At 43.0% G+C, this 207,298-nt stretch overlaps 3 protein-coding genes across 4 annotated transcripts; 1 reads left to right on the top strand and 2 right to left on the bottom strand.

Annotated features, from left to right (window-relative positions):
• Window positions 1-13,883: 13,883 nt before the first annotated feature.
• On the top strand, window positions 13,884-176,341 carry Cstpp1 (centriolar satellite-associated tubulin polyglutamylase complex regulator 1). 2 transcript variants are annotated; one of them, XM_051184207.1, is made up of 9 exons: window positions 13,884-14,052; window positions 42,430-42,532; window positions 80,548-80,678; window positions 150,938-151,022; window positions 168,180-168,265; window positions 170,431-170,626; window positions 171,207-171,316; window positions 173,923-173,986; window positions 176,070-176,341. In XM_051184207.1, the coding sequence occupies exons 1-9, from the start codon at window positions 13,923-13,925 to the stop codon at window positions 176,227-176,229; spliced, it is 1,065 nt and encodes a 354-aa protein (XP_051040164.1). In that variant the 5' UTR covers window positions 13,884-13,922; the 3' UTR covers window positions 176,230-176,341. The 2 variants fall into 2 exon arrangements, with proteins under 2 accessions (XP_051040164.1, XP_051040163.1); XM_051184206.1 differs by lacking the exon at window positions 176,070-176,341 and adding an exon at window positions 174,236-174,952.
• Arfgap2 (ADP ribosylation factor GTPase activating protein 2) lies at window positions 176,271-189,043 on the bottom strand. Its single transcript, XM_051184205.1, has 16 exons — window positions 188,876-189,043; window positions 188,581-188,699; window positions 187,977-188,049; window positions 186,762-186,893; window positions 186,600-186,680; window positions 185,870-185,951; window positions 185,634-185,690; window positions 184,659-184,711; window positions 184,101-184,237; window positions 183,881-184,012; window positions 179,797-179,925; window positions 179,583-179,717; window positions 178,325-178,451; window positions 178,077-178,170; window positions 177,861-177,979; window positions 176,271-177,440 (listed from the first exon to the last, which is right to left on the bottom strand). Exons 1-16 carry the CDS (start codon window positions 188,945-188,947, stop codon window positions 177,420-177,422), a joined length of 1,563 nt encoding a protein of 520 aa, XP_051040162.1. The 5' UTR covers window positions 188,948-189,043; the 3' UTR covers window positions 176,271-177,419.
• A 542-nt stretch (window positions 189,044-189,585) lies between these two features.
• Window positions 189,586-197,549, bottom strand: Pacsin3 (protein kinase C and casein kinase substrate in neurons 3). The gene is made up of 11 exons (XM_051184208.1): window positions 197,369-197,549; window positions 194,332-194,395; window positions 194,000-194,090; window positions 193,689-193,845; window positions 192,836-193,071; window positions 192,580-192,735; window positions 191,400-191,575; window positions 191,168-191,288; window positions 190,865-191,010; window positions 190,389-190,510; window positions 189,586-190,042 (listed from the first exon to the last, which is right to left on the bottom strand). Exons 3-11 carry the CDS (start codon window positions 194,051-194,053, stop codon window positions 189,927-189,929), a joined length of 1,284 nt encoding a protein of 427 aa, XP_051040165.1. The 5' UTR covers window positions 194,054-194,090; window positions 194,332-194,395; window positions 197,369-197,549; the 3' UTR covers window positions 189,586-189,926.
• Between the last annotated feature and the right edge of the window lie 9,749 nt (window positions 197,550-207,298).

The following is a 207,298-nucleotide window of genomic DNA, read 5'->3' on the forward strand; positions in this document are numbered from 1 at the left end:
ATAGAGCCGCTTATCTGTCCCCATTACTGCTACTCAAATGTCCCCAGCTTAAAGAGAAAATTATTCTAGTGGCAACTCTCAGCCCAGGTTCATTCTAGTTCTACACCAGGGAGGAGCACCCCTGCTAACCCAAGTCGCCTGGGCGTGACCCCGGCCCCCCTACCAGCTCAGACTCCAGACTTTATTGTAATGTCTCAAAAATATGCAAGGCTTGCGAGTGCATAATTCTCTCGGCCTTTATTGACATCAAACAAGGGACATCAGGGGGCCTGCAATGCTTGGTCTTAACTAGTGTTCTCACTGTCAAAATTCTTATTCTCAAGTTTTTCTTCTTGTACCCTGGCTCCGCCCCCGGTCTAGGCAGTGTTGTTCTAGGGCTAAATAATTCGGCGACCTCCCCTTTTCATTTACTCATTTCCTGAGGTAAGGTTGTCTGGGTCCTGTCGCCCCAGTTCAGACGTCCAGATTTGGCTCAGACAGACTCAGTTCCTCCTCACTGTCTGTAAATCAGCATTGTTAGCCTCTTTACCATCTTTGACTTTCTGATCCTGGCCAGAAAGGGTTGGGGGTGGGGGTAGGGAAATAAATCCGTGCTAGGAGTTGCACTCCCCCAAGACCTCAGCCTTCCTTCAGTTACCGTTATTGGACCTTCCAGCAATATGAAATGTTTGGATTACTACATACATTTGTAAACTATTCCCGATGTTATCTCTGTGGCCTATCCTTCTCCCCCATGCATACTAGTAGGTATTTGTTAATTTTGCTGCCTCTAGTGTTCCCAGGTTGTTTTGTTGCTTTATGCTTACACCCCCAACTTTCTTAGGGCCTGAGGTATCACTTACCCCTCCAAGCTGATATGCCAACATTGTCTGGTTTTCAATCATCTTAACCTGGATTTAACTGAGAGGGAAGTAATTTGGTACAGTGCAAAGTGGATATTAAGCATTTTCTCCAAATGGATAGGTTGACATTTCTTCCTTGCTTGTTTTCCATTTTTCAAGATTTCCTCTTTAAATTGCCATCTTTGACCAAAGTTAACATTAAGCATACTTTGTGAAAGCTACAATAACAGGAAAATGTGATATTAACTCTTTCTTAGTTCATACTTTATGCTGTGTCCCACACCACCGGCTTAGATGCCCGAAATTTTTGCCTAGATACAATTTGGTTGAATTTAGCATCACCATGGTAACTAATGCCTAGTTATTTTTGGCTGTGTAATTCTTCTTGGAGACTCAAGGCGGCAGTAGAATCAGATAAGGTTTATGTGGTTTTAGAACTTGGGGAAGGCAGAGGATCTGTCAGGTTTACTTATTGTCCATTGGTCATTCTAGCCCAAAGTCAAAGGAAAGAAAAGTGAAGGCCAGCTCCTCAGTCTGCTCCTACCTTCCAAATTCAGTTTTTGGTTGGTCTCAGGATTCCAGTACATGCTGCTTAGGAAGACTTACTTTTTAAACCTGATGAGAAAGACCTTGCAACTTTGGAGACCATATTTTGTTCCAAATGACAGCTAGGGACATGAATACATTTGTCCCAAAAGAATCCAGGACTGATGTTTCCCATACTTTCAATGTCAAGGGATTAAGAACTTATTAACAGTTTCCACTCTGTAGGCAAAGGACAGGTCCCTTTACAGAGGAATGATTTTTGTTGTTTTTCTGGCATTGGAGAGCAAGCAGGGGACTGGCTGTCCCTGTCTCACTCAGCGAGAGAGACTGCATTTTCAGTGTGCATCTCAAGTCCTTCAGCATGCTTCAGCACAGTGCTAGAGCACAGAGCCCATCCTTGGCCGCTGTGAGTCACTGGGAATATCAATGGGTCAAAACTAACTGTGTGCATAGTCCTTCCCTGGGTCACCCCCTAGGGTGAGTTAAGTCTTGGCTGTCAGAAACTGTTCTTATGCCAGGAGGAGTAAGCCATATTTATTTTTACCAGGCCTCTCAGACTTTCTTGTTTGGAGTGAGAGATCCTGAAAAGCATGCCAGAATGGGCTGTTTGTCTCCCTTTTATTGTCCTGTGGGACATGGCCCTGGAAAATTTGTAGGGAACTGCCAATTCCCGAGGGGTCTCAGAGGCGCTGGTTTCCTCAGAAACGCCATCCCCTTTCCTTCATCTTTCTAGGACAATCCAGGGAGCTGAATTTCCAAGATCACAATATTGCCTTGCATCACACCATCACTAATGACCTTTTCAAAGGAAACATGGGGGGGGGGCGACGGTGTACTACAGAAACAATCGAGAAACGGGCACAATTTTGATCCAATTGTGGTGATAGAATTCTTGTAACCCAGGCATCACTCAACAATTTAATTTCTAAGTACAATTCTTCTAAAAGCGATAAAGGCCTGGAGCTTCACATTTTAAGACATTTGATCAGGAGTGACTTTGCTGGCATGGGGTAGTATCTGTAGGCATTTTTGAAAGTGGGCACCACTGGTTATATGAAGCCAAGTTTGCTGGTGAACATCCTATAACAAACAGTACACCCCCCAACAAGACAGAATTACCAGACCAACTAGTAAGTGGTACTGAGCATGAGAAACTACTTTCTTTAAATTTTTTTTTAAGTGTGCATTGGTGTTTCGCCTTTGTGAGGGTGTCAGATTGTTGTGTTCAAATTCTGAACCCCCAAATCACCAAGAGACCCATTCCCATGGAAAAGTGGGTAGAGTGAGAAGGACCTGTGGAACCGAGGAGAGGGGAATTATTGGGTTGTTTAAGGGGAGTGCCTAGGGGTACACAACACTCTCAGGATTGGTGCACTTCCAGGATTGGGCAACCTGTCCTGTGCCGATTGGTCAACTATAGGTCCTCACAGGGTGGTTGCTATGTTCTGCATGCCACTGTTATGCCACTTTTACCGTAAAGCACTATAAAGCACATCCAGAGCCTGTCAGCTAACTTCTGATTGGTTCCTTGCCACATGGAGGGTATCTGACTTCCTAGTGACTAGGGCAAGCAAGGTCAGAAGGCCAGCAACTAAGCAACATGTGCTGAGTCAGAGGCTACATCTTGCTGGGTCTTTTCTGCAGCCTGTCATGCAGCCCAAAGCGAGGATCCCCTGGAACTGGAGTTATAGACAGTTGTGAACTGTCATGTGTGTGCTGGGAATTGAACCTGGGTCCTCTAGAAGAGCAGCCAGTGTTCTTAACCACTGAGCCATCTTTCCAGCCCCAAGAAATTACTTTAAAAGATTGAGAACACAAGTGTGCAAATGATCCCCCATTATCTTTGTGAACTCACTAACTTGTTGAGAGCAATGCAAATGGAGGGGGAAATCCTTACAAATTGTCCAAGGGTGCTGAATATGATAGCTTGCACTTGTAATCTCAACACTTAGGTAACTGATAAAAGAGGACTAAAAAAAAAAATATGGCTGATCTGTGTTACATAGTGAATTCCTAGGCCAGCTTGGACTATAGTGTAAAATCTTGTCTTAATAAAACAACAACAACAACAACAAAACCCAGAAAGATACAAAAACAAAAGAAAACAAAACTAGGCAGTGGTGGCACATGCCTTTAATCCCAGCACACAGAGGCAGAGCATATCTGAAGCCAACCTGGTCTACAGTTTGAGTTCCAAGACAGCCAACAGCTATACAGAGAGACCTTGACTCAAAAAACAGACATACAGACAAACCACCACCACCAATGACAACAATAACAACAAAAAACCCAGAAAGTTAAAGGAAAAACACTGCAAGAGAAAACAAGAAAGACACAATTAAAGAGCTAAGAGACCAGTCCTATAACTATCTACCATAAGCCTATTTCTAGTATTCATTCACCTAGTAATCTATTAAGGGTGATTTAGGCCAGGTACTATGAAGATGGTTGTGAACAGATACATGGGGGGGTCTCTGGAATTTATAATTTAATGACTCCAAGGGGCTGCCTGTTTGCAATAAAAGAAAGATCCTGCAAATGAATTTAAAGTTACATACTAGAGGGATCAGAGAAAAACATGAGGCTTTACGGAGAGACCTGGTTTAGATTAGAAGTTTAAGGAAGGCCTATTAGAAGTATTGACACTGAAAGAGTTGTCAGACAGGCCCAGCACATAGCTTAGTATAAAGCACTTGCCTACCATACATGGGGCACTAGATTAGATCACAACAACAAAGAGAAAAAGGAAAAAGAAAAAGTCATCAGGCTAAGGTATGTTCTTTCAGGCAGAGCGAACAGTATGTGCAGAGGAAGAATCCATAGACTTTAGGGAAAAGTATCACCGGCTTCAGAAATGGCTCAGTGGCTAAGAAAACTGGCGGCTTAAGTTCAATTCCCAGAACCTTCATTGCAGTCATAACCATCTACAACTCCAGTCCTAGGGGATCCAATACCTTTATTTGGCTTCTGAGTGCATCAGGCATGTACTTGATACACAAACATACATGCAGGTAAGACATTCATACACATAAAAATACTTTTAAAAAACTGAAAAGCATCATAAGCAGTAATAGCTAAGCTTTTATCAAGGTTTGGGGGGAAGCATTGGTTAGTTTTTGTTTTGTTTTTTTATCAATTTGACACAAACTAGAGTCACTTGGGAAGAGAAAATATTTCTTTCTTCCTTCCTTCTTTTCTTTCTCTTTTTAAATTAATGATTGATAAAGAGGGCCCAGCTTCTATGGGCAGTGCCACCCTGGACAGGTGGTCCTGAGCTATTTATTTGAAAAAGCAAACTTTTTTAGCCAGTGTTCTGTTCTTCTGTGGTCTCTTCTGCTTTAGTTTCTGCCTCGGGTTCCTGTTTTGGCTTTCCTCCATGACTGACTGGAACCTACAAGCCAAAGAAACTCTTTTGTTCCCAAATAGGTTTGAGTTTTAGTTCAGCAACAGAAAGTAAGTTGGACAGAGGCAACTACCAGGGATTGGGAACAGTGGATTTTTCAGAAGACAGTATTTCTGTAATCCTCTACCTGTTTGTTTGTTTGTTTGGGGAGGGGGGACAAGGGTCTCATGTAGCCCCTGCTAGTTGAATTCATCATGGAACTGAAGATGACTTTGAACGCCTAATCCTTCTGCCTCCCACCTCCGAGACTGCTGGGATTGCAGGCATGTGCCACCATGTCCAGTTTCGACTTCTGTGCTTCCTGGCACCATTTCCAGTGCCCATATTTTTCCCCCTAACTCAGCAGTGAAACTTGAGCCAGGACCTGGGGCATATGGCTGATTTTAAGGCCTGGCCTAACTTGGGGCACACCCTGAAAGGTGGGGCTTTGCAGAAACATTTTTATCTCCTGCAAGCTCGATATTCACACACCTGACACAGATAAATAGAACATTTGCAGAGAAGAGCTTGCTTATTGTAGCAACAAAGATAAATTTAGAGTAGTGGATAACTAGACCGATAAGCACGAGCTTGTTTAACGGCAAATAGAAATCAAAATCCATGTAAATGGTCTTTGTTTCTACGTGTGGCCCATTAGAATTTGTGCTCCATGAAGCAACCATGAAGCTTTAAAAAAGATAGCTCTATTCACGCCATATCCTAAAACCCTGACTTTTTACATGCCTTGAGGTTCTTCATGAGCCCAACACTGCCTGCTTCAACACTTCCCCCTCAGGCATTCTGTTCTAGCCACAGTGCCATTCCTTCAACTCTGAAGTAGGCCATCATTGCTGTCTTAGAAACTTTGCATGTGCTGTGTCTTCCACTTCAAATGCTCTTTCCCTGCTTGCATCCTCTGGTTGGTCTTAGTTCAGCCTCACCACCTCAGAGACGCCACATGTTGCCACTGTAATGTCTTGGATCCACACACTGCCCTTCCCCTACTCTATTTCCCCTGTAGCACTTACCATTCTTTGAAATAAGGCTTGTCTCCTTCCAAGCCACTGAATAATAAGCTTCAATGGGGTGGGATCTTACTTATTTTATTCTCTAATACCTTAGAATTGTGCCTACCACATATGGCTCAACACTTCTCTCTAGTTAAATGAATGAAAGCCAGATGGTCTGCCAAGTATGGGGAAAGGCAGAGATTAGTAAGATAGGATTCCCAACTTCAAAGATGCTCAGAACCTGATGGAGAGGGAGATTTGCAAATCAGTGATCTTGTGGTGGAAGTACGTACACAAGGCTGTACAAACAGAGAGGAGTCTATCTGTGGGTGTGAGGTAGCTGGACACTGACTGGGGGTGTGTGTTTCTTCTGGGTAAATAGAGGAGATGACAGTGAAAGAGATATAATCCAGACGGGAGAGATGGCATAAACAAAGTCATAATGAATCCAAAGTGGCTGTCCTGCTCAAAGAATGATCGATAGGTTTTTGTGGCTAGGAAAACCAAAATGAACATTTACAAAGTTCCTGCAGAATATGAAGTGAAGGTTTTCTTTTTTAAAAAGATTTAAAATGTGTATTGGTGTTTTACTTGCATGAATGTCTGTGTGACACATGCATGCAATGCTGTAGGAGACCAGGAGAGGGTGTCAGAGCCCTGGAATTGGAGTTACAGATGGTTGTGAGCAGCCATTTGGGTATATATGGGTACTTGGAATTAAGCTCTGGTCCTCTGGAAGAACACCCCTTGCTCTTAACCTCTAGCCATCTCTCCAGTTCTAAATTTTTATTTTTGAAATCCATTTTTCTGACTCCTTTGTTTGTGTGCCTGTGTGCGTGTTAGTGTGCGTGTGTTGCCATGGTGCACGTGTGCAGGTCAGAGGATAGCTTTTGGGAGTTGGCTCTCTCCTTCCATCATATAAGTTCAGGGATTGACTGAATCAGGTTGTCAGGCTTGGTATCAAGCACGTTTCTCCACTGAGCCATCTTGGTGGACTCAAGAAACATTTTTAAAGCATGGAAGTAACAGGGACATGTTTGAATTTTAGAGCAGTAACTTTTTATGAAAATTTAAAGGCTAGCTTGAGGGGACAAAATCAACACAGAGACTCCAGATTTTTGTCTGAAGATTTGGCAGCTGGAACCCGCAGTTCATTCCCAACTTTGCTTTAATACGATTTAGAATGTTCTCTCCTTTTCCTGAACTAATTCTCTTAATGTGTCTTTATACAGCATTGTTCCACCTGCCTCCATTTTCTGAATATTGGATACAGGCATGCATCTTCCTGTCTTGTTTGTGAAGTGCTGAGAATTGAACACAGGGCTTCCCACATGGGCTTTGATGCTTCTTGTTTTTTATTTTATTATTTATTTAAAGATGGAATTTCCCTATGTTGCCCAGTCTGGTTTTTAACTCTTGGTCTCAAGGGTTACTCTGGCCTCAGGCTTCTAAAATCCTGGGACTGTAGGCATGAGCCACCACAGCTAGTTAGTATCTTCCATCTTTTGGGGGGGGGCAATTTTATCATATCAATTTGTTTTATGGACTGTTTGCTATGAAACAACCATAACCCAATGGATTGAATGACCTTTGTTTTTTCAAACTTATAATCTATAAGAAGGCTAATGTATTCAACAGGCGTTTATTGTACACTTGCCTTCTGACAGGCACTGTGCACAGACCTGGACGTTTAAAGATAAATGAAGACAGCCTTGGCCTTTAAGGAATGTATATTCTAGCAGAAGACTTTAAGAATAACAACAACAATAACTTTAAAAGATGAGGTGGTATGTGCCTGTTATTCCAGCTCTGGGGCTGAAACTAGGACAGTCTCAGTTCAAGGCCAGTTGAACTACATAAGGAAGCCCTGTCTAGAAGGCAGAGGAAGAGAAAGAGGAGAATCTGAAATTCCTCCCCATTTCAAGCAACGTGATGGAGTAATTAATCAATTTTTTTTTTGCAGCCTTTGAAAATACAGAGCAAGAAGAAGGTAAAAGCCTCTAATTGCCTTTGAGTTCCAGTTCAATTTAAGCAATGTCCTTTTACCTTCTTCCTTATGAAACATTAATAACTCTTTTCAAAGACAATTTATTTTTATACTTTTACTACTTTCTTATAAAATACTAGTGATTCTTTATAAAAAGCTTTTTTTTTTTCCTTGAAATGTGAATTTGTGTTTTGCCTACAAGTATGTCTGTGTGAGGGTGCCAGACCCCCTGGAACTGGAGTTAGTTACAGGCAGTTGTGAGTTGCCATGTCAGTGATGGGAATTGAACCTGGGTCCTAGGGAAGAGCAGCCAGTGCTCTTAACCACTGAACCATCTCTTGTGCCTTACATTAGTGATTCTTAAATACTGAAGCTTAAGAACAGTTCTTTCTTTTTTCTCCTTCCTTCCTTCCTTCCTTCCTTCCTTCCTTCCATCCTTCCTTCCATCCTCCCTTGTTTTGAGACAGTCTCACTATGTAACTCAGACAGGCCTCAAACTCACAGAGATCTGCCTGCCTCTGCCTTTCGAATGCCAATGTTAAAGGCATGTAAAGGCATGTGCCACTACTCCTGGCTTGAACATTTACTTTTATTTAAAAATTCCCCAAAACTCTGGTCTGTTGATTTGTGTGGCAATTCAAAACGATTAGATAGCATTTTAATGTAAACATGTGATCACAGGCAGTGGCATCATGCTTAGCCTCTACTTTGCTATGTGCAAACTGTCTTTTTAGAAGAGCCCAGGGCTCAGCATGCGTTTTGTGACCTGCATTTCTTAGTGGCCTTTTTGCTGCTAGCATTCTTCTGCCTGGTGAGTTGATAAAAAGCACATCCTAGTTTCTTGAACCTGTCCTGTGGTACAATAATTCAACTTGCACTTCTTTTCTCCCGGCTAATTCCCTAGATTAAAAAAGCACGTGTTTACTTTTTTATAGTCTTCATTCTTCTTTCTTATAAGTACTTTCCTAGGTTATTTACAGAACCGAATGTCTATTAATTTTCTCTTTATGCAATGAGAAATCTCGAGCAGTAAGGAGGTTGACAAATCAGCACATGGTGACACGGATGCTTCTCCCATGTTTCGAGCTTGGTGCCTCCACACTACCTCAGCCTCACGGGAAGGACTAGTTCTATTTTCCTCTTTTTATTCCCTTAGACATGTGTTCAATGTATCGTGATCCCTTGACTGACGATTGTCCCCTCAGACATCCCCAGTATGTCCTCTTTCCGCCTTCATGGCTTCTCTTATTATTTATTTTGTAACTCACTGAGTCTCACTAGTGTTGTTTGCTGGAATGTTGTTTGACAGGCCTTGAGCAGGGAACCACGTCTGCAGTGAGTTCATGAGTGCAAACAGCCTTGACCTGTCTAGAAGTCCTCATTTCACTGTACTCTTCTCCACCCTCTGGCTTACATTCTCTCTGCCCTCTCTTTGAAGGCAGTTGGCAACATGTCCATTTAGCAGAACAGTAGTAGGATCAGCTTCTTGGTTTATGACCTCCCAAGCCATAGTATGAGTCATGAATTCCCTCCTATGGAACAGGTCTCAAATCCCGTCAGTGAATGGGTTGGTTGTTCCCATAATCTTCTTGCTAATTTTGCAGCAATGGACACATCTTGCCTGGTAAGTTGGTATTGTAGCTTTCAGGGTTCACTGCTGGGGAAGACCATTAATGTCCATTCTTCCCAGGCAGCCGGCATAGCACCTTCCAATTTGTTTTATGTTTGGTCCATTCACATCACTAGTTTCTTCTCTGTGTGTGCTGCATGTGAATGCATGTTTATGGAGGCCAGAGGACAACATCAAGTATCCTCCTCTATTGCTCTTCACCTTGTTCCCTTGACACAGAATCTCTCACTGAACCTGGAGCTTGAAAAACATAGGTTTTCCATTTGTGCTAGCGGTCAGTGAGCCCAAGTGGTCCTATTGTCTCCACCTCTACCTACCCAGTGCTGGGATTACAAGCATGTATAGCCATGACCCCCCCTTTTCTTTTCTTTCTTTCCCTTTTTTTTTTACACCTTTTTTTGTGTGCTTTCTCAGCCATAGCTTTTACTGAAGCATTTTTTTTCATAGCCCTGTCACTTGCATCTTTCAAGAGTATGGATTTATCTTTTCACTCGTTTGTCTAAGTCAGTGGTTCTCAACCTGTGGGTCAAATGACCCTTTCATAGAGGTCACCTAGACCATCAGAAAACACAAGTATTTGCATTAACAATAACAAAATTAGCTATGAAGTAGCAACAAAAATAATTTTATGGTTGGGGATCATTACATATGAGGAACTGTATTAAAGGGCTGCAGCATCAGGGAGGTTGAGAACCAATGGTCTAAGTGATTATTTGCTTGGGTAAGTTTTTGGAAATATGTTGTATTAATATAGGGATCAGAAAATCCATTTAAATTGAGGGATGATAGTTTTTTTCACTAATATTCAGCAGGATCACAAAACTGCACACTGCTAGAACTCCTTTATATATTTATTCTTTAAATTTTTCATGTGTATTTCATTTTTAATTATGTGTCTCTGTGTGTGTTTTCATATGCATGAGTACAGATGCCTACAGAGTTCAGAAGAGGGTGCTGGACCACCTGGAGCCGGAGTTATAGGAGGTTGTGCACCTCCTGATGTGGGGGCTGAGAACTGAACTCAGGTCCTATGTGAGAGCAGTACATACGCTTAACTGCTGAATTATCTCTCCCACTCTCATTTCTATTTTTAAGAGTAATGTGCATGCTTCACTTAAAAATTTCATCTATCATGTTAGTGTTGCTAAAATCTGTTATGTAATCTATTATGTAATCCAAAAAGCAATAGCTTCCTCTTGGAAAAACAAACACTATATAGGCGGCCATTACATTTATCATTGTTTTCAGTTCGTAATAGATGGATAATTTGAAGAATATAGAAAAATATAAAGTAAGGAAATATAGTCAGTAATTCCACCACCAGGAAGGGCCAATATTATTTCTATGAAACCCCAAATATTTGAGGCTTTAGACTAGTAACCTTCTGCCCTTCTAGGTTTCCTCACCAATATGGTGTTTGGAACACTCAGAGTGGAAGACTACCTTTAAGGATAAGGATGTTGGCTGGTGGTGGTGCACACCTTTAATCCCAGCACTCGGGAAGCAGAGGCAGGCAGATGTCTGTGAGCTCCAGACCAGCCTGGTTTACAGAGCAAGTTCTAAGACCGCCAGGGCTACACAGAGAAACACTGTCTCAAACAAACAAAGGCTGGAGAGATGGCTCAATGGTTAAGAGCACTGGATGCTTTTTCAGAGGCCCTGAGTTCAATTCCCAGCAACCACATGGTGGCTCACAACCATCTATAATGGAATCTGGTACCCTCTTCTCTTTGATGCCCTCTTCTGCCATGCAGGCATACATGCAAATAGAGCACTCATATATGTAAAATACATGAGTAAATACATCTTAAAACAAAAGAAATCTTCTAAAAAACCTAACAAAACAAAAAGCATAAGGATCCTTGGGACTTTAATAGAAGAAATGGAACTATAGGAAAAACCTACAAATTGTTCTGCAGATGACATCTTGTTCTTATTTAGCTTTCTTTGAGTCATTAACAGTCGGGCGCCACTGGTGCTGAAACTTATCATTATTATAACCTCAAATGGGTTAATGCCCAAACAAAGCTATATTCTTGGGGTAGGCTCCCAGCTTCACCGCACAGACCCCAATAGCAGCACCCTCCAACTCCCAGGATGATGTTCCACAAATAAGAGGATGTCAAATGTGTAGCCTGGATTCAAAACTTTCTGCTTTCATCTGGGAGCTCTCAGTCGCTGGCAGGACAGAACAAAAAGAAAAGTAAATAAATAAACACCAACCCAACAATCCCTAAAAAAGAGAGCATGTGGTTTAGTGGTCAACCCACTCGCTTGGATGTTGATATAGTTGAGATCCACTTCCAGCCCTACCACAGAGTAGATAGATGATATTAGACAAGTCATATTTTTTTTTTTTAGTGACCCATGCCTATTTTCTTACTTAGAAAAAAGGGAATTGCCTTAATTTTTGTGAGGCAATTTTATGGGGCAAAACATATGAAATTATCTGCAAATAACTTCAGGTTGCTGGGAAGTAAGATAAAACTATCACCCATAATAATCCTAGTATTGGTGTTGTAGCTCAGCTGATGGCTTGTCTAGCATGGATAAAGAAAGACCCTGCATTCTATTCCAATTCCAAATAAAAGAAGTTGATGGCACATGCCTATAATCTCAGTACTCCAGAGATGGAGGTAGGGGGGGTCAGAAGTTCAGGGTCATCTTTGGCTACCTTGTGAGCTGAGGGCAAACCTGAGATAGGTAAGATCCTATGTCATTTTTTTTTTTTTTAAGATAGGGTTTCTCTGTATTGTTTGGAGCCTGTCCTGGAACTGCGAGCTCTATAGACCAGGCTGGCCTCAAACTCACAGAGATTCACCTGCCTCTGTGAGAGCTGGGATTAAAGGTATGCACCACCAACACCCAGCTTCCCTATGTCAATTAAAAAATATATATATATATATACATATATATATTTTATAGTATAGTGATAAGCCCAAGTATAAAATTCATTAAATTTCCATACCCTCAACCTGCATAGAGGAGTGGTGGAGAAAGGAAAAGGCAATTATTTTTAATCATATTTGTAAGGCTTCATATCAAATACCAACCTAGCAAAATAATTACCTCAGACCACTGCTCTGACTCTGGTTCTGTCCCTTTCTCCTTACCACATCCAGATTCAGAGTGACTCACAGGAATTGAGACATACATACAAATTTTAGGGGAAGGGAGAATTACAAGGTCTGAGAGGCTCCTAGCTGGAGGAAGCCAAGAATAGGCCACTCAGAACATGAAAGAAGAGTCTTCTTTTCCCTTCTCCCAGTGTAGGTGGTCTGTGGGATTCCCAGTCACTCCTTTGATGGCATAAATTTTGTTTTCTTTCTTTGTCACAAAACCTCTCCTCTTGCAAAACATCCCCTTGTTGAAGGGGGAGAGCATTTAAAAAAAAACAACAACAAACAAGTGAGGACAAAGTGGCTTTACGGCTTTTCCTTCTACCGTTGTATTGTGATGATTGCTACGGCTCTATCCTGTTGTGCAGAGAGGGGAGCAAAAAGAAATATCTGGTTATTTAAAAACTGATGAATAGTCTTTCTTCTTCTAAAGGGGTACAATTTGTGTAGGGTGGGGTATCTAATAAATGCTCTATTTCTGATCCACTTCCTTTGTGAAGTGAAGTGTCTTTGTAGGAAAAAAGAAAACCACTTGGACTAGGTATCCAATAATAAGTGATAGGAGTAGAAGTAGGGTTCAATAATTGAAAGGAATTTCAGAGGAAATGGCAATTAACTTACAGACGACTTAATGAATAGTTTTAAAAATTACATTCTACTGGGTGGGGTGGCACACACCTTTTAAAATAGCCCCCTTGGCGGCAGAGGCAGGCAGATCTCTGTAAGTTCAAGGCTAGCCTGATCTAAATCAAGTTCCAAGCCAGCCAGGGTATACAGAGAGACTGCCTCCCCTTCCCCGCCCCCTCAACATGCATGTATTTATTTGGGGCGTGGGGCACATGAAGGTCAGAGAACAACTTGCAGGAGTTGGTATTCCTTTTTTTCACCATATGGGGTACCTTGGATTGTACTCAGTGACTAATGACGGTGTGCCATCTCACTGGTCCCTCATTGAGTACCACTTATGTCTAACCTTGTTGGGGGCTAAAAGGCACATCCCTGACCCCAAGAAGCCGCCAAGATACAATGAGCACTTTGTAGCAACTCAAGAGAGTAAATACTAAAAGTGATTAATAATAGGTAACGAGATTTCAGTGTTGTACGAGGTCATACTTAATAATTATCATTAGGATAAACAGAAATTATGTATTCAGAAATTGTGAATATGAACCGCTGACATTAATTCTTCGGCGTCACGAAATATTACACATTCGGAGATTCATTTCAGAGCTTTAAAACTAAGGTCCTAAAAATAGGACTTAAAAAACAAAACAAGACCAAAAAACAAAACAAAACAAAAAACCCTCCAAGTAACTGCTTCCGGAACTTGTGTGGAGGGCTCCGCGTTGCCAGACGGAGACTGTTTACGTGACACCCTCTCCGCCTTCTATTTCTCCTCTGGCCGCATGGGTGCCATGGCAACAGAGACAGGCTGTAACCTGGATTCCGGAAGCCAGAAAGCTGGAGCGTGGAAACTACCCGGTCAAAGGATGCTGAGTCCCGAGCGCCTAGCTCTACCGGACTACGAGTATCTAGGTAGGGGGCTTCTTTCAGCTTCGGGAAAGGAAATAAGTGATGAGTTTGGCCAAGGAGTGGGGAGGAGACAGGGGCGGAGCCTGAATGGTCTGGATGGAATGGGGAGGGACAGAAAGAAGGGGCCCCAGGGCCTGAACCTGTAATATAGGGCCAAACAAGGATGAAAAATAACATTTATGGAATAAAGATTGTCTGAACTATATGGACTAACCTTAGGCAATGAGGATTGCGTTCCAAGTAGTGCCATTAAGAATCTGAGGCCCTAAACAGGGTTGTTACTGATAGGTTGGTATTGGAGCAAACTGGGCATCTATCTGAATGACATTAATCATTTTGTGAATAAAATTGCCTTCATAGTGCGCTGTTATTTCGAACATTTCTCTTTCATTAGGCACTGTGGTAAGCATTTTGTACGCAGCATTCTTAGAAGGGGTTGCTGTTTTCTACTTTACAGATGGAGAAACTAAGGCTAAAGAGACAACTTGCGTAAGACCACACAGTTAGATAGTAGTAGGAACTTGACTCTTGACCTTGCTTTTGAGCTAAGGCTGTGGGTAGTAAGTACTGTACTTTGTTAAACACCTTACAAAGAGTGTAAACTGTTTTCTTAAATGCATACATAGGCACTTAAAAGTTCACAGACTTAGATATTTAGAGGAATTTTAAGCTTGTAGAAGATTAATTCAATAACAGAGAATTCTTTTTACCCTCTATATCTTCTATTTAACTGCTGCTGCTCTTCCTCCTCCTTCTCTTTCAAGATAGGGTTTTTCTGTGTAGCCCTGACTGTCTTGGAGCTCACTTTGTAGACCAGGCTGCCCTTGAACTCAGAACTCAGAGATCTGTCTGCCTTTGCCTTCCCAGTTCTAATATTAAAGGCATGCACCACATCTGTCTGGCTTCTATTTAGCTTCTATTATTAATATCTTGTGTTAATGTAATATATTTCTTACAATTGAATATTATCTCAGTGTGATTATGAAAAGCTTATAGTTTTTTTTATTGGGGTTCAGTCTTTGTGTTGTACAGTTTTTTAGACTGACAAATTCATATTATCATATATTCACAATTAAGGTATAAAACAGAATCATTTCATTGTGCTAAAAATCCTCTGTGTTTCACCCATTCATTCCTCTCCCTGGCCCCATTCCTTTCCACTGCTGATTTTATTGACAATAATTGTAGTCACTCAGTGTATAAACTCTTCAGATGAGCCTCCTTCACTTATCAATAAGCATCTAAAAGATCCTCCATATCCTTTTGTGGCATGATAACTTATTTCTTCTTTCTTTTATTACTTTTTATTTTTTGGGTTTTTTTCAAGACGGGTTTTCTCTGTGCAGCCCTGGCTGTCCTGGAACTCACTATGTATACCACACTAGCCTTGAACTCAAAGAGATCCAACTTACTCTGTCTTCCTAGTGCTGAAATCAAAGATATGAACCATCAAAGCTGGCAAATGATTAAATTAATCATATGAAAAGTTGCTTCAAAGTTACTTTTTAAATATAAAGACTTTGTTTTGGAGAATGGAGAAATAGCCTAGCAATTAAGAGTACTTACTACTTTTCTAGAGGACCTGAGTTTGGATCCCAGTACACATAGCATGCTTATAGCACCTGTAAGTCCAGCTCCGGGGATCCCAGGGCCTTTTCTGGACTACAGGCACATACATACACAGCAGATACATACATACAAACAGAAATTTTTAAAAAGAAGAAATTGGTAGTAAAAAGACTCATACTCCTTTCCCTCAAGTCAGACACATTCCGCAGAGGTAACTGCTGTTACTGGTTTTCTGTGTACTCTTCTGGAGATTATTCTGTACATAAAAGAACATGGTGCATACTTGTAATCCCAGCACCCAGGAAGCAGAGGCAAGTGGATCTCATAGTTCAAGACCAGCCTGATCTGCAGAGCAAGTTCCTAGACAGTTAAGGCTATACAGAGATACCCTGTCTTGTAAATTTTTGCACATTTTTTTCCACTTAATGTGTCTCAAGAATAACTTCTGTGTCAGTAGAGAGTTTTGTCTTTTTTTTTCTTCCTTGTTTGTTTTTCAGATAGTATCATATACACAGTCTGTGCTGGCCTCAAACATACTGTGTAACCAAAGTTGATCTGGAACTCCTGGTCCTCTTGCTTGCCCTGGTCCCAGGTAGAGACCTCTCAGAGGTAAAAACCTCTCAGGTTGTGGGATGGCAGGTGTGCACCACCACCTCTAAGTTGTCATTTCTTTTAAACCTTATTTTTAGCTATTTGGTATTTAGATTATTTAACCAATTTTATGTTGATAGTGAATTATTTTTAACTCTTTTGTTTTATTTTGTTTTGTTTTTTGAGAAAGGATTTTTTTTTGTAGGTTTGGAGCCTGTCCTGGAACCCTGTAGACCAGACTGGCCTCAAACTCATAGAGATCCACCTTCCTCTGCCTCCCGAGTGCTGGGATTAAAGGATTGCATCACATCACCAGCACCCAACTTTTTTTTTTTTTTTTTTTTTTTTTTTTTCTAGACAGGGTTTCTCTTTATAGCTTTGGAGCCTGTCCTGGAACTCTCTGTAGACAAGGCTGGCCTTGAACTCACAGAAATCCACCTGCTTCTGCCTCCTGAGTGCTGGGATTAAAGGCCAACGCCCAACTATTTTAAACTTTTTATGATTACTAAATATGCTTCAGTGAGTAACCTGCAATTTTGTTCTTTTGTGTGTATGTTTACAAGGATAAATTTCACAAAGTAAAATTGATATATCAAGGATATATATGTTTGAAACATTGATAGACAAGCCAAATAGTCCTTCACAATGGTTTTTTTTTTTTTTTAACTTTAGTCTGACATTAGGAATATAAAATGCCTGTTTCTGCACAATCTTGCTAACAAAATAGACCACATTTTAATTTTTTTCAATCTTAGAGTATATCTAATTTGTGTTTTAATTATCAAATGTCTTTTCATCAGGTTTAAGGACTACTTAAGCACACACACACAATTAAATAAAATAAAAATAATCTTAAGAAAATCAAGCTCAGTGGGTAAATGTGCTTGCTGTGGAGTTTGCTCTGTGGTACCCATGTGGTGAAATGGGAGAATTGACTTCCATGAGTTGTTCGTTGACCTCTACATGTACACTGTATCCAGCATACACTCTTATACAAAAACACTGACACATACAGACACACACATGAGGCTGGGGAGAGGAAAATGGAGTAATTAAATAGTTTAAAAAATAACAAGATGGATGACTCCTGAGACAACAGAGGTTTACCCTCTGTACTACACACACATTCTCACACACACACACACACACACACACACACACACACACACACTGTGCCACACCCCCCCATATGTGAAGTTGTGTTCATGCAAACAAAAAAGTGGTTAAGCAGCTTCACATTAAAACTGATACTGACTGCAGAGGGAATTGTGCTGGATGAAATTGGGATTAAAACCAAACAACCAAACTGTTGTAGGAAGCGCGTTGGAGTTCAGGTGATCAAGGGTAACTGGAAGATCATGGCTTTTTATTAAGTGACAGCTTCTCAACTTTACTGAGAAAGATATGAGGTTCTGGTGGCTGGATTTGGTCAAAAAGGCTATGCTGTTGGCAATATCCCTCAAGCAATTGTTAAGTCTGTTAAAGTAGACAGTGTGTCTCTTTTGGCCCTATCCATAGATAAGAAGGAAAGACCAAGAACATACATTTTGATTATGGAAACAGTAGTGGAGCTGAGCATGGTGGCACATACCTGTAATTCTACACTCAGGAGGCAGAGGCAGGGAATTTGAAGCCAGTCTGTTTGTTTTACATAAAGAATTCTAGGCCAGCCAGGGTTGCATAGTGAGATCCTTTCCCTCAACCAAACACAAAAAAACAAAAAATAAAAAAACAAACATGTTTATTAATCAGCCAAATAGTTTATAGTTATTGTCTTAGTTAGGGTTACTGTTGCTATGATGAAAAGCAGCTTGGGGAGGAAAAGGTTTATTTGGCTCATAGTTCCATATAACAGTTCATCATCAAAAGCAGTGGAGCTCAAGCAGGGCAGAACCTGAAGGCAGGAGCTGATGCAGAGACAATAAAGGGGTGCTGCTAACTGCTAACTGGCTTGCTCTGCCCAGATTGCTCAGACTGCTTTCTTATAAGGACCCCAGGATCAACAGCCCAAGAATGGTACCACCCACAGTGGGCTGGGCCCTCCACCATAACTCACTAATTAATTAAATGCCCTACAGGCCTATAGCCTACAGCTCCTTATGGAAGCGTTTTTCTCAATTGAGGTTCCTTCGACTTTAGTGTCGAATTGACATAAAACTAGAGTTATAGCACAGATAATTTTGTACCTACTACATAGCAGTATCAATCCCTATACTTTTGCTAAAGATTTTATGTATTTTGCTCATTTACCCACTACTCTATGAGCTGTAAAATATTTGATCATCCTAGTACCTTGTTGGTTCCTTGGATTTTTGCTATTTAAAGTATATGTCTCAAAGGTGCGGCATGTTGGTTCACTGCTGCTTTGGGGAACAGAAGTTGGTCTCTTTCTAAGTCACATAAGTGAAAGACTGATTTAGTGGCAGTGTTGACAGTCTGTGAGCAGGTTCACTGTTTCAGGGCACTTGAAAATTTTCAATGTTTGCCAGGCCGTAGTGGTGCATACCTTTAATCTCAGCACTCAGGAGGTAGAGGCAGGGGGATCTCTGTGAGTTCAAGACTAGCCTACTCTACCCAGCCAGTTCCCAGGACAGCCTCCAAAGCAATACAGAAACCCTGTCTTGAAACACCAAAACCAACTAAATAAACAAAGAAAAAATTTCAGTGTCCATGGAGTTCAACTACCCATTGTCCTCGAATCCTGAACAAATTTTCCTTTGGCTCTGTTGTGTAGTTAAAAGTCCTAGTCTGCATCAAGACATTCATACTCTCCTGAGCAAAGTCATGGTAGTCACTAACTTCCTCATGGCTCAGAAAATTGGGTAACCACTGAAACACATTTATTTGTACCTATGAACTAGCCCTGCCTATTACAACATGATCTCTCATAGAGACACGCTGTTTTGAAGCATTCACTCTCAATGTAATGACATTAAAAAACCACTCCCTAGCATCTGGGCATGGTAGCACATGTCTATAATTCCAGCACTGGGGCTGCTGAGGCAAGAGGAATCTGAGTTTGAGGCCAGTTTGGGCTACATAGTGAATCCTTGTCTCAAAGATTATTAAAATGGATTAATAAACAAATAACATTTAAAAGCCATTCTTTATAGATCATACTTGATTTAAGATTTTGAAACCTGTTTTTTTCTTTTAATTCATTTTGATTGGCTTTTACAATTTATAAATTCCCTGGATAAATTGGCCTAGAAAAGAAAATACACATAGAGAACAAAATATTATAGACTGAAAAGTCCGTGGCACTCACTAAAACAAAAACAAAAATCTACAGCTGAGTACTCCTGGGAGATACATCTAGAACCTCTCTTTAGGATTATGGCATTGGGGTACAGTGACATCTGTAAGTGAATGCCTCCAGGTATTCTATTTGCTAGCTAGGGATTGCATTTGAGTTTCTGACTATTTCTGAAAAAAGCATCCTTTCCTCATGTTGGGTAAACTGATTTCTTTGCACACTGACTTGGTGAATTTGGAACCTGTACTCCCGACCTGGTTTAGGGTCCTAAGCTCATCAGGAAAGATGTCCACGCTGGCAGTCATTGTGTTCACATCCGGGCTGAAGTGAGGCCCTGGTAAGGCCATGATGAAGGATAGAACCTTCTGTGTAGACCGGAGAGTCCCAGTCATATGAAAGCTATGGCATATGCCAACTGATGAGGTGTGTCTAGATATCTGTTAGGTATGGAGAACTCTAGAGCCGAAGGGAGCCTGTTCTGGACTCAGACTTACATGACCACCTAGTGCTGACCTGAGAGTGAGTATGAGGGTGTGAGGTTCATTTCTTACTCCACCTAATTATGGAAGTGCATGCTTTCCCTTGTGCTTCGAGCTGGCTCTTCTGCTTTTGTAGAACCGGTTGGTAATATGGTGACATAATAGCTATCTTTAGGAAATCAGAAATCAGAGGTCGCACTCCTCCTTTCAGGTCTATGTATTTAGAAGAATTACAATGAATTATGGAGTTTTTTTTTTCTTTAATCTGTCACTAAAATTTTTATCACTTAAAAAAATGTGTATGTGAAAGAGGTGGGTGCATGGGTGTGGGTAGGTGTGCCAGTGTGCACATGTAGGGTCAGAGGCTAGCTTATAGGACTCAGTTTGCTCCTTTCACTCTGTGGGTCCCAGACATGCATGCACATACATGTGTGCAACACACACACTGATACCAAATGGCTAGTTAGTAAGTGGTAGAAATACGATTATAATTGAGCAATGTCCACATGGTTAAATTCTGCTATAAATACATTCAGTGACTCCATACAAAAGTGAGGTTCTCAACTATTACATAGGCTTACAGGATCCTTGGAGTGAGTTCAGCTGACTCCAAAGGCCTCATTTAATATTTCTGCCCATGAGGGGGCATCCTAGGAATCAGGATGGATCAAGAAATGCCAATATTCCAGCCCTCTCTTGTCACTGGACTCATCCTCAGGGACAGGCAGTGAGGAAGGTAATGTCTAACCATTTGAGAGTATTCCTTTCTTCAGTAGTGGTCATTGTACTTTGGGGAGCTGGTGTGGTTGTGGAGAATTTGCCTACACTATGTCCTGGTTTTCTTCATCTGTGAAATGTGAATAATAGATCTGGTTGTGATGGAGCATGCCTGAAATCTCAGCACTCTGCATGTTCAGGCAGGATTGGGAGTTTGAGGGTAACCTGTACTACAGCTGGAAGCCAGCCAGGGCTCTTAGAAAACTCGGCTTGGGGCACATAAACATTTAGTGCAGATCTTGGATGCCATATTTGTGTCTACATTGTGAGAAGACTATATGTGGAGAAGAGCAACATATCCTTTCAGAGCACCTGGGCAGGTGCAGAGTAAATAACAGCTGCTGTCACTACATCATTAAACAAATAGAGTGCATGTCCATGGCAACTATGAAAATTAGCCTTTCAGATTTCCTACTGTGGGGAGGGGAGGATTAATTTGCACCCCACCTCAACTCTGAATCCAACACCTTTCTCATATGGTGGTCACACTCCCTGTGCGTTCCCTTCAGTCATTGACTGGGTCAGACCGACCCACTTGGATGGGAAGTGTCTCTCTGGGGTGTGGCTTTGGTTGAGGACTCCCACATCATTGGTCAGCCTCCCTGCTTCTCCTTTATTCACAGTAGGCTTGCATCATGGTCGAGAAGCCTTCCTGGCTTCCCTACCCCCTTCTCATTTTGGGTCAAGGTGTTTCCTTCAGAACGTCTCTTCATGTTTGCTCCTGTTTGGGTGTCTGCTTCTTAGAGTACCTGAACTAAGACACTATCACAGTCATTGATACAGCCCTTTTCAGCCATGGAGTTGATGCAGTCTCTTGGCAAAGGTTCTGACGTGGAATTCATTCAACTTGAAAGACTTTTAAGTGTTTCTAATTTTTTTTATATTTGTTGATACCATAACATGAAATGTATTTGTCTGACTGCCAAACATGTAAGTTTTTGCTTTTGGAGGAATCCTGATAAATTTATTTTTGTTTCAAATGTAATTAGTGAGCCTTCAAACCCAATACTACACTGTAGAACATTGGTACTTAATTAGCTGAAATTACCTTCAGAACTCAAAGTGTTTAGGTTGTTTCAGAAACAAAATGAAATAAAATATAGGCGTTACCCTGATTGTAAATCTTTGGAAACCATATTACTATAACACAAGTCACTTTAGAATAGCTATAGCACTGTTCACATGGCCTCGTTTCCTTCTATCCCTTCCCTTCCTGCGTAATCTAAAGCAGCATCCCCACCCCCACTCCCACGCAGTGCTCATGGGAGATAGAGCACACTCTTCAGTGAGCAGAGCCCCAAGTGACAGAGGAGTGAGCATCATGGTGGAGTGCACTGCGTGGTGGTTCTGGAGGCTCTTTCTCGGGCATGGCAGGGACAGCAGGTAGTTGCCTTGGTGGACTAGTTCAGGGATGTGCCCTTTGGAAGTGGTTACTGGAAATTCAGCCTACACCCTCTCTTCCACCTTTCTGAGGGCTTGGTAGCCCATTGTTAGGGGGAGTGGGAGGAACAGATGAATTCCAAGGCTTGTGGTTTCTGACCCTTGGTCACTTCCAGTTCTCCAAAATAAGTTGCGGAGTGATTTCATTGTTATTTCAGAAAGAGTTCTTTAAAAATTTCTAACCTTGTTTATCTCTTATATATTCAAGGAATAATAAAGTCTTTCAAGTTCTGTCCAGAAGTTGGCAACCATTTTTCTTTTTCTTCTTCTCTTGCATACATATACTATTTACCTAGGGAAGCTGAGTAGGTAACTGGGGTTTTCAAAGGTACTTATAGTTCAGAAGAGGCATTCATGAGCTTCTCTTCCTGCTCTCATCAGTTACCTTGGTTTTCCTCTTGGATCCTTGGTTAATGTCTGTTTCTTATTAGACATTAGGCAGGCTTTTCTCAGTATCTCTGAAGTTAGTATAGTGGTTGGCCCAAGTGAAGTGCTCAGTTCTTGAATGAATGGTTTGCTTCAAGCAGCAGAAAAATAAATGGGAGGAAGGAATCTAGTTTAGCAAATAGTTACTGAACCCTACCATGTGAAGAGACATTTATGTCTCCACCCTCTTTTTGATAGATTTAAAAAAAAAAAAAAAAAAAAGGTGAGTGATTAAAACCTGCCTGGATGCTTTTGGCTTTAAACCCTGATTACACCTAAGCTTACTTTCTTGGTTGAAAACAGTTTCTACACCTTGGTTACCCAAATGAAGATTTAACCAGTGTTTTAAAGTTGATATTTTCAGAAGGAAAGAAATGTTGAACAGTTTTGGGGCATCTCCGGGAGATCCCGCCCTTAGCTGTGTGGGTGCTATGCCTTGACTGAAAGGAGACTTACCCTTGTTAAGTAATTCGGGTCCTCTTTCTGGCTCGGGTCGACCTTGTACCACTTCCCTAGCAGCCTTGGGAAATAGCTCATTCTATGATTGGAATTTCAAGTCAAAACACATTTATCTGAACAGAATTTTAATGATTTATCAAAGAGAGGAGGGATTTTCCCAAACACATCTGAATTTACCAATTACTGATCCCACTAAATATGTTCTTCTTAAGCACCTTTCTTTAAATGAAGCAATTACTGCTGAAATCATCAAATATATTTTTCATCAAAGCTTTTTGAATAAGTTTTGTTTGATTAGCAAGAGGCCACTAAAAGTAAATACTGTTTTAAAAGGCATTTTCCGAGGCCCATTCTTTTTCTTCAATGAATTAGCTTTTAAACGTTCTTCTTTGGAGAGAGTAGGAACCTTTTTCCTGGCTGTCCTATTGTGTAGCTCAGGTCTTGTTAACATTATTATCTGGCCCCGAGCTTACAGTGATCATATCTTGGATTCAGCTTCTGTAATCACAAACAGAAATCTGCTTGTGCCTCGGGATGTCACCAGGGGTCTGTTAAACTCAGGGTTCTCTCACCTGGGATAACTCTCCAAGCCCCCAGTGAACAGACACAGACAGCTGGCAGGGACAGGGCTGTGCCACTGTTTTGTTGTTTATTTTTAGGGCTGTGCCACATATTCATTCATTCATTCATTTTTGGAGAGAGTCTCATGTAGCCCAGGTTGGCTTTACTTGGATACATAGTTGAGGATAGCCTTTAACTCCTGATCCCTTCTAGCCACCTCCCAAGTGTTGTGGTGTCCGGATCCCCACTTCCTTAGGGGGGAAAAAATCCTGTGGCAGAATTCCTTCTGTGGCCAACTTATGTACAACATTCTTGAAATGGGAAAATTATGTATTTTAAAATAGGCATGTTTGAAACAATGAATGTGAAATGTACCAAAGGCCACATGTCTTTGGCTTTGCTTGTCAAATGGAGTGGCGCCTGCCAGAACCACTGGGCTCCATGGTTCTCATGCCCTAAAGTCCTGCAGTTGACAGATAAGTAGACGACAGCACAAAGAAGTCCAGCCCATGAGAAAGTAAGTCTGGGCACTTGGGCTGCCCTCCTTTTCTCTCTGTGGAGTTCTTCCCAGCTTTACCCCTTCTGTCTCATCTTAGATTTCCAAAAAGGAGAGATTAAATGTGTCTGGTATTTCAGCATGTTCACTGCTCGGACAACATGAGGCTAGCACCCAGGCCACTGTTCAGCCTGTCATATGGAAGGAATTGCCTTTCAGAGGAGATTATAATTGTGTATGTAGCCACACAAATGCACATTCTGCCTGGAGGAAAATGCAGAGAAGAGGAGGCTGTACGCTGCCACTCAGGTCTCTTTGTGGAAGGCTGCATAAGAAGCCCTTACATGCCATAGTCACCTCTTTTGGGCTTAATGAGTCATCTTTGTGTGTTAGCTACTTAAAAGAAAAAAGGAAAAAGGAAAGAAGAAATGCGCTCTCCCCCCAAGTGAATTGCTTTTATTAGCCCTGCAGCTTTGTCTTAGACTTTGAATATTCCTGATGACATCATTTACAATGCTAGTGCACAGACAAAAAAATCAGCTTTTGAGTATCTGGACAAACTTAAAGAGACAAATTTAGAAAAATGATAATAACACTCTTTATAAACAGTGAACACATGAACTTAAACAACATGTACAACCCAAGTCTTCTGGGAATGTTATATTGAAAGTTGATCATAGCAAAAACTAAAAGTTTAATGGCCTTGAATTATATACAGTTCAGATTTGAGTTTGTGGTCTTGTAATCCCAAGCAGTATATAGGATATATGGGTTCACTGTATGAATAAATCATTGTGCTCTTTGGGCTGTAGGGTTTTACCTGTGAAAATGAAAACGACAAAAGGAATAGTGCCACTTAACCTCATAAGAATGTGGAGAGATGGAGAAGATATTTATGGGGAGTTCTTTGTAGGGAAAGTGTTTTGTAAATAAAAATTCTGCTATTGTTTTCATTGATCAAATTTCCCCAGCGAACAGAGTTGATAAGAGCTATCTCACAAAGGCTGAGAAGATGAATTAATATAAGCCAGGAACTTTGAAAGTGAACCATTGAATGAGATCTAAATTGTCTTTCCTGATAGTCTGTAAATCATCAGACCTGCTGTTGAGACGCATGGCTGCCTTTTTAAGTCTCAGATGGCCATTATGCAGAGGATGGTGAACATACAAGTAAATGAAGATTAGCTAGACCTTCAGGGAGAGCGGCTTTGCTTTTTTTCCCTTCAAGGTTATACTACAAAAATTATTTTGAGTCTTATTAATCTTTTCTTTGTTTGGACACTGGCAAGTTTTGGCCTTTACTTTTCAGTAGGTATTTGTTTTTTTTAATTTCATATTTCTAAAGCAGCAACAAATTACAAGAAGTGGTTGGTTGACCTCACATTGTGAATTTTTTCTTAGTGTGGTGAGAGAAAAGCACTATGGTTGAAAGATTTAACAGTAGGCTCACCACCTTGAAAGTTCTCAAACTCAGCCAATTAATAACAACAGCTTTTGTTTTAGATAAGAAGGTATACCAGGAAGCAGTTTATATTTGTTTTTGTTGTTGATTTTAGTCTGTATGTGGGTTTATGCACATTAGTGCAGTGCCAACTTGAGGCCAGAAGAGGGCGTCAGATTCCTGGCCCTGGAGTTACAGACACTTGATACACCTGATGTGGGTGCTCAGAACTGAACTCAGAACTTCTGCAAAAGCAGGAAGCTCTCTTAACCCTGGAGCCGTCTCTCACCCCCCAGTTTATATTTTTAAATGACAGAATTATTACTGAAATATAATCTATTTTTGTAGTTGTTTTCTTCATATTTTGGGCAGCAATACCTGAGAAGACTCCTAAAGTTCCTTTACAAGTTCAGGACTTCATCATTTTTTCTTCTTTTTTTCCTCTTGAGACAGGCTGGCCTCGAACTCACAGAGATACACCTGCCTCCTGAGTGCTGGGATTAAAGGCGTGCACCACTACCACATGGCCAGGATTTCATGTTTTATTTCTGATTATAGTTAGTAGTAATTGGATATCTTCATTTCTGAGATCTTATTTTTTTGTTAGAAATCTAAATCTGAGGGAGGATTCATGTCTCTTATTTATTTATTTTTAAAGAAGCAGCATCTTATTTTAAAATTATTTTTATTTAACTGTGTTTTTCCTGCATTTGTGTGTATGTGGTACCCGTGGAGAGAACATTGTAACCCTGAAATTGGAGTTATGGATGGTGTGAGCCACCAGGTGGGTGCTAGGAACTGAACTTGGATCCTCTGCTAGATCATCAAATGCTCTTAACTGCTGAGCCATTTCTCTAGCTCTTGTTTCCCCCCCCCCCCCTTTTAAACATAGAATATAAGGCAAGCATAGTGGCTTGGCAGTACATCTGCCCAACACTGTATTAAATAAAAGTGGGTTCAAATAAGCATTCTTGCTGACTGGAGTGATTCTATTATCAGGGATAAAGAGGTATATGACCATGTCCTTTGGGCTTCACAGGAGGCTAATCTTACTTTTCCTTGTGGAAATAGATTTAGGGCATGTAACTTATCCAAGGTCACTGAGTAAAATATGTGTGGAGCTGAAGTTTGAATGAAATCTATCAGACTCCATGCCTTTATCCCCAACACGTGGGAGGCAGAGGCAGGCAGACCTCTGAGTTTGAGACCATCCTTGCCTACAGAGAGAGTTCCAGGAGAGCCAGGGCTACACAGAGAAATCCTGTCTTGAAAAATAAAAAATAAAAACAGAAAGAAAAATAAATAGATAAATTTATCTGACTCCAAAGTAGTATTGGTAGAGATTTCCTTCCGGTTCTATTATTTCTGAAGGCTTTTTCCTTCTTAGTTCAGTAAATATTTTTTCCTATTCAGTAAGGTTTTTTTTTTTTTTTTCAGTAAAGATTTAAGTATCATCAGACTGAGTAAGTGATATTTAGGAATACACACACACACACACACACACACAAACAAACATATGTGCATATAATAACAACTAATGAAAAAAGAGGCCACGAATTTGAAGGAGAGCAGGGAGGGGTGTATGGGAGAGTTTGGATGGAGGAAAGGGAAAGGGAAATGTAATGTTGTTATAATCTAAAAAAAAAAAAAAAAAAAAGATCTAAGTATAGAACTTCAATTTATTTTTATTTTTTATACAATATATGATATGTTCCCTAGATTTCTTTGGTAAAATATATAAGAACATAGCTCAGCTTTTGGTATGCTGAAAATGATGTTATTGTGTGTGTGTTATCATGCATGTGTGAAGGTTGAACAACTTTGTGGAATTGATTTTCTCCTTCCACCTTTATTCATATGGTGTTGTGGTTTGATGACAAATGTTCTCTGTGAGCTCATGTATTTTGAACACTTAGTTCCTAGTTGGTGTCACTGTTTGGGGAGGTTTTGGAACCTTTAAGAGGTGAAACTTTGCTTGAAGAAGTATATCACTGAGAGTTTATAGCTCCACTCCCAGTTGACTCTGCATTTGCTGTTGAAGATAGATTTCTTAGCTTCCTGCTCTGGCCACCTGCTCTGGCTGCCATGCTTCATCTGCCATTATGGACTCTCCCTCTGGAACCTTAAATAGAATAAACTTTCTTCCATAAGTTGAGTTTTGTCATGGTATTCTATCACAGCAATAGAAAATAATTGTTAGTATCAGAGAGTGTAGTGTTGTTGTGTAGAACCTGTGTTGTTGTTTATTTTGTTTTATTTTACTTGGAAACCTGGAAGACAGTTGTGCTTTGTGCTGAGCGTAATAAGAACTTTGGACGGGCTGCTCAAGAGGCTGTTCCTGTGATATTTTTGGTAAAGAATCTGGCTGCCTTCTGCCAGTGTCCTAAGAACTTGCCTGAGGTTAAGTTAAAACAATAGAACTAATTTCTTTAGTGGAGGAAATTTCAGAACAACTTAGTGTCTGTGGCATGGTTTATATGATGCTGGGGATCAAATCCAGGGCTTCTTGTATGCTAGGCAAACCCTCTGCCAACTTCTCTCAAGTTAGTGACTTTAATTTCTTTTTTCCTACATATTATGATAATTATTACTTATTTCAACTTTCCAAAATCTTAGGCTCTTATGTAACCCATCTTAAAAATCTACATCTCTGTATGGCTGAGGAGATAGCTTGTTAGAAATATTTGCTATATAAGTGTGAAGACTGAGAATAGGAGTTCAGATTCCCAGAACCCATGTAAATGCTGGGTGGGCTTAGCAGCCCACCTATAATCCTAGCCTTTGGAAGGCCATGATATGGGATCCCTAGATCAAGCCGGATAGTTAGACTAGCTGAAACAAGGAGCTCCATGTTCAAGTGAGACCCCTTGCCTCAATGAATGAGGTAGAGAGCCATTAAGAAAACTCCCAATGTTAGCCTAAGGCCTCCACAGATATATACATATGACAATGCACCTGAACACACACACACACACACACACACACACACACACACACACACACACACACACGAACACTACATACTCATGCAAGAAAACTGAATCCTCAGCTGTCATCTTTTATTGAGATAATTGATCTAACCATAAGATTTATCCTTTTAAATTTAATTTAATGTAGAATTCAATGTTTTTGGTTTTTTTTTTCTGTGTTCACAAATTTGTGCTACCACTATCATGATAAAATTCCAGAACTTGTGTGTTTGTGCTGTATATTTGTATATGTATATGCTTCTGTGTGAAGATCAGAGGTTGTTCTTGGGTGTCTTCTACTATAACTCCCCATACTATTTATGTGTCTCCATGTATATGTGTTTGTATATGTGTGTGTTGACACATACCACTGTGTGCATGAGATCACAGAACAGTTTTTACCTTCCATCATGTGAGTCTCAAAAGGGATCAAACTCAGGTCGTCAGGGTTGGTGGTAAGTGCCTTTACCTATGGAGTCATCTTACCTGTGGGGAGTTTTGTTTTTGTTTTTGTTTTTAACTCTTTGGGAACCTGCCACCCAGCTCCCAAATAAATACATGGAGATTTATGCTTACTTATGAGTGCCCGGCCTTAGGTTGGCTTGTTTCTAGCCAGTTTTTCTAACTTAAATTATCCCATTTCTCTTTAACTACATTTTGCCTCTGAGCTTCTTACCTTTCTTTATTCTATATATCCTTCTTCTTTCTCTTCCTCCCTCCCTCCCTTTCTTCTCCTCCTCCTCCTTCTCTCTCTCTCTCTCTCTCTCTCTCTCTCTGTCTTTCTGTCTGTCTTTCTCTGTGTCTGGCTATGTGGCTATATGGCTGGCTGGCCCCTGACAACATCCTCTCCTTTTCCTTTCTTGCTCTTGATTTTCCCTGGACTTCTCCTATTTATTCTCTTTGCCCTTCAGCCCCACCTATTTCTCTTTCCTCCTAGCTAGTGGCCATTCAACTCTTTATTAGAATAATCAAGTGGGGTCTTTTTTGTTGTTGTTTTTTAGTAATTTATTTATTTGCATTGGTACTTTGCCTACATGTCTGTCTGAGTGAGAGTGTCAGATCTTGGAGTTATAGACAGTTGTTAGCTGCACTGTGGGTGCTGGGAATTTAACCTGGGTTCTCTGGAAGAACAGTCAGCATTCTCAACTACTGAGCCATCTCTCTAGCCTGCCCCCCCCCCACCAATCAAGTGTTTTAGACAGGTAAAGTAACATAGCTTTACAGAGGTCAATGAAACATAAAAGAATGCACCACATTTTTGCATCATTAAACAAATAGTCCACAGCATAAACACGAAGGTAACACATCTTAAACTAATATCCCACAAAACTTACCAGCCTTATCCACCTTATCTTTTGAGATAGAGTCTCTTCCTGAGCCCAGAGCACACAAGTTTGCTAGGCTGCCTGGCAGGTGAGCTCTGGGCATATGCCCGTCTGTCTCCCCTCACCTCAGTGCCATGGTTACAGGTGTGCATGACTACACTTGGCTTTAATGTGGATGCAGGAAACCTAAACTGGTGTTCTTGTTTTTGCATGAAAGCATTTTATTGACTGAGCCATCTTCCTACTCTCCCTAACTCCAGAACTTTTATCATTCTTCCCAAAAACACCATACCAACTCCTGGCAACCACTGATCTACTTTTATCTCTATGAGTTTATCTATTTTGGATACTTCTTTTGCAGTCTGAGCATGTTTTCAAGGTTTATGCATGTTGTGGAATGTTTTCAAGACTTCATTTGCTGTTAATAGCTGAGTAATATTTGGCTGTATAGTATAACATATTTTGGGTATTTGTTAATCAGTTGATGGATAATTTAGATTATTTTTACTTTTTGAACACAATGAAACTATTGCCTAAACTATATTAATTATTCTGAGGGTTTTATAGTACTAGCTTTACGTTTAGGCCTGTGGACCATTTTGTGTTATTTTTTATATGTGGTTTGAGCTAGGTATAAAGCAATGGGACTTTCTTGTTATGGTCGTTGAGCCAGGCTGCCTGGATGTGAGATGGTGGTGTAGAACTGTTGAAGATTTTGATTGATGATAATCCTAGATGAGGTAGACTACTTAAACAAAGTACCTTCTAGAAGACCCAAAAGGTTTTGCCTGTATTTTATAATTTAATCATATGACCAAAGCAGCTACAAGAGAAGCTAAGAAATGTGATCTTTACATGAATGTGTGTGTGTGTGTGTGTGTGTGTGTGTGTGTGTTGTGAAGGGAGAATGATTTATAAAAGGAAATATCACATGCAGTGTGTTCTTGGGAGGTAGAGGCCAGCCTGATCAACATAGCAAGTTCCAGGCCAGCAGGACAATAAAACCCTGTCATCAATAGTAATAAAATAAGAGAAAATAGCCATAATTTACATAATCTATGGTAGAGACTGGTATTTGAAAACTCTAGCGATGTCTTTATCCTCAGATACATATTCCAATTTGTGTCTGGAGATTTGAGGAACAAGAGATAAAATAAAAGATAATATATTTCCATTAGAGAACTAATAAATTATTTTGATTAAAGTAAAAATTTAAGGTTTCTAGCAGAAAACAAAATCAATATTTATTTATTTATTTATTTATTTATTTATTTATTTATTGAGACATGGATTCTTTGTGTAGCTTTGGTCATCCTATTACTAGCTCTGTAGAATAGGTTGGCCTCAAACTCTCAGAGATCCACCTGCCTCTGACTCCCAAGTACTGGGATTAAAGATGTGTGCTACTACTGCCTGGCCAAATCAATGTTCATATAAGTAAGTAAATAAATAAATACTATCTCACAAGAGGATATGTGATAAAATTATGAGAAATATAGTAGCAAGTAAAGTTTTAAAAGGCAGAAAAATGAAAAAGGAAACATCGTGGAAATGGAGAGGTTGGTGAGCTCAGTTTGAACCCTCTGTGTGCACATGTTTTTAGTTCCTTTTTCTTTAGCTTTTTTGATCTCCAAGGAAACACAATGTTCAGTTTTGTTGTGATTTGTTTACTTTGTTCAAAGAGAAACTTCAGCATTATGATTATACATGGAAATATAAAAAAGTTCAAAGTCATATGTAAATAAACCTAAAAATTGTGCATCCTGAATTAAGAGGGCATAAAGTAAGGACTGTCTGGTTTACTTACTGGTAAAATGATTGGAGTTGAACAGTGTAAATGGAGAATCCTGCATCTTAAGCTTTGTAATTTAGGAGCAGTGATGAAGCAGTAATGTAGTGACTGCTGTGCCCAGCACTCCCTTATCGGCAGACCTCATGTACTACTGAACCCTGTACTTACATATTTCTGACTGCAGTAACTGAGACCATGGAAAGCAAAACTGTGGGAATGGAAGGAGCGCTGTGCAATCCAGAGGCCGATGGGACAGAGTCTGTGGCAGAGCTTAATTGATTTCCTGGTAGAGGAACAGTGTGTTGGAGGACAGGGAATTTGCAGGTTGGGGGTTTTAGTGGCCATCATTATGTTGTTGCATAAACTTGAGGAGAGTGGTAGGAGAAAGATAAAAAGAAAACAGACTGTCTGTATGTAGGGAAAGAGATGTGTGTTCTACTGCCATTGTTTCTTCCTTTTCTTTTTCCCGTAGGTGGTGAAACCCCCAAGGATCTATAAAAGACTTTTAGGAGATTCTTGGATGCTGTGTACAGACTAAATATATCCCCTTTTCTATGATAAAACATCTGCTTCTTCTTTTATTTATTTATTTATTTTGTTTTTTGAGATAGGGTTTCTCTGTATTGTTTTCCAGCCTGTCCTGGAACTCACTCTGTAGACCAGGCTGGCCTTGAACTCACAGAGATCCTCCTGCCTCTGCCTCCCGAGTGCTGGGATTAAAGGCGTGCTTCTTAAATCAGATTTTTATCACAACCTAAAAAAGCCACTTCATCTTTTTTTGTGGCGGAGGTGGGTACAGAGTCTTTCTCAGTAGCTAACTGTCCTGGAGCTTATATATAGTCCAGGCTAGCCTCCAGCTCTTGGTGATTCTCCCACCTCAGCCTCCTGAGTACTGGGATTATGGATAGAAGCCACTGTGTCCAGCTCTAAAGCCGCTCACTCTTAAAAATGGACAATAAATTGTCCAGATGATTAAAATGGAGAAGGAGGGCTATCCTGGTGGTTTTGCAATGTCATATATGGGCTAGGAGTTTAGCTCAGCACTACAGCACTTGCCTGTCATATACCAGACTCTGGTCCATTCCCCATTCCCTCAAAGGGGGGAAAAATGTGTGTAATAAAATGTATGGAGTGGTGGGGAACTTGCCAACATATGGTTTTGAGCCTTGGCTTCCATTATTATCTAAGTGTCCTTGGATAATTATATAACCTCCTTAAACCTCAGTTTTCTCAGCTATAAAATGGGATAGATATCTGTTTTAGTTTGTGGTTGTGAAGATTAAATGAGACAACATAGGCTAAGCACATAGTGCACAGCTTTGGTAGATAATAGCTAATCCTCCCCCATAGGTTTTTATTTTATGGTCCTGACTGTATACTTACTTCACTTTGAAGGACAGAGCCTCACAAATACTTCAGAGAACTACTTAGTGATGTGCACACTTGAGAAGACCACATCTTCTGAAGTGGCTTGTTAGAGGTTCTTTCCCATGCAGATTTGCAAACCAAGTGTGTAAAAATCACACACTGCACTTGTTGCCTGGCAGCACGTGTCCCTGAGTGGTAGTACATGGCTTGCATTGTAATGTTATCAGTGCTGGGGCCAGCTGGCTGGACATGTACTGCCACTTGGGCTAGGGACTCCATTCCTCAACAAAATAGCAGCCAGCACTAGGGTTAACAGAAAATGACAAACCAGGCATGGATGAGGGAGGCGCCAGCAGAGCAGCAGGACGTCCTTTGATTTGCTTCTGTTATTTGCATGTCTTTCTTGTGATGTCTGTGAAATGTTCAGAATGACAAAGTTTTTAAAAGGCCTGCTGACTCCGCCTGGAAAATGTGAAAAACCTCCCATTTACTAACCTATTATATCCAGCTAGCCTGCGTTTTCTATATCTTTTTCTTCATTTTTTATTAATGCAAACATTTGCATGAAGACAGAACCCTTGCTTCTTAAAGAGTTCATCTGCTCCTGCTGCTCACTGGCCTTGCCGTGCAAGAGTACAACAGAACCTTTGTTATGCTTTCAGCAAAGCTGTTTATGAACGGTGGCTTACTGAACACTGCTTCCTGTGCTGTGGACTTCCATTCTGTCTAAAAAGAAAATAGTTTTTAGCAGTGAAAAGAATTTGGACTTTCTTTTATTCAAGTCCTGGATGTTCAAATGACAAGTAGCCCCCAAATTTGTGAGGAACTGGTAATTGCATCGAATGCAGTTTTTCACTTTACCTTGAACATAATGAGGCTCTTAGTAACAATAGAAGGAACAAGTGCTTTCTCATTGGAATAGAGAGAAGGCAGTAAAAAGGCAGCATGAAGAGTGGTTGAGAAGAGGACAAAAGTGGCTTACTGCAAGAACCCTAATATTGTAGAGTGTGTTTTGGTACTGGGTATTTCCCACCTGGGAAGCACAGGCCTGTGGTGCTTGCATTGATAAAAAGTAGCACAGTTTATGCAGTCAGTCAGTAAACATTTGAATGACTGTTGTGTGGAAGATGCCAAATGACCCTGAATGTTAAAGGGGTAAAAGATAAATGAGTCATGATACCTGCCTATTTTTAAGAACAGGAGGTGACAAAATGTGTTGCATGTAGGTAGCAGGAGTAGCCTGTGTCCAGGAGAAGGTGCCAGGGACACGTCTAGGATAGGTGTTAGGTGGTTCATAAAATAAAAATGTGTGTAGCTGGAAGAGAATTCGGGAACACTTTCATAGATGGATGGCATTTGACCTGGGCCTGGTGGGAATGCAGGATTGGCTAGTATAACCTTCTTAAAAGTAATGAATCAAGGATTATTGGTTTGGTAAAATGACCCAATTTATATTTTCGTAGGGTGTTTGGTAGTGCTTTATACCATTAATGCAGATAGTATGCTAAATGTTAGCATGGGTCTTGTGAGTAAAGTAAACTGGGCCCCCCTGCCAACCCAGTGCGTCAGTCATTCATCCCATGTGGGTTTTGTGCACTTTGGCCTGGGCCTCTGGGGCATCTATAAATATCTACAATGGCCTCCTTGCTTTTGTAACAAACATAGAAATGACTGGGATTACCAAGCATTGTTACAGCCATATCCATGAGCAGGCTGTGGACAGCTCTTAGTGGGGATTTGACAGGTGAGCCTGCCATTTGAAAGCAATCTCCATCTTTACACAGATGCCTTCTCTATACAAGGCGAAAGGGTAGGAATTCTAAGCCCATGAGGTTTAGCCAACTTAAATGAGACTCGTCTAGTTGCCATTGTGGGGGAAGTGACTAGCTGTTACTGTTATGTGAGTGCCAGCTATTTAAAAAACAAAATACTTTAACGTAAAATATCAGGTAAATTCTAAAGTTTTACGTTAGTATCTTATGGCTATTATTACCAACTTGAATTAAATCTCACATTGCTGATGTAAGGAACTCTGAATTTAATCATGATGTGTAAATTGCCCTCCAAGAACTACAACTTTGGGTAATTCATTTTTACCCTGTGGCTTTCTATTCATTGCCTGATGTAACATTGTAAGTGGAATGCCACTGATCCCAGGATTGATAATTTACAGGGTTGGGTTGGGGTTTGAAACCTAAAACCTATCATGATTTCTGGAAAATAGATTTTTATGCACGTTAACTTGATAACTGCATTCCTCCATGGGTAACTGTCTTTGCAAAATTTTTGTTATGACAGGCATTACTTGGTTCTTCATGGGTTCCTTAGTTGTAACTGTGGGAAGTGTAAATGCCACGTTAGAGTCTTCTGGTGTTCAAGAGTACATTCTGTTATGATCAGCTAACTGAGTTTTCCAAGCCTGAATCTTGATGGAAGCCTCCTTAAAAAAAAAAAAAAAATTCTGAGTTTCTGGTATTTGGAATTGCTGGACTCCAACCTACTAATTCTGTATTATGAGATTTAGTCTGGAAATGTTATGGCAATGGAATTTAAGCACTCAGCCTTAATTGACTTCCTCAAAATGTATTGCCAGTTTTAGGGAAGGAGAAGGGAGAGGGGAGGATTAATGACTGGCCAGAGACTGTTTGAATGGCAGGACTCTCAGTTCTGCATAACTGTTAACTGGTACAGTGCCTCTTTGGGCTGAGAGAAGTAGACTTTAGTTTTTTTATCCTCTACATAGAGATCTTTAGGCACCTCTTGCTTTGTGGTTGTCACAGATGATGTTAGCTCGTGTGTTGTGCTTTGTTCCTTCTGGCATGCCTTTGGGTAATTGAGTGTGACTAGCTATGTAGCTGTATTCTGGTGGTTTGGCTACACAGAGGCAATGTATTAGTTTTGTCTGTTTTATAATTAACTATTAATGTAAAAGATTGTTCTTTAATTTGTAAATTTGTCCTCAGAATACTCTGTTTGGTATATATAACACTGCTTTTTTTTTTTTTTTTTTTTTTTTTGAGTATGGTGGCTAGAGAACTTCTGCCTCAGCCTTTCCAGTAGCTGGGATTGTGAGTGGGTGCCCCCACAATTGCAATTAGTGTAACTATTTAAGGGTGGCTGTGTTGTGCAGTCCAGACCAAAAATCTGAGTTTAGAGTCTATCTTCATAACTGACTAGCCTTTTAACCTTTTCTATTACAGTTAGTAAAAATATGAACAGGATGTTAGTTAATAGGCGAAATACAAAACAAACCTCCCATTGAAATACACACAGCATTATTTGGAATCAATAAAACTAAAAGGCTGCAGAGGGTGGTGATATATGTGTTTAGCCCCTGAACTTGGGAGGCAGAGGCAGGAAGATCCCTGTAAATTCAAGGCAACCTGGTCTTCATAGGGAATTTCAGGCTAGCCAAGGATGCATAATGAGACCCTGTTTCAAAAAATAAATAAATAAGGAAACTAAAAGTAACAAAAGGTATTTTATTTTGCTAAATTAGCAAAATTAGTAAATTTTAGGTCAAGGGTAGTGAAAGCAAATATTGCTGAGGCCAGAAATTGGAATTGCCACTTTTTTGTAACTTGTTTTAGATTTTTGAGACAGATTCTCAGACAATTGCAACATGGCCTCCAGCTTATTATGCAACTGAGGCTTGCCTTGAGCTCCTGACCCTTTTGTCTTCCCCTCCTAAGTACTGAGATTATAGGCATGCACCACTAGGTCCAGCTTGGAATAGCAATGTTTGTTGTTTGTTTCTGTAAATGAGAAGATACATGTATCCTATAAAATGCCAATTCTATTTTGAGGGGACTACTTTATAGTAAAAACTCTTGTACATATGTGCAGGGAAATGTGCAAGTATGTTGGGGGGCTGGGGCTCTCAGGCAGTTTGTGCTGACCATGCACAAAGCACTGGTTTTGATCCTTAGTATTTAAGTAGGGGTGGGAGGGGTTGAATACAGTGCAATTTGTTACAGTAAAAATATATTAAGACAACTTAAATGTATATCAGTAGTCAAATATGTACCTTTGGGAAATACCCAAAGGTAAATTAATTTTTGTATTGTTTTATGAAAATTAGCCAGACATCAAGTGGAAACAAGGTACATTTATATTTTTGTCATTTAGATAAAAACAAAGCAAAACTACAATGTGTATTTCTAGATATTTTAAAAATATTTTTTTAAGACAGGCTGTGATAGCACATGCCTTTAATCCCAGCACTCTGGAGGCAAAGGCAGGTGGAGCTCTGAGTTCAAGCCCAGCCTGATCTATAGAATGAGTTCCAGGACAGCTAAGGCTACACAGAGAAACCTTGTCTCTAAAAAAGACAAAAAAAACTTTAAAATTTTTATTTATTTATTTATTTTGTGTTATTTATTTATTTTGTTTGTGTATGGGGCAGAGGTGTGAACATGCCATGTGGTACATGTTTAGAGGTTGGAAGACAACTTTTGGAAGTCAGCTTTTTCCTTTCCACCATGTGGGTTTTGAGGATTATACTCAAAAGGTCAGGCTTTGTGGCAAGTATCTCTACCTCTGAGCCATGTTGCTAGCCCTTATTTCTGTATTTTTTGAAAGCATTCTTCTTAGGGTGGGAATGCAACTCAGTTAGTAGAATGCTTGCTTCACATGTCCAAAGTCCTGGTGTGTATATTCAGGGAAGTGGAGGCAGGAAGATCAGAAGTCCAAAGTCATCTACATAATGAGTTCAAAGCCTGCCTGGACTACCTGAGACCTTACCTCAATAAGATAAGGAAACTAGAAAAAGGAATGAAAAAAAGTCTGCCTCTTAAACTGAAGAGAAACGCTACTCATCAACTAGTCTGTATTTTGTCAGTGTCATGTGAACCTGTAAACAAAATTAGAATGTGGATTTTTGAAAGCCTAAAAGACAAAAGTCTAGAGATGTTTAATAAAGTTTTAACTTAACTGTCCAGTTTACCCATATAAGCACCTTTCCTAGTGTTAACAGTGAAAAGCTAATGTTAGAAGGGACACATGGAAGATTTGGGATTTTTCTTGTTTTGTTCTCCTTCCTCTTTGTTTCATTGAGACAGTCTTGCTGTGTAGCCCTGGCTAGTCTTGAACTTGTAACAATCCTCTTGCCTCAGGCTCATGAGTGCTGGAATTAGAAGAGTAAACCAACTTGCTCTTTACTTTGAGTGGTAGTGAAGTCCAATGGAAGAACTTCAGGTTTGGGGCAAACCTGGGTGTGAATCCTTGGCCAGTTTCACAGACCTCAGCTCCCTCACCCCTCTCTGCTGCAAAAGAAACTGTTGCCTACTTCCCTGAGCTGTATGGGAATTAAATGTGACAGTTTTTTTCTCATTTCCTCATCCCTTTTGGTCAAGGGCAATTGGTTTAGTGTGGGCTAAGATCAAAGATGCTGTTGCAGATGATAAATGTTTTAGCAGAACACACTGTTTCCTGAGACGCAGATAATACCAAGAAAGATGGATGATAGAGATAATAGACTTAGAAGTCTGGTAACTTGTTAATCCATTTAGCTATTTGTTTATACCCCACATGATCATATATAGGATGATGTTAGTAGTTTATAAATTATATTGAACTTGAGACCTATAAGTAGTTTACATGACAGGCTGGTGGCTAAGCAGACTTAGTTTCCTCATCCTAAAGAACTTTGAATTTAGTGTAACAGATGTTTATTTGTGCTGTCCAGCCTTTGAGAGCCCAAAGAACAAAGAGTGCTTCAAAAAAGTTCTGGAATGAGAGGAGAAAATCAGGTTTAAGATAGAATATATGTATACATACACTCTGCCTTTTCCTACACTACTATTCCCTTGTATATATTGATAGCATGTATAGTAACTCATTAATATATTCCTGGTAAGACTTGTTTATTCAAGTGTTGAGACTGTTTTAAATGATAATTTAAAAGTGAAAATGGTGTAACTAATGTTGTAGGTGGAAATTCTACACCCCCTCAAGCAAGGATTTCCAAATAGGCTCCCTTATCATTTAATTGTGAAATAAATAGCTAGCACTTTGATGGTATTTATGTTTGGGAAGAGAGTAAAAGGAAACCATTTTGGACTTTCCCCATGTAAATTAGGGCTCTCTGAGTAATTAGCAGTTAATAAGTGAACACTTCCCTCAAGTTTAAAAGCCATAGCTAAAATGGGTATATGATTATGTAAATTATTATAGATATAAAATCTTTTTGTTGTTGTTTGTTTTTTGAGACAAGTTCTCTCTTTATAGTCCTGTAGACCAGTCTGTCCTGGAACTCACAGACATCCACCTGCCTCTTCTGATTGCTGGATTAAAGTAGCTTTTTATCAGACACATTTTTAGTCCCAACCATTTTAAAGCAGGAGCCACTGCTGTATAATGAGGTAGAGTGGCTGGGTGGTGGTGATGCACACATTTATTCCCAGAACTCAAAGACAGATGGATCTCAGTGAGTTTGAGGCCGGCCTGGTCTAGGGGGCAAGTTCCAGGACAGCCAGAGCTATACAGAGAAACAACAAAAAAGAGGTAGAGTGATCAGCATAGTCTGAGTCAACAGAACCAAGACGTTTCTGATCCACAGTTTCTGTCACTCCCTTGGTGCATTTAAGGATCAGGCAGTGTTTATACTTCACTTTACTTGGCTCTTTCATTTTAGCATGATGAAAGTATAAGTGACTATCCCAGACAATGCTATCAGATCATGACTTTTGCAACTAGGCGTTAATGGGGATTTCAGACCAGTGAAGTCTTATTGGTATGGGTTGGAAGACTTAATCCTGATCATGTTGTGGAAGTCACAGCAAAGCAGAAGAGGAAAAGCCAGTCTGAAATGCTTCTCCTTCTCCAAAAAAGCAGCTCAGGTGCCCAGATATCTTTCCCCTCAGGGGTGCAGGTGTGCTGTTTGAATTCTTTAATCACTCACATAAATTAAAGCCTATTCCTTTGCATTTACAAACCAGTACAAAGCAGCACTCTCTACGTTTATTGCTGGACTTACTAAGTCTTATTGAAGTGTGATCAACTATAAGGATTTTCAGGGCTGGGTGGTGCATTTAACCACTGAGAGCACTAGACTGATAAGAACCGCAGGGGAGGAAAACAGCAAGAGCAATTAGACAGAGCTTCACACTTGCTCTTGGCTGGTCGGAATTCCCACAGAGGAGCCTTTCCCTTCTGTCCCTGTGGCTTTTTAACTCCTACCCTTAGCCCAGATTAAAGACAGCACCAGTGCTTTCTAGTTCCACTCAGTGACCTTCGAAGGGGTGGGGTGAATACTTTGTAGTAGAATGAATGGTCCTTGGTAAGACACTCGGAAACCTGGAGACAAGTCCTGACTTCACACAGATGCTAGTCGGTATGCAGGCAGGGACAGGACAAAAAAGTGCTCACACACGTGACCCTCATGTGCGTACATGTATGCCCACAGTTCACATGGACAGGATGGATCCCATCCCTCAAGTGATTTTGCTATACTCATGCCTTATGTTCTGGGTAACATGAAGATAACTTTACTACCATGGCTGATTGCAAAGTGTTAATGATGAGGCATTTTGTGAAGAGCATAGCGGATGCTTGAACAAGATAAACCTTGGACTGAAGCTCTTACTACTAGCTCTGTGATCTTGAGCAAGTTGCTTTAATTCTTTAAGTCTCAACTGTCCCAACTATAAAATAGAAGTCTACAAATACCAGAAAATGGTTGCTGATATTAAATGAAATAATGCATTAGAACAATTAGTATATTACCTGGCACATTGTTCAATAAGTTGGATAGGGGCTCAAAAATAGTGTTATTTGTAATATAGGAAACCAAGTATCTGACTGGAAAATAAATGTTAGACTAGTACAATCTCACCCCCCTACTGTCTAGTTTTAAAAAAATTATCCTTTTCTATCCCTTGGGATGAAAATACTTTGATTCTAACTGCTATAAAAACACTCCCGCTGACTCTTAGTCCCTGGAGCTAGGGAGGAGAGGCAGCAGGGTTTGCTTCTAAGTAGAAGTTCTTTCATTTCTATTATCAAAAGGGGGAGGACATATTGAATTCTTGTTTTAGCCTCAGGTGCGGGTAAGTCATCAGAAGCCAGAAGACCCAAGGAAGGAAGGGTTTTGTAAGATCAGTGTTAAGTGGGTAGAAGGGAAGGGGAATACAGTAGTGAAAATGTGGCTATGTTTTAATATTAGTCTGGCTGTGTTTTTTTTTTCTCAGTTTAATATACTTCATTATGATGATTAATACTTTGAGAACAGTGTTAGAATTTGACATGTATTTTACAGCTTTACTCTCAAGACTGGCTTACAAGCATCTTTACTCCTTTTTTACTCCTTTTCCTGTTTGTCTTTACTGTACAAGTAAATTACATAGCTTTGTATACTAGATAAAGGTCCAAACAAGTATAAGTTAAGTAAATATCCAAAATTAAGCTCCAAAAGGTAACCATTCAAACCCAGGTCTTTCCAACTTTACATTAGTACTATTATACTGGGCACAGAGGCACAGGTCCTTAATCCCAGTTTGGAAGGCAGAGGCAGGCAGATCTCTGTGAGTTCAAGGCCAGCCTAGTCTGCATAGTGATTCTAGAGTAGGCAAGGCTATGTATCGAAATCCTGTCTCACAAAAAAAAAAAAAAAAAAAAAAAAAACCAATAAATAAATGTATCTCTGTATCTCTCTCTCTCTCTCTAATCTATCTTTACAAGACCATGTTTTATAAAATTAATTTTAATTAATAACATTATTATTGAACATTATTGTTAATTATTATACAAATTGATTTTACTGTGACTTTTCTATATACGTATGTACATCATGCATTGATCATATCCACCCTCCTTTCTTCTACCCTCTGTGTCCCTCTCCTCAGTCTCTTTGATACTTGTCTTTCCGTGTCAAGCTTATTTTGACAAGATGGTGATTAGTTCACACATTTCCCAGTAACAACAAATGCAGGCTGTGTATATCTAATAATAAGTGTAACTACTAAGTTTTTGCTGTGTTCCAAGGTTCTTGATGTTCAACCGTGACAGTACTGAAATTTTCATGTTCCTTAACCTTTTCCAGTGATTTTTTTTAAAATTAGAGATCTGAATTTTCTTTAGGATAAGATCAACCATTTCCTGGAATATAATTTCGCCCATTCACAGATGGGAGAGGATGGGAAGTGCAGAGGAAAGAGCCTGCAGGAAAGAGGCCCTGAAGTTCTTGGTTATTGACAACAAGAATGGAAGGCAGTGCTGAGCTAGTCAGGTCTCAGCAGGTCATATTTTGCTCTCATCTCTTTCACTCTTTGGGGTCATAGCTCAGTAATGGGCAGAAAGCTGTGTCTCTCTATTCTAATCCATTCCCCCAGGTCAGCAATAACACATTGACTTACATGGCTTCTCGTTGGGATTGGGAGAACTCTTTGTTTTTTAATCTCTCCCATTTTTCCTTTCTTTTTTTCTGTTTGCAGCCCAGCGACATGTCCTCACGTACATGGAGGATGCAGTGTGCCAGCTGCTGGAGAACAGGGAGGATATTGGCCAGTATGGCATTGCCCGTTTCTTCACTGAATAGTGAGTACATAAATACTTTGCTAATTGGGCAGGCCCAAAGGAGGTACTTGGAAGCAGGCAGAATACATGAACCAATGATGATGCATCAGCCAGTGGTGATGATATAGTAGCAATGACTCTTGGTTGGGCAGGTTGGTTGAAAGCTGGCCAATATGTGTAGGAGCAAGAACATGCCTTTGGTGCAGCTGCTTTGTTCAGTGGTGTGTTCCTTTAGGTTCCTTATGACTTTTGTTTATTGGCTTTCCCTTTTAAGGTTAATTTATTTTTAAATTTTATGTGTGTGAGTGTTTTGTCTGCATGCATTTTTGTACACCATGCGCATGCCTGATGCCCACAGAGGTCAGGAGAAGGTGTCAGACCCCCTGGAACTGGAATTACAGATGTGTATGAGTCACCATGTAGGTTCTAGGAGTCAACCCAGAGTCCTCTGCAATAGTGACCAGTGTTCTTAATCACTGAGCCAGCTCTCTAGTCCCATCCTTCTTATGATTTTTAATTTTCCTCTTTATTCACAACACTCAATCTGATTTCCTTTATTTGGTGATTATTTTCATGGCTGTTTTTTCTCATGGTCTTTTTTTGGATGTTGTACTAATTGCTTAATGATTATATATTTTTGAAAGATCATACTTTATTGTAAAGTATACATTTAGTGTTTGAAAGTCAACATGATTGCTATTTTGAGAATATTACCAAATTATTTTTAAGCTAATCACTTTAAAACATAGCCTTCATGAAAGGTTATGCTAAACAAACACAAAGCTGTATTATTTTTTTGTTTATGAGTATTATTACTGATATACCTTTACTATTGTATATAATTTTTCTTGTGTTTTTGAAACATTCTAAGAAAGGGGCAGTTAATCTCTGCCAGCTCCCTGTTAAGGCACTTCAGAACTGAAATCCATCTTCCTTGAATACAAAGGTATCTTTCCTCTGTCAGGGTTCCAGAGGCTCTTTGGACATCAGACAGCTGTTCCAACAGCCTAACCAATGTCGGTTGTAATTAAAGGAAAATTTGACTCTCCCTAGTTCTTTTGCTGTGTTAGAATTCTCAGAGATAAATTGGTGGAGTGTAGATTTCTTTTTTCTAAATTTTTCTTTCCTTTGTTTTTCCTCCCTGCTCCCCTCCTTCCCTCCCTCCCTCCCTCCCTCCCTCCCTCCCTCCCTCCCTCCCTCCCTCCTTCTCTCCCTCCTCTCTCTCTCTCTCTCTCTCTCTCTCTCTCTCTCTCTCTCTCTCTCTCTCTGTCTTATATGTATGGTACTGTGGATAGAACGTTACCAATGAACCACTTTCCCTGAATTAAAATCTAGATGTTTTTATGCATTGGAGTTTTTAAGTTTCAGGGGAAGAACAAGTTTCTTGGGAAGAGAGTAATCTCTTCACTCAGTCTTCTACAGGAGGATGAAATAGAGACAGGAGACTTACTTGTTCTCATGGTGTGGGCTGACAAGAACAAGGTGGGCATGGAATAAAGCCTCAGATTGCATAGCCATGTTTGCCTTCACATAACTGATAAGGGTCGAGTTTCTAGGCCATTTAATCTGTACGAGCTCTTTGGCAGCTCTTTGCCAAATGAAATATGACTCTTATGGGGAATGCTCTTCCTGGCCTTCTTTCACTCACCTGCGCCCCCCCTCCCCCACAAGCCCTTTATAAGTCTTTCCATTATTTTACTGGCTTCTTGTGGATAGGCATTTCTTTTCCTCTTTGTTTTTCCAGCTTGGTGTGATGTATACTAGTCTGTCAAGATATTGGTAAAAGTGTTAGTAAACATGTCTTGAATCAGTAACTGCATTTAAGCTTTGGTGTACTTGTCTATTACCCTTATTCTTGATCCTCTTATACTGACTGTTTTCTCCCCAACCCACATCTATTGTTGATTTCAGAGAGTAAAGCCCAATACTTTTCCCTTCAAGAAATTTTTGTACAGTGTGTCTAGTACTCCAAAAGCAAACTGCACAGACCTGTGTAAGTAAGTGATACTGGGCTCTAGAAAGCCAATATGCTGTTGATTTTTTTTGATAGGTTTTGAGTTTTTTTTTTTTTTAATTTAATTTACTAAGTTGAAAAAAATTCAAGATTTTTCTTTTCATAATACTGATAGAAATCCAGTTGCCAAATGAGCTATTTCTTGTTCTGAGAAAACTACAATTTCTATAAGGTATGTAGATGGTACATACCTGATACTTCTACAACTCTGGCTCAAGGGAAGTTATTTTGATATGTGAAAAGTAAACCAGTGAACCAGCACCAAAGCTATGAAAATGTTAAAAAACAAAACAAAACAAAAAATAAAAAACAAAAACAAAAACAAAAAACAAAAAACAGAACGGGAAGTAGTAGGGTGGCATTTGGAGACCCAAATGGTAGAAGCCTCAGGCTTTACTATGTGAATGTGATTTATTTAGAGAATATGCTCTCATTCAGGGACAGGTGATTCATGAGAGAAGATCACCACTCTCTCAAGAAGCTGTTCTCTGTTAGCTAACCTGAGCAGAGTTCTGGCTGAAACTGCCTCCTCTTTGACTTTGACAAAGCTTTATATACTGTACTAATAATGATGACATAGTGGCAGTTTTTAAACTCATACTGTGCCTTCTCTGCTCCAATTCTTTGAACTAGATTGTGATTATTACCCCTTTTTTATTGATTGAGGCTCCTCAATTTAAAGGTAAAATGCTTCAAGTTCAAAAGCTAGTAACTGTCAGAGTTAAGAAATCAAGCATTGTCTGCAATATTACTGTCTACTTTGTCTACTGCCTCCAAGCTACTTTCCTGCCTAATGTTACCACTAATGTTCTTTAAGTTTCTGATTGTTTGTACAACTCTTGAATTCTCTCTGGGAACTACATCATCCACGCTTATCATATAGCCTTGTCTGGTAACCTCAGTTCATTAAAATTTAAGTATCTAGCATTGGTGTTCGAGGGCATCAATTAGAGCTGTCTTTAAAAAAGCATTAAGTATGACTTTTTTGTCTTTGTTGTTATTTTTTAAGACATGACTTCCCTGTGTAGCCTTGGCTGTCCTGGGACTCACTCTGTAGATCAGGCTGACCTCAAACTCAAGGACATTTGCCTGCTTTTGCCTCCCAAGTGCTGGGATTAAAGGCATGTGCCAACTTTCTAAAAAAGCTTCCATCTTATCAAGTCTTGTGCTTTTCATACATTGAGTAACAGGTGTTTCTCATAGGCCTTTCTGCTGGTTTGTTCTCTTGCCTGTGATGCTACTCTTGATTGTTCACGTTTTCAAACAAGTCCATAAGTGAAAGGACTTGAATGAGAGGTTCAAGAGGGACGCTGAGGTAGATAATCAGAACACTGAATTTATCAAAAGAGTTATTAACTCCATGGATAGACAGACAGATGAACAGTATAGCAAGGGCTCTGAGGAGAGTTCAGACTGCACCATCAGAGACAGGCTCTGAAGAAAGGAGGCCAGGGCCTACTTAGCAGAAGTGAGAGTCTGTTCTTTCACCTTTCTGAAGATGGTTGGCTTTACAGCACAAGCCTGTAGCCTGGTTTTTTGATACTCATGTAGGATGCAGGAAAATGGATGGGGAAACAGGATGTGTAACAACCAATACTCCCTTTGATGTAAACTCATTTACCCAGGTGTGAGATTTTGGCACCTGGAAGTCTTTCAGCTAGGGACTCACAGGCCATTGTCTCAGGAGGGTGCCCTGTGGGAATCTGTGAAAGAAGGGCTGCTGAGTGAACTGTAGCCTGAGCAGCAGCTGGATTCTGACATTACATTCTTACAGTGGGTATCCTAGCAAGTCTTAATAAACTGTAAAAACAGTGGCTCCCCAGCACCATGTGTCTCCAAGGCTGAACACTGGAGAGCTTGAAAGCAGGAAGGTCTGTCGGGAGCCGTCTTTGTGGTGCTGCAATCGGAGCCCCCTGAGCAGCTCCAAGTCCGTACCTGAATTGGGGAGTGTGGATGAGGGAAAGGCTAGCTATAGACAATAAAGAAAGACAGAGAGACAGAAAATAAAGGTCAGGAGGGCAGATCAGTCAATACTGAAATGCTACAAGTTTATTTTTCACCACTCTTATATACCTTATCCAAAAAGGGGAACACAGTATCATGTATATGGAACAAACAGACTTTTCTTCCTTACTTATTCTAAGGGTTCAGTAACCATACCTTAGCTCCAACTTCTTCCCTAGCCTTGAGGTCAGGAGTAGCCACACCTTAGCTCCAACTTCTCCTTCCCTAGCCTTGAGGTCAGGAGTAGTCACACCTCAGATTCCGGTCTGTTATTTAGACTAAGACTGCGGAAACATCCTTCTGTAGCCACACCTTTGACTTTTAGGTCTTACGACTTGCTGACAGTTTTGAACTCTCTGCCCTTGTTTCAAGATGGAGTGCAGCCATCTTTATGGGCACCCACAAAGGTCCACCCCAGAGGGTCTTCTGTGCTGTATGTAATGTCTGTCTCTGGATGTTGTCTTCCAAACAGGAAGGGTGAAAGGGATTCATATTGAGGTGCTTCTCTGAGAACAGACCAGGTCAGCACTGGGTCAGACTCTCTGAAGACATGCATCCAAGGAAATGAGGCGAAGTAGCTGGGACTTAGAGACCACAGCAGAGTGTGACCAGTTCTTGTGGGAAGGATAAAATGAGAACTGTGGCTTTTCAAGACATTGGAAAATAATGAGGAGAGAAAAGAACAGGCTGAAATGTGAGAATTGGTATCAGGATTAGGGACCATTCCTCCCAGTAAATTGATAGTTACAGCCCTGTGGCATCAGGGAGCTTGACCTCCACATCCTAATATAGAAAAGAGGAACACTCTGTGGTCTTAGTCATTGGGCCAGAAGATCTTTTTGTTTCACTTTGTTTTGTTTGTTCTTATGATCATTTTTTAAAAATGAAGTTTAGATAGTGATTGTTTTGGTTGCAAGGGAAACCTTCATTGATAGTTTATTAAATTTTTTCAGATTTATTTATTTTTATTTTATATGTATGAGTTTTTTTTTTTCCTACATGTATGTATGTACTATGTGTATGCCTAGTGACTGCAGAGGTCATAGGAGGACATTGGATCCCATAGAATAGGAATTGTGTAGATGGTTGTGAGCCACCATGTGGGGGCCGAAAGTAAAGCTTGGGTGCTCTGTTAGAGCAGCAAATAATGTTCACTGCTGAGCCATCTCTCCAGCCCTAAAAGAGGTTATTTTAAAGATAAAATCATAAGCCAGCATTTGTTTAAATACCCATTTTATTTAATTTTTCCCCCTCCAAACTCTGCATCTTCATGTTTTCTGTCAAAACGTTCTCCATATCTCCAACTCCATTTAGCTTTGTTGAATGAAACACACTTCTTTCTCTTGAGCCGGTTTCACTCCCCATTAGGAGCATTGTTATTCAGGTATCTTACAACTGTGGCATCTCTAATATCTCGGGGTCTCCAAGGCAATCCAGGCTTCACCTTCACAGCTTCACACAGTGGCCTCTCTACTAGACCTCCATTTAGGGACTCTCCTGAAACATGCTTGGCATCAGTGGCTTTATTCCATAACTCCTTTCTTCTGACCTTAACTCTAAACCTAGAATCACAGGGCTGAAGTTGCCAAGTTCTGCTGCTTGCTGGGGATGGAACATGGCCCCTCTTGTTCAATTATATCTTCACCAGCTTTGTGCCCTTCACTGCCTAAGCCTAACTGTCCTGAAACTTTCTCTGTAGACAAGGCTGGCCTCAAACTCAGAGATCTGCCTGCCTTTGCCTTCCCAGTGCCCTGAATAAAGGTGTGCTCCGTCACCCCAGTTCTAAACTGTTCTTGAGTTCCTTTTCACAGTTGGAAACTCAGCTGGGTGGGATCTTGCCCTGAGGTCACCACTCTCTTTATTCCATTTCTTAATCAGTTTGGCTCCTTGAACACAGGACTTATCTCTATTCTACTTTCTGGCTCCTTTTCTCCTCAAAATTTTCATTTTGTAGTTTATGCTGCTCAGCTTGGTGCTTTTCATTATAAATCTTCATTAGAGTTACCACTGAAAACCATATGACAGAGTCTATACTAGGCAGTTTTGAGATTTGCTCTGCCAACAGAATTAATCCAAAATTCTTCACTTTAGCTTCAGGTACCCTTTGGACAAGAGGAAAAGGCAGCCACTTTCTTCAAAATATCGCAAGAATGATCTCTAGGTAACATACTAAAATTCTTCTCTGAAACTTCTTGAGTGAGCCCCACAGTTCAAATAAATCTAGCACTATTGTCTTCTATGCTCCTACTAGTATGGCCCATTAAGCAGTGCTTAAAGCATTCCACTGTTTTCCAAACCCAAAGCATCAAAGTCCAAATTCACATGGTCTGGCCTACCACAGCAATACTCCATCCAGTCCTTGGTAACAATTTCTTTCTGTCTTAGGGTTTTTGTTGCTATGAGAAGACACCATGATCATAGCAACTCTTACAAAGAGAACATTTAATTGGGATGCTTGCTTACTGTTTCATAGGTTCAGTACACTATCATTTTATTAGGGAGCATGGCAGCACGCAGGCAGATATAGTACTGATGGTAGTGCTGGAGTAGCTGAAAGTCCTACATCTTATAGGCAACAGGAAGTCAAACTGTATAACATGAAAAATAAATGACCCAGAAACTGATATTGGGGTTCAAACTTCAAGCTGAGCATCAGAAAAGCAAAGCAGCCTGCCACTAGCTCTCATCTCTATCTAGCTCATGCTGAAAGGGCAAACCCATGCTCGAGCTCTTCACCAAGCCTCAAACTGCTATCCATCCTCAGTGTGGCTGGAGGATGAAAAACCTCTGTGTTCCCTAATGTTGGGATTTAAGGTGTGAGCTATAATTCTTCTTTAGACTGATTCAATCAAGTGTAGATCTGGGTGGCCTTGAACTCACAGAGATCTGTCTACCTCTTAATTCTGAGTCCTAGGATTGAAGGAGTGTACTACCAACTCTTGGCTTCTGGCTTCCAGGGCTTGTGGCTGACTTTACTTTCTGAATCCTCAGGCAAGCTTAATAATTCATAAACAAATTCTCACCACAAAACTGTGTGTCACACTGAGCGAAGCTGGAGCACAAGAGGCCCAAAGCCTTCCCCCACAGTGACACACTTCCTGCAAACAAGGCCACACCCACTCCAACAAAGCCACTCCCTATGAGCTTATGGGGGCCAATTATATTCAAACCACCACAGCCTATATCAGGAAAAACAAGGTGCTTACCTTGTATGGACACAATGTTTTAACAAAAAAGCAAACTGATGGTGGTAAGAGCTGTAGTTGAAACACTGTGTGCTAAGCAGTGTTCTCAGTATGTACTGTCATTCAGTTCCCACATACTTATGAGGGAGGGTATCAATATTATTCTCATTTCACACATTTGAAAATTTAGATACATAAAAGTAACATTATGAAGGATATACAGTTGACAGCTATAATGAGATAAATAACAAGAAAGTAACCAGGGCCAATATGATTTAAAGGATATGTTGGAGAAGACGTTGACAACTATCTCATCAAGAGTAGGTAACATATTTCACAGGGTAACTACCCTTCTCTTTGTCTGCCTTGATTACCTGTTCTGCCTGTGTTAGGAAAGGAAATGTTATTTTAGTTTTTGTGCTTCTGTGTTCTTGGCAATGGCTGTTTCAGGGAACAAGCCAAGACACATGCCCTAATGGACTCACCGTCTTAACAAAGGACGGTGGCCTCCCTTGTGCCTTGCTCACATTTGATAAGCAATAAACCAGTCAGAAAAATTACTTTTATTATCTTTCATGTATAGAAATGTGGAAACAGGAGATTTTCTTTATCAGGTTTTAAGAAATGAACAGTTTCATTCTAAGACATAGTAATCATCAGAATCCAATTGGGAAGTTGAATGCTTTTTTGGATTACTGTCAAAAAGTTTCAGAATCAAAATTCCTTCTTTATTGTCCTAATTAGAATAACTCCATGAAATGTGAATCTTATTAATTCACTCACAGAAGAAAAAAATCCCAGTAGTACATATTCATAAATCACTGAATATATAATTGTAATGAAAACAATCCATGGTTAGAAAATTTCAGAATGTATGGGCTGGAGAGCACTTACTGCTCTTATAGAGGACCTGGGTCCAGGTCCCAGCAACCACAGAGCAACTCACAACTGTCTGTAATTGCAGTTCAATGGAACTTAATGCCCTCTTAGGGCTTCTGTGAGCACCAGTAGGCACCATACACATGACATAATAAACACAGATTGTTTCTTCTTTATAAGACAGGTACTCTAAAGCCTGTGAACAGTCTAGAACAATCAGGGCAAAAATTTACATTTCTAAAATTGTCAGATTTTTCAGACTCATTCCCCATCTCCCATGTAAGTGGTATTGTTTTGACTTGTCCTGTGCCAGTGGTAGCAGAAGAACAGAGAACTGGGGCATAGAGTCTTCCAAGCTTATGGGATTGAATCAGTGGTGGACTTAAGACTTCTCTGGGCCATTTCTGCCCCACGATTTCTCTACTTATTGTTGTTAAATTAAGTCAAAATGTGGTAGTGAAGTAACGGTGACTAATCCCATCATAGCTTCTTCAAAAGGGGTAGTGCTTCTTCCAAGATCCTGCCCCCTGCCGCCTTTTCCCATAGTTCAGTTCTTAGCTAGAGTTGACACATTGTAATTAAAAATTACTGATTTCTCATTGTCAGCAGCTGGATTCTCAGAGACTCAGAACTTCTGGGAATAGATTTTGCCTCCAGTTAAAGCAACACTGTCCTTGTTCCTGGCTGGCCCAGGTACTTCTGTTAAACTGCCATTTGTGAAATCCACAGACCTTTCTGGGTCTTTTCTGTGTTAGCAGAGGTGTGCTACAGCAGAAGCAGTCCAGTGAGTTAAGTGTCACAAGATTCTATTTGACACTGAAAGACCCAGTCGTTGAGGATACAAGGGACTGCCTATTGTGTAAAGCTGATTTTTCTTCTTCAGGCCCTTTGTGTTATTACAGGAAACCATCCTGTAAGCAGCACTTGACCTGGTAACTGAGGAAGCGATTTCACAGCTCACTGGTCCCCAGCTCATTGAGAGGTCAGAGTCAAAGGTTACAAAAGTAGTAACTGGTCCTGTTTTCCTCTGTCAAGAAGGATCCTGTTACCTCCCTGACCCCTTCCCAAGTTAAGAGGAACTGAACTGCTAGGAAACCAGTAAGAGGAAATGAAGGCTGAAGTTCTCTTCTAAGACCTGCTAATAATGGTTGTCTTCATGAAAGCTGCTTTTGAAGATAGATACTATAAAATTTAGGTGTAATTCTTCACGCTGAAATATTTTTCCCTAGAGAAATAACTTGATTTTTTTTTTTTTTTTTGCAACCTATAAATAATTTAAAGGACTCTTACTTAGTCCAAGTCCTCATATTCCTTCTCCACCACAATTCTGCTAATTCCCAGAGTACCCTCTGGTTGTCAAATAGACACACATAAATATGGGCCAACAAATCTGCTGTACCATTAACAACACAAAATAGCCTGTCAGAAGTTAACAAATGTGATTTTATCACCTAGCAATTTAAATTCTTCTGTGCTTTTAATTATCTCCACAGTTTCTCCAGAACTCTCATAGCTCTCTGGTGGTAGGGCAGCCTTGGCAGAAGAACAGGAAAGAATGACATTGGGCACTTTAGGCAGCTTTTTAATAAACCAGGATGGGGTAGCAGGGACAGAAGAAAGTGAAGGACAGTTAGGATGCTCTTCCCTGAGAAAAGGCAAATGAAACCTCCCTGTGCTGCTCGGATTTACTGGAGCCTTTGCCCACAGCAGTTGCTTCTGTATCCAAGAACCTATCCCAAACAAATTGTTTCTCAGGATGCATGGGAGGAGTCAGGGTCAGCCTATTTCCTCCCTGAGGCCAGAGTTGTGATTCCTTTCTTTGACCATCAGATGTGGGTGCTGTCTTATCAGAAAAAGCTTGCGAATTTATTTTAGGAGAGTAAATTTCAAGAATGCAGAGTTCTGGGGCTGTAGCAGTAGAGAATACTATGATGACCGCAGTTTGGCTAAAGCATTGTTCCTACATGATTGTAGAAGTTCCAGAAACAGCTTTTAATTCCTCCCATTGTCTTTTTTTCTTTGTGAGGAGGGTCTCACCATGTAGACCAGGCTAGCCTGGAACTTGCAGCAGTCTTTCTTTTCTGCCTTTGCCTCCCAAATGCTGGGATTACAGGTGAGCCTCATGGTCATGCCTGGCTTCATTGCCTTGTCATTAAGTGCTATCAACAGAAAGTATTTTGATTAATGTCTCTGGTATGATTTTCCAGCTATAGATTATCACCAGGAATGATATAATACCTGTGTCATGTGATGTAAGCATGTCAAATAACACAGGAAGTATCTAGCTATATCCAGTTAGCCTTTGTTGCTTGCCTTCTGGTCTAGCTGCAGTTTGCTTCTTCTGCTTTGTTATTTTTTTGGAAAGTAGTAATCTTCCTTTTCTCATTCTTTTTTTTTTTTTTTTTTTTTTTTTTGATATGCATTGGTGTGAAGGTGTTGAGGTCCCTGAAACTGGAGTCAGACAGTTGTGAGCTTCTATGTAGGTGCTAGGAATTGAACTTGGGTCCTCTAGAAGAGCAGCCAGTGCTCTTAACTGCTGAGCCATCTCTCCAGCCACCCCTCCCCCACCCCCTTTAAATAGCATCAAAACTGAATTGGTCTCAAGATTGAGGACTCTGTTATCTCCTGTTTTTGTTTTTCGAGACAGGGGTTTTTTTTGTGTGTGTAACAGTCCTGGCTATTCTGGGACTCGCTTCTGTAGACCAGGCTGGCCTCAAACTCACAGAGATGTACCTGCCTCTGCCTCCTGAGTGCTGGATAAAAGGTGTGCACCAACGCCTGGCTATCTCCTGTTTTCATAGTGCTTCTTCCTCACCTTACTGTAGTTTTGGGAGATCCGAGCAGCTGATGATTTCCATATGACTGCTGGTCACTCAGTGTTAGCCACTTGATTGGTCATTTGGATAACTGCCTAACAAAACTTTTCTTTTTATCTCTCTTTCAATGATTTACTTAATTTTACTTTTCCAGTGCTTTGTTGTTGTGTCTTTGTGAAGTTGTCAGGTACCCTAGAACTGGAAATACAGATGGTTGTAAGTTGCCATGTGGGTGCTGGGAATTGGATCTGTGTCCTTTGAAAGAGCAGCCAGTGCTCTTAACCACTGAATCATCTCTCCAGTCCCTTCCTCCCTCCCCTCCCTCCCTCCCTTCCCTCCCTTCCTTCCTTTCTTTTTTCTCTCTCTTTCTCCCCCTCCTTATATCTTTCCCTCCTCTCTCTCCCTTTGTTCTTTACTTATCTTCATTGTCTACATCCAATTTCCTCAGCCTCTTAAGATTAAAAAAGATCAAGGTGTAATGGAGACCCGAGTCTCCGCTCGTATGGTTTCCCCTCTTCACTCTAGCTGTGATGTGTTCAGGGTAATGAAAAGCAGACCTTCCCCTCTGAGGCCAGTGCTCCTCATGCTGGCAGTCACACTCCAGCCTCTGAGCGGTTGGAATGTATCGAGAAACCACAGAGCCCGAAGAGAGCATTATACAGGCAGTTCCACACAGGGGGACTCTATTTACACCACACAAGCTGCAGTTTACATGTGTGTGGGTAATTGTTTATCTGCACACTCTCATACTTCACCTAATATGTAATGCACATGCCCTGTCAAGAGGGTTTAGTTAAGTACTGCTATGTCCAGATTGCCCTGCACATCCGCTAACTTGATATAAAGAAAAAAGGATACTATGGCAAATTCGATGTTCAACCACCTTTTCAAGAGTGTTTGTCCTAGTCCAGTGTGATGTTTAGAATTTTAAACCATACAGGTCTGATCCCTAAACATTGTCTCTTGCACATTTTTCTGACTAAACATTTTCTTCATTCCTTTGCTGTATAGTAAGTATTGTGACAGAGCATCATGTGTTCTCCATATCAGTGAGAATTTGCTTATAAAGAACTGTACTCTGGCAGTGGATAATGCTTACAGAGGAACAGGCTGCCGGAGCACACCATTTGCTCTTCTGCGATAGCATTAAGTCATATAGATTAGTATGCTAGGAATTGAAAACAAAGAGAAAGAATGGCAGTTAGTTAAATAGGGCACTGTGAAGGAGCCTTTCTTTATTGGGAAAGACAAATAGAATTTGGGTAAGGAAAGAAGGGAACCTTTATTTTAGTGTGGCATGAAGGTGTGGTAGTGTAGTGTTTAAGAATATCGGCTTTAATGTTTGAGGACCTTTCAGTGTGATTTGGGGAAGGCTGCTTAGCTTCATCTATAAAATAGTGAGATTCATACATGAAAATAAGTATGTTACCAAATTGTTGGAAGAGTTAAATAAGATAATGAATGTGAAGTGCTTGGTGTTCTGCCTAAGTTGTAATGGGTGTTGGATAAATTGTAGTCAGTTACTGTTGTTATACACTCATTCTCAAGTATTTACTGAGTGCCTGTACCCTATCAGTGTTCTAGATATTAAGGATATATAGGTGAATAAAACAGATGAGAAATCCCAACCCTCATGGAGATTCTATTCTGAAAGTATTGTTTTATGTTTTCAGGCTTATTCTATGTATATGTATTTTGCCTTCATAGATGTATGTGCACCATGTACATACCTGGTGCCCAGGATGTCAGATAAGGGCATTGGGACCCTGAACTGGAGTTAGGAATGCTGGTGAGCCTCCAAGTTGGTCCTGGGAACAGAACCTGTGTCCTCGAACAAGCAGCAAGTGCTCTTAACCGCTAAGCCATCTCTCCAACCCCTGAAAATTGTTTTGATTCCATCCCTTTTATGAGAGTACATAATAGTGTTAGAATTATAAAAACCTTGCAGAACTAATATCGAGCCCCTCCCTCTATTCTGTTCCATCACTGTTATATCTTCTATAAGTGGGATGAAACTCTCAGCATCAGTAACAATACTAACAGGAAGCTCAGGCTCTGGCTGTGATCCAGGGAGGTACACCTTCCTAGTGTGAGCACTGCCCTGGGCTGGATCACCAGCACTGCAAAGCAGACCACTAACTATAGTTCTCGTGGGAATTTCACCTTCATGCTTGAAGGGCAGTTTCTTCCTGTGATAAAATATAGATTGACAGAATTTTTACCATCAACTGTTGTCTCGTTTTCACTACTCCAGTTAAGGGCTGCACCTTATTTTTGCTCCTTAGAGTATAATGTTCCATTTCTGGCTGTGTTTTGGATATTTCTTCTTGGTCTTTGGGTTTTGGCCATTTTGATATACTTTGAATAGGATTGGCGTTTAAGAATATATTTAAACTATTTGGTGTTTAGTGCTTCTTAACCCAGTAGTTTGATGTCTTGCTAATTTTTTTGTATTTATTTGTTTATTTTGTGTGCATGTGCACACATTCGTGTGTTCCACATGGCATGTATAGAGGTCAGAAGACAGCTTGAGGAAGTCATTCCCTCCCTTCACCATGTGAGTCCCCAGATTGAACTAAGGTTCACTAAGTCATCCTGTTGGCTAAAGCTTGATAATTTATCTTGTTTTGTTTTTTTAATAAGATTTGGTAACTCTTCAATTAGAAGCTATTCAAATTTATTTGGTTTTCTCTTTACTCTTCTTTGAGGATTGGAGTTATACAAATGTTAGACCTGTTCATGGTACCCTCTGTCTCTTATGTATTTTTCGTATTTTGTCTTTTAGGTTTTATTTAGCATATTTTATTTTCTGGTTCATTAATTCTTTCCTCATTAATGTCTAAATGCTATTAAGCTCACCTACTAAGCTTAATTCTATTATTAAGTTCTTCAGTTCAATAATTTCCACTTAGACTGGGGCATGGTGCCTCATGTTTGAAATCCTACCATTCAGGAGTCTGAGGCAGGAGGATAGTGATTTCAAAGCCAGTTTGGGCCCTATTTTGAGAGACAGTCTCAAAACCTCAATTTTTTTTTCCTATTTTGTTCTTCTTGTTACTCATTATTATTATTATTATTATTGTTATTGTTGTTGTTGTTATTTCTTGTCTTTATTTGCTTGAGCCCTGCAAAGCATGGGTATTATAGAATCCATATCTGGATTTGCTGTGGAATTATTTATGTTATCTCTTGTATATCTGTTTTGAAAAGTCTACTGTTTTATCTTGTAGTGTACTTTCCCCTCTGGGTGAGTGGGATTCATCAAATATGAGAAACTGAGGAGACAAGGGCTTAGAATGGTGTTTGTTACCTTTCCTCAGAAGGTTTCTATCTGCTTTGGCAGGGTGCTAGCAGTCCTGGGTTACCTTAGTCCCATCAAGTTTGCAATGATTTAAAGCTAGGCATAACTATACAGGAGCGTTCATTGCTAAGTAGTTCTCCAGTGAGCAGAAGAGCAGTGTGTGGCTTTACCAGAGTCCCTCTTCCTAGCCTCGATCCTGAACTCCAGTCTTCCCATCCAAACCTTAAAAATCATCTGAAAACTCAGAAATTAAACTTTAATTTAAAAATATTAACTTGTAAAGTAGTAGCAAGCATGTGGTTCTGTGAGATGTCTTGTACAGTTGTAACATGATATGAGCAGCCCTGAGATTTCTGCTATTGACAAAGTCACAAGTTCAACAGGAATTTATGTTAACATTCAATGTTAAAGGAGAAGGTGGTAAAAATATAGAAAAAGTTTCTTTCCCACTGAGCTACACCCTCAGCCCCTTAGAAAAAGTTTCTCATTCAAGTTTGTGGATTTCTTGAATACAACCCATGAACCTTCCTCTTTGGAAGTCCTGCCCATGGGGATAAGTGACCACAAATGCTTGGCTCACTTCTCTGGATTTGATTCTTTCATAACCTGGCCTTGTCATTCTTCATTGCCTTGAAAACGTCTCTCTGATAACTTTAAACATGTGCCTCTTACAAGTAAAAGGGAGATCATGACAGGGGAAGAAATGGCCAGATGGGTGAAAAAGAGAGAACAAGAGAGTAAGGGAGGAAGAAGAGAGGCAGCATCTTATAATCTAGATTTAAAACACATACACACTCAGAAAGAGAGGAAGAGAGATGCACAGAGATAGACCCTGAAACAGACAGATAGACAGACACACACACCATGGAAGTAGATGGGGACTACTTAGAAGCAAGGAAAAGCAGTGAGGAGAAAGACGGGATGGATTAGCAAGGTACAATGATTATATATGTATGAAAGAAAAATAAAATGTATTATTCTGTATATTAACTGTGCTGGGCTATTTTTATGTCAACTTGACCCAAACTATAGTCATCTCATCTAAGAGGGAACTTCATTGAGAAAGTGCCTTAATCAATGTAGATAAGCCTATAGAGCATTTTCTTAATTAGTGATTGATGGGGGAGAGCCAAGCCAGTGTGGGTAAGGCCATCCCTGGGCTGGTGGGCTTTCTATAAGAAAGCAGGCTGAGCAAGCCATTAGGAACAAGGTAGAAAGCAGCACTCTTCCATGGCCTCTGCATCAGACCCTGCCTCCATGTTCCTGCTGGGTTAAGGTGCTGTCCTGACTTCGTTATTGAACAGTAATGATGAAATATAAGCCAAATAAACCCTTTCCTCCCCAGGTTGCTAGGTCATGGTATTTCATCACATAACAGTAACCCTACCTAGGATACTAACTTAAAGATTAATAGAAATGTGGGGAAGGGAAGAACCATATGCTTTTAGTAATTTATTTATTCTTTCTTAGCCAGGAGAGTTAGTTTGTCTTTACTGGAAGAGGAATTCCTTTAGAGTTTGTATCCTAGTTGAATATTATTATATTAGCAGAAATACGAATATACATTATAAGGGGTTATTAAGGAGTCTAATTTGATTTATGAAGGACTCACACAAGCTGAAAAGCAACAAATAGGAAGTACATGATTACAATAAGGATAAAACCAATTGAAGGAAGTTTCTATTGTATTGGAGAAAAAAGCTGATATCTTGTAAATACCAAAAAAAAAAAAAAAACCTTCCATCTGGTCTTTTAATTTTCAAAATATGGTAGCTATGTGGTAAGCCTAAATTCTGTGTTAATCACTGTGCCAGGCATGGACCTCACACTGTTGTATGAAGATGCTAGAGATACGAGTACAATTCAAATAGAGGGTTAGAGGTCCTGGACAAATAAATTCCAGAAATGATTAATTATGCAAAGCTAGGAAACAGTCCACAAAGGAATGGCGTCTATCTTAGGACTGAAAGGGTACACAGAGAATATCAGAGAAGGAAAAGAAGATTCTTCTTCCTCCCCCTTCTCTCCCTCCTTCCCTGACCCCCTTTCTTTTCCTGACACAATCACATAAAGCCCATTGAGCTTCTGAAACCCCTCCCTCCACTTGCCAAGTGCCTGGTTACAGGTGGGTATCATAGTTAGGCAGTGCCCTTGATCAAACCCAGAGCTTTGTGGACATTAGGCAAGCACTCTACCAGCTAGCTATATCCCAACCCAGATCCAAGATTTTACTGACAAATAATATTTTTGTCAGTAAAATATTTTTGTCAGTAAATAATAATGTTTTTATTATTATCACATTTATTTGTTGAAAGGGGGTGCAAGCCACAGCACAAATGTGATGATCAGAGGGCAACTTGCCAGGATCTGTTCTTTCCCTTCACCATGTGTGTTCCAGGAGTCAAACTCAGGTTATCAGTCTTGACAGTAGGTACCACCTTTACTCAATAAGCCCTCCCACCTGCCCAACATTGAGATTTTGACTGCTGAGCATAAGGAAGAAAAGTTGGCCATTAAGAGGATGGAAATCATATTGGGTATGAAATTTCTCAAGAGCAGATTGGCTTTCCAACCCCACCTCTTTCTCTTTCTTCAAGTTCTGAGACTACAAGCCTGTGCCGCCATGCCCAGGATAGCTTCTCTTTAAAGAGCCATAGGTTGTACAATATTTATTTAGCAGTAAGATGTGTGTGTGTCTGGGTGCCTGTGTATGAGTGTGATGTAATGTTTGTGTGTAGAGGCTTGAGAATAATCTCACATATTATTTATTACTTAGGAGTCACTATCCCTTGATTCTTGCTGGTTTTCTAAGCTTGGTCCTTCAGCTACATCTGGATTTTGTGAATTCTCTTCCAGGAATCCAGATGATTTCTTTTTGCCTGAAACAGATTTGGTTTCTATTGCTTTTAACTAAGAATCTTGATTACTATCATTATTAGTCGTTGTTGTAGTAGTGGAGTTTGTTGTTGTTTTATACAGAATCTCAGTGAGTAGCCTTTGTCTGGCCTAGAACTCAAGGAGATCCAACTGCCTCAGTTTTCAAGAGTACTGGAATTAAAGGCACATTTGGCACATTCATGACTCTTACAGTTGATTTTCTCCTAATCTCCCTTCTGAACTCTCTGTCCCACTTTACCAACTATACCCTTCATCTATGACTCTTTTAAAGAGTGTATTTAGTTACCATATGCAACTGAATTCTCATAAACATTATGTAGGGACAACTTTCATTTTATTTTGGAAAAGGAAGAAGGATGATCGAATTGCATCTTAGGGTTTCTATTGCTGCGAAGAGACACCATGACCACTGCAACTCTTACACAGTTAATGGGGTGGCTTACAGTTTCAGAGGTTTAGTCCCTTATCATCATGGCAGATCCGAAGGCAACAGGAAGTGGTCTGAGACACTGGGTGTAGCTTGAACATATATGAGATCTCAAAGGCTGTCTCCACAGTGACACACTTCCTCCAAGGCCAAACCTACTCCGACAAAGCCACATCTTCCAATAGTGCCATTCTCTATGAGCTTGTGGGGGGTCAATTACATTCAAACTACCACAAATAGGTACTGTTACATACACAAAATGTTTGGAATGTGATTGCTGGCTAATGCCTTCCTTGGTAAAAATCTTTCTTCTCTCAAGCTTCATGTGATTCCTAGGAAAGTATTGAGAATTGCCAACCAAGAAGATATTCTATTAAGTATTAGAAGTGTTCAGAAAATGGCATCTAATCAATTTCCCTGGATGGGATTCTACCTGTTTAATGTTTGCTAGATTGCTGGTAAAAATACAGCCTCCACTTCTGAGACTTTCCAACTTCCTAAAAGCTGTTAGCATATCCAACAATTTAATTAATGTTATCCAAATCTATAACGTAAGTTATACTTCTTAGATTTTAGAACATTTGTAATGACAAGAAATAAAGACCAATATCATAAAAAATACAACCCCAATACTTTATAATATAATGTTTCAATATTTGCAATAAAGGAAAAATGAACATAATAAAACTAATTCTTGAATGGTAGCAGAAGTGAAGCTAAAGCTTATTTTAGAAATTTGAATCATTTATTAGCTATAGTTTTTTCAAAAATTACAATTTCTATAAGTATTTCAAATTGATTTTGTAAAACACACACACACACACCCTATAGATGATGAATAACTTATTTAAAATATTTCATTACATTTTTTAAAAATCTGAGATCTGTGCCAGATGGTAAGAATTGCAGAGGTCAGTGGCAGATAGTAGGATGAATGGAAGGAAGACAAGGATGCAAAGATGTGAGTTTTTATTTTTTTTTTCTTTTCTTTTGAGACAGGGTTTCTCTGGGCTGTCCTGGAACTTGCTTTGTTTACCAGGCTGACCTCAAACTCACAGAGATCCCTCTGATTCTGCCTCCCAAATGCTGGGATTAAAGACATGAGCCACTATGCCAGGCAGAAATGTTGGTTTCTTAATTGCCCATGCTGGTTTTAAATATCAAGGAAAATAAATTGATTTCAGGCAGAAGGGATGAGCTTGCTCTCACAGCACTGCTATAGTTTAGCCAAGCCACAGAAGACAGTGAGGGTTTCTATGTGGGCATGATTTCAAAGATGAGAAATACTCTTGCACTTCTTTGGAATGGTGGGAAAGAGAAACTGAACTCTCTTTCCTAGATGCAAAAGCTTAAACCTAGACCATGCATCCATCCTCACCACTCTTCTCTTGTTTCCTCTAAGAATTATGCATTTTAGGTTTGCTTATTGTGACAGAATCTCTCTCTGTAGCCCAGGCTGGCCTTGCACTCACAGTAGTCCTGTCTCAGGCTCTTGACTACTTGGATTATAGGTATAAACTACCACACTCAGACAACTTAAACTACACATTGTGAGTCCCACAACCTGTGCTACAATATGAGGCTCTGTCTCAAAAAACATAGAATACACACACACACACACACACACACACACACACACACACACATATGGTACAGTAGTATGGTACACTCCTCTAATTCCAGCAGCTAAGAAGGAGACCGAATCTGAGGATAGCCCAAGCTATGAAGGAGGTTCTAGATTAGCCTGGATTGTATATTGAGACTCTACCTAAAAATAAATGAGGAAAGAAAGAACGCCATGATGATAGGAATTGGTTGACAGATAAGACTAGATTCACACGAAAGGTGTATCTTTATAACTGTGATATGACAACACTATCTTCTCTGAGTCCCCTCCATTTAGATGATATTGATAATAGGGGGCAGACTCAGTCATCTTTCCCTACTGCCCCTTATAGGATAAGAAGGGAGAGGAGTAGTTCGAATGCTAAGTTGGGTTCTCTTGGGTCTAATATTAAAGTTCGCACAAAAGGTTTAGAAAGGATTCTTTTGTATCTTGTAAATTAGAAAGTACTTGGTTTCCTCTTCCCTTTCTTATATTTGTTGTGGGGTATTCACCAGAGAAGACTCAGACCTGGGTTTAAGCCAATAGAAAGTCTTTATCAGCCGGCCAGCAGACTATACTGGGTGTTTGGGATCCCAGTGTAGCCCCTAGTCTTTCTCAGGGTGAACTTTTAAGCACAAAAACCATGCTCTGGGTTGACATACTGTAGTTAACAAGAACAGTTAGCTAGAAGCAGAACTACAGAAGCTAAAAAGCAAGGTTAGTACTTTAAAAGACTTTCCCAGAACTATTGACTTTGATGGATTAGGCTTTTGTTTTGGTTTTGGCAGGTGGTGCTGTGTGCTGAGTTTTACAGCCTGAATGGTACTTTCTTTCATCATGGTCAGTTGTGCTAAGGTCTGTGGGCCTACTAAGGTCTGGTGCCCTGTTACAATATTGGTGCCAGTTGGACACAATACTAATTACTATTTTTCATTCTATATTTTATGTTTATTGAGTATTTACTTTGTGTCTATCTTTGAGCTAAGTGCTTGGATGGATAAAAAGAATGTCACATGCTTTGCCCTTGAAGATTATGCAACTAATAGGAAGACGTTTTGGGTACAAGTACCAGAATTCAATTTTAAAATGGCTTGAAGGAAGGAGAGACAGGGAAATATCAATATACTGATTTTAACTGGCTTTTATAAACAGCCTTGATCACAGGCTCAATTCACTTACTAAAGTGGCCTTACTAGCAGTCTGTATCTACTTCTCTCCCATTTTCTTGTTTTTATCCTTAAGGTGGCCACTAGTAATTTGGGGCTTTCATCCTGAGTACAGGGTAATATTAGCAAAAGAGACTCTCTTCCCACTCAGGAACATTAACCTGGGATTGACACATACCCAAAGTTGAACCTGTTAGTGACCAGGAGAAAGGAATCTGCTGCTGATTAGACTGGCCTGGCCCCCATGCCTACCTTTGATTATGTTATTATCAGTATTTGAATACATGAATTTTGCCTACTTGAAGCCAAACTGCTTAAACATGATTTTTGTTGTTGTTCCTACTTTGATTTGATTTGTTTGTTTCCATTTTATGAAACAGGATCTAATGTAACCCATGACACAGGTTGACCTTAAACTTATTACATGTTCAAGACAGCCTGAACTACTGATTCTCCTGGCCACCTCTCATCTTCTCAGATAACATGGTTGTGCCAACACACTTGACTGTAAATGCACACACACACATACGTACACACTTTTTTAAAAAACATGCTAGACAGATGCTCTATCACCAAGCTATATCCTGAGTCCTCCCCCTTTTTTGATGGATATCTTTTGGATATGATAGAATGATGACATGAACTGGAGGAACTTCATTAAACCAGGACTTGAGTTTTTCTTTTGTTTGTTTTTGTTTTTAAAAGTAAATATACAAAATAACAGCTTTCTTTGTGGCATTTTCATAATATATGTCATTGTCCTATGCTCATGTTGCTCCTCCTTTGATCCATTTCCCATTTCTCCCCTTTCTTCTCCAAAATACTTTCCTTTTTAGTTTCATGTTATACACACACTCTCTCTCATATATGCATATATCTAGGTACCCCATATGAAAGAGAACATGATGTTTGCCTTTTTTCCTCCTCCTATTTTCCTCTCTTTCTATGTTCCCTCTTTTACACTTTACACCCTTTCTTTCCTAACATAGTTCTGGGCTTGATTTTTATGACCAGATCACCGAATTGGGGTTGATGCAGAATGCAATCAAATTGAGAGATCATGTTATAATTTGCTTTGGGAAGCAATGTGTAAATCATGGCCAGAGGGCAACTGTGGCAGATTGTATTTTATGGAAACAGCAGGCTAGTGAATAAAGGGAAAGGCTGCTTTCCCTTTATGAACATTCAAGTCACTACACTCCAAGTACAAAGGATGCTTAACTCCTGCTCTTCTGGGTCTAGGACAGACACATTTTGTCCTTTTAGAAACCCAAATCCTCTCTTTGACTGACAAAACCTTCATTTGCTAAAGATAAACTTTGTACTCTTGGATGTTCAAGCACTTGAGATCCTATGCTTGTCTTTAGTTATAATCCCATCAAGATAGCCCATTTATTGCAGTGGATGGGAACTGGAAGGCATTTATTTGGCATGTGACAAAGTATACCGAAGGAAAGAAAAATATCCCTCTGATATTTTCACGGAGATATTTGAGTATTCAGACTTTAGTAATCAGATTAATGTGTTTAAATATCTTCTATCACTCTTAAATTGTTTCTTGTTTTACATCATGCATACAAGATTTTAGAGATAGCTAAAACAGTGGTTGGGAAATTCTGTTGTGGATTAAAGATCCTTCAAAAGCTTCACTCACTAATGGGTTGAGTATTTGGGGTGATAGCCAGGCAAACATGGGCTAGCTAACAGAGTATGGCATTCTGTGTCCTGTGGTTACCATTCTCTCTCTTAGGAGGGGTGTGATTTACAGGCAACCCTGTAGGGTGTTCTGTCTTTGTTTTGCAGGCTTTCTATGAAAAAATGTCATCCAATAAATAGCAGGCAACTAGGTGGTAATGCTGACTTTAGTGTGGTGCCACCTTGGGCTGGCCAGCGGTAAGGATTGCTCTTTGGCGGCTGCATCATTTCTGCTAAGAGATTACTGCTTTGTTGGTTGAGGGTTTTTGTTATTGACCAATTAGAGAAACTAACTGCTATATTGATTCTGGCCAATTCTTGTCATTATTGGCCCTAAAGGCCAATGTCATCTTGTGAGCCAAGAGCACCTGGCTGTTCTGAAAGCTGCCATCCTCGGTGATAGATGATAGATGCTGGTCTCTTCCAAAGCACTCTTCTGGGTTGTTTCTTTTCTTTTCTGTTTTTTTTTTTTTTTTTTTTTTTTTTTTTCCTGAAGCACCTTCAAGCATTTCTGCACAGCTACCCACCCTCTTCTATTCTACCTCCTCCTGCCTTACTGAATCCTGTATTTCCCAGCTCACAACTGTAAGAAGGGGCTTTATTCCAGAGTAGAAAGGGGCCCCCATATGTGGCCTATTATATCCATATCAACTTGCTTACCCTTTTCAAACAGCTATTGTCTTTTAATAGGGTCCTGCCTGGCAGGGGGAGTCCTTAATTCCTGCCATATAAGAATGGACAGCTTGAGTTACAGCGAGCTGCAGTTTGGTACTCTGATCAAAAGGCCTCTGTTGTTTTTAGAGGGTTTTCCCCCTCTCTCTCTCTCTTTCTTTTTCTATATCCTGGACTAATAATTCAGCACAGCAAGGTCATTACAGGCTTTGAATTGAGAGCTGAGAGTGTTAAATTACTGACCTAGAATAAAAGAGATCTGGGGGGCTCTCAAGAAAGATAAAGGGATCTTGCAGAAAACTGCAAGCCCAGCAACCTCACTTCTTAACAATATTATTTTTTTAATCCTCTCTGTCTCCACAAGTCTTTTGTGAGACAAGGAAATATCTCCTGCCAGAGAAACTAGGTTAGGAACTCAGTGACATCTTCTAAGAGCTGTGACCTAGGTGTTGGCAGCTCATGGGTGCCCCTGCCCTTTTTGGTCATTCCATTGTGTTTCCCTTTCTCCCACCTTTCTCTCTCTGTCTTCCTCTGTTTCTGCTGCTCTTTCAAGTCCCGATGGCTGAGGAAATGATAACTGAACAGTAGTTTATTTGGCTTGTGGTTCTAGCACTGTGGTTCTCAGTCTTCCCGATGCTGTGGCCCTTTAATACAGTTCTTCAAATTGTGCTGACCCCAATCATAAAATTATTTTCATTGCTACCTCATAACTGTAATTTTGCTGCTGTTGTGGAGCATGATGTAAATGTGTTTCCTGATGATCTTAGGTGACCCCTGTGAAAGGGTCATTTGACCCCAAAGGGTTAGGAACCATGGTTCTGGAGGCTGGTACGAGGACCATGCACACTGGGGGCTTTTGCTGCATTTAACAAAGTGGAGTCATCACACTGGTAAGAGCTTGAGGGTTGTCAGGCAAAGGCAGAGAGGAAAAGCTGCACTGCCCATTTATAGCCTGCACACTCCAGTAATAACAGCCTGATCTGTTCATGAGAGCAGAGTCTTCATGACCTAGTTATCTCCTTAACTTTCCAGCTCTCTGTTGTGTCAATGTCAGTATTGGGGAGCATCCAAAACATTAGCCAACAAGTTAGCTTTTGTTAATACATTTATACCATTCCAGATGAAAGATAGTATACTTTGAAGAGATTTGAAATATATGAAAAATATATTTTTAGTTCCAAAAGTATTTAAAATTTTTGTTACATTCATTTATTTGAATGAGGGCATATTATGTGTGGAAGTCAAAAGACAACCTGCAGGAGTCAGTTATCTCTACAGTGTGGATCCTGGGAAACAAACTCAGTCATCAGGCTTGGTGGCAAGCAAGTTCCTTTACTTATAGAGCTGTCTCAACAGCTCCCCTGCCCCCAGTATTTTAAAAATATTTTACCATCTCATTACAACCTACTCCAAAAGCAAAATTTTACAGGTTGCATTTGTAATCCCTGTATATAGAAGGCTGAGGCCGGAGAATTACTGTGAGTTCAGAGCCAGCCTGGGGAACATCATATGACCTTGTCTCAAAAATAAAAAATGAAAATACATTTCATATTTTATAATTTATAACTATATTACTTTGTAAATGATAGTTCTTCCATACATACATACATACATACATACATACATATCTGATTCTTTGGGAATTTCACACCATGCACCCCAGTCCCACTCCAAGTCCTTCCATATCTGCCCTTCACCCTTGTAACCTCTCTCCCAAAGAACATTAAAAAAACAAAACAAAACAAACAACAACAAAAAAAAAACCCACCCGAAACATGACCTGGAGCACAGCCTTCTGTCATACCAGTTGTAGCTGGCATGTCTCCTGCAGTCTCACTGTACTCGTACCCCTCTGCTCCTCTGTGTTTCCACTTCTCCATCACATATCCGATTGTCCTGGCATTGGAAGCTGTGTCGAGTCACACAGTACACCCTTTTGCCTAAACAGCTTTACTTGCAAAGTTCATTGCAAAGAGTTGTTGGTTTGGTTTAAGGCCTCTGGCTTCTGCTATATGATCAGTACCCTAATTGAAACTCCTCTTTGGTACCCTGCTATTGTCCAGAGTTATGGAAAGCCTGCAGCTATGGTTCTGCAAGGCCACCCCCCTTCACTGGTTCCAGCAATTCATAGGTGGGGTAAATGTTGGGGTAGTCCAATTCAAGGCCTTGCTTCTGGGCCTGGATGGTAGCTGGGTTGGTCAGCCAGGGTCTCCAAGGGGCAGGGCCAGCTAGTCCACTCCTGTGCCATCAGGGCCAGTCTCCTGCATCACCCCAGTGAAAGGTGGTGCCAGCTCTCCCAAGGTTGGTGAGGGGTGGGGCCAGCTTAGCAGCCCTCAGACATCAACATGGCTTCAGGCAGCAGCCCAGCCCAGAGACCTTGGACATCAACACAGATGCCAGCTGTGATAACCTAGGCATGGCCCCAGCAGAAGCACTGGCCCAGATGTTACCATGGTCTCAATTGCAGCAAGGCCATTCATATCAGTTTGGTCCCCAGAGGCAGCACCCCTTCCCCCCCACCCCCCACCCCGACATCAATGTTTCCTGTGACAGTACAGAGGACTGACATCCCATCCCAATAGCACTCAGTGGTAACATGGGCCATGGACATCAACAAAGACCTACCAGGCTGTAGTAGGGCCATGGGCCCAGACATGGCCCTGGGTAGCAGCCTGGGCTTGGACATTACCCTAGGCTCAGGTGGCCGTACAGGCTCCTCATGTTGGCTTGTTCCTCACCACAGCCCAGGAACTGCTCTGCTTCATGTCTTTCCCATCTCTCCACCTCCTCCTCTGTCTTCCCATCTCTCCACCATGCCCTCTGTCTTCCCATCTCTCCACCATGCCCTCTGTCTTCCCATCTCTCCACCATGCCCTCTGTCTTCCCATCTCTCCACCATGTCCTCTGTCTTCCCATCTCTCCACCATGTGTTTGTTCATTGTAGTGGTGCCCACCACCTGGAGCTTTGGGGCAGGATCTGGACAATTACCTGGGTATCTTCCAGCCTCCTCGGAGCCAGGAGGAAATTCTTCCATACTCCAACAAGAAAAAATACCCCACTGTGAATGAATTAAACATCCCCATTTTATTCTATACTGGGTCTTCTGAAGAAAATTACTTCCATTTCTTCATACCTTGCCAGAACTATCATCTCATATATCCATTTTTATGCTTATGTCTAAAGCCAGATACTATGCAAATTCTCTGGAAAGTATTTATTTTCTAAGACTAATATTTTTAGAAAAGTCAATCTTTCACAGATTTGATGCATAGCAAACTAATAATACACAGTTTTGCTAATTAAAAGATAATTGAGCCCAGAATAAAAAAGAGGAAGTGGGCACAAAGCTTTACCCATTACCAAGAACCAATTGATTCCTGCTGGGAAATTGAATATCAGTTTTCTACAGGGGAGTGACACTGGGTATATCAATGAGGCAGGCCCATGCTCAGGAGGCACTGGCCAACACAAAGTGGACTCCACGTTTTTTGGTGCATATGTGTGTGCATTTGTTTGCTTGCTTTTTAGAGAGAGAATGTGAAGTTGACTGGGTAGGGAGGTGAGGAGTATCTGGAGGTATGATCAAAATATACTTTATGAAAAAGACAAAACCACGTATCTGTCCTGAAGTCATATAGACTAGGAAGTGGTAAGATTTGGCTCAGGCTACTTTATGTTGTTTGTGGCTATTGTAAAGGGTGATGTCTCTCTGATTTCTTTCTCAGCCCCTTTGTTGTCTGAATAAAGTAGGGCTACTGATTTTTTTGAGTTTATCTTGTATCCTGCTAGTTTGCTGAAGATGTTTATCAGCTGTAGGAGTTCCCTGGTAGAGTTTTTTGGGTCGCTTATGTAAACTATCATATCATCTGCAAATAGAGACTTCTTCCTTTCCAATGTGGATCCCCTTGATCTCCTTTTGTTGTCTTATAGCTTTAGCTAGAACTTCAAGTACAATATTGAAGAGATATGGAGAGAGAGGGCCTTGTCATGTTCCTGATTTTAGAGGAATCGCCTTAAGCTTCTCTCCATTCAGTTTGATGTTGGCTGTTGGTTTACTGCATAATTATGTTTAGGTATGTTCCTGTTATCTCAAAAATAGACAGGTAGACTAATGGAATTGAGTCGAAAACCCTGATATTAACCCACACACCTATGAACACCTGATTTTTGACAAAACAGCTAAAAGTATACAATGGGGAGAGGAAAGCATCTTCAACAAATGGTGGTGGCACAATTGGATGATGGTGTGTAGAAGACTGCAGATAGACCTATGTCTATCGCCACGCACAAAACTCAAGTCCAGATGGATCAAAGACCTCAATATCAATCCAGCCACACTGAACCTCTTAGAAGAGAAAGTAGGAGGTACCTTTGAACAAATTGGTATAGGAGACCGCTTCCTGAACATAACTCCAGTAGCACAGACACTGAGATGAACAATTAATAAATGGGACCTCCTCAAACTTAGAAGCTTTTGTAAGGCAAAGGACACAGTGGGCAAGACCAAACGACAGCCCACAGACTGGGAAAAAATTTTCACCAATCCTACATCTGACAAAGGGCTGATCTGCAAAATATATAAAGAACTCAAGAAACTAGTCAACAAAACACCAAATAACCCTATTAAAAAATGGGGTACATAACTGAAGAGAGAATTCTCAATAGAGGAAATCAAAAAGGCCGAAAGATACTTAAGAAAGTGCTCAACATCCTTAGCTATCAGGGAAATGCAAATCAAAACAACTTTGAGATACCATCTTATTCCTGCCAGAATGGATAAAATTAGAAACACCAATGACAACTTATGCTGGAGAGGATGTGGAGGAAGGGGAACACTCCTCCACTGCTGGTGGGAGTGCAAACTCATATAGCCATTTTGGAGATCAATATGGTGGTTCCTCAGGAAAATGGGAATTAGTTTACCACAGGACCTGGCAATCCCCCTCTTAGGCATATACCCAAATGATCCACATCCATGCAACAAAGACATGTGCTCAACTATGTTCATAGCAGCATTATTTGTAATAGCAAGAACCTGGAAGCAACCTAGATGTCCCTCAATTGAAGAATGGTTAATGAAGATGTGGCACATCTACACAATGGAATACTACTCGGCAGAAAAAAATAATGGAATCTTGAAATTCGCAGGTAAGTGGATGGCACTAGAAGAAACCATCCTGAATGAGGTAATCCAGTCACAAAAAGAGAAACATGGTATGTACTCGCTCATATATGGATTTTAGACCTAGAGCAAAGGATCACTAGCCTATAATTCACACCGCCAGAAGAACTAGGATACAAGGTATATTCTAAGAGATTCATATAAGGTCCCTCACAGAAGGGGGAAGGGACAAGTCCCCCAGTGCACATGGGGAGTGGGGGGGGGACAGTGAATGGAGAGGTAACTAGAAGAAAGAGAAGGGAAGGAGAGGAAAGCATGTGCGATTAGGAAGATTGAGTCAGGGTAGGAATAGAAGACAGAAAAGAGAGAGAGGGGGGAGAGAGAGAACATAAAAGAGGGAGCCATTATTGGTTTGAAGAGAAAACTGAATCTAAAGAAATGTCTAGAGACCTACAAGACTACTCCAACTAACAATTTGAGCAATAGTGGAAAGGCTACCATAAATGCCCTTCCCTAATAATGAGATCAACAACTAACTTATCCACCATCATGGAGGCCCCATCTAGTACCTGTTGGAAACAGAAGCAGACACCCATAACTAAACACTGAGTCAAACTAGAATCCAGATGCAGAAAGAGAGGATAAAACCAGGTTGCAGAAACACATAAAGACAGCTGACCTGAACAAGGAGGAGCTAATGGCCCCCAGACTGATAGCTAGGAATCCAGCATGGGACTGACTCAGACCCCTTGAACATGGGTCTCAACTAGAAGGACTGAGCAGTCTAAGGGACCTCAGACAGTGGACACACATCCCCCATTGAGGGATACTTCCTTAACCTAGAGACAGGAGAGAAGTCCTAGTCCCTATTTCAAATGACCTGACAGATCTACATGACCCCACCTGGATGGCACAGCCCTACATGTGGGGTGGGGGTGGGGAGGGTGTTCAGGGTGCATGTGAGGGGGGAAAGAGGGTAGGAGGGAGGGAGGGAGGGACAGGGAACTGGGATTGACATGTAAAAAAAAGATTTGGCTCAGGCTGTTGCTCTCTCAACATGTGAATGTGAGCATTTGAGTTATAGCCATGAACCACCATTTTCTGTTTTGTGTGGTGCTGGAGAGCAGACCCAGGGCTTTTTGCCTGCTAAGCAAATACTCTATCAACTGAGCTACATCCCCAGCCTGACATCATCGTTTTTATTTCAGATCCACTCTAAAATATGTTTTGATTGGTGCTAAGGAGATGACTCAGCTGGTGGAGTACTTGCTGTGTAAGCATGAGGACTTGCTTTTAAAATAAAAAAATAATAATAATAAAAAATAAGCTCATCATGGTATACACCTGAAACTGTAGCACTGGGAAGGCAGAAACCAGGAAGTTTGTGGGGCCCTCTGGACAGCCAGTCTAGCTGAATCATGGAGCTCCAGGTGGAGAATGGTAAAGCAAGACACCCAACATCAAACTTTGACCTTTACAAGTACACATGAATACATTACCTGAACATACATGAGCATGCATGCACTAAGCATACACATGCAAAAATATTTTGTTAATAATTTCCATGTCTCATTTTATCAGGCAACTGTGCATAGTTGTGCAACTGTGCATATTGTGTATTTGACATCAATATCTTACTCATATATATATTGTGGTAAAAATACATGACCTTGTCAGGCAATGGTGGCACATGCCTTTAAACCCAGTACTGGGGAGGCAGAGGCAGGCGAATCTCTGTGAATTTGAGGTCAGCCTGGTCCACATAGCAAGTTCCAGCACAGCCAGGCCTACACAGAGAAACCCAAAAAAAGCATAGAATTTACCACTTTCTCCACTTTTAAGTGTACAGTTATGTGACATTAAATGCATTCAAAGTATCCTGTAACTATCATCACTAGAACTTTTCATCTTCTGAACCTGAAACTCTGTCCCCATTAAGTGCTAATTCCTGAGTCCCTCCTATCCTTTAGCCCCTGGAAACTACCATCTACCACTATGTCTATAGCTTGACTATTCTATGAACCACATGTAGTGGACTCACTAATACTTACTGGGTAGAGGTGCCTGCTGTCAAGCCTGATGATCTGAGTTCAGTCCCTGGAACCAATATAGTAGAAGGAGAGAACTGACTCCAACTAGTTGTCCTCTGACTTTCACAAGTGTACACACACACACACACACACACACACACACATACAGTATTGGATTTTCAGTGAAATTTTTAAATGATAGTAAAGGAAAACTTTTGGGGGATTATAGTAAGAACAAAAAAAAAATCTAAAAAAAACCTAAAAGTTACAGCTACAGACACAAAAGAAATAGGATTAAATTTACCTTAAGTACTCTTAAGTACTTAGGAAGTGTGGTGGTACACTGTAATAATCCCAGCTCTCAGGAGACTGAAGCAGTAGAATCTCAGGTTTCTGATCTGCCTGGATTGTGTAGCAAGACCCTGTCTCAGAACAATTGCTTTTAGGGGTAAATATGCAACTTAGTGTTAAAGTGCTTCTCTGGCATGTGCAAGGCTCTGTTTAATCTCCAACACATCCAAAGAAAAGGATTTTAGTGTAGGACAGAGACCAAGTACACAGTTGGAGGGCAAAACCAAGAAATGATGTTAGTCCTGATTTGAAGACGCTAAAGAAGAAAACAGGCAAAAAAAAAAAAAAAAAAAAAAAAAGGAAGAAAAGAGAAAAAAAGAAGTTAGTAGGTGATCTGGTAGGAAAATAGAGAAAAGCTGCCATGAGGTCTGGCTGAGAAGAATCCCATCAGAGGGGAAGTGTGGGATTTGCAGATGTCTGAGGATCTCTTTACCTGCAACAATAAACACTGACAAGGAGAGCTGGATGACAAAAGAGACATGTGTGTTAGGACAGAGAGAAGAGAACAGACTACAGGGCTAGAAGGTGTGCAAGACAGAAGCAAGGACTTGAACAGCTGTATAATGCAGCAGAATCCTGGAAAACATGCCAGAGAGAAACAGTTTTTGTCCAGGCACTTCTGCACAGTTAAGGGATGTTTCCCTAGAGAAAATGCAAAACACAATTACTTTGGATTTCAAGTGAAATTAGGCAAAGTCCTGGAAGCACTATTACCAAGAGCCCTTTTAGAGGCCTTGGGTAAAAGGATCTAAGACCTTGTAAGAAGACAAAGAACATTTATGGCAACCTGATTGTAAAATATAGCATGTGAAAAGCATATTTTGTTTGTTTGTTTGTTTGGTTGGTTGGTTGGCTTTGGAAACAGGGTTTCTCTGTAGCCTTGGCTATCCTGGAACTCACTCTGGCTGGCCTTGAACTCAGAGATCTAACTGCCTCTGCCTCCTGAGTGCTGGAACTAAAGAAGTGTACCACCACTACCTGGCATGAAAAACATTCTTTTAAAAAGATTTGTTTGTTTATTTATTATATATACATGTATGCCTGCAGGCCAGAAGAGAGTATCAGATCCCACTATGGATGGTTGTGATCCACCATGCGGGTGCTGGGAATTGAACTCAGGACCTCTGGAAGAGCAGACAATGCTCTTAATCTCTGAGCCCTCTTCCAGCCCCATGAAAAGCATTTTTAATTACCACAATATTTATACTTTAAATTTTCCCTTTGCTATAAAGAGTATAGACTCAGTAAGCTTTTCCAAATGCTTTGTGTTGATTTCCCATGCTGACTTACATGCTTTCCCTGCCACACTTGCTCTGAGTGACAACTTTTTAAGAGATATAAGTGTTCCTTCACACTTCCGCTCACAGGGGAGCAGCTGATACTCAGTCATCTTGCTTCTGTGCTGATGCTCAGCAGGAAAGGAGCTGAATCAGTAGATAGTCAGCAGCAGACCATAGCATGCTTTTAAGAAATGTGTTTGGAAGCCTGAAGACTTTAAAAGAGAGTTTAAGTCTCTGGTCGGTGGGTGTGTGGTGCACATTTGTAATCCCAGCACTCACTCACAAGATTGAGGCAGGAGGATTGTGAATTCAAGAACATTATGGGGCAGCAAGATGGTTTAGTGGGTAAAAGTGTGTGTGCAATCCTGATGATAGGCATTCAGCCTCAGAGCCAACATTAATACAGGATAATTGCCTGACATTTGCCAGCCAGCAGGCCTGGAATATGCAATGTAATGGAAATAACAAGAGACCCTACCTTGGTAAGGTGGAAGGAGAGAACCAAGTTCTGAAAGTTGCCTGCTGACCTGGTCCACATGTGTGCCATGACACTCAAGCATTCATACCCAAACACACATCATACCTATATGCCCTCATATATATAAAATGATAGATAAAAATGGAGAGAACACCCTGACCTATATAGTGAGACTCTGTCTTTAAAAAGAAAAGGGAGGCTGGTTAACACTTAAGAGCACATACTGCTCTTGCAGAAGACCTGGGTTTAGTTCCCAGTACCTACATTGAGTAGTTTACAACTACCTATAACTCTAGCCCCACTGGATCCAAGGCCTGCCCTCCTGCCTAAGTCACCTGCACTCATGTTCACACCCTTACCCACACACATACTCAAAATGAAAAAAGAAAGAGGAAAAAGAAAAACAAACAAACAAAACTAAGCTCTGGTAGGAATTTGACTACTATAAACAAAGGCCCTGGACTGGCGGGATGGCTCAATGGATACAGGTGCCTGCCTGCTGCCATGCCTGACAGTCTGAGTCTCATTCCTTGAACCCACATGGTAGGAGAAAATTCACTCTTACATGTTGTTCCCATGGGACACAGTGGCATGCACTGTGTCCTGCACACATACAAAATAATCAACGTAAAATACTAGGGTCCTGCAGGGAGAACTTACTTTCAGAGAAGCAGCATGTGAGAACTAAGTCCCTTGACCTAGCCTTTCTGGGGAGTTGAGCTGTATGGAAACAGGCCCCTCTCTCCTTAGCAACAGGCCTATTTGGGACAAGTGCTTTATTCCACTTCTATTTTAGGAAAATTCTTTATGGGATCTGGTGGCTGTAAGTGACCAAGGAAAGAAACAAGGGTTTTACCTTCCCCCTGCAGAGACTTTTCATAGCTCTTAAGGCTGCGGGGTTGCATAAGTTCTTCTCTTCCTATTGCAGAAACATGAATCACTGATACTGTGGTCTGAAAATGAACTCTGCTGTGATAGTTACTTTGGCAGAAAACAAATCTTAGTTTGAAATGCCAGTGCATTAAGCTGCTCTAGAGTGGTCTTGTAGGCTCGTCTAGGTCTGTCTCTATTTCAGAAGCTGTGAACTCCATCTGTTGCAGTGACTGCTCCATCTCCCATATTGACCACCTTCATAGTGACTGAGGGTTGATTAGTCCCTACTGAATTCCTTCCAAAATTCGGAAGTAATTTTTTTGTTTGTTTGTTTTTTTTTTTTTTTTTTTTATATTACATAGTACTTATTTGTGTGTAATAGACACATGGGGGTCAGAAGACAACTTTTTTAAAAAATTCTTTTTCTTTCCTTATTTGTTTATTTATTTACATATTTGTTTTTTTATTTGGACAAGATCTATGTATCCCTGGTTAGCTTTGACCTCACTATGTAGACTAGGCTGACCTCAGATTCACAAAGATCCACCTGCCCGTGTCTTCCAAGTACTGAGATTAAAGATGTATACTACCTTGGTGGTGGCACACCCTTAATCCCAGCACTCGGGAGGCAGAGGTATTCGGATCTCTGATTTCAAGGCCAGCCTGGTCTACATAGTGAGTTCCAGGACAGCCAAGGAAGGCTACACAAAAAAAAAAACCTTGTCTTAATTTAAAAAAAAAAAAAAAAAAAAAGGAAAGGAAAGGAGGGAGGCACACTACCATGCCTGACTTGTAGGACAATTTCAGGTCATCAGGCAAATGTTCTTACCTGCTAACCTAGCTCTCTAGCCCAGTTTGGAGTTATTTTAGAATCCAAAGATCTTGGATATTCAACTTGCAACTAAGCCATTGTTGGCAATGAGAAGACAGAAGTTCTCAGTAGTCACCTGCAATGTGGCAGGCACAGTGGTTGAGTATGTTCGTACATGTATCTATCTCTGTGTGTGTGTGTGTATATGTGTGTGTGTGTGTTTACATACACACAAGTGCCATGGAGTGCATGTGCAGACCAGAGGACAACTAGCTGGAGTAGGTTATCTATATACCATGTGGGTCCCGGGAATAGAACTTAAGTCAGTGACAGGCTTGATGTCAGATGCCATTACCTACTGCACTGTCCAGCTGTGGTTTGTTTGTTTGTTTGTTTGTTTGAGAAGGGTTTCTCTGTGGCTTTGGAAGCTGTCCTGGAACTAGCTCTTGTAGACCAGGCTGGTTTCAAACTCACAGAGATCTGCCTGCCTCTGCCTCTGGAGTGCTGGGATTAAAAGCATGTGCCACCACTGCCCAGCTCCAGCTATGTTTTATTCCAGTTAGACTCACTTCTTTATTGTTTCAGAGAATGTACAGTCAATGAACCCAACAGTTTTCCTGATTCATATCTGTGTACAGAAGCTCATTCCAAATGCACTATATACTAAAACCACCTTTGTGGAAATCCTCTTTGTACACAGGCTCATATTCACCCTCCCCCTAGTAGGTACATTGCACAATATAATAACAGAATGGCAGATAATAATGACAAGACAGTGAAGTAGATGATGTTAGGAACACAGTGGCTGAGTTCACGTCCACAAAGGTCTTTGTAGCTTTGAAGCAGTGGATCCAAGGCAGCTTCTGCTTCAGGTGCTGTCTAAACTGCTTCAGAATCCTGGAACCCAGGCTGAGCGGTCATGCTCCACTGACTTCTCTCATCACTTTATCATTGCCAAATTCTGTAGCAGATAGGCAATGCAAAGAAAACATTTAAAAGCTTTAGGCCTTGTCTGAGCTTCACAAGGAAGGAAAGAACAAATCCAGGAATTGTTACTTCAGGGACCAATTTGTACAGAGGAACATACCTTTGAGGTTTGCCAACTTTTTTGAAGAACAAAACTCCAGTCTTTCAGAAAACCCCCAACAATGGAAAGAATGAAAGAATTTTCATAGTGAAATTTGAATATTCAGGGGTTCATGCTACACAGGAATTCAGTGAGTGTCTATGACATCATCATGGTATCAAGATGGAGTGTAAAGTCATCCAGTGTATGACCTGGTCTAGCCTAGAGTTTGTTCCTTGGTGAGAGGGAAAACCTCCCACTCAAGATATGCCTGTGCACTGAAATTCCAGGCTACGTGAGGAAAATTAATATACAAAAGATAGCCAGTAAGCGTACTTAGGGTCCTCTGTGAGACAAAGAAAGCAATAGTAATGATCTTAAAACAACAAAATTAAACAAAAGCAAGTGTATTCTTTAAAGTGGGGATTCTTACACTGTTTCTAGACACAGCCTTGTTTTAAATGAGAATTTTCTTCTCCTTGTGTTTGTATGTATGCATTTGTGTGTATAAACATAGACACATGTGCGCAACAGCATACATGTGAAAGTCAGATGGCAGCCTTGCATGTTGGTCCTCACCTCTCCCCTTGTGTGACACAAAGTACCTTTGTTGGTTTTCTACTGCATAGAATAATTTGGCCACTCTTCTGTCTCCGCATCTCCCATTCCCCCATACACACATCCCTAGGAACACTGGGGTGGCAGAGGCTTGGCTAAGTGCTCTAATGTAGAAATGTTTCTTCTTCTCAGTTTTAGGATATGTAACTAGTACTGAAATTACTGAGAAACAATAAATTGTTCTGCATAAAGGCTACTGTGTCTTTCTCAACAATTTATGAAGTTTCTTAAAATCGTCACCAACATGTCTCTTTCCTTCTCTCTTTTCCTTCCTTCCTCATGGACAACCTAGCAGATATGAAGTAGTGCTCCATTTTGATTTTTATTTCCTCAAAGGTTAGTGATATATTTTTATATTTTGTTTTTCAAGACAGGATTTCTCTGTGTAACAACAGTGCTGGCTGTCCTGGAACTCACTCTGTAGACCAGGCTGGCCTCAAACTCACAGAGATTTGCCTGCCTCTGCAGTGCCTGGGATTAAAGTTGCGCATCACCACTACAAACTGATTAGTGATATTTTTAATGTTGATTCTTCCATTTTATTTTATTGAAACTTTATTATGCTGGGTGGTGGCACATTTGGCAGGGCAGAGGTAGGTGGATCTCTGTGAGTTTAAGGCTACCCTGTCTACAGAGTGAGTTCCAGGACAGCCAAGGCTACATAGAGAAACCCTGTTTCTACAAAAAAAAAAAATTATTACAGAGAACCTGCAAATAAAAGACACCATGCAGTGAACCCAAAGTCTACCCATCTCAGTGAATGTCTGTACAGTGAAATCAGCTGTTCTGAAGCTGAAGAGCTTCACATTTCCTTGTATGACCTGAGTCATCCCTGGAACCCACATGGTAGGGAAGAACTGACTCACACACGTTATCCTCTGACCTCCACATGTGTGTCTTGTCACACGCATCTCCTGCCATCCCAAATAAATGAATAAGTAAGTAAATAATGCAGAATTCAAATAGAGAAAGTGTATTGTATCATTAGAGACTCATAAATGAGATATGATGGCCCTGTGTTGTGTTGGGGATAGAATCACAAGATGACTATTGGATTTGAGAATGTTGCATTTGAGATAGTGTTTAAAACTACATTGAGGGGTTGGTTGGAAGGATGGCTCAGTGGTTCAGAGCATGTACTTGCAGCTCCTGTAACAGCAGCTCCAACAGGACTGAAAACCTTTGGCCTCTGTGAGCATCTGCAGTCACATGTATATGTACGTACACGTACACGCACACACACAATTTTAAAAAACTATACTAAGGATGTGATTTCACCATTATTAGTTCCTTTGCAGTTTAGACCATGACCTAGACACTAACTTTTTGCCCTGAGTATAAAATGCATTGGGATTGTGGGAAGCTATCTTTGCCTGATAGCTTCATAAATTCAGAATACAACATTATCAGTTTAGACTCCATTTTCTGGAAGTATAGTCTGTCCCATTCTGTATCCTGGCTCATTGATGTATTTTTATTTTCCTTATGTAAGATGACAATGGCACTGCAATAAACTTCATGGGTAGATTAACCCTTTCATAACGTTAACGGTCTCTCTTTTGCACCACACCTTGTCAGGGGTTCTCAGCTAGTAGAGTGTTAAAAGTTGATTTCTGTGGTAGTTTTCCAGAGAAGAATATTTAATCTGGCCTTTCATCACAGCAATGTTAATATTAGAAAGACTGATTTTATCCTAAATGGTAGCATACTCTGTTAAAGACAGTAGACAGTCTCCCCTGAGGGGAGCTTGTCTGTGAGAAGGGAAATGGACTAGATGGCTCTTGAAATGTTTTCTTGTTCAGTTCAGTGATCCATATCCTTCTTTTAGATGGCCATCGAATGAAAACTGGAATTTGGAATTACTAATGTCCCCTTATTGCTTGCTACCTTCAGATTAGTGTCTGTGTTGCCACAAAAATGGACATTTTTACATTTGTCGTTTTTCTGTTAGGGAGGGAGTTGTTCTGGAGTCTGAAGGCTGTGTTTGGTGGTGACAATTACTGGATAATTGCCTATTCTCCTATGGAATTTCCACTTTTAGATTACACTGGGCTCTGTAGCCTCTGTTTGTTTGGCAGGAAAACCCAAAGGCAACAGAGTACATTTTTCCTCCTGTCCCTGGCCCAGTTTAAACGATGACTCACATGAGCCCTGGGGCTTCGCTGCATGTTTTCATTCAGGGGCCACTTCTACCCTTGTTCTAATTTGTCTCTAGTGCTCCTTTGGAACCCTTCCTATCCTTTGACACACAGGATGTGCTTCTGTGGTTATTGTTGGGGTACACACAGTATAGCCCTGCCCCTAAATAGACAGTTAATTTAGGCCTGTCCTCAGCCATGTCATCCTTGTAGCAGCTAGTCTAGGTTAGACTAGTACTGAAGGATTCTTTAGGGAAGCCAGGCCTGCTCAAGGCATTTGCAATGCCAGGTGGAGTGAAGGAGAAGTATTCCCCCGGAAGATACAAGTACCAGGTTCACCCAGGAAAAGACAAAGACGGTCTATTAACTTAAAACTTACTGGGAGGCACATGGCAGAGGTGGACATGACCTTGCAGAGAGGCATAGTTGTATGAAGGCTTCTTTTTAGAAGGACTTGATCTAATCTATAGTTGAGAATTTTGCTAGTGGAATGAACAGACACCACTGCCCTGTTCATCAGTGGTTCTCTTTGGTTTTACATTTCATGCTGGTTCCAGCCTTCTGAATTTCATCTAGTGGTAAATTCTTCATTTTTCTCTTTCCAGTTTTACCAGTGTATGCCAAGGAACTCACATTCTCTTTCGGGAATTCAGCTTTATACAAGCCACACCTCACAATAGGGCATCATTTTTACGGGCCTTCTGGAGATGCTTCCGAACTGTAGGCAAAAACGGTGGTAAGTCTTCTTAACTCTGTTTTCCCCTGTTTCCCACCCTCCCCTTTTCTATCCTTTCCAAACATTTTTCCTTTTTTTTTTTTTTTTTTTTTTTTTTAAAATAATGTTTACAGCCAGACAGTGGTGGCTCATGCCTTTAATCCTAGCATTTGGGAGGCAGAGGCAGAGGCAGGCAGATCTCTGTGAGTTTGAGGCCAGCCTGGTCTATAGAGTGAATTCTAGGATAACTAGGACTGTTTCACAGAGAGACCCTGTCTCAAAACAACCCCCTCAAAACAAACACGCAAACAAAATTATGAATTGGGTATGTGTTTATGTGTGTATGTAGGTTGCAAAAATGACCTATTTAAGGTGTTTAGAATGCACATTTGGAGGTAATAGTGCACATTTGAGGTTAGAGGACAACTCTGAGTTGTTTCTCTCCTTCTACCTTGTGGGTTCTGGGGATTGAACTCAGGTCATCAGGCTTGTTAGCACGTGCCTTTTTACTTACTGATCCATCCAAGCCAAACGACATCTGTTTTTATTATGGTCCTATAAATACAGCTTGACTGTAGGCTTTGGAATACTTTATTTTAAGGAGATGACTATGCTGGGTCAAAAATATTATTAGCCATCATCACAATGATGCCCATTAAAAACCAAGTATAGTTCTGAACACATGAGGTATAATAACTTCCTTAACCTTTACAGTTGCTGGCTGCTATAATCTCCATCTTACAAATAATGAAACAGGACCAGAGAGCTAAGTAATTTGGAAGGTTACATAGCAAATGACAGGCCCTAATTAATACCCTTGCAATCTGATTCCCCAGCTCTTGCTCTTGGCAAATATTAGATGCTGTATAATAAATAAAAGGAATAAAGTAAAACAGAGAGACTGCATTTTACAACTTTGTGTTCTTTACAGTTTCAAGCTTTGTGGCAGGTTCTGATCATACAAGATAGGCACCATTTATACAACAGTAGTGTGTTCTCTGTCTCTCTCTCTCTCGTGACTCCCTCAATATGTCTAACACATTCATTATCACTATTTTGTAGTGATTCTGCTCAGTGATCTTTGATCTTACTGAGGTTTTTGTTTGGGGGCCATGACTGATGTCTGTGTAAGACACTGAACTTCACACCTAAGTGTTGCACATCTCATCTCTCTCCCTTTCCTTGGGCCCCTCTGTTCTCTGAGACAGAATATTGAAATTAGGAAGTAGTAACCCTATAGTGGTCTCTAACTGTGCAAGGGAAAAAATTGAGTAGTATCATTTGAAATCAGAACCTAGAAATGCTTAATTTTAGGGAGGAAGGCATGTCAAATCTGAGGAAGTCAAAAGAAAGTCTTCTATCAACCAGCCGATTGGAAGTGTAAAGGAAACATCTTGAAGGAAATGTTCTTGGGATGCTGTTCAAGTGATGGGAAAGAGAAACTGTACTCCCAGTACTTAGGAGGTTGAGGTAGACAGATCATGTGTGATATAGCAAGACATCAAGGCACATGGGAAGAGGAGGCTGAGAATTAACTCAGTGGCTAAGAGCACTTGTTGCTCTTGCAAAAGACCTGAGTTCAGTACCAAGCACCCCCGTGGTGGCTCACCATGTTAGAGTAAGTGGGTGGGCATAGTGTTCAGCTGTTTTCATTGAGTTTACAAGCTCCCACCCCCATGCTGGTCTGAGCAGTTCTCTGCTTCTTTAATGTATGGCCACGGAAACCTTTTTAAAAGAGATCCAATATCATAGTAGATAATTTAAACTATCCTAACAAACAGATAAGGTGGGTATTATTTTGCCCACTTTGTAACTAATCAAATTGCTTAACTTGGGTGACTCCCTGTTAGAGAAGTTCACACCCAGGCTCTCATGTCTTTCTTTCTGAGTACCTCTCTTTCTCTCTTATGCCTCATGCTTTTAAGCCTATATTAAATTAAAATCATTAACAAAAATCTGGACTCTGAGGAAGAAAGGGAATTAAATAAATAGTGGTAATTGTTTAACTTGGAGGAGGGTTGCACAGTTGGCCCACTGTCAAGCTCCAGTAGACCTAAGTTCGCTGATGTGCTCACTCAGTGCTTTTTCTACTGTTTCTACTTTGATTGCAGCTTTGTTAACATGTAATCCTATTTTCCTATCACATAACAAGTATCTCTTGTACAGGCAATAGCATCCTTCCCTTTACAGAATGAAAGGTGGACTCAACCTTAAGTGAACTAGTCTGTATGTAAACACCCACACACTGTGTATAAGTGAAGTCTGTACTACTGCAAACTCTGTCTTTGCCAATCCTTTCTTAGTCCCTTGGTCAGTCCTCAGAGACTCATTGACGATCTGTTATGCTGAAGAATGTTGGATGGTTTTGGTGATAGGGCATATGGAGATAACTATAGAAAATAGCCCAAACACCCTTATTTTTTCCTGACTTAGAAGTAGGGCCTCTTCAGGAAGTCACAAGGGAGTCATATAGTATTAGAACTCTAAGCAGATGTGGATTTCTTTATCTTTCTAATCACAGCTGCCAGTAATGCATCCAGCTGCTGAGGAAAGCTTGTACCAAATTCTCTCTGATGCTCTCAGGCCATAAACAAGACTTAGATTTCAGACTGGACACTCATTTCTAGGCTTCTCAGTTATGCTGATTTCTTAAAGACCAACTGCAAAGACCAAAACCAAAGTTTGTGTCTAGATGAGCCTAAAATCTTTCCTGAAGCACTTATAATAGTGTCTCTGCTTCTTCCAGGAAACTTTGGAACACCTTCCAGAGCATGTCAGTTCCTGGTTTTAATCAGAAATGAGCAAAAGCTCTTGGAGGCAGAGCTTGGAAGGAAAAGATTTATTAACCCCTACCCCAGTTGGATACTGGGCACTGATTCAGCTGAGCTGCCCTATGCTGTTTTTCTGCAGACAATTCCCTTAAAGCATCCCATTCATATTTTAGCATTAACAGGAAGAGGCTAAACCTTCTGGGAAGTAGGCTAGAGTTCCAGTGCAACAGTTCTAAAATGAAGCCACCTGTAGAAACTTAGGGAGCTGACCCGACCTCTCTGGCCAGAAACATTTTCTTCCAGTTTTTAGCAAGTACAGAGATTCAATGTCATTTCTGCACGACTGAGTTCTGAATGATGCTAATTTCCCTGTGTCTGAGTTTCAGATAATCTCATGAACACTACAGTAAGCCTCTTGCTATCTGGGCAACTTTAGACTTCTGGAAGCAGAAAGATCTATTCAAATGTAAAAGACCTTTAAAATTCATCTCCTTGCTTTGCTATTTCTTTCAGTGTGGAGAGATTAATCTGAATTTTCTGATCGTGGAAAAGACTGAAATTCGTTTGAAGTTAATCTTTGCTTCTGTTTAGGAGCTCCAAAGAGCTTTTGTTCAGTTTCTTTCAATAAGAACATAGCTAAAGGCTTTGTTCTTTACCAACAGAAATACATATTTGACATATATTTTCAGTTGATAAAATAACGGTAGGTACTTCTACTGTGAATAAGTGTCTACCAAGAGAATTTTCATCATTACACAATTAAATCTGAAACAACTATTGTCATACACTGTTTACCAGACAGTGGTGACTATGAGACCCAAGAAGCAGTTGACAAGGCTGGCCTTGAACTCATAGAAGTCTTCAAAAACATGCACCATCACCACCCATAATTTCCTTTCCTCTTCTTTCTCTCTCATTTATTTTATTATTTATTGACTTACTCATTTATTTATTTTGAAACAGGACCATAGTAGCTTTTGTTGTTTCTTTTGAGATGGGGCATCAAGTATCCCAGGCTAGCTTCAAAGTTCCTAAGTAGCCAAAGATGACCATGAACTCCAATCCTCCTGCCTCCACCTTCCAAGTGCTGGGATTCCAGGTTCCCATCAGAGAACAGGTAACAGTGTAAGGAGAAGATATGCAAATAGCATGACAGTGTTCTGGAGTTACAGAGGTACAGATTGTGGCTTAGGGAGGCCGAGGTAGCCAGACTTTGCAGATTAGAATAACACTTAGAAAGGTTGTTCAAGGATACCAGAATCTCTAGCTACAAATTTTGCACATTTTTATGAGTTTAAAGAGACACCAAGAAAACATCAGGTCAGACATTCCAGCCAGATGGGAATATGCCTGGTGTTTACTGGGTAAACAGTTTAAAAGCAGAGTACTAAGGGGTGTAACTCAGTGGTTTAGTACATGTTTAGCATGCACAAGGCCCTGAGTTCAATTCCAGCTCTGAAAACAAAAAACAGCAAAGCACTGATCTGACCTATAAGTAACTTAACTGTATACATACCATGTAATGGTTGGACTTAATGACCTTTTGACTTTACCATAGAGTGAAAGTGGTATGCTATCAGTACATGCTATTTTGAGGGGCTGCTTGAGAGGTGGCTCAGTGTTTAAGAGCACTGTGAGTGTCACTCTACAAGAGGATCTGAGTCCAATTATCAGCACCCATGTTAGGCAGCTCTTTGCTGCCTGTAACTCCAGCTCCATTGCAATCCAACCCTTCTGGCCTCCAAGGGCATTGTGCATATACACATACCCCCCCAAACATACACATAAAAATAAAAACATATCTTTAAAAAAATGGTCAAGACTAGTATTAACCCACCTTCAATCACTTTTCTTTAAGTTGGGGTCACTATTCAACCTGGGTTTTGTTGGCTGCTTTTTGAGAAAGGGTCTCTTGTAGCTCATCTGACCTTGAACTCAGTAGGTAGCCAAGGATGACCTTGACTTTATAATCCTTCCATCTCTGGATCCTCAGTAATGGGATCCCAGGAGTGCACCACCAAGCATGTTTTTAAGCAGTACTGAGAATCAAATCCAGGGTTTTGTTTTTTGTTTTTGTTTTTTGGGGTTTGTTGTTGTTGTTGTTGTTGTTGTTCATTTGTTTTTTTGAGACTGGGTTTCTCTATGTGGCTTTGGAGGCTGTTCTAGAACTAACTCTTGTAGACCAGGCTGATCTTGAACTCACAGAGATTCACCTGCCTCTGCCTCCTGAGTGCTGGGATTAAAGGGGTGCACCACGTGGGCTAAAACTTAGGGTCTTATGCCTGCTAGGCAAGCACTCTATCAACTTGAGGTTTGTCCTCAGCCCTAGGAACTCTGAGGATTAGACTTGGTGAACTAACCAGTTCACAAAAGGACAAACACTGTGTGATTCTCAGTACAACTCTTTAGACAACGTACCAGCAAATAGGAATTTTGAAAGCATGAGGACATGAAATGATTCCTTTGGAAAAGGATGAAAAGTATATTCTAACTAAGGTTTCACCTGTAAGAGGAAACTTTCATTAGTGATTCAAAGGAAATAATGCTGAATGCTTATTATATGTCAGCCAGAGAAAACTGTTTCATATATATCCAGTTAATCATCGAAGCAAACATGAGTCAGTATGATTACTACCCTTTTTCACGTTAAGAAACCGAAAGGGAATTAAAAGCACATGTCATAGAGGTTTTTAAAATTAACTAATATTATTATTAGTAGTGCATGTGTATGTGTGCACACGCATGTGCACACGTGCTGGTAGAGATCAAAAGAAAATTTTATGGAGTCAGCTCTCTCCTTACATGTTTGTGTAGTTTCCAGGGATCCATCTCACACAAGTGCCAATGAGCCATCTTGCTTGCTGGCTGGCCACAAAGCTCTCTAAGCAGCGCGACTCTTTTTCACAAAGGCCATGTTTGTAACACTCTGCTGGACTTCCTGAATGCATATGACCCAGTTATGAGGGCTTCATGCATCCTAAAAAGAAATACATGCTTTCTCCTGATGTTGGTGGATCCCTATCACTGACAAGTGTGGGAAAGAGTGCCAGGCAGTTAACTAAGGCCAAAGGCAGAAGCCAGTTAGGAAACAGAAATGACTGTGGATCTGAAGAGCTGTTTAAGGAGAATTCTTGATAAGATATGCTGATTGATTAGGTGTGGGATATGGGAAAGAGGTAAGAATGAATGCCAGGGGCTGGGGAGATAGATGGCTCAGAGGTTAAGAGCATTGCTGCCCTTCCAGAGGCCTTGAGTTCAGTTCCTAGCTGCCATATCAGGTGGATTACCAGCATCTGTGACTCTAGCTCCAGGAGACCTGACACCCTCCTCCAGCCTCCACTGCATTCATGTGTACAAACACACACACACACACACACATAAAAATATCTTTTTAAAAATGAACAAATGCCAGGATCTAAAATATTGCCAATTACCTCTTAGGAGGTAGAGGCAGGGTAGAAATTCAAGGCTACCCTGGGCTACATAAGACCCAGTCTCAAGTAAAAAAAAAAAAAAAAAAAAAAAAAAAAAAGAGTATATCCAGTTTTATTCTTTCCTTTTCTCTCCCCATCCTCACTTTGCACTTCACCCTGAGCTCACTGTGGTTTTGTCTTCATGGTTCAGGTGGATTCAACCTGTAAACATTTGTTTATCTCACTACTCATGCAGAAATTCTTATTCTCATAGAGTCTGTGGTCTTGTAATTAGAGACTTATCAAAAATCCCACTGTTACACTTTAAACTCTAGGAATCAGAGAATTTTCAACATCCAATTGCATGGTTTTTAAAAATCTGCCAAGTTTTCTAAAATATTCACTATCATGTTGGGTGATGAGAAGGGATGTACAAACAGACAAGGCTCAGCTAAAGCTCTCGTGACTTTCCTTAACTGCTCTTCCCAGGCAGCAGCCCCTATCCTTATTTCCCCCAGAATGAGGGTAGACAACAGACATAGATGGCAAACAGCTTCCTAAGATCCTACTCCCTTTCAGTTAGTTCTCAAATTTCCTTTTTCATTTTCATTTCTTCAGAAATTATCCTCTAGATAAAAAAAAAAAAAAAAAAAAAAAAATTGACAATGTCTTTCACCTCAAATTTTTCACCTCCCTGCCTTCAATAATTCAGCCTTCCTCTATTTAATCACCCCATTTCCATTCTTTGGGTCTGCCATACGTGTCACACAAACATCCCTGGAATGCCTTTGTCACCATCTCTCCCACTCAAACGTCCTCACCCTCAGTTCACAAGACCCTGGGATTGCTAACCTCCTTTTCCTTTCAGGTCTGGGCTTAAAGGTCAGCTCCTAGAGGACCTTCATTATGCCACTCTTCCTCATCTAAATTAGGATCCACCATGATTCCTTTTCGTGTGTGTGTGTGTGTGTGTGTGTGTGTGTGTGTGTGTGTGTGTGTGTGGTGCCCCCCAAAGGAATGGCACTATTAGGAGGCATGGCCTTGTTGGAGGAAGTGTGTTACTGCAGGGGCAGGCTTTAAGTTCCCTTTTGCTCAAGCTTCCCTCAGTGTGACAGTCAACTTCCTGTTGCCTCTGAGTCAAGGTGTAGGACTCTGAGCTCCAGCACCACATCTGCCTGCAGGTTGCCATGCTCCCCTTCAGGATCATAATGGACTAAAACTCTGAAACTGTAAACAAGCCACCTTCAATTAAATGTTTTCTTTATAAGAGTTGCCATGGTCATTGGTGTCTTCACAGCAATAAAGCCCTAACTAAGACATATGGTTTCTCGAGACAGGGTTCTCTGTGTAGTTCTAGTTGTCCTTGAATTCTCTCTGTAGAAGACCAGCTGAAATTAAACACATGAGCCACCACACCTGGCCACTCTATATGTTTTTAAATTTTCTACATTTGTTATGTGTATGTTTCTATTATTTGTACATTTATTTGTTTATATGTTTATGGTGTATGTGTGTATGGGTGTGTGCATATAGATGTGCATATTATACTCATGCGTGTATGGAAATCACCTGTGAATTCTGGGATTAAACTCAGATCATTGGGCTTGGTAGTCAGTCATGTTAACAGTCCTGTCTGTCTGTCTAGAAATTTATTATTATGTATATGTTGTGTATCTATGTGAATATATGCCATGTGTGTGCTTATGTTCATGTGTGTGTGCATGCATGCACAAGCCCTTGGAGTCCAGAAGAGAGTATCAGATCCCCTGGAACTGGATTTACAGACAGTTATGAGCCACCCGTGTGGGTGGTAGGAAACAAACTTGGGTCCTTTAGAAGAGGAGGAAGTACTCTTAACCTCTGAGCCATCTCTCCAGCCTCCCCATGTTTGTTTGTTTGTTGTTGTTGTTTGTTTGTTTGTTTGTTTTGTGTCATCATTTTCTGTGATTCCTGACAATGTATTTATTTGAATGACACTATTTAATGTCTGTCTCCCTTATTAGATTGTAAGGTTCATAAGGGCAAGACCCTTATTTATTTTGCCAGTAAGTATAACCCTACCTCCCAATGTAGACAAGTGGTTTCTTCCTTTCTTTCTTGCTTTTTTTTAATTTTTCAAGACACAGTTTCTTTGTATAACAGCTGTCCTGGAACTTGTTTTGTAGATTAGCTATGGAAATTTGGTTTTCCTTAACTTTTCGAGTGTTTTGCATTTTTATTTATTTTTAAGACATGGTCTCACTATGTACCCTTGACTGGCATGGTGATGTGAAACTATAATCCCAAGTATTTAGACTGAGGTAAGAGGACCATTGATCCCATAAGTACAAGGCCAGTTGAGACAAGATAATGAGACCCTGTCTCAGAATGAAAGAATGTATCCATGGTTACTACTTATATACCAACCATATGGAGGCATTGATATTTATTCTCTAAGAGCTTCACTAACATCTAGTACTATACTGAAGTACTATTGGATTATACCATAATTATAGCAAAGTACTACAGAAGTAGTAATTTTCAATGCCTTTTGGTACATTCAAAATTATTTGAATGATTTAGTTCATTAACTGTATGAAACCTTAAAATTAGTGCAAAGAAACTCCCCCCCCTAAACAGGATCTCTCTTTGAGGTCTTGGCAGTCCTGGGACTCTACCTATGTAGACCAGGCTGGCCTCTAATTTACAGAGATCCTCCTGCCTCTGCCTCCTGAGTTCTGGGATTAAAGGCCTGTGCCACCACACGTTTCTCCTTTGTTTGTGTTCCAAACTTTGTAAAAGACATCACAAACTAGCGGCTGTCCAACTGCACATGTCTTGGCCTGCAGATATCTTCCTTTGGCTTACAGTATTAAAAATGCTTTTAAAAAAGATTAGATGCCAATATTACACATAAAAATTTCAAGTGCAACTTTGCTTGAAGAATGGAAAACCCTCCCAACACCGTGCCCACATTCCTTCAGGGGGACAGATCATCAGGGTGGAGCTGCAGCTGCTCCAGTTAGACAGGGCATGTGGCCTCAGAGTTACCACACCCCCAGCTGCCCTGCTTCACCTGCTCATGATTCCTGCTTGGCCTCTCTGAGTTTTCTAGTATGGTCCCAGCATAACCACTAAAAGGCAGAGTTACACTCTCAATTCAGAAGATGGGAAACCAGAAGATTATTTCTCAACTAGATTCTCATTTCTTTTTCTCCTTGTTATTATGGGGTCTTATAAAGCATTATCAAAAGAGATCCTAGAAATAATTGCATCTTGAACTTAGGGCTAGTACTTTTTAAAGAAGGGAGGATGGTGTGCATGTGTATGAGGAGGTGTGCACGTATGTGTGTATATGTACATATGGAGATCAGAGGACAATCTCAAGTGTTGTTGTTCAGGCACCTTTTGTTTCAGACATAGTCTCTGATTGGTCTGGAAGTCAGACCAAGTAGGCTAGGCTAGCTGGCCAGTGAGCTCCAGGATTCACCTATCTCCATCTCCTATCAGCATTGCTGAGATTTCAAGTGCATCCCATATACCTGGCTATTGCTTGTTTGTTTGATGTGGGTTCTGGGGATTCAGACTCAGGTCCTCATAGTTACAAGGCAAGTGCTTTACACACTGAGCCATCCCAACCCCTATTTTTCTTCTTTTTAAGATTTATTTAGTTAGTTAGTTTTGGTTTTTTTTTGAGACAGGGTTTCTCTGTGTAGCTTTGTAGACCAGAGATCTGCCTGGCTCTGCCTCCTGGGTGCTAAGATTAAAGGCGTGCACCACCGTTGCCCAGAAAAATTTATTTGTGTGTGTGTGTGTGTGTGTGTGTGTGTGTGTGTGTGTGTGTGTGTGTGTGTGTGTAGTTCTGAAGAGAGTGCCAGATCCTCTAGAGCTGGGGTTATAAGAGATTGTGAGCTACTTGACATGGGTGCTGTCTGAACATGGGTCTTGTAGAACAGAAGCAAGTGCTCTTAACCACTGAACCATCTTTCCAGACCCATGGTTTTATTTTTCACTGTGGCAAAATATGTATAATATTTGTCACTTTAGCTATTGTCTTATGTCTAGCTCTATGATATTGAGCATATTCTCACTCTTTTGTTACCATCATCCAACTTTAGAACTCCTTTCATCTAAAAAAACTGAAACTGCACTCATTAAACAATGACTTCATTTCCCCTTCCAAACCCATCTTTATGCTTCAGTCCTAACCTATTTGACTGACCTAGTATTGTACAATAATTTCCCTTCATGGCTTTTTTTTTTTTCATTTAGCCTTATGGTTTCAAATTCACTTATGTTGCAATGTGTTTCAGAATTTAATTATTTTGATGGCTGAGCAGTATTCCACTGTGGACAAACACCATATTTTGTTTATATGTGGTCTCTTGTTAACAGACACTTAGATTGTTTCCAAATTCCACTAATGTGGGTAATAATACTAAGCACAGGCAAAGATATCTTGGTTAAGACCTTGCTTTTGGTTCTTCTGGGCATGTAAGTAGGAGCTAAGTTACTGCTTAATTTTGGTAACAGTAATTATTTTGAGTAGCTGATTCATTGACTTCTATACTGCTAGTGTTGCATTTCACATTTTCACTAGCAATGCAAGAGGGTCCAGTCTGTTCATACCCTGTTCTCTGTTCTGTTTGTGTGATGTGTGCGTGGGGGGAGGGGTGCACATGTACATATGTAGGTAGAGACCAGAGGTCAATAGCCGCCCTTGATGTATTTATTTTATTCTATGTGGATCAGAGTCTTACATGCATGTGTGTCTGTGTATCGGTACCTGATTGATCTGGAACATATCTACTATACTAAATAAAAGTGGCAGAGGCAAGCATCCTGCCCTATCCCCAACCTTAGAGGAAAGGCTTGGATCTGCTTTTAGGATAAAAGCACATCAAGGAAACTATAGCTCATGCATACAAACAGCCTCAAACACTGGTAGATTTGTCTTTAACATTCTGGTTTACATTCTAATCTTTTTTGTTTAATTATTTGATAATCCAGGTGTTCAAAAAAGGAAGTGGTAATACATTTATTTTTGCACCAAAGCTGAATTTTTCACATTCCTCAGTGAAGAATGTTCACTTTGGAGAAAACAATGAATGATTTTTTTTTTTTTCAGCTAGTTAAAAAACTATTTGGGGGTGGGGCTGGGAAGATGACTCATTCAGTAAAAGTCCTGCTATGTAAGAATGAGGACCTGCGTTCAATCCCCTGCACCAATGTAAAAAAGCTGGGAGTAGGGTATATATTTGTAATCCCTGTGCTGGAGTGCAGAGACCAGTGGATGCCTGGAGCTCACTGGCTAGCCATTCTAACCTAGTCAGCAAGTTCCAACCCCAGTGAGAGATCCTGTCTCAAAACTCGAGGTGGATGGTTCATGAAGTTGACCTCTGGCCTCTATACACATGCATACATACTTAATGTTTAAAGAAAAATAACAGTATCTCTGTCTATTTTTTTTCTCTTCTCCTTCATTGTCATCACTGGGTGGTATTAGGAATTGAAATCAGGACCCTTCACTTGCCAGACAAGTGATTTAACCCTGAGATACATACACCTCCAGCCAAAAATCAAAGGATCATAAAGAGTCTTGTACGAATTGCCCGCTGTTATAGACTGGGTTGTGACCCCTTTTAACTCCTAATCTGAAGTCCTAAGCTCTTTGTATTTAGTTATGGTTTAATAACAAGCAGTAAAGTTAAATGAGGTCAGTACTATAGGTCTAATCTGCCTAGGATTAATGCCTTTATCAGCTCCTGCCCACTCCTCTCCTCGCTGCTGTGAGGACAGATGAATCTACAAGTCAGGGAGAGGTCCTTTGTAAGACACCAGTCCTGCTGGGACTTGGATCTTAGGTTTCTAGTCCACATAGAACTTGAGGAACATGTATTGCCAATTTTAAGCCTCCAGTCTCTAGGATTCTTATGGTAGTCTTTGCCCATTAATCAGCATGGCACATGATTTTCCTCATAGTTTCAGTAAGTAATTTTGTTTTTCATGTACAGTCCAAACCCTATTTTGATACATCACCAACATTTTATCCCAGATTGTTAGTATGACAATGTGCGTCCCTACCCTATCAAATTGTACTTGGTAAGCCTGTATTTTATGAGTTTATTTTAAGATAGAAATATAGCCAGGCCTGGTGACACATGAGAGGCAAAGGAAGAAACTGAATTCACAGCCAGCCTGGTCTACATAGCTACTTCCAGGTCACCCAGGGTTACAGAAAGAGACTGCCAAAAGCAGAAACAAAACAAGGAAATCGACAGAAATGACAGAAATAATAGTAACTTCTTATTTGATTTGATTCTTATTCTCACCCCTGCCTTATATCAGTCAGAAAATGTCAATAAAAGCAGGGTGAGTTCTGGGAGCCCAGAATGTTCAAGGACTTAGGTTGGCAGGGTGTGTGGGAAAGAAAGACCAAACAAACAAAAACTTCTTACAAGGTTGAATTCTGGCTGCAATTCTGACTTATGTCTGCAATCCTAGTTCTCAAGAGGCAGAGACAGGGGGGATCCACTGCAAATTGAAGGCCACTGTGGGCTACATGTTCAGGCCAACTAAGGCTATACAATGGAATCATGTCTCAATAAGAGGCTGGATACACTGATATAAATCTGCTAAAGACTCTGGAGGGTCTGCAACTTAAGGGGCTTAGCCCGAGAGGACAGTCTTTATCAATTAAGGTGACATCATCTGATAGTATTGTGAAAATCTTTGTGTAGTATTAACTTTTCATGCTGATCTTCTTGACTTTGTAAGTTTTGTGTTTAATATAATATTCTATATCGTTTTTATCATTGCATTTACACTCATAAGTGTGACTACATTTTTACTAGCTGTTAGTATCGTGACATTTCGATAGTCCTAATTTGTAATTTCCAAGTATTTTATACAATAATATGTCTCCTTTGTGTTTGCTTCCATAACTAAATCATCCAGAAACAAGGTGTGGCTAGATACAAAGATATTGTGTAATTATGTCCTTTATGCCATTATAGCCCTGGATGAAAAGGAAGAGAGCTTGGGATGTTTCTCAGTGGTAGAGCACTTGCCTAGGTTTGGGAGGTCCTGGATTTGATGGTAACATCACAAACATAGAGCAAAACAAACAAACAAGACTTAGAGCAGTTAAAAGCTTCCTAGTCTGAGACACATTTACAATTTCAAATATGTGTATTTGTAGCTGAGGAGAAGCTCCATAAACCAGTTGTCCCATGAACACTGGTTGGTAGTTCCTAGAGATTAAAATTTACTATACAATCTCTTTAGTGTGCATTTGCACTTCTTGAGTCACTAAGACTGTAGTTACTACCACACTACACACACCAAGCTAAAATGAGACATATATTTATTGGTGTCACACACTCTTAGACAAGTGTTCTCCCAGTGAACCATATTTCCATCTGTGTAAATTTTATAGATTTTGAAGAAAGATGTGATTATTTGTTTGTTTGAGGGTCTCTGTACCTAGTCCTGGCTGTCTGGAACGTACTGTATAGATACAGTTGGTCTTTAGCTCATAATGATTCTCCTACCTCTGCCTCTGCTTCTGATATTAAAGGCATACACCACCAAACCTGGTTAAAAATATGTTTTTAAAATTATGCTATTTCATATGTATTGGTGTTTTGTGTGTATATGTATCTGCATATATATCTGTGTGAGGGTGTTGGATTCCCTGGACTGGAGTTACAGACAGTTCTGAGCTGTCATGTGGGTGCTGGAAATCTAACCTGGATCTTCTAGAGAGAAGCCAGTGCTCTTAACTGCTGAGCCATCTCTCCAGCCCCAGTGTTTTTTTGTTTTTTTTTTTTTTGTTTTTTTTTGTTTTTTGTTTTTTTTTTTAAATAAGAATTGAAGTCTTCATAGAACCTTAAAGGTGCCTCTGAAAAAAATGCAGGTATCTCTGGAGGGAATATAGTATGAAAACAAAATCTACTTCAACCCTAAGTATAGATACTAAAAATTGAGGTCAAGTTCTCCCAGTTAGCTAACAGTAGATTCGTTTAAATTTGGCCTTTCTGACTCAGCCCAGCACCCTTATCAATATTATGCCTGCTGCTAAATGGATTTCAATACATGTTGTGCCTTTTAGTCTCTGAGATGACTGTATCATTTTCTAGCTCAGCATGTAATCACAGGAGTTAAGGCATAAGAATGCATTTCAATTGCTTGTGATGGTCTGTCTGACATTGCTATTCGGATAAAGGAACAGCAAGTTGGCTACTATAGAGTTTACAGTTTCTTTTTTGAAGACAGAGTCTCATGCATCCTTTGCTAGACTCAGACTTGCTATGTAGCAAGTCTTGACCCCCTTATGCTTCTGCCTTTACCTTTGTCCTTTAGTTTTGAGTCTTGGCTCTTAATATAGAAAGGAGGACAGTACTTGTTGCCCTGTACATTTCATGTTGAAGGATGTAGGATGCAGATCCTGAACATTAAAGAAAATGCAACCAAGAGTTTTTTAAAACAGGGTGAACTGTCAATTTTAACATACATTACTGTTTAAAGCCACCTCTACAATAGATCTACCAGAAATTGAGTGGTCCCTCTTAGACCTATGAAGTCTGCTGCTCTCTCTCTCTCATGGTTCTGTTAGAAAGAAAAGTAAATGACTAAATTGAGTTTATCCACTATGAATCAAAATAAAACCAACTTAGGTTAAAGTTGTCAATTTAATAAACCATACTCAAATTTGATTGTTTTGGTGGGTTTTAAGCTGGAAATATATAAAAGCAAATATAAATAAGTGTTGAAAATGTAATCTTTTCCAGTTTTATTTTACTTGGCATTAAAACATGTTCTTCATGCCCAGTGCCACCACCTGACCCTAATTTACAGTCCTTCTTTAGAACTCTAATTACACATCTTGGGTTGTTAAAAAGACAGATTCTCTGATCCCATCTCAATGGGTCTGGGTTTCATCCTTTAACAAATACTTCAGGTGGTTTTCAGGGTCACTGAGGTGGGGGCCAGGGAGTGGCTGTCACCTTGTTTTCTTTGCTCCAGTCTTAACACTGAGAAGTGTTTTCAACCTTGGTTATGCATTCAGATCACTTAGGGAGAGTTCTGAAGCCCTGACACTCAGGCCCCACCCCACACAAGTTAGTCAGAGTCTTTGGAGCTGACCCAGGCATTTTCAGCTCTCTGTAGGCAACGTAATGCTCATCACAGTCTGAAAACTGGGCCGCAGATATGGCTCAGCTTGCTGCCCTTGGGCACATCCCAGCACCCACACAGTGGCTTAGTTCCAGGGGATATGAGAGACCCTCTTATAACCTCTGCGAGACCCTCTTATGACCTCTGCAGGCACTAGGTACACATGTGGTCATATACATACATACAGTCAAGATGCTCATACATATAATAAAGAAATAAGCCTTTTTAAAAATGTAAAGAGTTTGAGAACTACTGAAAGACTCTTTGTTTTCATTTAATTTAAAACTTTTGTTATTGCTGCTGTCTACTTTTTTGAGACAGGGTCTCACTCTATATCCCAGACTTGTTTAAAACTCAAAATCCACCTACCTCCATCTCCTGAAAGCTGGGATTATAGATAGATGCCATCACACCACACAACAAAAACAGCTATTTTTTTCTATTTTTATTCATTTCAGACAGGGTCTTTCTATATAGCCCTAGATGTCCTGAAGCTTGCTATGTAGTCCAGACTGGCCTCAAATTCAGGGATCTTCCTGTCTTTTCCTTCCAAGTGCTGGTATTAAAGGTGTGTGTCACTATACCTGACTTAATTTTTGCATTTTTCAGACAGGGTTCTGCTTTTCTGTTTAGAGCTGGCCTCTGTTGCCTGTATGCTGAGACCATTGGTTATGCATCATTGCATCTAACCTACAGAAGACCTCTTCTTCTTCATCCTTCTTCTTCTCCTCCTCCTCCTCCTCCTCCTCTTCTTCTCAGGGTTTCTCTGTAGCTTTGGAAGCTGTTCTGGAACTCGCTCAGTAGACCAGGCTGGTCTCAAACTCAGAGATCTGCCTGCCTTTGCTTCTCGAGTGCTGGGATTAAAAGCGTGAACCACCACCACCCGGCCATAAGACCTCTTCTAAGTGTAATTCTAACACAACTCTACCTTTCCACTCCAGAGCATCAGTAATTGCACTGCCTACTGAAGAAATAGGAATCCTATAACCACTTTTGTGGCTCTTACAATCCCACCACCCTTTCCAGTGTCATGAGACCACTGACTCCTCACACACTTCTTGTGTCTGTCTCCTTGCACACCTTTTAATATCCTGTTCCCTCTAGGTGGACCCTTGCCCCACTGCTGCCATACTCCTGCTCACATTTAAGCAGTCTCAGAGAGTGCCTTTAAGAAGTTCCTTCAGAGTCCCAGTTCCCTTCATGGCCTCACCCAGCCCACTACACCTTTAGTGTTCTCTCATACATTGCATTTAATGACTGGCAAACAAATATCTCTGTCCTAAAACAAAAGAGTTGGGATGTCTTTCCTATATCCCCATCTAGACTATAAATTTGGTGTTTCGTTTGTTTTATAAACTGTTTTATTACAGTTTTAAAAATTTTGTGTATGTGATATGGGATGAGTATAGACATGTGTGTGGGTGGGCCAAAAGACAGCTTGGAGAAGGGAGTTCTCTATTCTTCTATCATATGATCTCAGAAATTAAACTCAAGTCCTCAGCCTCGGCAGAAAGTGCCTTAACCCATTTAGCCATCTCACTGGTCCCTAGACTGTAACTGTAAAATCAAGCTGCACCCCACTTTGACCTGAGAGAAGCAGTAAAGAGGACTTCAGAATCGAGTGTCGCTTTAAGCTTTGGTTCTCCCATTTGTAAGACAGAGTATACTGCTTCAGCATGGGGAAGTTTTATCTGGGTAATGGACTAAGCACTTAGTAACCCTGACACACAGTGCTGCTCCACCAGATTCTGTTGCTTTTGTCATTGTGATGATCATTGTTAGCTCCCTGGAGCTCTGAGACTGCATATTTTATCTCTGAATCCCCCATTCTGTGCCTTATTGTATGTGCTTGATAAATGCTGGATGTGTAGATTAATGAATGTCTGCTGTGCCTTATTTATTTATAGTCCATTATCAATTAGTTCAGTTTGTCTTAGAAGGAACAGTTCAAATTTTATTTTAACCATCAAATATAGACAGAAAGTGAACTTTGTACCAGAAGCATTTACCATCGTCTTTAAGTCGCTAAATCCCCAGCCTAACCAAAAGACAGTGACTGTCTTCTGCCAGGAATGGGGAAGAGCCTCATGAGCTGTTTGCTGTTTGTTTGTTCCTGTGATAAACATGCCGTGACTTGGGGAAGCACACGCTTCCCCTGCAGGCAGGCTGGGGTTGGGGAGTTGCATGTAGCAGCAGCCAGGGAGAAATCCCCTGCTTCTTGGGAGAAGTTCCTGCAGGGACTCAGCTAAGCCCATTTGGAGTTTTGCTGAGTTATTTACCAAGATGAAGGGACTGGGTGTGGCTGGACTGAGATTCCTCCTGAGAAGTCACTTGAAGAATCTCTTGCATTTCCTTGCCTTCATCTTCCTTCTCTGGCTTTGGTGCAAGGGTGCAGTGGGTCGCACCCAGTTGGCTGCTGTTCCCAGCACACTGAATTCTTTGAAGCCGGCTGTTGAAGCCAAAGATTCCTGCCCTGTTCTCCCCCCCCCCCCCCCCCCCCCCCGCTGCCCTGATTTTAAAAAAACACTTGGAAGCTTTCATGTGTGGTAAAAATGGAAGAGAAAGGAAGGGAAGAAAGGGAGGAGAGAAGGGTGAGTGAATGAAGTTGGTGGGTTGCAAGCTACTTTTCTGGATTTACAGGACCTAGGACCTTCAAGGCTTCAGATTATTTACCATTTCTCAAAAAACCTGATATGATGAATTTTATGTGGATAAATTACACAAAGTGGGCTCTGCCATCACCACTGGCATTTAAGCAAGAGGCTGTTTGAATGAGTGGGACTAACCCTGGGAAGTTCAGACTTGCTTTGACTCTAGCAGGAGGAACTAAGAGTGGATTGATGGACCGACTGCTGGGGAGGTTAGTGCTTGCTTACCTGATGGCTGCCTGGGGGTAGACAGCTCAGTGATAGAGCACTTTCCTAGACTGTGCACCTGAAAAAAAAAACACACCAAAACACTGCCAGGTGACTAATATCTTCAAATAGATGGATGAATAAATGCACTTAACCATTTTGTAATTATAATGGGTTTGGTGGTTACAGAGTTAGTAGTCTAAAAATTAATAATTCTAATTTTTAAAATCTTATTTGGCAGGTTAATTAGTTAATAATTCCTCAGAAATTCCTCTCTTCTTTTTTGTTTTTACTTTTTATTCTATCATGCCTCCCTAGCCCACTCATCTCCCCCCACCAAAATAAAACAAAATAAAATTTAAGAGAAAAAAAAAAAAAAAAAAAGGAAGGGGGACCTCATCATGGAAGCTGCAGTGTGACACAGTTTGTCACTCAGTAAACCAACCCCTTTATCCATGCATTTTTACACACAGTTCATCACAAAGAATCATTTATATGGTTTTATGCTCCTGGTCTCTGCTACACCATGGACATTAGGCTCTCAACGGGACTCTTCCTGGACCTCTGTTGCTGCCCTGTGTCATGGTGATCCATCAGTCCTGGGTCTGCAGGACCGACACCCCAACCCCTGCTCCAGCAGATCACAGATGGGGTGGATGTTAGGTTGGGCCAACACATAACCCTGGTTCTGGGCCTGGGTAGTAGCAGGGTTGGCCAGCCCTCCAGCTCTCTCTTGTCTAAGGGGTGAGACCTCCACTTCCACCTTCAGGGATAGCTCTGCTGTGTTGCCCAGGCCAGGTGTAGGGCCACTCTCCCAAGTGATGTAGCCGATGAGCACCAAGGACAGCTGTCCCACTCTTATGACCTTAGGGCCAGCTCTTCCACCTGCCTCAGGTGTTGGGGGCGCATATCCCCACCCCCTGCCCATGCAGCCACATGACAAATGAGTAATAGGGACAGCTCTCCCATGCTCATGCTCACAACATTGGGACTGGCTCACCCACACCTCTGCCAAGCACCTTTACTTTTTTCCTCCTTCCCTTCCTTTCTTCTTTCCTTCCTTCTCCCCTCCCTTTCTTTTCCTTGGAACCCTTCCCTTTTTTTTCCTTCTCTTTCCTTCTACATGAAGACAGAGTCTCACTATGCAGCCTAACCTGCCTGAACTCACTGTGGAGCCTAGTTTGTCCTTGAATTCAGATCAATCTCCCAAGTACTAGAATCATAGATATGTCAGCACACCTGGCTCTAATTTTAAAATAAACCCAAGTTTAGGAAATGTACAATGGGAGAGGGCAAATATGTGATAACTTCTAGGTAGATATATCTATATTTATTGTTTGAGTTACAGAATAGTATAGTAATAAAATGCCATTTATACAAATGTATATATTTTTATACCTGATTTGTAACAAGGTTCACCAAAGTGATATTAATGGTTTAATGACGTCAGGTGACAAACATTAAGTTTCTTTGCTGTTCTTTGTAATGAAGTTACATTTTGATAATCATTATAAAATAAAGCTATATTTATTCTGAGAGCAAGCATTTTTTTGAGACAGGCTCTCATATATTTCAGGACAACCTGAACTCCAGACTCTTCTGCTTCTGCCTCTCAGCGCTAGAATCACAGGTGGGCACTACCATGTCCTTTTTATGTGGTACTGGGGATTGAACCTAGGACTTCACACATTCTAAGCAAGCACTCTAACAAGTGAGCTGTATCTCCAGTTCTGTTAATGAGTATCTGTTATCTACCCCCATGTGATACGATGCATTGTAAAGTATAGGAAAAGAAGACAGCATAACAGTGCAAGGTGGTTGAGGTAGATTGAAAGAAAATGGCCCCCAAAGGGAGTGGCACTATTAGGCGATGGGGCCTTGTTGGAGAAAGTGTGGTGGGTTTTGGGGTCTCTTTTGCTCAAGCCTCTCAGTGTGACAGTCAGTTGACTTCCTGTTGCCTCTAAGTCAAGATGTATCACTCTCAACTCCAACACCAGGTCTGCCATCATGCTGCGATGCTCCCCACATATGATAATAGACTGGTCCTCTAAAATCGTACGCTAACCACCCCAATTAAATATTTTCTTTAAAAGAGTTGCTGTGGCCATGGTATCTCTTCACAGCAATAAAAACCCTAACCAAGTCAGAGGCCCATGCCTATAATCCCAGCACTTAGGAAGAAGAGGCAAGAAGATTGCAAGTTCAAGGATAGCCTGGGCTACAGAGTGGGTAAAAGGCTAGCTCAGGCGATGAGACCCTTTATCAGGAGACCATAAAAGAAAGGAAAAAGGAAGAAAGTATTGATGGAGTTTCTGTTCCACCTGGTCCCACAGCCGCTTTGCCCCAAATAAACACAGAGCCTTATATTACTTATAAACTGTTCGGCCAATGGTTTAGTCTTCTTACTGGCTAGCTCTCTCATAATTGTTAACCCATTTCTATTGCCACGAGGCTGTGGCTTACCCATAATCTGGCATGTTACTCCTTCAGCAGCTACATGGTGGCTTCTCTCTGTGTCCTCTCCCCAGAAGTCTCCTTGTCTGGCAGCCCCACCTATACTGCCTGCCTGGCTACTGGCCAATCAGTGTTTTATTCATCAACCAATAAGAGAAACATATGTACAGAAGAGCATCCCCCATCAGTCTAGTCTCCAAGTTTTTTACCGTCCTCTTGAGAAGATAGCCAGGACATGGCACACTCTAAATACAAGCGGGTGCTGTGCTGTGTGGTTGAGAGGTGCAGCAAGACACCAGGAAGAGGAAAGAGCTTGTACAGACTCCCTCTAAAGAGTTTGGGTCTAGCGTGGACTACATAAGGCTCAGCTTCAAAACAAAACAAGTCCTAAAAGCAGAACTATCATCTGATCCATCTGAGGGTACACATGTAGTACCCATGAAGGGAATCAAAGGCAAGACACTGTATCTGCACACCATGCTTGTTCACAGTGGCCAAGGGAAGGGGTCAGTGTAAGTAGTGCCCTTATGAGTCAGGAAAGAACTGGAGCCATGGGGTTAAGCACAATAAACCAGAATCAGGATGACAAGTGTTAAATGTTTTCTCTCATATGTGGAATCTAGATTTCTGAAACAGACATGGAAGTAGAACAGGAACTGTTTGCAAAGAGAAAGGAAATTGAGTAGGGGAGGTAAGGAAGAGTAATGGGGTCACTGCAATCCAAGTGTGACATGGTGTGACAAAGAGTGAAGGCATCACAGTGAAGCCCATCGTTCTATCTGTAAGATTAATATGTACTAATAACGAGAGGGGAAGCTCAGGTTAGACCATGGGAGACGGGCAGGACTTATCTTGGAGAAAAGGCACTTGAGGCAGTATGGGCACTGAACTTGTAATTGTGTTTGACAAGGCAGAAGGAAATTAGCTCACAGCAATAAGCAAAAGCGGTTTGTGGTGGAGAAATTTGCTCTGTTACCAGCTTGACATAAGATATCTTTATTTTGAACCGGGTATGATGGCACTAGCCTTTAAACTCGGCACTTGGGAGGCAGAGGCAGGTGGATCGCTGTGAGTTCAAGGCCAGTCTAATCCACACAGTGAGTTCCAGGACAGCCAGAGCTGTTACATAGAAAAACCCAGTCTCAAAAAAACAAACAAAAATCTTAATTTTGATATACTTCAAAAAATTAAGTTTTTCTGCATATTGACGCTGAAGTGGTATAAAAAAAAAACTATGGCTGTTAATAACATTTCATGATTTCTGTATATTGATCATGGAAGCCTTTGTCCATGTGATCTGTCATATATCTACCATCTCAGGTCAGCCAGTGGTTTTTTGTTTTGCTTAGTAGTTTCTTGACTTGTGGTTAATATCTCTCCGTGCTTTGTGCCTATTAGAACAATCAAAAGCAGGGCATGGGAACAAGGAGGGCCAAATTTTTATTTAAAAAAAAATGCATCAAGACTGGGTGTGGTAACGCAGACCTTTAATCCCAGTACTTAGATGCATCCCCATGAGTTTGATGCAAGCCTGGTCTACATTATGAATTCCAGGCAGCTAGGACTACATAGTGATACCTTGTCTCAAAACTAAATGATAACTGAAAAAATACATTAAAATTTAGACTTTTCAAGCAATGGACTCAGGCCCCACTTTTTCTAGTACATTTATAGTATATACCCTTTGCTACACTCAAGTAAACTGTTGAGCAAACAAGTCCTTTGGAAAACCATGTGTTTGAAAATCATAAAGCTTTTAGTTTTGAGTTTGTGTAGTTATTAAGTTCTTTAATGTTCAAAGCACTGTGCTGAATGAAAGGCATGCAAAGAAACTATTCATTCATTTTTTTTTTTTTTCATTCATGCAGCAGTGCAGTAGAGTGAATCCTCTGGGCCAGATCTTACTTGTAGGTGCTGATGTAAAAAGGATATGGGAAATATAATTTTGTTCACAGAGAGTTCACAGTCTAGTTGAAAAGAAAGCACTGTGTAAATAATTACAGGCCACTGGTAAAAGTAAAAAAAAAAAAAAAAAAAAAAAAAAATGTGTTTGTTTGCTTTCCCTGTAGACCACAATAAAAGTATTACAAAGGAGGAAAATGGATCTAACTGCAAAAGGAAAAGAAGTCAAACTGGGAAATGATGTTAAGTGGGTTGTAGGAGGTGGGCAACGGATGGCAAAGGACTGACAGAGGTGACTCAAGAAATCAGATGGGAACTGGAGAGATGGCTCAATGGCTAAGAGTGCTTGCTGCTCTTGCGGAGCACTGGGATTCAGTTCCCACCATTGGGCAACTTATAGTTACCTATAATTCCAGCACCAGGGAATCCAACACCCTCTTCTGGACTCCAAAGGTGAGCAGGTGCACTCACACATGCATGCACACACACACACATCTAATTTTTTTTTTAATTAGACGGCTTTAATCTACCCATAAAATCATAGTATCTGCTGAGAGTTAGGTTTTGGAGCAAGGGGTTAGAGTGGAAAGCTAAGAATAGGATATACCCAGGCATCTTCCATAAGGAGACTGGTACAGTCTAGACAGGATGAGGGAATGGCCTGCCTACCCATTAGCCAAGAGTGTCCGGCTGAGGTAAGGGCATGCCAGGGTGTGATCAAGCTGGTCAGATGATTTGAGGACTTGGTTCAGGATTAAATGCCATGTCTCCAGAATGCACACTCACCATTGTCCTGGCAGGAACAGCATTTCCTTGGAGATCCTTGAGAGAGGATCTCCAGGAAGTGTTTGCTCAAGAAAAGTCGGTGCTCAGGAGTGCTAGAAAACAATTTTTTTTATGGTGTACTGTAGTCCAAGACATTCCAGGGACCTGTGGGAGAATCCTGGGCCAGGAAAAAGACATATACTTAAGAGACTTGGGAGAAGCAAAGCAGTTTGGGATCAAAAAGATCCATGGCTGCCTGGATATCTAGACACAGATCTGAGAGTGGGCGCATGCTAGAGAACATCTGGATTCAGAGAAAAGAAGACAGAAGAGAAGTGACATTCAGGAGACACTGGAGACTGTGCAGTCAGATGGAAGACATAGATAAAGCAGGTCGCAAAGCCAGCTTGAGTCAGGAAAGCATGGCCATAGGGACTTCAAGCACCAAGACCCAAGTTCAGCATCATGTCCTTCATTCATTCCTTTCCCCCTATTTGTTCATGCTTTTCTGGTCATCAAAGTAACACCAGCTCATTGTAGAAAAGGAGCACTACAGAGAGAGAATTTAATGAAGCAGAGTCAGCACCCACACCCCTGCCACCTTACCTGGCTGCTCACTGTGGCTAGTAATTTTGTTTACTATTCTCTGCATACTACAGATTATACTGAGTACACATATCTCTCTCTCTCTCTCTCTCTCTCTCTCTCTCTGTGTGTGTGTGTGTGTGTGTGTGTGTGTGTGTGTGTGTGTGTGTATGTGCACGAGTCACAGCATGCATGTGAAGAGCAGAGGGCCTCCCACCTTGTTTAATACAGGGTCTGTTGTTCATTGCTGTGTATGACAGCTACAAGCTTCCAGGGACTCTCCCGTCTCTGCCTCCCGTCTCTGCCTCCCGTCTCTCTATAGCCACACTCACACTAGAGTGCACATGTGCATGAGCTACCATGCCCAACTGTATACACAGGTTTTGGGGATTCAGACTCATGTCTTTGTGTTTTCTTTTTTTTAATTTATGATTTATTTTAGGTGCATTGGTGTTTCGCCATGACTATTGGTTTCCCTGGGATGGGAATTTGGGAATTTCAGACAGTTGTGAGCTGTCATGTGAGTGCTGGGAATTGAACCCGGGTCCTCTGGAAGAGCAGTCAGTGCTCTTAACCACTGAACCATCTCTCCAGCCCCATGTCTTTGTGTTTTCATAGCAGGCACTTTACCTATTGGGCCATCTTTCCAGCCTTTGAATACACATATTTTGGAGAACCTATTTTTTAACATGGAAGACCTTTTTTCATATATATTTTTATGTATCAAAAATGTATTTACATATCTTAAATTCATTTTTTATTTTCTTTTTTAAAAACAATCTTTTTTTTTAACATACCAATCCCAGTTCCCCCTCCCTTTCTACCTCTCGCTTCCCCACCCCCTCCTCACCCCACCCCCCTTCCCAATCTAGTCTTCAGAGAGGGTAAGGCCTCCAGTGGGGAGTCTGTCACATCGCCATTTGAGGCAGGACCAAGATCCTCCCCCCTGTATCTAGGCTGAACAAGGCATCCCTCCATAGGGAATGAGCTCCAAAGAGCCAATTCGTGTGCTAGAGATATGTTCTGGTCCTGCTGCCAGTGGCCCCACAAGCTGCCCATTCATTTTAAAACTTAAATCTTTAGCCTTCATGTTATGTTCTTCTTTCAGGCAAGAGAAATGAGATGGATATCTCAATATACTTACGAAAACAGTGTTTCCTATTTACTGCCATTATTTGCATTTTTCTGAAGGTAATAATGATTAGGCAGGAGAAATAAATGAGGCATAAAAAATTGAAAGGAAAAGAGGAAATTACATAGCTGGAGGCGATGTGATTGATAAATCATCTATAATAGCTACAAGAATCACATTGAAATCTATTATGAATATTCAAATTCAGCAAGGTGGGTGGTCAAAGTATACTAAAAATCAACACTTTTTTAAAAAATAATGTTCATAATAACTAACAAGAAAGGAGCTTGTTTTCAATAGCAGAAGTGGGTAACCGGCACAGCAGCACACACCTCTGATTCCAGCTCTTAGCAAGGCTGGCACAGGGGAGTCAGAGGGAAGGGCTAGCCCAGGCAACACACAAAGACCCCACCTCAGAAGTAGTAAGAGGATAAAATGGCTAGGGACAAAGCTGTCAAGGACCTCCAAGAATAAAGTGAAGAGAGCCCAGACATTCCTGAGAAATCTGAAGATAGCCAGGCCAGTGGGAGGGATGCTGTGGCCCTGGAGGCAAGATTTCACAAGCATCAGAGTTCTTCATTCAACAGAGAGTTAACACGAGTTGGAAGTAGAAAATGTCACGATTTTGTATTTGATTTGATGGCTTATTTTGCTGAGACAAAGAGTACACTGGAAAACCAGGTAAACTAGAATAACTGGAAATGTCTTGAAAGATCCAGGTATATTATATTATAATATATTATAAAGCCATAATGATTGTACTAAATAATTTCTAGGCCCAATTCACCATTTGAATTACATTTATTTAATCATTTAATCCTCACAACAGCTCACTTGAATTAACTTTTTCAAGCTCACATTGCTAGTATGTGGTGTTTGAATTTGAACTCGTGTGTGTGTGTGTGTTGCCAGAGGTGATATCAGGTGTGTCTTTCTGGGTCATTTGTATGTTTTTCAGACAAGGTCCTCACTGGACCTGAGCTCACTGATACAGCTATGATGACTGGCAATGAGTCCCCAGGGATCCTCTTGTCTCTACCTCCCCAGTGCTGGGATTACAGGCACAGAGAGCTGTGCTGGCTTTTTATGTGGGTATAAGGGATCCACTCAGGTCTTTATGGTTACACAGCAAGCATTTGCCAACTCAACCATCTCCTCAGCCCTCAGTTTAGTGATTTATTTGAAACTGTTGGGCTGGAGCGATGGCTCAGAGGTTAAGAGCACTGGCTGCTCTTCCAGAGGTCCTGAGTTCAATTCCTAGTAACTACATGGTGGCATACAACCATTTGTAATGAGACCTGGTACCCTCTTATGTCCTGCAGACATACAAGCAGGCAGAACACTAATAAATAAATCATAAAAGAAAAGAAAAGAATCCCACCTTGACACTGTCTTCTTCAGGAAACAAAACTCACTTATATTTCAGTAATATACTCTTCTCCCTACCTCCTAACTCCCAGCTCTATGTAACTACTCCAAGACCTACTGTCTGTTAATCCCACCAATCAAGAATAAGACCACTACCATAGTTTAAAGCCAAATTTGAAGCAGGATTTAATTAAATACATGCATGGATTCTGGCCAGGTCCATACCCAGGTTCCTGGGAAATAGCCCAGAATCACAGTTTGTAGTGGCTTAAGAAGGAAAACCCATAATTCATTGCATTTCCCACCCGGTCCAATCAGGGACAACCATACATCCTGATGTATTTCCTGTCTGTGAACCTTCCACCCACATGTGATTAAGTATGTCTGGTGTAGATAGGTCACACAAACTTGTTTAGGGAAATGGTAAACACAGGACTTATCATCTCCCATAAACAATAGCCTCCAGCATTTCAGGAACTATCTGTCCTTGGTCAAGAGGCAGATTAGAAACATTTTTGTTTCATGAATCTCTAACATATAGTAATTCAACTTCACATGTAACTTTGACATGCCCATATGGCTAACGCCAATTGCAGATACTTCATATAGGTGGAATCATATACTGTAGAGACTTCTGTGTCTGACCTCCTTTATTTAATATTTTTAAGGTTTTATCCATGTCATAACACAGATCAATACTTTGTTCCTTTTTATGGCCAAATAATATTCCACACTTTATTTACCCATTCATCTAGCACTAGGTTGTTTCTACTTTTTGGCTATCCTTAATAATGCTGTTTTGAACATTGGCAAACAGATTTTTGTGTGAATGTATGTTTTTATTCCTCTTGGGTATATGTGTAGGAATGGAATGCTGGGTTATTTGAAAATTCTGTTTCACAGAACTGCTAGACTATGACTGTGTCATTTTATATTCCTACTAGCAATGTGTGAAAGCTACAGTTTCTTTACATTCATACCAAAGTTTGATCTCTAAGAGCAAGTTTATGCTCAATAAGATCATTAAATAAAAGATAAGGGCTTTTATCTTGCCTTGTATGAAGTGGGTGGAGTACTTGCCTTGTATGAAGTCATGAGTTTGATCCCCAGTTCCATGAAAACTGGACCTACTGATATACCTGTAATCCCAGCCAGCACTCTAGAAAGAGAGGCAAGAGAACTGAAAGTTCAGTCCTCAAATACACATCATGTTTCAGGCCCACCTGAACAGGCCTAAACAACCTACTTTGTTGAAGGAAATAAAAGGAGCAGAGGAAGGAAAGGAAGAAAGAAATCAAGACATAGCAGATAGGAGAAAACACTTACAACACACATACATACATCTTAATACATAAGAATATATGAAAAACAGCTACCAGTCAGTAATATAAAGACAAAATCCATGAGCAAAAGACTTTATGAGTCACTTCACAAAGGAATATATAAATGGTCAATATGCATTCCAAAAAGTTCTACAAGTTTCTTGGTAGGATCAGTATTTTAAATGTTTTATTAAGATAATTGAATGAGCCAGGCATACTAACAAACAATCATAATCCCAGCATTGCAAGACTGAGATAGGGTTGCTAGTTCCAGGTGGGGCTGGTCAACATAGCAAGACCTTGTCTCAAAAAAAAAAAAAAAAAAAAAAAAAAAAATGACGCCTAGGTGAGTAGTGTGATAATAACCAAACAGAACACTCACCCTATTTCCTGTTTCAGCTTAAGGGTTTTTTTTCCCTATCAAAAAGAATGTTCTTTGGACTGAAAGGTAAAGAAAACCTTGGGTTCAGGGACTGAAATCAGCATAGATGACCTCCCTCCTTCCAGTATGCTCACTGTTTTTCACTGGGTTTACATTCCAAGGTACTGAGGACTTGGGCTTTGAGAAAGTGAGCCTGGGGAGGAAAGCTTTGGTTCTGTGAGGGGTAGTGGAGACTGTTCAGAACGGTGAAGCCAAGGAGCTAATATTTAAATTCACTCCAAAGACTGAAGGTGGACAACGATGACTTCATCTTAGCTGACTTCCTTTGCCTGAGCAGCAGCAACAGGTTGTCATTACACAGAAAAGGATGTGTTAACCACTTCTAGCTTGAAAAGGTGTATAGAAGAGGAAAAAAAGGAAAGAAGTAGGTAAAGACATTGTGATCCCAGCTCTTTTATTTCTTAGTAAAATCACACTGGTAAATTATTTACCTCTGTAAGCCAAGTGTCCTTATTTATGAAATAGAAATCACAAGGTCATACTTCATAGGGTAGTCCTAAGCATAAAATCAAATAATGTATGACTGTTTATCACATAAGTGATTACTGGGGCTAGAGAGATTATTCCAATGTCTAGAGTGTATGTTGCCACCCACAAGACTGTGACACTAGCTCCAAAAGACCCAAAGCCTTCTTCTGCCCTATATGGGCACTTGCATTCACGTACATATACTCACATGCAGACACACACACACACACACACACACACACACACACACACACAGACACACAATTTAAAAATAAAAGTAGCCTGGTATAGTAGTATATGTCTTTAATGCCAGCACTCAGGATGCAGAGACAAGAGGAGCTCTGTGAGCTCAAGGCCATACTGGTCTACAGAGTCATAGCTACATAGTGAGACCCTGTCTCAAAAAAATAAAAATAAAAGCAAAAATAAATAAATAAATAAAAGTAAATTTTTGATGTGGTTATTTGAGCAAATTAATGTGTTTATCAATATCAGTGATAATCATAGTGATAAAAAGTAAGTCTCACTGCATAGCCCTAGCTGGCCTAGAACTCACTATGTAGATCAGTCTGGACTTGAACTCACGAAGACCTTCCTGCTTCCACCTCTCAGATGTTGGGTCTGGTGTAATGACTGTAGCAAGTGTGGTGTGTGTGCCTGCCTGCCTGCCTGTCCGTCTCTGTCTGTGTGTATGCTGCATGTGAAAGCACATGTGGGTGGCAGAGTTCAGCCCAGGAATTGTCCTCCTTGTTTTTTGAGACAGGGTCTCTCTCTGGCCTGGAGCTTGCCCCTAAGCTGGTTAGGCTGGCCGGCCAGTAAGCTCCAGGAATCTGTCTGTCTCTACCTCCCGAGTCCCCACACCCAGGTCCTCAGGAAACACTTCACTGACTGATGTCTCTCTCGGTCCCAGCATTGCCTTTTCTGAAGAAACAACTAGGCTAAAATGGGAGGAATCTTTTTCAGTGTATCAGTATCTGGTATATATTTTTTTCTGGTTTAATTAGTTTTCAACAATTTCCAGCTGTATCTTCATGATATCCTTGTGGACAAGCAGAGGGAACATGGACTGAATGACATGATCAGAATGAACAGTTGTCCTCAATGTGTGCAGATTGATGGCTTCTTGTCTTGCTGAAGGCCTAGAAATGTAATTCTGGACTACTCCTGTAGCCAATTTTTTGTTTCTTCATTCATTATTTGCATAGTAAGAGCCTCAGTAGTAGGCTAATTAAATTTGGGGTCAACAGCAATAAAGTAATTGATAGAACAAAATAGAAATAGCATAATATAGAACAAACAATGTGGTCCTTGTGTCATGCATGGCTTGACTGCTGTTAGCAACATGGCTGTAAGAACTTGCTCAATCACCTGAGCCTTTGTTTCATCTTTGGCAGAGATATGGAAGCATTTATGCTGTAGAATTTGTATTAGTTATCTCTTGCTGCTTTATAATTTCCTGTATAACCTGGGGAGTAAAATAGTAAGTAATTCTTTTAGTTCTTAGTTTCTGAGGGTCGAGACTCCAGGAACAGCATCATTGGATAGTTCTCACTCAGGGGCTCATAGGTTGAAATAAGTCACCTGTAATCTCAGCACTAATTTTAAAAAGTATACATATTTATTTGTGTCTGTGTGTGCACATGTTTCTGAGACATGATGGGAGAACTTGTAGGCACAATTCTCTTTCTACAATGTGGAATCAAACTCAGACCCTTAGGTTTGGCAGCAAGTGCCTTTACCTGCTGAACCATGGACCCCAACTTGTCTCTGAATGTCCTTTTTTCTTGTTTATTTTTATTTTTTTTTTAAAGATTTTATTGATTTATCGTTTATACAGTGTTCTGCCTGCATGTATGCCTGCGGGCCAGAAGAGGGCATCAGATCTCATTATAGATGGTTCTGAGCCACCATGTGGTTGCTGGGAATTGAACTCAGGACCTCTGGAAGAGCAACTGGTGCTCTTAACCTCTGTGCCATCTCTCCAGGCCCTTCCTTGTTTATTTTTTAAAATGCCTCAGCTGGGGCTGAAGCAGATGAAAATGCATACTTCACAACTGCCTGTCCCTCCAGCCTCAAGGGAGCAAACTCTTGGACTCTGTGGGCCTTGTACTCAAGTACACATATTCACATAATTAAAATTGATCAAAGAGTTTTTAAAGTGCCACAACTAAGACTTACTAGTTCATACACGTTCCCTGAGAACAAAGAGGAATTTTAGGGGGAGTAAATGAACAAACAAAGAAGTGTATCAATAAAAGTCTCACTTAAGTAGGGAAGCTAACATTTTGACAGTAAACATTTAGAAGCAAGAACTCCTATAGCTAAATCCCTGCATAATTTAGACTTCTTTTATTCATGCTACACCTGTATCCATATGCATGTATATACAGAGTCCTTCATTAACCTCAAGGACTGTCTAATGCTTTGTTTTGGGGGTTTGTTAGTTTTGATTTTCAAGCCATGATTTCTCTGTGTAGCCCAGGCTGCCCTAGAACTCATGCTGCTATAAACCAAGCTGGCCTTGAGCTCTGATATCTCCCTGCCTCTGTCTCCCAATCCAAGTGCTGGAAATAAAGGTGTGCACCACCATTTCCTGGCTTCTCTGTATAATGTTTTGTAAATAAAAACATAAGAACTTTCCCATTCCAGGTGGTCAAAGTAATTCCCTGGGCCACTTTGATAAGTTCACCTAATTAAAGACATCCTCACACCTTAAACTGGTTAATTTACTGGTGTCTTTTTTTTTTTTTTTTTTTTTTTTTCCAAGACAGGGTTTGTCTGTATTGCTTTGGAGCCTGTCCTGGAACTAGCTCTGTAGACCAGGCTGGATTCGAACTCACAGAGATCCACATGCCTCTGTCTCCTGAGTTCCTGAGTTCTGGGATTAAAAGTGTGTGCCATCAACGCCCAGCAATTAACTATTCTCTTGATTTGCATTAAATACTAGACAGACCCTCAGACTAGTGTCTGACCTTGTTGAACTCTCCCTAGTATCTCACCAGTATAGCAGTCAAACTTCTAAGATGTACAAACATAGTCAATAATTTGAAAATGAGTGAGAATAGCTCCTAAACAGTCAATTGTGAAAGCCAAAGTTACGTTTTAAGTTTTAATTACTATGCCTTAGAGATCCATGAAACAAAAATGCCTCTGATCTGCAGGCCCTTTGCCCAAGGACAGATAGTCCCTAAAGTGCTGGATGCTATTTATTGTTAATGGGAGATAACAAGCCACATGTTTTCACTCCCCTCAACAAGTTTGTTTGACCCATCTACACCAGATGTGCTTGATCACATGTGGGCAGGAAGTTCACAGGCTGAAAGTACATCAGGATGTATGCTTGCCCCTGATTGGACAAACTGAGATTCTGAGTCATTTCCTAGGAACCTGGGCACGGACCTGGCCAGAGTCTGTCTACCTGCCCAGTATTTAATTAAAGCTTGCTTCAGTTTTGTCTTTAAACTATGATAGTGGTCTTATTTTCGATCAGTGTTTTAATGCTTCATTATAGGTGAGGCAGTTTCCCAGAAGTTTCACCAGGGGCCATGACTAATAAATGCTTAAGCCACAGTCCTGGGCTAAGGGACATGGCTTAGTGGGTAAAGCACTTGCTACACAAGCGTGAAGACCAGAGATGGGATCTCCAACACACTGTAAAAGCCAGACAAGGCAGCACATACCATGTAATTCCACACTAGGAAAGGGAGACAGGTGGTCAGAGATGAGTGGGCAGCCAGCATGGCTGAAACAGTGTCAGGCTCAGTGAGAGAGACCCTGTCTTAAAAAATGATGTGGAAAGTCTATTTGTTGTTTTTTCTGTTGCTATGATAAAACACCATGACCAAGGCAACTTATGGAAGAAAGTTTATTTGGGCTTATGATTCCATATGGTTAGAATTCATGATGGCCAGGCAGCAGGTACCAGGTATGCTGGTTGGAGCAACAGGCTGAGAACATACATCTTGAACTACAAACATAAAGCAGAAAGTGCTGGAGTCCAGCTGCACTGGGGTTCAGGTCCCAAAGAGAAGGTATGGAATCATCGAGGGGAAGGAGGAGATTGATACAATCTGAGGTTGAATCAGGATGGCTGCCAGTTTATTGAAAAAAAAAAAAAAAAAAAAAAAAGGCTACACCTTGTATACTCTATAATCTCTATAATTGCACAAAAGATTAGATGGGAGAAAGGGGCAATGTTAATTGGGGTGAGGAAGCTACATTAACCTTGACAAGTTAATAAGCACAACAATCATATATTAATGGGAGGGCCACAAGTTCCTTTTGCCAGAGATAAGAAGAATGACTCCCATTGTAGAAAGCAGGGACTTTTTTCAAGCCCTCAAGAGAATGGGGACTTTTGCCTAAATGCCTGACCCTGGGAAAAGGACTTTTTGGGGGTGGGGTGGAATCCGACATTCCATTATAGAATATTACAGGTTTTTTTTTTAAAATATGGCTTAGTTTATCCAAATAGCTAAAGCTTAAAGTAAGTGAAGACAAAGCTAGGCAAATATTACTGTGAACCTCAGTAGACCTGAGGAATTTATAAATTTTTATTGTCAAATATAACTTACTTATTAAACTTGTTACTTATCTGAATTCTCTAGCAGCCTGGTGTTTTCACATTACATGGTTTTACAGTGGTGGGAATTTTTTTCCAAAGAATTATTTTCTTTACAGAGGCTGCCATTTTAAGCAGGGTGGTGGTGGTCCACTCCTTTAAACCCAGCACTCAGGAGGCAGAGGCAGGCAGAGATCTTTGAGTTCCAAACCAGTCTGGTCTACAAGAGCTAGTTCAGACAGCCTCCAAAGCCACAAAGAAACCCTGTCTTGAAAAACAAAAAAAAAAAAAAAAAAAACAAAAACAAAAACAAAACAAACAAAAAAAAAAGAGGCTGCCATTTTATTGTACAATTTTCATCCTTCAAATCCCTCACAGAATTTCCCAAAGGGAAAGGCATAAAGGACCTCCCAAAACACATAGTGAGAATCATTTAAAATGAAAGTAAAAGGATCCTGAAGAATTGTGATCTGAAAAATCAAAATACTAGAACTTTATCAAGCAGCAATACTTGCCATGCTGTCCATGCCAAAAAAGAGCACACTAGAAGTAGGTGATAATAGGTTTTCTGCCCCCCAATAATAGGTTTGTAAACCAGAGCAAGCCGAATTGAAAAAGTTTAAGAACAAGTTTCTTTGAGCAAACCAACTCCCGGGCGGGTTCTCCAGTCCCAGTGCTTAAGGCCACAGAAGGTGAACACCTGAACTAAAGCAGGGAAATTATATAGTTTGTTAGGGGAGGGGTGATGCTTTGTCCAGCACAAGCTGGGTTTGTGCCCAAGTATGGTCAAAAGCTGAGTGCTTTAAGCAGGGACTTGGGCTGCTGGCAACTTCAGGGGAGGAGCTGCCAGTAGCTGCTAAGAGTGCCTGCCAAACTGGGCTTTTTTGGTGCCTTCCCTTTATTCAGAGATTCCCCAAGAGGGCAGAGTTTGGAAAGAGAGAGACAGGAATGGAGCTTTCCAGATATAGCAGGAGTGAGCTGGAGGTTCCAACTGAGCAGGTGAGGCTTTGTTGATTCCAATGGCGAAGAATAAGACCACTACCACGACTTGAGCCAAATTTGTGCTTGACTTTTTTTTATTGGAGTTCATGTTATAACTTATTTTAAAATGGTGGGGAAGAAGTTATGCCATACAACAGGGCTCACGTGGGAGGTATTGGAAGGGGAGGGGCAGAGACTGGTCCCCAGGGGCAAGTGTTAGGATAATACTCGTGGGGAAACTTGGTGGATTCCATGGCAGGTGAGGGTGACCAAAGCGGGGGTGGCAGGCAGATAGAGCTTAAGTGAGAAGTTTTATTAGAAAGGGGAGGGGGAGAGAGAAAAGAGGTAAAGAGGCACAGAGAGAGGACAGAAGAGAAGAGGGAGCCAGGAAAAGTCCTGTCTGCCAGAAGGGAACAGCAGAAAAGAGCAGAAAAGGCGTAAGTGGACAGGGGCCTTGCTTTTAAAGGTGTCCTTTGTACCTGCGTGCAGACTAGTAGTCATGGAACCCTGGGCTGACCAGAGTACTGCCTTAGTACATTCTGCCAGGTGACAAGGGAAGGCCTGAATCCTTACAACAAGAGCTGAAGAGAAAGAGAGAGAGGGAGAGAGGGGGAGAGGAAGGAAGGTTGAGAGAGAGAGAGAGATGGGAGAGGGAAAGAGATGGGACATGGGCAAGGCCCACCTTTTACAAGGTAAGGAAGCGAATTGCACAGGGGGTGCTTTTAGCAGCTGCAGCTAAGTATGTGTCCTGTCAGGACCCCAAGGGCAGGTCAGTACAGATGTCGGAATTCTAATAATGCACCCAAGATCTGGCCAGCGACTGCCTCCCAAGTCCAGATAAAGAGAGCAGCCCTGGGTTCATTTCTTGGGCCCTTAAGGAGTAAGATCACAGGTAGTTTTACAAACGAGAGACAATGGGGTAATAAGGAAATACAGGAAGAAAAAAAACCATCACGTGGTCACCATGTGATTAGGAAGGGTTCAAGGAGTGTCAGGGAAAGTAAAGGAATTCCCAAAAAAGAGTCAAGGTCGTGGGTTGGGGAAGGTCAGATTCTAGGAAACAGAGTAACTCAGTAAGTAAAAGCTTAATTTTAACAATATAGCACAATGGCTTCTGCCTTCAAAATTGAGTCAGGCAGGTTCTTCATCTCACTTTGACTTATGTTTCCCTGTCAAATCTTTGATAGGGGGATGTCTTAATATTGTCAAGCAGCAATGATTCTAGGCTTGTTTATCTGACAAGTAATCAAGTTAGTAACTCATTGGATGGCCCAGGGCCCAATTGTAAGTAGTAGAAATGTAACACGAGTTAATAAAAGACCCAGACACTGATATTTGGGTTCAAAAATTCAAGCTTAACATCAGAAAAGCAAAGCAGCAGGCCACTAGCTCTTACCTCGAGCTCAGTCTGAAAGGGCAGATCCATGAAGGAGCTCTTTACTAAGTCTCAAACTGCTGCCTCTCCTCAGTGTGGCTGCAGAATGAATGTCCCCATACTGAATAAATCCTGATACTGACGTATATACTTCCCATGAGTCCTGGAATTAAAGGTGTGAGCTATAATTCTCTTTTAGACTGATTGATTCTTGTGTAGATCTGGGTGGCCTTGGACTCACAGAAATCCATCTGTCTCCTAATCCTGAGTCCTAGGATTAAAGGTGTGTATTCCCACCTCCTAGTTTCTGGCTGCTGGGATTAAAGGTGTGTGTGCCTGGCTTCTCTGGCTGTGGCTGGCTGACTTTGCTTTCTGAATCCTCAGGCAAGCTTAATCATAAATAATATATCACTACATAAAAATAATATTAAAGGCCAATGAAGAGGGAGAACCATTTTAGCCACATTTGGGCAGTCTAAATTTGAAAGATTTTGTCTATTTCTTCATGTAGATCATCAGTTTGGTTGTCAATTGTATGAGAGAAATCAGAGATATTAAAACAGCACATTCCCCGGCAGTGTTGGCTCACACCTTTCATCCCTGCACTTGGGAGGCAGAGGCAGGTGAATCTCTGTGATCAAGGCCACCCTTGATCTACACAGAGAAACCCTGTCTCACAGAAAAAAACAAAAGTAAAACCCAGCAATTCCAGTAAATTGCTGACAACCAAGATTATGTTTAAACAGGTAGTCTATAGTAGCTCTATTTTGAAGAACGGTTGTTCTCGGTTCTCCCATTTCTTGATTCATTTCTGCTAATATTTTTGCTGTAACAGTATTTTCAAAGTTAGACAAGCTATTTTAGAAACCACTTTTTGTAGCCCAATAAGTCCTGGGATAGGTAACAGGAAGGCTGCAGGAGCAGCACCTATAGTGGGGTTTAATAGATGGAAGGAATTAAGGAGTTTTCAGGAAGTGCTCTTGTAATTCTATTAACAGATTGTAAAGATTTGCTGAGTAAAATAGGTGTAACACTTCCTGTCCCACATAAACCCTTATATCCTGCTGCGGGGGCAGAATAAGCACTACTTTCTCAGAAGAAGAAAAAAAGTTCATCCTAAGGGCAATTATTTACCAAAGAGGAGGGTGTGATAAGAAGTGGAATTACAATAAGAAGGGACATTTGTGCAATCAAAACATAGACAGTGGAGGAAAAAGACTATCAACAGAACATCAGTTACATCCTTTAAAACATTAGTGGGGGCATGGTCCATTTTGTCCTCTGTTAGCCTTACATAATTTTCATAAGAAACCCCTGTTCCACATAAATTTCTTTTGAAGATCCTGGGAATAGAGGGATCTCCTCTGACTTTTCTCCTTAGCTTTTAGTGCTACATGCAGAGATTATATTGCACATCATTAGTTACAGACAGGGTTACTCTGGGTATATTAAATTCAATTGAAGTGATTAATGAATCTTGCCCTCCCCTTCCTATTTAGCACACCTGTAATTTCCATTATCAGAACCCTTTAACAAATATTTGATTATGCTTAAGTCTGTGTTATTATGTTGGGATTGGTCAGTTACATTAGTCCATCCCAAGTATCCTCCATCCATCTGGCTTAAAGACTATTTGTTTTTTTCTTTTGTTCAAACTGTAGGCCCTGGTGGACAAAGGCAATCTTTCTCATTGCAAGATAGTATCTTATATTTCCTATGATAGGGGAGCCTTTTGCTTCCCCTGTCGAGGTGCATTTAGGTTCTGTTTGCATAGGTTGAAAATAAAACAACAAAATTGTTAGCAATAGGACAATTATGATGCAAATTTCAACAATAAGAACACAGAGTTGTGTCAAACCTTAGGAATTTTGAATTTTAACCATCCTTTTTTTTTTAGTCACTTTCCACCTTGGGCATTTGGGTGCCTCTTCTGTGAGTTCCTTAAGTGCTTTCTTGAGGTGTGAGTGGATGAACCAAGCAGAAATACCAGAGACTTTAACAAGCTGAACATTGGTGGCAAATGCCTTTAATCCCAGCACTTGGGAGGCAGAGGCAGGCAGATCTCTGTGAGTTCGAGGCCAGCCTGGTCTCCAGAGCTAGTTCCAGAACAGGCTCCAAAACAATAAAGAGAAACCCTGTCTCAAAAAAAAAAAAACAAAAAACAAAATACAAAACAAACAAACAAACAAAATAGTGACTTTAACAGCAGTAGGAGTCCGGAGAAGAATCACATTGTAAGGACCTTTCCATCTAGGTTCAAGCCAGTCAGTTTTGAAGCTGCATACTAATTCAGCAACTCTAGGCTGAAGTGGATGTTCAGGTGGGCATACCCAATAGGCAGAGCAGCCTGGACCCAACCTGTGGTGGTATCTAAAGTTTTTCTTATTGTCCAGGTAGCCAGGCACAAGGGGAGATGAGTTCTGAGATCTTAGGTTACAAGTGCATGGTGGGATGCAAGTTTTGGCCCAGTATTTTTGCACACAGATACTTCCATCAGGCAGGATTCACCATCTGGTGAGGCTCTCCTGAGTCTCCAAGTCAGAATATGACTGATCTTTTCTGGATCATACTCAGAACGTCTTCATCAAGGCAGAGTGGGGGCTCAAGAACAGCAGATAGTTCCAAGACAGGCTAGGGTTTGGGTTTCCTATGAGCAGCCTCTTTGGCAACTTGATCTGCATGGTTGTTACCTTGAGTTTGGGGACTTTTGTCTTTTTGGTTTCCTGGCCAGTGAATAATGGCCAGTTCAGTTGGTAACCAGGTGGCCTCTATCACCTGGGCAATTTCATATTTATTTTTAATGGTCTTTGTCTCTGAGGTGAATAAGCCCCTGTTTATTTATCAGTCCATGAACACAAGACATGGCAAAAGCATAGTAGCTATCTGTATAGATGTTCACCTTTATCTTCAGCCCATCTTAAAGCCTGTGTCAGAGCAATTATTTCTGCTGTCTGGGCAGATGAACCCCTGGGCAAGGCTTGTGTCATTATGACCTCCTTCTGGCCTGTGACCACAGCTTCCCCTGGTTCCTTCGTGAATGAAGCTCCTGCCATGAGTATAGAGATCTTCATCTCTGTTAGTGAGAGGAACATCTGCCAGGTCAGTCTCATACCTTGGATGACGTCCAGCATTTCCAGGCAGTCATGGATGGGCTCTTCAGGGTCTTTATCAGGCAGCAGGATGGTGGGATTAATGGCCAAGGATTCATCAAAAGTCAATCTGTCCTTATATGAAAGAAGGGCTTGGATGAGCATCCACCATGGTAGCATCTCTCAACAGGGCTTTCAACAGTGTGGGAACTGTTACAGTTAGAATCTGTTCCAATGTTAGCTTGTCAGTTTCTCTTACAAGAATTGCAGTGGCTGTCCAGGGCCTACAAGATCCAGTCTCTTTGAGATTAACTACCAGCCTCTTCCAGGAACCCAGGGTCTACTCAGGACTCCCTTGGCAATATCCTTGCTTTCATGGATGTAAAGATAAAGGGACTTGGAGCTATCAGTGAGAGTTAATGTGGGGGCCTATATCAGGGCCTCTTTTAAGTTCTTAAAGGCCTGTTCATGTTCCTCAGTCCATTCCAAAGTGGCTTTATAAGTCCTTGTAAATATTATCTGTATGGTTACAGATACTAATTTATAATGGAGCACCCAGATGATAAGCAAAAGCTAATTTATGCTCATAATCTTTTTTAATAACCTAAGAACATTTCTGAGCCAGGAGTTGGTGGCACACATCTTTAGTCCAGAACTTGGAAGGCAGAGGCAGGCGGATCTCTGTGAGTTCAAGACCAGCCTAGTCTACAAGAGCTAGTTCCAGGACAGCCTCCAAAGCCACAGAGAAACCCTGTCTGGAAATACCAAAAAGAAAAAAAAGAAAAAAGAAAAAAAAGGAACATTTCTGATACAATTTAGAGATACTAAGCATATAGGAGGCCAGCCTGAGCTGTTTAGTAAGGCCTTGTGTCAAACACAATGAGGTTTTATGTGGAAACAAACTTTGCACATATATATTAAGTGTCATGAAAAGTGATGCTCCAAGAGTCTGACTCCAGTGGAGACTGAGGCTCTACTTTTGGCATCTGTGTTCAGATCTTACCACTTTGTTATAGGTGAACATGTTCCAGCCTTGAGCAAATCAAATGGGAATATATAAATGTAATATTGAAAATTGAGTTAAGAGGCTAGGGATGTAGCTGAGGTAGAGTCTATGCTTCCTTGTCTGATCCCCAGCACCACAGATAGATAGAAGATAGATAAATAGATTAGATAGATGATAGGCAGGCAGGCAGAGGAAGTGACAGACATACACATACAGAGACAGTCAGTTGGGAAAATATCCTGCTAAAAGGTTGGTCAAGCTCAGTGGGTAAATTACTTGCCATCACACAAGCAGGAGAGGAGGGTCTGAATTTGATCCTCAGCACTCATGTAAAAGCTGAGTGAGTACAGCAATGAATACCTATAATCCCAGCACTGGGAAGGCAGAGACAGGAGGATATGACTTTAGAATTGCTTTTCCTCAGCTCACCATTCAAATTAGAGGCACTTCTGTGTTAGTCATTGAATCTTCTTTTCGAACTTTCCCATGATTTGTTTTGTTCAGCCTGAAGAACTTTCTGTGAGGGAACAATGGGCGGAGCTGGGTGGATTGTTTAACGGCCAGAAGAGCTAAGTCTGGTTCAGCTGCAGTGTTTGTTGGAACTCAGCTATGAACTTTGCTCCCTTGCCCACCTTGTTTCCAGGTTTTCTTCTCCCAATCAAAAGGAAAGATGTTCATGGTGTTTGATACACTAGAGCAGTAACGGTTTGAAGGACTTGACACTCCTTTTTCCCTTCAAGCCTGCCTGACGCTTGCCTCTTTGAACCTTACATATCATCAAAAGCAGTCCTGCCAGGTGACAGTATGTATTTTGGCTTCTGATTGAAAGAAATATGTGACACACGCCTTTAATCCCAGCACTCAGGAGACAGAGGCAGACAGATCTCTGAGTTTGAGGCTAGCCTTGGTCTACAGAGCTAGTTCCAGGACAGCTTGAGCAACACTGAGAAATCCTGGCTGGAAAAAAACAAAAATACAAAAAACAACAGCAAAAGAACCTAGAGGGGCCACTGCAGCCTACTGTTTGCAATTCTGTTACTTTTCTTTATAGGAGCATTCCTTAAGCAACAACAGCTTAACAACTACCAATACCTCCTTAGGAGGATCTGAGAGAAAACAAAGAGCCTGGGTGGTGGTGGCCAAGGGATCTAGAGCTTAAATGCACACATAGCCAGTGATGATGAGCTGAGGGATTATACACCTGCCTTAGCGACAACAGTGAATGACTGATTAAAGAAACCTTTTTCTGGCTTGTTTTAAAAGACATCATTTTTCATTCTGATAAAATATATGTATAAAATTTTAAGCATAAAATTTATTAGTATTAAGTGCATTTGTGATTGAAACTCTACCCACTAAATTAAAGCCATTTTCCTTCTCTCCAGCCCATAGAGCATCTATCCATCCTACTTGAATCTGAATTCACCTTTTCTAGGTAACTCACACAGTGAACAGTAATTGGTTTTTAAGGAAAGTCTGTTTTCTGGCCAGGAGGCACAGGTTTAGGTGAAGGAAAGCAAACAAGAATTAGGTGCCTTGAGAAGTCAAGGTCACATTCACACTGACTGATTTTTCTCAAGCAACAGAAAATTCTATTGTTCATAAACTTTGATTCTATGGAATCATAAAAATTCATTTATCCCCATTTAACATTTATTAATTATACTAAATAATAGGTTTCATTATGATACTTTATACATGTGTATATTTTGATCGCCTTCAATTCTCTATTATCATATCATGGTACCTACCCTTTCTCTTCCTCTACCTCCAAGCTGACTGCTTGATATTATCTAATTAGAAGCCTTTGCCAGAAACCCTGGCAGGGTTAGGGTTAGGGAGGAGTTGGGGCCCCACCCATGCCCTCTCTAGTCAGCTGTTCTCAAGTTGTGATCAGAGAAACACTGAGATACAGTAGTATCCTTCCCACACCACATTTAATCTCCCCCTAGTCTGTGAGGACAGCGGGATGCAGAAGCAGGGACTGGGTGTTAATACTGGCAAATGTTTTGAGTGCTTCAGGTAAAAATGTTTGACAGGTAGTCTTGCTTCTTATTGCCTTCCACTGCTTGTAGGAAAAGGTGTTCTTTGGCTACCTGCCCATGAAGATTAGTCTTTTCCTGAATTTAATTACTGGGGATTGAACCAAGAGTCTCACAAAAGCACTAGACAAGCACATTGGAGCTAAGTGCACCCTCAGCCCTCTTTTTACTTTTTAAAACAGGGTCTTACTAAATTTATTTGACTAGCCTTGAACTCATCCTGTAGCCCAGGCTGACTTTGAACTTTTAAGTTCTCTTTCCTCAACCTCACAAGTAGCTAGAATGCCAGACCTTTCTAGTAGGATTGGCCAAGATCACCTCTCCCCAGAGTTATGTTGGCAGAACAAGATGGACAGAGATGCTGGGTTTATAAAGCAGTAGTGGGGTTGGGCCGTGCAGGGAGCACACAGCTGTAATCCCAACACTGAGAGCAAGTGGCAGGAGGGTCGCTGCAAGTTCCAGGGTTCCAGGCCAGTGCAGGCAACCTCATGAGGCCCCTTCTGGCTGCACTTCCCAGTCCACTGACAGTGCCGACTGAGGTGACTGGGTTTAAGTGGAGTACTCCGTTTCTCACAGCCAGAATCTCAAAGGATTTGTTCCTCATACAGCAGCCAGTGGGAAATATTTTTCTTTTAAAATGCCCTCTTTAAATTTGTGAAGAGATGGAGAGCGAGCGGTCAGTTGTGTGCTGCCTGCCTGCTGAGGCTTTGGTATAGACCGCAGGAGGAGAGGCTGTCTCTTCCCTCTTTCCTTCCTCTTGTTTTCAGCTTTGTGAGAAATCTTATCACCAAAAGTGTGTTCATTGGAAATCTCAGTACTCTTGCAGTCAAGAAGTCTGATGTGGATGGAGGCAGTCTTTTCAAAGTAAGGCAAAGTTGTGGGTTGCTCTGTGCAAAAGGGCTTTGCTTTTGTCCAGTATATTAACAAAAGAAATGTGGAGCTCCTGTGGCTGGAAAGGATGGCAGAATGATTGCTGGCCAGCTTTTAGATATTAGTCTGGCTCCAGAGCCAAAAGTGAACCGGGGGAAACAGGTGTGAAACCATCCGCAGCGCAGATGCATAGTTCTTCATTTGATTTGGACTATGACTTTCAACAGGATTATATGACAGGATGTACAGTTACCCAGCGCATATGTGTTCCTCCACCTCCTATTGCTTGAACTTGTGGTGCCTTCTAAATGCCAGCATGTTTTTGGGAAACACCCAAGGGGCAAAAGTGGATTCAACTTAGAGTGGACACGGGTGATCCTCATCCAAGTCTGGAAAGTTGAAAGATGACCTAAAAGGCCATTAAGAAGGAACTGATTCAGATAAAACCAAAAATGGATTCTCTGCTGGAAAACCTGGGAAAAATTGAAAGAGAATGAAGCAAACAAGACTTGTCCTTCTCATCCCCAGTAGAGATGAAGCATGAAAGGCCTGAAGAGGAACAGAGCAGTCAGTGTTCAGTGAAAAGAGATGAGGCTAACGTGAGGATGGAGTCCGAGGCCAGTGCAGATGACTCTGCTGAGGGGGATGACCTGCTGGGTGTCGATGATAATGAAGATGGGGAATGACCAGCTGGAGTTGATCAAGGATGATGGATAAGAGGCTGAGGAAGGAGGGGATGACAGAGACAGTGCCAATGGGGAGGATGACTCTCAAGCACACAGCAGAGTTTAGAAACCTAGGCTCTGTGAGAGATCAAAGTGACAGCAAGTCCTCCCCCTACTATCTTCAGCCTTCAGCACATTCTCCCCGTCGCCCTCTCCTCATCCTTCCTGTGTTCATTGGTTCATAATTGCCCTGCACCTAGTTCCATTTTCACTTCATTTAATGCTCCGTAGTAGTAGTTTTGTCTAACCCGGGAAGTTTTGCCTTTAATTCTGATAACTCTTTGACTTAACAATAACAAGATGTATGGTTTTAAAAATAAATAAATAAAGGTCCCTTTTTATAAATTTCTTTACATTTATTTGTGTGTGTACACGTTTGTGTGTATGTATGTGTGTGTCACTATGTGGAAGTCAGAATACAACCTTTGAGAGTCAGTTTTCTCTCACTGTGTGGGTTCTGGGGATTGAACTCTGTTCATTAGTCTTGGCAGCAAGTGCTTTTACCCAGATTCATTTTCTTTCTTTAAGGCCAAGTATAGATCTTGTAGCTCTTTCTGTTTTGGGGTTTTGCCTTAAGATTTACTTGCTGTTTAGAAAAACAAACAACAACTAAAGCCACTGGCTAAAGGTATGTACTCTGATATTCCCCTTGTCTTTGGATGGGCTTAGGGTATACCTTCTGGGTCTTGGCAAAATGTTAAAACATGTATCACATCTTCAGCTCCTCTCTATCTCTTCACATAAAAAGGGCTTCTGATACAATGTGGATTAGCTCACATGGCACAAGTGAATTAAAGATGATACTGTTCAGTACTTGCCACATGAACTGCAATGCCCTTCTCATCTGTAGTAGAATAGATATTCCATACGAGGAGCGGATTAGGTACAGATCTGTTTGATGGCATGAGATGACAAGTTGTCTCTTGGAGTCACTCTTTAAAAGAAATATATAGTGTTTTATTCCGAGGGACGGGTTTATTCTTCACACTGTTTTACTTGGGGGAATAAAGAGAGATCCTAAGCCTAGTTTACAGAGAAGAGCCCTTTTAGGTAGTATTTTTTATTTGGCTCACTAACATCTAATTCCTACTCACTTGTGGCAAGCTTTTTAAGATGTGGTCAGTTCCCATAACTGCTAAATATTTCTCATGTTGCTTGAAGACTGTTTGTGGGAGGTCTTGATTCAAGTTTTTGTATTTCCTGAGGAGCACATTCTAGTTTAATGCCTCCACAGTGGTAGTGGTTGTATTAGAAGCGGGGGGGGGGGGGGACCCCTTGCATTCCTTCTTATACAATTATCTTGTCTCCACACTTTGCTTGTGAAATAGTAACGTTTAGAGAATAGCACAGAATCTTTCTCTTCACCATTGTGTCCCTCCTTCCCTCCCTTCCTCCCTCCCTCCCTCCCTCCCTCCCTCCCTTCCTTCCTTCCTTCCTTCCTTCCTTTCTTTCCTTTTTTTCTCTTATGAGACCAGCATGACCTGGAACTCACAGAGATCCACCTACCTCTGCCTCTTTGAGGACTGGCATTATAGGCATTATATGGCATGATGTCTATTCTTAGAGGCTCACTTAGCACCCCCAACACACCTTTTTTGCTCTCTGATAGTAGATGGAGAGAAAAAAGTGTTGGCAGAGGCAGAGAAACTTTTCTAGTGGAGTGTGATCATCCTATATTACAGTAAGAACCAGAGGACAGGATTAGAAACCCCCAAGTAACCTCATGGGGTAGAAAAGATGTTTGCATGTTTGTAGATCACACTGTGACCTGCATTAAGCTACCTAATGCCCATGCCACCATGTCCCTGCCTGTGAAAAGGGAATAGCTGTAGCAATCACTGCCTTTCTCAGAAGTTTGGGAAAAATTTAATGAGATAATGAACTCCATTCTACTCAATTTTTGTACAAGGGAGCATATTGTTGACTTTGAGGAGAACAAAGTACTTGGGGGTCTTTGTGGGGTCTAATAGTCTATTACCTCGTCCAGTGTGCAAATGGGACTATTATAAAAAGCTAACCCTCTGCCAAGAAGCCATTTATTCTGTGGCTAAATCAGGTCCAATAGGGGAAGAGGGAAAGGATTTTGATCTCTTCTTTGGAAGAACTATCATTAACTAGATACAAAGATATCTTTTCTCTCTCTTGAAATCAGAACAGAAGTGTAATTGTGTTTGATGTTCACTTTGAGAGGATATTAAGTTCAATCCTAGTACATAGTAAGTCAGATACTACCTTCTTTTTTTTTTTTTTTTAAATCATACAACAGGGCTTCACTCTTTAGCCCAGACTAGCACTGAACTCACAGCAGCCCTATTGCCTTAGCCTCTTATATTTTGTTTGTTCCTTTGTTGTTGCTTTAATTTTTTATGTCCATTGGTATTTTGCATGCATGTATGTCTATGTGAGGGTGCCAGAAACCCTGGAACTGAAATTACAGACAGTTGTGAGCTGCTATGTGGGTGCTGGGAATTGAACCAAGGACCTCCGGAAGAGCAGCCAGTGTTCTTAACCTCTGAGCCATCTCTCCAGCCTCCACCTTAGCCTCTTGAAAGTCAGGATTACAGGCATGAGTCAGCAGCCCCATTATCTTCTCTTGTCTCCTTTCTCTTTTCTTTCCTCTCCTCCCTTCCCCTTCACTTCTCTTAGTCCTTTGACATGGGATCTCATGCAATTCAGGCTGGCCTCAAACTGGCTATGCTGCTGAGGATGGCTTGGAACACTTGATTCTCATGCTTCAATCTCATTCAAGTACTAGAATTTCAGGCTTTGCCAGTACGTTCAGCTAAAACATGCATTCTCAATTGGGACAATATTATTTTCAGCAAAGTAAAAATTATTTCTTTAGAGATAGGGGATTATAGTTTGGCCTTATAAGTCTAGGCCATTAAAACTTCACATGGGAATACATCTAGGAAACACATGTCCAATGGGGTTGAAGGTGAAGATGATGCAGAAACTTTAAGAGCATTGCTCTAGTCTAGAACAGCATGTAGATGTCCAAAGAGTTTTTCCCTGTGCCTAGGCAAGCTGCAGATCGTCAGGGCTGATGCAAGTTTCTATTGATTATTACATCCTTCTAAAAGGAACTGAGTTCAGAGAGAACTTAAAAGAAGATGAAATTTGTCCCCTAAGGGATAATGATTTCAGACAAACAACTCAAACATAAAACCTACCCGTTAGAACCAATACTTCATGCTTAAATAAAATGTGGTTAAATCTTTAATGTAGGAGGTTTCTTTCTTCTCTTGCCTCTTCAGCCTTATAGAAAGGCACATCAAGGGAGGGATGATCTTCAAAGTGCTTCAAAGAAGAAGCCAGATCTGGAGGAAGAAGAGGGTGTGGCCCCCAAAGGCAGGACAGGCATGATTGTCTAAACAATGACAGGGAGTGGGCAGCATGGGAAGAGAATGGAAGTGGACATTTAAGAAATAATGCTGTCGTTGCTAGTGTTACACACATCTATACATCAGAAGTAGGTTTCCTTCTGTCCCCATCATTTGTCTTCTGTAGTTCCAAACGCTTAGAATGGGTAAATGAGGCAACTCAAAATTCACTCATTTAACACTGTAAAATTTGGAAGAGGCCTATAGCCTGTTAGGGTTAGCAACCTTGAAACAACAGGATACTAAAAATAGTGTCCCTGCCCTCTGCCGTCTCCTCTCCAGCTTAACCAGCTGTTCTCTGGTATACCTGTGTAACTTGAAGGAAGAGAGACGGCAGCAGTTTTCACAGACATGCTTGGGAATATTCTCTCTCCAAACTGTGTATGATAAGCATCACCACAGGCACAGAACTGCTGTGCAGAGAAATTCACCCAATCCCCACCAGCTGATCTCTTAGATCATATTAGAAAATGGGATGAATTCTAGAGAGGTCTTCAGTCCTTGACATCCATGTAGCCCACTCATCTCCACTCCTCTCCCCAGTTCCCAAATTTGACATATTGTCCCTCTGCAGCAGCTCTCAGATCCCATGGGTGTGTGTAACCCAACCTCATCACATCGTGGCCAGCAGCTGGGCCTCTCTCTCCCCTGTTACATTGCAGACATTCTTTTCACATCATTTTGTCCTCTCTGCTGCATTCTCTCCACTTGGCCTCATTCCCTCTGTGCAAACTTCTGTTTCAAGGGCAGGAGTTTGCCAAGGAGATGCTGGCAGAGGGAGTCCCCTTCCCCACTTTCTATCTGAAGAGTCCAGTGTCACTCATTAGCATATGAGAAGAATGGTTGTAAATAAACATCAAATGAGGTTAACGAGCTACAGCACATCAATATTAATGAAGTCCACCTCACAGACTCTAGAGAGGTACTGAGGGCAATCCCAAGAAGCAGTGTTGTAAAGCTCCAATTGCAGGGCAAGGAGGGTTAGATTCAGCCTGTTTGGAATGTTTGTCATTTCATGGCCCCAGGAATGCTGCAGAGGAAGGCTGTCTGATATCAGATCTATGCTTGCAAGTCCCCCCCCCCCCCATTTAGATTACATCTGTTTGTCTCAACAGGTGGCAGCCTAGAGGGAAAAGGCTGTGCCTGCCTGCAAGGCCAGAATCTAGGGTGGGAATATCCCAAGTTAAAAAAAAAAAAAAAAATGAGGTCTCAAGAATTCCAGCCATTGAGCTCACGTTATCCTTTAATCAGTAACTCCTAGAATCCAAACCTTTTTTTTTTCTAAAGTTCTAAAGGAACACCTAGAAACTGTAAACTCAGCTCAATGAATACATTCCTTTGTCATACAGTTTATGTGCCAACCACTACTTGGACTCTCCTGCAGAGCCATGTTTGATTGTTGTGCCTGTAATTAGAAGTCAGAACGTTAAGCACATTGATGGTTTGCTGAGGACTCACTGTGTCTGGGACACTATACTAAATGGTTTGAGTGTATTTATATACTCCTCACAATAATCCCATGAACATATTCTCATTTTGCAAATGAGGAGGTTGAAACTCACTGATGTCAAGTAAAGTACCCAAGAGGCATATCTGATAAATGGCATTTGTGTGAGCTCCAAGCCCATGCTCAGTCACTATCCTTTGAGGTCAGTCACAGGAACAGTGTTAGCCTTCACACCTCTCCTTCTCTTTCATAAGGTACATGCTCCTCCTTCCTGCACGAGAGACCAACCAAAGTTAGAGGCTTCAGAACATGAGTTCTGAATCTCTGGATCGAGACCCCTTGATAAACCTCTAACTTGAAAAATATTTACATTACGATTCATAACAGTAATAAAAGTACAGTTATGACAAAAATAATTTTATAATTGGGGGGTCACTACACAAAAAGAGCTGTAGCCCTCCCCACCCCCGAGAGAGAGGGTCCTAGCTAAACTCAAACTCGCTTTATAAACCAGGCTGGCCTTGAACTTACTTCCACCTGCTTCTGCCTCTCAAGTACTGGGATTAAAGGTGTATGCCACCACTGCCCAGCTGAAAGTTTTTTTTAAAGGAAATTTTTGTTAAATGCGCTTTTCCTGGTAATATAAATTTGGAGTCAAAGGATATGCACTTTAAAAGCATATATGTTTGTGCACTCATTCATACACTGGGTAATACTGAATCTGATGTATCTACCTTGTCACACCAGTTTCTTTTATGACCAAGCATATACCTTGCATGAAGTCAACTGCAATGACACAGAGGCTGCCCTCTCCCCCAGCCCAGTAGCTTCTGTTTCAGCACCCGAGAGCCTTTTGTTATTACTTCAGGCTCACTGTCAGCCTCTGCATGATTCTCTCAAAGCAGGAAAAAGAGCCTGATGCCTCATCACCTGATTGGTTTTTTAGGAGTTCATAGTGAAAGCACAAGGGCAAAGGTTGTCCATCTTCTGTCTTACTTCTCCAAACCCAAGGCCCTCCTAAATGTTCACCCCAGCATAAATGTTTCCACAGAATGGTACCCAAAACCCACCCTTATAGGAACCCTTCCTGCCACCAAGGTAACCAGGACTAGGAAGCAATTGAAACTGTGCCTTCCTTTCCCAGGCCTGTGGCTGTCAACTTGGCTCAGAAAGAGGCAGACTGATGACTTTGTCTCCTTACCCAGTCACACTACCACACAGTTCTCATTTGAGCCTGGTCACATGGCTGTGCCTTCTGGTGGCTGAACAAGGATACGCTGTTTCCATTCTTAGCACTCTGGGTTTGGCCTGGCCATCCTTAGATGAAACCATTGGGACCCCCAAACCTTGAAGCTTTTCCAAGGACAAATTGCATGCAGAGGTGGAAGGAAGAGCCAAGCTGTGCAGTGGAGCAGCAATGGTGTGCAGTTGGGATGCCTGCAAGAGCCAGGGGTTAGTTCATTCCTGCTCTGAATACTCGGGCACACCAGCAAACTCAGTTAATAGGCTGTTTATTCTTAAGCATGTTCCTTCAATCAAAGGCTCTGGATGGGATTATTAAAGAGGGTTTGAGAGAGCGCCCTGAAACCCTCCTCCTGGGCTCCGCTCACTGAAGAGGAACGATTGAGGTCTTTCATTTCCTGGGCAGCATCCCTCTTGCTCATTGCTCACTGCAGCAGAAAGGTCTGTAGAAGCTTTGTTAGAAGCAAGCCTTTTATCATGACATCCATTACCTACAGCACCTTGGTCTGCTGACTTTAATCGTTTAATGTTCTTGCCTTGAGTTGCCTGAAACTGATGAATACAGCCCCTGTCATCTCAGGGAGTGTTTTTGTTTGGGCTTTTGGCTCTATTTGACACTAGTTCCATGTTTGGACAATGTTGTTATTTAAAAAAAAAAAAAGAATCATTGTTTAAATGAAATTTTCAGGGAGGAAAGACATATTCATCTTCACTGTATTTTTGTGAAGCAGATGAGGCGGAGGGGTATATGTTTTCTAATTGCCCTGGAATTAAAGTTTCTTTAGTTCTTTAGACCTTGGGATTGAAGCATGCATTGAATTATGAAAGTAAACTGAATCCTGAATTACTTCCTCTAATCCCACTCCTGCAACAGGGATATATATTGTAGCAGGGGGTCCTGACTCTCCACAGTCTCTCCCAAGTCCCCTTCAGTAGCAGCAGGCTTGCCCATGAGTGCCCACTATACCTGGATCTCTCTAGCAGTTTTACTTGCCCATATCTGGAAGATATCATCCTTCAGGCCTCCCATGACTTCTGTGTACTGTGTGCACACACACACACAGCATGGATCACCACCTCTCCAGGATCTGTGAAGGTGCACAGACTTCTCTCATTGTTGTAGATAGTGTAGCTGGAACACCATGGGCACTCATGAACACTGAACAAGCCCAGTACAAATGACAAGCAATAGTTCTGAATCTGGCACAGCCTTAATTGCTACAGCCAGAGGCCAGTAAATGAAATTGGCTCATACATCTGAGAGCTCCAGAAACTTTTTGGCATCCTGTAGCCAGTGTTCCACCAGGGAGATACACCTTTGGGGCAGTGGGAGTCCATAAGACACTGTCCCCTCTTTTCTCTCCCAAAGCAGCACAGCTGCTTGGATAAAGACTGTTTGCCACATACATACTAAGACTGAGATATATATATACACACCCTGGCATTCAGCCTGATTCCTTCCTGGAAGTCCATCTGTTTATCCAGTTCCAAATCCCAGGAGGCAGTCACCAAAAAGTAAATAGTGAAAAGGGACAGGATTTTTTCTTTCTTTCTTGATAAACATGTTCCAGTGAACAAAACAGATTTTGCAAACACATTCCATCTAGTAAATCTCACCCTCACAGCTGTGTGAGAAGGGGCTTGAGGCAAGAAGGATGTGGTACAGGAAGAACTCGGGACTTGATTAGGAGAATTTAAAAGTTCACTACTGCACAGGATAGGGACACTCTCCCTGCCACTTCTCTCCCCACCCCTCCTCCATCTCTAACCTAGGGCCTGTGGTAGGCTTTTCACAGGTAAACCTCTGTCTATGAATACTAGCGTCTTCAACTGCAAAGCCAGTCTCTCAAACTAGACGAGAGGGGACTGGGCACAAGCATGAGGAGCAGAAATCACCCCCAGCACTCACATAAGATCATAAAGTCTGGCCTGGTGCCGTGTATCTATAACCCTAGTGCTTGGGGGAAGCAGAAACTGGCAGGCAGCCCCCCTGGAGTTCACTGGCCAGCCAGTCCAGCTGATTGATGGATTTCAGGCCCAGTAAGAGGCATGTCTCAAAAAATTAAAAAGATAGCGAGTGATCAAGGAAAGATACCAAAGTTACCCCACTCCCCACCCTCCGTGTATATATAAAATAAGGGAAGAGGGCAAAAAGGAAGACACTAGACATAAAGGTCAACCTCTGGGCTCCACATTTGTCTCAAACCAAACAGAAAATTAAATAAAAAACCAGAAAAGTCCAATGCTGTGGACACAAAGAAATGATCAGGAGCCAGATATGCTTGCTTCTTTGGTTTGATCATTACACATTGCATATGTGTCCTGGGCCATCCATAACACTCTGTCCCCAATATACACAGCTAAAAAGGAAAAGCAAGAGACTGGTGTGATGGAGCCCACCGGTAATTCCCTCTATTTAGGAGCCCAACAGAGGAGGATCACAGGTTCAAGGGCAGCCTAGACTACATACACAGTGAGAGCTTGTTTCTAAATAAATCAATACAGTGAATAAGGTTTTGGGTTTTTATTTATTTATTTATTTATTTATTTATTTATTTATTTATTTATTTATTTTGGTAAGCCTTTCTCCTTAGAGGGCATGTCTGAACTCTCTTCCTTTCCTCGAGCTCCTGCTCAGCCACTCGAGCTGTTCTGCCCTCTGGAGTTAGACAATGGGCAGCAGTCCATTTGGCCTGTCTCTGCTTCACATCTATCCCTTTGGCTAGGAAAATGAGGGACTGAGCTCAGATCAAGAAATTGGACCCTGAGAATCAGGGACAGGCACGAGAAAGTGACCTTGTGCCTTAGAGGCGGCTGGATGTGTGTGTGTCTCTGTTCAGTGTCGAATTGGCTCACTGAACCATTCAGGAGTTGTTTTTTAAAAATGTCCTCGTCAGTCCTCGTTTTCGGGTCAGATGCTTTGGATAATCCAGTGGAATTCTCTCTGCTTCGCTGCTGGCTGCTGCCAGATACAGCGCGCTAAATCCTGTCAGTCGGAGACTGAAGCAGTACTGTGGGTTGGCGCCCTGCGCTCATTCACACTGACCGCTTTGCCAGTTAACCATGGAAGTGGAAGGTGACGGCAGGGGGAAAGTACGGTTTCCACGGCCCGCGCCTTATCTTCACTGTGGGAATAGTATACCTGGCTATGTCCCCATCCTCTCCATGGCCACTCTAGTATTTGGTAAGCCCCAATCTGTTTCTTTAAATATTATTCAATTCCCAGGCCTGATAGAGCAGTTTCTTGAAGAGATTGCAACATTCCAAGGACAGAACGAGCATCGATGTCAGCACGGGTAGAGTGAAACGCCCTTGCTGCTGGGGCTCTGTCTTATACCTCCCCACTGCTTCAATCACTGTGCACCTCCTCTTCTGCTGCAGGGACTCTTCTCAAACACGTTGTGTGATCGATCCTACCTGCTTTTACTGTATGTGAAACGCACACCTCTCTTTTTACCTTTTATCACCCTATGGTTTCCTAAAAGTATTTTTGTCTTTTGTTGTCTGAATCCCCACACATACTGAAGTATAAGTACTCTGAAAATGGGAATTTTACTCCAGTTGGGTGGCACATGTGTAATGTCTGCAGCTAGGAGGCAGAGGAAACGAGTTCAAGGGTATGCCAGACATGGTAGCACACTTTTTTTTTTTTTTTTTTTTTTGGTTTTTTGAGACAGGGTTTCTCTGTATTGTTTTGGAGGCTATCCTGAAACTTGCTCTATATACTAGGCTGGCCTCGAACTCACAGAGATCTGCCTGCCTCTGCCTCCCGAGTGCTGGGATTAAAGTCGTGCACCACCAATGCCCGGCTTGTGGTGACACACTTTTAATCCTGGTATCTGGAAGGCAGAGGCTGGTGGATTTCTGTGACTTTGAGGTCACCCTGGTCTCTATGGTAAATTCCAGACCAGCTGGGGCTACAGAGTGAGACCATGTCCAAAAAAAAAAAAAAAAAATTCAAGGCCAGCCTCAGCTGCATAAGACGTTCAGGGCCATCTTGGACTACCTAAGACCCTTTCTCAAAAAAGAGGTAGGGGAGCCCATGTGGTAGCGCATGCCTTTCCTCTCAGCACTCAGGATGCAGCAGCAGGGGATCTCAATGAGTTTAGGGAAATAGTAATGGATAAAAATAGACCAAATTTCCCTAGCTCTTTTTTTGTTTGTTTGGCTTTGGTTTTTTGAGATAGTTCTCTATGTAGTACTGGAACTCACTCTGTAGACCAGGCTGGTCCTGAACTCACTCTGGCAGTGCTGGGATTAAAGGTCTGTGTCACTCTGCCCAGGAAGTAGTGATTGTTACCATCAGGAAATGGGAAGGGTAAACAGATCATTGTTGGTGGAATGGAATGAAAAGGCGGTGGGTGTTTCTTATATTGATTTTAGTAATGCCTTTAATTGCAGGTTGAATGTGTGGAGCCAGGGTCTTCCTAAATTGAGCCACTTTTCATTTCTTCTAACTCAGACCAAACTGCTCCCCATTGAGTAGGTTAAGTCAGGATTACACAGACCAAGTGCTACAGACTTCCTTGCCAAGCTGGCATAATTGAGGCCACGAAGGATGCCCACTTCCAAATTTCCACTGGCCAGTGCCTGGCTTTGCCTTCTCTAGGGTAGGAGCCAGAAGAAACTGGCACAATTTAGAATAGCTTCTAGCCCAGCCTGGGTATCTCCATCCAGGCTTCATGAGGTTCCTGCCTATCTCCAGTTTCCAAAGAAATTGCATTCCTGTCAACAGGTTGGGAACCCTGAACTTCCCTCTGTAGTGAAGGCTATGGAGGACACATGGCATGCACCTTACTGCTGTCCACTGAGAGAGAACAATCCAGGGGACTTTCTGTTAGGCTGGCTAGTCTCCTCAGAAGTCCTTCACCAAAGATGTTTTCCCCGAAGTTACCCCTTTGTCCTGGTAGGGCACGATCATCGAGGTGTTAAAGATGAAAGAGCCTCTGTAAGGGAAGGGGATCCGTTTGCCTGAACATCTTAATTTGCCCCCCTCCATGCAAGTGCATTCATGTTGCTAGGCTGGCTGGCATTCTCCCTGGCAGTTTGTACTCTTTAATATCATGACTTTGTGGTCTCGCTGATATTAGGATGGGTTTCAACTGCTGTAGGGGATGCTTCCACGCTCCATGCTGCTCTTCCCGCCTCACAACTCTTATGTTGTCTCAGCTTTCAGCCCAGCCCACCTAGTCCACACCCCATTCCCCTTGTCTTTTATTGCTGCAGTGTTGACTTTGCTTGCCGCTCTTAGTTCAGTTTTCTGAGCACCTGCAGAGAATTAACTATCTCTCTTTGCTGCTGGGGATCACCCAGGCCTTTGATCTGTTTGATTTCTGTACTTCTGAAAATGTTGAAGGACTCTCTAACTCCACCAAAGTACACAAAGGTGCTGTAATAATTCCTTCTGCCTGACCTTGTAGACTAGCTCTGCTTAGAGACCAGATGCTACTCACATAAACACACATGGAGAGAACACTGGTTACCTGTTTACTGTATACCAAATACTGTTCCAAATCTTAACTTGAATATCTCATTTTATCTCTGCTTAAAGACCATCCAGGAACTGGCCCTATTTATTTCTATACCCTCATCACTTATTGCTTTCCCTTTATTCCCTCTTGGCTGTACCAGTTTCTATTCTCTTCTTCTTCTTGTCCCACAGGCACACTCACTCCTTGATACATTTGCAGCGCTCTTCCCTCCGCCTGGGCCACACTGCCCTCAGATGTCTGTCCTGGTTACTCCTTAACCTTCTTCAGATCTTTGTTTAAGCGTTGCCTACCCAGACCCCTCTGCAAAGAGTATACCCCATCTGCCTTCCCTGTACTAATATGCTCGTCTTCCAGTGTGCTTATCACTAACTTACTATACTGTGTATTATATCTTTCCTTCTAAAAGATCAGTTCCATGAGGGCAAAGAGCACCTTTAAAAAAACAGGGTCTATTAACACATAGTAGATGTTCTATACTATCTATTGAGTTAACGAACCTACCAGTGAGACAGAACCTGGGGATTTAACCTAGTTGTAGAACAGTTGTCTAGCATGTATAAGTCCCTGGGTTAAACCCCCAGTATTGTGTGCATTTTGATGGACACACATACTCACACACAGGGATGGGGGGAGCATAAGCCTGTGAGGTAGTCACTTTTATTGTCCCATTTTAAAAATTGCTTAGATTTGTTTAGTTTTATGTGTATGAGTATTGGATCCTCTGGAATTGGAGTTACAGATGGTTTGGGTGCTGGGAATAAAACACTCTACTTCTGCTTTTGGTCTCTACACATGCACACATGGGTGAGACCACCCTCACATGCAAATGTCATGTGAGGAACAACAAATACTCTTATCCACAGAGCCATTGCTTTAGCCCCTTATCATTCCATTTTGTTTTGTTTTTGAGACAGGGTCTTTCTACATAACCCTGGCTGTGGTGAAACTCACTATGTAGACTAGGCTGAGATCTGCCTGCCTCTGCCTCTGTGAGTGCTGGGATCAAAGGTGTGCCCCATCATGTCCAGCTACTTATTGTTCCATTTTAAAGGTGATTGGTGCCTTCTGTTCCTGGGACCCATGTGGTATCTCACAACAGTCTGTACCCCATGGGCACTGAACATGTGGTACACATACATACATTCTGGCAAACATACACATAAAATAAGAATAAGTAAATCTTTTGCTGTTGTTTGTTTGAGACAGGATTTCTTTGTGTAGCCTTTACTGTCCTGGAACTTGTTCTGTAGACCAGCCTGTCCTCAAAAATCACAGGAGCTGCCAGCTCTGCCTCCCTAGCACTAGGATTAAAGGCACGTGCTACCATCACCCAGCACGGATAAATAAGTCTTTAAACAATAAAGGTGATAAAAATAAAATCTGAGATGTTTGTAATTAGCCAGGTTTATGGTTCATGCCTGCCATCCCTGAACTCTGAAGGCTGCAGCAAGAAGATCATTATGAATTCAGAGCCATCCTGGGATGCAGAGTGAATTGTAGGTCAGCCTGGGCTACAGAGTGAAGCCTTGTGTCAAACAAAACAAAGGGTTTAAGTAACTAGCTTGCCCTAGACCATTCATTTTGCAAGCAGCATAGCTGAAGTGTAAAAAAATTACTAACTCCAGAAAATATATTTTCAACCACTGGGCCAATGAACCTCAAGAACTTGGTATTTAAACGTGAATTTAAAATCAAGACTCAAATGCATCTTCTGCTACTTCGCCAGGTTCAGGATGTAGGTGTGTTAGGAAGCAAACTCTGAGCCTCACAGGAAGAGACTCCATTGCCTTTAAGGATTTGACACCAACACAGATAGAAGTCACTGTGTGTACCCTGCTGGGTGTCAGTCTTTGTGGTGTAGAAGACCCAGTAAGTAGTTGGAGTCCAGACCTTTAAGACTTGGTCTAAGGGCTGGAGAGATGGTTCCGAGGTTAAGCCAGTGGCCTTAACCTCTTCCAGAGGTCCCGAGTTCAATTCCCAGCATTTGCATGGGCAAAACACTCATACACTTAAAACAATTTTAGAACCTGGGTGGTGGTGGTGGTGGTGGTAGTGGTGGTGGTGGTGGTGGTGGTGGTGGTGGTGGTGGTGGTGGTGGTGGTGGTGGTGGTGGTGGTGCCTGCCTTTAATCCCCAGAGGCAGAGGCAGGACAGGCTCAAAACAACACAGAGAAATCCTATCTCAAAAAACAACCAACCAACCAACCAACCAGCAAACAAACAAAACAATAATAATTTTAGGGTCTGGAAAGATGGCTCAGTGGCTAAGAACACTTACTGCTCTTGCAAAAGACCCAGGTTCAGTTCCCAGAACACATATGATGTCTGGCTCACAACCATCTGTAAGTCCAGCTTCAGAGGACCAAACACACTTCTTCTGATCTCTGCAGGCACAAGGTGCACACATGTACACATATCTACATTTGTCTATATCTGTCCTATAATATATAGATATGGAAAATGTTTGTGTGTATATATATATATGTATATATATATATATATTTACTCATACACAATAATTAAATAAGTGTAAATGTTTTTAGTAAGATAATTAAAATTTTAATTTAAAAACTGTATTACACTTAGTCTAATCAGTTATGATTGTTTATATGTGAGGCATGATAGAGGAAGAACTGAGGATCAAAGAGTAGGAGACTAATTAGAAGCCCTCCCAATGGGAAGCAAGAACCTCACCTAAAACTCAGTGAGGAAACAAGACTTTTGTTTTTCAGAATATTTTTTCATTAAACAAATAATGAGTGGGCTCATCCTTTGATACCATTGGGTATCTCTCTCTCTCTCTCTCTCTCTGTGTGTGTGTGTGTGTGTGTGTGTGTGTGTGTGTTGGACCCAGTGAAAAATAAGGAACAAGACTCAAAAACAAACAAAAACCTACCTGTCAGCTCTGGTCCTGAGATGGGAGCATTATGATTCTGTTCATGTTTTTATTAAAGTAAGGTGAGTGGTTCACTTTCATTATAGGCAAAGGATCATTTACTGGGAAAACCATACCTCATAAACAAAGTTGATGGCTTCTAGGAGCGGTAACTGCTAACTTCCATTTTGTTTCCCATTCTGTCCCCAGAGAAGCAGGCAGTCTTCCCTCTCTTAGCTGCCTCTGCTCATAGCCACACACACATAATTACAGACAGAGAACATTGCATGTGCCCACAAAAGACAGGACACAGCAGGAAATACAAAGGTGGATTCATCTGAAGAGCTGTATGTGTTTATCCATATCCAGCCCTCTTCCTACTTCCTGCTGTTTCTGATTCTAAGTCTGTTTTTAGGGCATGGTAGCCATAAATCCATCATTGTTGGTGGAAGTTAGTAGATGCTGGTGTGAGCAGGCCATGCTCTTTGTAAATACGCCTCCAAGCTGGCAGCAGTGTTCCCCTACTTACAACGCCCATCGAGAACCAAAGAACCTAGGTTGTTGCTTTTTATTTTTAGTCTGTCTCAGTTCAGCTGCCCTCAGTGAGTAATCCCACTTAGCCACTGCTTCTGTTTATATTTATTTAGAAAAGAGAATGCCTTTTAAGCAAATCAAATGCCTCATCGGGCCCACTTGTTGTTTATTCTATGGCTGCCTTCAAAACTGGAAGGCTCAGGAAAAATAATTACTTAGATTCTGTCCTCTGTGGCTGTCTTAAACTCTCATTAGACAGTTCTGCGGATAAAAAGTTCATTGTGAAGCACTTGGGCACAGGCAGGCAGATCGTGGAGAGTTCTAGGCCAGTTTGGTCTACATAGTGAGTTCCAGGACAGCCAGGGCTACATAGTGAGTTCCAGGACAGTCAGGGCTACATAGTGAGTTCCAGGACAGCCAGAGCTACATAGTGAGTTCCAGGACAGCCAGAGCTACATAGTGAGTTCCAGGACAGCTGGAGCTACATAGTGAGACTCTGTCTCGAAAAACTGAAAAAGAGAAATTCATTGTGCATTCCTGGTTTGAAATCGGGAAGAAACAGTAGTTGAAAATACATGTGTGCCAGGGGGCTCAGTGGTTAAGAGTACTGTCCCCTCTTCGAGGAGACCTGGGTTCAATTCCCAGCACCCATATGGCAGCGTACAGTAACTCAGGTTCCAAGGGATTTGACACCTTCACACAGACATACATGAAGGCAAACACCAATGCACATAGAAAAAATAAATGATTTTAAAATGTTTGTATATAAATTAATATACCTGTGTCTAGTCCATTAAAATTGCAGATGCCAGTTCATATTGGCTTTAAAATCTCTTTTCTTATTGGCATTCAAAGGGACAGCCTAGGCCAAAAACAACAGAAAGATGAAATAATCTTTGGCAGATTTAAACTTTAATAGCAAAAGTAGCACTTGTAGCATATCTACCCAGTTCCCTGATGTGTTATGCTATTTTTCATCCATAAAAGAAAGTTTAATTTCCCAAGGACCTACAGGCAAAAGCAGAAGGACGTGGGAGAGAAAAGTAGGCTGTGTAGTAGGAAGGGCGTGCTCTGGAGATGTAATGTTCAGTTTCATCTAGCACTACACTTACTTGGTAATTTCGTACCTCACTCTCCCGTCTATCATGGGGGCTGGAGCTGGAGCTTGGTGGGAGGGATTTGCATAACATGTGCAAGGCTATGGGTTCGATCCCCAGAACTGCACAAAGGAGGGTGGAAACCATGATCTCACAAGGTTGTTTATTTCCTGAAATTTTCATGACTACAATGTGTCTTGGTCACAGTCGTCCTGCATTCCCTTCTTCCCTCCCTCCCAGCATTTCTTCCATCTACCTCCCAACTTCATGTTTTCTTTGTTTTTCAGAACTCAGTAAATCCAACTAGTGTTGCCCACATACACATGGGTATGGAGTCGACAACTGAGGCATGGGCAATCAATGGCTGTCCCATCCCACCCCCCCACAAAAAAAGTGACTGACCACCCCCCCCAGAAGCCAGCAACTGCCAGTAGCCCCTCTAGTGTAGATAGGAAACCATGCTGGAATTTGCTGTACTTTTTAACTCTTGATCCTGTGGGGGGTATCCACCAGCTTCTTATTGGGATCAAAAGTAATACTGCATATGAAAAGCAGTCTCTACAAATTCGAGCCATGGGCACTAGGGAATGGGGTAAGAAGGACTGGCAGTGCTTTGGCTATCAAGGAAAGTGGTGTGCACCTGCCTCAGGCAGGAAGTCTGTAGCTCATCAATAAAGAACAAAGGCATGATAAAATAATTAAGAGATAAGGAGTGAGGTTGGTTCTGTCCCCACAGGCCCAAGCTGAAGAACTTGGATGAATTGTGCCTTTTGTTAGGCAATACCATCCCAAAGGTGCACCTCCAAAGCAGGGAAGGGCTTCTGGGCCCTGCCAGAGCTATAGTTCAATGCCGGCTCACTCTCTCTTTAATCATCAGCCATCTTTCAATCCTTTAAAAAACCTGACATGATCAGTGTTAGAATTGTCATCATTCATGTTGTTAATATGCAGAGCCAGTCGGTGGTAGCGCACACCTTTGACTCCAGACCTTGGGAGCCAGAGGCAGGCGGATCTCTGAGTTTAAGGCCAGCTTGGTCTACAGAACAAGTTTCAGAATAGTTAGGTTAACATAGGAAAACGCTGTCTTTAAAAAAAGAAAAAGAAAAAAAATGCAGTGTTTGGCTGGAGAGAAGGCTCAGCGGTTAAGAGCAATTACTCCTGTTGCAGAGGACCCATGTTCAGTTCCCAGCACATACACAGGCGGCTCACCACCAATCCTGTAAGTCCAGTTCCAGAGGATCTGGTGTCCTCTTCTGGTTTCTCTGTGCACTGCACTCATACACAAACTCACACTTAAGTACACACACACACACACACACATAGACATCATAGTGCAGTCAGAGTCATTATTCACACTCATTTTTAAATTGGCTTACTTGGTGTCACTTTGCTAATCAGGGAACAACCAGGGTTTGGATCTAAGTGGGCTGATTCAGGAGTTCTCACATTCAGTCAGACCCACTCAGAAATTAGGGACAGTAGTGTTTAGGCTGCCTTTAGTAAAACTTTGGAGTTTCTGTTGTATAGTTTAGTTTCTTTGAAACAGGGTCTCACTCTATAGTTCAAGCTGGCCTTGAATTTGTGAGTCTCCTGCTTCCACCTCTCAAATGCTGGGATTGTGTGTGTGTGTGTGTGTGTGTGTGTGTGTGTGTGTGTGTGTGTTCAAATGTACTATGTGTGTGCAGGTGCCCATAGAAGTCAGAAGAAGGTATTGAATTCCCCTAGAACTGGAGTTACAACAGGCTGTGAGTATTGGTGTCGGGAACTGAACCCAGGTCCTCTGCAAGAGGAGTGCTTGCTCTTAACTCCTGAGCCATCTCCTCAGCCCCCATGCCATTTTTTTTTTGTTGGTTGGTTTAATTCTTTTCAGATGCATTTATTTTATGTGGATGAGTATTTGGCTTGCATGGATTCTGTGTACCTGTGCTTGGTGTTGAAGATGGGACCTCCTGGAACTAGAGTTACAGACAGCTGTGAGCACTGGGGATCAAACCCAGCTCTTCTATAACAGCAATGTGTTCTTAACCACTGAGTCATCCCTCCAGCCCCTATTCTGAGTTTTAAATCAGTGGCTCAGTACCCAATCTCCATTACTTTAACTTGCACAAGGGCCACTGAAGAGAAAGTTCAGGAAGACAGGCTTTATTTTATCTGTTATTGTCTCAGTCAATTTTCTATTGCTGTGAAGAGACACCATGATCACAGCAGCTCTTATAAGAGAAACATTTAATTGGGGCTTGCTTCCATTCAGAGGTTTAACCCATTATTGTCATGGTGGGAAGTGGGGCAGCACACTGGCAGACATGGTACTGGGAATGTAGCTGAGAGTTCTACATCTGGATCCATAGGCAGCAGGAAGAGAAAGACACTGGGCCTGGCTTGAGCATTTGAAAACCCAAACCCACTCCCAATGACCCACTTCCTTCAAGGAGACCACACCTACTCCAACAAGGCCACACCTCCTAATTCATGTCTAGTAGCTCCACTCTCTAATGACCAACCTTGCAAATATATGAGCCTGTGGGGATTCAAACCACCACAATAATATATATTAAGGTTCTATTTTTAAAGTGTATCTCTTAATTATTTCTTTTACCCTCCTATACTACAACTTCTATGTTTTATGGGTGGAAAACTGAGACCTAGGTAATCAGTTCTTCCGGAACTCATACTGGGCATTGCCTCTGTAGCATTCGTGATGTGCCTCTGAAGTACAAGAGAGTTTTTCTTTCCTAAAACTACCTGAAACCCTTCATTCTGGCCATAAAACCCCATGTAAGAAAAGTTTACACTTCCTCCTCTTCAAAGGCTGAGTGAATTGTTCCAGGTACATCAGCTCTCAAGGACAGTCCTTTCCTTTCACTTTCAGTCACATGAGAAGGGGCTGCAGTCCATTCTCCAGGTTAGCTCTTTGCCTGTTGAACCATTTCTGTTCATTTTAGAGCTGGAGTGGGTTTCAGCACTCAGCAGCACCTGCTTGGCCCCAGGGGAATGTTCTATCCTGATTCTGAAAGGGAAATACTGTCCTCTTCAGAAGTAAAGCAAGATGGTTGGGCATGGTGGTGTATGTCTTTAATCCCAGCAGTCAGAAGACAGAGGCAGGTGTATCTGAGTCGGAGGCCAGACTGACCTACAAAGTGAGTTCCAGGACAGCCAGGGCTACACAGTGAAACCCTGTCTTAAAAAACAAACAAAAAAAGTAGTCTCTCAACAGGTGTATCTGAGAGCCAGAAGACAGAGCCAACTTGGTGTAGGGGACTCTTGTGTAGCAGATCAAGTCTGTTTCAAGTCCCCAGTGGTACATAGGGATGGCCATAGTTAACTCACAGACCTGACCACACCGCCAGGACATGTGTATATAATCTTTGATTGAAAATACCCACATACACTGGGTGGTGGTAGAGGCTCACGCCTGTAATTGCAGCACTTGGGAGGCAGAGGCAAGTGGATCTCTGTGAGTTTGAGGCCAGCCTGGTCTACAGAGTGAGTTCCAGGACAGCCAGAGCTACACAGAGAAACTAAGCCTTGAAAAAAAAAAAGAAAAGAAAAGAAAAAACAAACCCACATTTCTTTACATTTGTATCTGATACAAACAGGTCCTGGGCAGTTGCTCTTGGTCATCCTAAACATTGCCACATTGCCTTGTCTGATTTAATACTTTGCCTAGAACTCCATTAACCAAACAGAAATAGGCTAGCTACATTTTTCACTTGGTGCTATGCTCATAATAAAATATAAAAATAAAGAATCTGGCTTCCTGCTTCTCTTTGAACACACTAAATGGATACTCTGGGGAGTAATGACTTGGCAGAGGCCAGAGTTAATAATGGCTCAAGTATTATACCCCACAAGTGTCGTTGGAAGCCATTGCTTCTCATTCCTTTTATAGGGTCACTTCCCTTTCAGTAAACTAATTATCATTTCCCTCCATTTATAATATGAAACAACAGTGCTGCCAAAGAAGATAACGTTTAGGAACACAGACTGTTCTCTTCTAGGCTTTGCTTGACAGCTATGGGCCCTTAAGATGTTAGTGATCTTCCTGTGACTGTAGTACCAAGTGTTCATGGAGAGGGAAGCTGTCAGATGCCCCACCCCATTCTTCCTCACTTCCCTTTCCCTCCTCTGCAGAGTATCACTGAGAAGTATTTACTCAGCTGCAGCCTGGTAACAAAGCCTCCATACCCTAGGGATGGGAAGGGGTGGTGTGGTCATGCCCCAAACTATCCATGGCCTTCCGAGCATCTCTTGGCAGAGCATCCTGGCCTAGGGTGAGTGTCATTTAGAATGAGCTTTCATAGCTCTTGCAAAAATGCACATAAAAACAATGAAAATTGAAGAGTCCACTCATGGTCTGTGGTGTTCTCTGGCCTCTGTGGCAGTTTCTATTGAATCATGCAGCTAACCAGATAGAGGTCATCCAGCCCTCCGGGTTTCCCGTGGCTTCAAAGTGTTTCATTATCTCTAGCCCTGAGCCAGCACCAACTAATGCAGTGGGCACACAGGCAACTCACACAGATGAATCCAGACCGAACCTAACGTATCCCCACACTTCGAGGATTAAAAGTCCTGGCTTCACTTACTCCTAGTGAGACAAAGATGTACCCCAAGCCCTTCCATCTGGCACCATTCTGCTGCTCTGTGGCGACGGCCTGGATTTGGCACAGGCACCATTTCCCAGGCTTCTGAGTCCACAGCCACATACCACCACAGTTCTTGTGAGAAAATGTGTGGACACACATGGTGGTCTGCAAAGAGGATGTTGAAATGACTAAGCTGCCTCCACAGAGCTTCAGAGGCAGGAATTTGCACGGCAAAAAGGCAGGCCAGATGTGAAAAAGCCTTCCTTCTTTCCTACAAATGAGGCCAAGTTAGCTGTTGAGTACATTGAGAATCAACCATTTCTGACTAGGTTAATTTTCTTGGCTAATTAACCTTGTCCACCAATCTCTAGGATTAGGGTAGAGATATCCAACAAAAAGAATAGTTTGGGTTCTGCTTGAAAGTGTTCACACTGAAGTTTAGAATGAAGTGCATTTCTGTGAAGTGACCCGTTGGCTCCCTCTGGTTTTCATAGTAAAAGTAGCCATTCATTCCTATGAAAACATTTAAGGGAACTGAACTGAACCCTTGGGGAGAAGATTCTGGGAATCAGCCAGCCCATGTACCACAAGTGGCACACCTGCCATGATTCATTGTTTTTTACTGAGAGTTGTAGAAGCTGTGAAACAGGACATTTGCCATTTTCAGTTCTTTGCAGCCTCCAGATTCCCTCAAATACCTGTTTGCAGAATACTTTTTGTCCCTGGAGATCTCCCTTCTCTGCAGTCATGCATTGTCTTAGTTTCTTCTTCTTTGCTGTGATAAAATACTCTGAAAAGGGAACTTAAAGGATAAAGGGTTTTTTGGGTCCACAGTCCGAGAAGGGATGCCATAGTCCAATATGATGAATAAGCTGTGGTATCAGGATCAAGAACAGATTGGAACCAGGCTCTAGAACTTCAGAGCCTGTCCCCAGTGGCATTCTTCCTCTAGCAAGGTCTGATCTTTTCCAAATAGTGCCACTAGTTGGGGACCATGTGTTCAAACACATGAGTCTATGGGGAACATTGAACACTCAAACCACAGCATGGTGGCCATACTCTGTCCCTGTGACATATGGTTTTAGTCATTCCTCCTTCAACATGCTAAGGTCAGAAGTTACTGGATGTTGTAATTCAGTCTACAATTCAGGACTTTAAGCTTCTTTTTTAGTTTTATTTTGTTTGTTTGTTGTTGTTTTTGGTTTTTCAGGGTTTTTTGTTTGTTTTTTGAGACAAGATCTCTCTATGAAGCTCTGGCTGCCCTGGAACTGACCATGTAGACCAGGCTGGCCTCGAACTCAGAGATCCACCAGCCTCTGCCTTCCAAAGTGCTGGGATTAAAGGCCACCACACCTGACCCAGGACTTCAAGTTTAAATCAGTTAATTTTAAAACAGTACTACAGTTTTAAACAGATTAGCCACTTTGCTGATTTTTCTGATAAAGGCGTCATATGTATAAATAACCTCTTCTGACTTTTGTTTTGTTTACAGCATTCTTATCAGGTACTGTGCTATGCATACTTTTAAACAAGGAAGCCAAAGCCAGAGAAGTTGTATAATTAATTGGTCTGCTGCTAAGTACTAGAACCAGATTTGATAGCATCTGGTTTCAACGTCTGAGCTCTGCACCAATACAACTGCCCTGGCTGACTAGCATCCATGTCCTGTGGAATTGGCCTACCTGAGGAGAGTCTGTCAGTCACCTGGCATCAATAATGCTATCAATAGAAGCTAAGGCTTCCATAAACCAGCTGGATTCCACCTGCTGGAGTGGAATTCTCATGGCCTTTGGAGTGATATAGGCTTAGGTCTAAAGAACAGCCTTCTAAACCATCTCCCAGAGCAGAGTTTCCCTATCTCTGAAATAGTGATGGCAAATGCTAACAACACTCATGATGGGTCAGACATGGATCTGCGCACTTAAACATTTTACACATGGTGAAACCGGGGTATGGAGTTATTAGTTAAGTATTTTGATATCAAAATGGCAAAGCTGGAATTTAGTTTTGAGCACCCTAATGTTTGAGCCACAGCGCTGTGCAGCCTTTGGAGTCTCTCTGGTCCTGGGCCAGGTACCCAGTTGTTAAGACTGGTAGAAGATTTTGAAGAGATTTCAACAATTCTGACCACCCACACAAAGAGAAGCACCAATTTGTGGAGAGGTTTCTGATGTTGATCTTATACGAAAGTCTTTGCCTTTGAACTTTCAGGACCTGTCGGCTGAGGGCTCCTAATTGTGGGGGATTCCTTTAGAGAGGCATCTTCAGGCACAAACCACATCACTTCCCTTCCCTTCCCTGCACCTGTGTGGTGCTCAGGAGCGCAGGTGGGCGGGGTGAGAGATGTGAGGCAGCCAGCAGCACAGGTGTACTGCTAGCTGTTGGCGGCCTCCCCTGCCTGCTCAGCCTAGCTAGCTCCAGCTGCTGAGCTGAGCTTCAGTATTTCCTGTTTACCGTAATTAGAATCTTTTAGCCTCAGTTTCTTGCAAGAAAAATTCCCATTCACAAGGACTGTCTTCTTGATCCAGTTCACCTGGACCTGGTTATTGCTGCAGATTGTTTGGGGTGGGAGAGACCAGTGCCTGAGCCTTTCCACATCAGATAGGTTAAAAACAAGGTGCTGAAGTGTTCGCTGGGTGAGCTCTGCGATGCATTACTGCCTTGATTTGAATTCCACTCCCACCCTTGTGCACATGCAGTCTGAATTCTTGTGTCTGCAAAATGGGGATAAAAATTGTGACAATTCAGCCAGGTGGTGGTGGTGCATACTTTTAATCCCAGCGCTTAGGAGGCAGAGGCAAGCGGATCTATCTCTGTGAGTTCGGGACCAGCCTGGTCTACAAGAGCTAGTTTCAAGACAGACTCCAAAAAAGAAACAAAACAAAAAAGTGACAATTCGGGTGGCAAGATGACTCAGTGGAGGCTGCAGAAGCCTGGCAGCCCAAGTTCAGTCCCAAAACTACATAAAGGAGGAAGGAAAGAACCAGCTCCACAAAACTGTCCTGAGGCCCTCCAATGGGTTCCATGGTATTCACACCCACAAATGAAAAGGGTCTAAAATCAGAAGATTAGCTGGTGGCTCACACCTGTAATCCCAGCATTTAGGACACAGGCAAGATGTTTGCTGCTAGTTCTAGGCAAGCCTGGCCTAAGCATGAGACTTTGCCTAAAAAAATAAATGAGAATTAAAGTGAAAATCACATTAGAAAAAAACATGTAAATCTTGAAGAGAGCAGAGCCTGACTCATAGTAAATTCTCAAAACAACAGTGAGTGGTATTTTCATTAAGCCCCTCTTGCCTTTAGAACCCCTTCATATTGTCCTGTTTGTCAGACTCTGGGCTCCCCTCCATGATCTTCCAAGCTTCCACATGCTTATCTGTGACTTGGAAGTAGGAACAATGGAGTCAGCATCTAAGGCTGCTACGAAGTGCATAGATTGAAACACTGAGCACAGCCCTGGAAAACCATTCACTCTTGTTACTGTTGCCCTTGTAACACAAAAGGACTGCAGGAAACTCTTTGAATTTTCGGAGAGAGCCCAGTGTGCCCTGTAGCCTTTGGAGTTAACAAATACCTGAGAGAGCTAGGGGCCTTCAGCCTCAGGGGCTCTTGCTGAGGCCACAGCATCCCTGAAATGCTATGCCTGGGATGCTGGAGACAAGGGTGGATGTTAAATGAGTGGATACAGAAGAGTTGAAATGAGTCTGCCCAGGCAGCCTGACAAAGACTATCCAACACTGAACGCTATAGATTAAAGCAAATTCACAAAGCAAGGAAAAAAAAAAAAAAAAGCCACCTCAGAAGGTGGTTTCCTCTTCTCTCCTGTCTTTAACTCCCAGGATTTAAAAACAAACCAAAACAACTCCAAGTGTTTGATGTTACTAAGGTCCAGACATTCTGCTAAATACTGTAAAGATAGCATCTCTTCTGACTTCAATCCTGAAAAGTGAGCACAGCCGGCCCAGCTTACCACAGAAAACCTGAGATGGAGAGAGAGATGAAGCCATTTGCCTGGGGTTCCATACCTGACTTAAGGAGCCTGGGTTTGAAGCCCAGCCAGTGGGCAGAGGTTGGATTTTGGAACCAGTCTTTCCACTCGAAGTATGGCATCTCCTGAGGTGCAGGGTGGCTCTCCCTTGCAATTCCCTGGCTTTGATATTATCTGGCCTGTGCTCTAATTGAATTTGAACTGCTCTCTCACACGTTAAAGCTGTATTTTCCTGAGTCTCTTTCTATGGCTGCCTTCCTCATACAGCTTTGGGGAGAATCTGTTCCAGAAGTGGTGGGCAGGGCATCGCTGGCTTTAGTGCTTTTAAGAGCTTTGTTACATTAGAGCGGCACTAAGTAATTTATATAAATTATTCCTCCACCCTTTGGAAACAAGTATTTGAACTGTGTGAGTTAGAGTAACATAGCTCAATCAGTGAAATGCTTGCCTCACAAGCTTGAGAGCCTGAGTTTAATCCCCAGAACAAATGTAATTTCTAAAAAAATTAAAAGTTAAAAAAAAAAGTTTGCCAACACCTGAGGAACAATACTCAAGGTTGTTCTCAGGCACACACACACACACACACACACACTGGACATACACATACAGAGAACTTAATGAGAACTATGTCTAAGTTTGACCCCAAGTGCCTTAAAAACAAAAAGAAACTACACAGTACCTCAGCTCTGGAAACCAGGAGGCTGAAACTAATTCCTCTCCTCCCTGTTTTCTTCTACCTTGTTTCCACGTTCCCATATACATCTTCCCAATGTGACTATCCAGGTGATTTGGAATGAATACTAATCCCTGTGCAGTCTTTGGCCACACTCCCACAACAGTGTCAAAGTTTAGCACTTGATGATTCAAAGGCGGCACTCTGTTGGAAAGCATCCCCCTCCACCCAGCACTGCTGCTCCTCACTCCAGGTGTGACAGTGAGCAGCTATTGTCCTCTGCTTGCATATAACCTCTTGCCACACTAACTGGGGTCCAATGAGTGAGAAAAGACTGTGCAGCCCAGGAAGCCACAGTGAAGGCCACAGAAGCCTTCTTGATCCCTGATCTACATTGACTCTGAGTCTGTTCTTTTGGTGTCCTGGCGTTTGGTACTGTGGTTATTTTAACTCTGTGCCCCCACCTTGACGTGAGCTTTGATGAAAAAGTGGTCAGAGCCCAGAACTGACCCTGGAGATTTGGGGGTTTTGTCTTAGAAAAGTATCAAGCAAACCAGCAGGGGCAGGGCATCTGGATTCCTGTGGCTTGAGCTAACTTGGTTCCAAAGAAACCACGTGCCTGTGATCATCATCATCACACCCCAGGATAGATGTATCCTCTGGCTCCCTTTCTCCCACTTAGGATAGCTGCAGCCAGGCCGCTCTTGCTTCACCATGACCATGGCCTTCCATGTTTGAAAGCCTTTGCTCTTTGGGAATTCTTAAAGACCTGTTGTTGCCTGGCTGATCCAGAGCCTTTTAACTGTTGCTTAGGCTGCAGCAAAGCAACTGGGAAGCATGGGTGTGGTTCCTGTCCCGGCACATTGTGACCCTCTCAAAGATTTGCCTCTTTAGCAAATCTGGCCCACAAAACTCCTGGCTTGTCTCTCCCACAGCACTGTTTCTGTAGATTAGGAATTATTTGTTTGCCATGACTGTGTATCTTGAACCTTTGTTTAACTTCCTATAACAATAGGATGACCAGATACGTGTGCAAGCATCCCAAAGAAATCAGCCGGCTACAGTCCTGGGTGGCAAAGCAATTAAGTCTGTGGTTTCTGTGCTATGTGCTTCTTCTTCTCTACCCTCCACCCCAGCCCTGAGCATGCAACATTTGCCTTACTGCCTGTTGATATTTTGTAGATTTTTTGGGGGGCATCCAGTGGTAAATGTTGCCATGCCAGAGACTTTGAACAGACTGAAACAGCTTTCGAATGACTTGTCCACCCACAGTTTTGGAGTCAGGGAAAACCAGGGTGGGAAGACTGGTGACCTGTTCTTTTGTTTCCTCTCTTCACTTGACCAGTCCTCAAACAGCGAAGCCCCTTTGGTAACTGCTGTAACTGGTGCCTCATCTCTTGGACCAGCTATGGTGAGATCCTTTAATCCCAGCAAGTGGATCTCTGTTAATTTGAGGCTAGCTTGATTTACATAGTTTCAGACCAGCCAGAACTACATAATGAGACCCTGTATCAAAAAAGAAAAAAGAAAGAAAAGAGGAAAAATCTCACTCATTTACACTCCTTTACACTGATTTGTCTTTCAAATCACAGCAGCATTCTAACAAGACTGGGACGGAAACCCATGAAATGTGGGCAGTGAGCTGAACTGCAATCCTAACTCCATCTTTCCCTTGCACTGCAGACTTGCTGACCATGAGGGAGTACCACTGTCTGCTGCAGTTGCTGTGCCCAGACTTCCCCCTGGAGCTCACCCAGAAGGCGGCCAGGTACAGATGTCCCAAGTCCTGGTCTTCAGGCCAGCTGCACTCTGGTAACCAGAGCTTCTCAGAGACCAGAACAACATGTCTCAGAAAAGACATTAGATACTGGGCGTTGATGGCCCATGCCTTTGATCCCAGCACTCAGGAGGCAGAGGCAGGCAGACCTCTGAGTTCAAGGCCAGGCTGATCTACAGAGCTAGTTCCAGGACAGCCAGAGCAGTTAACATAGAGAAACCCTGGAGTGGGGTGGGGGTGGGGATGGGGGTAGATTAGGAGAGAAAGTAGAGATACTGGCCTTCAGAGATAAAACACTTTCTGTTTCCTAAGGGAAACCAAATGATCCTTTGTGGTTTTCACTGGGAGCTTTGGGGTCTGAAGACAGAGTCTGAGAGTAGTAAAGTAAAAACACAGGTCCACACAAATGCATGTACACACACACCAGACAGACGGATAGATAGACAGACAGATAGGCTATTCTGAGGAAAGGGGAGCAAGAGTGGATGATAATTTATAATCCAGAAGGTTGAGGGCAGGGACTAGAGGGCATTGGAAGGGCTATAGCCCCAGCTGAGGGGAGAACAGATAGTATGGTGTATGCTAAAAGAAAGTTTCCAAGTTTGAGGTTAGCCCAGAACTGTGGCAAACACAGAGTGTTAGGGACCCCTAAATCCTATGTGTGGTTTTACTGTCACTCACATTTTTCTGTTGAACTAAACCTGAATTAACTAAATCATGATGTAAGTTTGCATGTTCAAATATTTTGGTATCCCCACCATGCCCCTAGCTTACTGAAAAAGCATCTGAATCGCAAACCAGTTAACTATGCTAAAAAGGCAGTTGAGTTGCAAATCAGTTAACTATGTTAAGTACACTGACAGATAACTTGTAAGTAGCAGAGTTGTGAGTGGCCAGTTGGCCACAGTCAGGAGACTTTGCCTCCTCACTGGCCTCTGTGGGGGACACCAGCTCTGCCTGGAGAGTTGGCTCCTTAAACAAAAGGTCCAGTGGCTCTGCTGTACCAAAAACCACCCTGCCCCTCCCAGACCACCCAAGCTCATTGTCCATAGACCTGAGGGTGGACAATGAGGGGATGGAAGGTGAGTGGTACTAGCAGCAGACACCAGTCTCTTCCTGGGAAAGGGCATTTTCATTCAAGGCTCATGAACTAATTTTGCTAATAATGTGCAAAATTTACAGAAAATTTTGTAGCCACCCCTCCCTATTATTCACTGAGCACTCATCTTTTTCAGTGACTTCTAGAAGAAGTGCTAATGCCAGTTTTAGTGTTTTCATTGATCTGCAATCCCAAGGGAGTCTGGATTTTTGCTTGGTTTGGTTTTGTGGTATTTTGAGACGGTCTCCATGTATCCTCCTGCCTCAGCCACCTCAGTTCTGGGATTACAGGAATGTACTCATCTGTCAGGCCTAGCTTGAATTTTTTTCTTAGTTGAAAGGGCAAAAGAAAGAAGATGAGGGGGCTGGAGAGATGGCTCAGAGTTTAAGAGCACTGCCTCCTCCTCCAGAGGTCCTGAGTTTGATTCCCAGCAAGATCTGGTGCCCTCCTCTGGCCTGCATACATACATGCAGGCAGAATACTGTGTACATAATAAGTAAATAAATAAAAATAAATCTTTAAAACAAAGAAAGAAGATGAAGAATAGAAGGATGGGGAAGAGGAAGAAGAAGAAAAGAACAAGGAACAGGGTGATGGTGAGGATCATGGAAGATTATCTCCTTAATTTAAAAGCCACCAAGCAGAGTTAATGTCAGAATTCCATGCTAAAGTAGGGCAATGGTGGTACACGCCTTTAATCCCAGCACTTGGGAGGTAGAGGCAGGTGGATCTCAGTGAGTTCAAAGTCAGCCTGGTCTACAAAGTCTGGTTCCAGGACAGCCAGCACTGTTACACAGAGAAACCCTGTCTCAAAAACAAACAAACAAACAAACAAAAATTTCTTTCCCTTTGAGTTCAGCTCATTTTAAGAAAGATTCCAGTGGGGTGGAATTCATGCCTTAAAAGTCAGGACTTAAGAATAAAAATATAACTCTTGGAGAATTCTGATAAGAAGAAGGGTCTGGGCCTGGTGGGGCACACCTGTGATCCTTTGAGCACTCCAGAAGAGACTAAGGCAGGAAGGTCCTGGATGTGCAACCATGTCTCAAAAAGGGGGAAGGAGGAAGAGAAGATAAAAGAAGCACCCACTAAATGGTGGTCCAGGAGAGCAGGCATGATCCACAGCATCCTCATTGCTGCTTAGTCCATCAGTCAGCATCATACTGCTGGAATGTCTACTGAAAGAATGAATGTGTGGATAGATGGAAGGTGAGTGAGTAGTCCTCACCCACCATTGGATTCCCTTCTAAATGACAGTAACAGAAAAGGCCACCACCTCTTACACCCAGCTGTCAATTTGCTTATTCATCAAATATTTCTCTTCAGATAGTTTTCTTGAGGGTGGGGATACAATTCATATCCATATGCTTCTCTCACACAGTGTATAACTTCATGGCTTTTAGAATATTGCCAGAGCCATGCACCCTTGACCACAGTCCATTTTAGAACATTTTTCTTACCTTCAAAAGAGATCCTGCACAATTTAGTCACTGTTCTCCAATGTCTCATGTCCCCAGAGCTAGGTGAGTGAGTATTGCTCTGCTTTCTGCCTCTGTGGGTTTGCCTGTTCTCAGCATTTCAACTATATGGAATCAGCCAGTTGATGATGGCACACACTTGTAATCCCATCACTTGGAAGCTGAAGCAAATAGATCATTGTAAGATTAAGGCCAGCCTAGGACACATAATGGAACTGTGTCTGAAAAGAAATATACCTCAAATGATGGAATTATACCGTAATGTGTGGTCCCTTGTAACTGGCTTCTTGCTCTCTCTCTCTCTCTCTCTCTCTCTCTAGTTCACTCTTTTTGTTTGTTTGTTTGTTTGTTTTTGTTTTTGTTTTGTTTTTTGAAACAGAGTCTACATAGCCCTGGATGTCCTGGAACTCATTATGTAGATCAAGCTGGCCTTTAACTCACATTAATCCACCTGCCTCTTCCTCCCAAATGTTGGGATTAAAGGTGAGCATCACTGCACCCTGCACCCTGTTTGTTTGTTTGGTGTAGGGACATGTGTTCATGCTGAAGCATGCATATGGATGTCAAAGGGCCACTTGTAGGGGTTCTTTCCTTCTACCATGTGGGTTCCAGGGATTGAACCCAGGTCCTCTGGAAAAGCAGCCAGTGCTCTTGACCACTGAGCCATCTCTCTAGCCCACATGAATATATACTTTGTACAATTATCAATACAAAGAGGCTTATGTGCTCCTTGACGAAAACACACCCTCTCATTTTGAAGAATGAACACATCAGAGCCAGCCATACCAATAGCAATTCGAAGGAATTGTGAGCACAGAAGCACAGATAACAGGAGCACTGGGGAAATTCACAGGGGAGTGGCTACAAAATAAAGATGAGTTCAGAGTTAGGAATTTGGTTTCCTCCCTAGGTGTGAGTGTCAGGCTTCTCTGTCAACCTCTGTTCCTTGGTGTCATTCATTCCCCCACTCTACTCCAGCTACTGTATGTACTGGAAAACTGCAGCTACCCAAAAGTCAGAGTGCCAGTGCCCCCTTCCAAGGGCCCAGGCTTCTGACCAGAGTTACAGATGTGAGTGCTTAGCCTGTATGGCTGACTCTTTCTAGAAGACAAATTGCCCTTACCATTCACTGCCAGCTTACTTACTCAGGGCCCTGAGGTCTGGGGACAGGCTGCAGGAGGCTCCAGTCTGTGGTGATGTATATGGAAAAGAATGTAATCCACAGACAGCTGTGAGCCAGAGCCTGAGCATGACATGGCATTTCCACAAGTGCCTGCCTTAGGGACAGCAAGCATTCCGGCCAGGCCACGGGGTAGCAGGTGTGAGCTAGGAACACAGCTAACATTCTCTACAACTGCAGCCCAGCCAGAGACACCCCCCCCCCTCTACCTCAGCATTCCTTCAGGAATGAAAAAAGTTAGACCTGTTATCCCCTCTGGTCACCAGAGCATCTCCATCTCATCATCTTCTAAGCTAGGAAGCTTTCCGGATGGCTGAGAGCAGACACTCGGGGCTTGGTGATGCTGAGCACTTGCATAGCATGTGTGAGGCCCTGGTTCAATCCCCAACCCTGCAAAATAAGAGTATGTGATTGGAACCAGACCTCCGGATTTATTAGCTTTTGTCCTTAGGAAAATTATTTCTCTAAGCCTCACTGTCCTTATTTGTAAGGTGGCAATAATAATTGTAATGTGCTTAAAATAATGCCCTGCACAGAGTAAACTTGCAATATCAATTAAAGGTAGTATCATTTAAAGTTAACCTAGAGGAGCACAGGTGTTAGGAAGAGGTGGATGTGTGATGTGGGAGCTGGAGAGACGTCTCGGTGGCTAACAGTGCTTACTGCTCTTGCAGAGAACCCAAGTTAGGTTTCAAGTACCCATGTCAGGCTGTTCTCAATTGCCCCTAACTCTAATTCTAGGATCCAATGCCATCTTCTGGCCTCCATGGGCACTACACTCACTTGCACATAGAAGCACACCAACATGCACATAATTAAAAATAACAAATAAAACCTAAAAAGAAGAAAAAGATAGATATACAACCCACCAGAGCCCATTTACTGGATGGTAGTAAGAATCTCCCTTAACTGTGCTGAGACCTCTTTCCAGTTCTGTAAAATGGGAATAATAGTAACCATAGAGTTTTTGTGAGATTTCAGTGACAAATATGTGAATTGTTTAGCAAATTCAATAAATATTAATGTAAGTCCAGGACTCAGGATGCAGAGGCAGGCCAAGCTCAGAGTTCAAGGCCAGCCTGGTCTACAAAGTAAATTACAAGAAAACCAGGGTTATACAAAGAGACCCTGTCTCAAAAAAAAAAAAAAAAAAAAAAAATGAAAACAAAAACAAAAAACAACAATAATAAAAAATAATTAAACCAAAAACAGTGGTGAATGCCTGTCCTCCTAGTACTTAGAAGGTGAGGCAGGAGGATCAGGAGTTCAAGGCCAGCCTGGGACACAGGATGCTTTATCTTAAAACAAAAAACAAAATGGAGTATATAAATAAGTAAGTAAATAGATAATTCATTGTTATGATAATGTTGATATTATTATTACCAGATTTTTTTAATGTAGCCTGGAGAGATGGTTCAGCAGTTAAGAGCACCAGCTGCTCTTCTAGAGGACCTAGGTTCAATTCCCAGCACCTACATGGTAACTTACAGCCACCTATAATTTCAGTTTCATGTCTGATGATCTATTCTAGGGTCAATGTGACACATGTTCACAAACATATATGCAGGCAAACATCCATGCACATAATAGTAATAACAATAATAAGATAGGTTTTTATTTAAGGACCAGATCAAAGTGCTTTCTAGCTTTTCCCTTTCACAACACTCAGAAGATAATGTCTAACAAGACACCAAGGGAAGACAAGACCACACATGCTTAGCCCCTGCCCCTGTCCTCCCAGCGGAACCAAGGGGACTGTCATCTATAAGCCATTTGAAGCAATATGAGATTTGGAAACTCCAACCCAAGGGTTGATTTAAAGTAGTGTCCCTCCTCTGAACTAGCATCAGAATCCCCTAAGGGGCTTCTGGACCTCAGGTAGCAGCAGCCTTAGCCAGAGTTCAAGAGCTCAGGGCAGGGCTCCAAAAGCTGGTGTTTGTAAAGTGTCCCTGATGATGTGGACAGGCTGGGAGCCATGCTGGAGAACCACTGGTTTAAAGTGTTACCACAGGCTCCCTCTGGCATTTTTGCCTGGCGTGGATTAAATTGCTTACATTCCCTTCTCTGTTGTCATCTGAAATGCTGTTTACATCTTCCTCACCAGAGACCACACCTCTCATCAGGGATCTGCCCTGAGTAGGAAAGGCACTGTTGTCATCATTGCATTAGGAATAAATGCACAAAACTCATAGAAAGTCCAGTTTTAGACATACTCACTTACATTCTAGAGTCACTTTCCAGCTGGTCCCAGAGTCACAGTTGAGCCTGGACCTTCACCAACAAGCCTACGGTCTTATTCAAGCTATTTAACTTTTCCAGAGGTGGTGAATCATGCCTAGGATTCTGATAATCTCTTGAGGAAAGAATGAATTCAAGGCCAGCCCAAGCTACACAGTGAGTTCCAGGCCAGCCTGAGCTACATAGTGAGACCTTGCCTCAAAAAACAATCATTTAATCTCTTTAAATATGTTTCCCTATCTATAAAATACAAATAGTGATAGCTAATAGTTAGGACTTTAATGAGATAATCCATGTAAAACCCATGTCATATGCCCCAATAAATTAACTTTTTTTTACATTTGATTTTTAGCCCAAAGACTGAAAAGTAACCAGATTATCTGACTTTTAAAATTGTAATGTAGGGGCTGAGCATGGTGATATACAATTTTAATCTCAGAAATCAGGAGGCAGAGTCAAGCACCTGGGTACTGCTTGGAAATGCAGGTATAGATAGCTATTACAACTACAGAAACCCCTTTTAACTTAATCAACTCCAAATGAATCAAAGGCCTTAATGTAAGATCAGAAGCCATTAGAGGGGAAAGTAGGGGAAATGCAAGCTATAGATATAAAGCAGACTTTCTGAATAGGACTCCAGTCTGTCAGAAAATAATGCCAACAATTGACAAATGGAAGCCAGGCTTCATGGCACATGCCTTTGATTCCATTACTCTGAAGGTAGAAGCAGGCATAGTTTTTGAGTTTGAGGCCAGCCTGATGTCTGGAGTGAGTTCCAGCTCAGCCACAGCTATATAGTAATACCCAGCCTCAAAAAATAAAAAAAAAATGTTTTTAATTTTTAAAACTACACCTTTAAGCCAGAGAGAAATCCTATTAAACGGGGGGAAAAAAAAAGAAAAGAAAAGAAAAAAAGAAAGAAAAAAGAGAAACGTAGTATCTCACTATATTAATCTTCAAGTGTTTGCTGAGTGTCTGGTATGAAGTGACTAAAGAATTCTTAACCATGCTACAAAAAGCCCAAACCCGATGAGTAAGACAAATACAATTGTCCACAAACAAAACTGTTAATTCAGCAGCCAGTGTTCTTTGAGCAAGTGTGCCATTCCTGCTAGGCACTCTTTTGGGTACTGCTGCTAGAGCAATGAACAAAAACCCTTGCCTTTGTGGGGCTGATATCCCAGAGAGATGGGAGAGGTACCATCAAGGAAGCAGAAATTTCCCAATGGCAAGTTGAATCCTGGCCTCAAATGTCAAATGCTAACTACTAGACTAGGGGTTCTCAATCTTCCTAATGCTGCAACCCTTTAAGATAGTTCTTCATGTTGTGATGATCCCCAACCATAATTTTGCTACTGTTATAAATCATAGTATAAATATCTGAAATGCAGTATATCTGATATGGGAACACCCCCCACCCCACGGGATCACAACCCACAGGTTGAGAACAGTCATACTAGACCAAGGAATTAAAATATAAATGTTCTGCCGGGAGATTCAAGACCAGCCTGGTCTACAAGAGCTAGTTCCAGGACAGCCTTCAAAACCACAGAGAAACCCTGTCTCCAAAAACATAAACAAACGAACGAACGAACAAACAAACAAACAAACAAACAAACAAATAAATAAATAAATAAATAAATAAATAAATAAATGTTCTGCTCAACAAAAGATACCATCAGCAAAATTGGGGACTAGGACATGAACCAGTAACAGAGCTCAGCATGCACAAAGTCATGAGTTCAGTCCCCAGTACCATGGGTCACAACAAAACTAAAGTTGGTGACATATGCTTGAAATTCTAGCTACAAGGGAGGCCATGGATGGGGAAATCTCTTGAGCTCAGGAGTTTGAGTCCAGTCTGGGTAATATAGTAAGACTCATGTCAAAAGTAAACAAACAAAGCCTGGCCTGGTGACATAGGCCTTTAATCCTAACTACTGAGGTTAGGCAAGAGGATCATAAGTTCATCAAAGCTTGACTGGACTCCTGAATGAATTCAAGGTGAACACGGCAATTAGTGAGACCCTATTTCAAATGACAAGGTCTGAAGAGCACAGGATGTATGTGGCTCAGTGGAGGGAAAGCCCTGAGGTCAGCCCCTAGTACTGTTTTTATCATTGTTGCTAAATTGATCTAGGCAATGTGGTGCACATCTTTAATCCCAGCACTCAAGGTACAAGGAGGCAACCCTTTGTGAGTTTAAGAACAACCTGGTCTGCTTACTAAATTCTAGGCCAGCCAGGGCTACATAGGGAAACTATCTCAAAAAAGAAAAAGAAAAAAACTGAAAGAGTGGAAGAGAATATTTGTTGTTAGACTTTAGAAGTTCAAGAGGCCAGCATTGGTGGTGCACGCCTTTAGTCCCAGCACTTAGAAGGCAGAGGCAGATCTCTGTGAGCTTGAGGCCAGCCTGGTCCACAATGTGAGTCCCAGGACAGCCAGGGCTGTTACATAGAGAAAACCTGTCTCAAAAATCAAAAAGAGGAAAAAAAAATGTCTTACTTGGGTATGGTGGCATATACACTTGTAATCCCACTTGGTAGGAGGATCAGAAGTTCAAGGCCAGCCTTGAATACATACCAAGTTCAAGGCCAGCCTGAGTCAATTGGGACGATCTCAAAAACAAAACCAAAAGAACTTTTAAAAGTTGAATTGAAGAACACAGGTGTCATATTATTCTCTACAGTAATCTGAGAGTTTAAGTACTTCTCTGAAATGAAAAGGGAAAGGCAGGGTTTGACTAGACAGAGCAGCAAGAGGGCCAAAGAATTCTGGGCAGGTGTGCAAAGCAGCTAGGCTTTCCAATGGTGGAGCCTGCAGAGAGACGTGTGGAGGGCAGGAGGAAGGACCTTCTAGGCTGCACATTAGGTTCCGGCCTTTACCTTCCCCAAATCTGTGTGGCAGTCCACCCAAAACTTCAGGCTTCTCAGTGGTGCTGGCATAACGAGACTGTAAGTTGTCTGCAGAGAAGCAACAAAGTGAGGCCTGAGTCTCCAGCCCTTCTTCAGGCAGATACCAGAACTGAGAGCTCACAAGAGCAGGAAGTTTATTGCCAACACAGTCCAGGGCTGTTTTCTTAACAGATGCAGCAGATGGCCTAGAGCCTGTGCTCAAGACGCAGAAAGACCTAGATTTGAATGAGAACTCCTTAGATTCTAGCTTGTGATCAATACTTTTCTGAACCTCTGTGTCCTCGTAAATATGCTTACTGAACGTATCTCACAGAGTCAATAGTAGGAGACAGGGCTCATCGGATAGAGGCATTTCCCACTAAGATGACACCTGAGTTCCATCTCTGGGACCCACATGGTAGAAGGAAAGAACTGGCTCCCTGAATCTGTCCTCTGACCTCTACACATGACTGTGGCATGAGCTGTCCCCCTCCAGTTACACAAACAAGTAACTACAATTTTAATTAAAAAGATGCTAAAATGGATATTAAGCATTATTGTTGCTATTAATAATTGCTCTGGGTCAAATTTGTCAGGTAGATGGTGTCAGAGTTCCCTGAAGGTATAGGTTGGTGCCCAGTGAAACCTGTGACCTCCCTGTCCTATGCCTTTTGAGGACTGGACTGGGGTGGCACATCTCCCACACAAGTCAGAAGAGACCCAGGAGCCCTTCCCAGCCTCGTGCTCCCTGATCTTGGGGTCAAGTCCCTGGGTGGTTTTATCACTGTCCTCTTCTCACAGCCCTGATATTAAAACAGCCTGCCAGAGTACCCTGTTAGCACAAACCAAATTGGGGACATGCTTTACCTGTCCCAATAACGACACTAGTCACATGACCTCTCCAGAGAAGTTCAGTCATGTAAAGTAGATCTTTTGGGGGGCCTTGGCTAAGAGCTGGTTCCCCCAAAAGTAGGCTGGAAACTAAATAGCCAGCTTCCAGCTGACCGCCTCTTCCTGGCTTGGGAGCTGGTGGCATTTACTTCCACTGAGCCACTTTTATTTGCTATTTTAGGCTCTTCCAGCACCTTAACCTAGAGAAGCTCCTCCTGTTGACAACACCTCACAGTACTCCTGAGGCCCTGTGAGACCCTGGGCAAAAGTACATCCTCATACTGCATTTCTCAGTGTCCTTTGCTATAGAAACCATGGTCATATCTTCTTTGTATATGAAGAAACTGAGACACAGGTAGAATTGAGACCAGTTGTAGGAGAACTTAGACTTGATCCCCGAGTCATCCAACCTAGAGTTTCAGGGAAAGGGGACCGGCTCATGCCACTGGACCAGGGGGTGCAGAGGAGGTTGGCCCTTCCCTGATTTTGAACTGAAAGCTTGGCACCCACTTACCTCCCAGCCCAGCCAGCTTGTCCCAGCTGTTGGAAGTCAGCAAGGAAGAGAGCAGCCAACCCCCTGGGACTAGCTGGGGCCCTGCCAGCTAAGCTTTCTTCATCCCAGTTGCCCACCCTGGGCTCCACCCTCCACATGGTTCTGTTTAGAGCCAGCCTGAACCAGAGTGCCTGTATTTCTCCCCAGAGGCCTTCTCTCTTGCCCAGAGGCATGGCCTGCAAGGATCCATCCATGATCCAATAGATTTGTACAGATTCTTGTTGGCAGCATTCCTTGCTGGCTCCACATCAAAGCCAGGGTGGCCAACTCCTCCAGGTGTCAGAGGCAGCTGGCATGTTAGCAAAAGGCCTCTGGCAGGAAGGGTGTTGAGCCAACGGCTATCCACTGGAAAACACACATGTGGATGACCTTGTCTCAAGGAAGGTTCTGGGGAGTTCTGGGGTGATGAATTTGAGTTCAAGATGAAGGAATTGTCTGTGCGGATGTACATCTTCAGGTTGTCCCTTTCTGGAAAGACAAGGGCAGGGTCAGCTTCCATCCTGCCTTTCCCACAGTTCAGAGCAAGAAATGAGTGCCCAGTGCGTCCATGGGTCAGAGCATTTGTTTGGAGATGGACAGTCCTACATGTGGTGTTTGTGTCGGTTTTGTTTTGTTTGAGACAGAGTCTCATTATGTAGACCAGGCTGGCCTTGAACTAACTATCTATCCCATTGCCTCAGCCTCCAGAGTGCTAGATCTACAGACACAGACACATGCCAGCACACTTGGCTATATAGAGTAGGTTTTGTTTTGTATTTATGTATAGTTTTATTTTATGCTTAAGAGAGTTTTGCCTGTGTGTATATATGTGTACCACATGCATACTTGGTAGCAGTGGATGTCAGAAGAGCGCATTAGATCCCCTGGGAATGGAGTTGTAGATGGTTGTTAACTGCTGTATGGATGATGGGAACTGAACCCAGGCCCTCTGCAAGAACAACAAATGTACTTAACCACTTAGCTATCTTTCCAACCCCATATTTTTAAAAATAAAAAGATATTTTTCTATTTTTAAAATTAAGAGACTTAGAGAGATGGCTTGGCAGTTAAAAGCATGTATTGTCCTTGCAGTTAAAAGTGTGTATTGTTCTTACAGAGGACCCAAGTTCAGTTCCCAGAAATCATATCAGGTAGGTAACAAGCCACATGTAACTCCAGCTCTAAGGGATCTGATCCCTCTGACATCCACAGGCTCTCTCTCTCTCTCCATTAAAAATAAAATAAAGAAAAAGCAAACATCTACTTAGTGAGGTGGATGACATGCCCTGTGCATATGGGGAGTAGAAGACACTTGTGAAGTCAGTTGCCCCTTCCATCCGTGGCTCTGGGTTATTGACCTCAGGTCCTCAGGGTTGGCAGCGGGTGCTTTAACCGAGTAGGTATCTAAAAGCACCTTCTGCAGCCAGAGCCTTTGGACAGCTAGCTCTTCCCCTGCCTGAACCACTACTCATAAGAACAGCAGTAGTTCTATCCGTGACGGGACAGCTGACACTGTCAGGGCCAAAAGAAGCCCTTTGGAAATACAAGCCTCTCAGCTTCTGCATGAACGTCTCTGACAAGCAGCTCCCTCCTTCACAAATCAGACACAGTCCCAGCTTGAAAAAGTCGCCTGGTGCTTAGCTCTACATCCACTTGCAGTCCTCAGAGGCAGCCCTTTGAGAACCAGATCTCCCATGACTTCCTCCTAGCTCCTCTACCAAGCCAGAGCATCTAATGCAGCACTAGCTGTTCCTGTGGCCCTGTTTCTCCAGGACTCTACTTTCTTCCTAATTGAACTGTCCAGAGCTGGGTGTTCAGAGCTCCTGGCCAGGAGCAAAGACTAGGGTAATGTGGTCTTTCCTTTCATTCAATGGTATTTCCTTAGTGAGTGTCTGATGTGTCAGGTACCATGCTGGAACTCAGAATCAAACAACAAGCAGAAAAGAGAGGTGTTATCTGGCAGATCTTACAGACCAGGGACAAAGATGGTCCTTCCTCATGTCCTCTTCCCTCATCCCTTAGCTGGCTAATCCCTCTACTCTTAACCTCCACATCCCTCTTCCTACCTGCTGTCCCATTAAGTCTGCTCTACACCTCCAGGAAGTAGAGAGGAAGGCAGCCTCCTGAACCTGGTTCATTCAGTTTGTGACATCCAGTGCACTGCTTGCAATAGAAAAACTTCTCACCTCTTCACGGGTGCTCCAGCATCTTGTACCCTAGAAAGAAGATCCCGGGCATTCCTGACTCAGGTGTCAGATTCAGCCAAGCAAATGGCAGGAACACAGTGAGCTACCCTGCCCCCACTGAGGCTCCACTCTGCCATACTATGCCATCGTCAAAGAGAGGTTGGTCTCTCTTCCTTAGTAGTGCCACCAGGCGCCACGCCTTTACTCCCAGCACTGGAGAGGCAGAGGCAGGCAGATCTTTGATGTAGCACCCGCGCTATGATCTGCTCCATGAATCGGGTGAAGGCCTAGAGATTGAAATAAGAGACAAGACATCGGGTCATTCGTTCAATGGCAATGTCGGAATGCTGTTTATTGAGGGGATGGAGCAGGCTTAAATACTGATTTACAGCACGGTGGAAAATAATAGGATTTTCAGGCTTAGCGTCTTCCCACCAGGTGTGTGTTAGCAAAACAAGAAGAGTACCAATAACAGCTCTGGGGCAAGGAGTTCCATCCAACAGCTTCAGGCTTGGTCAAGGTGTCTGGGGGTGGGGTGGGGTCCATGCAGGGCCCTACACTTTGTGAGTTCAAGGCCAGTCTGGTTTACACAGAGAAACCCTGTCTCGAAAAACTAAAGAGGTAAAAAATAAAAAAGTGTTGATGGGGGGGCAGCCATCTCCTACTGAGTATCAATCATGGCCACCCAAAAGAAAGGATCAAGAAATGTTTCTGGGGGGCTGGAGACCTGGCTTAGAGATTAAGTGCACTGGCTGCTCTTCCAAAGGACCTGAGTTCAATTCCAAGCACCCACATAGCAGCTCACAACTGTCTGTAACTCCATTTGGGGGGATCTGGTTCCCTCACAGTAACATACCTGCAGGCAAAACACCTATGCATGTAAAATGATAATAATAAATAGTTAAAAAATGTTTTTGGCTGGGTGGTGGTAGAGCACATCTTTAATCCCAGCACTGGGGAGGCAGAGGCAGTTGGATCTCTTAAATTCAAGGCCAGCCTGGTCTACAGAGTGAGTTCTAGGTCTGCTAGGGCTAAACAGAGAAACTTCTATCTTGACTTGAAGCTTTCAAAGACCACAAATGCTGCTATCATTAACCAGGATCCTAGGGCTCATGTTGATAGTTGATTTGCATCTTCATTAGTCATTATATTGTGTTATAATTAAAATACCGTAAAATCAGCCCATTACAAATATATGTCAGTGTTTTAGTACACTAAAACATGGTCAATCACCATCATCACAACTGCTAATTCCACGTTACCTCTCTTTGCATTTCTTCCTCATCAGCATGCTCCTGAGGCAGACTGCTTCCCAGAGGCCCCAAGCAGATCCTGCCAGCAGCTCTCTGAGATGGTAGGAAAAGGCTCCCTAACCTAGACTATACACAGAGCAAAACTACATACCCTGTCCCCACCTCAGAACAGGCTCCAGCTTTCTGTCAGAGACTTTTTAAAGACCTATTTTCTTTTTAGTTATGTCTGTGTGTAGGTGTGTGTGTGAGAGTACAGGCGTCTGTGCACTGGAGTTATGGCAGCTGTGAGCCCTGGGTGCTGAGAACCAAAGCCAGGTCTTCTAGAAAAGCCACAAGCACTTTTTTTTTTTTTCAAGTTTATTTTATTTTATATTCATTGGCATCCCCTGAAACTGGAGTTACAGACAGTTGTGAGCTGCCATGTGGGTACTGGGAATTGAACTGGGGTTCTCTGGAAGAGCAGCCAGTGCTCTTAACCACTGGGCTAGCTCTCCAGCCCCCCAGCCACATCACTCTTAACCACTGAAGCATATCACTCTAGCCATTCTTCATTAGAACCTTAGCCTCCTTTTATTGTTTAGTTTCAGGTTTTATTTAAGTACAAATAATTTTTTAGATGCACACAAACTGTGTGTGTGTCAACCCCACACCCACTCTGCTGTGCAGCTAGCTGCTGGGACTGCTGACCTGATGGCCAGAGAGACAACAGTTCCTATATCCATATATATATATATATATATATATATATATATATATATATATTATTTATTTTACATCCTGGCTGAGGTTGCCTGCCCTCTTCTCCTCCCAGTTCTTATCTACTCCAGGAATTTGCTATTCTTTTCAGGATGGCTTTGCTATTCTAGGAGGAAACACCTTGAGCAGTCTTTGGACAGAAGAATTTGTGGCCCACGAGCAGCACTTTCGACTTTGAGGGTCAGGAATGTGTGCCTGTCACCTGGTCAGGGGCAAAGTCACTGGAAGTGTTAGCTTATCTGTTTGTTGCTCACAGAAACAGTACAAGGCATGGAAATCTGGCCCTTGAATCTTTTCTGCGGTCTTTTGTCAGTATCTTCGGGATTCCAATAATTGGGCTTACATTTGAATTACTGGTTATGCTTGTGCCAGAAACATCACCACTACTTCCTCCTCCTCTTCTCCTACTCTTTTGTTTTTGTTTTTTGGTTTTGGGTTTTTTTTTTTTCCAAGATAGAGGTTTCTCTGTTTAGCCCTAGCAGACCTAGAACTCACTCTGTAGACCAGGCTGGCCTTGAATTTAAGAGATCCAACTGCCTCTGCCTCCCCAGTGCTGGGATTAAAGATGTGCTCCACCACCACCCAGCCAAAAACATTTTTAAACTATTTATTATTATTATTTTACATGCATAGGTGTAAACCATGGTTTTCCAAGGGTGGAGGTGGAAGTCATTTGCTTCTGGCCAAGAACAGCAAGGACAGGTCTCTCCCTTCTCTCCTTGTGAGAGGGCCAGCCCTTCTTCCCTGGATGTTCCTGGTGGAGCACCTTTTGCTTCTGCAGTGGATCTCCCCTAACCCAGACCTTGTCTCTGCTCCCAGATGTCTGAAGTGGGCTCACTCAGTGCTCTCCCTCTCCCCCCTCCCCACTCCACCCCTGCCTCAGGTTATTAGAAATCAAGGGAACCTTTTGGATTTTGGTGCACATGTAATTTCCCAGCCAACGCTGAGGGGCCTGAGCGCCCCCTGTGACCCCTTGCAGCATTGCTACTTCCCACTCTGACCTCCCTTTTTTCCAGCTGGTAGTGTCGGCAGCTTTCCTTCTCCCTAAGAGATGCATAAGAAAAGTTAAAGCTCTAGCATATATATGGGAAGGAATATAGATGAGCTCCAGAAGCTAATGTGTAAGTGACTGTTTCTCATGTGCCTTTTATTTTTAGAAAGGGTCTCTCTGAGTAGCTCTGGCTGTCTTCGAGCTCTGTATGTAGATCAGGCTGGTACTGGCCTTGAACTCACAGAGCTCTACTTGCCACCGCCCTTCAGTGCTGGGATGTAAGGCATGCACAGGGCTTCTTCCTTCTTTTAAAAGAAGCAGTGTGACCTAATGGAAATACTAGGCCTTTGGTGTCATATAAACTCACATGTTATATATGTATTTTCCTAAACTGACTCCTTTGGGATCAAAGCCCCCTCGGGTACAAAAAGAAGTAGCAGGTTCAACCTCTTATGGTGCTATGGAGGGAAATTTAATAAAGGTAGCTAAATTCTACCTGTAGTGCCCACTGTGGAGCAGGGTACTCAGTAAACCACACGGGTCTCTACTATTGTTATTACAGCTACGTAGGAACCCCGTCTGTCTTCAGAAATATAGCCCTAACACTAACTTTGCACAATTCTAAGGCAAGGGTACTACTCAAACAGTATTCTCCATAAGGCCCCTTCTCTCCAGTAAATAACACTGACTCTCAAGCTGATCCTCTTGCCAGTTTGGAGACCCTCTGATTCAAGGAAACAGAGATTTAGAAGAGTACCCCAAAGCAAAACTAAACAACTTAAATAGGAAAAAAGAAAGATAAAGCCAGAAGGGCCCTGTCAGAAACAGATTGGAGGCCCAGCTGCACTCCAGTAGAGGAGTTTGGCACTCTGCCTGGCACACGGCTGCAGCCCAGCAAGTGCTAACCCCCTTCTCTTCCTGTCTCCTGTCAGTTACATCCCTGAGCAGAGTATGAACATGACCTTGGTGTGGTCTCTTTACTAGTCACATGGTGTCCCCTTAAGGGTGCCCAGCAGGAAGAGCGGAGACAAGAACTTGCGGTGGCCTCCACAGCACAAGCTGATGTGCAGTCTGACCCTCTCAAGTGAAGAGTTACCCACTCCCCTGCCCCGATCTACCTTCCATGTCCTAGAATAGAGGTGCCTGTCACTGCCCTGGCCATTTGGTAGCTTGTTAAACCTCAGCACCACTTGCCAAGACCCCTTTAAACCTCTTGGCTGTTCTTTTTTGCCTTTTCTGACCAGCAGTATTTATTCAGAACCAAATGGTCCTCACTAAAGGATGAAAGGACTTACTGCTTAAGTATATGAAAAGAAGTCTTGGCTGCATTACAATCGCACTCTCTCTGCTACCTCCACCCCACTCTGCCCATGCTCCATTGACTGGTGCCACTGAGACTGACCTGGGTGCCTGCCCTTGGAGCAGTGTGCTCAGTTCAGTTCAGTTGATGGAGAAGTGAGGTGACTATAGGAGGAGCTTGCTTTTGGAACCCTTTTCCCCAATATGCTGCAGCCCCAACAGAGCCTGGAGGCCCAGAAACAACTTGTTTGTGCATCATCTTTATCTCTGTCACTTTGTCTTTTTCTCTCCTCCAAGGCACACACATGTAACATACTCTGTCACTCAGATTCTCTCCCTCTTTCCCCTCAGGATCGTGCTCATGGATGATGCCATGGACTGCCTGATGTCTTTTTCAGATTTCCTTTTTGCCTTCCAGATCCAGTTTTATTATTCAGGTGAGAATGTTCCAGGCCCCATGTGGCTTTTGTCAGGGACCATGTCTCCCTTTCTCACTCTGTTGTCTTTTCCATCTGTGTGCCTGGCACACATTTCCTGCCCCGCTTCCTTTAGGGCATACTTCATCACAACCCACTAACAGGAGGTCTAATTTGCACTGGTGGTCACAATATTCAGTCTGCAGAGCCTACTTCCTCAGCCTCCTGAAGATACTGAAAACAATTGTTTTTCTTCCAGTCAGCAGCACGCGTGCGCGCGCGCACGCACACACACACACACACACACAAATCCCATTAGGTGATAGCAGCAGTAAGGATAACACTAGCATTCATTTATTAAAAGCTTACTGCCTCTCAGGTGTGGCACTAAGGACTTTAATCTGTTTACTAGTCCTAAGAGATAGGCTCACAGAGCTCAAACCCGTGCTCTTAGCCACTCCCTTAGCCCTTGACCACGTGTGTTTACCATACTCATAGCTTTTAATAAGCACACACCAAACCAGAAACAATGGTACATGACTATAGTCCAAGCTACTAAAGAACAGAGGAACAAGGGTCACTTCAGTCTAGCAGATCAAGGCTACCATGGCAACATAATGAGACCTCTATCTCTAAAAGAACAAGAATCTCTACACACACACACACACACACACACACACACACACACAGGCTCTATCTCACTTCCACTCCTCTCCCCAGTTCATGTCAGTTTCACCCTTAAGCCCCTTCTGACTTTAAATAGAATAAAAATAGATGAATAAATATAAATATATACAACTCCAAATTAGTTTGGGGTTTAGAAATTGCTGTATATGGGGCTAGAGAGATGGCTCATTGGTTAGGGGCACTAACTGCCCTTCCAAAGAACCCAGGTTCAATTCCCAGCACCCAGCACATGACAGCTTACAACTGTCTGTAACTTCATTTCTAAGGGATGATACCCTCACACAGACATACATGCAGGCAAAAATCAATGCACATTAAAAAAAAGAAGAAAGAAATTGCTGCATCCATGATGAAAGTAGCTTAACAGATGCTTTTCCAGTAAATAGAAAGCTGTCTTTGGAGCCTGGAAAGAGCCTTCTTGCCAACCCAATGCCCAGGTCAGCTTTGGCCTCACTTAGGTGCCACATTCTGTGTACTTGATTGCAGCCCAAGTGTGTTCAGGCAGGACTGGAACCTGGGGTCAAGTCACTTGCTCCTAGCAGGGTTAGCATCTTGTGACTCACTTTTCTGAAACTCTTGGACCTTAGGGAAGAATTCCTCTTCTCTAACAGGCACACACAGGAGGAGGTAGTGGGGAAGGAGAAAGGGGAGAGCAAAAGAAAGGTGGAGAGGAAAGAGAGAACAGGCCATCAGCCATTGTTTATTTACCAACAGTGGTGTGACTGCAAAGCTGGGAAAATGTCAAATGATACTAAATTAGCAGTTTTCAGGGTCCTCTCTTCCTCAATGGTATTTATTTTTCCTTTCTTTCAAGGTATTTTGAGTAGACTAAAAGAGACTCAGCCTGGGCAGTAACAGAGACACTTCCTGCAGTCGCCAACACACTTTCATGAAGCAGATGTCTCGTGAAATGGGGCTGACCAGTGAGAATGTACATGTGTTCACTTTAAAAAAAAACAAAACAAAACAGCCAGGTGATTGTGGCACACACCTTTAATCCCAGCACTCAGAAGGCAGAGGCAGGTGGATCTCTGAGTTCAAGGCCAGCCTGGTCTACAAGAGCTAGTTCCAGGACAGCTAAGTCGACACAGAGAAACCCTGTCTCAAAAAACTAAAATAAATAAATGAATAAAAACATACACCATTTAACATGTACCAGGCACTGGGACAGGAGATGTTAGTAGGATATGACCCTGTCATTGTTCAAGATTCTTCTGTTCCAGCAAGGAGACAGATAATTACATTACAAATTTACCATTGGCTAAATGGTTCAAAAGAGATAGGGCACTCTGCAAGTATGCAGTGAGGGCCCCATCTAGTGTAATGTAAGAACTGCCCCCAGGTGAAGCACATAGGAGCGCCATGTCAGCAGGCAGTCACTTCAGGTGTTTTGGCATTGAGGCTGGACAGAGCTGAGCTATCAGAGAAGGGGGACATGGTGAAGAGATGAAATATGACCTCTTTACCTAAACTGTCCCTTCCTACCCCTGCTGTACCAGAATTTCTGGACAGTGTGGCTGCCATCTATCAGGACTTGCTGTCAGGGAAGAACCCCAATACAGTGATTGTGCCAACATCATCGAGTGGGCAGCATCGCCAGCGACCTGCCTTGGGTGATGCCGGTATGCTGGATGGAGTGGAGGCATCGCTGTTCTATCAGCGCCTGGAAAACCTGTGTGACCGCCACAAGTACAGGTGGGACATGGGCAGAGGCCCTACACTTCAGCTCTGGGGATCAGGCTATTGGTCTGGGAACAAGTTTCTAGCAACATATTTTGATTGGTTCAGGGTTTTCAGGGCCCAGAATGAAAATATAGCCATCTGTCCCCAAAGCAAGTTGCTCACTTACAAAGTAGCACTTTCACCCAGGAAAAACTAGTTATAGGTGACTTGCTTACTAGGGGAAGACTAGCCTTGGCTTTTGAAAAAGAAAAATCCACTGTTCCTAACCTTCCCAGGGAAAGGGGAGGTTAAACTTAGTTAGGACTATACCTTCCAGGTAAGGAGCTGTCACTAGTAGCTATGTCCTCTTCCCTTCTGTTCTGGATTCCCTGTAAAAGCATTGGTTATGGGGCTGGGAATGTGGCAGAATGCATACCTAGCATGTTCCCTCTCTAACCCTGCCAACTAAGTAGCACTAAGCACACCAGCCTGTGTTGTCTGCCATCTGGGCCCTGCTCCTGCCATGCGTGGTCTCCTAGCTTTTAAGTGTCCTGGAGGTGTGGGTGAAAAGATGACACTTAGGCTTGAGTCTGGCCTCTTCATTCCCTTCCAGCTGCCCACCCCCAGCGCTTGTCAGAGAGATCCTGAGCAATGTCCAGAGGCTGACTTTCTATGGGTTCCTTGTGGCCCTCTCAAAGCATCATGGAATCAACCAAGCACTGGGTAAGCAGAACTCATGTGACCTCTGTGCTCCTCCCAACTTAGGTAGCAGCTGGCCTCTGGCAGCAGACATGACCTACAGGGTAGGAGGACACTGATCCTAGGGCCACCTTCTGCCCTGCCCCAACATGAATGAGCTGCTGCTCTACTCCCTGGATAAGCCTGCCCAGCCCCTCCCTAGAGAGGCCCTGACTCTGTTCTAGGGAGTGGCCTGCAGGTTAGGCAGATGCAGGGCTATTTACCCAGTGGCTCTGGAGATTATATATCAAAGTGACCTGAATTCCATTTAGAAACAGGGGAAAGGTGTGTCTGGGAGGTGTTTTTTTTCCCAGGTGGGAAGAAAAGAAATCTGATAAATCTGGAAAGAGAGAGAGGGAGGGAGGGAGGAAGGAAGGGAGGGGAGGGAGGGAGGTGTGTGACTGTGACTGGCCCAGTTTTACTGTCTATCTTTTTTTTTTTTTTTAATTCTCACAGGCTGGCCTCCACCCACTGCACTCCTTCCGCTGTGCACAGCCACTCCTTTTCCAGGGAGGGGGCAGCAGGCCACTCTTTCTGGTGGTTCCTTGCTTTTTGTTGATTTGAGGCAGGGTTTCACTCTACATAGCTTGGAAAGTACTAAGTAGACCAGGCTGGCCTAGAACTGCCTGCCTCTGCTTCCCAAGGCTGTGGGATTAAGTATGTGTCACAAAGCCCAGATCCTGCTGGAGTTTAGAGGATTTACTGAGTCCATCTTTGCTCAGAAGGGTGTCCTGTGTGAGTAGATCCCCGGTTCCTGAGTTTCAGAGAGACACAAAGCATTCCTCCTCCCTGCCGCACTTGAGGGGATAGGACCAAGAGAAGGACAATTAACTTTTACTAAATGTCCGACAAAGTGGGCCGGGAGCTGTGCTGGAACCATTATGCTTATCTCTGTATGCACACATCTGCCAGAGTTCTAGGGGACAGTGAGCTCAGCACGCATGCTACCCAGGAGCCTAGTCACTGTGTCAGGGACCTGCTCAACCAAGTGAGATTCATAGCCAGGCTTACCAGCTGGCCTAGGGCTAGGAGAGATCAACTGGGAACCAGATTCAAGAGCCAGTGGGGACTCGCTAGGTGTCCCTCACATTCCTAGGGACTGATCACTTTCTACCAGTGACAGCTGCTAGGAGGAAAAGAAAAAGCTACTTAGCAAAGATCACAGCCTGCACTAACCCTATCCCCGCTCTGCTCTCCAAAAAGAACCTTCAAAGCCAACAGTGGTAGTGCATGACTTTTGATCCCAGAGCTAGGGAGGCAGAGGCAGGCTGATCTCTTTGAATTTGAGGCCAGCCTGGTCTACAAAGTGAGTTTCAGGACAGCCTAGGCTACAGAGAGAAACCCTGTCTTAAAAAAACAAAAACAAAAAAAAAAAAACTGACAAACAATAAAAAAGAACCTTCAATTCACTCTACAATTCTGAGGGACAAAAAAACAAAAACAAAAACAAAAAAAAAAAAAAAAACAAAAAACAAAAAACCCTCACCCTTTTTTTCTAAGTACTAATTAATGACTCATGTGTAGAATAAACAGCAATAGAAGGCAGCATGTGTTAAAAACAGAACTTGGAAATACCCTGCTTGAAACAGTTTGTGGAGAGATTCCCTTTGTCTCCAACATACCTCACAAAATGAGGTGTAACCTAAAGGTGTAGTAGAGTCAGAAAAGGGCCCAGTGCTGGATACCTTTGAGTCTCTGAAGCCGGGCACCACTGACTGTCCAGCCGTTTCCCTGCAACATCTTATGGTAAGACTCTCCCTTTGCAAATCTCAGTCTCACTTTTCTACTCATTATGGAAGTGGGTTTTTTTTCCGGGGGGGAGGAGGGGATATCCCAGCTGGGAAAAAAGTCTACTTATTCTGAAAAAGAGCAAAAAGAAGAAAATTTAAGTGGGGGAAGCACCCAAGACTCTTCATACACTTTCCAATAGCATTACCAAACTGTGCCTTTATGGCTAAGGAAACCAATCCAGACAGATGTTAGTACCAGACCTCAGGATGAACCCAATTTCTTCCTCAAAAGAAGCAGCAATTTTGTTGTTGTTGTTTAGATAGAGTCTCTCTGTGAACAGTCCCAGCTGTCCTGAAACTCATTCTGTAGACCAGGCTAGCTTAGATCGCACAGAGATCCACCTGCTCCTGCCTCCCAAGTACTGGGATTAAAGGTGTGTGCCACCACCGCCTGGCAGAAGCAGCAATTATAACATGTTTTTCACATATCCCACATATGAAGGACGATTACATACATTAGCTATTTTCTACCCTTTGGATTTAGCTTAGGCCATCTTTCTAGCTCAGCACCTGGAGCCTCAGGAACTAAATACCCAGTGCTGGTCACAAAGCACATCCTATCTGGGAAGGAAACTGATCACCTGTTTGTGGATATCTCCTTAGCTGTCACTCATGCCCCAAGGAAGAGAAAGTAGTAAGACTCACTAAATTTATAAAGTAGCATCCAATATTTCCTGTTCCATGTGGACTAAGTTACCCTGGTCAATGAGCTGACAGACATGAAGGCCAGGACAGATTGTCTGCTCCCTTGAAGGACCCTTATCCTGTTTTATAACTTTGCCCCAAATCCCTATCTTCTAGGAGCTTTGCCTGACAAAGGAGACTTGATGCATGACCCAGCCATGGATGAGGAGCTGGAACGGCTGTAAGTGTTAAATGGGAAGATGCTGCCCTCTTGTGGAAGCCAAATCTGTTAGAGGTGATTGTGCCCCTCAGTAGGTGACAGCACTAATTTTTAACACCCCGTTCGTTGGTCAGAGAAAGGCTTGGGTCCATCAGAGAACAAAGGTACCATCAGTCCTTAGAGGTCTGCTCAAGTGCAAGAGTAAGTGTTGAGGTCCTGATCTTGGAATAGGAGACTCATCACATCACCCTCTGGGCTTCTTTCCTCCAGGCTGGTCCAGGTCCCAGGCCTGGTCAACTCCATCACTGCCACTTCTGAGGCCAGCTGCCTGTCCTCCCGAACCCCTCCCCGGGTTGGTTCCCCATGGAAACCCTTCCATCGCTCCCGCAAATTGGATGCAGAGAGCGATGGCTCCACTGAAGAGACAGATGAGTCTGAGACTTGAACTGAAGGGTCCCATCTGTGGCCTGTACCTTGCTCCTACCCACCCTGCTTTTGCTGCCCTCACCATGTTTCTCCGGCGTCACTGTGCCGCGCTCTGCTGGAGAGATGGGTGAATAACAGCTCTCCAGACAGTTGAGTGATCCCAGAAATCCCATAACTCATGCTCTCAGCTTTTGACAACCTGTTGGGTCCTAAACTGAATAGTGGACCAAGGCCACTTCATCTCAGGAAGGGTATTTGGCTTTAGCCTTTTGTTGGCAGTGTTGCTTATGTTTTAAGTATGGTGTCTTCTCAGCTAGCCACGATCCTCCTAGTGAGGCTCATTTTCCACAACGGCTCCCACAAAGGAACATGAATTAGTAGGTCAAGGGTGACTCCTGAGAGCACATGCTGGGAAGACATATCAACTGTGCCCTTCTGCTGGAGAAATTAGCCACTAGCTGGAATAAGAGGGAGGATGGGCAAGAATTTCACCTCCAAAATCGGCTTCAAGTCTGTAATAGTCCAATCTGTGAAATGAATAAAGTCCCTTGTCTCTGGTAAGCAATGAGTCTAAAGCCAGTTGGCTAAGGGGAGGGAAAGGGCAAGTATGACTTGGGTGCTTTTCTGACTGGATGGGAGGTGGAGCCAGGGTACCATTCCAGCATGGAGACCTGCCTCAGCTGACAGAGGATCTGGCCTTCTGCAGAGGAGGGCAGCCATTCAGAGACGTGCACAACGGAACTGGCCTTCAGCAACATCTCAGGGTGTCCAGTCAGGTTCTCATCACCTGTGAGACCCTGGCCACAAGAACTAGAGCTGCACATCTTTGTGCCAGGGTTTCATTAACATTTGTGAAGACCTGCTGCTGGATGAGGGCAGCAGTACAGATATGCACAAAGCAGGCCTAAGGTTTGGAGCAGAGGCTGGAACAGTGAAAAGGTGATCTTCATCTTTCTTGAATGAGGTAGATGCTCCACTGCCTGCTCCAAATAAGGGCAATGTCACCACTTACTGGACACATAATTCCCCTCCATTCCTCCCTACCAAGACCTGCCAGTGGATGATTACAAGTGGCTTCCAAAAACCCCTGTGGTGCCAAGCCTACCTACCTATAGTCACTGAGTGAGCCCCTGAAAGATTTCCCAAACTCTGCTTGTGTACCAGAACCACAGGGACAGTGCCAATTACCAAGCTGGAGTCCTACTCTACCAGTTTGGGGTTGGAAACAGAAATCTGTGTTTCACAAACACCCAGATGATTCCAAAGCACTAGAAATCACTAGCTTAAAACTCTATGACCCTTTTACCTGTCCTTTCTAACCCTCCAATTCCCAGAGTGGTTCATAACTGTACAGTGTTGAGGACTCCCAAGGACAGAGTGGCTCTGTAAGGAAAGTGGTTTACATACAGCATCTGACTCTTCCAAAGTCTGAATCTTTAAAATGCTTTTTCAGGCCAGGCATTTTAGTGCATGCCTGTCATCCAGTGCCAGGGCCAAGACAGGAGGATTACAAGTACAAGGCCAATTTGGCTACAGAGACACTGTCTAAAAGAAAACAAAAACAGCTCCGTTGAGAAACAGGTCCCAGTCTGCCTCCTGTGATGAGGTGCAGAACCGCTGAGGATGCAGACAAACTAAAAGGCCAACTAACACCACCTCTTTCCTCCACGTGCAACAGGGTGGTGAGGTCGAGGCTGTACCGGACCCCGCGGCAGCACAGGGGCAAGGAGCCAGGGGCCTTTGACTTTCAGAGAAGAGACAAGCTGGAGGCCCTGGAGAGAGTGCCCTCAGCTTTGGCACCGACGCCCAATCCATTTCGGTGGGAGCCCAGAGAGTGAGCGAAGGGCCACTGGGCAGGGAGGCAGGATGGAGAAGACACTGACCCACAGGGCCCCGTGGGGGCTTTATTTCGACACCACTTTGTTTCAATACAAACAGTGCTGAAAGAAAGTCATGTCCCTCTGGGGAGGGATGAGGGAAGAGTGGTCTGTGTTGTTTGGGAGCCCAACCTGCAATCCACAGGTAGGGTTGGGCCCAGACTGCCAGCACGGCAGGGGGAGATGGCACCAAGGATGACACAGTGCATGGCCCAGCTGCCAGAGTATGGGGCCTGCAGCTGCAAGTCCTCAGCTCTCACTGACAGGTGGGGTGCTGTCCAGGACCCCTAAACCCAGAATGATGCAAAGGATGAAAGCTGAGCTCCAAGGGCTTCTTTCAGAGCCTCAGCTTCCTCAGCCAGTAGCAGGTTCACAGCATCCAGGTAGGACGCACAGATGAGAGCCACCATGGGTGCCAAGCAGGACACAAAAGGATAGAATCTCAAGCACAGAGAGGGTGCTGTGATCCACAATAGTGGTAGATAAGGGCTCTCTGACACCTACACAGAAGTCAACCTCCAAGGGACAGTGGTGACAAAGAAGATTGCTCAGGCCTCCAGGCTGATCCCAAATAAACCCTTTAGGTGCCAAGCAAAAGTTCTAGCCCTTAGTGAATTACCAGGGTCCTTCTCCTAACCCATCCTCCCCTGGAACCCATAAGAAGCCACTGGCAGTAAAAGCAGTGGCAAATCAAGAACTTCTCCCTGAGGGCTGATACAGCACAACTCTTGCTAGGCCTCCTATGTCTCTAGAAGACAAGGAGGCCCAGACCTCCAGACAACAAGGATCCTAGAGCCCACAAAAGACTCGTGCCTTCCCTACCAGAGGAAGAACTAGACCCATAAAGCCATCCTGATGGAACTCCTTCCAGTGCAGGAGGCTAAGTAGTAGCAGCTTTGGGCGGGACTGGAAGAAAGAACACTAGCATGGAGAGGAGAGTGGGGGGGGGGGGGTTTGAGGACAAGGACTCAATGCACAGGCAAAGGACAAGGGCTAATGCTAACCATTCCCCTCGCCAAGATCCTCCAAAGCCATCCAACCCACACACCACACACAGAAAGTCAACAAATCCCCAGATTCACAAGGCAGACATCCCTGGCCTGGGAACCAGGTTCTTGCTGTCACCACAGGCCTGAGCCATGGAGCCTGGATCAGTAGGAACCGTAGCGATCCTGAGTGGGGAGAATAAAAATACACAGTGTCAGTCTCTAATCTGCAGCAGCTCCCCAGTAATCACAACACCTCCCCTGCACACCCCACAGCAGAACAGGGCGAGCAGATGCACAGGGCTGGGAACCCCATGTTGAGAGTATGTGATGGAAGCTGAGGTCTGGGTATTAATGAAAAGGGAAGTCCTTCCAAATCGCACAGAACCTGGGAGAGAAGAGGAAGAGTAGTAGAAGTAACTCTCCCAAGTCACCTTAGGGAGAGGCTCAGCCCAAATACAGTGATGGAAAATTGCCCTGCCAAAAAAAACAAACACTCTCTCTACAGCTGCTAGTGGCTACTCAGCAGTGTCTGGACACAGTAGAAGGCAAACCTCCAAGCATTACTTTTTACATTTCTTCCCAGGCCCAGCAGCCCAGACTCACCTGTAAAGAATTCATCACACCATTGGCCAGCACTGCCATCTTGCCGGCCACAGACTTGACACCCTGCTTAAACTGGGCAATGTCAGCTGTAGGAAGTACATTCCCCAGAGACACAGTACCTGTAAAAGCAAGGGGAGCCGTGATCAGGAGCCCTGCAAGAAGCCCTTCCTAGCTAGAGCCTTCATCTATGCTCAGGAGCCTCACTTGATGCCCTACCTCCTCCATGGGCTCCATCCATGTCCCCAAAGAGGTCTGAAGAGCTGATGGCACTGCTGCCAGAGAGCTGCTGTAACCGAGACCTGGCTTCATACTGCATTGGAGAAAAGGCAAGGTCTAGGGAATCTTTTGGCCAATGATTAAAAGAACTGATTTATGCCAAACCACTCTAATATTAAGGCCCAAGGACAGGCAGGGAAGAAGCTCAGGCTGCTGCTTGCTGCTACCAAGGAGACAACTTCACTAACCTCAGAATCCACCTCTCGACCAAAGAACATGTCAGATGAGATAGCTTTGGCTCCTGCAAACTTCTGACGAGCTTCACTGGACTCAAGACCTGAGCTGTGGCTCTCCACTTCCCTCCGGCTGGTGGTTCTGTGGAGAACCAGTGCAGAACATCTCTGTCCCTTCCCATTATCACCAGGGGAAGCAGAGTTCAGAGACCAAAAAACACCCATTGCTTTCTGGCCATAAACCATGTCTATCCTGTGACTCTGGGATTGAAGATCCTTTCCCCTAGTGAGTGTCCTCCAAAAGAATGGCAAGAGATCCTCTCCATTTTCTTCACCAAAGCCAAGGCACAAAGAGCCTCAGTTCCCTCCATGAGATGGGAATCAGATTTGGAGGCTTAGGCTCCACACTGCCGTGGTTCAGTAAGGTGCAAAAGATCCCATCATCACTGCTGCCATCCTAATCCCACTCAGAATCTGAAGTGACAGTCCATGTGCCTGACTTACATGCAGTCTCCTGCCAGCATTACTCAAGTGCTGTGATCACTCCCTCAGAATCATGCTAATGTGGATAAAAGTGTCATGCCACTCCACTAACAATGCACAGGTTCTAGGCTGGGGGGGTTTATAACCCAGTGAAGTTATTACTGATGTCCTATTTTACAAATGGATTATCTATAGTAACTTGCCAACAAAGCAGTTTCAGGAACAATGGGATAAGTTTTGTTTTGTTTAAATAAGGCCCTAGAGAGATGGCTCAGTGGTTGAGAGCACTGTCTGCTCTTCCAGAGGATTTAGGTTCAATTCCCAGCATCCACATGACTGTTCAAACCTGTCTGTAACTCCAGTTCTAGGGCCTCTGACACTCTCATACAGACATACATAATCAAAACACCAATGAAAATAAAATAAAAATAAATTATTTTTTTTAAAAAAGGGGCCTAGCAGGTGGAAAACATGGCTTTGATCCCTAATACTGCAGTCAATCAAAACATGAAGGCTAGAGGCATTTAGCCCTTGGAAGGGACATCAGAACTGACACAGAAAATCGGGCCCCTTCCACCATAAAGTAGATCCCAAGCTAAAAGAACTCCCAGGCTGGTTGAGCTAAACACAGTCCTGTCTAATGAATTATCACTAGCTATATGTGGTTATTTATATTTGCTTAACTTACATTAAAAAACATTAGAAATTCAGTTTCTCAGTGGCACTCAACTACTGACCATTTCCATCCCTGCACCAAGTTCTACAGACAGCACTGCCCTGCCCACACTACCTTTCTGAAATAGGCCGGATGCTGGAGATGGTTACTTCTGGTTCCTTCTCTTCTACCCTGTCCATACCCCAGGCTGCATCTGAATCCCAGCGGGAACCAAAAGTTTCTCCCAAGGAAAAGGGGTTGTCTTTATACCTAGGAAGACAGCAGAATAGCTCAGAGAAACCTGAGTAGAAATACAACAAGCAAGTCTATGCCCCAGCAACAGCCTTACTTTGGGGGTCCAGAGGCGAAAGTTCCAACATCATCAAACAAGTCAAGCTGTGAACGGGAAGATTTTGCACTCAGCGGGGTTTCCTGCTCAATCACCTGCATCTCAGACAGCACAGAGTGGGAGATGGAGCTGTAGAGAAAGCAAAAGGCTGGTAATGAGCATCAACTCTTCACTGCTCAAGAGCAGCAGCCAGGCTGAGGGTCTGTTTCCCCAGTCTAGCCCCTTGGGCCAGTCCAGGCAAAGAATTGCTGTGAACATGTTTGTAATGACCTGGGAACATACTCAGAAATGTTAACATACTGGCTTTGTTCTCACAAACAGCTTTCCCCTGGACAATGGTTATTGGTTGCCATCTTAACAACATACAACAAATGATGAGTGTTCACTCTCTATTCTTTCCTTTTTGGCTTTTAAAAAAAAAAAAAAAAAAAGACTGACTAGCACACCTATAGTCCCAGCACTTGCGAGGCAGAGGCAGGAGGATCTCTGTGAGTTCAAGACCAGCCTGCTCTACAAGAGCTAGTTCCAGTACAGCTTCCAAAACCACAGAGAAACCCTGTCTTGAAAAACCAAAAGGAAAAAAAAAAAAAAAAAAAAAAAAAAAGACTATGTGACCCAGATGCCCCTCCCTCAACCTTACCAGCTGAATTACAGCCATGAGCCACCATGCCCAGCTCCATCTCCATCCTTACACAAAGCCTTATTGCATCATGGACTGTATCCTTCCTGAGACAGACGTATGCAGCACAAGGCTGAAGATGAAAAACACCCAGATGATCCTCACTGAATCACAGAGTCCTTAATCACTCTCTCTCTTATAAAAGAAAAGGGATGAAGAGGAAGAAAAAGGAGGAAGGACATTTCCTAGTATAGGGTCTGATTCAGGTACCAAGACTTGGATCTGCCAGTGCTCCCTAGAGTGAGCAGGCAGAATAGCCCAATGCCTCACTCCTTTCAAGAGTCATTTCATTCAGACAAACTCACCAAAATACATAGCTTCCAAATTGAAGCGCTCCAAAGAGTGAATATTTTATAATTGGATTTTAAATAGGGTAGATTAAGTTTAAGTAAGAGATTCTGCTATACGGAAGGAGGAAGGAAGGAAGGAAGGAAGGAAGGAAGGAAGGAAGGAAGGAAGGAAGGAAGGAAGGCAGGCAGGCAGGCAGGCAGGCTCTAAGGTTAAGAGTGTTTATTCCTAGAACCGACATGGCAGTTCACAACCATCTCCAACTCTAGTCCCAGGTAATCCAATGCTCTCTGTGTTTATGTGGTGCACATAACATACATGCATGCAAAATACCCATAAACATAATAAAGTAAAAAAGAAAACACATTCAGGTATGGTGACACGTGGTTGTAATCTTAACACTCAAGAGGGTAAGGCAGTAAGAGCAGGAGTTCAAGGTTATCCTTGGCTATGTAGCTACCTTAAGGTCAGCCTGAGCTACATAAGACAGTCCAAAGAAAACAAAAACCAGCCTGTTTTAGGCCAGCTAGGACTACATAGTGAGACCTTGTCTTAAACTAACAACAAAACAGAAATGAAAAAACAGGGCTCACTCCCTAGGATACAGTAGGAGAGAACTGACTCCAACAAGTTATCTTCTGATCCCCACACCTGTGTGCAACAGTACATGCGGGTCCCATATATATGTACAAAGAAGTTAATAAGTGCAATTTTAAAATATTTTGTCAATGCTGGTAAGATTGCTCAGGGTAAAAGCATCTGCTACCAAGTCTGATGGCCCTGGAGTCCACATAGTGAAGTAGAAGACTGACTCACACAAGTTGTCCCCTGACCTCCACCACGCACACTGCAGCATATACAGACCTACACACACAGAAAAAAGAAAATATAATTTCTCAAAAAAAAAAAAAAAACCTTACATACTAATTTTTTAAAAACACCACCATCAAAGTGATATGGTGGCACAGGGGAAGTAGAGGCAGGAGGATCAGGGCTTCAAGTGCCTTCTCAGCTACATAACAAACTGGAAGCCAGCTCAGGACACATGAAACAAACAAGGAATAAACAAATAAATAAAAGCCATATACTCTTATATTCATACATGAACATGTACTCACACATGCATGTACTTCACTAATCAGTGGCGAGTAAGCTAACAGCACACAGACTGAGGGAATAAGGTAAAGCCAACTAAGTACATGTTCTGAGAAACTAAGGTAAGATAATCAGACCTCTCCTTTCAGAGAAAGAGAGCCTAGTGGTAAAAAAATACTAAATTTAGCAGGATGGTGGCTCAGTCTTTAATCCCAGCATTCAGGAGGCAGAGGCATGTACATCACTATGAGATCTAAGCCTCCCTGGTATACCAGGTGAGTTCCAGGACAGCCAGCACTACATAGAGAAATCTTGTGCCAAAACAAACAAAAAAACTACAATTGAATTTAGAATGAAAAAGGCAATACATCTGTCAGCTGACGGGTTTGCAAGCTACTTAGTATCTCAATCTCCTCATCTGTACAGAAGTACCAAGACCTCCTACCTACCACTATTATGTCTAAAAATTTCTCATGACAATAAACCCATGCCTCCCAACAAGAGAAGCCAAGGCATGGTCTAGTCAGTGGCACCAGAATATACTCTTTACTATTATTATTATTATTTTCTTCTTTCTCTTTTGAAACAGTCTCCCTGAGTCCAATCTGACTTTGAATTCCTATGTAGCCAAGGATCATCCTACACTCCTGATCCTACTGCTTCCATCTGAGTTCTAGGATTGCTGGTGAATGCCACCATGCCTGGAAATACATTTTTTAGCCCCAACTAGCCTTAAACTTGCTGTAGAGCCAAGAATGGCCTTAAACCTCTACTTCCTGCCCTAAGTGTTAGGGATTAAAGATTTACATAAACATACCAGTTTTATATAGTACTGGGGATGGAACCCAGAGCTTTATACATGCCAGACAAGCATTAATTGAGTCACATCCCCAGCCTCCAGATATTCTAATTTTTAAAAGATAAAAATCTAGGGCTGGAGAGATGGCTCAGAGGTTAAGAGCACTGACTGCTGTTTCAGAGGTGCTGATTTCCATTCCCAGGAACCACATGATGGCTCATAACCATCTGTAATGAGGTCTGGTGCCCTTTTTTTGGCCTGCAAGCATACACAATAAATAAATAAATAAATCTTAAAGAAAAGGCAAAAATCTAACTGGGCGGTGGTGACTCATGCCTTAAATCCTAGTACTCGGAAGGCAGAGGCAGGTGGATCTCTGAGTTTGAAGCCAGCCTAAACTACAGAGCGAGTTCTAGGACAGGCAAGGCCACAGAGAAACCCAGTCTGGAAGAACCAATAAATAAACAAATAAATAAAAATCTTTTAGTATCTTTAATTCCAGGAATTGGGAGGTAGAGGGAAAGGGATTTCTGTGAGTTTGAGGCCAGCCAGGACTACACAGTAAGACCATCCCAAGACAATAAAAAATAAACACTATTACTGAAACCCCTGAATATTAACTCAAAATACTTCAGAGAGCTAATTTGCTTTTTTTTTTTTTCTAAAGCAAAGTATATGAACACACACCCAGTAGTTCTGAAACAAAGGGTGGTGGTGCACACCTTTAATCCCAGCACTCGGGAGTCAGAGACAGGCAGACCCCCAAGAGTCTGAGGCCAGCCTGGTCTACAGAGTGAGTTCCAGGACAACCAGCACTACACAGAGAAACCATGTCTGGAAAAACAAAACAAAACAAAAAAAAAAAAAAAAAAAAGAACTTCCCCAACCCAGAGGCATTTGAAATGTGTGGGGTCATTTGAGTTATTAGAGTATCTGGTATGACAAATGGTATTTAGTGGGCCAGGACTAAGGAAGCAAAAAGCCCCAAAGTTCTCAGAAGGTCCTGGAAAAAAAAAAAAAAAAAACTGTCCAGCCATGAGCAGCCTATCAGGAAGTGCTATCTTAGCAGGAGCACCTGCTCCTACTCACACAAACAACTAACATGTATACCGGAGAGCCAACCACTGTGCTAGGTACCTTAAGATAACAAGGGAGAGGTAGGGCCTGTCCTGGCTCCCAGGGACACAATGGCATTTCTCAGACATACCAGGGCCCAAACTCACCTTCGGGACACCAGGCCCATGCCCAGCCTTTCAGCCTGCTCTCGTTTCTTTCCTTCAAGGTTCTGTAATTTTTTCTCTTCCTTCTTTCGATCAATCTGAAGCTCCTGGTAGGCCAGACGCATGGAGGCAACCCTGGAGGGAATGAACAGTCAGAGGCTGCCATCCATGCCACTTGCCACCAACCCCCACACAAGCCAAGGGTACCACAGCAATCACGCACATGGACTCTTCTGCCTGTTTCTTGGCATCAGCTGCTTGCTGCTCCCGGAGCTTCTCTGCCACCTGGGCCTGCCGCTCAATCTCAGTAAAGCTCTGGTTACTCACCTTCTGAGCTCCCAGGCCTTTCTTGGCACCCAGCTGAGGAGAAAACCATGTGATGTGGGATTTTACCAGCCAGTCTCCTCTGCTCCCTCCCCAGTATGGTCGCTGTAGTCACACCCACAGTGAAGGGGGTTTTCTTTCTTAGAGTTCAATGACTGTGGTAGAGCTGGTTAGAAGGAGCTTCACACAACCCCCACACAGGTCTCAGGAATGAGGACAGCAGTTAATGCTGACTGGGGCCTGCTATATGCCAAGCACTCTAAGTACTAGATGTGCTTCTTCTTGCTTACTGACCAGCAGTCCCCTTAAGATGACTCTATCTTTAAATCCCTTTAATAAACAAGGTTCAGACGAATCAGTATCTTTGCTAGTCTGTAGCCAGCCAGTACATGGGAAGAACTGAAGGAGTCTAACACCAGCTCTCAACCACCCTATAATACTTCCTCTCCCCACCTACCCCTTTCTTAGCTGCTGTTGGCTTCTTCTTGCCAATAATGGAGCTTTTCAGTTCTGTGTGAGGAAGAGGATGGGCATGAGCTAGGACAAAGGAAGGTCAGAGAACATGCCTCAGTCCACACCATGCCACTTCACGGCAAGAACATCTAAAAAGAATTGCTTCAGATGGCACAGTAAAACTGCTACCACCAGTTCCAACCAAAGACAGACAAGGTTAGGGGAGCCTGCTGATGTCCCAAAAGTAGCAGTAAGAGCCTAGATCTGAAGCACCAAAGAGTACTCAAACCAAAGTGGAAACTGTTAAGTAGGGAGCTGCTGAATAGTCTCAGCTCCTAGAGCTGGAAGCGAGCTGCAAGCAGGGGACAGGCTTCCAAACCACTGGTTACCTCTGGCAGAAGAGGCCCCTTTAGCTGACATGGACTCTGGAGAAGAAACAGACTTGTGACTAACAAGGGCCCAACCCAGAAGCTTCATAAAGTTCCCAAACCCAGAGGTTTTAAAGCTATGCCAAGCCTTCTCACAGACTCAGCTGGACAGTCAGTCACTCCACTGGCTTCTTGCCCCAACCCCCAAGAGTCAACAGAACAAACCAAGGTCAGCAGAGGGATTGTTTACCCTAACCAAGTCTGAAGGCCACTCAAGAGTAGGAAAGGGCTGAACTTTGAAAGGACAGTATTGCCTCTAGCCATGAGCAGTTCAAAGCACCTCATGAAACGGACAAAACCTAACACCAGGGATAGGTGTCCCATCCCATTCCAGCCTCCCATACTTTGGCTAGATCCACCCCCACACTCAAAATGATAGCCAATCAGGTTTGTCAGGTCAAAGACCCTAAAGTCATCAGAACTTTAACTCCCAAGAGGGGTCAGTTGCTCAGTCTCCTAGGCTCAGTTCACATGACTAGGCAGTAGAGATTTAGAACACATACTTAATGCTCACTAGCTCCCAGCTTCCCCATCCTGGCCAGCTGTCATACCCAGAGAAGCTTGGGGTGAGGTTCCAAGGAGATCAGTGTTAGGGCCATGTTCAGGTTCTGTGAATACAAAGAGAGGAGTTACATTAAGGAGGTGCTAAGAATCACTGGCTTTCCTCCACTTGCCACCAAAAGACATATGCCCACACCTCCCCCCCAGTGAATCCCATTTCACCCACAACCCCTGTGTCCTTGGCCAAGTGTCCTAAACACTTGGTTGCGATCTGGGCTAAACTCACGTGCCAGGACACTGCTCTCTGAAGGTAGGGCTAGTTGTTGGGTCCCTGAAGGCTCAGTGTCTGCTATATCCCAGACAGGGGCCTAAAAAGGAAGCCAGATCCCAGAAGCCTTAGTGAGCCCTCCTAAGAAGCTACACCTACCTGTAGGTAGAAGGCATAGCTTCCAGCTATGAGAACACTGAAGATTAGCAATTATAGTCACCAGTACTCAAGGAAAAAAAATGCAGGAAAATAGCATCTTCAACTTACAGCCAAGCCATCCCTTTAATTGATAAAACATTAACAACTCTTACATAATAACCATAACCAGGCACAAATCCAAGGGATATAACAGGTTCAGTTAGTCACAGCAGGCCCTATGAAACAGCTGTGTCTCCATTTTAGAACCTGAGGTTTTGCTGGGTGAAGTGACCTGAGACTCTGACTTCAATGCCCATTGCCAACAGGAGACGGAATCCTCATCGTCTTTCCAAAGCCTCCTCATTTTTGGAAAATCTGCATGTTTTAGGGTTCCTGAGACCTCTTAAGCTTTCAAACTACTCTCTACCACCAGGATCCATTTCTAAAGAGGATTCCATTGCACTTCCAGAATTAGGAGGCCGTAATTAGCAATTCTGAACCACAGACATTATCTGAAATATACCTAAGCAAAGAATTTATGTCACCATCACAAAAGGTGTAGCCTTGGCAAGTAAAGCATTTATTAAAGAAAATAACCCTTGGAACTCACCTGAGTATGTTCTGTAAAGAAATCAGAGTCTTTCTTCTCTGGAGAGTGACTAGGAACATTGCTCATATTGTCTATCCAAAGCTGGAAGGAAGGAGACACTGTGAAACTTGGAGCTGTTAACACCTCCTACCCATCACACCTAAGCCAGGAACAAGCACTTACATCAGTGCCATGCCTAGCCAGAGCTGCATTCCCTAACTGCCGGATCTTCTCTCGGTACATCTGGGCAGCTCGGCTATTATACTTTGTGTTAGCATCATTGGCCACACATCCATGTTGGCGGAAAAAAGCAGTCTAGAGAGTGAGAGAGAGAGAGAAAAAAAAAAAGAATGTAGCATGTATGCACAAGTATTCTTAACAAAGAAAAAGGTACTCACATTACAGGTAACACCTTCCTAAACAGTTGGGTTCTTTTTTTGTTTTTGTTTTTTGAGACAAGGTTTTTCTGTTGCTTTGGAGGCTGTCCTGGAACTAGCTCTAGTAGACCTGGCTGGTCTCGAACTCACAAAGATCCACCTGTCTCCCTCTACCTCTGCCTCCCGAGTGCTGGGACTAAAGGCATGCGCCACTACTGCCAGGCTTTGAGTTATTACTTATACAGGATACACACTACCAACACCAACAAGTTTTCATAGAAATAAAGGTCTTCCAAAATTCCTTAAAACAAAACAAAACCCCTTTAATTTTCATTATTATGTGTGCACCACAGCATTTGTGTAGAGGTCAGAGAACAACTCTATGGAGTTGGTTTTCTCCTTGTACCTTTACATGAGTTTCCTCAACTGAACACAGATTTCCAGGCTCACTCAGTAAACACCTTCACTCATATAATTCATATCACCCTCCCCTCCTCCAAAAAACATCATGCCACCTCTCCAGCTCTGAAACAAGGAAATGAAGTTAGGACACTGAAGAAAGTATGCAATCCCACTCTAGCTACCTTTCCTTCAGGAGCCCACAAAACCTTAGTGACCAGGCTCCATTCTACTGGACTTTTCCCAAGAGGAACTGTCCAGGTCAGTTTGTATTTAAGCCTCTTTGAAAGAAGCTGTGTATATAGTCTGGCAGTGGTGGCGCACATCTTTACGCCCAGCACTGTGGAGGCAGAAGCAGGTGGATCTCTGTGAGTTCCAGGCCAGCAAGGTCTACAGATTGAGCTCCAGGGATACTACACAAAGAAACCCTGTGTCAAACAAAACAAAACAATAATAATAGTAATAAGAGAGAGAAAAGCTGTGTATGGTGACGTTACAGAGCTGACAAGTCTCTGAACAGAGAACACACTCACTCCTAGGAAATCATAGAAAAGTACCCAGGCAAAAGAATAGGGGTTAAAGATTAAAAAAAAAAAAAAAAAAAAAAAAAAAAAAGCTTTACCGCATTGGCATTCCCGCCGACCTGCATACACCTCAGCTGCAACCAGTTCCAGTTCGAATCCAACTCTGTGGACCTGAGCACAAGGACTGTGTGTCACCTACCATCAACACCAAAACAAGCTTCCCTGTCAAGCCTACACCTGTCATTTGGCCTCAGGCTTCTGTGGGTGTCCAGGAAACTATCAGTCACTGTCTCATTGCCTCCTCTCTTCCCTGTATTTGAAATCTTTGCTCTTCACCTAATCCAACAAGTACCAATTATTTCTGAGGCGATTCAAAAGGAGGTCGACTTCTCAGGAATGCAGGCACCCTTTTCTAAGGGCGGTCAGAATCGCCTTGGAGACCTACTGAAACAATCTATCTGCAATAACAAGGGCAATGCAGCGAACTTTTCCCCTAAACTGATGCTGAGTCTCAAGTTAACCGTGAGAAGAGGGGGTGTTTGATATAGACATTATGGCTACAAGCCCACAGAGGCGGTTCGCCCCCGCAAAAGGCGAACAGAACTCCTGCCAGCAATTATCCAAACACCGAATTCAGAAAGGTTCAAGTGGAGGCGTCCTTTCCCCCTTGCTGACCACACAGCACTCTCACACAGAACCTACCTGATAAAGCTGAGATGGACACCCAGGGAGCGATGAACTCCGGAGCAATCAATACACAAAAATACACCATACGTGATGCTGGCCCAACTTGGACTCTTGGCGCCACAATCGAAACATGCCTAAGCAGAAAAGTAGAAAAGGCGACAAGTGAATGGTTAGGGCCCAGAGTCGAGGCCCAGCGCTTTGAAACCACAAGAAACCTTCCCACCTCCGTCCCCGCCCTCCCTCGCACCCCAGAGGACAAAAGACATCTCCTCCGCCGGCGCCAGGACCCGTGCCCCTCCCGCTCAAGCACCTTATTGGTGGGAATTGCACGAAGCCTCTTAAAAAGAGTCTGGATTTCGGTCTTGCTCGGCTGCGCCGCCATTTTCTCTCCTTCCCAGACACAACCGCGACCGACAGGTCCCGTCGCGGGCCAATCCGCGCCGGAGAAGGCGGGCAAACCGCGCCGGCCACGGCAGTGCTCTGACCCGCCCACGAGAGGAGTGATTCGACCAGATCTGGACCAGTGAGCGTCGGGGAGGACTGAAACGTGACGTCAGCAGCCAGGAGCTCCACAATGGGCCTGAGAGGGAACGTCGCAACTCGCCTGGCCAATCCTCAGCCAGAGCGGGCGACGGCTCGTGGGATGGCCCAAACTTCTTCGGGAGTTCCTGGTGGACGCCAGGATCTGCATACTGCAGGGCTCCTGGCTGCCCGTCATGGCCACAGCCTCTGATGAGTTGCCGATGGATGAGTAATGATTAACAATCATCCGAGTCCCATCGGGAAGACTCCAGCCCAGCTCACAATCCAGCAACCGGCCTGGAGCAGAGGCCCGCACGCAACATACCTGATCTCAAGCTCCTTCCAGTCCAGATTACAGTCCTGAAATTTCAGGACAGATGCCAGGAGGCAACTTCCTTCCCAATCCCAGCTCCGTAACACATGCTGGGCCCACAAACCTCCCTCATGACTTCCATCAGCTTCAAGAATGGGGTATCAAAAGATGCTCACAACACTTGATGGAGTTTTTATTCTTGATCAAGTTTAATACACACTACAAGTCACAAAAGAGGGTGCTGCTAGCCCCAAACTACATTCTCACCAACCTCACCCCAGGAACTCCCAAACAGTTTAGGAACTGGATCCCCTACTCCTGGGGTGATCCAAATGCGGGAGGGGTGGGGAGGTTCAGGGACCTCTATCACTCCAACCTCCCTTTACCGGCCCTAAGACATCTTCCCTCCTCAAGAAACAGAGGGACAGCAGCAGCACATGGTTCAGGGCCCTCAGGTCCAGCAGTCCAGGAAGGATTGAGCTTTGGCCCAGGACAGAAAGAAGATGCAATAGGGCTGTCAGGGCACTCAGGCACCCACACATTCTACATAATTGGCAGGGTACAGACCGATTCGGCCACTCTGCAACTGGCCCTGGCACCAGCCCTGTTCATCCTCCTCACTCATCTTCAGCAGCTCTTCCCCTGAAGGAAGATAGATTGGTCACTGCCAGAGGCACTGACTTTACTGATCTCAAAACTAGGTCAAGGACTGAGGGGGATGGGATAGCATAAGGGCCTACAACTGGAGGAAACCCAGTTCAGACCAGGACAGGACACAGCCAGCAAGCTACCCAACCCTAGACCCCAGGGGATCGACCGCCAGGCCCCAATTGGCTGGACCCTGAATAACCCTTGAGAAGGAAGCCTTTAGCATTCCTTTTCTACACCCCGCTCTAGCAAGTAGGACAGGGGCTGAAATGGAAAGGAACATGAAAGCCCCCCCCCCCCCCGCACACACACACATACACATATATACACACACACATACCTGCTCGGAAGCTCAGCTCATCAGATTCCTGGCCAGCATAGTCATAAAGCGCCCGCACCCTCACCCCAATGGCAGTCTTCTGGGGACTCTCCTCATCTGACCAGTCCTCATCCTGCCCACTGCTAGAGAGGGAGACACAAGGGGACAACTCAGGGGACAGGACTGATTATACAGAGCTCAAGCCAAAGGCTTTGCCACTAGGAGAAAAGTTAAAGACGCAGAAGGGGGAGGGGGGGAGCTAAAGGAATAGTCACACTTGTGCCACCCACAACTGCAAATGCAGGTATGATTCTGTGCACAGGGCTGTTATACAGCCAAAACATAAGGGAACATGAGGACCACATGGCAAATCTAAACCTCTGTGAGATGGTTGTATTAACTCCAAGATAGCCCTCAGGTACTGATGTGAAGGGAGAGAAGAAAGAGAGGGGACCAAGCAAGGGACAGGGCTGTTTGTTTTGGCCAGGAATTCTCACCCCGGAGATGCTGGGCATGCTGGGGACTGGGGTGGGGGTGCAGTGCCATCTCTTGTAGGTACAATGCTGGTCAGAGTAACCTCATCAGGGCTCCGGCCACCCTTCTCCTTCCGGCTGATTGCTCTCTGCGTGTCTAAGGACCACTCCTGTGGAAAGAGTTTCTTGAGTCAGGCTGGACTGTATCCATGGTGGCAACAGGGCCATCTGGACCATCTTCACTTACTTATCCCAAACCCACCATTTTCTTGGGGCCTACACTGAGCTCAACACACCTCCAAGTCCCATATAACCTGTAACACCTGCCTCAAATTGTGGCCAGTTCATGGCCATGCCAGGCCCATGTGTGCTACGCCACCAGCGCAGGTCTTCCTCATCACTAGCAGCCTCAATGCCCTGCTGCAGGTCTCGATGGAGTTCATGGAACCTATGAGGCATACAATCAAACAGGGAAGGCCTAAGCCCCTAGAATTCCATTCAGCCCAGCCAGAACCCAAAGAAGGTCAAGGGAACCCTCCATCGAGTGTGAAGGCCATACTTGTCACTGCTGGAGAGGTCAAGGTGTTGATGTAAGGTGAGCAACATATCCTTGAAGAAGAGAAGCCTCTGGCGCTCGGCAGCCTGGCAGCTCTCAAAGGCCTGTTCCATGTCCTCCATGTAACGTGGGGTATAGCGATTTAGCTCTGCCAGGCTCTGCTCATATTGGGTTTTCATCTGGGTGAGGGAGAAGAGAGGCAATGAGGACAGACTGGCAATGAGCACAGCCACAGGCTAAACTTGGAGCTAGCCACCGGGAGGCAGTTGGGCCTGAAACTCATTTCCTACTTTCAGGGACTGACAGAAGCAGCCTAACAAGAGAAGTGACATTCAAGTAGAACACCTATAACAATCTCAAGATAGGGTCAACCTACATAATAAGGTGAGGAAAATCAAAGCAAGGCTTCTTGGAGGAGGTGTTACAGACATCATACCTCTTGGAAGGGATAGGATGCTAGAGGGAAGGGCACTCAGGGCAGGGGACAGAGTATGCAATATCAGAATTGATCCCAGGTAATTAAGGCTTCAACTGCCTGAAACCCCGCCATTACTCCCCTGAGTGAAAAAAAAAAAAAAAAAAAAAAAAACATGTCATTTCTCTCTTGGGTAAAAACATCACCTTTGTTCAGGTCTCTCTGTGCATATGTGTGGGGTGTGTGTGTGTGTGTGTGTGTGTGTGTGTGTAGGAGGCCAAATGTCAACATAGTGTGCCTTCCTCAGCCCCTCACAGCCATGAGACAAGCTGGCCATTGAAGTCCAGGATGCACCTGTCACATCCATTACCAATACACACACCCCTTCTATCATAGCTCCTTTATCTACTCTAGCTGCCTTCCCCAGTGTTTTACCTGTACAACAAGCACTTTACCAACTAAGCTATATCCCCAGGCCCAAGTTCCTCCTTTATGTTTGTTTGTTGAGACAGGGTCTCACTATAGTAGCACTAGTTGGCCTGAAACTACATGTAAAGTATGAGTCTCTATGTAGACCAGGCTGGCCTCAAACTTAAAGAAATTCACCAGTCTCTGCTTCTTGAGGCCTGGTATTAAAGTGTGCACCTGACACCCAATCCAAGTTCCTGTTTTAAATAACCATGTTAAAAAAGAGTGGCATCTGGGATTGGAGCAGGGAGAGCCCAGGGTCTGGAAAGGCATCCAGGAAGCTTTGCCACGAGGCTGTACCTTCTCTGCCTCTTTGGTGCATCGTCCCACCCGCTCCTGCAATTTTCGAAGCTGTTCCTGGGACATGGAGCTGTCTGCCTTTGCGTGGCTCTCCCGGGTCTGAGCTGTCTTCTCATCCTTGCGTGCTGTGTGGTAACTCTTTTTGGAAGCCTCAACCTAACACACATAAGAACAGCTCTGGATCTTAGACGCCACGCCCTGATCCCATGCAGACCAGAAGGCGTCTGCCTCCAATAACCACTGCTCCCAGCCTCACCTCCTTCAGCCTCTTTAGCCAGGGCTTCTGGGCCTTACGGAAACCATCTTCCGCAGCCCGGCTTTCCCGAAAACCACCCAGCACTGGCCGGTGGAAAGCCCCTCGCTGCCAGGTCCGTACACGCTCGCTGTCTGGACCGTGCAACTTCTCCCTCACCTCCAAATGCAGCTCACTCAGCCGCTCAGCCGCAGTGAAGAAGGCATGCCAGGCCTTCTCCAGAGTGCCATACTGTGGGCCTGCAGAGGGATGGGCTTGGGCCAGGCGGGGTACTATCTTAAATATAACCACCCCCTCCCTCTTCCTGCGTCTGCTCTAGGTGCCAGACAGAGGCATGGTAGGAGTTGGGGGTACAAAGCTAACACAGCAGCAATGTTAGGTGCTGCATTAGGAATGCCTACTTTTGCCCTGACATAAGGGATCTCATGAATCCTTGCCTTCACTACTATCATGGGGACAGTGTCATTGGCCAACGTGGAAAAGACAAAACAAAATAACCAAACAAAAGACTAAAGCCTAGAGAAGTCAGAGTAACTTGTCCAAAGCATCAAATCTATGAAAACAGCCAAGAGTAAACCCAAGTCTGCCACACAAACTGTGTGCCTGGGATCTTTCTACCCAGTCAGAAGCTCCCACTCCACATTTAGCTCTTTCTAGCTGTGTGGCTTCAGCCAAGTCCCTTCTCTGATCTTCAGTTCTAGAAAACAGGTGGAGGAGTAAGAATATAGATCCCTCTTGTCATGCATGCTTGAGGTCTTACATTCCTAACACCCACAAAACCTCAAGAAGCAGAAGTAATCTTGAGGGTCCCACCCTTACAACCTGTGCTGTGTGCTAGGCCAGCATACTGGCTCACCCTTCTCAACAGCACCCCTCCACTTGCGGGCCCAGTCAGCCAGCTGCTGGGCATAGGCCTTCTCGATTCGGGCACGTTCTTGGAAGCAGCTGACCAGGTCCCCACACAGCCTGTGCCCATCTTCAACTCGCTGCACTGTCCGTCTATAGTTGCCAGCCTGGGGCACATAGGAGAGTTAGCTTCATCAGGGAGGACTCTCTCCAGTTGGCCTGATAGGCTCCTCCACTGGATAGGTGGCTGAGCCGGGGGTGGGGGTGGGGTGGGGGGTGTACAGTTTACTGTCACTCCAAACCCAGTCCCCAACTGCTTACCTCCCAGAAACTGCCCCCTAAGACCTCCCCTCCAGCGTCCTCTTCTGGAGCCATGGTGTCCCTGCAGCACGGAATGGTGGCAGATGTGGTGCTGTGGAAGGCGAGGAAGTAAGCAGAAAAGAGAGACCAATTTGGGAACCGGGAAAAGGCCTTCTAATAGCCCGGAGCATTGTCCCACTGCCATTCCCACCACCCAAGGAACCATCAGAGCAAGGACTGTGCAACAAAGGGCTAGAAGTCCCCAGGAGGAGGCAGGATAGGGGCAAAGATAGCAGCTCCTACGTTCCCCTGCTTCCTCTGGGGTTACCCTTCTCAGCCCACTCTCTACATACCTGGGGTCTCCAGATCACTTCAAGGACCCGTGTCCAAGTCTCCAGGCTGCCACTATGACTCTGCCTTAAAGTTAACAAGAGCACAGGAAGGGGTAAGGGTTGGGAGCCTCCAATGTCCAGGGCGGTGCCCAGCTCCCCCAATATAGCAACTGCTGTCAGAAGTGCCAGATTCCAGGCTGAGAATGCCAGGCAGGTCACACGATCCAGCAGGGGATTAGGTGACAGACAGGGGTGAATGGTGGGCAGAAAGCCCCACACTCCTACTGTAGATGGGAAGAGGACTCCTGCCCCTTGAATGACAAGGCAACCCCATGAACAAAGCAGTCCAACTGAGTAAGTACCCAACTCATAACCCCAGCAACTATCTGTGCTGAGCAGAGTGGAAAGAGAGCCAGGAGGCCTGGGCCCTATCATGACCAGGAAGTTTTTGGATGACTGTGTTATACTGTCCTAAGGGAGCCTCAGCTTGCTCTGAGGTGGAAATTCCCCCACCTGGTCAGCGTCCGTGCTATAGCTGATTAAACTAGGCAATGAACCAGAAACACTTGAAAGATCCACCAATCAAAAGGAGATACTTACCTGCCCCCTACCACCACCACACAACATCCAGGAAAGTCGCAAAGGGTCCTAATACAACAAACAATTCCATTCTGCCCTCAAAAAGCCCAGGGTGGGGCTTCATGAACACCCAGCAGGCCACACAGCCAGTTAGAAGAACTGGGGAGAAGGGCAAGGTGAATTTTTACCCCAAAGTCTCTCTCTCTCCCCCTCAGGGACTCGCTGACACAGTGACATGCAGCCTCTTGACTCTAGGCAAGGTCTCCGTTCTCCCCAGTACCAATGGACTCTTAGTCCATAGAAGGAAATTGCTTTCTTCTCTGAGATAGCCTAAGGCCTAAGGGATAGTGGGTCAAGAAGACAAGGAGTATGAGATTGCAACAACCACAGCTGGACTCATCACAGTGCTCTCTCTAAACTGGTAAACCTCTACTCACTCTCAAAACTCATGGGGACATCATCATTCCTTCATCCTCAGGGCTCCCCTAACCCCTGTGATCCTGGTCTCCCCCATACATTCCATAGGTCATGACTGGACCTGTCCCTGTCCGCAGCCATGGATGGACTTCTGCAGTTTCAGTTTGTCTTACCCCAGGCATTGGAATCAGTAACAAGGGACTGGAGGCATAGCTCAGAAGTAGAACATGCTTGAGGCCAGAGGTTCCATCCCCAGCACCAAAAAGGAAAAAAGGGAATGATGTTCCATCTGAAGACCAGAAAACCTGCAGGCTACAGCATGGAAAAGCCTGGCCTAAGCTGACTTCCTTCCTTTGCTGGCAGGAGGAGGACAGGCCTCTCTCTGGAGACTCCATTAGCATACAGGCAGTGAAGATCCCAGGACACAGAGCAACCCCCTCCCCACACACACTAGCTCTTCACCTTGTTTCCTCTTGTCCAGAATGGCTTGCCAGCCAGATGGGGAGAGAAAGTGCAGTAACCATAAATCATTAGGCCTTTGGAGCTGTCCCAGTGAACCATCCAGGGCCTGGGACCCCTGCCTACTCCAGCCACCCTACTCCCGGATCCCAGGAGAGCTGCCCCTCACCCATTCCCTCTGCCTAGCCCCAGAACAGAGCAGGCTGTGTGTGTAGGGCTGGCACAGCTCCTTCAGGCCTCACAGAGCAAACACTAGTTGGAGCCCCAGGCACAGCCAGGCCCAGTACCCCAGCTTCATCTAGCTATGAGGGTGGACCTGGCACCTTGGTCCCTGTTGAGGATTGGCACCTTGTGCCTCCTGCCATTTTAGCAGAGACTCAAATCTGAGTAAACACACTCTACTACAGCAAGAGCTCAGAGAGCAAGAACAGGTATTTAAAAATATTTCCAGTCCAGGACCTCTCCACCTATCCAGTTAGAGAAGGCTTCTGGGACATCGGCTGGGTCTTTTCTCAGCACCTAGTGCTGAGCTGGGAGTGCTGGGCTTCAGGATAGCACTCGCCTTCTCCACCTGAGCATCAAAGGCTTAGGCCTCGCTAGTCTCCTACACATAAGCTAGCCCCCACCCTTTTCCAGGAGCTGGGGACATGGGCCTGGGAGAAAGCAAAGCCACCCTGCCCTGCCCAGTCCTGTGTCCTGAGTCACACAGGCTTCGCCCAAGGGCTTCGCCAGCAGCCTCTCCCAGTCAGTCCAGTAGACCTAGGATTGAAGACGCAGAAGGGGGTAGTTGCTGATCCAAAGAGGGGCACATAGAATCAAGAGACTGGCACAGCCTTTTGGAGGGTTGGGGGAGGGGGTGGCGCAGAGAAAAAGGGAGGAGGTAGGGCCAGGGAGGGGCATAACAAAGGGGCATTTTTGGAAACCCGACCTACCGGCTGAGGTGCCTGCTCGCTAATGACGCACTCCTAACCTCGAGCCTCCACACCAAATCTCAGAACCCAGGGGCTGCCAGCCTTGGGCCTCCACCCTTACATACAGCGCCACTCGACAAACCACCTCCCGATCCCAGAAGGCACGGTGTTGAACAATTCCGAGCTGGTGGAGCCAGCCACACAGACAGGCATAGCCAGGCCTAGACATGGAGGCTCTAGGACTTCTTGGACAAACTTGTTGAACTTGGTCTCGGTGGGGAAGTAGGACCAGCTGGTTACTGCGGAGGGGAAGGGGCGCTGCCTGCCAGGGTTAGCCAGGCGGTGGACTACAGATGGTGGCTGAAACGGGGAGGGTGGGGGGGCTGAGAATTCGGGCTTTCTACAGAGGCCCCTTCTAGGGCTTCAGGACGGGAGCGAGGAGAGAAGTTTGGGACCCTCTAGGAGCCCCAAAAGATGGTTTGCTCCTCCAGCCTGGATGCCCTATTACCCTCGGCTGGCGCGAAAAATCGCCTCATTGGCGTAGGAGATGAGATGGCCTTGCGCTCAGTGGCAGCCAATGGCCGGGGTCTCCTGAGCGGGAGTCCAACTTCAGGAGCCGGAGGACCAAAGAGCGAGCTAGAGCCACCCGGCACTGCCGCCACGTCCCTCAGCGTTCCCTCCTAGGCACTCACCGCGTCCTCTCAGGGCCCCTCGGTGGGTGGGGGGATCCGGCCACGCTCGGTCCAGAGTCTTACCACTCCCGGGTTCGGGCCACCGCCTCCTGGAGCGAGCCAGGCCCTCCCCCGGGAAGCCCGGCCCCCCGGGCCCGCCCTCTCCGTTCTGCCGCCGCCCTAACCCCACCGATAGCATCCCCGCTGCGGGGACTGCAGGCATCCCAGCGCCGGGTGGCTCTTGGGGGGCGGGACATAGGCTCTGCTCCTGGGTGCAAAACGGGAGCCAACAGTCTAAGGTGGCGCTGCAAGGCTAGCAGAGACCTAGATTTCAGCTTTGCGGCTCTGACCTTAGTAGAGCCTGGGAGGCGGGTGGGAGTGAGCGGGAACCTGCACCCACAACATTGGGGTGGGATGCGGGGACAATGCTGCGTTATATTCTTTTCTAAGAGCACCTTTCTTAGAAGTTAGCTCTGGGGAGGCTCACAACCACCCCCTCCTTATAAAAATTAGGATTCTGAAGTCAGAAAAAGAGGCTTAGAGATACCTTCAGCGGTTTGCCCATGATCTGGCAGAAGCGAGACTGTAAAGCCATGCCTACCTAGCACAACTCTGCTTGCAGCTCTAGCACGCATTCTGAGACCTGGGACAGACACGCTGTGTGGGTGGGACAAAATGCACGAACTCCTCCCCCTCTGTCCTTATAGTCCCAGATTTTGTACCTCTGTTCATCCTTAAATCCCTTGGTCTCTTTATCTCCCTATCCAATGTAGACATTTTTTCCGAATCGTCACGGTACCACCCCACCCTAAATAGATCCTTCTTTTTCACCACCCCCTCCACAAGTCTCTCGGGATTTCAGAGCCTGTGGGTCTGTTATTTATATCCACTGGAGCGGTCCAAGAATGTTCTGAGGCTGACCTAATCGCCACCTGCTTGGCTTCCCCGCCCCTCCTGCTCTCCCCTGAGCCTGGTGACCCAGCAGCAGTGCCTGGTGCCCAAGAAGGGAACGCGGGTCAGTGGGGTCTCAGGCCTCCGGTGCTCAGGGGTCCTGGAGCCACAATTCGCTCAGGGTTGGAGAGCCCAGGGGACCGCCCCTAGGGGACCGCACGCTCTCTGGGAAGCAACAGGCCTAGCTGTTCTCTTTCCAGCACGTACATTTCCGACCCAGCCCCCCTTCACTCCCTTAGAAGTGTGAGTACGTGCGCGCGGATTTTTAAAAGACAGCTTTAAAAATAGAAAAATCGTGTTGTTTCTAAATGTGGAAGGAATCATTGACGTGTTCCTTGCTCAGTGGAGTCCGCTCACAAAATGGGAAGGGGGTGTGTGTGTGTGTGTGTGCTGAGGATGACCGTAACTTAGAAACAACACCAGCCACTGAGGCTGACTTGGGAGCGAGAAATGGTCTCCCTTTGTTGCCTGTGCTGTCACAAAGACGTGTATCACCTTCGGCCTGAGGACTCTGGCCGCGAATGGGAAATCTCGAACAGTAGATCTGAAACCTGAGGATGTGGTTTCTGAAACCAGTTTTAACACTCAGGACATGAACAAATCTTTTCTCCTTATCTATTTCTGCCTCTGTAAAACCTGACAGGTAACCCGGCTGACCTTCCACTGGGCTGTGTGCCCCAGCTAATTAATTATTGTAAAATAACTGCAAATGAGAGGGACTTGGGAAACATGTAATCACAGTCATAGTGTTTTGCATTATTTGGAATCAGTTAACATCCTACCTAGTGCCTGGGGGCGTTTAGGCATCTAGACAGAACAAAAGTGTGAAAATACAAGAATGAAATTAATTACAGAAACAGCCTATTAAAACCTCATTAAAAATAAAATTGGCAGCCAGGCTCTAGGGTGTAGGGAAGTCAGGATATAGAGGCTCAGGAAATAGGGCTGTCCATCAGACAGACCACAGGGAGAAGTGAATGTGCACTGGAAAACATCTGGCTTCCCTTGGGTTCAGATGCAGAATGGAAAAGCAGAGATGCTACAGCTGATCTTCATTGTCCCTAAGGTACTGGGAGGGTTCAAAGGACAGAGCATATTGGACTGTAGGTGACAGGAAACAGACATGTGCTCAGAAACCCAACTCCCAGCTACCACCAGCCCAAGGGCTCAGATTTCTATGCCCTATGGCCAAAACCCTTAATTACATTACACTGCTTCATCACAGTGTGTCCCCTCTCTCTGCTCCTCCAGGTCTGAACAGTTCAAGATGAGATGCCCAAGCCCAGACGGGCCAAAGACAGAAACCAAATGAGAAACCTTTGGCTCAGTATCAGGTGGCAAGTTGATCTACAGCCAGCTTTTAGGGCACTCACAGGCTCACCTTGAATTTCTGGAATGTCCTAACCACTGTACCTTCATTCGTTTGTTTGTTTATCCAGCCAAGGAAACATTTGGATTTTTGCTTTATGCTAATCCCTATGCTAGATTTGGGAGTATATAGAGAAATAAGGCTGAGACCTATGTGTACAACAATGATAAGACAATGATAAGATAGAAAGTCCCATGAGAAAATAGAGACAGGAAGGACCATTTCCCACAAAGGCATGACACTTGGTTAGGCTTGATGAGTAGGAATCAGTCATGTAGAGAAGCATTCAAGGAGGGAACAACAGGGTGTGCCGAGCCCCAGTGTTACTGGTGTATGATTCTCTGACCTAGCAACTCTACTTGCTATCTGTCATGGACAAACGTGTACAAGTAGAGACGAAATATCAAGATGTTGGCATATAGTACTATTTCAAATCCAAGAAAAGAAAATGAGATACAAATGTCCACCAGGAGGCAAACTGCTGCTTAACTAAAGCTATGGATTATTCTATAACAATTCCAGAGAAAAGAAAACATACTTTTTGTTTTGTTTTAGTTTTTTCCAGACAGGGTTTCTTTGTGTAGCTTTGGTTGTCCTGAAACTCACTATGTAAACCAGGCTGGCCTCCAACTCACAGAAATCCACCTGCCTCTGCCTCCTGAGTGATGGGATTAAGTGTGCTGCCATCACTTGGCATAGAAAACTTTTTTTAATTAAACATTTTATTTGCAAAAAAAAAAATTATTTGCAGTGCTGAAGGTCAAAACTCAAAATCTTGTTTGTTCTAAGCAAATGCTCTGCTCCCGAGTTCCACCTCAACCAGAGATACACGGATACTCTGATATGAAGATCTCCAAGACACAGTTAAGTGGGAAGAAAAGTGCAGAATGCTATCCAGAGAGGAGATGCACCAGATTGATTTTGGTGGGAAAGAAGTCTCAAATGGACGTGTTTGAGGATTGACAGTGAAAGGCTGAGGTGTGGCAAGCTTTCTCAGAATACAAAGACTTGTGGTTAATCCCCAGCACTGAAAAGAAATTAATGTACTTATTGTATAAGTTCTACAATCCTGTTTGCTTTATGAGACAGGGTCCCATAGCTCAGGCTGCCTTTGAAAGCTGGCAAGATAGCCAATGCCGGCCTCCACCTCCCAAACAGTGGGGTTACAGCAGTGTGCCATCAAGCCTAGCTAAATTCTATAATTAAAATGAAAACTGATGAGGAATGGTGAATAGGGTTTGGGTCTAAAACACTGATGTCCAATAGAGTGTTCTTTACTTTAGACAGGAAGTAGGTCATCCTATGTTACCAAGGCTACTCTCAAACTCCAAGACTCAAACAAGTCTTCTGTCTCAGCTTCCTGAGGAGTTGGGACTAGAAGGCTATATCTCCATGTCAGACTTGTCCTTTTGTTTTTTCTTTGTGTGTGTGTGGGGGGGATGGAACCCAGGATTTCACACATACTAAACACTCACTCTACCAGTGAGCTATATCCCAGTCTGGATTCATCCTTTGGAAACATAACTCTGGAGGGAGTTCCTCCGTGGCCGGTGCAGCACAGCAAACAGAGGACTGCAGTCGGGGCTTGGGCTCCTCTGAAGGCTGCCTTGTTTCTCAGTTTCTCTCAGCCTCTGGACATTGCCCCAGCATTCCTGAAAGGCAGATGAGTAATGTATCCTGGTTTAACAGTCTTTCAGATCTCAGGCAACGCCAGGCAGAAAAACTGGTCAGAGTTACTGTGAGGGGTTACCCCCATGGGGGAGACTGGTCCCCATAAAGAACAGCTGAGGAAGGGTACCAGAGAGGAAATGCAAAGCAGGCTGCTGAACACAAAGCAGCTTCCAAGTGCAGGCCCTGGCTCAGGGCAGAACCTCTGCAAGTACCAAAGAGAGGAGGAGGTGCCCAGGAAGCTGCCACAGTGTCTTCAGCTTCCAGCTGTGTGTGTCAGGGAGGCTCCTGCCTTGGTGGCTAAGGAATGGTAGCTGACGATCCTTTCATTTGGCACATTTTCTGAGAATACCCACAGGGTGCCAGATAGCTCCTGGGTGCTCAGCCTTCAACTTGAAGAAGGCAGACATGGTTCATGACTCCCTGAGGTTTTCTGGTAATATAAAAGAATCCATAATTACGAGTAGGGGTAAACATTTTAAATGGTGGAGGGGAAGAGAGTGTGGGGCTGGGGGAGCATAGCTGAGAGGTGGTAGAGTGTGTGTGCTTAGCACAGGCATTGCCTAGGGCAGAACAGAAAGGGTGCTGTGTGTTACTAACAGAGCAGATTTCCATTAGGAAAGTGTGGAGAAAGACTCTAAAAGCACAGGCTTCTCTTCTCCAGAGACCCAAATGTCAAATAACAGCCATGTGAAGAAAACGTGTGTCCCAGAACATTCCAGGGGGAAGGACTGGTGACTGATGCTTGCATAGACCCTGAAATGGGACCTTGACATTCTGGAAAAAAAGTAAGAAGAGCTGGAAGGCCACAAAACCTACATGCTGCCAAGCTTTGTGAGTTTCTTCCTAGGCAGGAGGGGGTCTGTTAGCAACATGAGGGAGGAGAGGGCTGACTGGTCTTTTTGGATGCTGGACAAGGAAGCGACTAAGGAATCAGCAACAAACCATGGGCCGGTATGACCCACAGGCTAAAGAATACTTTTAGTTTTTTGTTTTTTAAAATAAAACTAAGAAAAAAAATATTCCACATGGAATTTGAATTTTAGTGTTCAAAACTAAAGTGAGCCTTACTCACTTGTGTACAAATTGTCTCTTGTCATCTTCAAACTACATTGGCCAGAGTAGTTGGATCAGAGATGATATGGTCTTCAAAGCCTAAAATATTTACTTCTTGGCCCTTTTCACAGTAAAACTAGGTGACCGACCTATGGACTAGAGAGAGCCTAAAAGCAGGAAGTTCAGATAGAAGGTTGAAATAGATACCAGGATGAGAAGGCAGTGGCGAAGTGGATAGACTGAAGAAGCAATTTAAGCAAAGAGCTTCCAGAATCTCCCAATGACACTTGGGAGACTGAGGCAGGAGGACCATCTTTAGTTTGAGGCCAGCCTGGACTATACAGAATGAGAACTATTGCAGAGAACAAACATGCAAACAAAGCTAGGAGTGGTGGCTCATGCCTGCACTCCCAGAACTTGGGAAACCAAGGAAGGACGCCTTTCCATACAAATTTGAGGCTAGCCTCTTCTACATAGCAAGATCTGGGCCATCCAGAGCCACACAATAAGACCCTAACTGAGGCTGGGGCAGGATGCTAGAGAGAGAGGGAAGGGGCCAGAGGGGAGAAAGGAAGAGAAGCAAAAGTGAAAGGATAATTGAGGATGGATTGAAGTGATGAGATATACTTCAAAATGACCCACAACTTGTGATGCTAGAATAGGACCTTAGTAACACTTGGCAATATGTGATAAGATGTATAGCTTAGCTAACAGTGTTTTTGTGTTAACTTCTGCATCCTTGATTATATAGTAATTTTGAGGCCAGCCTGAGTTATAATGAGACTCTGTCTCAAAAATATAACCACAGGAGAGTGGTGGGCTAAAAAGATGTCTAGCAGTTAAAAGTTCTTACAGCTCTTACAAAGGACCAGAGTTTGGTTCCCAGCAACTATGTTGGTCACCTCACCTGTAATTCTACTTCCAGGGAATCTGATGCCCTCATCTGTCCTCTGATGCACATAGCCACACACATATATAATTTAAAAATAATACATCTTTAAAAACTTTTTCTCTCATGTGATACATCCTGACTACAGTTTCCCCCTCCCTGAATTTCTCCCAATCTACTCCCCCCACCTCACCTTTCCCCCAAGATCCACTCCTCCTCCATTTCCCTTCAGAAAAGAGCAGCCCTTCTAGGGTTATCAACTGAACACAGCGTAACAAGTTACCATAACACTAGGCACAGCTGTACAGTGGTGGTGCATGCCTTTAATCCCAGCCCTCGGGAGGTAAAGGCAGGCAGATCTTTCTGAGTTAGAGGCCAGCCTTCTGTTCTACAGAGCAAGTTCCAGGACATCCTCCAAAGCTAACCAAAAAAAAAAAGGCTAGGCACAAACCATCATATCAGAACCGGACAAAGCAACCCAGTAGGAGGAAAAGGATCCCAGGAGCTTTTAAGAGTCACAGATACCCCCCCCCCCCACTCCCACTGTTAGAAGTGCCAAAAAGCCATCAAGCTACAACCATAACATATTTGCAAGACGTCCTGTTGCAGACCCATGCAGGCTCTGTGGTCACATTGAGGTCCTTTGAGCTCTGCAATTTCTTGGTGTCCTTGACCCCCTCTGGCTCCTACAATTTTTCCTCCCCCTCTTCTGTAGGGTTCCCAGATCTCACAGGGGAGGAACCTGACGGAGATCTCCAATTTGATCTCTCTCTGCTTAATGTTTGGCTGTGGATCTCTGCATCTACTCCCATCAGCTGTTGAAGAAAGCCTCTCTAATGACAATTGGGCTAGGCATCAATCTATGAGTGTAGCAGAATATCATTAGGAATCATTTTATTGATTTTTTTTTAAACATAGGTATCTGGGCTATCCAGCCTATCCAGCCTATCCAGCCTCCAGTTCCTGGTCATCCAGTCAATGTCAGTCATGGGCTCCCTTTTGTGGTGTAGGCCTCAAATTAGACCAGTAATTTGTTGGCCATTCCCACAAGTTCTGCACCCCCATTATGCCAGCACACCTTATAGATTATATGTTGAAAGGTTTTGTGGCTGGAAGTTGACTGTTTACAGAAAATGGCTGGTTCAGGCTCAGTATCCCCCATTACTAGGAGTCCTACCTAGAGAGTCATAGAAGCCTGGGAGTTTCTACTGCACTACATTTCCACATTGTCCCCCCAAATGCCTTCCAATTCTAGTTGTCTCTCCCCACACTCTTTCCATCTCCCCTCCCATCCCACCTGGTTCCATAATCTTAAAAATAATAATGGGAGTGTGTATTAGAATTTCAGGCATGCACCAGCATTACTGGCTCTTACTGTCTCATTTTAAAGTCATTAGTTACATCTGCAAGACCCCATTTTCTAAATAAGTTAACAAACACAGGCTCTGGGGGATAGAACGTACACATATCTTTCCCAAAAACTAATCAGTTAAACCACCGTACAAGGCTTCCTCGGAAGCCAAGGCTGCCAGCCTTGGAAAGCTCATCAAATTCATCTTGAGTTTTAAAGATAGGCAGCTTTCACAAGTTTTCTTTATGAAGTTTCATAAGTGTGCCTCTTTTCACAATGGGCACAATTGACAGAATGAGAAGTCTCATTCTGTCAATTCAGAAATGGCTTGGTCGTCTAGACAGCCTATGATCACAATAAAACTTACAGTTCTGAGCCTATATGAAATATGCATAGTTAAGAATGAAGGAACAGCAAATGTGTGTGTGAGCCAAATGGGTGGTAAATGTCTGTAATCTCAGAAATTGAGAGGTAGAGATAAGAGGATCAAAAATTTGAGGCTAGGCTTGTCTATATACCAAGTTCAAAGCCCACCTGGGTGACATATGACCCTGTCTCAAAATTCAAGTAAATAGAGGCTAGATAGATGGCTCAGTAGTTAAAAGCACTATCTGATTTTCCAGGGGACCAGATTAAATTCTCAGCACCCATGTGGCAGCTAACAACCATCTCTAATTTCACTTAGTTCTAGGAAATCCCATGCCCTCTACTAGCCCCCTGGGACACAGCATGCACATGGTGCCCAGGCATGTGAAAGCAAAACACCCATATACATAAAACAAATCTGAATAAATAGGTAGTGTCCGTGTATACCCACTCAAAAGTTGGCATTTCGGGAAGACATATGTAGAAACACCACTTGTTTTAGTTTCTTTCTTAAAAAAAATATTTAAATTTTCATTTATATGTACATGTGTATGATTATGTGAATGTAAGCCATGTATATGGTGCCTGTAGAGGCCAGAAGAGGGATAATTCAGAACTGTGGCTACAGGCAGTTGTCACACACAAGATGTGGGGCTGGGAATTAAACTCAAGGTCCTCTGGAAGAGCAAAAAGTGTTCTTAACTGTTGAACCATCTTTCCAACCTTTAGTTTCTTCTCTATTGTGATGATTAAATATTCTGACAAAAGAGTGATATGTGTGAGAGAAAGATGTCAAGCAACAGAGTTCAAGTGGAGGGGATTTTTTTCTTAGGAGAAAGGAGAGGCAGGGAGACCAGTCTTTGGAGACAGGAGCAGTGGAAGAGAGGAAAGAGAGAGAGAGAGAGAGAGAGAGGAGGATGGGAGGTGGGCAGGGCCCTTTTAGAAGGTAACACAGTGAATATGCACAGGTGGTGCTCTTAGTGGCTGCAGAGTACCCTCTCAGAACTCCAAGGGCAGGCCAGTACAAATGCCTAAATACCAACAAAAGCAACTTTAGAAAGAAAGGGCTTCTCCTCGTTCATAGTTCAAAATACAGTCCATCATGGTGGGGGAAGTCAAGGCATCAAGACCCTAGAGGTCCAGTCCCCAGGTCATTCTATCTGCAGTCTGTGAGGTTGACAATGTCACTAACCACTGGACCACCTCTGCATTAAGAATCTTACCTGGAGCGACTAGGGCAAGTTTTATTGTCACGTGGTCTTGGAGTTACAATGTTATGGTAGGGTCAGGAGCCAAAGCAGGGCAGTGGAAGGGGAGTGGGAAGACAGAATGTGAGGGAATGTAAGTGTGGTTCTCCCAGCCCCAATAGCATGTGACTCATCTCTCATAGGAAACTGGCTCTTAGCTGTACCACAAAGAAACATTTTCCTTTCTGTTCTTTGGAATCTCTGCAGTCCTTGGAAGAGAACTTTGGGTTGGAAGAGTAGAAGGCATCACAGGATTCAACCCCAGCCATGATGGCTATCCTACTGTTAAGTGTCTCCCCACCACACTTCAGGTGGCCTTGAACTTTGAATTAGTTTTATGTCAAGTTGACACAAACTAGAGTAACTTGGAAAGAGAGATTCTTAAGTGGAAAGAAGCTTCCATAAGATTGGCCTATAGACCAGGTATTGGTGGCCCCTGCCTTTAATCCCAGCACTCAGGAGGCAGAGGCAAGCAGATCTCTGTGAGTTCGAGGCCAGCCTGGTCTACAGAGTGAGTTCTAGGACATCCAGGACTACACAAAGGAAACCCTGCCTAAAAAAACAAAAACAAACCAAAACAAAATGGCCTATAGGCAAATCTGTCAAACATTTTCTTGACTAATGATTAGTGTGGGAGGGCTTTGTGGTGCCAGCCCTGGGCAAGTGGTATAAGAAAGCAGGTTGAGCAAGCTACGAGGATAGTACCAGTAAGCAGTGTTTTTTCATGGACTCAGCATTAGTTTCTGCCTTGAGTCCTGCCCTGATTTTTTCTTTTTGGTTTTTCAAGACAGGGTTTCTCTGCATAGCTCTGGCTGTTCTGGAACTCACTCTGGATGGAGTGGTCTCCAACCCAGAGATCTTCCTGCCTCTGCCTTCCCAGAGCTGGGATTACAGGTACTAGCACTGTCCCACTACCCTGACTTTTTCAATGATCTACTATGATAGGACAATGTCACTAAAATAAACCCATAGTTTCTCCCAAGTAAGTTGATTTGGGTAATGTGTTGTGTAGCAATTTGTGCCAAGATTGAAACAATCCATCTTTCATGGAAGC

Source organism: Phodopus roborovskii, unplaced genomic scaffold, assembly GCF_943737965.1.
Source record: "Phodopus roborovskii unplaced genomic scaffold, PHOROB, whole genome shotgun sequence".
Classification (NCBI taxonomy): domain Eukaryota; kingdom Metazoa; phylum Chordata; class Mammalia; order Rodentia; family Cricetidae; genus Phodopus; species Phodopus roborovskii.

Coding starts and splice junctions, on each gene's coding strand:
- Arfgap2 (XM_051184205.1), bottom strand. CDS start 188,947: ATGGCGGCGCAGCCGAGCAAGACCGAAATCCAGACTCTTTTTAAGAGG. Junction 186,681..186,761: donor TGGCTAGGCATGGCACTGAT/GTAAGTGCTTGT, acceptor CCTTCCTTCCAG/CTTTGGATAGACAATATGAG. Junction 178,452..179,582: donor ATCCGGCCTATTTCAGAAAG/GTAGTGTGGGCA, acceptor GGTTCTCCACAG/AACCACCAGCCGGAGGGAAG.
- Cstpp1 (XM_051184206.1), top strand. CDS start 13,923: ATGGGTGCCATGGCAACAGAGACAGGCTGTAACCTGGATTCCGGAAGC. Junction 171,317..173,922: donor TGGAATCAACCAAGCACTGG/GTAAGCAGAACT, acceptor CCTATCTTCTAG/GAGCTTTGCCTGACAAAGGA. Junction 173,987..174,235: donor GATGAGGAGCTGGAACGGCT/GTAAGTGTTAAA, acceptor TCTTTCCTCCAG/GCTGGTCCAGGTCCCAGGCC.
- Pacsin3 (XM_051184208.1), bottom strand. CDS start 194,053: ATGGCTCCAGAAGAGGACGCTGGAGGGGAGGTCTTAGGGGGCAGTTTC. Junction 191,576..192,579: donor GCACCAAAGAGGCAGAGAAG/GTACAGCCTCGT, acceptor TCCCTCACCCAG/ATGAAAACCCAATATGAGCA. Junction 190,511..190,864: donor GCATGCCCAGCATCTCCGGG/GTGAGAATTCCT, acceptor CTCCCTCTCTAG/CAGTGGGCAGGATGAGGACT.